The 288,358-nt window shown below is 37.4% G+C and overlaps 2 protein-coding genes and 2 pseudogenes across 7 annotated transcripts; 1 reads left to right on the plus strand and 3 right to left on the minus strand.

The window, feature by feature from the left end:
* Positions 1-42,546: 42,546 nt before the first annotated feature.
* Positions 42,547-84,835, minus strand: LOC143648208 (uncharacterized). 4 transcript variants are annotated; one of them, XR_013158443.1, is made up of 4 exons: positions 84,666-84,835; positions 45,021-45,243; positions 43,774-43,979; positions 42,547-43,684 (listed from the first exon to the last, which is right to left on the minus strand). XR_013158443.1 is itself a non-coding variant. In XM_077117881.1 (3 exons), exons 1-3 carry the CDS (start codon positions 52,901-52,903, stop codon positions 43,939-43,941), a joined length of 357 nt encoding a protein of 118 aa, XP_076973996.1. In that variant the 5' UTR covers positions 52,904-53,106; the 3' UTR covers positions 43,727-43,938. The 4 variants fall into 4 exon arrangements, 2 of the variants coding, with proteins under 2 accessions (XP_076973996.1, XP_076973995.1); XR_013158442.1 differs by lacking the exon at positions 84,666-84,835 and adding an exon at positions 52,811-53,106; XM_077117881.1 differs by lacking the exons at positions 42,547-43,684; positions 84,666-84,835 and adding an exon at positions 52,811-53,106 and having other exon boundaries at positions 43,727-43,979.
* On the plus strand, positions 44,322-196,517 carry IL1RAP (interleukin 1 receptor accessory protein). Of its 3 annotated transcripts, XM_077117877.1 has the most exons (13): positions 49,663-53,301; positions 54,559-54,683; positions 57,304-57,401; positions 99,414-99,478; positions 141,288-141,573; positions 144,429-144,615; positions 168,245-168,410; positions 170,888-170,959; positions 172,676-172,802; positions 174,959-175,107; positions 188,015-188,164; positions 190,662-190,805; positions 193,287-196,517. In XM_077117877.1, exons 2-13 carry the CDS (start codon positions 54,672-54,674, stop codon positions 193,652-193,654), a joined length of 1,824 nt encoding a protein of 607 aa, XP_076973992.1. In that variant the 5' UTR covers positions 49,663-53,301; positions 54,559-54,671; the 3' UTR covers positions 193,655-196,517. The 3 variants fall into 3 exon arrangements, with proteins under 3 accessions (XP_076973993.1, XP_076973994.1, XP_076973992.1); XM_077117878.1 differs by lacking the exons at positions 49,663-53,301; positions 54,559-54,683 and adding an exon at positions 44,322-44,564; XM_077117879.1 differs by lacking the exons at positions 49,663-53,301; positions 54,559-54,683; positions 57,304-57,401 and adding an exon at positions 44,322-44,564.
* Positions 77,071-77,940, minus strand: LOC143647801 (lys-63-specific deubiquitinase BRCC36 pseudogene; annotated as a pseudogene).
* Positions 196,518-272,734: 76,217 nt separating the features above from the next.
* Positions 272,735-273,170, minus strand: LOC143648913 (PDZ domain-containing protein 11 pseudogene; annotated as a pseudogene).
* Positions 273,171-288,358: the final 15,188 nt, after the last annotated feature.

Raw genomic sequence — 288,358 nt, forward strand, 5'->3', positions numbered from 1 at the left:
AGGATAATCTCTCGACTCTGTTTGAAATCTCTCTGGCTAGTATCTTTTTGATTGTTTCCATGGAGATGTGACCCACCAAAAATTGTGGGCAGCAACTTTTATTTTTTAACTTTTTTATTGTACAGTATAACATATATGCAAAGTAAAGAAATAAAAAAGCAATAGTTTTCAAAGCACTCTTCAACAAGTAGTTACAGGACAGATCCCAGAGTTTATCATGGGCCATCATACAATCCTCTCAGGTTTTTTTTCCTTCTAGCTGCTCCAGAATATAGGAAGCTAGAAGGCTTAAATTATTTTTATTATCACAATCAATTTTTTTTCCTTTTTTTATTGTGAAAAATAACATATATATGAAAAAGCAATACATTTCAAGGGACAGCACCACAATTAGTTGTAGAACATATTTCAGAGTTTGACATTGGTTGCAATCCCACAATTTTAAGTTTTCACTTCTAGCTGTTCTAAGATATTGGGGACTAAAAGAGATATCAATTTAATGATTCAGCATTCATATTTCATTTGTTAAATCCTATTTTCACTGTGTAACTCCACCATCACCTTTGATCTTTCCATCCCTCTCATTAGGGGTGTTTGGGCTATGGCCATTCTAACTTTTTCATATTGGAAAGAAATCTTTTCTGAGCAGCTGACCTCAAAAGTGGGTTTAAAGTATTCAGTAAAGCATGTTGTCAACAGATGTCTTCAGTCCAGGCTTTATTGTTCTGTTTATAGAGCACAGGCAGATTTGATTTAACATCGTTCTTAAGGGCCCTAGAAGTTTTGGACTGGTTGGGCATCGGCTTCAACTTAAAATCACCAGCTGCATTAGTCCTTTATAAAAAAGTCAGTCTGTCCTTTTAAACTCTGAAACCAGGCATAGCTTTCTCTGTGGCTATGAAAGTCCTAGATGACATCTTCTTCCAACACAAAACTGATTTGCCTATATTGAAAATCTGTTGTTTAGTGTAGTCACCTTCATCAATTATCTTAGCTAGATCTTCTGGATAATGTGCTGCATCTTCTATATCAATTCTTGCTCCTTCACTTTGTACCTCTAGTTTATAGAGATGAAGGCTTTCCTTGAACCTCATGAACCAATGTTTGGTACCTTCAAACACTTCTTCCACAGCTTCCTCACCTCTCTTAACTGTTATAGAATTGAAGAGAGCCTTGCTCTGGATTCAGCTTTGGCTTAAGGAAATGTTGTGGGTGGTTGGATCTTCTACCCTGACCATATTAAACCTTTCTCCATAACAGCAGTGAGGCTTTTTGCTTTCTAATTCATGTGTTCACTGGAATAACACTTTTAATTTCTTTCAAGATCTTTTCCTTTGCATTCATGACTTGGCAAACTATTTGGTGTAAGAGGCCTAGCTTTTGGCCTATCTCAGTTTTCAACATGTCTTCCTCATTAAGATTAATCATTTCTAGTTTTTGATTTAAAGTGATAGACATGACATGTTCATTCACTTGAACAATTAGAGGCCCTTGTAGGATAATTTTTATGCCAATACTTTTGTGTGTCAGGAAATAGGGTGGTTTGAAGACAGGGAGAAAGAAACAGGAGATGAACCAGTAAGGTGTAGCAGTCAGAGCACACTTAACACTTATCAATTAAGTTGCTGTCTTTTACGGGTGTTGCTTGTGGTGTCCCAAAACAATTACAATAGTAACACCAAAGATCACTGATCATAGATCACCATAACAGATAAAATAATGATGAAAACATTTGAAATTGTGAGAAGTACCAAAATATTACACAGAGAAACAAAGTGAGCACATGCTGTTGGAAAAATGGTGCCAACAGACTTGCTCAATATAGGGTTCACATAAACTTTCAATTTGTAAAGAATGCAATAACTGTGATGTGCAATAAAGCAAAGTGCAATAAAACGAGGTATGCCTGTAAAATCGAAATTGCTCAGAGCTCAAAGGATGAACATATCAGCCAATATCTCAAATATGACTTGATTATAAAACGAATAATGGCTCATTGCAAACAGTTCCTTCATGAAAAACTTCCTAATCTTCCCCAGTTTGAATCCCCACAGCACTTTGTTTGTGTGACTATATGATACCTGTCTTACTTTAATTCACTGGTTTTCAATCAGGATTAATTTTTTCCCCCTAGCCTTTGTTTATTTTTCATCCATGTTTTTCACTCATCTGTCCACACCATAGATAAAAGGAGCATCAGACACAAGGTTTTCACAATCACACAGTCATATTGTGAAAGCTATATCATCATACAATCATCTTCAAGAAACAAAGCTATTGGAACACAGCTCTACAGTTCCAGGCACTTCCCTTTAGCCACTCCAATACACCATAAACTTAAAAAGGGGTTAACTATATAATGCATAAGATTAACCTCCAGGTTTATCTCTAGACTATGTTTGAAATCTCTCAGCCACTGACACTTTATTTTGTCTTATTTCTCTCTTCCTCCTTTTGGTCAAAGGTTTTCTCAATCCCTTGATGCCAAGTCCCAGCTCATCCCAGGATTTCTGTCCCATGTTGCCAGGGAGGTTTACACCCTTGGGAGTCATGTCTCACATAGAGGAGGGAGGGCAGTAAGTTCACTTGCCATATTTGAGCAAAACCAGGGATGATGTCGACCCCAAGGGAACATTTGGCAATGTCTGGAGACACTTTTGGTTGTCACAACTCGACATTGCACGTCAACTCTGAGGTCAGGGATTATACTAAATATCCAACATTGCACGTCATTGTCTTCCACAATAATGGCTGAGATAGAGAAACTACGCTTTAACTTAGGGTTATTGAAGTTGGTTTTTCACCTTTACTTTCAGTTACATTATAAGTGTCTTGGACTGGGTCTTCCTCACTTTGGCTTTCACATGATGTGCAGCGTGTGTCTATTACCTGGTAAGTTAACATTTGCTAAGTTGAATTCTTATTCAATAGCTATCATTTAGTGTCTACTGTGCTTAGAACACATTTAGTGTCCTTGGTTGCCCTCTTTGGAATCTGTGTTTTTTAAAAGTTCAATTTAGTAGTCTTTATCCACTTACGCACTCCTAGATTAATATGGAAATATGTATAAATAGATAATTTATAATGCAATGCAGTATGCACTTAAACAAAAATATGAGGGGAAACCAGGCAGTGGGAAACCCAAAATAAATAGAGGCTAATTCTTTATGGAGGCAAAAGCTATACTTAAGAAATGGCATTGAGTTGGAATTTCAAGACTGAGTAGAATTTCAATAGGTAAAAATATTGAAATATTGAAATAGGAGAGAAGTGTATGACAAATAAGATATTAATAAGTGAAGAAACGATTTTGTCCCAACACTTTTATAACAAACCTAACAAAAATAAAAAGGACTAAGTAACTTTTAAAAATGTTCATTGAATTGTAAAGCAGGAAATGACCTTAGGCTTCATCTACTACAACCCCTAACTTTATGAATAATGGAAATAGAGTACTGGACAGGCAACGTGATTGACAGTGTCTCAGAGAAGTTTCAGCAGTGCTTGACTTCTCATTTGCTCTTTCCATTAAAACCCATTGCCCTACTTTACCTAACATCCAAGGAGCAGCTTATTTTTACCAAATTATGAAGAACTGGAGTGGCTATTTTGTATAATTTGTAGTTCAGTCAGTAACAAACCTCACGTCTTCTGTCTTCACACCACAAAGTGCTTTGAAAGGCTAAGTTTCATTTGGTTTCTGAGAAGTAATGAGCTTTCATGAGATAAATGAAAACAAACTAGAACCTGTTAACTCTATAATAATGCTGGAAAGTTGCTTTGACTATTTTTGTTAAATCAAAGGAAAACTAAAACAAAGTATGGAAATGTGACACTATGACAAAATTCCTTCTTTCTAAAATAGAGAATTTTATTGGTTTATGTAAAACTAGGGGATTTCCTTCCATAGCATTCTATTTTTTTAAATTTATGCAACATTTTCTCTTATCTCTCTCAGGACTATGATTAGAGCATTGTTTTTGGTTGAATTATCTTCAGTTTTTCTGAATTATTTGTATTAGATCCAGTGATATATTTTCTCTGCTTATTTATTTTGTTCTACTCTTTCATTTTGAAAGATTTGTTTTAAGCTTGTCAATCTTTAGCCCTGCATTAATATTTAATACTGAGGCATTAGAATCCAGTAAGGTTCTTATATACAAAATTATTTTATAAAAATAAATACCCCTTGTATATTTGAACAAAATCTATGTGAAAACAAATTTAAGACATTTGAGCAACTTAAATAAGACTTGAAATAATGAAAAAGAAAGTCAGTTTCTCCAAAAGAATGATTTAAAAAACATAAATTCTTTATAAATTAGCATAATAGATAAATTAATAAAACTAATAGAATTTTGGTTTTATAACTAAATTATCTGATTGTAGCGTTCATACGGGAAAATAGACAAAAAGAATATCTAGAAAATTTTTGAAAAACAGAGACATAGGAGTGATTATATTTGAAATATATGATAACAGTATAACAATCTAAATAACATATTAGAAAATAAAATTAAAAGTGACTACCTCACTTCTTACACTAAAATAAATTACAAGTAACTCAGAGATTGAATTGTGAAAATTAAGCCATAAAATAACCAAGAAGAAATTCTGGGACTCTCACACACACACACACATACACATACATGCATAAATGGAGGGAGGCTGTCTTTCCTGAGTATGTAACAAAGCCCCAAAGTCATTCAAGATTGTTTAATTTAGCTGCACAAATATACATACATATATATAATCTGCATGGACAAAAGTAATGTATTTCACTAATATAAACACAGTGAAAAGAGTGAGGAAGATCATTTTAACACTAAGAACATAAAGGTCAGATTTCCTTAGCTTATGTAATGCTCTACAAATCAATAAGCAAAGGATAAACAACACTACTGATAAAAGTGCAAAAAATATGAACAGAAGTGAAGTACATATGATTTTTAAACACATGAAAATATGCTCAACTACACTCATAATAGGAGAAATGCAAATACATAGAAATGGAATTTTTCACTTACCAGAAAGGCAATTGTTTTTTTGGGAGGAGGTGGTGGGTGTATGGTCCGGTGCTTTTTTTTAAATCAATAATACACTGCATTGGTGAGATTGTGAGAAAATAGATAATCCTATGCATTCCTGGTGAAAGAATATTGATATAATCTTATGGAAAAATAGTTGGCAATAACTATCAGCATGAAAATTCACATAAACTTCTAACCACATAATTCTAGGAGTTTATCCTTTAGTAAACTTATGCAAGTGCTCACGAAGAAACAATTTAATGTGGTGGTTAAAACCACTGATGCCCTAGAGTCACACTGTTTAAGTTTGAATCCTGGTTCTGAATTTAATAATCGTGTGTCTTTGGATAAATTATCTGACTTCTTTTATGCCAGTGTTTTCTAATTTTTAAAATGGAGATAATGAGATCAATTACCTCATTAAGTTGCTATGGTTATTGAATCAGAAATACGTTATATGCATGGCTCATAAATTCTATATAATTAGAGTGATCATGCATCTCAGCTTCTCTGGGATAGTCCCGGTTTACATCTGTCCTGTTCTAGCATAATTACTAATAGCCTTGACATTACAGTCTCAAAGTACCCTCATTTTAATGATAAATTATATAGGCATCTTATAAGTATGTAATTGTATATATTGTGGCACTGCTTATAAGAGAAAAAGATTGCAAATATTACCCCTTACTAGGTTACTGGTTAAATATATTTCAGTCCATCCTTTCAAAGGAATACTATACAGCCATCAAAAAGAAAAATAGTTTGGAACAGTTCTTTTTCATACGCTTTTCGGTCTCAGGGCTCCTTAAACTCTTAAGAATTATTGAGAGCCTCAATGGGATATATTTAATGATATTTGACATATTACAAATTAGAAAGAGAAATTTTTAAGAATATTTATTTATAAATAAAAAAATAAATGTACAAATAGAATACGCAAAACATTTTAATGAAAAATTATAGTTTCATTAAAATGTATGTTACTTTACATTTTGGCTAATGTAAAATACCTGATTGCTTCAATATTCAGTATATTATACCATCATGTCATGCAGTTTTTGGAAAAATTCTCTGTACAATCATGAGAGGGTAAGAATGAAAAAGGAAGTAATATTTTATTAGTATTGTAAGAGTAGATTTGACCACATGGCCCCATGTAGTCCTGGAGATCCATTGACTTAGAAGTTAGACCAAAAAAAGAATATATTTTTGAGCAGTATTTTATTATGGACATTGCTTAATATTCTCTATGAACAATGCACCCCTTTATTGCCTATCCCTGGGGTAAAGCACCCCATTACACCATCCCTGGTACACACCACTCTGCCCCAGGAAACCTACTAGACCCAAAATTGTCTGATGAGCCAGAAAGCTTGAGAACTTAACACAATATGTTAAAAGCATTTTGATGTTAAAGTTCAAAAACTGATATATTCACTTACAGTCATTCTTTCACTTTTTTAAAAAGAAATTTTAAGTTTACAGAAAAATCATGCATAAAATACATACAGAGTTCCCATAACTCATGGTCATTTTATTTGGAAAAACATCTAGTGGTACAGAAGTGATTTCCATCATAGAATATGAAAAGAAGTGGGAGATGAGTGCAAAAGTCCTAGAAAGAAAAAAATAAAGTCAACAATTCATTCTCTGGAATCCAAACAGAAGATCCAAACACACTCACACTAAAGCGGTAGTATTACAGGAAAGTAGGAGGCATTTAAATCACTGAACACTTGAAGAAAATAGCTAATTATCATTCTGAGAGAATTACTGTTGTAAATTCAGTCATTCAGCCTCTGTTTTTGCAACTTGGCATTTTCCACAAAGAAGAATCATCTGCCCTTCTCAAAAATCTTCTTTTCCAGGATCTTCCAAGTTTCTGCCAGTACAGCCGTGATTCACCAGCTTGGGGGGTCCCTGAAAGGGAGGCGGGAGGGGAGAGAATGGCCAGTGCCTACACGCTGACAAGTTTCCCAAAAGTCCCTGGGCATCCTCTGGTGACGATTCAGCTGTGGAGTCACAGAAAATATTCTGAACATCTTAATGAAGTTAGCTTTATGGAAATTAAACCAAAAAAGACATGAAGTGTAGAGTATTTCTTCCAATGTAGCTTGAAATGAAAGATGCTAAGATCAGTGGGAAAGTACAATTATAAACACAAGGAAGGTGGGTGCAAGTGGAGGCTGACAAATGCAATTGTGATGAATTTGGAAGCTGAAGCTATAACTTCAAAGAAGAGGAAGGAAAAAATAGTGCAGGAATGCAATAAAATGGGTGGGAAAATGAAAGGAGAAGAGGAATGGCAGGGAAGGTGAATGACTTTGGTAATGGAGCATGAGGTCCCTGAGATTACAGGTTGTCAGAGCCAGAAGTCACTTTGAAAACCATCCATGCCAGTTTTACAAATAAGGCCCAAAGTAGTTAAAGTCATAAGGCTTGTTTTTTTTTCCTTTCTTAATGTTGTTAATTTCTTAATCATCAAATAAATGATAAGACATGTAATAACTCTTGGAATCTCCATGTTTTTTGAGGGGATTCATATCACTGGCATTGTTTTTTATTACTGTTTCATTTCACATACTAATATTTAAATACTTTAATGATATGTAAAATGATATAACCATAGTGAATGTAATACCACCCTGTCACATCTAAAGTCCAAAATAATGACTTGAACTTTATAATTTTAGATTAACCATATTATTAAAGTTTAAAAACAGTTTTGATGCTTATTGCTTACAGACCCTGTACTTAATTCTTCAGAGAAACCTTAAATTAATTCAACAAGGTTCTTGACCTCCATTGATTTTCGGTTATTAAAGTGATACTAAGCAGAGGAAAACTAAAATAAAGTCATTTGTAAAGAGGCATTGAGAGACTAGGTCATGGAGTGTTCGATTCTGAATAGAGAGCTTGAAAATAAGTCATGAAATTAAATGAAGGAGAGACTTTGAAGGAATAGCATGATTGCAGTGGATATAGATTGGGAAAGCTGAAGGAATATACACAGAAAGGCAGGAAGGTTGGAAATTCTAGTGTGTTTCTTAGGAAAAGCAAACACACTGTGAGTGGTTGAGGTGGGAGAGTGTGTGCAGTTTGGCTTAAAGTTGTTGTCCTTGCCAATGCATAGCCTCGTCTTGGAAGTACTTGCTTGTACATCCAGCATTCACTCAGGGCCTTCTCTTAGATAGTTATGATTATGATCATGTGATCTGTTTCCAAAAACACCTCCCCACCCCTGGATTGGAGAGCTACTATTCCATAATGGCAAAAAGGCGAAGAGCCCAGTCGTATTCTCTCTCAATGAACTGAACCTGTAAATACGAAAGTTCAATGGAAGATGAAGCTGAAAGAGAATATATAAAGATGCAATCAGGACCAAATTGTGATTACCAGGTGTTCTAGTTTGCTAGCTGCTGGAATGAAATGCAACCGAAATGGAATGGCTTTTAAAAAGGGGAATTTAATAAGTTGCTAGTATATAGTTCTAAGGCCAAGAAAATGACCCAATTAAAACAAGTCTATAGAAATGTCCAGTCAAAGGCATTCAGGGAAAGGTACCTTGATTCAAGAAGGCTGATGAAGTTCAGGGTTTCTCTCTCAAGTAAGAAGGCACATGGCGAACAGGGTCAGGATTTCTCTCTCATCTGGAAAGGCATGTGGTGAACACAGTGTTATCTGCCAGCTTTCTCTCCTGGCTTCCTTTCATGAAGCTCCCTGGGAGGCATTTTCCTTCTTCATCTCCAAAGGTCACTGGCTGGTATACTCTCTGCTTCTCCTGGCTATGTCATTCTCTCTCAGAATCTCCCGCTTTCTCCAAAATGTTTCCTCTTTTATAGGATTCCAGTAAACTAATCAAGACCCACCCAAATGAGTGGAGACACGTCTCCACCTAATCCAGTTTAACAGCCACTCTTGGTTAAATCACATGTCCAGGGAGATGACCTAATTACAGTTTCAAACAGTCAATATTTAATAGGAACTATTCTGCCTCTATGAAATGGGATTTTGATTAAAACATGGCTTTTCTAGGGTCCATACATCCTTCCAAACCAGCACACCAGGTGAAAGAAGCTCTGTGTTAAGAAACTATGAGGCTCTTAAGAGAGTCAGAAAGTGGCTTATCCCTAAAGCTACTTAATTCCCTAATGTGTTCTCATAAACTTTCTTTATCCTAAGTGATCTTGAGAGTCTCTGATTCTCAAAGAGTCTCCAAAAGAACCTGCCTAATCCAAGGACCATGAAAGCTAGTAAAAAATTAGGCCTCATCTTAGAGTGCTTCCCATGGCAAGCTAGGTATTTTAGACTAAACAGTATATACTAATAGCTGTTTATTTAAAACGTAGCAAAGATGCTTATTATAATACTTAGAGCTCCCTATTCATTCGATTGGGTCAAGGACTCAGAATCTACATTTTTCACGGGGTCCCCTGGAGATTCTGAATCATAAGTTTCATGGAACCCACTTTTGAGAAACTTTGCTATATATATTTTTTCTAGTAAGGAATTCCCATAATAATATCTATGTGTGTTGCAGGTAAGTGACTAGGGCAGATGGAAAGAAAGAGGGGGACCAGAAAGTAAGCTATTGGAATATTTCAGATAGGAGATAATGATTGTGGAAAAAAGATTACTTTTGATGTAATAGATAATTTGCAACAAGATTCCTCTAGTGTAACCTAGAACCATCTGTACTGTCTCAATTTCTCACCCCGTATTCCCTTTATCTCCCTCTCTTATTTTTATCTATGTCATATCTATTTCAGGAGAATTAAGTACAATTCTATATATTAATGTGAGGATTGCCACATGTGACATCTGGATCCAGTGATCTGACCAAAATTACCTCAGTCGATTGCTGAGAAAACTCCTGAAAGACTATAGATTTAGTGAAAATGAAAAAGATCTGAGAGTAGGAAGGGCTATAACTTTTTTTTTATTCCTAAATATTTTATTCTTTTGGTTGCAATTATAAATGGAATTTTTTCTTGAGTTCTCCCTCAGATTGTTCACTACTAGTATATAGAAACACTACAGATTTTTGAGTGTTGATCTTGTAACCTCCCACTTTGCTGTACTCATTTATTAGTTCTAGTAGTTTTGCTTGGATTTTTCCGGGTTTTCAACATATAGTATCATATCATCTGGCAACAGTGAAGGTTTTACTTCTTCCTTTCCAATTTTGATGCCTTGAATTTCTTTTTCTTGTCTAATTGCTCTGGCTATAAATTCCAGTACAATGTTGAGTAACCATGGTGATAATGGACATCTTTGTCTTGTTCCTTATCTTAGGAGAAAAATTTTCAGTTTTTCCCCATTGAGGATGATGTTAGTTGTGGGTTTTTCATATATTCCCTTTATCATGTTGAGGAAGTTCCCTTCTATTCTGATCCTTTGAAGTGTTTTCAACAAGAAAGGATGTTGAATTTTGTCAAATGCCTTTTCTGAGTCAATTGAGATGATCATGTGGTTTTTCTGCTTAGATTTATTGATATGGTATATTACATTAATTGGCTTTCTTATGTTGAACCATCTTCGCACACCTGTGATGAATCCTACTTGGTCATGGTGTATAACTCTTTTAATGTGGTGTTGGATTCGATTTGTAAGAATTTTGTTGAGGGTTTTTACATCTGTATTCATTAGAGAGATTGGTCTGTAGTTTTCTTTTCTTGTGATATCTTTGTCTGGCTTTGGTATAAGGGTGATATTGGCTCCATAGAATGAGTTAGGTAGCCTTCCCTCCTCCTTATTATTATTTTTTTTTTTTTTGAAGAGTTTAAGCAGGATTGATACTAATTCTTTCTTGAGTGTTTGGTAGAATTCACAAGTGAAGCTATCTGGTCCTGGACTTTTCTTTTTTGGGAGCTTTTTGATGACTAATTCAACTTCTTTACTTGCGATTTGTTTGTTGAGGTTGTCTATTTCTTCTCAAGTCAATGTTGATTGTTCATGCCTTTCTAGGAAGTTGTCCATTTCATCTACATTGTCTAGCTTATTAGCATAAAGTTGTTCATAGTATTCTCTCATTACATCCTTTATTTCTGTGGAGTCAGTGGTTATGTCTCCTCTTCCACTTCTGATTTTATTTATTTGCATCCTCTCTCTTCCTCTTTTTGTCAACCTCGCTAAGAGTCCATTGATCTTATTGTTTTTCTCATAGAAACAACTTCTGGTTTTGTTGATTTTCTCAATTGTTTTCATGTTCTTAATTTCATTTATTTCCGCTCTAATCTTCATTATTTCTTTCCTTTTGCTTGCTTTTCAGTTAGTTTGCTATTCTTTCTCTAGTTCTTCCAAGTGGACAGTTAATTCCTCCAGTTTTGCTCTTTCTTCTTTTTTGATATAGGCATTTAAGGCAATAAATTTCCCTCTTACCACTGCCTTTGCTGCATCCCTTAAATTTTGAAATATTGTGCTTTCATTTTCATTTGCCTTAAAACATTTACTGATTTCTCTTGTAACTTCTTCCTTGACCCACTGGTTGTTTAGGAGTATGTTGCTGAGCTCTTCCATATATTTGTGAATTTTCTGGTCTTCTGCCTATTATTGATTTCCAACCTCATTCCTTTATGATCTGAGAAAGTGTTTTGTATGACTTCAATCTTCTTAAATTTATTGAGACTTGCTTTGTGACCCAGCATATGGTCTATACTTGAGAATGATCCATGAGCACTTGAGAAAAAGGTGTATCCTGCTGTTGTGGGGTGTAATGTTCTATAAATGTCTGTTAAGTTTGGCTCATTTATTGTATTATTCAATTCTCTGTTTCTTTATTTATCCTCTGTCTAGATGTTCTGTCCACTGATGAGAGTGTGGAATTGAAGTCTCCAACTATTATGGTAGATGTGTCTATTTCTCTTTTCAGTGTTTTCAGTGCTTGCCTCATATATTTTGGAGCACTCTGGCTTGGTGCATAAATATTTATGATCATGTCTTCTTGTAGAATTGTTCCTTTTATTAGTGTATAGGGTTCTTCTTGTCTCTTTTAATTGTTTTACATTTGAAGTCTAATTTGTTGGATATTAGTATAGCTACTCCTGCTCTTTTCTGATTGTTGTTTGCATGAAATATCTTTTCCCAACCTTTCACTTTCAATCTATGTTTATCCTTGGGTCTAAGATGTGTTTCCTGTAGATAGCATATAGATGGGTCCTGTTTTTTAATCCATTCTGCCAGGCTATGTCTTTTGATTGGGGAGTTTAATCAATTAACATTTAGTGTTATTACTGTAAGGGCAGTACTTTCTTCTACCATTTTGCCTTTTGGGTTTTATATGTCACAGCTAATTTTTCTTCTTTTTACCTTTACTGATAAATGAAGTGTAGTCTTCATTTCTACACTCTTCTCCACACCTCTCTCTCCTGTCTTTTCCTATCTGTTTCTAGTGCTCCCTTTAATATTTCTTGCAGAGCCAGTCTCTTGGTCACAAATTCTCTCAGTGATTTTTTGTCTGAAAATTTTTTAATTTCCCCCTCATTTTTGAGGGACAATCTTGCTGGATATAGAATTCTCTGTTGGCATTTTTCTCTTTTAGTATCTTGAATATATCATACCACTGTCTTCTTGCCTCCATGGTTTCTACTGAGAAAGCTACACATAGTCTTATTGGGCTTCCCTTGTATGTGATGGATTGTTTTTCTCTTTCTGCTTTCAAGATTCTCTCTTTCTCTTTGACATCTGACATTCTGATTAGTAAGTGTCTTGAAGTATGTCTATTTGGATCTGTTCTGTTTGGGGTATGCTGTGCTTCTTGGATCTGTAATTTTAAGTCTTTCATAAAAGTTGGGAAATTTTCAGTGATAATTTCCTCCTTTAGTTTTTCTCCTCCTTTTCCCTTCTCTTATCCTTCTGGGACACCCACAACATGTTTATCCATGCACTTCATGCTATTGATCAATTCCTTGAGTCCCTGCTCATATTTTTCCATTCTTTTCCCTATATTTTATTTTGATTGTCAGATTTCAGATTTTCTGTCCTCCAGTTCAGTAATCCTATCTTCTGCCTCTTGAAATCTAACATTGCAGGCTTTCATTGTTTTTTTCATCTCTTCTACTGTGCCTTTCATTCCCATAGGTTCTGTGATTTGTTTTTTCAGAATTTGATTTCTTCTTTTTGTTAATTCCTTGCCTTCTTTATATCTTCCCTCAATTCATTGATTTGATTTTTGATGAGGTTTTCCATGTCTGTTCGAACATTCTGAATTAATTGTTTCAACTCCTGTATCTCATTTGAATTGTTGGTTTGTTTCCTTTGACTGGGCCGTATCTTCAATTTTTCTAGTATGATCCATTATTTTTTGCTGGCATCTAGGCATTTAATTTCCTTCATTAGTTTATTCTGGAGATTGGTTTCATGTTTTTTTTTTACTCAGAATTTTCTTGCTGGATGATTTTGTTCTCTATCTGTTCTTTGACATTCAGTTCACCTTATTCTAGACATCTAGCTTTAGGTTTTGTTTAACAGATCAGAATTTTTCAGTTCTTGTTTCTTGCCCTGCCTTTATGGTACTTTCCCCCACCCTTAGGAGCATCTAATTAGGTATTATAGACCCCAGTCAGATTTTCCCAGACCAAACTGGCCTCCTCTCAGGAGGAAAAAGTCACCTGCATCAGTTTTCCCTGAGGGTGAGACTCCCCAGCAGGTTGAAAGACCTTCCTATGAAGCCTCTGGACTCTGTGTTTTTTCTGTTCTTCCCATTATGTAGCACTTGTCTGCCTGTGGGTCCCACCAGCATAAAGTGATGTGGTACCTTTAACTTCAGTAGACTTTTCCTGCTGGAGGTGTGGTTGCGACAGAGGAGAGGTTGCAGAATGGCTTTAATTGCTTCCGTTTTCCAGATCCTCATGAAGGGCTACATCTTAATGCAGAGAAATAATTTATATAACTATTGGACTCTTAAAATTCTTTTAAGGTAAGGAATAATAATATTTATAAAATGGGAAAAATAGGGGGGTGCAAGGATAATTCAGTGGTAGAATTCTCACCTGCCATGTGGGAGGCCCGAGTTTGGTTCCCAGTCCATGCACTTGCCCAAAAATAAACAAACAAGCAAAACAAACAAATGAAATACAACAAACAAAAATTCAACAAATGGTACTGCAATAACAGGATACGTACATGGAAAAATAATGAAATGTAACTCCACCATACAGTATACCAAAAAAAGTGGGAAAGGTAAAAATCAGGCACTAGTAATTGTGTAATGAAGGTTTACTTAGAATAGAGGCCTTTGTTGATCTTAAAAAACAGTAAGTGGATACATGCTTTTGATGATTGGCAAATAAATGGAAAATTGAGCATGATGATCCAGATGGAGCAAAGCTCAGACTGCAGTATTCTTGCCATTTTCCTACTTAATAGGGTTTTCAATTGGAGTGCTCAATAAAGGTAACTTTACTGATTAGACATCAACAAAAAGGGACCTTTGAATCATCGTTATTATTTACTTTTTTTTGGGGGGGTGCATGGTCCCTGAATTAGACCTGCATTATTTACTTTTGAATTTTGGTATTTTAAGGACCAAAGCCCTTTTCCTGTGTCTCTAATTGTTTTTGAAGTCACATAACCTATCATGTTGTGATGAGTCACATGAATAAAAGTTCATCCAAAAGAGGAAATAAAAGGGAAATAAAGAAGAAAAGGTGAGAAGCTTGAAGACACTATCAGTTCTTCAATCAAGACTTTAATGATAAAATGAAACTCAAAGAGTACAGAGAAGATAGGATTTAACAAATGAATATGATTGCTGAATCACTAAAGTGATACCTCTTTTAGCCACCAGTATCTTAGAGCAGCCAGAAGTAAAAAACTAAAATTGTGGAATTGTAACCCATGTCAAACTCTGAAATATGTTGTACAACTAATTATGGTGCTATGCTTTGAAATTTATTGCTTTTTTGTATATATGTTCTTTTCACAAAAAAGAAGAAAAGTCAATTGTAATGATAAAAAAAATATTTATTACTTCTAACCTCAATATTCTGGAGCAGTTAGAAGGAAAAATCTGAGAGGATCGAATGGTAGCCCATGTCAAACTCTGGTATCTATCCTGTAACTACTTGCTGAAGAGTGCTTTGCAAAGTATTCCTTTTTCATTTCGTTGCTTTGTATATACATTATAATATACAATTAAAAAATTTATAAAAAAAAGAGTCAGAAAGGTAACCTCAAAGCATTTTTGGTGTGAACTATCAACAATTCTGAGTTCCCCACTTATTTTTTTGCATCATTCTGCATGATGTGTGTTGCAAAAAAAGAAACTGAATAACTGGGCTCAGATATCCTTTCTGATGTTCGATTTAATAGCCGATCTGCACAGACTTCTAATTACCTTCAGTTGAAAAGGAAGCACATTTTCTTTAAGAGAACATGACTCTAGGTAAACCAAATCGATAGCACTACAGAATAATTTTAGCGTCTTGTTGCTATGACCCCTCTTGTACCTATGTCATCCCTTATCATAAGTGTTTTTGAGTATTAAATAGTGACGTAAAATTAAAGGTATGATAAAAAGATCAATTAACAAAAGGTGACATTATGGAATAATTTAATGTCAGTACTCTACTTAATGGAAACATAATTTTCTCATAGCATACATTAGCACATGTGTCTTATGATGCAATGACTTTAAGAGCTGGCACTTGGGGAACAGGTTGAGAGTTTTAGTTTAAAAGCTTCTCACAAGTATAAAAAGTAAAATGAAATAAGTCTATTTCTGATATGGCTGGGAAAAAGCTTGGTCTTTCCTTTAATTAACTCTTGGATGACCCAGAACAACTGAATGTTAACATAAAACATCCCCGTTTTAAGGAGAAGACACAGTAGCCCAGTTCTTAGCAATGAAGATTTATCCTCTGCCAAGCACCTTTGCATGGTAGGATGTCAAACTAGGGTTTCACCCATTTAGTGTTAGAAAGCAAGTGATCCTGGGGGGAGGGAAAAAAGGGAAAGATCTGGAAGAGGAAGGCAGGGGACTGAACGAATGATGCTGAGTTCAGAAGAGTCACATAATCATTTGCCTACCATGGGCTTCAATCTGGAAGTACCAAAACAGCTTCATTTAATGAGAAGATTTATCTTTGGTGTGTATGGAGCAAGAGTTGACCTGACATTGTTTAAACAGACACACCAGAATACAAGTGTTGAAAGCTGGTGCCTTGCTAAAATACTCAAGGAATCTCATAATAAAAACATTCAAAACATGTAATCTAAATCCTTTTCAAAGGGCATCTCACATTAATCCCTCATCTGGGGTTTCTTATTTTTATAGCAACATTTATCACTTTAATGTAACTTTAGTTTAGTGGCTAAAAGCTATGATAGAAAACCTGTACCGAACATTGGAACATTAATGACTTAAACAAAAAGGAAATACTTGAAAGACCAGCCAGTGTTCTAGTTCTTTCTTCTAGGTTATAATCACAGATGCAGGAAGCAATTGCTGCTATATAAATAATGCTGCAATGTGGTTAATGTTGGCAAGACCAGACTTATTTGTGATGCTAAAGGGTAAATAACAAAAGGTTTGACAAACTGACTCAAGGGAGAACTGTGTGTTTTTGTGTGGGGGGAGATGAAAGGGGAGTGGGAAGGGGGAGGGGGATGAATTCAAACAGTTCTCTGCTTCTATGGCAGATTTTTCCAAAGAAGAAAATATAAGGGTGGAGATGAGATTTAGGGGGTGGAGGGTAGAAATACCAGGGCATCATAGCAGCACAGATGGCATTGAGACTCACTGCCTCCCACCTGAGCCTATGGATATCGCATAAGAACAAGCATGGGTGCGGGTGTGGGGAAAGTTTGGGAAGGCATTGCAAACTCTAAGTATGAGGGGGAAATCCCAGTTTTTGTGAAATTGAATTTCCTACCTTGCTTCAGAAACTTTTTTTTCTGACATTTGTGTGACCTTGGGCATGTCACTCACCCTTCCTTGAATCATTCTGTGGACATTTATGAAATGGCCAGAGTTGAGCACAGTGAGGATGCAATGGCTGCCCAGGTGAACTCTTTAGGTCCTTATAGCAGTAATCTACAGATTTGCTTTGTTATTATTATGGTAGTTGATGGTTCTTTTAGGATTGCCTTAATGTTCTCATTGCATCACTTAGAAATATGCATCTGTGGGTAAATATTTCATGCTCCACAATTTCCCAAAGGTGGAAGTATTTAGGAACTTCCCAGCACCCTCAAAATCATACTATTTAGATGCCATGCAGACTCTGCTCATTTCATTCAAAGTGAATACTTCCCTAACTTCCTTTTAGTCAAAAGGGTAAAATACAAACAAGTTTCTCACTCTGCATTTTATATAGCCCATGGTGGGCACTTCCCATCTGCCTCACCTCTTCTTCTGTCTTCGGTGCCCATCTGGCTTTTGTTTTAATCTCAAATACAGCAGATGACATCCTCTGCTGGCGAGTCCTATTTTCGGCTCTCTTGGGCAAGCTACACAAGTTGAGCTATGTTCCCAAATTTACTGCCAGTTTTAAAACAATGAAAATCTAGTAGTTATTATCTCCTACTGACCTAGGACAGAGCTAAAATGGCTCCCTGTGATTTTCGACAAGCCTTTTGAAAAAAGCATTTATGTATCAAATTATTACTTCAGAAAAGCTCTGCATGGCTTGTGGGTCTCTGATGAGTTCTTGTTTACAGAATTGGAAGTCTTCTCTATCACATTCACCATTGAACAGTGCCTGGAGACATGGGTCAGGCTTAGCTTGTGTTGAGATCATTCAGCTTCACTTTCCACGTAGCAGAGGTTATACAATCCCCACCTGTTAGTCAAACTTGGCATATTTAGGATGGGTCTTCACCAAAGGCAGCTGTAGGGCTCCTGGCAGCTAATCAGTTCTGACTTTCTGTTTTTGCTTTAGAGCTTTGCTACTCAGCAGAGGACCATCAGCACCTGTGACACTTGAGCGTTGGTTAGAAAGGCATAATCTCAGGCCCCACCCCAGACACCAGGTAATTCATAGGTACCTGAAATTTTGAGAAGCATTGTAGTTTAAAATACTCTGTCTCTAGCTTTTTCCTGGAATCACCTTTCCAATCCCTGTCTTCCTAACATGCCCAGGAGGCTGTGGGCATCAACCCCTTCTTACTCTTTGTAGACCCTCCTTCATAGACCTTAGTTTTCTTAGTAATCTGGCACCTTTGACACAATTGCCTCTCTTCCTGCCCCCTGGGACTCCTGAGCAGCTCTCATTTATACTGTATCTCTCCTTCCTAGCTGATTGGGCTTGCAGTTGCAGTTGATCACTTCCTAGCCCCGCCACCCTGCTGACCACCTGCATCCTTCTGATAGACAGACCTGGCTCTATGGCAGCCGGTTCTCATTAGCTCTATATAGCTAAGGCTTTTTGTATCTATAGGGTCCAGAGCACCAAGACTGAATGAATCTTGTGGTGATTGGGGAATGTTAGAAAGACCCAGGACCAAAAGGCATAAGACGTGGGTTTTAGCTCCATCTTGTGTTAGTGTGGGGATATGAGAATCAAAGCCTCAGCTGGCTCCAAAGCAAATATAATTTCAGCCACCTCCAAGTTTGTTTTGGCTTACTAAGACTGCCAGAATGCAACATACCAGAAATGGGTTGGCTTTGGTAAAGGGGATTTATTAAGTCACAAGTTTACAGTTCTGAGACCATTAAAATGCCAAGATTAAGGCACCAACAAGAGGATACTTTTTCAGAGGAAAACAGCTGGCATCTGGGGCTTCTCTGCCACATGGGAAGGCACAGGGAGACATCTGCTGCCCTTTTCTCCTGGTTTCTGGTTTCAAACAGCTCTCTCTTTAAGCATCTGTGGGTCCTTACTTGGCTTCTCCAGGGCAAATTCTGGATTTCATTTCTTAGCTTAGCATCTCCAAATGTCTGTGTTCTGGTTTTGTTTTTCTGCTCTCTGTGTTGGCTCTAACGCTGTCTCTGTGGGGTCTTTTAAGGACCCCAGTAAACTAATTAAGACCACCTTGAATGGGCGAGGCCACATGTCTGTGGAAAGAATCTAATCTGGGTCCAACCCAGACAATAGGTCTGCCCCCATGTGACTGAATTAGGATTAAAAGAACATGGTTTTTCTGGGGTACATAAAAGCTTCAAACCAGCTCAAGGGTCGTTTTGGTCATTTTGATCATTTTGACTGAGAGATAGTTGTGGGAGCAAATACTTATTCAAAATATTTCTCTCTTACAAAGGTATTTTAGAAAACTATTAAAGATTGTGACTAATATGGACAAGAATTTGAGAGGGATATGGGAAAAAACATCTAATTGAAAAGATTGTGGTTGAATTCTTTTTCTTTTATTTTAGTTTTTGTTAAGGTCATTATATGTGCTTAAATATTTTTGAAACTTTTTTTCTGGAAAAGGAAAAAGAAAGGAAAAGAACATAATAGACATTCATTAGTTTGGCATTCAAGATCTTATATAATGGAACTACAATCTTCCTTTTACATTTCCTACTTCATTCCTTCACTACTGCCCTCACCCCCACCCCACATAGCTATACTTCACCTATTTATCATACCTGGAGCACATGTCAAATTGTTGCCTTTTCTTTTAAACTAGAATGTCCTCCTCTACCTTCTTCTATGCACATGAAAAAGGTTGCGTTTTTGCTCAGGTGCCAAGAAGATCATCCATAAAATATTTATGGAACCACAAGGAATGTGAGGAAATTTGATCTCAGCCATTACTTTTAGAGCATCATAGAGGCTTCTTGCATCCTTTTGGGTCATGTAGGAATCCAGAAGGCTTGTGGAGTTCAGAAAATTTGAAAAGTGGGTTTTGGACCTTAGTCATTCATGGCTATCCCTCTCAGGGCTGAAGACACTGGAGATGCCAGCTTTTATGCAAAATTTCTTGACTTTTAAAAGGTTTCCAAATAACTTGACATATCAAAAAACCTTTCGTGGATCAGTCAGAACATGTCTGCAGCCAAATCTGCCCACAGGCTAGAAATTGGTGATCTCTGTCGTGGACTTTAGAATATAACATTTTACCTATCCTTCCAGAGTAGTGGAAAGGGAGGTCAAAAGGAAAGTTTTAAATTAGCTTTTCATTCATATACATTTCTTATAAGACAATTAAAATTGAATAAATTATGCTACTACATATATAGAAGCTCTTTGAAGTCTTCAAAGCTTAGTTCAGATAACTTTCATGATTTTCCTGAAGCCAACAAGGACTATATCACTCAATGAAATTAATTAGTATCCCCTCTATACCCTTTAACATTTTGCCCTTTTCCCTCCCTCCCTTCCTTCCTCCTTCAGGACTAGTTTAATTCTACCCCATGGGGCAGTAACTCTTATTGTCCCAAATCCATTTAAAGAAAAACTCACTGAAGCTCAACAAATTACAACCTGTCCAAGGTCACCCTATTAACAAGTAGCATATTTAGGACTCAAACTCAGGGAGTATAGTGAATCCAAAGACTCAGGGCTTAACCACCATGAAACATATAATCAAATGCAGACATCAGTTAATTACTCAATGCACACCTCTCCTAAAAAAATTATCTTATGGACATAAACAAGGCTGCCCTATATTATATTAGTGTATAGACATGGAAATTTCCCCTACTATAATATAAATCCTTGAGGGTAAAAATTATATGTGATTGATTTAGTAAATATGTACTGCACTGATTATCCATATCTGAACATTATTAATACTATTCTCTGCATTTAAATTAATTTAAACACTGCCCCTCTCCACATACGCACTCAGAAACACACATTCTGCATCACCAAAGAGAATCTAATATCCTTAATAAGCTTGGTGTGATGGGAAACAACAAACAAAGAGGACAAATAGGTGTGAATTTTGATTCTGTGATCTCATTTTATACAATTTTCTCCTTTCAGGCCTCTTTCTCCTACAAAATCGAGAGTGGACTAAATGATCTTCAGGACTCCTTTTAACTCTGATGTGCCAATTTGAATCTGTTGTGGACCCCAGAAAAGCCATGCTCTTTAATCCTCATTCAATATGGCTGGGTGGTAACTTTTGATTAGATTTTTCCCATGCAGATGTGTCTCCACCATTCAAGGTGGGGTTACCTAACTGGAGCCCTTCAAGAGGGAACCATTTTGGAAAAAGCTTTAGAGCCCACACAGCCAGAGAACTTTGAAGCTGAAGAAGAAAAACGCTCCTGGGGGAGCTTCATGAAACAAGAAGCCTGGAGAGAAAGCTAGCAGACATTGCCATGCTCGCCATGTGCTTTTCCAATTGAGATAGAAACTCTGAACAGCATCGGCCTTATTGAACCAAGTTGTCTTTTCCCTGGATGCCTTAGACTGTACATTTCTATACTTTGCTTTAATTTGGACATTTTTCAAAGCCTTAGAACTGTAAACTTACAACTTATTAAATTCCCCTTTTTAGAAGCCGTTCTGTTTCTGATATACCGCATTCCAGCAGCTTGCAAACCAGAACATCTGGTAATGCAAAAAACTGGCTCTGGAGTCAATGTATCAGGATTCAAATTCAACAGTCCCCTAATTTTCAACTGTATAAACTTAACAAGTTGTTTAATTGCCTACAATAAGTAAAATGCTTACTATAGTATCTGGCAAGTGGGATGCTCTAAATAATTATTACACATTTTTACTATTATGCTATTATTAATTATTATAATTTATTATAAAATTCTAATTTGGCTATCTGAGGTACATGTATTGGTAGCTCCTTTTCAGTGATGGATTGATAATGTCTGCTTATAGCTTCCATAAACCTATCCCAATTATCTGCAGAAATACTGCATAAGTTATCCATATGGATATTTGGAAACTGAGAAATTGAATCAAATAAGTTATTCTTTTGCAGCTAACATCTTCCTTGATTTATTTCTCATTCATTTAATTTGCTTTTATTTTAAACTGAATTGACCAGATTTATGTCAGATATCCCATGTCTGATCCTTAAGAACTGCTTAGAGAAAGCAAGATCAGACGAATCCTCTATATTTATGAATCTTGTTAAAAATTCATTATGGGCTCCACTTTTACCAAGAGAAATCAGTAAAGACAGGCAATGCACATAACTTCTTGTTGAGAAAATAGTAAACCTCCTCTCTTTTGGAGAGCTGTAAAATTTTAGTGACTTGTCTTGAAGTATAAATCAACTGAAAACTCAACTTGCTTTTAGCTCTGTTAAATTATGGTGTTTTGCCTCAATCCTATATACATCTTTCTGATTCTTTATTTTGTACTTTTGTATTTGTTATTCCTTCTAGAAAATGCTGTCTAAAAGTTTATCTTCCCCTTTGTTTTAATCCACTAGCAAAATATTTAACCTAATTAAGGACAAGTCAGATTCCTGTGTTGCCACACAACAGACTTCCCTCCAGGTTGAAGTAGATGCTCTGCAGACTCCTAAGGGATAGAGCTGTCTGAACAAACTCTTCCTAAGGATTGACTGAAGTCAATTTCATTCTCAATTGCATTTCTATTTCCTACCCTTCTCTTTTAATTCCAAAATGGCATCACAGTATTAAAGAAAGGGGGAGAAGATACAGATATTTGGAACCGAAAGTGAATATATATTTTTCAATGATGCAAATTGCTTCTCCATCCCTCGTTAGAGTTTCTACATCTCTGACTTTGACAATACTTCCTCCTTAATGCATTAAATCAATGAGGATGAGCCTGGAACCAATGTTTAATGAAAATTGTCCTTTCCAAATTGTGATATCTTCTCCAAGATGTTACTTTTTCATTAAGATTGAGAGATTCACTCCCTTTAACAAATATTCTGGGTGGGATCTATTGTAAATTTAATTCCACTGAAGTGGCAGTCTGGTTCCAATCAAGAGATAGAAACTATATAGTAAATTAAACAGGGAAAGTTGAATATAAAGAAGTATTAAATATAATAGAAGAGTAACGGTAAGATATAAGGAAACTCTGTATCTACTCAAGGAGTAAAGGAGTGTCCAAGGAAAGACAAACTCTTAAGGGATTCAGCCCTCATTGGAGAAAGTATGTTCACACTCTCAGATAACAGAGAGGTTGACTAGTTTAAGCAGACTAGAGCTGGTCTTAAATTTCTAGGTGCATAACAGGTAGCCCTCTGGAGTTCAGGCAGAGCAGGGAATCAATAACCAACTTTTGTAGGCAACCAGTAGGAGTCTGGATGTTCTTGGGCACAAAAGTCCTTCAGAGCATGGCCAGTCATGCTAGAAGAGTGGGGCTTGCAGATGGAACCACTGCTCAGTGTCTGACTCTCCAGGCCGCAGGCAACTGGAGCTTGTCTAGGGCATCTGCACTGGTCGTGGAAAGGCCATCACCAGGCAGAAGCTGCAAGTTCACGGAGGGACTGAGTTCTGGGCCCATGGTTGTGGAATGTTTCCCCAGATGTTCTCACACACACATCACTGGTCCCAGCACTGCTCAGGAAGCATCCTCCTGTCATGTCCATCCAACACCTTCTACTGAGAAGGCTTAATGTGGTGTTCACTTTAAAGGAGTAATACTTAAAGCAATTCTGTTGTTTATCAGGAGTATGTATTTAAAGGTGCATTTGGAACTGAGATCAATAAATTGATAACTGACACAACTAACTTTTGTCATTTTACTGGAAGTCAGCTCTGTTGAGGGGGAAGTTCTCTATACTTAGGAATCAGAAAATCAAAATTAAAGTATTAAAATTACTTAGTAATTACTACATCTGTATGATTTGAAACTATACATGCTACTTTCCTGAGCTTTAGTTTTCTGTAGCGTGCAAATAGGGATACATCTTCCTCAAAAGGTTGTTTCATGAATTATATAAAATGTATAAGTGGAAGTACCTGGTGTTAAAAATGAAGATGTATTTTATTCATTCTATGTCTCTAGATGTCATTACATTTTTACAAATTGCTTGTTCAGAGTTACTTCTGGAAGCTAAATCTTAACCAAAAAAATGATACAATCACCTTTAGATCTAAAAGGGACTGTGGAGGTCACCGAAACTCCTTCCATTAAGAGCAAAAGTGATTCACCCAAAGTTGTACAAAGATGCAACAGAAGAAACAAAATCGAGGCCAAGCTGCTCTGCCTGATAGGTTAAAACTAAACATCAAAACCAAGACCAAAGCTCCAAACTCACAAACCAAAAATATCTTTTGGTTTGTTTTTAACTTTATTTTTCTAGTTTGTGATTGTGGTAATAAGAACAGTATGTCAAGATAAACAGGAGGGATAGAGAAGATTTATTTACGCTCAATAAGTCTATTTTGGTTTATGTGAAGAACGTATCTGTAATATGGCCTGAGTGCTCTACCTAATTTTGGAGATGCCAAGGTTTCCTGTAAAAGGGGATCCTTCCATCATCAACATGTCATGTTTTTGTTCTATCTGGAGCAAGTGTGTGCAGGCTTTTCTTAAAAGCCTTTTTCGCTAATTGTTTAATATACTTACCAGTTCCTAAACTCCCTTACCGTTTTAGCCCTAGCATAGCTCTGCCTTTCTCAGAGGAGAGAGCTCAATACAAAATACTGGTTGCTAGGCAGTGCCTATTTTTACTCCACTTGAGCAGAATAGAGGCCTGCTCAGGATTCTACCACTGAAATTTGCTACAAAGCAACTTGTGCAGATTAAGCATTTACCAGTGTTTGTCTATGAACTCAATAGTTAGGTATCTATGCGGTGGTGTAGGACTGAGGCCAATGATCTGTACCAAAAAAAAAAATGTATTGATGAAATAACAGGAAAAACATATCAATCCATTTATTCATCAAATATTCAGTGAGCACCTACACTGTTTATAGCACTGCATTAGGCAATTGGAATAAATTTATTGAATTAAGCAAACTTGACCCTTGATTTCAAAGAACTTATAAAGAGATGGAAAGAGAGACAGAGAAATAGACAAAAAACATCCAACTGATAAATCATGATAAGGACAATGAAAGAAATAAACACGTGCCAAGAACGAATAACAAGGAGGGAGGAGGCTTCCTAAATAGGTGGACAGAGGAGAGCTTTCTGTGTCTGAGATGCTAAGAATGGGAAGGCAGGAGTTGCTTGAAGTATACTCCAGGCCTAAGGAACAGTTTATGCAAATGCCCCCAGGAAGGGGTAGGGGGCAGGAAAGAGCTTGCCCCAAGGAAGTGAGAAAAGCAGAATGGATTGGAGTTGGAGAAGAGAAATGAGATTGGCATTTATAAACAGGGATTTGAATTTTAGCTATTGTGAGTGAATAGTAATCCTTTGGAAGACTTTAGGCAGAGGAGTGATTTGATGCAATTCGTATTTTTAAAAGCTCATACTCAGTTTCAGGAGGAGACGTGGTTGTAGGAGGACAAGAATGGAGGCTATCACTATGGTCCAGGAAAGAGAAGGAGAGAGTGCTGATGAAGTGGGAGGCAGGGAAAATAGAGACAAAAAAGGCAAATCTGAGATATATTTAGGAGGTAGAAGCAAAGAAACTTGATGATGAATTTCTGATTTTCTCCTACCACAAACTGGCTCTTTGCACAATCTTCCAAGATTTGCTCAACGGTTACTCCATCCTTCCAATTATTCCTTGGAGTCTCCCCCTCACCCTTCATTCAAACAGCCAGCACTCTGCTGTTGGTTCTACTTTCTAAATACGTTCGGAATAAACCACCTTTCACCAATCCTACGTCTACATCTCTAGACCAAATTGCCATCTGGTCTCACCTGGATTACTGTAATAGTCTCATGCCTGGGCTCCTGATCCATGCGGCACTCAAGATGATCCCATTAAAATAAAGATCAGATCATGCCATGCCTGTGCTCAGAATCCACCAGCATCCCATCTCACTGTGTAAAAGACAAATTCTTTATGGTGGCTGAAAGCCATACATGATCTCTCCCGTTATTTCCCTTTCTAATGTCACCTACTACTCTTCGTCTTGCTCTCTCCACACAGCCACACATGAGGAGTCAGCTTCTGCTTCGGGCTTTTGTACTATCCCATTTGCTTGGAATCCCTTTCTCCAGAAGCGACTTGAGTCACTGCCTTGCCTCACTTAAGACTGTTCTAATGTCACCTTCTCTGACCACACTGTATAAAATTCACTTCCTCCATGCTTCTCTATTCTTTTCCTGCTTTATTCTCCCTGGGATTTGTCTTATCTAGCATACTATATCTTCTACCATTTGTTGTACAGACATCAGTAAACTCCATTAAGAGAGGGATTTTTAAAAATAGACTTGTTTTTAGAACAGTTTTTAAAATTTTATTGTGATAAAAGATATCAAACATACATTTTGTCATTTTAACTATTTTTAAGTGTGCAATTCAGTGGCATTAATTATATTAACCTTGATGTGCAACCATTTACACTGTAATTTCCAAAACCTTATCAGAAACTCTGTACCCATTACATAATAATTCCCCCCAAACAGTTTTGTATTTACAGAAAAATACAGAAGATAGTACAGAGCGTTGCCACATAGCTTACACACAGTTTCCCTTTATTATTAACATCTGGCATTAGTATGTTAATGTATTACAATTAATGAACCCATACTAATACATTATTATTAACTAAAATCGATAGTGCCTTCAGATTTCATTCATTTTTATCTAATGTAGATAAATTTATCTGTAGCAGGATGACATCCAAGATCCCACTTTACATTTAGTTGTCATGTCTTCTTAGGTTTCCCTCGGCTGTGACAGTTTCTTGGACTTGCCTTATTTTTGTTGTCCTTGATAGTCTTGAGGAATATTGCTCAGGTTTTTGTAGGATGCCTCTCTATTGGAATTTATCTGATATTTTTTCATGAATACACTGCGATTATGGGTTTGGGAAATGTAGACCCCAGAGTGTAAAGTACCTTTTGCATCACACTGTTGCAAGGGTATATACTATTAACCTGATTTGCAATTGTTGATGTTGATGTGGATCACGTGGCTGAGGAAGTGTTTTTTATCTTCTCCCCATAAAGTTATTCTTTTTACTCCCCTTTCCAAACTGCTGTCCTTGTAACTGCTGTTCTTGTAAGGAAGTTACTATGTACAGCCCACACTTAAGGAGTGAGGAGTTATATTCCCACTCCTTTAGAGCAGAGTATCGGCATAAATTATTTGGAAATCTTCTGTGTAGGAGATTTGCCTCTTCTCCCCATTTCTTAATTTATTTAATTATTGATTTATCTCTGTAAGACACTAATGGCTATTTTATATTTTGAGTTCTAATCCAATATTCCTTTATTATTTTGTTGCTCTAATTGCTCCAGGTTTGGTCAGGGGGAGCTATTTTGCCTCTTTGGGGTATCCTCATCAATGTGGTTTATTTTATATTTTTTAGAACATCCTTCATTTTTGGCACTACAAAATGCTTGAGGCTTATTTTGTATGCTTGCTGCCCCATTCCTAGAATCAGTCATTTTTTCCAAGGAGCAGCAGTGACTTCTGACAGTTTTATTAATTATATATCCCCAACACCCAGAACCTCTTTGTACCTGGCTTAGAGGCGTCACTCCATAAATATTTGCTGAATGAATGAATGAATATGAATTGGAAGTAAGAGTAATGGATAGGGCTGTTAGGGCCAGAATCCCCTAACTGCATCAGACTCTTTCCCCAAGGCAGATGGGATCCAGTACTTTATCATAGAACCTTTATATGAGTAGTATTGCAAGACGTAAATTTGCTTCATTCTAAAATGCTATTACTTTTGAAGAAAGGAATCGTCCTGAGAACTGTGTACGGAAACTCGCAGTTCATTTATTTTAAAATTGCTAAGCATTTCTCCCCAGTCAGAATTAATCACTCTCCGCTCAATACTCCCCACCTTCTCATGCCCTAATTAGAGACCTTATTTTATTCTTCTTTAGCTGTCTGTGTGTCCCTTTCTGTCTCTCACTAGGCTGTGAACAGCTTGACAACAGGGACAGTGTCTGTCTTATTTTGTGCAGTCCCCATAGCACCAAAGCAGCTGACACACAGGAAGCTCTCAGCAAGTGGTTAAAATGGATGGGCTGCCCAGAGAAAGGATATGAGAATAATATTAACTGTCATTGTTCGAAGCAATAATAACACCAACTATGAAGTAGGCATAATCACAGGTGGACACTTAACTGTAGGATACTTCTTTGAATACAGCTGTGCTTCAATTATTAATACTTTTATGATCAGAGGAAATTCAAAAGAATGACTCCATTCTTCAACTAGGGTAAATAAGTCTTAAATCTTTTCTTTTTTAATCTGTTTTTCCCCCAAATTCCAATAAGCAGGAGGAGCTTTTTTTTTCCTACATCACAGAACTCTCAGAATTTCCTCATTTAAAAAATCGTGGAATTGGGGCTGAGAGAGTGGAAACATGATTTGTCCATGGTCAAATAGACTAGTCTAGAACTCAGTCTCCAGGATGCCATTTCAGCCTTGCCCATCTTCAACACCTGGATACAAACAAATACCTCATGGTTACCCATTACAGTGGAAAATATTTGTTTGCTGAATAAAAAAATGGATAATATAACCGAACTAATAGAAACGTAATATTCTTAAAGCATTTAATATTCCTCTAAATGGGGGAGGAGCTGTATCTTTATATTCACAAAGAATAACACTGTTACTTCCAAATATTGAACAGTTAAAATTTGGTCAGAATCAAAAAGAGAAAAGAAACCAATGTATATCAACTGCTTAATATATACAAGTTGCCCATACATGTTATTTCATTTGAGTTTTCAAAACTTTTTTTTCAAAAGTACTGTCTTCAGATGTTAAATCACCCCCAAACATACAGGTATTTAGTGGCAGAGCTGAAATCCATACCCAGGTTTTATGAATCTCATAATATTTCACTATTGAATCATTTTGATTATAAATTTAAACCCTGCCTCATTATGCCTTTGTTATAAATCATATCAGTACTAGGTTGATTTAATTCAGATTTGTAGTGTTTACCATTCAATCTGGTCTAATTCAAACATTATTTACTAAGTGCCTACAGTATCCTGGGTACTAGGTACCACATGCTGAGTAGAAATAAAGACATGGGTTTGCCTGGTTCCAATGGGAAAGACATGCTCACTATGAAATCTAATTGAAGGGAATATATGAGAACTTCTAAAGCAGATGGTTAACGTGCTACAGAAAGTGTAGTATGTCTATCTTTGTGTCTTATATAAATATATAACATCTATAAAAATTTACATATACATATATCAAGAGCACTGCCTGGGGGTGGGGGTGGGGTGTGAATGTGTGCTTGTGTATACATGTAGTTGTATGAAAAAATCATCACCGTAAATGTATATCTGCCCTCTTTATACATGTCATATATATGTGAATATATGCACATAAATGATATTGTTTAATTTTACTGGGCTCTTTAAAATTTTCCCCCTGTGGCTGTAGAATTTAAAGTGTTTATATGTTAGCTTATGCATAATCCAGAAAAAAAATTATACCCACATATTATATACTTATTTATGATGAAGATGGTGATAATGATCTGATCATGCTCAATGTATTCACAACACAGAAACAGAAACAACAAAAAAGAAAAAGGAGGTACAAAAAGGCCTGACTGGCATAAAATTTTTCAGGGAAGAGACTTCTTCAGAAGGACTTGGGATTTTCTAACACATTTTTATTTCAGACTTGGCACATTGTATAAGCGTGCCTTATATGTCAAATTCCAAATTTATAACTCTCCCTTCCTATTCTCTAGTCTCAAATTAATTTTCTCTGCCATACCTCAAGGAAATTCAGAAAAAAAAAAAAACAATGTTTCTTACTCTACTCCGTTTGTCTTGACATACATAAATGGTGCGTTTATAATAGTCATTTTATCTAGCTAATCTCTTTAGAACATTTGTTCTTCAGTCATTGTGAAATTCACATGTAAGGGTAGGTTACTTGCAGTCCGACCTTTAAAACTCTCTCAGTAATGGGCTGCACTCTTTGTTGTCAGATGTTTTCTCTCTTCCGTTGTCCTTTGTCAGAGATGGTCCTAAGTCAGAAGTCAGGAGCTGGAGTCCAGACAAATGGACAAGATCCCCTTTTTCAATCTCCTTTGAAATTTGACTACCGTGATGCCAGGACTTCCATTAGCAGAAAATAAAACATAACATTTAAAATCACTTAATGAGCAGAACAAATCCCTTTCTCTTTGAAGCAGAGAGTAAGAGTGAGAGAAGCAAAAAGGCACCTTTGTATTTTTACGGTGATTATGTCAGGAAAAACCAACATAAAATAAAGTGTGAAAGTGTGGGATGTTAGGTTTTTACAGAATTGTTTAAAACTAAGATATGCATGGGGGAGACAGTTTCCCAAATGGAAGCAATTAGAATGAATTTGTTTTTACGTCTCTGAACTCCTTTGCCCTCTCTGACTGTCTATGGCTATCATCCTATTTTCCTTCTTTGATATTTTTGCGTGTGTATTTTCACCCCCTCTGCAATTCCATAAATTTGTTGAAGATGGGAAGTGGGTCTGATTGAGAACATCCTTCTCCATAATGCCTGATGCAATACTTGGTAGACAGCAGATGCACGGTAAACAGTGACTGATTGGCTAAAGGCATGAGAAGGCATGCAAGGCAAGTATTAAAGGTGCATGTGGATTATAGTGTGCTGTTTCTGTATCCCTGCATCCTGCTGTCAGTCAGTCTTGGATAATCCTTCCTATAACATATAGTAAGTCACGCCAATGGGATGGGAAAGACAGCTACATAATTTAATGTTGCTTAACACATACGGACTTCTTAGGTGACAAGATATCAGCTTGTATCAGCAGAACTGGTCTGATGAAACCAAACCACAAGGCACTCATGCTCATGTTAGACAACTGCCGTTGATGCCCGGGAAAGATTCTGTCAGTCTCTTCTGTGATGCCAGTTTCATTTAATTAGTTTGCAGACAAGACAATTTCACCCACTCATTTTACACTGAGGTTCTTTTGAAAACTTAGCTCTGAGTTGAGGATCTTCAAAGGTAAAGAGCTTGAAAAAATGATGATGATTTAATATGAATGGAATATGAAAAGCATCAGTGGATAGCCCATATCAAATAGCAATGATAATTACAGTAATTTTAATAAAATTGTCTTTTTGTGTCTTTCTTGATGGAGAAATCGACCTGTCTAATCAAATCTCAGTACAATATTAGGTAGAGGCTCAGAGCTAAATACTATGAAGCTAAGTAATGAAGATATCAACTAGTCTTGCGATACCTGAATATAAGCAAATAAAGTCAAGACTGGAGAGGTGGTATAAGGACTTGAGATAGAGAGGCTAAGACTAACCCCAAAACAGCACTGTAAAAAAAAAAAAAAAATCTAGTGAAGTAACTCTAGATTCAGGTCCCTTTGTTAACATTTACTATAAATATGTCTCTGGGTAAATTACATCCTCTAATTTGGGCTTCATTTAAAATTGGGAATACTAATTACTGCTTTTAGCTTTCTTAGATGATTGTTTTGAGAATCAAGTTATAGATGATAATGCTTTATGAAGTGTACTAAAGTGCATACAATTTTAAAAATAGTAACTACTAAAATGATGCCAGGGAAGGACTTTTTCCTCTTCTTAAATAGTAATGTAGGAGCTGACGTCCCATCTTCTCTGAACCTGGCACCCCAAACGTCTCAGAATTTTAAAACCATATATCTCCTGCTTCAGTGTTGATTGATCAAAAAGTGTTTATTGAATGTGTTAGTCAATGAATGTATATCAGATACCTATCACACGTAAGGAATTGCATTACACGTTGTGGAGTTAAAGAATGATTATCGGGCACTTAAGGTATATATGGTTGCTCCGGGGCAGGAGACAAGAATTCAGGTTAAGTCCATTTAACCTGAACATAGAAATTTTAATTCCTGTCCATGTATAAGGTGCCAGAGGCACTTAAAATGCATTACCTCATGTAATTCTCGCAATAACTTACCTTTTGAGATAGAGGTCTTTCTATCCCAGTTTTTCACGTATATAACCATTGAAACATAATGAAGCCAGATAGCATAGAGCCAGAAAGTTGAAAATCCAACTCAAGTCAGATTATGGGTGAAGAGTAGGAAAATCTGGCCAAGGATGGTGGGGACAGATGGGAGCTGTTCTTTCCTCCCTCATTTTCTGTGGTTTCCCTCTCTCAGAATGTTTTGCACGTACTCACATCTGTGGGAAACTTATATCCAATAGCCTGCTTCATTTAAATGTTAATGTCTCATATCTGGTGTTTTCATATATATTTTTTTTACCTTCACAGAATATTTGACTATTGCAAAGAGGATGAGGGCACTTTCCTTAGTTTCACAGTTAGAGAAATTTAGGCAGGTTAAAGAACATCTCAGAGATACCTGACATATCTAAGTGTCAGTTACCATAAATTAGTGAAGAAAATACAAGTGTGCATCTATTGAATCAATAAACACTTTAAAGCGCCTTTGCTATCCTCTAAAAGTTACTTATTGCAGAGAGTATATTCCATCTCATATTCTTTTGTGGTTGTCCATTATAATATTGGAGATACATTCCAATGGAAAATTGCTTTTGCAGTATTAGGTATGAACTTTTAAAATATCCACAAAGGAAGAGTATCAGCTTCATAAAACCATATACTGAAAAGAAAAAAAATTTTTAGCATGAAAACATTAATAATAATAATACTAAAATAAATCACAAATTATAAATTCTAAAACATAAGATGCTAAATAAGATTCTCAATTTCCTTGTATCCTAAGGATTTTCTGTATCTTGTGGTTTAAATTCCGGTTCATTGCTTTGCCTTTGTCCCTTCGCTTTTACCCCAGCCTAAGTAGTTTGTTTCGGTTCTTCACTCTATAGAGATTTTCTATATGTAACAAATTACTATTTGTTCACTTTTCCATGGAGGCGGGGGCTGGGTGGGAAGTAAGGAGAACAGATATTTTTAATCCTTTCCCACAAGAGAAAAGGTATTGGAACCTCCTTTGGGGGAGAGTGGTACCGATTTTATTATACAATTAACACTATTGTAGAGTAATAAATAAAACATTACAAATTTTACACACAGGGCTACCATGCTAACACATCACTTCTTTTCATGTTTATATTTGTCTAGATGGTTATAAATACAGGGTTTAATTTTTTTTAATTGAGGTGAAATTCATATAACATAAAATCAACCATATTAAAGTTTACAATCCATTGGCATTTAATACATACATAATGCCTTGCAACCACCAGCTCTATCTAGTTCCAAAATATTTTCATCACACCGAAAGCAACTCCATGCCCATTAAACAGTAACTCCCTATTTCTCCCTCACTCCAAACTCTGGCAACCTCCAATCTGCTCTTTGTTTCTACTAATTTACGTAATTTGGGTATTTCATATAAATGGAATCATGCAATATATTACCCTTGGTGCCTGGCTTCTTTTACTTAGCATAATGTCTTCAAGATTCATCCATGTTGTAGTATGGAATAATTCCTTTTTATGGTTGAATAATATTCTCTGTATGTACATACCACATTTCACTTATCCATTCATCTGTTGATGGGCATTTGGTTTCTTTCCAAATGTTTTGGCTTTTGCAAATAAGGCTGCTATGGAAATTCATGTATAAGTATTTAATAATCTATTTTTATTTTTTGAGATATTCCTAGTGGAATTTCTGGGTCATATGGTGATTTTGTTTGTTTGTTTTTGTATGCTGTATTTCATTCTTTTTCTATGTGAGCATACTGTTATTGCAGCATCATTTGTTGAATTTTTGTTTGTTTGTTTTGTTTGTTGTTTGCTTGCTCATTTGTTTTTTGGGAAGTGCACGTACTGGGAATTGAATCGGGTCTCCCACATGGCAGGGAGAATTTTACCACTAAACTACCCTTACACCCTCCCCTCTTCATATGGTGATTTTAATAGAGGGGTTTGGGATTCTGTGTTTTAAATTTTAATATCATAAGAATTTTGTATGCTATATATAATCATAATTTCTAATGGCAGCATAAGATTCTATTAGGTGATGTCTTAAATTGACTAAATCATTCACCTACTTTCTGAAAATTAGGATTAATTATTTCTTTAGGTAACTTTCTGGGATTGAAATTTCTGGTTTACAGAGCCTAATATTTTGAAGATCTTGACTTTAATTGCCAAATTGCTTCTTCAAAGAGTTGTGCCTTTTAAATTTAGCAACAGACCAGGAATCCTAAAATTACATTAGCAAAATTTGGATAAAACTTTTTTTAATAATAAGTGTAAAAATATTCCTTATTGCTTACATTTGCATTTTGTTGATTACTAGTGAAGTTGAAAGACATTATTCTATGTATCTTTGGCCTAACTATATTCCCTTATCTATTAATAGTTTTATCACATATTTGCCTATTTAACTATTGGAATTTTTCTCTTAATTTTTCAGTTATTCTGAAATATTTCCCTATACATGTTTTGTATTTTAGTTACTTTTTAGCTTTTCTTGTAAAGAAAATACATATGTGTATATATAAATGTATGTGTATGTGTGTAATTAATTAAATCTCTCTGATTTTCCAAATGTGACATTAGATTCTACTTCCTGCTATATTTTCTATGCTTGTATATTTTCTATGATTTTATAAAGCAGGATCAGCTTGCTGAAATATTTTCAAGGTATCACAACTGACACACTGGCACTCTGGAATTTACACAATCTGCTGCTCTTCTAAGTGGTCACCAAAATGTCAGCCTATGCTATTACATGGCCAGCTGAACATATTGGTAGAGGGAAATGCATCTTTTGGAAACATCACGCCGATAAATAAAATGGCCTTCAGGGGCAATGAAAGTGTCTTGGTAGCAGTAGCACCAATAAAAGCCATATTGGAAGTCCTGTGGCCAAATAAGGGGTTCTGGTTGGGGAGGCAGGGGATGCAGCTGAGCAGCGCTCTCCCATGAATTTTACAGGACCCATAAAATTAAGGTCTCTGACCACAGAGGGTCTTTACAAGGACCCAGGATAAGCGGCGATATTAAATCTTGAGACCTTGGACAAATTCCAACGTGGGTAATTGCTTTCCGTCAATTTTAAATTCCCTGTGCAGTTTCTAAGGCAATACCTTCTGTGCTTCCTGATGCCATCCCCACGCATTCTGCTGTTTTGCAAGGATAAGTACGTAGGTGTTGCCATGTCTACTCTGGAGAAGGCCTTGAAGCTGCAAGGGGAAAGTCATTGTAAATGTCACTTCTGCCTTTCACTTCTAAAGAATTCTACTTCCAATCACTTAGGCTCTTCTAGGAAAGTTTGGGGATCTTTAAATAGTGGGTTTGGCGTGGATATTTTTGCGTGACCCTACCAACTGCATTTAAGTAGGTGGGGACTGTTAAAGGAGCTTTAGACAACAGACCAGGCCATTTGAATTCCAGTCTAACCCCTCTTTTATTACCTGTGTGTCCATAAGCAACTCATATCCTTGAGCATGCCTTAACCTTACCAGGCTTGTCACGACCTGGTCTCTAACCTGCCTTTCCTATCTTATCTCCACCTGTTCTCAGGGGCAGGGGATACAGATCACAGGCAAGGAAACTGGACCATTTCCTACGTTCTCGTTGTGTGTGTGGAAATATGCCATATGCCCTTGTCCGTGGTGGTTCTACTGCTTGAGTGCTCCTACCTCCCTTTCTTCTTGATAGACTCGTCCTATCCACTGTTCAAGACTGATCTCAAATACTATCTCCACAAAGCCTTCTGTGCTCTTCCAGCTGGAAGTCATCTTGTATTCCACAGTATGGAAATGCATGTTTGCATAGTTCTTAAAGCTTTCATACTAGATATTTAACTTAACGTTTACTTTGTTTTTCCTATGGGACACAACGTAGGATTTTAAATGTACTGATTGTTCTTTTCTCTGACTTTTTAAAGCTTTATTTTCATGTGATAACCTATCTGAATATCATAGCATGTTTTAAGAAGGCAACTAATACTATAGTTCATTTGAGGTTAATGAATAAATACAAACATACTCAAATAATCTTTTAATTGTTCCTCCTTCCTGTGGACTTCAGATAATATTCAATCACTATATCTGTGCATACTCTACCAAAGGCATTTGAAATTTAATTATCTCTTGTAATAAAAAATGTGGGGCCAGAGAAATACACTTTAGATATACAGTTTGTATGCCATTTTTCTTGGAGTCAGATTAAGTGCACATTTCGGAAATTTGCCAAATTTGTGTTCAAGCTAATATATGGTCTTAGAAATGTAGCCCTAGAAGAGAATTGAGGAATCATCTAGTTCAGTCATTCTCTATCTCAAATTTCTGTCTTTAGAATTACCTCTGGAGTGAATCTCATACAAAACCTACAACTCACATTGGTAAAATATTGGATCTGGGCATCTCTAATTATTAAGTACAAAACAACCCAAACAATAAAACAAAACAGCAAAAAATATATGGGCAATTTTGATGCTTAGTAAAGGCTGATGACTGCTATTCTAGTACAATATTGTTAATCCATGACCGTTTTAAAGGTGAGGAACCAGAATCTCAGAGAGCAGAAGTGACTCTGTCAAGATCATCCAGAGAGTGACTGGCCAAATCTATAATGGAACCCAGGTCACCGAACGCCAGTGATGTGTGCTACTCTGTTTCTGACCTCCCTGCCAGCTTTTTCAGAGTTCTGGATGTGGGCCACCTGCCTGACCACTTTAAATTTTACAGACCACAGTTCAGAAATGCAACAAAGCAGTATGTTACTCTCAGATCATTTAAAAAAAACTGATACCAAAATCTTACTGATGTTTCTCTTTGTGCTATCTGGGATTCAGATGCAGCAAGATTCACCCCAGATAGAATCGTCTCGTCCCAAGGTATGCCTCTGGTGCTGTTGTTTAACGAAGGTAACTTTCTGGCTTGAGGGAGTATGCTTGTTTCCCAAAGAGAAGCTATCCATCACTCACTCCTTCATTTTCCAGGCAGGTTATGACTCAATATCACATGAATTCCCATGAATGGATCCCACAAATGACTCCCATGAATAAAGACTACAGAGTAACAGAAATGAAGGTATCAGTGACTAACATATTAACTAACTAACTAACTCACTCACTCACTAACTAACTAGCATACCGTAGCCTATAATGAATTGTGTCTTAGTCTGGATGCCAATTACAATTGTATCCATGTTACACTTCAAAGAAATTTTCACTTTAATAAAACAGCAACAACAACAACAACAACATAACTTCTCCTTGTCCTGGCATCTAGAGCAGGCCAGAAACAGGAAAAAAAAGTGAGAGGATCTGGTCAAACTTTAAAACCTAGCTTTATGTCTCCCTAGCTCTGTGATGTTGTATAAGTTGTATTACTTCTCTGAGCAGCAGAAATTTCTCGTACCTCTTCTGTTTGGAAAAATAAGTGCCTACCTTATGGAGGTAATGTGATGAAAACTTAATACAATCTTTGTAAACAGTGGTAGGCTTAAAGAGCATCTGGCTCTTAGTAGGAATCACTAGTTAATTTAGTTGTTCAAACATTTTTTATGCCAGGCACCAATCTGGGATATAAAGGCAAAAAAGTCACAGTTCTTGCTCTCTAGTGAGTAAGATGTGTTACTCCCCCCACACCTTTTTCCAATGCCTGATCCAAGTATAGTTTTCCAGCTTTTTCTCCCACCACCTTTCACATATTCTCCAGCCAGAATCACACTTCTTTGCCCTTCCCACCCTTTGGTATCACATGAAATACCTGCTCTGGGCTCATAGAGTGTATTGTGTTAGCTTTCCAAAAGCACTTATTACAACACCTAGCAATTACTTTGCTTATACATTGAATGACAGTTGAATGGATGAATGAATGCTCTTTCCTTGTCTGTAATGTTCTCATTCCTTTTCCCCTTTATTCCCATAAATCCCAAGTCTACCTCTCCTTCCAATCCCTCTGTTTCTCTCCATAATTCCCACCAAATAGTATAGTTTTCCATCCTCAATTCTTCCAAGGCATTTTATTTGAACTTTCTTGTGAACCTTAGTCTTGTATAGGAAAAGTGTGAACTTTAGGATCTGCTAGACGTGGGTTTTGGTATGAGCTTTAACATTATCTAGCTGTGTGACTTTTGGCAAGTCAGCTTTTCTGACTCTGTTTTCTCACCTCACATCATAAAAGAAAACTATCTTTATTGCTTAAGGCTATCGTAACATTTAGAAAGAATATGTGTTTGAAGGTCTTACCACATAATAATTGCTCACTGACAGGATATATTCGTTCGACCTTCTATTGTATAATCTGTGTAGACACTGTATCTTTTCTTCTCTTGCCTATAATAAAGGAACCATGTCATCCCTGTCTCAGCTTTGCTCACGATGCCTGTTCAGAGAAAATGTTCAACACATGTTTGAATAAATGAATGAATGAAAGATAAAACACATTTTTCAATGCTAGTGGCAAAGAGAGAGAATCCCATACAGTCTCTGAATCCCAGGTGACTACTTAAAAATTCTACTTTGGAGATGAATAATACTACAAGTGCCTCCAAGCTCAAATATCATTCAATTTCCCCTTGTGGAGCAGAAAAAAAAAGGCCAAATGGCATAGCCCTTTCATATTGTTGAATGAACAAGCAAATATTAGCATATTTTAACTGGAGATCACTGGCTGTTACTCACCAGATGGTGACTAATTTAGATTGGGACTAAAAAATATTGCCATGGTTTGATTTATGGGATGATACAGCTGATAGCATCTATAGAAAGATAGAAAGACCATGCCTTCCATTTAGATTAGATTTTGTAGGCTGGAAGCTGGCAAATGTGTTAGCTACTTGCAAGGCCAAGTTAGAACCATAAAGGTAAATTTCTCCTTTTTTGCATGTAAAGTTCTTGTCTTTAAATTTCCTGCTCTAGTGAAGTGTCAACATTGCATAATAAGCATCCTCCAAGACATTATTAAAATCTTGACCTTTGCTTCAAAGCTTCTGTTTGGAAGGAGAAAAGTGAGGAGAGACATTAGGTCTTTTCTAACAGTCTCCAGGAGCTTTAGGCCATAGGCCAGGAAGACTCAGGCTGTCTTTTGCAATACATGCCTTTTCCTGTCACCCTGTCACTGATCTAGATGTGCCCCTGTGGTGGCACTGGAGGAACATCACCATGAAGACAAGCATTCCAGGGGAGGGGAAGACAGTTTAAAAGCAGAAGCAACTCAGGGAATGGGATTCTGATTGTTCAAATACAGGTGTCCTATGGGAGAATCTACTGACCACCAAGGGAGAGTAACCCCCACTCACGGGGCTCACGCCACCCCATGCAAAGAGAGTTCTAGGTGAGATCCAGAAGCTCCCCTTTCCCCTCCCTTCTTCCAAGACTGCATGCCATATAGCCTGCCAGGCTGAGGAGTCTTCTACTGCACAGCCAACATGCCTCCCCCAAACCACTTGTATTTCAATAGTTAAATATATGTGGGCAAAAGATCATATACCTCTGTCAAGTTGGGTTGAGCTCTTAGTCAGCTCCTCCTTAATGTAACTTTGTTAACTTCATGTATTTTCCTCTGCCTAGATGAATGAGCTGAGCTGAGAGGGACTTCTGTCAAGGATAGAGGAGGAAGGGAGGAAGAGAGAGCAATGACTTGGCAACATGGGCTCCCTGCGGTGGAGTGAGACATGATTGAGTACCGCCTGAAGGCTTGGGCAGCTAGGAAACAGCTGTGGGGCCAGGTGGAGATGGAAGAAAAAAGGCCAGCAGGTAAAAGGTGGAAACATAAAAGAATGTGGAATGTGGCATAATTAATTTAGGCTTTTTTTCACATTTCTTTTCTCTTGGCCTAGTCCTACTTTTTGACTTCCTTCCAAAAACTCAAAGGGAAATGTCTCTATACTGTACTTTCTTTAACCTGCACCTAGCCAAGAAAAGACATTTATTGTTTGATTTCTCTTCCAATAATTCTGCCTTCCCCCAAAATTGTAAATTAAAGGAGAGAAGAGCAACAAATTGATAACTTACTATCTTCAGGTCTCTGTTTAACCGTGAGAGTTTTGGGCTGGATTTATAATTCAACAAATGCTCATTGAACAACTACAAATGTACAAAGTACTGTCCATTTGTTAGGGAAGCACCATATTACCCTCACGGAGCTTACATTCCAGTGAAAGAGGCACTCCAAAAATGAATACATTCGCATCTAACATAACTAAGATAGGGAATAAAAGGGGTGACATTTGATATGGTTATCAAGAAAGGCTTATGTGAAGAAGTGATGTTTGAGCAGAGACATGAATGAAACGGGGAGTGAGCCATGGGGGAAGAGCATTCCAAACAGAGGGAGTGGCAAGAGCTCTAAAATGGGAACATGTAAGCCTGTTTGGGCCACAGGGAGAGGCAAACAGTGTGAGATTGAAAGAAATAAATGTGGTGCCTGATCACATAGGGGCCTGTAAGCTGCAGTAAAGACTCTGGAACTTTTTCTAATCATGATGAGAAATTATTGAATGCTTGAGAGCAAAGGATGATATAATAGTACCAGGAAAAATAATAACTAATATTCATATAGCACTTCATGTGGATCAAGATAGTGGTCAGATTCAGTATGTGTTTTGCATGTAAAGGAAATAGAAGGCTTAGTGTTGGATTGCATATGAGAAATGAGGGAAAGAGAGGAATCAATAGTGACTCCAACTTTTTGGCTTGAGTACCTGGGTAAAAGATGGTGTTTTTTTTTTTTTTTTTTTTTTACAGAGCTGGGAAAACTGGAGGGGTGGAAATAAAGAGTTTTATTTTAAACATGTAGAGATTGTGATGTATCTGAGACAATTTAAGAGGTGATATCAAGGAGCTAAAAGGGTTTATGGAGTCTAGGGTTCAGGGAAGAGGTCCAGGCTATAGATTTAAATTTGTAAGTCATTATCATGCAAATGTTCTAGAAAGCTATGCCTGGATAAGATCCCCTTGGGATGGAATATAAGCATCTCGACCCTAAGTTTTGGAACATTCTAACCTTGGAGGTCACAAAGAGAAAGAGGAACCTTCCTCTGATAAGGTACTGTCATGAGATAGATGGAAAACAAGGAGTTAAGTGAAACTTCAAAATGGCAACTTAACAACAGTGTCTGAAGCTGCTAAAGGATTGAATAAAATGACGACTGAGAGTTAATTATTGAATTTGACCAGGTGGAGGTCATTAGAGACCTTGGCAATGGAGTGTGGGGGACAAAAGTCTGATAAAATTGAATTCGAGGGACTACCAAAATCCATCAGATCTCATAGCTATGGCAAAATGATTAAAGATAAAACATAAAGAAAAGAGGTAGAGGGTAGTAGAAGGGTGTGCCTGTTTGAAAGGATTATGTGCCCTAGAAAAGTCATATTTTAATCCTGATCCATCTTGTGGAGGCAGCTGTTTCTTTTAATACCTATTCAGTACTGGAGGTTGGAAACTTGATTAGATCATCTCCACAGATCTGTGACCCACCCGACTGTTGGTGGTAACTTTGGATTAGATGATTTCCATGGAGGTGTGTCTCTACCCACTGAAGGTGGGTTTGCTTACTGGAGCCCTTTAAAAGGGAACCATTTTGGTAAAACCTTCAGAGTCCCGAGAGCCACAGGAACCATGAGAGCTCACGCAGCCAAAGACCTTTGGAGATGAAGAATGAAAATGCCCTTGGGGGAGCTTCATGAAACAAGAAGCCTGGAAAGAAAGCTAGCAGATGTTGCCATGTTTGTCATGTTTGCCATGTGCTTTTCCAGTTAAGAGAGAAACCCTGAACTTTGTTGGTCTTTCTTAAGTGAAGATAACTTCTTGTTGGTGCCTCGATTTGGACATTTTTATACACTTGCTTTAATTGGGACATTTTCATGGCCTCAGAATTGTAAAGTTGCAACTTAATAAATTCCCCCTTTTAAAAGACATTGTTTCTGGCATATTGCATTCCAGCAGCTAGCAAACAAGAACAAAGGGGAAAGAGAGTATTAGTGCTTTTTGAAATGTTTCAATCAATTAAATATTTTATTGAGCATCTCCTATACATCCTGCACTGTTAGGCATTGATTCTAATAAATTTGCAACCTCATTCATTTATTCATTCAGGCAACTGTTATTCATTGAATGCCCAGTATGTGATGAACGCTCAATAGGTAGGGGTTGAAATGTTTTTCTTAATTGTTACAGTATCATTTTGACATTAAAGCAAGTTTGAAAAGGAAAGAGTAGGTGGTGCAAGGGTAGTTCAGTGGTAGAAGTCTTGTTTGCCATGCAGAAGATCTGGGTTCAATTTCCAGTCCATGCACTTCCCAAAAAACAAACAAACAAACAAAAATTCAACAAATGATCCTGCAATAACAGGATACTCACATGGAAAAATAATGAAATGTGACCCTGCCATACAGCATACCAAACAAACAAACAAAAAAGCAGAAAAGGAAAGAATATATCTATACTCCCATAATCTTAACACATTAACATTTTTCCATATTCCTTTCAATTACTGTCCATATATCTCTACAACTTCCATACAACTGCATTTATGATCTTGTAAGCCTTTTCCTTTGCAGACATCTTTTCATAACATTTTAATTATGATAACAAATACTCCATTGTGTGAATATACAGCATCATTTAATAATTTTCATTCCCAACCATTTATGTTGTCCTCAAATCACAATACACTATTTGTCTAGATGTCTGTAATGCCCACTTAGCTATGAGGAGCCCCTCAAAACCCAGGCCCACCTCTGGTTTAACTGTGACTCACCACCATCTGCCTAGTACCGAGTATGGCTGCTAGGTAGTAGATGAGACTATCCAATGGGTGATTAAAAGAGTGAAACTAACTGCCTTGGTTCTCATCTTGCCTTCACTTGTAGGGCTTGGTCAAGTTACTTTACTTCTCTGCATCTCATTATAAAATTGGAGTTAAAAATAGTACCCTATGGGTGATTCTGAGGATTAAATGAGTTAATGTGCACATTTCTTATGCTTTTGCCTGCTACATCGTAAGCACTATACACAAGTTTGATAACTGCTTTATACAAGAAAAAAATAAATTCAGTACCCTCAATATGTTTAATAATGAATAATAAATCAAAGAACTGTTTCATTTCTGCTTCAGGCAGGCAGCTTTTTTTCCCTTCTTTTGGATTATTTCCATTTCAGTTCAGTGAAAGCGTTCTGAGAACCTATTACTGCCAGGTACTAAAGTAATTAATAATAATTACTTCAGATTAATTTTCATAAGTGTCTCCAATAGGTGACGTGATGTGGCTGTGGCTTCTGTTTTACTATTTCATCTCGGGAAGTTAAGCTCCACTAGGGGTGGGGCCCTGCCTGAGCTTTACTTCTGTACACCTTCAGCAGTTGTTCAGGAATTGGACCTGCTAGTTCACCTGTCCTCCCCACTCACCCAGGCCCTTTCCTTCTTTCCCATTATGCTTTCCCCTCCTTCATTGCTTTCTCTGGAGCTCCGTTTCTTGGATAAATGAGTAAAATTCCATTAGCTTCACTCGAGCGGTGAGAGAAGAGCCTTGCGGTGGCAATGCGCAAGGCATGTGTGAGGAGGAAAGCCCACCTTGATAGACTGCCTTTGTCAGGGAGTCCCGAAAATGGGCACAGGTCATAAAAGGCCTTGAGAGTCAGGAAGAAATCATGATGGACTACCAATAGGGAGAAACAGAAGGTCTTGAGCAAGGCAGTGGTTTAATGGAAGCCATGACAAAGCTTCTCGGGATGATGATTCCAGTGGTAATCTAGAGTGGGAGAGACCAGCTGAGGGCTCTGGCAGAAACCTGGAGAAATGGGAATGAATGAAAAGGAGGCAATTCTTTCCAGATCATTTCTTTCCATACCTTATTAGCTATTTCATTCGTTCACTTACTCAGCCTTCATGTCCTGAGTGCCTACTTTGTCCCAGTCCTGCCATGATGACCCGTTGTTTGGTCCGATGATAGGTACTGCCAGCTGATCAGGAGCCCCGGACTGCGGGGATCGCGTCTATTTCCTGCTGTTGTACTCTGTGCTGGGCACTCGGGGGGAGCGCAAATCACGTAACCTGAACTGGTTCACGATCATGCAGCGTGAGAACTAAATACATAGAGACAGAAAGAAAAGACAGGGTGGCATAGACCTCGACTGTGAGACCATGATCTTGCATACGCGTACGTGTGCATGGGGTACATATAGTGTATAGTGGGGGTACGTATCTTCCCAGAGCGCCCAACTGGGTGTCCAGCCGCAGCGCAGAAGCTCTCCTTTCTCTGCGCTCGCAAGCCCGCCCAGGCAGAGGCAGGGCGCGGAAGCGGCGGAGCGCAGCCTCGAGCCCTCCTGCAGTCCTGCCGGCGCGGCTCCACCTCGCGGCGGGCGGAGTTGCCTTCAGTGCCGCCCAGTGATCGCGGCTCCGGGAAGCCCGGAGTGCCAGAGGCTCAAGAACCGAGAAAGCGGGTGGAGCACCAGCCGCGCGGCGGCGGCCAATCGCGCCGTACAAGAGGAGGAGCCCAGAAGGAGGAAAAAGAAAGTGCGGCGGAAAGTAAAAGGCTCAGAAGGGAGGACTCGGCGGGTTAGGGGCCCCTGGGTTCTTGCTTTGGACAGACGCGCTGAAAGAAGTAGTGCGGGGCCACTCAGCATCCATCCTCTCTGCCTTCGCTGCACCCTCTGTGCTTCTCGAGAAAGGTGAGTTTCGCGCTGCCATGCGGTCTCTTAGGAATCACCCAGTAGCAGAATATCAGGGCAGAAGGATTCTTAAAGATCGTCTCATTCAACCCTCCTGTTTTACAGAGGAGAAACTGAGGCACAAGCGAGGCAGCGGCTGGCTTAGATCACACAGCCAGTTAGTGCTAAGGTCAAGACTCGAACCCTGGCTGTGCAGAGCCCCATCTACATTTTGTAGGGGTTTAAGTAATGCAGTGGAGGTGGGAGGGCTGCGCGTTGCTGCCCGCGTCTCCCAGCCCTTTTAGGGATCTACTCCGTTCTCCCCCACTTCTTGGTTTCTCTAGAGCACTGTTGTAAGCAGTGGGAATAGAAAAGGGCATTGTATTTCAGCAGCCCACTCGGTGTCACGTCGCTCCCCGACTGGATCCGTGACAGCCCGGGTAGGAGCTGCCTGCAGCCTCGCTCTCTTCCCCTGACCTGTTTTCTCTGAAAGATGCCTCTGCCCAAGGTGTCCGTCCCGCGCCAGGCGAAGACGCGGCGGAGGTGAGGGGCTCCTGAGCGCCGGTGATCTTGTGTTGGCCTCCCACTTCTCTTCCCAGTTCTGGTGAAGCTTAGCTGGTGACCGTGTAGGAGGTGGGATACCCCGCATTTTGCAAGGGGTGGCTTCATGAATCCTGTGGTCCCTTCCTACTTCTGAGTTCTGTGAGGGAACAAGAAGGCTGAGTTTTAAAAAAAAGCACAAACATAAAAGCAAACTTCAGACGTTTCCTTTAAGAGCCAGTCCCCAGCCTGTCTTTTCTCCACCCCCTGGTTGTGAAATTGAGAACCCAGGAGGCGCCGGGAGAAGCCCTTTGCTGCCCTGCTGTGCACACCTCTGGGTTAGCTACCTGCGGAGAAGGAGGACTTAGGCACTGTCAGTATTAGCTCTGTGACCCTGGGCAAGTTATCCCACCTCTCTGATCCTGTTTTGTTCCCCCGCCCTCCAGCGGTAAAATGGAGATTATAATGATCATTATGATCCCTTAGAATAATTGTGAGGATTAAATGGGGTCGTTCAAGTAATATGTTTACCACAATGTCTGGTCAGCTCAAAAACTGATCGCAGCTATTGTAAATCTCGTCCCTTGGGGGACAGTGTGTTTCAGAAAGATGATTTTATACTCTTAGAGCTGCATAGTTTTCTTCCTTTTTTAAACAACAACAACAACCAAAAAAAGGTCTGGAAATATGGTATTTTCTTCTTTGGTATTTGAACTTCTGTTTCATAAAAAGTGTTTTCTGAATGCTGTTTCTATGCGACTTGGATTCATGGATGCCTGACATAGAGGTGACTCTTCTCAGTAATGCAAATTCCCTAGTAGTTTTTAGACCAAACTTTAGATCTGTGATCTGCCCTAATGAGAGGGTATTCTTTATTGACAAAAAGGGCCTTGAATTTGGTAAGACATAGAAAGACAAGAGAAGGTGGAAGTTCACTGTGATAACAGACTGTTCTAAGCCTTATGTTCCTGCTCTCTCAGTTCAGACAAGCAACTTTGTTTTTCATAGTATGGGAAAACACCACCAGCAAAATTTTCAGGCGCTTCTCTGGATATGCACAAATGCTGCTAATTCCAGTCCCTACTGGACATAGACTTGCCTTGTTTAAACGCACACATGCCCACGCTAACTTTACTTTAATAGTTATACTTTAAAATTAAATAGCTTCCCTTATGATGCCCCCATCCTGCTCATGACAATTGATTTTAATCTGTTTGTCTTATTTACTACTATCTAGAACTGGTGACCTCAAAAGCCCTTGAATTGAGTGAGCATCTAGCATTTGTAAGTGACTGGCTGCCTTTCTCACAGTCTATGATATGGGTGCCGGAGGAGGTGTGGAGCATCTTGAGGAAAGGGACGAGCTTGGTCGTGCTCGGCTTGGCTCTTCCTGCATCGAGCATTTGCAGAGGATGGGCTCACTTACTCCCATCATCCTGTTCCGTGTGCATGCATTGTGATGAGCTGGCCAGGATACATCTGAACGTGTGCCTGAGAGACCAGGGACTTGTAAGGAAAGAAAAATGTTCAAAATAAGGTCAGAACAAAAGGATGGAAGGGAGAGAGAAGGCTAATTCCCTTTGATTCTTCTTCTTTGAGGAAAGGATATCCAATTTTCCAATTTTACTCTCCTCCCTTGTCCAGGTTATTATTTGTTACCAAAACCATACATATGTATAGAACTTTAAATTTTCCAAAGTATATTCCGCATATACTCCTTTTCCTTGTTACTTGCAATAGCCCTGGAAGAAGGACATGCCAAGCATGTTAACAGCGGAAGAAGGCTAGGTTTGTGGTCAAACTTACTTGATTTAAATTCTAGTTCTGATACCTAAATAGCTGGAGAAAGCTACTTCACAAGTTAGAGCTTCTCTCTCTCTTTTTTTTTTTTGCATAGGCAGGCACCGGGAATCGAACCCGGGTCTCTGGCATCACAGGCATGAACTCTGCCACTGAGCCACCGTGGCCCACCCTAGAGCATCTCTTTTTCCCAGCTTTAAAATGGGGGAAAAATGCTTACCCCAAGGATTTGGGTGAGGATCAAATTGAATGGAACATTGTGACATATGTGTAGTGAGTAGGTGCTCATTAAATATCTCTTCTTAGGCGGTCCCTGTTTATTGAGAAGGAAACTGATTGGGATGCAGAGAAAGCAAATGGTAATCAAGCCACATGAAGTTAGTTAAGTTTCAGCTCTGGGCACAGAGATCAAATCTTTTGACTTGTAATTCACAGTTTTTTCCATCACACCTTTGATGTCCAATGGCATTTCCCTGGAGGCTGACCAATGAAATTTTTAACAATTTGCTTCAGTTGTTATGCTTACCTTATATGTTTAGATAATTGAGGTTGAAGGGGATCCTGTCTGTCCCAAAGGTGATATTTCCTTGCTAATAAAACAATCCTTAAACATGGCTCTATGGAGTTTGGTGGGGCTTACTTTCCAGAAATGGAGTTTAAAAGAGATGATCTCTAAGGTAACGCTCTTACTCTCTTGTACTGAAGGTTTGATGTAATGCAACTTCATCTGCTAGGAGGAAGGGTACTATGAGACATAAAGTTCAGAATTGTGTCATATTTTCCTTCTTGTTCTGAAGAAACAGAACAGATTTCTTCCTCTGCTATCCCTGTGCTAGTTCATGAAATGGTAAGAAGATTGAGGAACAAGTGCCACAAGTGACCTTAACATTATTCACTTCTGCTAATTGCATGGGCCATGGGTAGACTATCTACCTCAGTAGGCAGAGGTAGCATTTGCAGAAAAAACAAGTGCTTTCTGGTGTGCTGATCACTGTTATGGAATTTCCCTCCAGAAACTGGAAACATGTAGGAAGAGGAACAAACCTGTATCTAACCTAGGCATTAGGGTTATATTTGTTGAGATCTTTCCAGGCCATCAAGTTCCTCTGCTTTGTAGCAAGCAGACAGGCTCTTTAAACTCTGAGAGTAATGTTTTGCTCCTTGAATTTGGCATTTAGGAATTTGGCATATGTTTGCTTTTGCCAAAAGGTAGGCAGGTAGCATCATCCTACATGGGACAGTTACGAAAGCAGAATGTGGCTGGAGGAAATCAGCCAGGAGGAGGCAGAAGATAAAATAAAACAGAATAAAATAAAGGTATCTCGGCATACACAGTTTCATTTGTTATTCAACTTTGTCAGGCTTTGTTGGTGACACAGATGTAGGATCTGGTGAGTCACTATCGCTTTGCCATGCAATATTAAAGTGAGCCACCTACTGTGCTCTTTGCCCATTTTGGAAAGAAGGAAAGTTGCAGAACACTTGGTATCTGATATTTTGGGAGATAAATTCAGGTTAGCTACTCATTTGTTCAGGTTTTTTTTCTTTCTGTCATTCTTTGGTACCGAAACTGCAGGCTTCAGAGGTTGAATGGATGCTGATCAGGTTTTCAGAACACCTCCTTCAAGGCAAATTTTATTCTGCCCAGCCCTGGCAGCTGTGGAAGTATGGAGAATGAGAATCCAACAAGTACTAGAAGCAAGTTCTTATATCATGATGAGCCTCAGTCTCCTCAATCAGAAAATGTGACACTGATGCCTACTTGGAAGTTTAAGTTCCTATGTCAGCACCTTATTTATAGGGGGCATTTAGCAGATGTGACTTCTTTCCTCTGCTTTCTCTTCCTTCAATTTAATAGTCTGTAAAATTATGATAGTCTAATTTAATAGCCACTATTTACTGAACTCTGTCATGTTTTATGCTGAATGCTTTACATATACCACCAGATTCAATCTATGCAATAATCCTGTGCATTTTTTTTTTTTTTCTGAGGAAACTGAGACTCAGAGAGGTTAAGTAGCATGACTGGTATCACAAAGCAAGAGCTTATTGTGAAACTCATACCAGTGACTCACCCCTTCCAACCCTGCCATTCTGATTTGAGTATTAACTTGCCTGTGATTGAAAATTCTCTTTATTTTTGGGCCTAAAACATGAGAGAACTGGGCTAGATGATCTCCAAGCTTTTATGGCTACAATACATTGAGTATTTTTCTTTAAGATTTCTTTCAGCTCTGAAATTCTATGATCATGTCTCTTTGGGAAAGTCAAGGCTCAAAAGGGAGAAGAGGGATTTAAGAGAAAATACCCTTGCTGCTTTATGTCCAGGAGATGTGTTTTCCAGTCAAACAGGGGAGGGCAAGGGAAATCAGCATTCATTGGTGCATGTACTTCTGTCATTTCGTTTAAGCATAAAAATAACTCTAATATATTATTGTCTGCCTTTTACAGATGAGAGAACTGAGGTTCAGAGAGATTTACAGACTTGCCAGATAGTAGGGATTAGAACCTGTGTGTGCCTAAGAGTAAAGCCTTTTGGTTCTGCATACCTCATTTATTAGACCCCATGCTATATAATCTGAGAACTTGCATAACTAGATTCGGAAATGTCCCCTCATACCACAACACAGCAGCTGCTATCTTCTTTCCTCCTTTTTCCTCCCAAGCATGCTGCTCAAATCTTTACTTGATTCTTCCTAATCCACCATGGAACCCCATTGATTTTTTTTTTTTTTTTTTTTTTACTCCTGGCCAATGATTTGTGCTTTTGTGCTCTTGCCCAAGTCCCTGATTTAGCACTTAGGCAGCTGAAGGTAGATTTAACCCTGCCTGCACCATGTTAGCAACTGCCTAGTACATAAAAGGTGCAGAATTGAATGGATGATGGATTCATACTGCCAGGTAGGCCCAGAACCAGCTTTCTGGTTTGCTTATACTTTTAGCATGCCTTAATTATCTCAAAGGTTGCCTCTACAGATTAACAAAGTAATTCTAATTTCCTTTAATTTTGTGGTCACAAAATTAGACAAGTGTAAGGAGTCACAGACTGTAGGAGAGTTGTACATCACTGGCTCAAAGACAGAAAAACACCTTTCTCTACTAATAATAAAGGGCATTTTGCAGCAAACACAGTGAAGGATGACACTGAAGTGTCTACTTGCATCTATTGACAGCAAGGCCAGTAAAGTGTCATAAATAAATTACCTGAAAGAAAGTAGAAAGTTTCCAGGGGAAGCTGCAATAAGCTTCTATCTCAATATTTTTAAAAGCAGTGAAGAATTCACATCAGTCCAACTATTATTTGATATAATTTGGCATCAGTTGGATATAAGGGCAGGTGACCTTTTATATCCAGTCTATATCCTGGAAAAGCCTGCAGTTTCCACCTGTCTGGCACATAAGTCCTTATAATTACACTGGCTCCTTCCCTTCCCAATCAGTGCTAAAGGCAACAGAGAGGAGAATCGGTCATTTTATAAATTCTGGTATCTGAAAATGTTTTTTCATAGATAACCCAGTTCCATAAGCCAGTTATGATTAGATGCTATGGTGACCTAAAGTTGTGGGTGAGTAACATAGTGTACAGACTGCAGGTTGAGGCATCAGATTGTCCACCCTGGGTTTGACTCTGGACAATTTATTTGGTCTGTCTCTGCCTAATTTTCAGCATCTGTAGAATGGGGATAATTAAATCTGTTTTATCAGGCTGTCGGGAGGTGCCAGTCATATGCATGACATTTAAGTGCCTGGAGAGCAGGTAGTTTAATCTTTATTATGATTAGCATCAACACTGGTGATTCCATTGCATACCCAGTGGATATTGTATTAGAAGATATAAGACCTAGGTTCAAATAATAGCAGTTTTTATTTATACAGAATATTGTCTTCACAATGCCTATGCTATTTTATGCACAATGCATTCATGCAAAAAAATTATTTTTTACAATAGCTCTAAAGTAATCTTGGCAGGTATTGCCAGTACCATTTTGTATCCTGAGTGTGAGAGAGGCTAGGTATTTGCTAAAGCTACACAGCTGGTAAATAGTGGAGCTGGGATATGGGTTCTAACTGTAAAACTCCAAAATCGTGTGTTTTTCTTAGTTCTTCAGTCTACCAGCCCTGCTACTGGTTAGTTGCAGTTTCCTCTCTAGGCTACCTTTTTCTAGCCTGTTAAATGAGGAATTTGGACAAGGTGGTCTCTAAAGCACAGTGTTCTCTGAATCTGTGATTGCAGAGTTTTGACTTAGATGGTACCGTGAAAGGCTAAGAGCAGAACTCGACTATTCTTTCCACAAAAACCTCCAGTATCATGATCAGTGGAGCATCTTAAGTCCCAGACGCTTTCTGGTCTCTTTGGCTTCTGTGAGAAACACACCTGAGCCCTGGACCAAAAGAAGCAAGCTATAAAGAAACCTCTTATGTCTGTAATGATCTGGTTCTGCCACATTTTCGTGACCTGCAGGTAGTCCCCCCACTCCCGCAGGATGCAGGTTTGTGGTGGGTAGAGATGATAGAAAGCTGAGTTAGGCACCCTGACATTTATTATTTGGGAAATGAAAATAAAGCCTTTTTATCAAGTAGGCTCTCTATCACCATTCATCATCGTAATCTTCTACAGAGAAATAAAGGGATAAAATATTTAATATTTAGCTTCCATTTGGATTTAAGCATTATGAGTGCACATTTTCAGCTCTCCTCTTTGGAGCTGATTTAGTGCCCATGGAAGAAGGTTGGCTTTCGCTGAAACGTGGGAGTGCTTGTTGGCCCCTTACTTTGGACAATTTCATGGCCTTAGAACTATAAACTTCTATAGGTTCTTCCAGCCTATAATGACAAAGACTTGAGAGTGGTCATACACACTAAATAGCACTTTTCTGGAAGATTAGAACTTTTCCAGTTTAGAGTGAGACGATTGTAGGGACAGGGAACTGAATGGATAGAGTGGGTAATGAAAAGTTGGCTGGCTTTGGAGTCAGAATTGCGTTTGAATCCTAGATGTATTGCTTGCTTAGCCTGTCCCAATACAGTTTCCTTATCTGTAAACGGTAATATGCCCTCTCTCTATCATCTTTATCTATCTCCCTATCTCTCTATCTCCCTATCTATCGTCATCTATATATCTGCCTCTTTCTATCTTGGTGAAGTTAAAATATGATGAAATATAGTAAGCACTTAGTACTTAAACACCTGGCAGCTAGAAGGTACTCGATAAATATTAATTTTTTCCTCTTCATTTAACACCATCATTTACCCTGCATTCTCACCCATTTGATGAAACTCAAATGGATAGGGAAAGTATATTAAGTATATGCTTCATCTGGTCTCAGGGAATGTGCCCAAGTTTGGCAAACATTATTGAACATGTATTAGGTTTTAGATGCTGTATTAGGACAGAGGTTCATAAGTCTAAGTTTCTATCTTGTTATCTGTTGGGGAGAGGTGAGGCATGCTGACAGGGAATAGGCTGAAGTCCCCATTGGGAAAGGAGCTTTATCCCCCCTACCAGTCAGAAGGCCACTTGAACACTCTAGTGTCATATTCTGTAAGGGCAACTTTTCTATAGGTACCAGTGTGGGGCCTTCAAAAATCAGAGAAACAAACTCGAGGGCCAGAGGCAGGACTGATACTAGGGTCTCAACCATGAATTCAGAATTAGGCAAAAGTTATAAAGTTATAGTTTGCACATATGGGAATTGGGATGTGGGGATAGGACTAGAAGCCTGGTTTAGTTACCGGTGGATGTTGGCTGTTGCATATGTGCTGAGTTGTTGAGTTGGGTAGTTAGAAGTGTCTGTTACAGTTTGCTAAAGCTGTTTGAATGCAATATACAAAAATGGATAGACTTTTATAAAGCAGATTTATTGTTATAAGTTTACAATTCTAAGGCCATGAGAACATCCAAATTTAAGACATTGACAAGATGATACCTCCTTGGAGGAAGGGCTGCTGGCATCTAGAACACCTCGTGTCAGCTGGGAAGGCACTTGACTGGCATCTGCTGGTCCTTGTTCCTGGTTCATTGAATTCAGCTTCTGATTCCATTGGCTTTCTCTCTCTGAGCACCTGTGGGTCCTTTCTTAACTTCTCTGGGGCAGACTCTGGATTTCATCCCTTAGCCTAGCATCTTCCGAGGTGCTTTTCTGTCTGCCACTCCAAGCATCTGTTTTTCTCTCCAAAATGTCTCTTTTAAAGGACTCCAGTAAGCGGATTAAGAGTCACCTTGAATGGGTAGGGCCACATCTCCATGGAAACAACCTAATCAAAATGTCCCACCACCATTGGGTGGGTCACAGCTCCATGGAAACAACTTAATCAGAAGGTCCTACTCAACAATAGGTCTGCCCCCACAAGATTAGATTAAAAAATAAGCTTTCTAGGGTACATAACAGCTTCAAACCAGAACAGTGTCCAAGTCAGGGTAATTGAGCTGGCAGGCAGTCCTAAATGCTATATAATAACTATGAATTGAGATGTATGGGAGCAGGAATTCAGGGAAGTAAGAATATTTCTGACTGGGCATATCTGACAAGGCCTAAATTAGGAGGTAATTTAGCTTAGGGCCTTTGTCATTGGGGAGGACTTGATTCAGTCGAGATATAAAGCGGGACATTGTAAATAAGGGGTTCAACATGAGTAAGAATAGGAGATTCTTATTACTCTTAGAAGTTGAGGCTATCCATCAGACATGTAAGATAGAGTAAGTGGGGAGGTGTGTTACAAAATATTTGAAGGGTTAATTGAGGCAAAGTTGTGGGAAGCCACTGGAAATATTTCAGGAGAAGAAGTGACAGTTGAGGATGTGCTTAGAGTAGATGACTAGGGTCAGAGTTGGGTGTTTGAAGGAGTAGTCATGGGGTTACGTGAAAATGGAAACAGAAAGACCAATTAAAAGCCTGCTGTGTTAGATTGTGTGATGGTTTGAAGTTGTATGGACCCCGGAAAAGACCATATTCTTAAAGCTAAACCATTCTGGTGGGTGTGGACCCATTGTGAGTGGGCTCTTAACTTGAGACGTAACTCATCTCATTCAGGGTGGGTCTTAATCTCTTACTGGAGTCCTTTATGAGAGGATAAGACAGAGAGAAGATACAGAAAAAAGCCAGAGAAGCTCAGAGAGAAAAGCCAGAGAAGCAGAGAGAGAACACATGAAAAACAGAGAGATACACACAGAAGCAGAGAGTCACCAAAGTTAGAAGCTGGGAGCCACAAAACCCAGGAGAGAAGGGAAAGACTAGCAGATGTGCCTGGCCATGTGACAGAGAAGCTGAGGGTTGCCTGTAGCTGGTCAAGATAATAAGGATGATTTGGACAGGCTGAATTTAAGAAGTAGACCCATTCATAGAGACGTGAGTTGCCACCTGCGAAAAGAAAAATTGGGAGAGATTTCACAGAGTGAAATGAATACCTGAATCATGTCCTTTATGGAAGTAGAACTCATAGCTTGTGATATGTTGTCATCAGCACATCTTCCTTTGCCTCAGACTAGGCATTCATCCTTGCATATGTCCATTTATCTACTCTTTCAATTATTTATTCATCATCTGTTCATTAATAGTGCCCCATATACCAGGCCAGTTGCTAGAGATAAAATAGGCCACAATATGGACATAGTTTCTACCCAAATGGAGTGTGGGTCCATTCAACATCTATTTGTTGCCCATCTACCATGTGCCAGAACTTCTAGACACCAGGATGCAGCCATGAAAAGTACAGACTACATCTCTGCAGTATGATGGAGTTTACAATTTATGATGGGAACATTTCAATAAATAGAATATTAAGAATACAATGGAAGCTGAGGTAAGGGTAGAGGGTGACTGGTGCTACTCTTTTGTGTACTACAGTCTAGGAAATTCTCTGTAATTAGAAACATTTGGATGGAGACTTGAATAAAGTGAGGACATATATGTCCTTTTCTCCTTCATGCCCCCATTGATTGGCAAGTTTGGAAGTCAACTTTTCTTTATTTGAACTCTGAGTTCTAGTATTCCCAAAACTCTACCTGCTATGTTACATATGCTATCAACTGCATGACTCGAAGTAGGAAAGAAACCGAAAAGAAAAACGGAGATGGCAAGGGGTAGGAAATAAATGTGATATTTACTGCAGAATATCTGGGAAGTTTACTTATGGAGGATTCAGACCAGTAATAATGAAATTACGGTCCATGGACCGTCTGCATCAGAATCATCTGGATAGCTCGTCTAAAGGCTCTGTACTGACATCTGACAAACATGGGATTAGATTTTTCTATTGTGAAAGGCCGTGTATTGGAGGGGTTTGAAGTCTTTTAATATGGGTTCAAATTCTGGCTCCATTTGTGTAATCCTGGGAAAGTTTATTTAACTACTCTGCGTAAATTGAGGATAAAAATGAAACAAACTTATTGAGGTTGTTTTGAGAACTAAATGACTTAATAGTGAAACGCCCAGAACAGTGATTGGCACAAACAACCACACAGTATTTCACTAAGTATAGAAGCTGGTCTTTGAAATACTTTACAAGATGACGTCCCTCACATGGTTTGTGTTCTGTTTCCTTGCTGATGCAACCTCATGGATAAATACATGGCTACTTCCTTCAGCTCCTTAAAGTCTTTATTTTCTCACTGAAGACATTTTTTTAAATGCAATTTGATTGAGATATATTCACATGCCATATAATCCATCCAAAGTATACAGTCAGTGGCTCAAGATATCATCATACAGTTGTGCATTCATCACCACAGTCAATTTTAGAACGTTTTCATTGCTCCAAAAAAGGAATAAAAATAAAAAATAAAAACTGAAAACATCCCATATCCCTTCCCCCATTATTATTTTAAACTGTTTTATTCACACACCATACAACCCATCCTAATTGTATACTCCATTGGCTCTTGGTATAATCACATAGTTGGTGAATCGCATTCACCACCATAGTAAATATGAGAACATTTTCATTTCTTCAAAGAAAATAATCCCAAACTCCCTATATCCTCTTATTATTGACATGTAACTTTGGTATAGTATGTTTGTTATAATTAATGCAAGAATATTGTTATGTAACTGTTAACTATAGACCTTAGTTTATATTAATTGTATTTTTCCCCATATCCCACCCTGTTATTAACACTTTGTAATAAAGACACATGTATGTTCTAGTTCATGTAAGAACTTTCTTATATTTATACAATCAACCACCATCCATCATTGTCCACCCTAGATTTTGCCACCTGATTTTGCCAACAGTTCCAGTTTTTATCCCCTAGCTTTTCTTCTGGTGACATACATGACTCTAGCCTTTCTCTTTCAACCATACGCATACTCAGCTTTGTTAACAGTTTTATTCATACAGTGTTGTGCTACCCTCACACAGTATTGTGCTATCCGTTTCTGAACCTAATTGAACATTCTGTGCTCCTTAAACACCAGTTGCCCAATCACTGCCCTCGTTCTATCTCTTGATAACCTAGGCTTTTGATGTTGACTCTCAGAAGTATCTAATTATAGTTAGATCATATTAGTGAAACCATACAATATTTGACCTTTTGTTTCTGGCTTATTTCGCTCAACATAATGTCCTCAAGGTTCATTCACATCATTGCGTGCCTGACGACTTCATCGTTTCCAAGGCTGCACAATATTCCATTGTATCTATACAGCAGGGTTCATCAGTGAAGGCTATTTTGATTGCTTTATATAAAATTTCCCCTCACCTCTGCCATTCCACTTCTCCCTTACTCTGCTCTACTTTTTCTTTTTTCGTAGCAATTATCACCCTATCAGCTTTCAACATACTACTTAATTAATATATTTATTATGTCTGTTGTTTGCTGCTTGTTTTACCCCTGCTAGTTATAAAATCCACAAGAACAAGGAACTTGGTTTTGTTTACCACCCAGTGAACTTGGTTTTGTTCAGGTGCCCAGAATAGTGCCAATAGAGTGTCGATGCCCATCATGAATGAATGAGAATAAATAAATAAATGTATGGATAGATGTCAAGATGATTATTTGCCCCAAGGAGTAGAATTCAGAAATAGTGGGAACTGGACAGGGGAACAATTTTATCTGAATATTATATATCGATACACACATATATATATATACATGTGTATGGACAATTATGTGATATGTGTGTGTATATATATATATTTAGAATATATATACTTAGAAATTTGAATAATTATATGTATTTAGAATATTGAAATAAGCTCCTGTGGTAGGCAGAGTCTAACTAGATTGGGCCTTGCCGTCTGTGATAAGGAGTTTAGACTTTCTGCAAAGTGCAACAGCAGCCATTGAAAGGATTGAAGCAGAATGGTGGCCAGGTTTGACACATATTTGGAGCCATGAGCAGAGAGAGAAAGAAGTTGGAGAAATTTATTTATAAGGTGAGGTAATAAACTGCTTTGATCTCATATAGACTCTTATTTACAGACAAGGAAGACAATTCAGATCTCATTGATGTGCTATTCACAGCCTCTCTCTTCTGTTAGAACTTTCCAGAAAACAAAAACAAAAAGCACCCAAAACAGGTAAAACCAGTTTTCTTTGCTTATTATAAAATGATATTATTATTCTTCCAAATGCATTAAAGAGTGGATAGAAATATATATATACTGTTGCTCAATGCAATTCAACTAGAAATTTTACAGTTCTTATGTAGGTGTTTTATATAATCAGTCCCCAAAACAAAAGGCCTAGAGCTATTACCTTAGAAGACTTTAGCTACCAGTTTTGGAAATCTGCTATACTGAAAAGTGAGCACCTGAAAGGCAAATAACATTCCACATGAGATCTGTTCTTTCCTTCTGGCTCTACAAATCTTCAAGAAGTAACTTAAGAACACAGCTCTTCCATAATGTCTTTATGTGACACATACACATGTCGTCTCACGTTTATCTCTTAATTATATGAGCTAACAATAGCTTGATAATGTGTGCCAGGCAATGATCCAGGTGCTTCATAAATATTAGCTCATTGAAACTTCCGAATAACCCTCTGAGGGCAGTTTCTATTATAAGCACCATTTTACTGAGAAGGAAACTGAGGTCCAAGGTCACACTTAGTGGGAGAGCCTTTATTTGGGTTTGGACAATCTCAACCACTATACTATCCTGCCCTTTCACTGGAAGAAGTGAATCTTCACGATTTATAATCCTCTTTTCCTTGCATCAAGTTTTCTCATGTGAAAAAAAGAATGCATAAACATTGGATCAGTGAATGAAAAAGTGGTTTTCTAATTCTAATTTTGGTTTTATAATTTTATTAACATATAGTGAACATGGATTTTTGTCTGAGACAACCTGGGCTGGGTAATGCTACTTCCTACTTCCGGGAATTGACAAAATTACTTAACATCTCCTAGGCCGTTTATTCATGTGTGTTGTTGGTGTATATAGGGCTGTTGCAAGGCTTGAATAAAGTAATGCATGTAAAGTGCTTAGCGCAGTGCCTGGTACATAATTAGTGCTCAGTCCATCTCAGCTGTTTTTATTATTTTTTGAGCTAAAATAACCTCCCCAAACATGCTTACATTTATCTACCCAGGCAGTTTCAGTGGTGCTTGTTTTATTAACTGTTTTCAAAATCAAAACCAAAGCTGCAATCATACTTTCAGGGCTGTTGCTTTTGTTCTGGGGCCCACTGTGGCACCCTGCCCTCAAGGGAACACACCACCCTGTAGCTGGAAGGCCAGTCCTGGGGACCGACATGGGGGCAAACATCTGTGTACCTGTAGGCAGCCCTTCTAACCCTGTCCATTCTTTTTCCCAAGTTATGCCTGGCTAGTAGAAAGTCATTTTGCATTCCAGTGATGGCCCCAGAGCATTCTGGGTGACAAGGGAAAAGCAGCAGAAGAATCAAATTTTGCCCTAGATAGTAGTTAATGAGACTAATTTACAAGCTTTCCAGAAGTTTAGGACCTCTTGCTAATCATAATTACTAATATTGATCCAGTGCTGCTTGTGTGCCAGGAGCTGTGATCAGTGCTTTGTTTTCACTATCTCATTCAATTCTTACTGCAACTCTATGAGAATTTTAAATTTTGATTATAAGCCAGGAGGAATTTTTTTTAAGTACCACAGTTGTCTCCATATGAGTATTATGGGGCCTGTGATGATAAAATCACGTGTTCTTTACCTCTGTTTTGCCACATTTTTCTTCAAAAGCAAATTGTGTAGTGTTGTAGCACCTTTCCTACAGTGAAGAGTTGTTTTGCAGAGAAATGAGGCAAAGGTTGTGTCATGAAAGCAAGAAGCTGCATTCCAATTGACAGTTTATTTTGCCCTAGAAAAAGCTAGTAACAGCGAACTGAGTCCTATTTTGTTGGTCGTGTTTGTTACTTCTTCCTAAGAAAACAATATGGTGTGTTTTACAGTGATCTCTTGTTTTGCTTTATGGTATATTTCAAAGTTATAAAATTTCCTCCTCCTGTAGATTTCTTGTATCTCCCAAGAAAATTTCATGTATTTCAATGAATCTGACAAAATTTGATGAAGTCTTTTGAGGCAGAGTACCTGACTCATAGTTGGCTTTCACTACATGTTTGTTGAGTGAATGCGTGAGATAATAAATACCCCTCTTTTTTTTTTTTTTCTGAGAAGGAGGACTTCCATGGGGTTTAAAAAAAATAGTGAAATTTCAATAAACACCTTTGTTTTTCATTTTTGGCTTATGAACAGTTTCAAAAGGAGATTATTCGGAAGTACATGGCGCTATTTAATCTTGGTGATTCAACACAATTTATTGGAGTGGACTGTACTTCTTTGAGAATTTATTGAAATGAGATCATTTACCCATATACCCAATAGGGCGAGACTAGTATACTCTTAAACTTCTGTAATTTGATTTTCATAATTTTTCTGTGTTCTCTTTCTCTTATTGGCTGCTATTTCTTGATGCTTTCAGCATTTTTCCCTCTAGCAGTTTTCCCTCTATTCCCCATACACTTATCTCTTTCTACCATTCTGTAGATAGGGAGTTAGGTAACTAATTTTGTTAGAACTGTGTGTATAATAAAAATGAACAGCATTGTACAGAAGAACCTGAACAGGTTCTTCTCTAGAGGAGGGGAATGAAAAGGTAAGGCTGCTGAAGAAATAGTCTCCATAAGTGAAGTGACACCATATACAGTAACACTGGGTTTCAGTTACCCACGGGATTAAAAAGAGAGTGGTAGTATGGATAATTCATTTACTCTTTCAGACAGTAACTATCTTCTGAGAACCTTCTCAGGACATTGTGAGATACAGAGATAAAGAAACAAACATACAGACAGCCCCCCAAAAGTAAGAATTTATAGATTGTTACGAACGATAAGATATGCGTAGGGGTTGGTAATACAACTTAAGTAATATTGAAAATAGTGTAAGAGTCTATAATGTAACTTTTAAAAGATAGATAAAAGAAAACATTTTGGTGTTTCAAAGGAAGAGACAATTGTGTAGCTCAGCAAAGGGTTAAGGAGGAAATATTGTTTGAAATGAGCCTTGCGGTCATGGACAGGTTTTGGAAAGGGAGAGATTGGTAGGGAGGAGCAGTATATGAGTTGGGGGGACGTGAAAAGGAGGCTCTATATATATATATGCATTATATGTATGGATTATGGGATTTATCATAGGCATTAGACCTACGACTGTGAGAGAAGCCAGGGAATTAAAGGCCCAGGAGAAGACAGCTGGAAGATCAGAGAAAAAACACCAGCCAAGGACTCTGAAAGGAAGTTGGTGAAGGTCATTATCTCTGTCTATGCTTGGCAGACAGGCCAGAAGAAAAGCTGGGCATGAAGTAGCAGAGAGAAACCTGGACTCCGTAACCTTCCCTCACTCTCACTGTATCTAAATTTGATGATGTGGTGGCCTGCTGAGCTGAAGACGCTGGTGCAGTTAGTCATGGAGCCATATACCTGTCTGGATTTGGATTTGGAGACGTTGAAGGGGGAGAGCTGATACCAGCTTAGGGAGCAGTGGGCTTGACTGCCCCCACTCACGTGGTTAGCCGGTGGATGAACAAAAATGTGTGTGACCTGCAGTGGTGCTTTGGGGCCTTCACCACCCTCTGAACAGGGCTGCTATGACAAAAATATGCAATGAGTTGGCTTAAATAACAGGAATTTATTGTGTCATGATTTTGGAGGCTGGAAGTTCAACGTGAAGGTATTAGCAGGGCTTGCTTTCTCACAGAGTCTTTACTGTTCCTGAAATCCTCTCTCTCCTTGTGTCTGCTCTTCTGATTTCTGCTAACATCTGGCTTCTACTTCTTGTAGAAGTAGAAGTCCAGTTTTCTTTGGTTATGAGGACTAATTCATATTGGATTGAGGCCCATCCTTATTCAGGTTGGGCACATCTTAACTAATAATATCTTCAAAGATCCTGTTTACGAATGGGTTTATACCCACAGGACAAGGGGTTAAGACTTGAAAATTATTAAATCCTTAACAAACGCAGTGGCCACTGCTTCACTTCTCCCATTGAAATCGCATGCAAATTCCCTTTTGGCCAGCTCTGAGTCAGAACCATACAGGAAAGGGAATATGGGAAACATAATTCCAGTTTAAGTAAGTTGATACAGTTCAGAATGACAAGTGACACTCCAGGTAGAGGGAATGGGATGGAAACAAAGTGAGAAATAAAAGCAGGAGCCTTGTTTGGGGACAGCCCAGTCTGCTTGAGAGATGAAATATGAGCACAGGGATCACTAAAGATTAAACTGAAAAAGATGACTAGGGGATAGATTATTGAGGGCCTTAAATGCCCTGTTGAGCAATTTTCTCTTAACCATGTGTTCTAGTTCACTAGCTGCTGGAATGTAACATACCAGAAAAGGAACGGCTTTTGAAAAGGGGAATTTAATAAGTTGCAGGTTTACAGCTTTTAGGTCATTGAAATGTCCCAATTAAGGCATGTTTATAGAAATGTCTAATCTAAGGCATCCAGGGAAAGATACCTTGATTCAGGAAGGCCAAATCAGGGCTTCTGTCTCAAGTGGAAAGGCACATGGCAAACATGGCGTCATCGGCTAGCTTTCTCTCCTGGCTTCCTGTTTCATGAAGCTCCCTGGGAGGCGTTTTCCTTCTTCATCTCCAAAGATCGGGGGCTGGTGGACTCTGTGGTTCTCTCGTCCTTCTGTAGTGGTTCTGCGGCTCTCTCCTCAAAAGGAACTCTCTCCAAACTGTCTCTTCAAAGGATTCCAGTAAATTAATCAAGACCCACATAGAATGGGTAGAGATACGTCTCCATCTAATCAAGATTAATACCCACAATTGATAGAGTCACATCTCTGTGGAGATAATCTAATCAAATTTCCAACCTATAGTACTGAACAGGGATGAGAAGAAACTCCCATAAGATTAATTAGGATTAAAACATGACTTTTCTAGGGTACATAAATCTTTTCAAACCAGCACAACCTGTAAGCCAAGGAGGAGCACTGAATATTCTTGTGCAAGGGAGAGGTAATATCAGATCTGTGTTTTAGACAGTTCTGGCATAAGATATCAGAAGTTTTGGAGTTGAGAAAGGGACTAGGTGGGGCAATTAATGAGGATTCTATTACAATAATCCAGGCAAGAAAATTTGCATTCCCAGAGCTCTCTTCTGTGCTCACTGGGGGAAGTGACTCAGACTCAATTCAAGAGATTGTTCTAAGAGATGGTTTGAGACCAGGCTGGGAATTAAAAATGTTAGTGCAGATTGCAAGCCAAGGGATTTTACCTAGGGCTAATATTGTTGGCAAAAATATCCTTATGACCCACCTAGATAACTCTTTAAAATTCCCTGATTGTTTCTGCTTCCTGCATGTGTAAAGCAAGAAAAAGTATATATGTATTTGGAACACTGACTTAAATGAAATTGACTTATGCAACCACCCCAACATCATTTTAGGAGAAAGAGCGATCCTATAAAATCAGTTACTTATTACATTTAGTAAACTCATGCTGTTTGGCTTTACTGACAATCGTCCTTATGTTTGTCCAAGTACCTAACAATTTACAAACTACTTACATGTCCATTATCTCATGTACTTCACAACAACTCTGGGAGGTCAGTTTGATCTGAATTATTTTAAGTGAGAAAACTAATCCTCTGGGGCTGTAATGACCATCAACTGGCCACTCAAGCCCTTGCTGATTCAGGAGTCACCTTTCTGTCTCTTGTCCCTCCATTTCATTCTGTGTGCCACTGCATAATTATCTTTTGGGGGCAGAGCTCTGATCATGGTTGTCTGTATTCTAAATCTGTCCTTAGTTTTGGGGGCTTCATTCCCTTTCAGGCCTCTTTCCACTAGGAGAGCAGGCTATACATCTCTCAGATGTTATGATTTTAGCTATTCTGACTCTTTGCCCTACTGCAATATTTTACTGCCTCTCCTGAAAGCACAGAGCACAAAACAAGGTAAGAAAGAAAGCATTCTTTACAAAAAATAACTCAAAGCTAGAGTCTTAACATCCCCAGGAGATCCACACACCTTTGAACTGGGCTGTTCCATAAGTCTTCTCTGTCAGTGCTTCCAAGCACACACCCATGAATGTTTAAAAAACACATCTCCTGGCTTCTTACTTGTCAAGACACAATCGAATTCATTCAATTATCTTGACTTATTTAAGACACATTTACACACAGTACTGAATCACTTGAGATTTCAACAGCCAACAAGAAGCCCTTGCAAACTCCATCCAATTGCAATGTTTTGTAGTCCTAGAGGGATCCCAGGGCATGCCAAATTGAGGTGACTGCCTGAGTTCTTGTACTTTGGGAAGTTGATAGTAACTACAGTTATTGATGCAAAGATGTGGATCAGGAAGGCAGAAGGAGGCATCAGATTTCCCCAGCTTCCATTAAGTGGAGTCTTCGTAAAGGTTCTCAGAGAACACTAGTCTGTTAGGGTCAAAAAGACTAACTCCCAGGCTTTACAGATAGGCCAAGTGGGACTTGCCTTGTTTTCTTGTCACCCAAACCAGCCTATGACTCTGGCCTCCCAAGTTCTAGTCCAGTGTACTTCCTACTGTAATAGGTTGCTTCTTCTACTTTAGTTCTCCCACTTGAAAATCTATACTACATATGTGGTATATCTGCTTCCTTGTTTTTGGTACAGTTTGTAGGGAAAGTATGGGAGAATCAAAGGCTGGATTTCTAGTGTTAAGAGAAAGAATAAGACCATTAATAACAATACCTAATAACTCTGAGTGCCTACTGTGTGTCAGGTACTTTATGACATTATTTTATGTAATCCTCATACTATTTCCATGAAATGTTTTACTGACCTTATTCATGTTTAAGAGGCTCAGCGTGCTTAAGTAGCTTGCATAGCTATTAAGAAAACTGGGATTTGAGCCTACGTAGTGGGATTCAAAGGCCAGGCTGAAACTTTGTGCTTTGCTTCATGGGTGGAGGCTTGCCCTACTCTACCATGGCTCCCATCCCATTTGTTTACAGTGTCTTATAACAGGTGTTGAGTAAATGTGCAGATTTGTCTGACAAGTCCCTGGAAACCCTAACTTGGACTGAGTCAGCCCCACTGGTCATTTGCATTTCTGCCTCTTCTTCCTGCCTTTTCTCTTTTTTTCAATTTTCTTTGTAGTTCAGACAGCATGGAGGAAGCCTTGATCAATTGATGTCAGTTCTTCATGTTTTAATGCCATTTTCATTTCCTCCGTATGCTTGTCTCGCTTTGGAGGTCAGGAGTATAGGGATGAGTGCTTCCCAAAAGCCCTAATTTCCCATTGTTGAAAGTGAGATCTTTAGAGACCTGAAAATGCTGCTGTCAGCTGCTCGCACCACTGGATTAAATACCTGACGATGTCTGTAGAAGCAGGGGACACTTGTCCAACGTGGCTCCTGAGACCTCAGCCAGGACCAGTGGGTGGAAATGACAGGGAATCAGAGTCCAGCGCCACACAATGAGACCTTTATTACCGTGAGAGCCATATGAAAATTAAATCGGTAATGAGTCTACCATCACTGGAGATATTTAAATAGGGCCTAGACATCGACTTGGCAAGGATGTTACAGGGAGAATTGAATATTGGGAAAAGGAGTTTGAATCAATATGACATTTGGGGGCTTTTCCGGCCTCGAGACTCTGTCTTGAATGCACTCAGAAACTTTATATTGGGTATAAAGGTTTTCCCTTGTTATAATTAACACCATCTAGTGATGTCGCCTCCTCCCTCCCTCTGTGCTTCCCCCCGGAGGAACAACCACTCGATTTAAGAAGGGAATTTAGGATGAGGAAGGATGTGGCTTCTTCCCGCTTGCCAGCGCTCCGTATGAGAATGGAAGACTTGTGTCTGGGCCTGGCACGGTTCCGTCAGGCCCTCTTACCAGCTCATTCGTGTCTGGGACCAGAGCACGTGGGAGGTACACATCCGTAGATTGAAACCTCCCACTGGCTATGGGCTCTGGATTTTTTTTTATGTATTTATTTTTAATTCCTCCATAATGAATGCAGTCTGGTCCAGGGCAGACTTCATAGAGGAATGCTGAGACACCCTGAAACCAGTTCAAGTCAGATCAGACAGGGATCCTCTGAATATTATTCCCCCTGCAACTGGCAGCATGTTAGAAAGTGTCTCTTAAGGGTAGTTTCTTCTTGCCATTTCAAAGGAAAGCTGCTTGCAGACCAGGAGGTCAAGAGTGCAAAGCTCCCCTTTTTTCTTTTACTTTTAATTGGCTTACTACTAATCTGAAAACTCAGCTGTTCAAAAATGATAATCCTTTGATTTAATGTTAGAATTAAGACAATTCCTCAGTTCTTGAAGGAAGGAGTGTTGCAATGATAGGAAGTGCCCAGCAGCTGATTTGAAACAGCTTTGATTTTGAAAGAATGAAAAGAAAGCTACTAAAACTGGCAGCAGGTCAGACCAACTAGAGTTGCAACTAAGAAAGGACAATGCTTTTCAATTAAATAAGTCAATCTTTCCCCTCTGGTCTTACAGAGATTTTACTGATCTCTAACTCAGTTTAGCTTTTATTTTTTTTAAATGGAATTTTGTAGCTTAGTATGCTTTCTCAAACCTATCATGTGTGGATAGCTCAGTCTTATTTTCAGGGAAGCCTCAGGAATCACAGATATCCGAAGTCAGGTGAACCCCACTGTCCCCAGGAAATAAAAGATGTTAAAAACTTTATCACTGCAAACACTTCTTAGGGATCTGGTCCAATAGTACCTGTAGCTAGTGTGGCCAAGAGTTCCCTTGTTTAACATAAATCTTCATAGAGTCTTGGGAATCTCAGCTTTCTTAGGAGCTTGCTCATTGCTCCTGGGTCCAAGTAGCTGTATTTGACACAGTACCATTGTTTGTACAGACATGAGTCTTTCTTTGGTTATAGAGAATATGTTATTTTTAGGAACAGTTGTATTTCACCATAGTTTTTCGGAGATGGGAGGCAGATGGTTTCGTCAGAGAAAGTCTTGAACTGGGAACCCAGCTCCATTTTCTTACTTTTTTACCAGTTAGCTATTGACCTTATTAAAGTCACTTTTCCTTCTTGGGCTCCTGTTTCCCAAAAGGCAGTATTTGACTTCTGAGGTCCTTTTGGATCCTCTTGATGAGATAGCCAAATGGGCAGGAATGAAAAATAACTAAGCAGAGAGAGGACTTGGGAAAATAGGCGTGTTCTGTTTTAAACACTTCTTGAAAGTCCTGTATTGCAGCAAAGGCCCCAAATTCAGGAAACTGCTGTATTGAATTTTGTGGGGCATAAGGGTTTCCCCTAATTATCTCATTTCTATTTACTAAAACCTGACTGGCACATGAATCATAGTCATAAGGAAGTTTAGAGATGATCACATCCAAATTATTCATAGTACAGATAGCCCAGAGTTACACAGAGCCTTGAACTCAGTTCTCCTACCTCTTTGTGTAATGCACTTTCAAATACATTGCCTATTCAGTGTTCATTAGCAATGATGAGTCTTTGGAGAAAGAATCAAGCTACAGTCTCAAAGTTGATTGATTCTGAACAATGGAGTTTGGTGAGCAGAAAAACATGCTTACTCCACAGAGACCTACTTCGTATGCATTTAACAATGACTTATTTTCCCCATTATAAATGTGTTGGACGTAAGTTGCCTTTTGTGGAGCTCTCTTCCTGGCCAACAAGTACAGTAACACCTTTTTTTTTTCTTAGGCTGTAGAAGGTCTGCATTCTTCAAGAAAAGTTATGCCTTATAATTCACTCTCAGTTTCCTACCAGGGCTACTTACCCTCACCTTTCTGATGCCAGTGTTTCTTAAGGTAAACCTTCAGCTCTGAAAATACTGAGTGATGGGTACATTCTAGGAAGTTATACATTATGAAAAGTTAAGGTTTCTATGACAGATTTTCATTTTTGTAATCATGGGGTAGTCAGAAACACAGTAGCCTAAGTTTCATCTTTCCTGGGTTATAACTGGTTATTTCCAACAACCAATTGACCTTATATCAATCATGTTATATTTTATACTTTTGTTTTCCTCTGTATTGCATGAGGAGGTTGGCTCATAGCTTTCCTTGGTTTTTTTAGCCATAAAATTCTATGATCAAGGCTTCTCTTGTAACTAATTAAACAGGATATATTTTTACAGTGTATTCCCTACCATGGTGCTGTCTTTCAGCACGTATACTGACAAATTATACACCTTTCATTAATAATTTAGGGCCATGATTTTTTGGTATGCTTAATGATGTCCTCGGGACCTACTGAAATGTGTAAGACTATAAGAATAAATGGCCCCAGACTCCATATTGCTGTTGTTGTTGTTTAATTTTCCTCTCTGCTAATGGCTGAATTTTCTCACTGACCTTAACATACCTATCTACAAAAGCCTGTTACTGAGAGTGCAAGGGTAGTTCAGTGGTAGAATTCACGCCTGCCATGCTGGAGACCCAGGTTCGATTCCCAGTCCATGCACTTCCCCCAAACAAACAAAGCCAAACAAAAAATTCAAAAAATGGTGCTGTAAAAACAGGATACTCACGTGGAAAAATAATCAAGTATGACCCTAAAGTACAGCATACCAAAGAAAAAAAAAAAGCCTATTACCTGCCATCCAAGTTTGCTAGTTCTTTCCAGCCTGGATGAAGTCTGCAGAACACAACTGAGTGTTTTGCATCCAGTAGGCAACTTTCAGTTTGTTGTTGTATGAAAGTCTGCTTTCATTGCATGCTTTCAGTTACAAGGGGTGTGTGAAGGTAATATATGAATGCAGGGTATTTTTGTGATTCTTATTAGTGAGATACCTTTTAAATTGTTTCCTTTCTAGTCATTGGTATGGTTGGACTTTACACACCGTGGTACAAAGGGGCTTAGCTCATTATCAAATGTTTCCACCTCTCAATTCTTTGAGAAGTGCCCCAATTAGAGCATTCAGAAGCCTATGTGAATTCACTGTTCAAGGGATTAAATTTATGGCACAGGGAATTTCTTAGTATTAATATTATATTAATAAGAGCCTGTCTGTATAACTGGTATAATTGTGTATTTGTTCCAAGGATCGGAAGCCTGATCACAGTCAGAGGAAGGTCCAGAAGCAGTTTTCATGCATCTGATCCCAGGCAAATGATATTGTTTTAGTTGATTGTATTTGCTTCTTTAAAATTTGAAAGGAGAGAAGCTTTGTAATTTCAAAAGAGTTTTTCTAGCTCCCAAAGTTTTCCTTCCAGTGTCTCTATTTTTTCCTCTTTCTCTCATATTACTATTTTTTCTTATTGTCTCCCACCTCAGTCTTTTCTCTTGAATATGTATTTCTATCAGTAATTGTTTTGTACTTTTCTGATTTATCCCATTCAAGACAACTCTTTTGTGTAACCGTGGTGATGTCCTCATCTTTCACAAAAAAACGCTGAATGTTAAAATACAGTAAAAATAATCACACATGCTTATTTGACCTATATAAGAACAAGTCCAGTGGAGGCCTCTTTATCCCCATTATTAAAAACAAATTTTGAAGATCCTATGCTTGTTACATCCATTTCCTTTAGATTATTAAGATTACAAAATTGCTTGAATACTTCTTCCTGTGTTTATTCATTAATGTATTTAGAAGATATTTTCTAGGTTTGTGCTCTCCATGAGGTTTTGTAATAGATGCAAAAATAATGCAAAACCAAACTGAAACAAAGTATGTTTTGCATTCAACTTGAACACAGTCAAGTAGAAGAGAGAAAACATGTGCATGCAGGAAGGTAAAAAAGAAGGGGATAAATAGTAACAAGCATAGAAACAAATTGTGATGCAGTTTTTATTTAGAGATCCAGGAGGGAAGGCTGAAGGGAAATGGCAGAAAGGTTGTGAGAGCCTAGTTTACATTGAATTCTGATAAGTGTTATTCACCCTCATTTTCTCCCTCCCTTTGTCTCTCAGTTTCTCTCCTTTCCTCCCTCCTTAAACCTCCTTTTCCCAGGTTTCTTTTCACCTTTTCTACCCCCTTCCTTCCCACATTTCTTATTACCTTTTTTTCCCTTTGTCCTTCCATTTTTATCATTGGCAGAAGAATGTTTGATATGTGATATTGTTTCTGAAGTTGAAAGCTTCAAAAGGCAGCGAAGTTTATCTTTTCGGAAGTAATTTTATGAACTGTTTGTAGTCTGTCCTGGATGTATAATTAACCATTTATTAGTTTTTGAAGATAGCCGTACTTAATCTCCCTCTTTTTTTGTTTTTCCTTTTCTTCCAGAAATTCATTTGGCTCTTTCTTCTGATTTTCTACCCATTTTAATAATGGGAACTAGTTTTTCTGATGTGTATTTATTTAGTTTTTTTTTTCCCCTACCATATATTATTAGTGAAAATTATAGAGGTTATAGATTTAGGAAGCCAGAAAATACTTTAGTATGTTTAATGAAATTCAGCATTAAAATTTTTCTTTTCTGAGTTTATGATGAATCAGAGATTCAGCTGAGGTTTGTTTTGTTTTTAGCCTATCAAATAATGTACCTCCATGATGGGTTCTGATTTGCAAATTCATTAGCATCTTATCCTATCTATTCAAAAAGTGCCCATAGCATTTTAGTATCCTACCAGTAGATAGTGGAGAATTGTGTTTGTTCAGGATTTGAAAGACGAAAGTTTGTGCTTGGGAAACTGACTGGGAAAACAACTTTAAATCCTTTGAATGTAGTGCCTCCATTTATTCAAGTGATGTTACACTAATTACAAGTAATCTGAGTCTGTGCAGTTCCCAGAAATGTCTAATTTGTGCCACTCCATTACTTCCAAAGTAATAAAAACCTCTTTTCTAGTAATCCATTTTTTGCTTATAATTCAGGAATTTTACTAATATAGATTGGCATTTTCCATGACCTCTGCTCCAGCAAAATTTTATCTTTTCTAATTGATCTTTTGGATATTTTGTGAAACACAGCAAACTAAATAATGAACACTTTCTTCATATGTTCATTTTATAATGTGCCATGGGCAGACAATCTGCTGCAGTCAGAGAACCTTATTTAAAACTGAGCTCTATTTGATTGCTGTGATATCTTGAGTTACCTTTTTGTGCCTTCATTACTTCGTCTGTAAACCCAGAAAAGTATATTCCTTTCTGAATAAGGGAAATAAATAACAAATAAAATGGGCATGGAAAGAAATACTATGTATACTGTCAAAGCATGAATTTATTTCCGGTGAGTAAGGTAACTAGACTATAGAAGGATTTTGCAAAATATCTGTTGAGTGAATGAGAAGATACTGTTCTCACAGTTAATTTTTCAGGGGTTCTCTCCTCTCCACCCATAACTCCTTCCTTGTCTTCACTCTCTGCTTTCCTCTGATTCCTAATCATGCCCTCCTGTCCTGACCCAAATCATGCCTTAGGTTTAAAGACTCCAGATTTCAGTGTTTGGGGAGTGATCTGAAGTGGTCCAAAGAATTTCATTATATCCTCCCATCAGTTCTTTTTTATAAAATCTAGCTGCTTCCACAAGGCTTTTGGACAATTAGAAATGGCAGCTAAAAATTGTCTACTAGAACATATACAGTTAGGAAAAAGGAAACTTTCTTTTTTGCCTAGCAGTAGCAGACTCAGGGGATTTAATTCAGGCTAAAAAATAATGAGATACAATAATGTGGAATCAGACCCTGTGAATCCAAATTAAACACTCTTCAGGATCTCATCTTAGGAGTTCTCTATTTGGAAACTTGGACAGGAGCTCACTGAGGGACTCTCTTATGCATTACCATTGTGCCCATGATAAATGCAAATGTATTTATTATATGGCGTGACCAAGTCTTACACTGACAAACACTGGTCTCAGTCCTGGGTCTTCTGCTGAATGTAAATTGTCTCACAGATTTTAGTGAGAAAACACCTCTCTAATGCTGATCTCAAAGAAAGAAATGAGGGTTGAAAGATTAAAGGTGTGGAAATAAAGTGAGAGAGTTATAGTATTTTCCTGGATTGAGAAACTGTGGAATCCCTCCAATCAGGAGACAGCATTCATTCAGCCGGTAGTGTGGGACACTTTCTGTGCACCAGGACCTGGGAGACAAAATTAACCAGGGGCAGACCCTGTCCTCAAGAACTGTACAGTTTAGTGTTGAGAGGAGATGTGTACACTTAACTGTTGTACAAGGTGAAGAGTTGCTGGGACTGTAAGGAAAGCGTAGAGAACATTATAGGGAGAAGGATGAAATTATATCCAGCTCAGAGGAGCAGGGGGTTTCATGAAGGAAATAGTTTTGGAAATAGGTCTTGAAGGATGGGCAGTATTTGCACACCCAGAAAGGGTCATGAGGGACATTCCAGGCAGAAGTATCTATAAAAGGGAGCAGAACGCACAGAGTTGATTTATAGTACCATCTGCGTGGGTAACTGTGGCTAGAGGCTGCGTTACATGAGAAGGAGTGGTGGGGAAAAGGTTGGAAGGAGAGATTTGCAGCCAGATTGTGGAAGATCCAGAACGTTGAGTGAAGGACATGAGGAAACTAGCATGAGGAAGATGTACTGTGCGAGAGAAAATTTATTTAGTCCTTGTCATCAGTCAGCCTTTGCAGGTGTCCTTCATGACACCCCAGATTTACTTAAGGCATTTACAGTCTTCTTGTGTGTGATGTGGTTAACATCTCTTCCGTTGGGTTTGGAAGAATAAGATTTTGGGCTGTTTTTCAGGCATCAGTGGATAGAAAGAATATTTACGAGCAAATCTACATTGTCAGCCTAATGCATGCATTTTTTTTCTTATCTTCCTCTTTTTCAGAGGAGGGTAGGATAATTAAAATTAAGAATGCATTTTATTTTTACTGGCATATATTAAGTTCACAGAGGTGATAGGGTTATTTGCCACGCATGCACATGTGCACTGGTTCCTTTTATAATTGGAAGATTGAGGGCTCCTCTCTGCCTTTGACTCTTTCTCTATGGTGTCTTATGTTCTGATTCCACAGCTGTCTTTAAGTCTCTCATGTACTCGGAGACATGGAGTTATAATCAGCTCCAGTTAACTGTACTGGTGGAGCATGGCACTGCCATACTTCTATCCACAAGCATGTCTTCTGCCTCATTTTAGCTAGTTATTCTGCCTTTGTGCCTGCATCAGCTTGGCATAAAAATGGCTTAGCCAATTAGAAAATTGATCTGAATGTCCCACTTTTTTCCCCCAATCAAGAATTCATGACCCTTACTATGAGTAAGGTCTAGGAGTAATACACCCATGAGAGAATTTATAGGTATTTATCAAAGTTGGTCTATTGGTTTGGTGTCTTACACAGACGAAACCCCTTCTGTATGAAAACTTCCATCAGCAATTCTGAACCATGCCGAGAATCCTAATGCTTGGCAATGTTACTAAACAAGAATTCCTAAAGTCGATTAAGTTTGAGAAGTGCTGGAAGTTTCTCAGTATATATTAACATTCTAAATGCCCTGGGAAGTCCTATGGAAAAGATAACCTTTTCGCTTTGTTTAACCTTATACTTCTACAAAATGAGGACAAAATACACAGATGTAGCTTCTCGAAATTGTTCTGCAGAAGCCCAAGCTGGGTAATATGCATCAGTATAAGAGGGTCAAAGTTAGTCCAAGAATAAAACAATCCCCCAAAATATCAAGAGCCTTGCATTTAGTAGGTATACAAGATACTATGTATGGAGTTTATCCTCTCTCCAACTAACAGGATTTATGCGAGACTTTTTTTTATAATTTGGAGATCTTGTAAAATTCGGCCTGTGTCAACAGAGTAGCTGTATCTGATATTCTTTCCTGAATCAGAAGAAGAACCAAAGGCGACTGAAATAATAAGACGTTAATTTCAGCTGCAGCAAGCCAATACTGCTGACCCTGTGGGGTTATTGCAAAGTGAGATTAATTATGCAGATCTACCACTGTAGGCTTTGGAGTTGAAGTGCCCTGTTGTAATTCACGGCAGGATCATTCATGTAGCTAGCATATTGATATGATTATTATTCTACCAAGGTTTTTATCTGCCTCTAGACAATTACAGAACCACTTACTAGCATCTTTCATTGACTTCTTATTTAAAATTCCCAGGGCTATGGCAGGCATTCAAGTCCTTTTGTGGGAGACGGCTACAGATCAGTGGCATGAAGCAACATGGGATTCTGTTTAGGACTTGACGAATGCTGAGATTGTTAAGCGGAAGATAAATATTCAGACTCCATTAGAAAATAAGTGTTTCTGTGATTCTTTGTCTCTAATCAAAAAAGCTTTTTTTTATTGTGAAAAATAACATATATACAAAAAAGCAATACATTTCAAAGCACACTGCAACAATTAGTTACGGAATCAATTTCAGAGTTTGGTATGGGTTTCAGTTCCACAATTTTAGGTGTTTATTTCTAGCTGCTCCAAGATACTGGAGACTAAAAGAAATATCAATATAATGATTCAACACTCATGCTCGTATTTGTTAAATCCTATCTTCTCTGCTATAACTCCACCTTCTCCTTTGATCTTTCCCCCCAATTTTATGGGTATTTGGGCTATGCCTATACTTGCTTTTTCATGTAGGAAAGTGCTATCGATAATATGGGATGGAGGATGGAACTTTCCAGAAGGAAAGGCTGGCCCCTCTGAATTTCAGGATTTATCTGGCCTAGGAACCCATCTGGAAGTTTAAGTTTCTAGAAGGTACTCATAGTACATGGGACCTTTATAGACTCTCAGATAAAGCCCTAGGCATTCTTTAGTGTTGCCAGGAATGGTTTTGGTTAGGGTTTGACAAACCCTGATGAATAGCAATATCTAGTAAAAGTAGCCTCCAGAGTAGACACTACCCTATCTGAACTCTCTCAACCACTGATACCTTATTTGTTACACTTCTTTTCCCCCTTTTGGTCAGGAAGGCATTGTTGATCCCACAGTGCCAGGCCGGGCCCATCTCTAGGAATCATATCCCATACTGCCAAGGAGATTTTCACCTCTGGATGTCATATCTCACATAGCAGGGAGGGCAATGATTTTACTTGCAGAGCTGGACTTAGAGACAGAGAGAGAGGCCACATCTGATCAACAAACGAGGTCCTCTGGAAGTAACTCTTAGGCATAACTATAGGTAGGCTAAACTTCTCTGTTATATACACAAGCTTCACAAAAGCAAGCCTCAAGATCAAGGGCTTGGCCTATTGACTTGGGAGTCCCTAATGTTTGACACGGTATCAGGGGTTTCCCCGGTGGTAAGGTTTAATAGTTCCATATTTTTTCTTCTGTCCCGTAAGGGACTTTTCCAATATTTTTAAATTATCTGCTCAACGTATTCTGGGATGTATCCAGGCATTACATTAAGCTGTACAGAATTACTGGCCTTCATTCTCATTCTAGGCTCCCTATCCAGACAGGTTGAGTTAGATTATGTGTTATAGAAAATTTACGTTTTGGACAAAATAAACCTCTCTTCCTTTGGTCTCATAGATTAGGTGAAGTTCTAAAATACGGCCAATGTCCTGCTTTCCCCTGTATTCTGATTTATCTTAGTCCCCACCTGATTGGTTTCATTCATTCTTATCACTAATTGAAGCCCGACCTCTTTTTCAGTTTCTTTAACAGTTGTTGTATGTGGACTTGCAGACCTTCAGACCTGCAAAACTCCTGCTCTGGGTTTTCAGTGTCACACTGGTACCCAGAGTTCCAGGGAAATACAGGTTATACATATAGCACAGCCTCTCAGAATTTAGAAATAACAATTATGGCTCTGGACTGAATGTGATTGCTGTAAGAGCTTACAATCTGGGCTCATGTTTTCTTAAAATATTTTCTAAATGAGACTATACAATATTTGCTCTTTTGTTTCTACTCATTTTGCATCACATAATGTCCTCCAGATTAATTGACTTTGTTGCATGCCTCACGACTTTGTTCCTTTCGGTAGCAGCACAAGATACAATCACATGTATGCACTATAGGTTGCCTTTCTGCTTCTCAATCAGTGAATCCTTCACTCACCTCCATGCATACGACATCATGTATAAGGTCCTAAGTCCACACTCCATGTCTTACATTTTTTTTCCCTTAGGTAATACTTAGAACTTTTTGTTTTGAAATAATTATAGACTTACAAGACGTTGCAAAAATAGTACAGTCCCATGTACCCTTCACCCAGTTTTTCCCAGTGGTAAGGTTTTATATAACTAAAGTAGAATTTAAAAATCAGCAAATTGGCAATGGTACAGTACTGTTAACTAGACTACAGACTTTATTCCATTTCATTAGATTTTTACATGCATTCATTTATATGTGTGTGTAATTCTATGTAATTTTACACAGGTATAGATTCATGTAATCATCACCCCAATCAAGATTCAAAACTGTTCCATCAGCACAAAGGAGCACCCTGTGTGATTCCTTTATAGTTGCACGTATCCCTCTTCCCGTCTCTATTTCTGGCAACTGCTAATCTGTTCTCCATCTCTGTAATTTTGTCATTTCAAGAATGTAACATAAATAAAATCATACAGTATGTAGCCTTTTAAGATTGTCATTTTTCACTTTGCATAAAGCCCTACAGGTCCACCCAAGTTGTTGCATGTGTCAATAGCCTGTTCTTTTTCATTGCGGAGTAGCATTCTGTGTTATGGATGTAACACTGTTTGTTTAACCATCCATGACACTGTTTGACTAGTCACCCATTGATGGACATTTGGGTTGTTTTCAGTTTTTAGCTACTGTGAATAAAGCTCCTATGAACATTCATATGCAAGGATTTTGTGCAGACATAGGTTCACATTTCTCTGGGATTAATGTCTAGGAATGCAACTGGTAGGTTGAATGCTAAGTGTGTGCTTAACATAATTAGAAATTTTCCACCTGTTTTCCAGAGTGGCTTTACCATTTTTACATTCCCATTAGCAATGTATGAAAGGTGCAATTTGTCCATGTTGGTATAGCACTTGGTATTATCACTATTTTTAATTCAGCCATTTTGATAAGTATATATTGATATCATTGTGGCTTTAATTTGCATTTCCCTGACGACTACTTTCATTCAGCACCTTTTCAAGTGCTTATTGCCATCCATATATCCTCTTCAGTGAAATTTCTTTTCATGTCTTTTGACCTTTTTCTAATTGGATTGTTTTTTCACTGTTGTGTTTTGAACATTCTTTATATATTCTAGATCAGTGCGCTGTATGATTTGCAAATGATTTCTCTCAATATGTAACTTGTCTTTTACTCTTCTTAAGTTTTTTCAGAGCCAAAGTTTTTAATTTTATGGTCTAATATATCACTTTTTTTTCTTTTATGGATTGTGCTTTAGGGGTAAAATCCAAGAACTCATTGCCTAGCCCTATATCCCAAACATTTTCTTCCATGATATTTTCTAAAAATTTTATGATTTTGTGCCATACATTTAAGTCCATGCTCCACGATGAGTTAATTTTTGTATAAAGTGTGAGGTGTAAATTGAGGTTCTTTTTTTTCTGCCTGTCCAATGGCTCCAGCACAAAGGATAGCCTTTTCAACAAATGTGTTTTCACATTTGTTTCAACTTTTGCTGAAAAAGCTATCTTTCCTCCATTGAATTGCTTTTTCATCTTTGTCAAAATAGATGGATGTATCTGTATGGGTCTACTTTCAGCTTCTTTATTCTGCTCGTTGATCTCTGTTTCTGTCTCTTTGCCAGCACCATACAATCTTGATTACTGTAGCTTTATAGTAAGTCTTAAAATTGGGTAACGGGAGTCCTCCAACTTTCTTCTTCATAATTGATTTAGGTTAATTAATCTTACATCCTGATATTTTCATCTTTCCCCATTTTGTCTCCTGCCTTTATTCCAGGGAAGAAAGTTCTTGCATAAGTTCTTCCTTTTCTTGTTGCAACTCTTGCAAATGGTGTTGGTTTTGCTCCAGTCTGTTCTCCAACCACTGGAGAAGAGCCCTGCTGACTACTAGCATCTGACTGCACAGATTCTTGGTAAACACTGAGCCGTTATGGATCTTGGTTTCTGAGTTGAGATGTGTAAGGCTGTGGATCCTCCTATATGCATCCTGTTCCTCCTGGCATAGGATCTTGGGCAGCTCTACTGCTGATTCATGGCACACTTTCCCAATGGTGACATGAGGTGCTATATGGATTGGGATTTCAATTCTTTTATACTCTGAGCTCTTTGGGGCTGATATGGATTGGAAACAAGTATAGAGAACCCGGTCATTCTTTGTGTTTTTGCCTTCTATGAAACGGGAAAAAATAAGCCCTACAAAGCCTTGATCCATCATCTGGTACATGGCTTGTGTGCAAACATTGACATGTGAAAGCCAAACAGTTGTAAGAGGATGGGAATGATACCAGCCCACAACTCCCATGGGGCAACCGGTTAGTTCAGCCAGCCTCTCCACCTAGCTGTAGACAGCTAGCTACTCTGAAGAAATTTCCACTCAGTCCTTCCTCTTATCAGAATGGGGCAAGACAATAATGGAATGAATGTGAAGAATTTTTGCAGTGTCAGCCTTTTCAGCAACCATGCACATTTCTGTTCTGTATGTGCAAATTTTGGTCACTCCTTGGTCATCATTCAACTTCGTTATGCACAGCCCCATCACCTCTGCCTTTTCTGTGCTCAGGGGATGGTTGAGACAAACCAGGAAAGCGTCAGACTCGAGGTGACCCACCTACACTGCCTGTACCACCTGCACCTCCATCTTGGTCCGACCCTGCTCTCCATGTCTCATATTATCCTCACTTACTTGTATAATCAACACTCTCAATTTTAGAAAATGTGGTACACACTTTTAATGTAATGATAGCAAGAGTAGAGAGGTAGCATATGATGAAAAGATCATGAGATTTGGTGTCAGGTTATGGGAATTTGAACGCTGGTATCACAGTTTAGTATCTGTCACACTTTGGGTAAATCTTTTTCTTCTGTAAAATGGGGTTGTTATTAAATACCAAACTTCTGGCAAGCTTGAGAGGTTTAAATGTGTATATGCATGAAAAAAACACTTTGCAAGTGGCAAAGTGCTTTAAAAATATTTTTTGTGTTAATGAGTAAGGCTTTCATTCTTGAACTGGTGGTGTCATAATAATCAAGCACACTTTTACGGCCCATTTCTTGGGTAATGTCCTATTAACTCCTGTAATCACTTGTACTATGACTTAGCCAGAATGTGGTAACCAATGCGTTGGTATGTTTAGCAGCTCCAAGGAGTGTATGCCTTTGAAATGAGGTACAGAATAACGTTTCTATTCTTAATTACTATTCCTGCCTTATGGTTATGGAATTATGAAAATATTCATCCAATTAGCAATTTTCAACATCTTCCTTTTACTTCTGTCCTCAGTGGTAACAAATAAGGTTTGTTTTCTTTTGTTTTAAGATAGCCCTAAATTCCTTTCTTTTTCATGCAGGACTGTCCTTTTTTCATGCAGGGCTGGACTTTGGACATAGGTAGAATGCTACCTGTATCCAAAGTCCAGCTGTAAGGCCAGCTTGTTCAGAAAGCCTTCCCACCCACCCCTAACCCAGCTCTACCCCCCCCCCCCCACCTCCTGGTCATGCAAGTCCCTCCCCAGTGCAAGTAATTCATTATAGTGTTTTGCTTGGACTGATTTGTAAACTTAATAATAGCATGCGCAACCACAGCTAAACTGCTTTACATAGTTAAAGAATATATATTGCAAACACTCTTTTAGGTGTTTTACATATATTAATTCATATAATCTTCAAAAAAGCATATGAAGTGGATACTATTATTATTCCCATTTTACAGATGAGGAAACTGAGGCACTGAGAGATTACTTAATTTGCTCCATGTTAGGAATCCCAACCAGGTGTGAGTTCTTAGATGTCTGGGGCATGTTAAAATGTATTTGGCTCCTATTATTTAGCATAGGGGGTACACACAGTAGGTACTCAGTTACTGTTTATTGGCCTTGCTTTAAAAAAATGCCCCTGAAGAGCTTATGGTGAACTCACAAATGCTTCCCCCACTCCCCTTACTGTGTCAGTACTTTTTCAGTATATATGTTCTTCCCTCCTGCCCAATTTGCTAGTCCAAGTATTTTAAAACCTCCTATTAAGTACTGCTTGAGCAGCTCTCTGTGAGGGCATAGGTTTTTTTTGTAAATACCTGTATGGTGATGATAAGGCATACTTGTTGAAATTAGGGTCACTTGAGTCTTTGGAGGTTTATGGATCAGTAGATAATTGCACTATTAAAATCCATCTCGTTCTCTTTGTGATGAAAGGGGGATTGCATGATCTTCCTTTATTTGCAATAAAGCTACCAAATGCCAACTGCCTATGAAAAGGTCTGTGGCCAGCCCTCTCTGGTCCCTGAACTCATCCCTGCAAACCGTGATCTGGAGGACTGAGGTCACAGCCCAGACTATGGGACTGGTGGGTACACATTGCCACCTGTCAGGATGACGCTGGTGCCCAAAAATCAGTGAAAGAAGTCATAGAATTTTCTCAACAGGACACAGACTCACACAGACCCTCTCAGTGTTAGTTCCTAAGGGGATTTTCTTTAACACTTTAGATTCAGAGCAATGATATTTTCTTTCAGTTCAGACCTAGACTCACTAGTTTTGCATTATGTGGGTTTCCAGGAAAACTTGGAATTATTACCCTAGTGTTCTGGGGACGGGGCTAGGGATGGGAGAGGATGGCTCATAAATCCTGTTCTGTAGCAGACTGTGCACACCTGAGGGAAGAGACTGTGCATGTGGTAACCCTGCTGTTTTCTCACACTTGGCACAGTGTTGGCCTGGTATGCGGGAAGTTGTTTGGCAAAAGTCCTAATTTAACTCTTGACCTTAACTTGTCTTAATAGAACAAGTTGTGGAAACTGAGGCATAAGGACAAAATCACAGAGCTGGCAAATGCAAGAGTCAGAACTAGGGCCTGGGACTCCTTACTCTTGTTATTCCTCTGTGCAATTGAGATTGAGGAGCTCCTGGATGCTGCGGGGTCAGCATGTTAAGCGTGAACTGTCTGAAGCTTTAAGACCCCTGAATAGGAAGGTGTCAGGCTCTTGTTGGGTAGATGGTCTCCAGTGAGCCAGCCAATTTCTGACAATCTCAGGGTGGAAATGAGACAGGGAAGTACTCTGGGAGAGGTCAGCTGATTGTGTGGGGAGCCCAAGATGGCTTAGCTCATGCAAATCAAATTTCTGGAGACAGGTACGTTTTGTAGGTAGTGGATCTTGATGAGCGTCACAGAACTCATGGTGTCTTCTATTTGGCCTGGGCCTTGGAAGAGATCTCATTCTCTGGGTGGCCTTTTGCCTCATTAAAGAATGTTGTGTGTTCCTGATATTCTCACAAGCAGTGGGGACAACTAGATCAATAGGCCAAGCCCCCAATCTTGGGGTTGTTCATATGAAACTTTTCCCTGCAAAGGATAGGCTGGGCCTACTTTAAATTAGACTTAAGAGTCACCCCCAGAGAACCTCTTTTGTTGCTCAGATGTGGCCTCTCTCTCTCAGCCAACATGACAAGCAAACTCACTGCCCTCCCCCTCTCTATGTGGGACATGACTCCCAGGGGTGTGGACCTCCCTGGCAATGTGGGACAGAAATCCTAGAATGAGCTAGGACTCAGAATCAAGGAAATGAGAAATGAGAAAAACTTCTAGACCAAAAGGGGGAAGAGAGAAATGAGACAAAATAAAGTGTCGGTGGCTGAGAGATTTCAAACAGAGTTGAGAGGATATCCTGGAGGTTATTCTTACACCTTATATGGATATCACCTTTTTAGTTTAGGTATTTTGGAGAGGCTGGAGGGAACTGCCCGAAAATGTAGAGCTGTGTTCTAGTAGCCATTTTCTTGAAGATGATTGTATAATGATATAGCTTGCTCAGTGTGACTGTGTGATTGTGAAAACCTTGTGTCTGATGCTCCTTTGATCTATGGTATGGACAGATGAGTAAAACATATGGATTAAAAATAAATAAATAATAGGGGGAACAAATGTCAAAATAAATTTAGTAGATTGAAATGCTAGTGATCAATGAAAAGGAGTGATAAGAAGTATAGAAAAAATAGGGGAAACAAAGGCTAAAATATGTTGGGTAGATGGAAATACTAACAATCAATGAGAGAGGGGTAAGGAGGTATATGAATGGTAATATACCATTCATATATGGTATATATGAATGTTTGTCTTTTTTCTTTTTATTTCTTTTTCTGAATTGATACAAATATTCTAAGAAATGATCATGGTGATGAATATACAACTATGTGATGATATTGTGAGTTATTGATTATATATCAAGAATGAAATGGTCATATGGTAAGAATGTTTGTGTTTGTATGTTGTTATGTTTAAAAAAATTAAAAATAAAAAAAAGAATGTTGTATGCATGTCAATATCTGTATAAAATACAAGCATCATCACCTCATATTTGTATACCCCTTTACCACTAATGAGGCAGTTTTGTCATATTATCTAATTTGGTCCTTAGAGCATTCTATGAGGTAAATATTTATTAACCCTATTTTATTAATAATATACAATGATTCAGAGGGATTAGGCAGATTATCCAAGGGCACACAGTTAATAAGTAATCAAGAGCAAACTAAATCAGGAGTTGACACATCCTAGGGAGAAATTATTTATATGTCCCATCAGCTGCCCTATATTTATGTGTGTTTATTGTATAATGGTTTTGGACTAGGTTCTGGGCACACATACTTGGAGTCCCTGTCCAAAAAGAAAGGGGAGGGGGTGATGAGACAAAAACCTGAATGACAACAGAACAGTGTAGACATTTCTCAGGGCTCAGAGAGAGAGAGGTACTGATACCTGCCCAGAGTTGTTAGAAAAGGAATAGTTAATTTCCTCTTCTTTTGTGGCAAGTCAAGAAAGAATCAGGAAAGGCTGCAGAGGGGAGGTGAGCATTGAATGAGGCTGTGAAAAAATTAAGAATCATTCCCTTTCACTGGTAGCGAATTTAGTCTCATGTGGAATTGGTTGATTTGAAAAGCCTGTGCATCTTTTGGATTGGCACTGCCCTGAGTATGTGGGTTTGGACTCGCCTTTCCCTAATTGGATCCTTCACTGTTGTCAGTATTTTCCAGTGGCACCCTAATAGCTATAATGCAGTAAAGGGGTCCATGGTCAAATAACTTTGAATGAAGTTTGATGCTGTAGACACAGAAGCCTAGAGCATGCTGTCTTAATGGGGAAATCTATGAAAAACTTGGCCACAATTTTATTACTTGTGGCCTTTCTAGCAGTTTGAAGATGGTGTCTTACCCTGTGAGCCCTGCAGACAGGATTGTGTGATGTGCAGACCATTCTTTGAATTAGAGAGGTTATAGTGGCAATGTCTTTGTATGAAATTTAACGACAGAAAACCTCAGATGCCTAAGAAGTTTCTCTGTGCTGGGAAAAGTAATTGATTTCCTAATCTGAAAGTGACTGGATCTTCATCCACAAGGTGATAGGACTGTTTTGTGTCTGTGTTTATAAGTTCGCCTGATTTCCTACTTGGACTTCACATGACTTGCGCTTTCCCTGGTGATTTGCTCTCACCCTTGTCCTCTCACAGGTGTGGAAATGCCTCTGTTGCAGCCTCTGGTTTTTAGGCGCTGGTGTATTGTATGACCTGTGACTGCAAGCTCCGGGAGTACAGGAAAGTTTCCTTCCCTCTTCCTTCCAGACTGTGTCCAGAGCTTTAAAGATATTTTCTGAGTGAATTAGAAGGAATGTTAGAAACAGCCATCATAGACATTCTTGCTCCTAGCCGTGAGGTTTTTTGGAATGACTCCCTGGCACATCCTGTGTTGTATTAAATCTGGTATCTTGGTTTATAGGGCTGTGTAAAATCCTTTTTCTTTCCTTCATCACCCCCTGGAGTTTTAAACCACCTTTTAACTTCAATTAAGCAAATATTTTGTCTTTAATTTTTGTTATAGAAGCATCACATAGCAACAGTAAAGTGTGTGAAGATTAAGTATACCATGTGATTAATTTTTACAAATGTGCAGTCATATAACCACCACCCAAACCAAGAAATAGAGTATTACCAGCATTTCCTTGTCAATACCCCTAAAGATAATCCTTGTTATAACTTGAATTAAGCAATTTTAAAAATGCTTCTTTTTTTGCCTTTAAGATCACTGTGACGATTACTTTCAAGAAACCTGCAATCTCCAGGTGGGTTTCTAGGCCAGATAAGTCCTGAAATCCAGAGGGGTCAGCTTCTCCAGAACACGCGCTAGTTCAAGCCATATTATTGACACCTCCTTCCAACAAAAAAAGTTAGAGTGGGCATAACCCAGATATCCCTAAAGATTGGGAGAAAGATCAAAGGAGAGGGTAGAGTTATACAGAGAAGGTAGGGTTTAACAAATGAGTAGGAGTGGTGAATTATTATATTGATATTTCTTTTAATCTCCTGTGTCTTGGAGCAGCTAGAAGGCAAAACCTAAAATCGTGGAATTGTAACTCATACCAAACTCTGAGATCTGTCCTACAACTAATTGTTGAGATGTGCTTTGAAATTTTTTGCTTTTTTTGTATATATGCTATTTTTCACAATAAAACAAAACAAAACAAAACAAAAAAATTGCTGTGACCTCAACCTCTTTAAAATTTAAACCTTAAGAAACAAAGCTGGGTGGGCCACAGTGGCTCACCAGGTAAGAGTGCTTGCCTGCCATGCCCAAGGACCCGGGTTCGATTCCCGGTGCCTGCCCATGTTAAAAAAAAAAAAAAGAAAAAAAAGAAACAGAGCTTCCAGCTAATTTTATTATAAAGAACAATTGCCCTAATCCTTTATATAGGTTTAGCACTTTATAATTATTGAGTCCCTTTCTACACGTGCAGCATTTGATCCTCTACAGCAGCTATTTTCTTTTTTTTGTATGCAGTATGGTGGGGGTCACATTTCATTCTTTTTCCAGGTGACTGCTCCATTATTGCAGTACCATTTGTTGATTTTTTTTTTTTTTTTACAACAGCTATTTTTAAAATGAGGAATCTGAGGCCTAGAGAAGGGAAACCTCCTGAACCAGGGTTTTTTCCAAGTTCAAGTTTCATTGTAGAGTCTATCAACAATCATGGCATTTCTGTAAGTTATAAATAAAGTCCAGACTTACTGCCACAAATGTCTTCTCTGAAATATTGAGGAACAAAGCACTGAACTTGGTCCTCATGCATGCAAAGGGCAGGATGTGGCAGGTTTTTCCTAATGATCAATGATCAACTTGACCTGAGTAACTTGGGCACCCTTTTGTAAATAATAGTAATGATGGCTCACTTTTATCTGCTGCGTCAGAGTCTTTTAAGTGTTTTGTGTGCATTATTTCACTAAATAAGAGCAAATAGTAACCAGCATTTGCTGAGATCTGTTTGTGTGTCTGAACAGTTCTAAGTATTCTACAGGAATTATCGAGCACAGTCTTCCCAACTAACCTTATTGTCTCTGTAAGTAGAGAACACTTAGTCTTCAAATTGTCCATCCCTTAGGAAGAGGTTACTCTTCATTCCCTCATGAAGCAGTGCCTGTAAACCCTTGGCACATCATTCTTAACTCGATCAAGACAGTAACCAGGGTACAGCACTTCCTAACTGGTCCCCATGGATGTCCCTCTCCTCTTCTATCAGGTTGTCTGAGGTCACTCAAACTCCGAACTCCAAGTTCTTTTTCAAGTGTTCTTTCACCTCCACTGAAAACCCATTTCTCTTTTCCCCATGACTGCATGATGCTATTTCTTCCCTTACCCCGCAGAGCATGTTGCTATTCGAAATATTAAAGAAGCAGTGAAATCAGTCTGCTCCCAGTCTATTCAGGCTTCCATGTCCTCTTGGAGTTCAAAGTACTTTGAAGTTATTTAGTAAGAAGGGGAGAGGCAATATCTTGAGAAGCGTGCTAACTTTTACTGGTGTGAACTCTGTCTCTCTGTCGCATCAGCAGAGGTTCGCAGCTCTGGCTTAATGAGCCGAAAGTTGGGACAGTTCATTGATCTCTATGTACTTCTACTGCTAGGGTTTTCTGGAACATTCAGTACTTAAAGACAGGACTGAGTTATTTCCAGAGTAAATGTTGAAAATAGAAAATCATATTTAGGTTAAAACAGCTTTCATTTATTTAAACTGCCTAAAAGGGTTCACAAATCACTTCTTGAGCTTTTTAAAAAGAAAAATCATGCCACATTAAAAAAAGTTATAATTAACATACAACATAATTGACTTTTTTTTTTTTGGAGACAATTCTTGAGTTGTGTGTGTGTTTTTTTTTAACATGGGCAGGCACTGGGAATCGGACCCAGGTCTCTGGCATGGCAGGTGAGAGCTCTGCCTTCCTGAGCCACCATGGCCCGCCCCAATTCTTGAGTTTTAATACATATGTATAATCATATCACCATCATTACAATGAGGATACAGAACAGTTTCATTCCCCCAAAAATCTTTCTTGTGCTATCAACCTTCTGCAATTACACCCTCTCACTACCCATAACCCCTTGATCTATTCTTCATCATTCTAGGTTTGTCTTTTTGGGGGGAATGTCTTTTAAATGGAATTGTAGTGTAGGTAATATGTTAAGACTGGCTTCTTTCCCTCAATATAATGCCTCTGAGATTCATCCAAGTTATTATATCAATAGCTCATTGCATTGTATTACTGAATTATATTCTGTTTTTTGGATGTACCAGAGTCTGTTTGTTTATTTCCTTTTTTTGCAGGACATTTGAACTGTTTCTAGTTTTTGGCAGTTATTAATAGAGCTGCTATAAATGTGTGTTTAGGTTTTTATGTGAATGTAAGTGTGTTAGTTTATAAGCTGTTGGAATGCTAGATACCAGAAATGGAATGGCTTTTAAAAGGGAAATTTATTAAGTTGTAAGTTTATAGTTCTAAGGCTATGAATGTCCAAATTAAGACAAGGCTATAAAAATGTCCAAATTAAGGCATTCAAGGAAAGATACCTTGGTTCAAGAAGGCAAATGATATTTGGGGTTTCTCTCTCAGCTGGAAAGGTACACGGTGACATCTGCTAGCTTTCTTTCCAGGAACCTTCAATGGCTTCCCCGGGGCTCTGTGTTGGCTCTATCGGTTCCAGTGGCTCATAAGGTTTTTCCAAAATTGTTCCCTCTTAAAGTGCTCCAGTAAGCAACCCCACCTTGAATGTATGGAGACACATCTCCATGGAAACAATCACAAAGATCTCATCCAGCAATATTGAGTGAGGATTAAAGGACGTGGAATTTTTGGGGTACATAATAGATTCAAACTGGCACAATAAATTTTTATTTTTCTGGGTAAATACCTAGGAATGGGATAGCTGAACCTGATGGTACATGTTTGTTTAACTTAATGAAAAAACAGTTTTCCAAAGTGGCTGTACAATTTTGTATTCCCACCAGTATAAAAGTCCCCGTGACTGCATCTTCTACTGCACTTGATACTGTTAGTGTTCTTTATTTCAGTCATTCTGAAAAGTACGAAAAAACACAGGACATATCCAAGTGTTTGTCATGGGCTACTGTTCAGTCCTCTCAGATTTTTCCTTCTAGTTGCTCCAGAATATAGGAGGCTAGAAGGCATAAATATTTTTTTATCATCACAATTGACATTTTTTTGTCCTTTCTGTGAGAAATAACATATATACAAGAGAGCAATAATTTCAAAGCACAGCACTACAATTAGTAGAACATATGTTGTAGAACATACTTCAGAGTGTGGCATGGGTTACAATTTTCCATCTTTGGGCTTTTAATTCTAGCTACTCTAAGATACTGGAGAATAAGAGTTATCAATTTAATAATTCAGCAATCATATTCGTTTGTTAAATTCTATCTTCTCTGTATAAATCAACCATCACCTTTGATCTTTCTATTCCATTCTTGAGGGCTATGGCCATTCTAAATTTTTCATGTTGGAAGGAGCTGTCAATAATATGCGGTAGGGAGATCGAACTATCTGATGTTCTGGAGAGGCTGGGTCCTCTAGGTTTCAGGAATTATCTGGTCCAGGGATCCATCTGAAGGTTGTCAGTTTCTGGAAAATTAAGTGAATGGAACCCTTGTGGAATCTTATATATTGCTCTAGGTGTTCTTTAGGATTGACCCTTTGCATATAAACTTTAGAATCAACGTGTCTTTATTTATATACAAAAAATCTTGCAGGGTTTTGATTGGAATTTCATTAAATACCTAGATCAGTTTGTGGAGTATGGTAGATTGAATCATGCACCCAACAAAGACATGTTTAGGTCCTAAGGCCTGGCCCTGTTGGTGTAGACTCATTTGTCAATAGAATCTTCAAAGATCCTATTAAGATGAGGCCAATTGAATCAGGTCAGGCCTTAATCCAACATGAAGACTTTTATAAGAGGAAATGTACCCAGAGACGCAGGTGACTGAGCAGGACAAGTAGAAGCCACAGGAAGAGGCAGATTACCAGGTGACAGAGGCAGAGACTGATTGCCAGAAGCCACCACCAGAATGCATGAATGAGAGAAGGCATGGCCTCCAGGTACCTTGATTTCCAGCCTCCAGCTTCCCTGTGATGAGTGGAATTTGTGGTAGCAGTCGTGACAAACTAATCCAGGGAGAAATGACTTATTTTCTATGTTGAGTCTTTCCACAAATATGGCTTATCTATTAGTTCTCTATTGCTGTCATTACAAATTACCAAAAAAACTTAGCGACTTTACAAAAACACCCATTAAAATCTAAGTTTTTGTGGGTCAGATGTACAGGTACACTGTGGCTTAGGTATTCTCTGCTTAGGGTTTTACAAGGTTGATCACAAGGTGTCAGCAAGACCCTGTCTTGCAGGTTCTAGGGAAGTATCTGCTTCCAAGCTCATTCAGGTTTCTGACAGAATTCATTTCCTTGTGGCTGTAGGGATGAAGTGCTGTTTTCTTATTGGCTGTCAGCTAATAACCTCTCTTGTCTCTTTAAGGGCACCTGCATTCCTTGACACATTGCCCCTTTCATCTTCAAACTAGGGGGGTGAAGCCTTTATCTTGCTTTGAATTTCTCTGACTTGGGTGGCACCTCTGACTTCAGCCAGAGAAAGTTTTCTGCTTTTAAGGACTTTTGTGGTTAGATTGGGCCTACCTGGATAATCTAGTATAATCTTTTTATTTTAAGATCTACACCATCAAAACATTTACATTGGAAAAGTTCCCTTTGTCATGCAATTTAACATAAAAAGTTCCAAAAATTAAGGTGTGAATATTTTGGGGGGCATTCTGCCTACCACATCTTTCTATTCATTTAGTTCTTTTTAAATTTCCTTCATTAACATATTATAGTTTTCAGCAGCAGCAAAACGCTTTCATATTTTGTTGGACTTTTAGTAAGCATTTCAGATTTTTTTTAGCTATCGTAACTGGTATTTTTTTAAAAAATTGTTTCCTATTGTTTGTTGCTAGTATATATGATTGATTTTTTTCATGTGTTGACCACATATGCTGCAACCTTGCTAAACTCATTGTTTAGATCAAGGAGGTTTTTTAGTAGATTCCTTGACATTTTCTATGCAGAAAATCATGTCATCTGTGAGTAGCCATACTGCACTGGATAAGACTTGCCCTATTAGGTATGATGTTAGCTGTTATTTATTTGTAGAATCACTTTATCAGGTTTAGGAGATTCCCTTCTATTCCTAGTTTGTTGAAAGTTTTTGTCAGGATTGGATGTTGAATTTTGCAAAATGTTTTTCCTACATCAATTAATATGTTTATATGTTTTTCTTCAGATTGTTAAAATGGTAAATTATATTGATAAATTTTCTAATGCTGAAATAACCTTATATTCCTGAAATAAACCCTGCGTGGTTGTGATTTAATATATATATATATTGCAGATGCTGATTGCTAATTTTTTTTGACAATGGTTGCAAATATATTCCTGAGGAATACTGGCCTGTAGGTTTTTTGTGCTATATTTGGCAGGTTTTGGAATCAGAGTAATTTTGGTCTCATAAAATGAATTGGGCAGTGCTTTCTTCTCTATTTTCCAGAAGAATCATGTAGAACTAATAATGTTATTTCTTTGAATGTTTGGTAGAATTGACCATTAAAACCTTTAAAGATGTCTTTTTTAGAAGGTTTCTGTTTTAGTTTCTTAGACTGCTGCAAGCAAATACCATGGAATAGTTCAGCTTGAACAATGGGAATTTATTTTTTAATTTGTTGAGACAGAAAATGTCTAAATCGAGGCATCATCAAGGCGAAGCTTTCTTCCTGAAGACTGACTGCAGCAATCCTGGGCTCCCCAACCACATCTCAAGACATATGGCAGCATCTCCTCCTTTCTGCCTTCTCTTCTGGGTTTCATTGATTTCAGCTCCTTGCTTCCATGGCTTCCTCCCTCTCTCTCTGTAGTCATTCTGTTTGCTAAAGGACTTCAGTAATAGGATTAAGACCCATCCGAACCAGGTGGGTCCCATCTTAACTGTGTAGCCTCATCGAAAGGTCCTACTTACAATGGGTTCATACCCACAGGAATGGGTGAACTTTAAGAACATGCTTTTCTGGGGTAAATACAGTTTCAAATCACTCCAGTTTCTAACTGCAAATTCAGTTTCTTTAGTAGTTACAGGACTCTTCGAGTTGTCTATTTCACTTTGAGTGTGTGTTGGCAGTTTGTGGGTTTTGAGGTATTGGTCCATTTCATCTAAGTTGTGGAATTTTTGTACCTAGACTTCTTGATATTAACTTATTATAATTTTAATGTCTATGCAACTGTAGTGATATGCCCTCTCTAATTTCTAATTTAAGGGATATGTGTCTTCTTTTTTGTTGTTGGGTTGACTGGCTACAGGTTTATCAATTTTACTATTCTTTTCAAAACATCAACTTTAAGTTTTATTTTTTCTAATTTTTTCTTTTAATTGTTTCTACTATGATCTTTAATATTTCCTTACTTTACTTGCTTGGTTTATTTTGCTCTTTTTTTTTTCTAGGCTCCTATGATAATAAGTCTAGATTATTGATTTGACTCATCTCTTCTGACATAAGCGTTTACTACTATAAATTTCCCTGCTGACTTCACTGTTTTAAACTGTGTCACATACATTTGGTATATGTTCATTTTTCTTCAGTTCAAAATATTTTCTAATTTCCCCATAAATAATGGATAATTTGGAAGTATATTCTTTAATTTAGAAGTGTTCAAATATTTTCCTGTTTTCTTTCTGTTATTGATTTCTAGATTAATTCATGTTTAGAGAACATGTTTTCAGTTATTTCATATTTGTTAAGGTTTGACATATGGTGCATGATTTGAGCTAGTTTGGGGAATGTTCCTTGTGTACTTGAAAAGAATGTCTATTCTACTTTTGTTGAGTGGAGTATTCTCTAACTGTTTATTAGATCCAGTTGGTTGACAGTGTTATTTAATTCCTCTGTATTTGGATGATTTTCTGTCACCTGGTTCTATAGATTTCTAATTGTGGATTTGTCTGTTTATTGTTTCAATTTTGTCAGTTTTTTTCTTTACTCATGCATTTTGAAACTTGGTTTTAGGTACATACATATTTAGGATTGGTATATCTTTTAGATAAATTAACCTTTTAGCATTATGCAATGTCTTCTTTTTCCCTGGTAATTTTCTTTGCTCTAAAATATTATTTCTGATATTAGTACAGTAACTTGAGCTTTCTTTTGATTAGTGTTTTCATGGTACATTTTTCCATTCTTTTACTTTTCACCTACTTATATAATTTAGTTTGATTTTAGATTCTTATAAATATCTTATAATTGGGTCAATATTTTAAAAAATCCATTCTGACAATCTCTGTCATTCAGTTTATGTGGTTAGACTTTATATATTTAATGTAATTATTATGTTTGAATTTAGGTTCACTGATTCATTTTTTGGTTTGTTTTCTGTTTGTTCCCTCTATTTTTCCTTTCTTTATTTTCCTGCACTTCTTAAGGTTTATTTGAACATTTTTTACTGCTTCATTTTATTTCATATCTTATGGTTTTAAGTTTTTTTTTAAGTGGTTGTACTAGAGATTTTAATATACATAACCTTTCACAATCTACTTAGAATCAATATTTACAACTTTTATTAGAAAGTAGAAAACTTAAAACCATAAAGATCCCTTACTCCTTTACGTTTTAGTTGTTTTGTATATTACATCTATATGCAGTGAAAACCCCATCAGAAAATTTCACAATTTCTGCTTTCAAACATCAACTGTGCTTTAAAGAACTCGTGAGGGAGTGATTAATCTATTATATTTACTGAGATATTTACCCTTTGGTTGCTCTTCTTTCATTCCTGATGCTCCATATTTCCTTCACATCATTTCCCTTCTCACTGAAGAGCTTCCTTTAGCAATTCTAAGAGCAAGTCTGCTGGAAACAAATTCTCTTAGTTTTTCTTTATCTGAGAACGTTTTTGTATAATTCCGTCTAGGAGGACATGTTCACAGGGTATAGAATTCCTTGTTGAGAGTTCTTCTCTTCCCCATTCTCATACTTCCTTTAACCCTCCATGATTTATGATAAGAATCCACAGTCATTGAAATTATGGTTCACCAATAAATGTTTTTTTGGTGAATATGTTTTTCTCTGGGCACTCTCACAATTTTCCTTTGACTTTATTATTTAGCACTTTGATTATGATGTAACTGGTTGTGGATTTCTTTGGGTTTTTACAGTTTTAGTTTCACTGAGTGTCTTGAATCTATTACCTATCATCTACATCATTATCTATTTACCTATCTATCATCTGTCTTTTGTATATCTTTATGCAAATTTTGGAAGATTTCAGTTATTAGCTGTTTAAATATTTTTTTTCTGCACCACTCTTTCTCCTCGGTTCTGGGGCTCTGATGGTATAAATGTTAGACCTTCTGGTATTATCCCACAGGTCCCTAAAGCTCTCTTCATTTTTTTTCTCCATTTCTTGTCTTATGTGTTTCAGATTGAATGATATCTATCTCTCTTCAAGTTTACTATCTCCATCTTCTGTCATTCTCCATTCTGTTACTCAGATCATTTAATATTTTTTGGTAACTATTTTTTTAGTTTAAAAATATCCAAGAAGCTGGTTCTTCTTTCTAGCTTCTATTTCTTTGCTGGTACTTTTTATTTTTTCATTCACTCTTAATTCTTAGAGTATCTTTGTAAAAACTTCTTAAAATTTCTTTCAGATAATTCCAATATGTGTGTGTGTCATATTGTGGGTATCTGTTCATTACTTTTTTTCTGTGTGAGTTGGGATTTTCCTGGTTGAGCATATATAAAGTAAGTTTGTATTATATCTCAGGCAGTTTGAATATAATATTATGGGGCTCTGGGTCTTATTTAAATCCTATAAAGTGTATTGATATTTTTGTTTTAGCATGCAATTGCTTGGCTAAGTTGAGACTGCAAGTTTTGAGGAGCCTTCTCTAAGTGATTTCATTATTAGTCCTGTTTGCAAAGACTCTTCAGAGCTCTCTTCAGGTTTGTCCTATATTTGTGCCTCCCTGAGGCCATCCTGACACTTTAAAAGTAGTCTAGCTCTATTGTCAAGTCTTTCGTATGCTGTTGAGAATTAGATTCCCACATGTGTGATTTTATGGGAGTCCCTCTCGTAAGCTCTTCCCTCTTCCCATTCTACACAATGCTTTTTGATTTGCCTGGGCTTCTCATTACAGATATATGGCTAGAAAGCTGGGCTTTTTATTTTATTTATTTATTTTTTAAATCTCACTTGGCTATACACTTTCTACAACTGCTTGCACCTGCATTTGGGACCAAGTGGTGGGAATAGAGAAATAGAAAACAAGCAATGGGGGGTCTCTCTGGTTTTTTGGAAACACAGTTCTTACAGGTGGTGAACATTCCCCTGTCTCAGAGTTGCCTGCAGGCCCTTACTGCTGCTACTGCCACCGCCCCTGCCAAGAGAAGCCAAGAGAAGCCTTTCTTATATGCAGAGCCTGCACTGGAGTAGAGTGCTTCTCCTGGGTCTCCTGTCCACAGTCAAGGTTTTGAGGTGACTTGACTTCAGTAGAAGGGAAAAAGAATGGCAGTCACACTGCTGGTTCATGGATACTTCAAATTCTAGTCGTCTGTAATCTGCTTGCTACTATTTGTTGTTAGAATCCTCAAGTATTTGTTCCGTGCATCCTGTCCATGTTTTATAGCTGCGTTCATTGGGAAAGGCATGATATCCTATGCTTTACTTCATTTTACCGAGAATCAGAGCCCTGTTCTATTTTTGCCAACAACTATTTTTAAAGGTCAATACTGGATTCTGAAATATTTTGCACAGGGATCCTTTTTAAGAATACATAAAAAAAAAAAAAACTCTATAAACTAGATAAAAAGTTGCTGATGAAAACAACCCTGATTTCTTAACAAATGTTATTTCCTTTTATGTAAAGTGAGATTATTGATGACTGGTCCTGTGTTCTTCAAATGCTTGTTTGTACTGTCTTAGGTAGGCATGGCTGCAACTTCATCTGTAAGTTAGAGAAGGGAAAAAGAAGGATCTGAATGGGTTTAGGATTCAAGAAAATGCTCTGACTGAAGGCCTGACTCTACACTGGCCAAGTTTAGAATAGAATTAGTGGCCAAGTTTTCAGTGAGAAGGTTACAGAAAAGGGCATCTGTCAACCATGGCAGGTATCAAGCAGGTCATAGCAACCTTATGCTTATAGGAGGTTCATCCAGCTTGAAGCAGGACTTTACAGGGAACAAAATGAAAAGTGTCAGCTCCTGGAAAGAAGGCTGACAAGCACTGGCTGAAGGTCCACACCCCAACCAGACTGGTGGGCTTTGAGTAGTGATTGTGATCTGAGTTTGGGACCTACATCCTATATGTTGAATCGAGAAACCAAGGGAGAGATCCTGTGGCCTGGAGAAACACTGATGCACCATAGGAAGGCTGCAGCTTAGTCAACTGGTAGTCCAGAGCTAATACCAGCCTTGGGGCAGTTTGTCACCACTGTCCCAGTGGGAGAATCCCATGGTCAGGGCTGACTCAGAGGTAGGGAGATCTCAAAGCTTATCAAACCTAGGGGAGGCAGGCAATAGAAAGACACACATGCAGGTGTAGATGTTACAGTTCTGAGCACATTCTTCGTTAACATCACTGCGTATTACATAGAAATAAGTACATAGAAGGACCTTCTTGCTTGATGCCATAGGGATCCGAATTGATATACTGGGAAGCAATAACATTAACTATGCTAGAAATTAGGGGTGCAGGGGTAGTTTAGTGGTAGAATTCTCACCTGCCATGGAGACCCAGGTTCGATTCCCAGTCTATGCATGTCTGAAAAAATAAATGAACAAGCAAAACAAACAAACAAAAAACAAATAAACAAAAATTCAACAAATACTGCTGCAATAACGGGATACTCAGATGGAAAAATAATGAAATGTGACCCCACCATACAGCATGCAAAAGAATATGAAAGAAATATTGACACCTAAGAGGGGAAATATATATTATAGCAAATAAAATGGATGATGGAGGGAAGCCTGACTGGAAATTTATTATATAAAAATTCCAATTATCTTAAGCAAAGGGTCTGTTATGCCTCATCACGATAATCTAAAGTAAGTGTAAATTCCTTTGCTCTGCCAGTTTTCCCATTTCTGAAAATACCATGTGTCTCCTCTCTGCTAAGAAACACAAACTAAGCATGTGTTACTACTTGCCATAAAGTTCTAAGGCTGAAATGAAAGCAAGATGATGTTAAATGAACCAGAATTCTCTGAGGTTTCAGATCAGCCAGCCTTAGTACCTTTAGTCTAGGAACCAGCTTGCACAGTCACGTTTTCTTTCTGGACTGCTTTATTCTAACTCATCACAGGGCAGGGCTGACCCTGGATTTGTGTTCGCATATGAGTTTGGTTATCTTTAGATTAGATTTACCTTGGTGACCTGACTCCCTGCTGCTTTATGTGTAATGCAGTTACTCATGGGAATATTAATTAAGGCCCTCAATCACACTAATTAGAATGTCTTCTAAATGTTGCCTAAGGAATTCAGTGGCTTATAAACAGGCAAATTTGGAAATTCTAGAGGTGTGAGGTGTTTTGTTTTTTTTTAATAGCCAAAAGCAATTTACAAGGCCAAAGTGCTGAGCATAGCTGAGTGTTGGGGCTGAATTTACTGTGTCCTGAATCTGCAATGAGTATCTAGTTGCTCTCAGCTGACAAGGATTAATGCAGAATTATTAATTACTTTTATTAATGACTTGAAGAGGACATAGGTGGCATGCCGATCAAGTTTATAGATGGCACAAAGCTAGGAGAATAGCAATTATTGTGATGACAGATTCTGGAGCCAGAATGATTTCAGGACAGAATTTAGTGGCAATCCATCCAAAACATGCCTGGCAGAATGATCTGCATAGGACACCGTTTGATGATTGTATTGCTCAGAGGCCTCTGGTGATTCTGAGTTTTTTTTTTTTTAGAGGAGTTGTGGGTTTACTGAAGAATCGTGCATAAAATGCAGGATTCCCATATACCACCATATGATTAACCCCGTGCATTCATGTGATACATATGTTACAACTGATGAAAGCACATTTTATAATTGTACTGTTAATATTAACCATAGTCCATAGTGCAATTTAGGATTTGCTGCTTGTGTAGTGAATTTCCATGGATTTTTTGAATTTAGAATATGGGTTACCAGGGAACGGGTTTGGTGTATAGGAAGTTAAGGCTTAAAATGTGCAGAGTTCCTATTTGGAACAATGGAAATGTTTTGGGAATGGATGGTGGTGGTGGTAGCACAACACTGTGAATGGATTTAACAGTAATGAAATATGTATCTGAATAAAGTTAGCAGGGGAAATGTTAGGTTGTATATATGGTAATGGATTTTTTTTTTTTAACTTTTGCTTTGGTTTGTTAAAGCTGCTGGAATTCACTATACCAGAAATAGAACAGCTTTTATAAAAGAAATGGATTAAGTTACAAGCTTACGGTTCTAAGACTATAAAAAATGTCCAAACTAAGGTGTCTAGGGAATGACACCTGAACTCAAGAAAGGCCAGTGGGTCGTATTAGCTGGGAAGGCACATCTACTGGGGGTCTTTGGCATCTGGTTTCAAACAGCTTCCCCAGGGATGTTTTCTTTCTGCATCTCTAAATTTCTGGGTCTCATTTCGGCTCTGTTGGCTCTGTTGCATCTAGACTCTCTCCAAAGTGTTTCCTCTTTTAAAGGACTCCAGTAAACCAATCAAGACATACCTTAGAAGGGCAGAGCCACATAGTTCCATCTAATTAAAAGGTCACACCCACAATTGAGTGGATTTTATCTCCATGGGAACAATCTAATCAAAGATTCCCACCCTACAATATTGAGTCAGGGTTAAAGGACATAGCTTTTCTGGGGTACATAGCATTTTTTAACCAGCACACCTTACTTGTTTTTAAATTAAATCTGAAGTTTTTAGCCTGTTATTCAAAGCCTTGCAATATTCTGATCCTAATGACCCCTGTTTTACAACAAAATCTTCTATAGTTCTTTTTCTAATGCTCTGTGCTTGAGCCAAACTGACTTATTTATAGAGCATTTCCTATTAATGCTCCATGCTTTCCGTACCTTATTCTCCACTAGGAGTTTCTTTTTCCCATACTTACTTCTGCTTCAGTTCTAAATGTCCAGACCAGTACTTGCTTAGTCCAAAAGCCACCTCTTGTATTGAGTCTTCTTTGATTGCCTTGGCTGGAGTATCCCTTTCCTTTACAAATCTTCAGCAGCACTTATCTGTTCTTCTCTGAGTAGGCTATTTTTATCTCTGTTTACTTTGGATTTCAGTTACTTTTTTTTGTATCGTTTTAAATTCCTGCTAAACTTTGCCTTGCACTAGAACTTAAGAATGATAAATCTTTCCACCCCTTATAGTCAACCTCCACAGGTACATGCTCTATGCGTAGTTGGTGATATTGGAATGGTTTACATGGTGCTTATCCACTCTACTGAGGACAAATGCCTTTAAACAAATACCTTCATCTTGTTCACCAGAGTCCCCCTGCAGTTATGTCAGAGTAAATTGTAAACAGCAAATTTTCAGTACAGGCATACCTCGCTTTATTGTGCTTTGCTTTACTGTGCTTCACAGAGGTATATTTTGCAAATTGAAGGTTTGTGGCAATCCTGCATTGAGTAAGTCAGTTGGCACCATTTTTCCAATAGCATGTGTTTACTTCATGTCTCCATACCACAATTTAATTAAAGTTTGTACATTGTTTTTTAAGGCATAATGCTATGATACGCTTATTGGACTATGCTATAGTGTCAGTATAACTTTTATATGCACTGGGAAACCAAAAAATTTGGGTGACTTGCTTTATTGTTAAATTTGCTTTATTTTGGTGGTCAAGACTCAAACCTGCAATATCTCATAGGTATGCTTGAACATGTATTATTGAATAAATCAATGGAGAGAAGATGATTTCCTTAAGATAATTGTATAAGAATTGGAAGGGGGCAGTGGTGGAAAGAAAGAGGCATTTAATCTCTGAGATAAAAAGGTTTGAGATATAATAAATTCATCTGTGATATATGTACAACCAGTCTAAAGAAGGAAGCGGATATTTTTGATGATGTGTGGTCAAGAGAAGTGACAGAGGAGCTCTAGGCTTTGGAAACCTGCAGCATCCTTCAATGTGAACAAACACCCTCGTTTGCCTGGGCAGTGCCACCTCATACCTTTCGTTTCAATTTAGCACTCTAAAAGGTGTCCCATTTTAGATGGTAAGTTATATGATCGCTGTCTTAGTTTGCTAGCTCTGTTGTAACAAAAGACCACAAGTGGGGTGACTTAAAACAACAGAAATTTGTCTCACGGTTTGGGATGCCAGAAGTCTGAATCAAGGTATTGGCAGCATCATGCTTCCTCTGAGCTGTGTAGGGTTCTGGGAGCGGCTTACCAGCAATTCATCATATTCTTTTGCTTGAGTCATAACTCAGCCTCTGCATCCATCACATATCTGTCTTCTCCCTCTGTCCCTCTGTGTCCAAATTCCTCTCCTTATAAGGACACCAGTTGTATTGGACTAGGATCTACCTTAGTTCAGTTTGACCTCATTTAACTATTATCATCTTCAAACATCCACGATCACAGTCATGAGAAGTAGGGTTAGGACTTGAACATGTCATTTTGGGGGACACAATCTAATCTATTATAGGCACTTTATTTATCAAGTACCTCTTTGGCCATTTTAGGTTGGTGGATCTTTGCAGTAGTGAAACTGTTAACATAGGTTAAAGTATAAGGTCATAGATTCTGTAGTTAAACAGACTTGGGTACAAAGTCCAGCTCTGTCACTTACTAAAAGTATGAGCTGGACAAGTCACCAAGACTGCTTTAAGAACCTTTCTATGGCCATGGTGTTCACAACAGAAAGCAGAGGTCTTGAGCACCGAATTTCTCAGTAATCTCCTGGTTTCAGAATGAGTAAACCTACAGCAATGATCAAGGACCAGATATTTATAAGATAGTAGGGAAAGAAATATTTCACAAAGTTCTTAAATCTCTAGGCTTTCTGCAGTAAAGATCAAGTGTAGGTCATGGGTATGCTTGTTTCCTGTTTTAGCTGGTTATCAATAAGAAGGCTAAAGATCCAGAAACTGGACCCCAGCCTCATCGTTTATCTCTTCTGGCGAGGAAAGGAGAAAGTAGTGGCAGTAGGACCTGAGGTTTAAATATTTCCCCTTACTATAAATTCAAAATGCAATGGACTGCAGACCAAATGTGAATCCAGGATTCTAGGCTTTCTATTCATCACTAAGAAAGAAAAGTGTCCAGATCATAAAATAGTTCCAATTGGGAATAGACCAGGGAAATGAAAAGAAAGTAAAAAAGTCAAATTTATCTAGCAGAAGTATGACTCCTGATGAAAAAATTCAGGTGAATATTTTTTAAGTAGGCAGTTACAGTTCAGTCTTAAGAGACAGCTCTGGAACTGGACTGCTGAATTTTGATCATGGATCTCCCACTTGCCACCCAAGTGATCTTGGTCAAGTTATTTAAACTTGTCTCGGTTTATTTATCTACAATATGGGGATTTAAATGAGCCTATCTATCTTATTGGTTGGTTGTGATTAGTAAATGAGTTAGTGTAAAAATCCTAGAACAGTTTCTAGTCCATTGGTTAGTATGTGTATTCATTACTTATTATTTAAGAAGTTGAGAGTAATAAGGACTCACCCTTACCTTTGTATGTATGTTGACAGGATGGGACTTCTGTGGTATGTAATGAGTCTCTGCATCTTTGGGATCCTGCAAAATGATGCCTCAGGTAAGCGAATGGCTTTTGATTATCTATTAAAATGCAAGTCATGCATTATTGGGTAATCTATCAACTCTTTATCAGAATGAGTTGAAGAGAACATTATATTGTTCACATTGTCTTTTGTGATAGCCTGTTAGACAGAATCGTAAAATTTTGGCAATGGGAGGAGCCACTGACATCAGTAGTATTCACAGGGCACATCGCACTCAGGGCAGTGTGTGTAAACACAGGACATTCTCATAACCTTTATACCCAAGTCACTGGAGATCCCGCTTCTTTCCCTTAACTCAGGTACTCGGAAAGAGAATGTCAGTGATGATGGGCACAAATTTATTTTCCAGCCTTGGGCCAATAGTGAACGAAAGACTCTGGGTTGGTTGTTTCATCGAGTCCTTATAGAAACTAACAAATAATAGATGGGTTTCTTTTTCTGTATAGGGAAGAAAAGGCCCTATCTTTAGGCTCTTTCTTTGGACACTGCTTCATAAGGAGCCAGCGTAGGCCTTTAGAGAGTTTAAATAACCCAACTCAGTTATCATGAAACTGGATCACATGAAATCAGGATTAGAAGGACTGGGAAGTCCATCTTTTCAAGTCTCTTCCGATCCCCAGGATTACTGCCTGGAACCATTCGTTGTAACCTGTGATGAGTCATCATCTAATTGTAGTCCATTATATTTTTGAATTCTTCTGTAATTCTTAGGAAGTTTTTGGAACCTATAACTGAAATTTGTCTCTGTCATTTCCACATGTTCCTTTGGATTAAATGCTTGATCAAAACAGAAAATAACTCATTTAAAATATTTAAATTTTAAATAAAATTTAAAATCTATAATTTTAAGGCAGGGCATTTAGGGATCTTCATTTAAAAAAAGCTTCTCATGGATGATTCTTATGAAGGCCATAGGACATACTTTAAATTCTCTTCTATAAAAGAGACTGAGAAATGTTAGATCAATGACCATATGACCATGGCCTCTATCTTATACAATGTATTCCTTTAACTGCTTTTCACAGGGCATGGATTTGAGCCCTGATCATCTCTCCTGGTTGCATTTGAATTGTTCTGTGTCACTTTAAACATTGTAAACAAAATATGGCAAAAAAGGAGAGCTTTGACTAAGAGTACAGCTCAAGCTGAGAAAAACAGAAGTAACTTCAGACCTTGGTGGCCCTAGGAAGTTTCACAGAGGAAAGGATATAGTATAATCAGGGCTCATACAATCTGGGACACAAGCTCCACTGGCTCTTTGGACCAGTGTCTGTCCTGCTTGGTTGGGTGTCTTATCTCATCGGCCAGTGCCAGGATGTACCGATTGCAAATGTGTGGAATATAAGCCCTGATTATAATTTGTTCTGATTTGATTCAGTTTTATGCTTGAATGTTATCTGCTCATAGGGCCTTCCTTGACCATGTTATCTAAAATAGCCCTGCCCAAAACTCTCTATCCTTTATCCTGCCATAATTTTTCTTCATAGAAATCATCATTTTCTGTTGTTATATGAACTCTTTCTGTTCCCTCCTATTCTTCTTTTCTTCCTCTCCTTTTCCTCCCTTTGTTCCTTCCTTCCATCCTTTCATTCCTCCCTCCCTCCTTTTCTCCTCCTCTCCTTCTTTCCCTTCCTCTACTTTCAAGCTATAGGACAGAGACTTACACATTTTGTTTGTTACCTAAACACTTGGAAAAATGATTGATGAATAGACATATAATAGACACTCAAAACAGGCATGTTACATGGATGAATAAGTGTCTCTTCATATTCCTTTTTTGTCCAAACTGGCCAGTTTCATAATGGAACTTATTCAGATCCATACCAGCAACTCATCAGTCTGGTTTTGTGCCTGGCCTCACCTTAAAGGAAAAGGGAGAGGTAACTGTGTTACCCTTGTTGAGAGAGCAGGGAAACCCCAGACGTTAGTGTGTACTGGCCTTGACAGTGCTGGTGTGTCCTTCTGAATGACCTTTGCTGTAATCCGTCCAAGAAAACTCTTCTCCCCTTCCCCAGTGCTGCTGGAAAGGGAGCTCTTTAGTCAGGAACTGTGACTCATAATTCTGCCAGGGGAAGCTGACTTCTTGAACAAGATAAGTTCTCATAGCATCCCCATTGAGTCATCATGGGAAACATGCTGTAATCCGCTCGGTCCATCTGGCACATATTCATCTGCCTTCCTTATGAAGAGGTATATTGTGTCCATGTCAGTGCTGCACTTCCTCGTTAGAGGAAGAGCAACAAAAAGGAAGCGTTGTTGACAAAAATATAGGGTGGTGGGGGAATTGGCTCTGGGATATCGGGAGGGGGGAAAGGATCATTGCACATCCTGAGGGATCAGCTGACCTCTCTGTGCATGAAGGTATCTTTAAAGCATTTTGCATTTTAAATATTTGATGTCATTTGATTTCATACCCAAACCATGGGGTAATTCAAGGCAGCTGTTTTAACTCCCATTTTTAGATTTAAAAACTTGGGATCAAAGTGGCTAAGTGAATTGCCGAAAGCTATAAGGCTAATACTTAGCAGGATTGAGACTTCAAAAAGTTCTCCACTTCCCCAAATCTGTGTTATCTTTACTAAGTATGCTCCCTCTGGGCATATTAAGATCCGGGGGATCACAAGTAATAGTTTTCCTGACTGCTGGGGAGCCACTCAGTAATAGGTTTCTGTGCTTTCTAGATAAGCAGTATCTTTACATTCCCCCACTCCCATCTTTTTCAGAAGTTTTCTTCAGGGGGCAAATCATTGTGATAAAACTCAGCACTCCCATTTTTTGTTTATTATAGTATTGAACGTTTCCACAACTACATTCAAAGAAGTTCCCCTTTTGCAAGAATTCAACTAATCACACATTTCTCTTTTGGTATGTTTCATTGGCAGCATTTTTGAACGTCAAACTGCTAAGGCTGCCTCTGGAGAAGAAATAAATATTTCTTACCTGTGATTCCAAGCTGGGGAGAGAGTGAAAACATATAGTATGGTGAATTTCAAAAGCATTGCCATATCAAACTTATTTGCTAAAAAGACCACATAAAAATGATAGGCAATGCATTTGCTACTCCCCCCTCCAAAGCACATTCACATTGATCTTTCTGAATATAGCTTTTTATTTCATTCCCATTATTATTAATGTCACAGAAAACACTGTGGGGTAAAAATTCTTAAGCTCAGTTTGTAGTTGAGGAAATGAAGAGGCAGGAAGGTGTCCCAAGTTCACAGTGCTCTGAATGGCAGGCTTGCTAGAGCTGAGTTTTACCGGCTGCCTGACTCCTTTATACCACATTGTCTGTCTTCCTTTAGGATTTTCTTCTGCTAAGAAGAAAGAGCTCCTGATTTTTTCCTCATTATATTTCAAAGAAACTTGCAGAGTGTGGACATGGACTCTTGGCTTATTGAGAAGGAGTTATGCTATGAAAAATAAATCAATAAAAAATAAACACACATTGCTCTACTGGGAATTGAGACATTGGTCTATTTCATTCGGTGGCTTATTTCATTATATTAAATAAGTCACTTGATCACTCTGTGTCCCTGTGTCTTTAGCTATAAACCAAACGAACTAGCCAAAAAACCTAACCAATTATTCTGCCTTCTTGTTTTTATTAAAAAGCATTCTACATTATTGGTATACGTGGTAGACTCTTCCTGTTATTTAATTAAACAGTTTCTCTTCCTATCATTTAATTAAACAGTTTCTAATGACAAGTGTTTCTCTTACAAAGATTTCATTTCTTTCTAAAGATCGTGTAATTGATCGTTTTATATTATAGAATCCAGGGTGAATAAGGCAAGTTTCTTATTTAAGGTTTCTACAGTAAGTTTCTACAGAAAGAAATGAGAAAATGAATATCAAACAGAATGTTTTGAGAGAGCAAAGAAAACATTTATTAATCCTGTTGGGAGATATTGGGGAAGACTTTCTGAGTAAAGGATAACTGTTCTTTTCTAGGAGGAGATGCATCTTTTGTTTGGGAACAAAATAATGCAGGACAATTGAGGGGGCAGGGAATGGAAGGGCAATTAGAAACAAAACTGCAAAGGTGGTGTGGGAGCAGATTGTGGAGGACTGGAATCCCCGCAAGAAAGAGAATAGCTGCATTTAATGTATTTTAAATGTAGTTGGCAGGTTTCTTTATTTCTTCTTTTTCCTTTTTAAATTCTGTTTTACTCAAGTCTAGAAGAATGTATGACATTTTTAATACTTTGGTAATGGTTCTTTCAGCTTTTGGTAAAAAATCAATTTGCTGCCATCTCCAATGGCCTCATTTTATTTGAATGTGCTTTTTTAAAAAACTCGGCACTCAGATGTGCTTGTGACATTCCCTCCTGTCTCTGTTGCACATGGCTAGGCATCCTGAACACACTTCGTTTCTATGTAATTTAGTTTGCACATTTGGAGAATGTATATAGAATATAGTTCCATTTTCTTCTGAGACCTAAAGGTCATTGAAATTACAGCATGTCACCCTGTTGTCCTTTAATAGCTGCTTCTTGGGAACAGATCTCTTCAAACTTTTTACTCTCTCTCTCTCTTTTTTTTTTAAGACTGCATTTATTTGTATTTTGAAGTACATTGGTGTTTATTTTTAATTTACTTTATACTTCTCAAGAGTAACTGGCAGACTGATGCTGGCTTTGCAAATAGACTCTTTAGACCTGCTTCGTGTATCAAAGTGATAATTCTACGTTTAGGAAAATTACCTGATTCTTCCTTGACATGGGTGTGTTGGTTAAGGGAAACTATTATTTTTGTAAGAAATATATGGGTGCATATGGCTGGAGGTGGCATTGTTTGGTTTATAAGAATTTATTCTGCTCTTTGGATCACCTTTGTTTCAGAATTGTCTTCACAGAACATTTGTTTCTGCCATGTTGAGATGAGTTTTCTGAACCAAATAGTTGCCTTGATTTTTCAGGGAATCATTCCCAGGTCTGTTCCCATCCATTTTTTATTCTGTTGCTTTTAAAATCTATTTTCTGCTTAGTGACTTACCTTTTTTTAGGAAATAAAATATATTTCCATTGTATTTCCAACCTCAAGGTAACAAAGTGATGATTATTCTATATTTAAATTCAGTGGGTGCTGCTATCTCTCATTTATTTTAGGGCATGAGAGAGAAAATGAACTCATTTTACAAATAATCTGGGAACCTCAGTCAATAATTTCAGGAGCCTGCCATACGAACCCATAAAGGCTGATGTACAGAATTGCCCTGTTTTATCTCTCCCTGTTTTTAGAGGCATATGAACGATGAAAATGTAAAATGACTGAGAAAATAGTCACACCCTCAATAATCTAGACTTGACTGTGTTCTGTTTTCATGAATTTCATTTTGCCTGCTCTTGGCATCAAAACTTTTTGTATCGTTACACATTGCTAGAAGAGTAAATATCACCTCCCAGCAGTGTTGTAGGGTCTGGAATAATAAATTAAGGATTTTCCCATCAATTATTTTTTTTTCTTCAGAGATACTTTTTTTTTTTTTTGTATGCTGTATGGTGAGGGTCACATTTCATTCTTTTTTCATGTGGCTATTTGTTGATTTTTTTGGGCGGGGGGGTATGTGTGCATGGGCCGGGGATCAAACCCTGGTCTCCTGCATGACAGGCAAGAATTCCCCCACTGAACTACCCTTGCACCCTGCGTTCTTTTTTCTTTTTTGCATGGGCAGGCACCGGGAATCGAACCCAGGTCTCCAGCCTGGCAGGCAAGAACTCTGCCACAGCGCCACCATCGTCCGCCTTGCCTTCATAGTTTTTGAAGTGCCCTTTTAAAGGAAACAGAAGTGCACGTTTTGATATGCACACCAAGGTACTGGTGTTTGCATTTTCCCCTTAGCTTATACAACAGTCCATTGCAGCCCCTTTATGCCTTGGACTTGCCATGCCAGCAGACTGGCCCAATTAGGAGCTTTACCAGCTATGCTTCGTACATGGACCTTGGGGCCTCCTATCTAGGTGTAGATGGCCAAAGTGGAAAGAAAACAAAAGAGAGAGCATCCATCAATTGCTAATGGTTTTTCTACATAAATATAACATAAGTTATACATAATATAACTTTTTATTGAGAGTTGACATTTAAAAAATTCTATCGAGTATTTTATCTATTCATTATTTGTATTATATTATATAGTATATATTATGGATCACAATAGTCTAATATAAAGATATTTGTTATTGTTTATTTTGACTCTTTATTGAGAGTATGGTGACTTTTATTTGAGTCCCAATTATTTACGCACTCGCATAGCAAATATAAGTATAGTTGAAATTTAGGACTTCATTATTATAATTTTTGGGGAGTACATGGGCTGGGCATCGAACCTGAGTCTCCCTGAAGGCAGGTAAGAATTCTGCCACCGAACTACCTGTGCCTCTCCAGATTTTACCATTTTTAAAACAAGCGTAGATATACAAATTGTTGTTCTCAAGTGGATTTCAGTTGTTATTAGCCATAATTTACTATAGCTTGTTTTCCCTTTTTTTACTTTGGGGTGAAACCTTTAACTGTTCCTTCTGGGTGTGTTTGCTGTTCAGATACATTAGGCTTAATAGCTTTAAATTGATGCACCTGAGTTAACTCTGCCCTTTTTCTACTTCCTCTGAGACTTCAAATTGTCCCAAAAGTTACTTAATGAACTGATTTTTACTTTCTAGAGAGAAAACATGAACTTTATCCTTATTTTTTTCCTAATTTTCTTTGGCATTTTTAAACTCCTTTTGATTCCCTAGGGAAATCAGATTTCTCTTGTGAAAAATTTTTTGACATCTGTAGCTTGATTCTAAATGACTCTTCAGCATTTCTCATTGCCCACTCAAGGTAAAGGAAAATGAAGAGAAAAGCAAGGGGAAGTAAAGAAGGGAACAGATTGGAAGGACGAGGAAGAGAGGGAGAAAGAGAACAGAAGCAGAGACAGAAAAGAGATAGAGAGACAGAAATACATAGAGAAAAACAGAGATAGAGACAGCGCCCCACAGAGGAAGTTGCTAGAATTGATGCAACCCCAGCTATATACCCTTTTAGATCATAAAGAAAAAAAAAAAACACCTTTCTTAGTACCACACTTAACATACTCCCTCTTTCTTCTTGGATGATTTTCTTCTTCAACAGTGACTTTTTTTAGTTGTGTTCTTTTTATTATTAATTTTGACATTCTGATTCTTTTCCTCCTTCCTATGATATTAAGATGATGTGAGGAAATAGTAGCCTTGAATATTATGCAGGTATTTCCTTGCATCTCGGGCACCTCCAGTTGTGAGAGCTCTCAAGATCTCCAGAGATAATGCTTGTATACCAAGGATATGTGCACTCTGACTGAAGTTTATAGCAGAGATGATGTAGGCATAGAGCTCTGCACAGCTCTCACAATAGTGGAAAAAGAAGAGATGGCCGTCTTGAGCATAGACTCTGGTTTTTCTTTTGCCTTCTCTTTCCATGAGTTCTAAGTGAAAAGCAATGTAGTGTGGTTTGCAGTCGGGACAAAGAGGTGACGCATCTGTGCCGGGAGCACTGTGCTGCTTGGGGCTCAGTGGAAACCTAGCTTGTATCCAGGCCTAGGAGAAGGGTGAGGCTTTGCTTTGGAGAATAATTGAAAGCGTGGAAATTGTTAACAGTAATGAGTAAATGGACAAGTCGGAGGACTCTCCCCCACTGTGTGCAGTGGTCTGTGTGAGATCCTGAAGGAGAGTTCAGAAAGAAAGAGAAGACAGGGTCTTTGTTCTGGTGTTGCTTTATTAGAGCAAAATCTTAGTTATCTCACCTTTATTACTCTTAATATCCTGATATTAAAAAGGTTCTTCTTCTCATTTACAATGCAGCGATAATTGATGACTGCAATAGCAGTCATAAAGCATTATACAATATTGAATTTTTTAATCACTAAAGGAAAATCATGTGACGCTAAGCATAGCTTTCAATCTCTTTTATTCTGATTCTCTGGAAATTGGTAATAACTACGTGGCTTGTGTGTGTGTGTATGTGTGTGTGTGAGAGTAATAGAAGGAAAGGAAGGTAAGGGAAATTGCACTAAATGAATTAGGATGTTTATAAATATATAGCATAAAATTCTGAATAATCCCATAAGATAGGTGTTTTCATCTACATTTTACTAGTGAGGAATTCCAGATTCATAAAATTTATTGAATTTTATGAATTGAATTTTATGAATTTACTACTATCTACTATAGGCATCTACTTGCCCATGCTTACAGTAGATAGTAGTAAAATTTGTATTTTTGTCTGACTTTAGTATGCATGCTATTTGTACTATCCCATGCAGCCGCTGAATTCTTTATAATCAAAGCTCTTTACTTTCCAAACATGCCAACCAGAGGTTTCTGTAAATAATTGATGATATGGAATACATTCATTTGAAAAGCACATTCAAACAATTAAAGAAAATAGAGAAAATAGGATGTGATTTTTCCCGTTGCAAATGCTATTTTAATTTGACTTTCTCCAAGCTTCCTTGAAACATGTATTCTATGCTTGACTTGCACATATTCAGATTGTGTACATCTTTCCAGGACTACAATAAATTGCCTAAAGGAAAGTAGTTCTAAAGGATTGCAGATGAATGAAGGAGAGGGGTCTTAATACAGCTGCAATGATGGTCAGGTGGGGTGGAAAGCTGTTAGCTTTAGCTTACTGCAAGGTTATTCTGGCATTACTCATTTGGCCTCCTGTGTTGCAACTCAGAGATCAAATGACTGTAACTCCTTGTCTTTTCCTCCTTACCCAACTGCTGCAGACTCTTTCCCTCTTCTTACTTGTTAAGGGACTTAGTAAATGTGACTTACATCAGGATAAGAGATTATAATTTTTTTTTTTTTTTCAGTTTGGAAATGCCAGTTCTTTTCTGCTAGATTTTGGCAATGATTGGGTGTGAAAGAGTTTTGAAATTTGTTAGTGGTTTCACTCCATGTGCCGTTTTATTTCTGATGGAGCTGATATGTTTTATCTTTCTCAGCAACTGCCATTGTATGTGTGTGTGTGTGTGTGTCTGTCAACAAAATAACTAGAATAACTGTCACTTGGATTCACCAAGTGCACAAAAGATTGGGCTGGAAGGATTATCACTGATCCATACAGAGGCAAAGCTCTTTCACTATGAACCTTCCAGAATTGAAATCCCAGCCGACTTAATGCACAAATCCTCTATAGCCCTAGGAAATCAAATTTTTCATAGGCTAGTTATACATTTTAAAGCATGCAATCCTTTTGTCACAAGAGGATAATATCTTCCTCTCTTATTTTGATAAAGCACCTTTGTGATTTAATAGAAATAGGGCAAAGATCTATACAACCTCTGTATATGGGGCAACCAATCCTTTGTGATTAGAAGTGAAACTCAACTCAGCCCTTGTTTCCTGGGTACCTGTTATGTACGAAGCTTTGTACCATAGAGAATGTAAAGATGCATACGACATTGGATTTATTCATTTGCAGGGCTGGGGTAGGTACTAGATGTTGTGCTAGCCTATATTGGTAAGCAAGGCAGAAATTATCTCTGCCCTCATGGAGCTTACAGTCTTGGCAGGAGGGGAGGGACAGAAGAAAACAAGTAAATAAACACATTTTATTTTATTACTACTTTTTATGTTCTGGGAAGGTTATCAGTAAGGCACATGTCATTGATAATGGAAAGCAACGGGGCAATATTACAGATAGGTTAGGTAGGGTTATTCAATGAACTGCTGAATTGCTAAGAAATTCTCAGGGGCCAAAATTGAAGTGAAAATCAGGAATCTTAAAAAAAAAAAAAAAGGGAAGCCAGCTCTACAGCTGGCAGCTACCCAGGGTAACACCCATAGTCAGTGGGATAGTTGTATTTAAGTGCTAGGATAATTGGATAATTCCTTAAAAAATAAGTTAGATTCTTACCTTATGCCTTACCCTAAAACAAATCTCAGTGAAATGAAATATTTAAATGTAAAAAATACATTACACCCTAAAAGCACTAGTAGAAAATATGTGCAAAGTTTTATAACCTTGGAGAAGGCCTTTTCAGATATTTCATCAAAAGTAGGGACCAATAAAAGAAAATTTGTTGTATTTACCTGCATAAGGATTGACAAAGTTAGAGTAGCATCAAAATATGATGAATGAAGTTAAAGGACAAATGAAAAATTAGGAAAATATGGGTATCTGACTAAGGATTAATGTCACGCGAACGCAAGGAGCTATTATTAGACTCAAATGAAAGCCTTCCAGTATAAATTATACTGAATGGAAAAATGGGCAAAAATTTGAAGCTCAAGCTTGTGAGTAAGTAAATAAATGCAGTATGACCAGCAATGAGATGCTGCCTTTCACCAATCAGCTTAGCAAAGATTAAAGAGACTGTCCTCCCCAGCCTTGGCTAGGGCATGGTGACATGATTGTGGGTGAAAGGATGTGGAAGGTACTTTGGCTTATTGTTCCAAAGGTCCCTTGAACCTCATGGTATATCCTAAGGAAATAATCAGAGAAATGCATCACAACGCATTCCCAACTATATTTTTCATAAGATTACTAAAACAGGTAACCAACAAGTGTCCAATGATAAAGGGTGCTTAAATAGGTTGTTAGAGCCATAAAGTGGAATACTATGAAGTCGTTAAAAATATAATATACATTCATATTTGTTGACCTGGAGTTGAGTTTATGATAGAAGTGTCTGTTTAACAACAGCTTGCGAAGCTGCAGGTTTGGTTCAGAACTTTGAAAAAACTGTGACAATTATTTGCTGGGAGCAAATTGCTAAGTTTTTATGAAATTTGCCAGCCAGTTGTTAAAATTGTGGGTAGTTTGAAATTGGCCATGGTGAGATTATCGCAGCAAGTGGGGAACAAAAGCTATAAAGCAGCCCCACCCTCAAGCTCGTTTACTCACACACCAGTGTGTGCGTGGATATGTGAGCAAGTGTGTGCATATATGTAGGAAACCTTTGCTAGATGATACACCCAAATCTCAACAGTGATTATCTTTAAACTATGTGTGCATTTATTCCCTCTCCTCTTTAAAAATAATTTTGGGTATTTGGGGAATACATTACAATTTGATTATATTTATAATTAGAAATAAAAGGTAAATATAATTTTTGGAAACAAGAAAGAATGAAGACCAGAGCTTGTTGGAGTCCTAGGGATGGGAAAGAAGGGATGCTTGTGAGAGAGAGTGTAGAAGCACTGGCTCTTTGTTTCTACCTGTAAATTGGGATGTGAATGATTTTCCCAGCACAGAGATAATTTCCAGGTTTATGAAATGACCTTGTTAGCCTAGTTTTAATTAAAAAAAATTAAAAGCTTTGTGAGATGAGTAGCATTGTTGATGTTCCTGCAGTGTAACCATGAATTGTCTGTATATTTGTTAGGAATGTAATGTCAAGAAAATAAATTTGAGGCATCCAAATACTTGGAAGCTGAAATCAGTGAATCCCTACATCCCCACTTCAAAGGTTGCCAATACTGGAGACTCAGCCCCCAAAATACCTAAATACCCTGATTCTTACCTATTTTATTTGCTCACTTAAACATTTCTATTGATTACAGGCTGTTTTGTGGGATTCTTCTTCTGTTGTTGTTTTTAAAGAATTCTGTACTACAGATACAGTGGGCTAGCTGTCAACCTTTCATTATCTATAGGCATGATTATACATGTGTTAAAACAAGTGAATAGGGCGGGCCACGGTGGTTCAGCAGGTAAGAGTGCTTGCCTGCCATGCCCGAGGACCCAGGTTCGATTCCCGGTGCCTGCCCATGTTAAAAAAAAAAAAAAAAAAAAAACACAAGTGAATACTTCTTCCTTCATTCTGTCTGTATTCCTTCATTCTGCCATGCAGTCAACATATGCAGTCTTGGACTTACAATATGTGCCATAGTTCACATTATTATTATATTAAACATTCATGTAAAAGCTTTGCGTGGGCATGTCTCCATTAACTCTGTGTTTAACCTTTTAGAGAACTGCCAAATGGGTTTCCAAAGTGGCTGTAATATTGCAAATGATGTTTTGAAGTACTGAAATAGCAGATTTATCTCATGTTGGGCATTATACCACAGCCCTTTTACAGAATGACTCCATATGGTAAAGTGCATTGCAACAATAAAGAAGAGATCATTGTGAATTCCCAGGATTCGGCCCTTTAAACCTTGATCCAGTAGAGGAGAATCTGAGCATTTGCTTTTTTGTTAGTGCAACAAATTTAGGTCTTTGCTGTGGTTGCTCAGAAAATGTCCTGGTTTAGAAAATGTTCTGGGTAATTCACAATACGTAATGGAGGGGAAAAAATCCTGGACTCAGGTCAAATCTCTCTCTAAGTGACTCAGTGTCCTTACCTTTAAAATGAAAATGTGAATATCAGTCCTGCTTACTTTGCAGAATTGTTATGGAGCTCCAATGCAGGAATATATTTGAAAGTTATCTGTAATCAGCAAAGGCAAGTAAAGAAGCAGAAGTTGAGTTGAATGAACTTGGAAATTGATGCCACACATGTGGCAGATGGGTAAACATCAACTGGTCATCTGTGTTAAAGATTAAGATTGAGATTTTGCCTTTTGAAGGTGGTTATTTGTGCACAAGAGTCCACATTCCCAGGTGTGATTAAACCTTTGCCCAGAAATGTTTTCATGAGCTCTAGGTGCTTATTTACTGGCCAATTTTCTAAGAATTCAAAGGAAGGTAGTAATATATTCTTTAAAATCAGTTGCTTTGAGACCAGTCTGTGGTCCCATGGTTCTCTGCTATTTACTCTGGCTTTGATGACTCTAAATCAGTTGAGACTTGTACTGTTTTTCAATTGAGGTGACTCTGGAGATCATTCTCATGCAAACTTCTGTTAGACATTGCTAACTACAGTTAACTTGACAACCCCCAACCAAAACCATCTCAGCCAATCCTAAAGAACATCTCAGGCAATATATACGATTCTACAAAGGTTCCATGCACTAGGGTAACTTTCCAGAAAACTACAACCTCCAGATGGGTCCCTGGACCAGGTGAGTCCTGAAACCTAGAGGGGCCAGCCTCTCCAGAACATCTGCTGTTCCATCTCCTTACCCCATATTGTTGAAAGCCCTTCCAACATGAGAAAGTTAGAATGGGCTTAGCCCAAATACCTCTAAAGAGGGGGAGAAAGATCAAAGCTGATGGTGGAGTTATACAGAGAAGATAGGGTGTAACAAATGAGTGTGACTGCTGAATCATTATATTGATATATTTTTTAGTCTCCTGGATGTTCTAGTTTGCAAGCTGCCAGAATGCACTGTACCAGAACGGAATGGCTTTTTCAAAAGGGGTATTTATTAAGTTGCAAGTTTGCAATTCTAAGGCCATGAAAATGTCCAAGTTAAAGCAAGTCTATAAAAATGTCCAAATTAATGCACCAACAAGAGGTTACCTTCACTCAAGAAATGCTGATGAAGTTCAGGGTTTCTTTCTCAACTGGAAAGGCATATGGCGAGCATGGCGATGTCTGCTAGCTTTCTCTCCAGTCTTCTTGTTCAGGAAGCTCTCCCGGGGGCATTTTCCTTCTTCATCTCCAGAGGTTTCTGGCTGTGTGGGCGCTTATGGTTCTGGTGACTCTGAAGCTTTCTCCAAAATGTTTCTTCTTTTAAAGGATTCCAGCAAACTAATCAAGATCCACCTGGAATGGGTGGAGTCACATCTCCTTCTAACCAAAGGTTAATACGCACAATGTGGCAAGTCACATTTTCCTGGAGATGATCTAATTAAGCTTCCAACCTACAGTACTGGATAGAATTAAAAGAAACAGCTGCCTCCACAAGGTGGATCAGGATTAAAACACGGCCTTTCTCGGGTGCATAATCCTTTCAAATCAGCACGCTGGGACTCTTCGAAATAGTCACAAACTCTGTGTCCTTTCCATTCTAAGGCCTTCACTCAGCCTCTCTCACCTTTGCCCCTCATACCTTGCATTCTATAGCTTTAGCTCAAAAGTCAATTCCTCAGGGAATATACCCCTTCCTCTGCCAGCTCAAGCCCAGTAATATCTCTATAATATACCTTTTTGTATCAACGTGTATTTCTTTCTGATGGTACCCATTTCAGTAGGTAATTAATTGTGTGATTATTTGATTTATTAGTTAATGTCTGCCATCTCTAGAATGGACGTTCCAAAGAGGACAGGGAGCTGTTTTATTCACCTCTGTGTCTTTAGTGCCTGACAGAAGGCTTTTCACTGAGTAGGTGCTCAGTAAATACTTGGGAAATGAATGGATAGGTATAATAAATAGATAAAATTAAAGTGTTTACTTTGGTTAAGAGGTTATTTTGTATGGGAGAGCATGATATGTATGTCAGTGAGTTCTGAGGGAGCATAAACATTTATCTTATTGCAGTTATTGATCTCTGCGTTTCCTGTGAGCTTCTTTATTCCAGCCCATTTAGAAACATACAATGATTTAATTCTACATGCTGAATACCGTATTGGTTGTGCAAGATCTAAGCCCTGTGTTTGAGCTCTAGCAAGGCACAGCCCAATCCTCAAATAACAGTTATGTGAGGCTGAACATGGTTAGTGTCATGAGAGAAGTGCATAGAAACAGCTAGGTTTAGGATGGTTTAAGCTGCAGGCATCTAGAAGGGCTTTTTAGAGGGTTAGTGTCATATTATACCTTGAAGGATTAGTGCCATTTGATGGCAAGAGATGGGTGAGCAAAGGGCCTGTGACTGCAAACTTGTTCTCTCAAGTTGTTATAGGCAAATCTCTAAACAAGAAGTAGGAGTTATTTGGTTTGATTTTTTTAAAATGCAATTTTATTGAGATATATTCACATACCATATAATCATCCAAAGTATACAATCCGTGGTTCACGCTATCATCATATAGTGGTGCATTTATCACCACTGATTTTTGAACATTTTCATTACTACAAAAACAAAAATAAGAATAAAAATAGAAGTAAAAAAAGAGCACCTAAAACATTCCATATCCCCCCATTATTTATTTATGTTTTTGTCTTTATTTTCTTACTCATCTGTCCATACAGGTGAGTAAAAGGAAGTTAAAGGAAGTGTCAATCACAAGGTTTTCACAATCACACTGTCACACAGTAAAAGCTATATAATTATATAGTCATTTTCAAGGATCAAGGCTACTGGATTATAGTTCAACAGTTCTAGGCATTTCCCTCTAGTTAACTAAAAACCAAAAAGGGATATCTATATAATGCATAAAAATAACCTCCAGAATGACCTCTCGACTCTATTTGAAATCTTTCAGCCATTGGAACTTTATTTTGTTTAGTTTCTCTTCCCTCTTTTGGTCAATAGTTTTTTCTTAATCCCACTATTCTGGAGCCAGGCACATCCCTGGGAGTTTTGTCTCACACTGTCAGGTTGATTTTCACCCCTGGGAGTCATGTCTCACATGGGGTGTGGGAGGGCAGTGAGTGTCCCTAATGAGTTGGCTTAAAGAGAGAGGTCACATGTGAGTAATAAAAGAGGTTCTCTGGGGGTGACTCTTACACATAATTATAAGTAGGCTCAGCTTCTTCTTTTCAGGAAAAACTTTCGTAAGGGCAAGCCCCAAGATCAAGGTCTCAGCCTATTGTTCTGATTGTCTCCACTGCTTACAAGAATATCAGAAATTCCCCAAATGGGGAAGTTGAATATTTCCTCCTTTCTCCCCAGTCCCCCAAGGAGACTTTCCAAATGCATTTTTATTTTCTGCCCAGATTACTCTGGGATGTATCGCGCATCATACTAAACCTTACAAAGCAACAAGATCTCACTCCCTATTCAAGGTTCCATGTAATTATGGTGTTCAAATAGACTGACCATACAAGTTACATTAGATAGTGTGCTGCAGAAAATATAATTTTTGCATCAAATAAACATCTCTTCCTTTGGTCTCACAGAGAAGTTGAAGTTTTAAAATGCGGTCAATATCATTCTTTACCCTTTAGTCTGATTTACCTTAATCCTAACCAGTTCTGCTTCATTCATATCTCTAATTGAATTCTGATTTCTTTTAGAGCCTTTTTTTTTTTTTAACATTACTGTGTGGGGAAATCCTAACTTTCATAGCTGCATATCTCTAGCTCTGAGTCTCAGCTGTTACACAGATATCCGAAGTTCTAGGGACCGACCAGGTTATACACAAAAAGCACAACATGTCAAAATTTGGAAATAACCGTTACAACTCAGGTATACATATGACTTCTGTATTAGCTTACAATCTAGGAACCTTTACAATAAGCCTTCCCCTGATAATCTATGCCCTTAATTTCAATTCTCAGAGTTTGCACGTTATAGTTAGTCCATATTAGTGAGGCATTATATTTCCGGTCTTTTTTTTTTTTTTTGACTTATTGACTGACATATTGTCCTTGAGGTTCATTCACTTTATTGTGTGCCTCACAAGTTCCTTCTTTCTTGCAAGTGTTCAATATTCCATTGTGTATATACCTCACTGTTTGTCCATGTACCCATAGGCCACTTACATGCATTGCAAATCATGAATACTGACACCATAAACACCAATGTACAAAAGTCCATTCATGTCCCTGCTTCCAGTTCTTCTAAGTATATAGCCAATAATGGAGTTGCAGGATCATATGGCAACCCTATACCTAGCCTCCTATGGAACCAGCCCTCCAGAAGAGCTGCTTCATTCTGTTTCCCTACGAACAGTGAACAGGTACAACTCTCTCTCCACATTTTCTCCAGCATGTGTATCTTTCTGCTTATTTTGTAAACAGTTTTATTCACACACCATGCAATCCATCCTAAGTAAACAATCAATCGTTCCCAGTATAATCACGGAGTTATGCATTCACCACCACAATCTATGAAGAAATTTCAACTTCTGAAAATAAAAATGAAGAGAGGAACAAAAGCATAAAAAATAAACAGGAGAACCAGCACCACCACCAAGAATCCCATACCCTTCCCTTATATCCCTCTCTTACTGACATTTAGCTTTGGTATATTGCCTTTGTTACATTAATTTGAAGCATATTCCAGTGTTTCTGTTAACCAGAGACCCTAGTTTGTGTTGGCTTTATTTTTTCCATATGCCATCCCATTTTCAATATCTTATAGTGTTAATATTCATTTGTTCTCCCTCATATAAAAACATTCTTATATTTGCACATTTAATCTGTCATCATTGTCCACTTTAGGTTTCACTAAGCTATACAGACGCAGTCTTTATATTCTATCTTTCCTTCTAGTGTCTTATATGCCCCTAGATTTCCTCTTTTGAGCCTACTCACACTCAACTTTGTTCAGTTACTTACAACATTGTGCTACCATCAGATAGAATTGTGCTATTCATTTCTGGATCTTTATAATCAATCCTTGTGAACATTCTGTAATTCTTCAGTATCAAATGTTCAATCTCTGCTCTCTTTCTGCTCCTGATAACCTGTGTTCTCAACTTTAGTGAAGTTCAATCATTAATGTTATTTCATATTAGTGAGACCATGCAGTATTTGTCTTTTTGTTTCTGGCTAATTTCAGTCAAAATAACATCCCCAAGGTTCATCCATATTGCTGTATGCACCATTACTTCATTCTGATGTAATATATCTTATTTTTTTCTCTGTTTTTACCCTTACTGATAGTCTTCATTTCTACACTCTTCTCCAGACCTCTCTCTTCTGTCTTTTCCTATCTACCTGTAGTGCTCCCTCTAGTATTTCTTGTAGAGCAGGACTCTTGTTCACAAATTCTCTCAGTGTCTATTTGTCTGAAAATATTCTAAAGTCACCCTTATTTTTGAATGACAGTTTTTCTGGATATAGAATTCTTGTTTGGCAGTTTTTCTCTTTCACTATCTTAACTGTCTCATAACACTGCCTTCTCTCTTCCATGGTTTCTGCTGACAAATCTGCATATTGTCTCATTAAGCTTCCCTTGTATGTAATGGACCACTTTTTTCTTGCTTCTGTCAGGATTCTCTCTTTGTCTGTGGCATTTGACGATCTGATTAGTAAGAGTCTTGGGGTATGTCTATTTGGATCTCTTCTGTTTGGGGTATGCTGTGCTTCTTGGATCTCTAATTTTATGTTTTTCATAAGAAATGGGAATTTTTCAGTAATTGTTTCTCCATTATTTTTTCTGCCTCTCTTCCCTTCTCTTCTTCTTCTAGAACACCCACAGCATGTATATCAGTATGCTTCGTGTTGTCATCAATTCCCTGAGATCCTGCTCATATTTTTCCATTCTTTCCCTATCTGTTCTTTTGTGTGTAGGATTTCAGATGTTGTGTCTTCTAGTTCACTAATCCTTTTTTCTGCCTCTTCAAATCTGCTGGTGTATGTCTCCATTGTGTTTTTCATCTCTTTTATTTTGCCTTTCATTCCCATAAGTTCTTCCATTTGTTTTTTCAAGCTTTCAAGTTTTTCTTTATAGTCACCCAGTGTCTTCTTTATATACTTTCTCTCTTTTGCCATATCTCCCCTCAAATCTTTGATTTGATTTTTGAATTGATTTAGCATGCTTGTTTGAACATCTTTAATTAGTTGTTTCAACTCCTATATCTCATTTCAGTTGTTAGTTTGTTCCTTTGACTGGGCTATATATATCTTTATTTTTCTTGGTTAGACTCCTAATTTTTTGCTTGTGTCTAGGCATCTGATTTCCTTGATTATTTTGGAGGTCATTTTCACTCCTTTACCCTGGTTTTCTTGTTGTTTGGCTTTGTTCTCTATCTGTACTTTGGCATTCAGTTCAACTTTATTCTAGACCTCTAACGTAGCTTCAGTTGAGAATTTTTTTCAGATGAAATTCAGTTGAGCTTTTTTTTTTCAAATGAGAATTTTTAGCTCTTGTTTTTTTGGTTCTTGCCCTATGTGGAAACTCTTTTTTTTTGAGGATGGTCTCTCCAGATATGATCAACCCCAACAAAAATTTCCTAGTCAGGGCAAGCCCATGTCTCAGGAGGAGGGTGTAATCAGTATCAAATTTCCCTGAGTGTGAGACCCAGCAGGTTTGTCTGACTTTCCTCTCTTGTGCTTTTCCTATCCTGTCCTGCAGGTGCTGCTTGTGAAACCGCAGCTCCTCACTGATGTAAAATGGTATAGAGACTTTAATTCTCAACCTGCCAGGTGTGTGGTTGAGACAGAGGCTGAGGTGGAAAACAAGCTGAAGCTGTTTCTGATTCCCTTGAGGTCTGAATGCTCTGAAGGAGGGTCATCACTTCCATTCACCCCACCCCCATCTCTTGGGGAAGATATGCCCTTTAAGGAATTATCCCCTATACTTGACTTGTTACTTTGTCTCTCAGACCTTCTTAACTCTGCCTTTGCTTGGGTCAGGGCTGAGGACTGAAAGTGCTTGAGGCTTTCTCTAGTGAGCTACTTAGAATACTTTTAAAAAGAATACTTTAGAAAAAATAAGATTAAAATTAAAATAAAATCCCTTTTCAGAGCCAGTCCCCTGCCCCTAAGGTTCACCGGTCAAGAGCTGGAGCTGGTACTCGGTTCAATGTGCTATTTTTCTTAGGATACAGCTCTTTTTCAGTATCCTGAGCTCAGCTAACTCCAAAAGCTTCCCTTTTTTTTTTTTCTTCTCTGTTGGGAGAGACCTCAGGGTTACTTTCCTCCTGTCCCTGGGTTTATCTCTGCTCAAGGGTTGTATTTATCAGTCCCAATTTGTGCATGAAAATTACATTTGGAACTTGATTGAGCTACCTTCCCTCGCTCCTAGTAGAGAATGCTTCTTTTTCCCACAAGGAAGTGTCTCCAGCATCCTGCCCTTCCAGTGAGGGAGGGGTGCCAGCCTCCGCAGACTGGGGACTTTGCTAACTGTTTCCTGCTGAGATTTTGGCCCTTCCACCCATTCTAGACTGGTATATGATGTGTGTCCCTTCACAGATGTCCCCCAAACAGTTGTTTCAGATAGTTCCTGGCTGCTCTAGAGGACTAACTAAATTCCACACCTCCCTTGCCTTGCCTCTCTTGCTTTGATTTTTACTGTTAAATTCCTGGCCTTTTTAAAAAATATATTTTTTATTCACTTTTTAATTTACATAGAGTAAAATTCAATTGGGGGGGACAGATTTTATGAATTTTGACAGATTCATACATCTGTGTAACAACTGACACAATCAAGATACAGAGACATTCTTTTACCCACATAGTTTCTCTTATGCTGCTACTGTGCAGGTGACCAACCAAGCCCTATGTGTTAGTTAGATTCAGGTGTCAGCTTGGCCAGGTGAGCATACCTAGTTCTGTTTCTGTGGACATGAGCCAACGGTATGTGAACCTCATCTGTTGCTAATTACACCTGCAGTCAGCTAGGAGGCATGTCTGCTGCAATGAGTGATGTTTGACTTAATTGGCTGGTGCTTAAATGAGAGAACACAATGTAGCACAGCCTAAGCAGCTTGGCATTCCTCATCTCAGCACTTGCAGCTCAGCCCAGGCCTTTGGAGATGCAGAAAGAAGTCACCCAAGAGAAAGTTGTTGGAACCCAGGGGCCTGGAGAGAAGACCAGCAGAGACCATCCTGTGCCTTCCATGTAAGAAAGAACCTCAGTGGAAAGTTAGCTGCCTTTCCTCTGAAGAACCAACAAAATAAATCCCCTTTTATTAAAAGCCAATCCGTCTCTGGTGTGTTGCATTCCGGCAGCTAGCAAACTAGAACACCCTAGCAACCACTATTCATATAATTTTGCTTTTTCCATATTGTCACATATATACAGGATGGGCTTCTTTCATTCCACATAATCTCAAGATATAGCCATATCACTGGTTGTATCAGAGGTTCATTCCTTGTTGCTGAGTAGCATTCCATTGCAATGATGTGTCACAGTTTATCTATTTATTCCAGAAATAATTAGCCTCACTGTCCCCATTCCCCCTTCCTAGATTGCTGTAATTCTTTCCTTTGTCTTCATTTGTGGTTTCTGTAAGAAAAAACAGAGATAAGTAAAAGATAAAGACAGCCCTTTCTTGACATGTTACACATCTGTGAGACCCATAAGATCTCTGGAACTCAGCCGGAGGCACAAATATAATTTCCCAACCCATCCTTTATTTCTGTTTATGGTTATCTTTAACATGTGACACTTCATTCTTCAAGTACCATCAGTGACTTCCCATTGTACCATGATAAACTCAGAATTGCTTACCCTGTATGACCCTAATCTACTATTCTCAGAACCTCGTAAATCAAATCACCCCACACTTTGTAATCCAGCCCCACCTAATTGAGGGACTGGCTGACTCCCCATGGCTCCCCCCAACCCCATCCTGTACCTTTGCTTACAAGCTTCATTTAGCCTGGGCTCCTCCCCTTGTCTGTACACATTCTACTCCTTTTTCCAGCTTAAATCAGATGCCATCTCTTCCATGATGCTTTCTTTGAACTCCACCCCTCCTGCAGCCAGAATTAAGAGCTAAGAGCTTCATCTGCCCTCATATGGGATGGCACATCTGTTTTCTTTTCTTTTTTTTCTTTTAAGCATTTACTCCATTTTACTTTGTATTGTGGTTAATTGTTAGCCTGTCTGTCCATCCTTTCTTGATAATGAGGCCTTTGAGAGCTGATACCATATTCTATTTGCACCTTTTCCCCCACTGGAGCTTATTATTAGCTGTTGTATGCCACAGATTCTCATTGAGGAACGTTTATTGATTGAAGGACATGGTATAACCCACGGTTCACCTTGCTTTTTGACCCAGACAGAGGAAGTGTCTGAGTGGCTGATAGTTGTAACTGAGGTGACAGAACATCTGATGGGTTCTAAGCAAATGCAATTCTGTTTCTCTATTTGCTGTGACTGTGCTCTTCTGCCAAGGAAAGAAAAAGGTGATTTGATTTTGAGTAATAAGCGACTTGACTCTTAAGTGTCTACCTTTAATGCCTTCCATTGTTCTGCTTAAGGTGATTTCCTACCAGCATGAAATGTTCTCCTTCCCAGACAGTTGATGGAGGAGCTGAGTCATGCTTGACTATACTTAATAAGACAGAAGCAGATAAAGCCTGAGGGAACTGCCTTTGAGGACAGGCTGACATTTCTGACTTCTCTGCTTCTTAAAAGTGGGTGTTATGCGGGAAAGTTAAGCATAAAAGTTAGTTTCTGAGTCACCAGTGGAAACAGGTCTAGATAATGACACGCTATAAGTCAGACAGATGTGACCTGCCTCACTGTTGCATGGCTGTGACCCGTGCCTTCTGATGCTAGCAACCTCTACTCAAGAATTTTTTGCTCCTTATTTAAGATTCTCTCTCAGTATTCAATTTGTCTTAATTAGTAACCACCTTCTTCTCCCCTTTGTCCCTGAAAACTCCCTATGGGTTTTATATTTTTAGGATTCAGTCTAGAAAATACCCATGAAGTTAGCATTGTTTATAAACATATCATATAATAGGGATGGAAGGGATTAGAGACCCTCTGATTCTACTTTTATGTATTAGAGATAAGAAAAACCATGTCCCAGAGAAGGGAAGCTACTTGTCACAGTCAGAGAGCTCCCCTATCACCCTATCAGTCTCTCTTTTCAAACCCCCAAATGGGGAAGCACTCCCTATTTCAGTTATTGAAGGCTATGATATGTCTGAAACTTCTGTATAAACTGTAAATTCCTAAGTATTCTGTTAACAGTTGTGGATTTAGGATCTTTGATGGTGTGTGGTGGTGGGGAGAAGGCGATAGTTCCTAGGTGATGAGTTTGGAACATTTTCCTGCCTCAGAGATTGCAGAAATAAAAAGCTTTGTTACAGCTTTCTAAGCAACCACCTTTATTATCAATTTCTTCATAAGACAGAACCACAACATGGAAAGGCTAAAAGTCCCGAGAGCCAAGTGTCCAGGACTTGACAATTTTTGCCATGGAATATACACCTAAACACACACACACACACACACACACACACACACACACAAAATATACATCTGTACAGTTTTAATTGTACAAACTTCTAAAAGCCCTCTTAGCATGACTGTAGACTTTTTCCCAAGATCTAGTACCTATTTTCCTTTTCTTTCTCTATTTTCTGGTAATTATTTTGGTTTTCTTCAGTGGCAGAACATTGATAAAGCTACTGGTAAGTATGAATGGAGAGAACATGTGTACCCTGTGAAAGGGGCACTGGCAAGAGCAGGGACATTATGTAAGGTGTTCCAAATTTGATTTTTCTGCACCGTTTGCTTTTGCTTCATATATGAAGAGTGCATTTCTCCTGTTTTGCTTTATTTCTTTTAAGAGTTCCGGAGTTCAAAGAAGTTGATATGTAGTTTCTGCTTTCTCTTCCATAATAAATATTTGAGGAAAATATTCTCAATTTTAAGGCTAGTGATATAAGAAGCTGAAAGTAAATTTAGGTGTAAAAATTCAAACTCTGCTCTACTAAGAGTAAAAGAAAACAAAGACTGATATGAACGTAATGTAAACTCTCTTTTGTAGGTGGTTTTTATATGCAGAAATAATGTGTAATATGAGACAATTTAAGAATCTGGAAGCTTGAGCTGTTCATCCTGGCTCTGCCATTAACTCAATCTGTAACCTCATGTATTCTCTCCCCACTCTGGTTTCTGTATATAATTCGTACACTGTATGGGTGGAACTAGATGATTTCTGAAGACCCCTTCCATCTCTAATCTGCAGTGAGTTTCTAAGATGTGTGGTGAATTACAGGTGATTCAGATATACAGAAATTCAGAACGAGATTTCACCTTGGTGTTTTCTCTTTCCAAAACTCCATTCCTTCTCTCAGGAGCTGACACAGTTCTCCAGATGAGTGACCCCTGAAAACCCAGCCACTGAGAAACTACCTCTTGAATCTTCCCACCACTCTATCGTCATTCCCTGCCAGATATTTCTCTAAACCCCATTTCTCAGGAATGCAGCTTTAATGCTTGCTTCACCCTATTTTCTCTCACAGTCTCCGTTTTCAGCTTGTCACTACCAGCCTTAGCCTTCAAGAAAAATCTACATGCTTGACACATTATTAAAATTGAATGAGACTTCATGGCATTTCACAGGTAATGCCTCTGTTAAACACAGTGGCAGGACTGCAGCTTGCATCTCTTTCTCTGGCAGATGATGACAATCTCAAGCTCTCTTTCACTCCAGGCAATTTCCTGAGACTTGCTGGGGAGGTTGCTGACAAGGCTCACAAGATGTGCTTTCCTTTGACTTTGTAGTTGAGCATAGAATATGGCTGCACATCTTGAGGCTGGGGAATCATAATTGAAAGTTGAGGGCGCCTGGTGCACTTTCACTGAATAAGTCTGCCTCACCCTCTGACTGGAAATTGAGATGTGGGGATGGTTGAATCTTTTGAAGGCTTTTAATTTCCATCATGCTGTTGAGTGAAAAAAAGTGAGTTTACTCAGCTACCTTTGCTTTGCTAAGAATTACGTCCATTCATAATCTAAGTAAAAAGTGAGTCCATTCTTAGCCTGCTTTCTACATTTTAGGACTCATGTTAATGTTGGCTTTTCTGTTCCCAATTCTGGTAAAATGAAATACAAAAATAAATAAGCAGCAGACACACACAAAAAAATTCACTTTTTCTATGGACTTTCTGTTTCTAGGTCTCAGTTTTCCTTATCTGTACAATTAAGATAATAATTGTAGCTATAATTCACTGACCTCTTACTATGCCCCAGAGACCATATGGTATTTTCATGTGTGCTCTTTTTTTGCTCCTAAATGTAAGTGTTTGGAGTAAGGACTTTTATGAGGTTCCTATTTAGCTTCATGTACTATTACATGAAGGAATCTGTGGTACAGGATTCTTCTCTCCAGACGTCACCACTGTGGGCAGCCTTGTCACCCAACTTGCTTTCAGCATCAAGGGAAAGACACGTACTTAGGCTTCTTCACCTATAACACAGAAGAAGCGAGAATGATAATGGTATGTCTTGACTACCTGGAACATATGGCAAAGTATGTTCTGTCTCCATAATCTGTTTCAATCTTCCTGAGTTTCATTCTTTGCTGATTTCATCCTCCATTTAGAAGGGGAATGTACTAGGATACTATTTACATTTCCAATACCGACTGGAATATTTGTCCAGAATATGTATTTCGAATATGTATTTCACTTGGTTGGCACAATAGAAAGAACATAGGATTTGGTATGAAAAGAAATGACTCTGTTCTTGCCAGTAGTGATCTCTGAGGCTTTCATCAAGTTACCTCTCTAAGCTCAGTTATCTCATTTGTAAAATAAAAGAGTTGCAACGAGTGCTCTTAAAACCCTCTTATTCTCCGTACTCTCAAACACTTTGCTGGAGGTGAGTACTCATAAGTTAAAAGTCAACATTTGTTGGGCCATAGTCAGTTTGGAATTGCCATATTTGGTTTGGAATTGAGAAAGAGAGGGAGGGCTATAATCTAATATTAAAAACAGGGAAGATTATGTGCATAGCTCTCTACTAAACACTTGATAAGTGTTTTCTCGTTTGCTTTTCAAGCCAGCCTTTGTAGATGTGAATATTTGGTTTACTTGCCCCAGGTCACATGGCAGAAAGTAGCAGAACAAGGATTTGATTTGACACTCCAGTTTCCCCAGATTCCCCAGACTAGCTCTTATAGGGCAGGTAGTTTAGGAATATGAGACTCGGTTTTTGGTCCCACCCTACCTCTATCATTTATTGTTGGTCTGTCTCTCAGACCCATCTTTTGTCTTCTCTTAGCCTCATTCATCTCATCTGTGGAATGGGGGTACGACTGGCTATCCTACATGAACCAGAGGCTACCCATCATATGTAAATCCTATGTGTTTTGGGATTTTACAATAATGTAGGAAACACCTTGACTTACAATTCTGTTTCTTGAATGGAGATTTGAAGGCAGAAACCATATTTTTTCTGCCTATTGTCCATATCCCTTAGCACTCTTAGGATCCCAAATAAATATTATGTAATAATGAAAATAATGAGAATGAAGGCTGCTTGATTATTATATGAGAATAGTAATTGGAACTTGACATCTTAATCATAGGTCAGGAAAGATAGCTTAATGGGAAAGAAAGACAAAACCAGCTAATGGCTGTTTGGATTTTTCCAAGTATACTGTGCCCTACTTGACATAGCCCAGTTTATTTATTGTCACAACAGCCCTGTAAAGAAAATCATTCCTTTCAGCAGCATGAAGATGCTTATTACAGTTATTTTTTTTAAGAATATAATGGAGCCCTGGTACAGAAGAGCACATCCAGAATCCATTCTTTAGCCTGCTGACCCCTGCTGCCACTGTGATGAGAGAGAGGTACAGAGCCTATTCTGCATGGCTATTAGATGATACTACCCCATAGTTTTCCTTATTATGCACAGCAGCAGGAAGAGTAGTGGCTAGACTCTTACTGGTCGTAAGTACAAGATGATTAGGGGTCTTTATGCTGATGCTCCAAAAGACCAGTTGTGAAATGACTTGATGAAGACCAGGAAAGAAGTGCTAGCTTCTCTACAGCTCTAAAATTCTCCAGTGAACCTAGGGTTTTACTCAAAGCTTCTGCCATAAGAAAAACTGTAGAAAATCAAACTGTCTTCACAAACTCACAGTGGCAGCTCAGCATGCAGGGATTGAGTGAAAGCCAAATGTTTCAGAGATCCTAGAATATGGTTTCTGTAACAATGGTCAGACTCTGAAAGAGCCACAACTCAATAGGTAATTTGATTTTGTACCTCTGAGTGTCACCTATGTATGTTCTGAATTCATCCTTCATGGGTTGGGTTGTCTTCATTTGTGGAGGTCTGCTTGGGTTCGCTTTCTGTTTCCACTCGTTTTCTTCTTTCCTTTGTTTCATAAAGGAGAAACTTCTCGTGTTTGCTTGTTAATGACTTTTTCCATACTTTTATAACTAGCCAGACCTGCCACTTCCAGTTGATTTAGGAGTCGGACAGTATTAGAGATAAAACTTGTTCTGGGAATAAACTCTAGCAACCCTTGCAAACTGATAGCTGTGACTTTGGTTTCTCTCCCCAGACTTTCTGTATTTGGCATTCTTTCTTTATCTGGAAAAACTTATTATCTGCTCAGGGCTATTTTCTTCAAACTATTCAATCAAGAAGACTCCCTTTTTTTTGGTGGGAGTAAGATGTACCTAATTGCTTGCTAAAGGAAAGCCTTCTGCTGAGATATTTGCTGACTTGTTTTTTTTTTTTAACTTTACAAGCAACATGAGAATGAATAATGGGTGCTCACAACCTCTCCAGCTCTTCCTCCCCTCCCCTACCTTTTCTCTCTTCTTTTTTGTGGCTTAGTTGACAAATATGAATCTCCAGAAACATTTGTAGACCTTTGTTTGAGGAGATCTTTCCTGAATAAAAAAATATCTAAGTTTTAATTATAGTTTTTCCATTGTAAATCACTCTCGAGGTAAGTGGAGTTTGAAGATTTTTTGAAAGAATTAGCAGGTAGTTTATTATAGGATATGCTGGAAAAAATATTCAGTTCATTTACATTCTTTTCTCTTCTGAGGGGGGAAAATGTGTTTTTAAAGGTAAATATTAACCAAAAAATATGGCCTCATGGGGAAGGTAAAAATGCAAAAATAGTTAAGCCACCAACTTATTTTAACAAATGAAATTGTTAAAAGATACTGCTATCAGTCAGGATGATTTAAACTGCATTCCCATCCCAGCACAGCCCTGAGACCAAAGAGCATGCCAGACAGAACATTAGCAATGAGTTTTAATTAGGGACTGAGGGACAGGAGAATAACTCTACCAGTGGCAGCTGGTTGGGAAAGGAGGTCTGTACTATGCCCAAAACCCAGAGAAAGGGCATGCCAAGGTGGGGTGCAGTTGGGGATCTTATAAAGTTCAACAGACTCCTGCAAGATTTGGTTGCAATGGAGTCTCTGCCGAGTACCGTGAGAGTTGGCTGCCAACAGTGATTAGGTAAGGAGAGTTTTTATGAAGGTCTGCTCTCTGGTCATGTGGGCGCTTTCCCTAAGGGAGGGGGTACCAAACCCCAGGCATCCACAGTCCACCCCCATGCGGCAGTTTGTGTTGACCATAGGACAGACACTGTGTTCATATTCTGCAAGAGTATAAGAGACAACAGAACATTAGGAGTCCCTCACACAGAGATAACAGTCCTGCAAAGTAGTGCCATGATGGGCAAGAAAGGGAATTAAGCCATCTACTGATATTTAACAAAACTTGTGATTTCAGTATTAAATGAGAATATTCTTCCAGATTTTCTGTTGTGCTGAATTCTGCCAGAATTGTAGTTCTATTCATAGGGGTCACAGTCCAAGGCTGACTGGTGACATCCGACAGTGGCAGTTCAGTGCATACCTAGCATTGTGAAAGCATTTAGAGAAGCCTACTGCAGAAAGGTATTTGCTATGACTCTAAGGGCAAAAAGAATATAAGCTAAATTTCCATTAGTAGGCGGATACCACAACTTTTCTCCCTGCAATTGCAGGGAACTTTCTGGAGTGAAATCCACAGTTAGCCTGGGCATAAGTAGTGTCCAGAGTCATGCATACTGTGAATTGAGGTATGGATATTCCAGGTTTGTTACATATGCAACTTTTGGTATTTTTTTGTATAAACAGTGGTCTAATACTTAAATTTTGGGTGACTCCAGTATCTATCAGCTTAGGATTCCCAACCACCATGGCTGCATTGGCCAAGACCATGGCCAAACAACCTAATTTTCTTCAATTTCGAATGCTTGTAGTGCAGCCAAGAGCAAGCTCTTTTCAATACCTTGTTGTGGCTGTAGTGTTGCTGGTCCTTGTAACTGAATTTGCAGTGATTGCATGGGCCCCACCGTTACCAGTTCATCAGGGGCAGGAGCAGCTGCTTGAGCCTGTGAACTGAGGCTGGTGAGGGCTGCATGTTCACTGCTCCAGACATTGCTCATTGTCTTTTAAAAGCCCACTCATCCTTTCACTTAACCCTGCTGCTATGGGGTTGTAAGGCAAATGAAATGTCCTTAAGATGTCATGTTCAATAGCCCAGACTTGGGTTACTTGTACAGTAAAAGGATCCCCCCATCACTGTCCACATGTGTAGGGACTCCAAAGAATGCACTGAGCTTTTCTAAGCTACGTATTATAGCTCTTTGGTTAGCTTTCCCTACTGGGAAGGCAAGCAACAGTCTAGTAGCCATAGCTATGGCTGTAGATATCTATCTTCAGATAAGGGAAGGGGCCTAATGTAATTGATCTGCTATCTAGTGACTGGAACCTTCTTGCAGCCAGTGTGACCAAGTTGATGAGGAAGCATCCCTCAGTGTCACAGTGAGCAGAAGGAACAGGTGTCCACGACTCCTTTCTGTTGTTGTCTGGTGATGGACAGCTGAAATTGCTGTGCCAGTCTTCACAGACTCTGGTACCCTTAGTGTCCTGTCTTTCTATGCAACCATTCAGCAACCTCGTGTGATGTTGGCTTTCGACTATAAATTTTTGCTAAAGCATCTGCTTCAATATTGCCAGGTAAAGAATTAGTGTTATGGGCAGAGACATAAGACAAGTTACCTTTCACTTGTGACAGGTAGTCCAGATACCTTCCCACATTTCTTTTCTCCATAAGAGGCAGTAGACAACAGTCCATTGTTCTTGCTTCCACATGGCCATCCACACTGCTCGGCCCTGGTACACTTCCCAGCTGTTATCACAAATAGTCAGTGCATCTCCTGGTTCGTGAACAGTGACCGTACAGCCCATAATTTAGCCCACTGGCTGCTTTGCGTAGTCCCCGTTTCTCACCATATAATATCCATACTAGGTTATATGGCTACTGCTGTCCAGGTGGCAGGCTGCCCAGGTGCTGATCCATCAGTATACCAGGCAGACTTAGGTATACTGCCACATCCATCAGTGGATGAGAGAGTCACCTAAGGAGGATCAGCAGGGAGGGGCAACCGGTGTTCTTCCGCATCGGCAACTGGTCTCAGGATATCATGCATTTTTGCACTTAAGGGACTGTTGCTGAAAATGCTCTTCTGTAGCAGATAAGCTTTCCATTTCATAATATGCTCAATTGTGCACTACCAGAGTAAGGCTTAGTGGCATTGTCCCATATCTACCCCTGTATGGAGATGGCTGGTCTTAATTTCACAGGGTATTTCTGAGTTAGTCCTTTAACTTGCACAAAGGCATTATAGGAAACACACAATTGTTTTCCTAAGGGTCTGTATTGTAGTCCAGCTCTTTTAACTCACTTTGCCTGATGCCTTTCCCTTTAGCCCTCTCCAAATCCAGTATCGGTAGTGGCCGTGTCTAATTCACAAGGCACCTCTGGGTCCATCCCCCAGAAAGCCTCAGCCAGTGCAATGGCCCATTTAGCTTTTTCAGAAGCAGTCTTCTTGGAGATATCCCATTCCCAGGAATAGTTTTACCTAATCAGAATATACACAGGTTTTAACATTTGGGCTGAGTGAGGAACGAAAGATTTCCAACACCCCCAACATTCCAAGAAAGCCATTAGTTGTTGTGGTATATGTGGCATAGGAAAACATTGTATCTTATCAGTTGCTACAAAAGGAATACATTTGCCTTTCCCAGCCATATGATATCCAAGGATTTGATAGGGCAGCCAAGGCATGGCAGTCCACAATGATCAATTGTCCATCTCCAGCTGTTAAGATGAAATAGCAATGAGCTTGAGACTTCCTTTAGTTCTGGAAAAGAGTTACTTGTTAACATGGCATCATCAATATAATGAAATAGAGTTACAGTTTTCTAATTAGGAGAATCCTTTGCACAGAGCCTGTGGCAGATGGTCAGGTTATGTGAATAGCCTTGCATGAACACAATGAAAATCCTTTGTTCTCCATCCCCAGTGAAGGCAAAAATGGGTTGCCTGGCCATCTTTAAAGAAACACTAAAGAACTGAGTGCTAATTCCTTATAGCAAAGTACCTCTGGAACCACAGCATTCAAAGGTAGCAGCACTCCATCCTTTGCCTCCCAAGCTTCTTCTTTGTTCTCCTTTTCATCATTGGATAAAGAATCTATGGGATTCAAAGCTTTTTGATCCCAATCAGGGGAAGTCAGGATGTGTGTCATGTGCCCCTTGGTCCATCTGCACCCTCTTACCAGCATGCCAATATTTCTAAACTCTTATCTACATGGTGTAGCCTCTCATCCAATGCATCCTTCAAATTTGCTCATTTCGCTATCTTTCCAAGACTGTCTGCTGTAGCTGGCTACACTTTACACAATGGGTGACTGACTACAGTGCAATCAAGCAAGTGTACAAGTCCTTCACACATCAAGGAAGCAGGCCATTCTGCTGGTATTCCTGGGATTACCCCCGCACAGTCTCCTTTCCCCAGATTCATGCTCTCTACAGCCAGCAGATTTTTGGTCTCCTGACTGGCCCGTTGAATGTTCCAGCCCAGCACAACCCTGAGACCAAAGCATACACCAGACAGAAGATTAGACATGAATTTTAGTTAGGGACTTAGAGACTGTAGGTAATTCTTCCCAATGGCAGCCAGTTGGGAAATGGAAGTCTGCACTTTGCCCAAAACCAAGAGAGAGAGCATGCCAGGGTTGGGGTGGAGAGGTAAAATTTGCCTGCCGTCAGTGATTAAGGGAGGGGAGTTTTAATGAATGTCTGTGCTCTGGTAGCATGGGCTGCTACCTGCTTAAGGCCCTACCTTTTCCCTAAGAGAGGGAGCCCCGACCCCTGAGCTGCCATGAGCTATAAATAAGGTGATTCAAAACGTTGAAACCAGCACTTCTCCAACTTTTCTGTGCTTAGTAATCACCTGAGGATCTTGTTACAATACAGGCCTGGTTATGACCTGAGAGTCTGCAGTTCTGATATTCTCCAAAGGGATACTGATGATGCTGGTGGGTTATGGGCAATTTTGAGTTAACAAAGCTTTAAAAAAGATAATTTGTTTCTCATGTAAAATCTAAAAGTAGGAACTTCAGGGCTGGTGAGGCAGTTGCATAAATTATTCAGGGTTCTACCACCTTCTAAGTTTGCATTCCACCATCTCTAGGGTCTGGCTTTTTTTCCTTTCAGTCCACAATGTAGCTCCAGTTATCACATCCATGCTCAAAAGTAGAAGAATGGAAGAAATGGGATGGTAGCAGGTGCATAGAACCAGTTGTCTCTTAAGACAGGAATCTACTCCATGACAGTTTCACACATGCTTCATCGGTCAGAACTTTGTCAACTGACCACCCCACCTGAGAGGCAGGCTGAGAATTGTGACCTTTATTTTTGATGATGATATGCTCAACTAAAAATCCCCATACTCTAGAGAATGGGAAGATTGGGGATGTGGTGATTGGGGCATGTTTAGCAACCTCTGCCATAGATCTAGAAAGAGCAAATGTTTTTCAGAGATCACTTAGTAAATGACAGTCTATAGATGAATTGTAAGGCATATGTATATAGAATATTTCAGTTTGTATGGTACTTTAATCCTAGGCTTATTCAATTTTTATAACTAGACTCATAAGCTTCATTTCTGGATGTGGAAACTGAGGTTCATAACAGTTGACGGCCTTCACTGGTCATAAAATCTATTGTGGTCAACCCTTTTGAAAGTTGCATACTCCTACTTCTCTTTTCTCTCCTCTCCCCTACACACACATTCATGACCCCTCTTCTCAGGCTCTTTTTTTATTTTTTTGTTCCATTGGCTTGTCACCTTAAGCCATACTATGTAATATATACTTTTCATATACAGTATATCAACATTTATTGTCATTTAGGATAAATAAAAGAGTTGTGCTCCTGAAGACCTTTGTCTGTTTTCTTCTCTGATGCATCCCAATCACATACATTAGTATTTGCCCATGATAGGATGCTCTGTAAATATTTTCAAAATGAATAAATAAAGCCAATAAGTGTTGAAGCCTGCTTTTGAACCTTGTGTGTTCTCCCCATTACCCAAGCTCTGTGGTATATGCCTCCTCTATTAGGGCTCCTGCTAATGTTTTAGTCTCTGGCACTTGTATCTCTTGCCTCAGGGACTTACCCACGATTAACTTGTTGATTTACTCTTTGTCTTCTTGCCACTCCTTCAATGCAGCCAGCCAACCTAATTTGTTTGCTCACATCTTCGATCCTCTCTGGACCAGAGTTCCAGGCTAATATTTCCTGAACAGTCACGCATACCGCTAGAAAAAACAAAATTATGCAAAACTAGCAGAAGGGATTTAAAACCAGCTTCTCTGTTTGATTTAGTCTTCTGACCCAGCTTAGATAGGACCACTAGAATATGCTGATGAGACAGTTTTGAAAGTGACTCCATTTGCATTGGACTTCAGTTTGGAATGTAAAAGGTGACTGGTTCTGTTTTCAGCCCAATCTCAGGACTACTACCTCTACCCTGACCTCTTTTTATATGTGCACTAAACTAATGCTATCGTATACTTAATATAATAGTATTATGCACTGGCTTAGAAGCCTGTTACAACTGTCGGCTTATTCCACCAGGTATTTTAGTTTGGTTTATTTTGTATCTATGCCTTTCTTCTTCTATGATTGTTAACTTCTTGATGGCAATGTCCCATCTGGATTTATGCAGCTTTAGCTATTATGGCACTCCTATCATATACCAGGACCTGTAATTTTCATACAACATTAGAAGATGGGTAGACATGTTTTACATGTGGAAACTCGAGTCAGAGAGGAAAATAGTTTTAATGTCATATGTTAGGTAAATAGGATATGGCCAATAATGGCACATGGAATGTAATTCAGCTTTAGGTTTTCCAAAATTCAGGTCTTTCTCTCTTTCTTTTCTATACCTTAGTTTTCTGAGTTTTTATATTTACATGACTTTGAATCTAACAACTAGCACAGTGCCTTGCTCACAACATGTTCACAATAAATGTTTAATAAACACAAATACATGAATAGCTTTTCTGTGGGAAATATCCTGCTTTGACTGCATAGATTTGAGACAAACCTCCTAGATCTAAGTTCAGGCTGCTTTTATTTGTGCTACCACTCAGGCAAAAGTAAGTCAATTAATCTCTCTGTCTCCGTTTCCTGGCATGTAATGTGGGAATGGGCATGAAAGCCCAAGAGGGTGTTGTGAGATTAATTAGTTAAAATGTATACCCCGCTATATAAATGCTAATTGCTGTCAGGAGCGTGGGTTGGATTTTCCAGTGACTTACTTTGCCAGGCTTTGCACATTTCCATTAGTCCTCTGTGCCACCAAGCCCCAGTCTTAAGAAATCCTTTGGCTGAAGGAAATGATGGCTTTGTGGTTCCTCATGTTGAGGAGCCAATTTAAAGCAGATTTCCACTGTGGAGTAAACTGGATAAGAAGGGGCATTTTAAACAAAAATGTAATTCACTGTGCCAGTAATTTGCTAAATTCCCTTTGCTGTTATTAAAGACAAATCTATTTGCATAACAGCTTCTCCCCAGTCTTTTCTTCGGCTGGTGCCTGCCGTGAATCATATAATTAATTTGGTATTACATGACACTCCAGCCCGTTGCCATAGATTTTATTTTTATTTGTTCATTGAATAATTTAGAAAGCTCTGACAAAATACCCTCAGGTGGCTGGCTAGAGAAGCTTAAAACTCACAGAATTAATTTCAAATAGGCAAATACCCCAAAGTAAAAGCTCAATAGTAGTACCATACTTGCTAATGTTTATGAATACTAATACATATGTTTTCAGTGCCGGTTGCAGAGGAGCCCAGTTTAATTTATAGATGTATCCATTGGGTCCATGAAACATTCTTTGCGGGAGATAATAGCAGGTATAATTATTTCCTTTTCCTTTTAAAATGGATTGTATTTAATTTTATTGGAAAGATATTAAGTCAGTAGAGTTGGCCAAAAAATCTTGGTTATTGATCTATATTTAAATTTTAGTATGTGAAGGCCTCTAACAAATGCTATTTTTTTTTTTAAAGTCTGCTCTTGGTTTATGTTATGAAAGGAAAATTCTGACTTCCCTTATTAGTCAAATAGGCAATGTTAGCCACCATTAAAATATCCCCTAAGTCTCAGTGGCTTAACCCAATAGTTTTATTTTTCATTCGTATCACAGCGCCTTGAAAGTAAGATGACTTTCCTCAACAGTTCTACTCAGAGAAATGGCAGGGATTCAGGCCTCTTCCATCTTATGATGCTAACATTTTCAAAACATGGGCTTCGGGGTCTCCATATAATTGGAAGAGGGAGCACCAAATATTAGTTTGTAGAATATTTCTAGCCACAATCCATTGGCCAGAACCAATCACATGGCTCTAGCCCAATTACTATGTAAATGTAGTTTTTTCATATAGGCCAAACAAGAGAAACCAGATTTAGTGAGCTTCTGTATAGTCTCTGCCACAGTCTTCCCTTGTTGTCAATGAAATCCACTGCCTATTCCCTCCTAAACTGGTCTGCCTGTAAAGGGCATGCTAGCTTTCCTTTTCCATATCTATCCCTTTCACAATCACCGTTCTGTCATTTTTCAAGAAAAAATCTACTTGCCACTTGACCTCTGTCTTAATATTGATCATCACCCAGGGCTATAAAGACCTCCAGGGGCCAAATAAAATGATAATTTGAAATACCGGTGTCAGAAAGCCTCCTTTAATCAACTGTGACACCACCAACCCCTGAGCAGGGCTTCCACCTCCTCTTCAGTTTACCAATGACCCTGTTAAGAGTGAGGCATAACTTCAGAACTAGGGTCTTCTGGTCCAAGTTGGGGTGATCTGAATTCGGGTATATTGTAGAATATGGTTGCAGAAATGTTGATAATCTTGATTTAATGGTCTTGCTTCTATCATCACCTTGTTTGGGTCAAAGAATGCAGACTTGTTGAGGTTAATGCTTTTGGGAATAGCATAAAGAATGTCTTTACGGAGTTCAGAAGGAAATGACACCTTACTTCATCCGGACAATAAACTTTCATATGGCTAAGTTCAGGTATCATCTGCTGTCCAATTGTCTCTCTCTTTCTGTCTCTAAACTGATGACTGTCAAATCAATGCATTTTAATACAATTTTTGGAATTCAAAAATGAAATTGGTACTTTTTTTAACAAAGTACATATGATAAGGAAAGCTTTGCCAATTAGATTACATGGCGGATATTTCCTTCCTTCCTTCCTAATTATTAATTATTATCAAAGAAATCATGAACAAATCATATCAAAGCACAGAGGCCTATTTTTTTGTATGCTGTATGGTGCGGGTCACATTTCATTCTTTTTCCATGTGAGTTTCACATTATTTCAGCACCATTTGATGAATTTTTGGTTGTTTTGTGGGGGAAGTGCATGGGCCAAGAATCAAATCTGGGTCTCCCATGTGGCAGGTGAGAATTCTACCACTGAACTACCCTTGCACCTACCAGCCCCTGATGGTCTTTGTAGTCCTGGATGATGATCAGCATTAAGGCAGAGGATAAGAGGCTTTTAAACGTCAATATATTAAAGAGCGTACATGAAAACAATGCTGTTATTTCTGCCACTGTTGACTACTCCATTTACTTCATCTGGCATTTCCCATCTATGTTTTGCTCACCAATATATGTGTATTTGCTATCTTTCATTTAATCGATTCTGAGTATTATCTTTTTTTTATTATAGTAAATGAAGACTCTCTCTTTGAAACTGCTATCCCTCTGCTTTTCCCCTCCATTCCTCTCTCTATACTATTATAATGTTTGATTTTATCAATAATAATTTAATTAATATGCCTTCACATATTAATCAACTGTGATTATGTTACCTTTCTTATTTTGGAAGTCATCAATTGCCTTGATTTTTATATGTTCATTTTTCTATTCTCCTTCTAGTAATAACAGTTCATTGCCAAGCCTGCTAGCGCAGCTGTCATCCTGGGATCTCCTTCATGTCATTCTGGGGCTCCCTTCTCTGTCCTATATTGAGTCCCATATTTCTGGATCCCTTGTCTTCCTCCTTCTTGTTTTCTTCTCTTATTTTGGTAGAGCACACCCCACACAGTTTACTGGTAAAGAGTATATGGAAGTTAAATGGATTCTTTAAAAATGTAACTTCATGCTTGATCGATAGTTTGGTTGGGTTTCAACTCAAGATTGGAAACAAGTGTCCTTCAAATATGTTGTTTCATTGTCTTGTTTTTGAAAAGCCATTCTGATACTTGCTATTTTGATTGTGACCTTTTTGTTTGTTTGCTTTCCTTTTTTACTCCCTGATAGCTTATCGAATCTTTCTCCACAATTTTTCAAAATATGTTTGTGATGTAAGTCCATTTCAGTTGACACATTTTGTTAATTTAGAAGTTTGTGTACTTCAGTTCTGTAATCTTTTTTTCTTTGAATTATCTGAGAGATTTTTCCTATTTTTTTTGGGGGGGGGGGCTCCTGTTATGGAGATGTTGGAAACCCTGGATTGGTCTTCTAACTTTCTTGTCTATTTTTTTTTTTTTTTTGCATAGACAGGCACCGGGAATCAAACCTGGGTCTTTGGAATGGCAGATGAGAATTCTGCCACTGAGCCACCGTTGCACGACCCTATTTCTTTTATTGTTTATTTAACATTTTAAGCTGAAAATCTTCAATTTTAACTTCCATACATTTCATCTATAGAGTTTTCGCTTTTTGCAATATTTTTTAATTTCATTTTTTTGTTGTAGCATCCTATTCTTGCTTCACAGACGTAATGAGTTTCTTATCTCTGAGAATTATTTTTTATTTATTTTTAACTTTTCGTTTCCTTCAGTAATCTTTGTTTTCTTCAAGTTTCTTTTACTTTGTTTATTTGGACTTACCTTTCATGGTAGACATTTTTCTTAGATGCCTTCTTGGCTACCTGCCCATATTTAAAAAGAAACAGTTAAGACTCTCATTAAAAGTTCTAAATATGAGCATGAGGCCTGTTGAGCTTTTCTTTTGTATCAGGTGGCTGTACAATTTGTTAAAGAGTTTCTGATGTTGAGATTTGCTAGGGATAAAGGTCTGGCTGCCCTCATTCTTGGAGCCAAATGGGGGAAGCTGCTCAGTACTAAGAGAGCGTGCTTGAAACCATGGAGGTGACCTTTTAATACAACTTTCAACCACGCCTCTGTATTTTAGCACTCTTCCCATGTATGCAGTTTTAAGGAACCTGATTGTATTGCCAGCATAGGATAGATTGTTCGTGTTGGTAACAAACAAACCCCAATTCTCTGTGCCTTAAAATAGCAAAGCTCTGCTACATGTCATCTACATTGAGGGACCCAAGTTAAGGGAGTCTTGCTCAGTCTCTGTGCTTTCATATTTACCAAGGCAGATGCAAAGGGAGCATGGTAAAATGTACCTTAGCCCTTAAAACACCCACCACAAGTGACACTCATTTTATTTTATTGGCCAAATTAAGTCACAGGAAAACTCAGAAACTGGAGTGAACAGTACTGATGACTCTATCCTAATGCTGCCTGTCCTTGGACCTTTTCTGAATTTTGCTTTGTAGATTGGTATGTGTTCTCGCTTTCCTCGGCTGATTTAAGATTTATCTTTTTGAATCTGCTAAGCAGTTACTAATTGTCCATTCTGATGTTGCTATTATATTCTCTCCTGTTCTCAATGTTATTTAGGATTATATCTTGAAAAAACTATTTTACTATAGTTTTTTTAGTGGAATTTCAGAGAGAAGTGAAATCGCATGTATATATTCAATTTTCCATATGTACCTGAAAATATGTTGCTGTAATTTTCCATATACGGAATGAGCAGTTATATTAAGAATATGTGTAAAGAATAGGAATGTATATATTTCACCAAAAAATATTAACAAGTATGTATTGCTGTGAACTACCTGTTTTTTTGGGGGTTTTTTTTGTTTTGTTTTTTTGGCATGGGCAGGCACCAGGACTCCAACCTGGTCTTCTGCATGGCAGGTGAGAATTCTGCCAATGAGCCACCATCACACCACCCTGTGAACTATATTTTGATCTTTCCAATCCTTTTTCTGTATGCTGGGTTTAAAAAGTACCTCTAAATGAAAATATAGCAATTATAACTAATAGTTATTTCTTGGGTCTTGGAAAAGCTGATTTGTTAAATTTCCCAGAAACTTACTAAGGTGAAAGATCCTTTTGCCAGGCAGAAATCTTCAAATTCTGTTCTTTTATTAAAAGTAAAGTAGCCGCACTTTAGTTATTCTATTATTCATCTACTGCCACGATAATAGTACATAAAACAACAAACTTTACTGTCATTTATTTTTTTATTTATGACACGTGTTTTTGTTCATGAGTCTATGGGTGGCTGAGGCAGTTCTGCTGAAAAGAACTTGCTCGGCTGATCTAGGCTGGGCCAGGTCTTGCATCTTTGGTTAGCTGTTGAAGAACCAGATAGCTGTGCTTCTTGAGTATATTAGCTAGGGTTCTCTAGAGAACCTGATCAGCAGGAGATATCTGTAAATATAAAATTAATGAAAGTGTCTCACATAACCATGGGGATGTAGAGTCCAAGGTCTGTAGGGCAGACCACGAGCTGGCAGCTCCAGTGAAGGTCCTCAGTGAACTCTCAGGAGAGGCTGGTTGGCTGAAGCAGGAAGAGTGATTGTCTCTTCTGATACCTCCTTAAAAGCCTTCTGACGATTAGATTAAGCACCACTCATTGCAGAAGACACCCACCTTAGCTGACTGCAGATGCAACCAGCTGTGGATGCTGCCAATGTGGTCAGGATTTAAGCCCATGAAATGTCCTCATAGCAACAGATAGGCCAGCATTTGCCCAACCAGACATCTGGACACCACCACCTGGCCAAGTTAACGCATGAACTTGGTTATGATATTGGGTTGGTCAACTGGGTTCTTCAGCTCTCCTGCATGTGATCTTTTATCTACTAGTAGGCTGCACTGGGCTTGTTCTCATGATAGTAGCAAGGTTTCAAGATAAAAAAGCAAAAGCCCACAAGACCTTTTAATTTCCATGCTTGTGGCTGACTCGCCCTCAATTTTCTGTGTTTTGTTGGCCAGTGCACATCACAAGGACAGCCCAGGTTCAAGGGGTGAATGTATAGATTCCCTTTCTTGATTGGGTGACTGATTCATCAAATTGAACAGAGTGTTGATACAGGGAGGAGTGCAAATAAAAGCTGATTTTGCAAACTTTGTCTTCCGAAGTTATCAAGTATTAGAGCATTAAAAATATTTTTTGATGATAAATATGTGAATTGGGAATATTGCTTAGGAGCTTAAAGGATTGAGTGGACCTGATATAACCAAATTCCTTTTGTTCCTGTTTATGAACAGATTTCCTTAGTGCTTTTATATATATAAAATTTGAGTAGATGTCTAACTGCTTTCATTCAGAAACAGCCCATCCAGATCATTGAGATACATTTCCAATAAAAGTTTATGTTTCATACTTAATAATTACTCACAAAACTTGAAAATACATATTATTTAAACTATATTTACTGAAAATCATAATAAAATTCATACCAGAAGAAAAAAAAAACTTTTTAGCACTTAGAGCATTTTATATTACACTGGAATAAAATGATGAAGACCAGAAAAACTATCAGCCTAAGAATACATTCCATTAAAGTAATATTGTGTGTAGAGATAGTGGAATTAATACAAATTCATGAAGAAAAGGAATAGTAGAGAATTTCCAACCACTAAAAGAAAGCTTGTCAGGTGGGCCATGGTGGCTCAGCAGGCAGAGTTCTTGCCTGCCATGCTAGAGACCTGAGTTCAATTCCCAGAGCCTACCCATGCAAAAAAATAAATAAATAAAAGCACATTAAAAAAATTAAGAAAGCTTATTTACATATTTTACAATACCACACAAATGGTATTGGTGTGTGGCAAATCACTACTCTATTGAATATACTTGAAAGAGTTATGTAACTTTTATTTTTAAGTGCCATTATTTACAATATAACTGTAAATGTATCCTTTTCAATGATTATACTTAAGATTAAAAATTTTAGATGTCAAATTAAGAAAGATGACAGTTAAAAGTACATGCACAGGAGCAGTGCGATGGTGGTTCAGGGGCAGAATTCTCACTCGCCATGCCGGAAACCCGGGTTCGATTCCCGAAGCCTGCCCATGCCAAAAAATACATGCGTATGCATATGTATATATGTTAAGGAATGTGAAGAAAAAAGAAAACTGTTTTAAGATGTTGTTGTGGGGCTTGCAGGACTGTCACTCGGCCTCTGCTCTGTCCTCCTGTCTTCATATGTTGACATCTTGAACTCTCTATCCGGATAACACTCTTTAAAAAATAAGTAATCATTATTTTCAAATGAATACACCAGTGGTTATTTTTTACAATAAAAAATAAATTGAAAAAATCATTACAAATTGTATTTGTCTCTGAGTCATTGAAATTCTAGCCCTTTTGCTCCCCTATGAGTATCATGAAGACCTCTTGACTTCTTGGAGGCCCCAGTCACGCTGTCCAATATGGTAGCCGGTATACAAGACACATGTAGCTGGTCCCCATTGGGATGTGTGGTAAATGTAAAGTACACTAACTTTTGTAGATTTAATGCAAAAATGAAACAAAAAATGTAAAATACTTCATTCATATATTTTGGATAATTTGGATATATTGAATTTCATAAAATATATTATTAAAATTAATTTCCCCTACTTTTTAATTTTTTTTCCTGTGACTACCAGGACGTTTAAAATGATGTACATGGCTTACATTATAGTTCTACAGGTTCCTAGAATTATCTCCCGTCCACCTGAGGGTTCTTAAGCCGGTGAAAGAGCAACTGTCCCATACTTTGTAAAATTCACCAGGGTCAAGCCATCAGATCAAATCTTTATCCAGGAGATAATACTCAAACAAAAAAGAAAGGGGGGGAAGTCTTTTCTTCACGCTACTCTGTGCCGTTGTTAGGGGGAGACTAATGAAGATGACAAGGAAAGGGGGATCCTGGAAGAGAAGGGCATCCTGAGGGGAAGGTGTGTTCTCTGGAGGCCTTTGTGAGGTGACTCACCTGCCCTGTCTTTCTTTGTGACTGTTCCAGAACGCTGCGATGACTGGGGACTAGATACCATGAGGCAAATCCAAGTGTTTGAAAACGAGCCAGCGCGCATCAAGTGCCCACTCTTTGAGCACTTCTTGAAGTTTAACTACAGCACAGCCCATTCAGCTGGTCTTACCCTCATCTGGTACTGGACTGGGCAGGATCGAGACCTTGAGGAACCGATAAACTTCCGCCTCCCCGAGAACCGCACTCGGAAGGAGAAAGACGTGCTCTGGTTTCGGCCCATCCTCCTCAATGACACGGGCAACTATACCTGCATGCTAAGGTACCTGACACTCAGCAGAGGCTTTCTCTTCACTGTGTAGTCCCTGGGCTTTTGTACAACAACGCCTTAGCCATGGCGGTAGGGAGGGAAGCAGGCATTTAGGAAGAGTTCCACTTCCCCTCAGCAGTTCAATGAGGTGGGCTGGAGGAGGTGGAGAGAAAACGGTTGCTACCCCCAGGAACATTTTCCACAGAGTTCTTTTCAGACTGTTGAGTGCATCAGAGTTGTCTAAGAGTGGAACCTTGTTTATTTGCTCCTTTACTCTGATGCCAGAGTCTGACTACCCTCCTACCTCATCTGGAGGCATCTAATTTCCTAGACAATGAGCAGAGCGTATCTCCTTATCTGATGGAAATACCGAAAGCTTCCCATTGTCCTGATGCGATTTCTAAACCGGGAATGACCTTAAACGGAACCACGTGGAATTGTAAGCCTGGGTGTCTTTAAGGCCAAAGAATTACATTCATCCTTCAGTATTTTACTGTTTGTCTTCTTGCCCCAGTACACCTGTTGTGATGACATTCACATTCTTTTTGAGTTTTGGAGCTGGAAAAGCCAGTCCAACTCCTATTCATCACTTTTTTTTTTAAAATCAAAAAACGTATCTTTACATTCAGCTGAAATTTACCATCTACAAATCCCACCCACAGGACCCTTTTTTCCACTCACTAGGCCTCTCCTTAAATGCAGGCAGAAATCAGCCCTGCCACACCCCCTTGCCTCTGTCCTGCCGTTGTCACAAGTGATCTCTAGTTAAACACCCCTCCCCGCTTACCCCTCTACCCCTCCCACTGTATTTATTCTTCATTCATAAGTCTTTGGGTTTTTGCTATGTGTCTGGCAGCCTAGATAGAAGTCACCACAATGGTTGAAAAGTGAATGGCCCATTATTGCTTAACTTTAAAAAAATTAGTTACTTTTTTTAACTTTCTTTTAATTGTATAATATAACATATATATATATATATATATATCAAAGAAAGAAGAAGCAATAGTTTTCAAAGCGCTCTTCAACAAGTAGTTATAGGACAGATCCCAGAATTTATCTTGGACTACTAGTTACTTTTTTTTTTATTATGCTTTGGTCCCTTTCTTATTGGTCTGTGCGTAACCACGAGTTTTATATCTACTCTATTCATTTAACAAGTATCATTCAGCACCTACTGAAAAGTTCAGACACTGTACTAGATGGAAGGGTATAAGAAGCCAGCCATAAAGTTTCCTTGTAGAACTTACCCTTTACAGAAGATATGTATGTGTATATATATGTGTGATATATATATATATCAATAAATCATGATACAAACATCAGTCAAGAGAGATTCCAAGTCTCTCAGGGAATTAGAGGTAATTTGGTATGGGGTGGGTAGAGATGGGTGGAGGAAGACTTAGAAGGGTGGGGGTTGAGGAAGGAAGGCCCTTCAGACAGAGTGAATGACCTGTTTTGTAACATAATAGAGTTCCCAGTTATCCTAAAAAGTTCTGTGTGTGTGTGTTCATGTACTTTGCCCTTCAAGCTTAATTTTCTAAATTAGGAAATTTAATCCTATAATTTACAAAAAAGATAATATATCATGACCAAGTGGGTTTATCTTGAAAACATGAATGTGTATCAACATTCAAAAATAAATGTATTTCAGTACATTAACAGAATAAAGGAGAGAAATCATAGCATTGTCTCAGTAGATGCATCAAAGGCCTTAGACAAAATTCAACATCCATTCATCAAAAAAGCTCTCAGCAAAGTAATATTACAGGGAACTTCAACAGTTTGATAAAGGACTTTTATGAAAATCCTACAGATATTACATGGTAAAATACAGAGTCCTTGTCCCTTAAGACTGAGAATCACTACTTCTGTATAACATTAGACTTATGCACCTGCACAATACAATGAGCTAGAAATAAGGAATAAAAAGCAAAATGATTAGAAAAGAAAAAAATAATGTTTTTTCTCCAGAAGCCATAATCGTTCAGTTTTAATAGGTGTTTACAACAACTTTGAATGGTTATACCATAATTTTCTTTATAGGTTTCCTTTTGGTGGACTTTGCTATGATTCCTGTGCTGAGATAGCATTGTGATGGACAGTTTTGATCATGTGCTCAAACATGAGATAACTATGTTCCTCTTTTTCCATGCTTCTATCATTAAAAAAAAAATTTCTAGAAATAGGATGACTAGGTAAAAAGATGAGCCTTTTTAAAATTTTATGATTCTGGAAACATACTTCTTTTCCAAAGGTGGTTTACACCATTATCAGCAGTGAGTAAATATGCCATTCTCACCATAGCCTAACCTGCCCTGAGTATTATTCAGAATGTTTTAGTATAAAATGATTATATAGATATATAGGAATATATAGGAACATATCTTAGCTATATAGGAATATATAGGCTCATAACTTAAAATATGAATATTTTTGTACATTAATAGAAGTTGATTCCGTGTCTTTTAAAATTCTGTAGTATCAGTTGGTATAGGAAAGACCTTCATAACCCACTTGCATTATATGAACGCACACATAAATGAAGTCTCAAAGCACAGTATGGGTTGCAAGAGTAGTTCAGTAGTAGAATTCTGGCCTGTCATGCAGGAGGAGACTCGGGTTCAATTCCCTGCCCGTGCACTCACCATCCCCCTCAATCTCTGCCAAAATAAAAATTCAACAAATGGTATTGCCATAACAGGATAGTCACATGGAAAAAGAACGAAATGTGAGCCCACCATACAGCATACAAAAAAAAAAAAAAAAAAAAAAAAACACAGTATGACATTAACCAGTTTTAATGTATTTGTTGTATTAAATTAAATAAATTCAAGTCTGACCATTCATTTGTATAATTCTCTTTCCAGGAATGCCACGTATTGCAGCAAAGTTGCGTTTCCCCTGGAAGTTGTTCAAAAAGACAAATGCTTCAATTCCCCCATGAAACTCCCAGTGCATAGACTGTATTTGGAGTATAATATCCAGAAGATCACTTGTCCAAATGTAGATGGGTTTTTTCCTTCCAGTGTGAAACCAACTATCACCTGGTATAAGGTAAGCAAACTAGAGGACGTTTTTACTCTCTCTAAATGATAACCCTTTATTGTTGAATTAAATGCAGAAACTAGGGTTTTTTCCCTCACAATTTCTGATTCTTTCCTTAATAACATTATACAAATCTCATTGCTTTCTCACTTTGTACCACTTTAAAGGAAGGTTTGGAAGGGCACTTTGCCTCAACTCACCATTTGTGAAATTGCATTCACTGCAATGTCAAAACTAGCTTATCTTTATTAACGTTGTATGAGATACCTTTTGAGAAATGCTGCAATTTCTCTTCTACTCACTGCTAAATCAGAGCTTCCACTTATTGGTCATCTGCTGACTTTCAGCTCCTTGGTTGTTCAGCACTGCTTTATTTCACTTGTGTGTGTTTTCTTATTCCATCAAGGGGATTTGGCAAGTGTTAAATGAAAAGGGTGTGTGTTAGAGGTAACTACTTGTTGTAGTGGCATGGTTTTTTTGGGGGGATGCATGGTCCGGGAATCAAACCCAGGTCTCCGACATGCAAGGTGAGCATTCTATCGCTGAACCACCGGTAGTGGCATAGTTTTTAATCTCTTTGAGTCTCCACGTTAACCAAACCCAGAAACCCTTGGACAACGTTTCACAACAAAACTCAGTGACAGGATATCCCTGAGAACCACTTTCCATAAGGTGAGTGAGACCAACCACCCATGGTTCTAAGATGCTATTGTGTCAGTATCTATAGAGAAAAGGACAAACGGATAACTATGGGGTTTTTGGCAGACTTGAGAACAGGAGAACCCCAAAATAGCCAACCAGTTTCACTGAAAAGTATGATGGGCCAATTTGAGAACAGCCGCTGAAATTAGGAGGGATTTTGTATTCTCTGAATGCCAGAGACCCACGGTAAGAAGTTCTGAAGAGGTTGGAGCAGTTCTAGCCCCCAAAACTTTTCAAAACAACCAGTAACACCAAGGTGACACTTCTGGAAATGGAATGGAAAACTAAGCAGGATCAGGAAAATAGAGAGAAAGAAAAGAGAAGGGCTGGCTAAAAGAGGAGGAAAGGAACAGGTTCATCTCAAGACCAAGCCATTATAACATTGAAGCTTTGTGAATGTAGGAAATCCTGCCATATTCTAAAATTAAGAAAAAAAAAAGCTAGTTTCATACAAAAATGAACAAAAAACTGTAGCAAGGGTAAAACTCCATTCAAAGTTTTAGGGAAAAGGAGAACATGAAGCAGAATATTATCTCTATGGGTAAAAAAAAAAGCATGTCAGAAGCACATATAGTAACACACTATTTCAAAAATGAGCTAAACAGCATTAATAAAATGATGCAAGTTGTGAAAGAATGACATAAATAATAATTATGAAAGTTCAGAAAGTATGCAACTTAGTAAAAAAATAGGAAGAAGAAAATAAATCATTTCAGAAATGAAGCTCAAGTTGTGGAACATAGCAAATAAGCATAATATATGATGACTTAAGATTAGTAGAATATGAAAGGGAGAAACATTTTAAAAATAAAAGTAAATAATGAGTAAACCAAAAAGTTCAGAATGATTATACCATTATCAAATAAAATAAACTTTAAGACAATGGCTATTACCAGAGGTAAAAGAGAGACATTTCATAATACAAGGATCAATTCATCAGAAAGACATTACAATAATAAATTTGCATATGCTTAATAATAAAGTATTAAGATATGTGAAGCAAGAGTTGACAGAATTCAAGAGAGAAATAGACAAGATAGACAATTCTACAATCGTAGCTGAAAATTTTAAGATCTGCTCTAAGCAATTGATAAAACATCCAGACAAACATTTCAATAAATCATAAAAGGTATGAACACTATCCATCACCTTGACATAATTGATATTTTTAGAACAGTACACCAAAATGTTGCAGGTGCATATTCTTTCCAAGTTTGTATGATATGTTCACCAAGATATGCCATAATCTGGACACAGCAAAAACTGATCTGCGGTAGAAAAACCTTACAATAGTGACTGCTTCTGGTAAGTGGAGATGGGGTTTGACTGGGAATGTTCATGAGTAATAGCAGTATGTTCTATATCTGGGCAGGAGGTTGAGTGACACATATTATTAAATTGTCAAAATTCAGCTAGTGGTACACTTAAGATTTGTGCATTTTATTGTATGTAAATTTTATGACAAAAGAAAAATAGAGATATTGAATTCTACGTAATGATATGCAAAAATATTTAAAGGAAGGGTATACAGATTCCTGTCATTTATTTTGGAATGTATCAGGAAATAATGTGAATTCATGTACGCCTGGCAGAATGAATAGATGGATAGAAATATTATAAAGCAATAATGACAAGAAGTTAATTGTGGATTCTAGGTGGTGAGTGTGTGAATGTTCACTGAAAAATACTTTCAAAATTTTCTATGTGAATTTTTTCATAGTAGAATTTTGGGAAATGTAAATGTAAAAAGTGAGGAAATGAAGAAAGAGTATAAATAAAGGGGACAAAGTCATAAATGAAGAAAAAGATAAAAATTTTAAGAGTGACAAATCTGAAGATGGGCATAGAAAATCCCTCATGTATCTACTGGAATTCCCTGAAGAAGATCACAAAGCAAGAGCACCAATCAAATACTAAATGTTGTAATTCAACAAAGCATTCCTTAAATTATGAAATTACATATTGAATAAGCACTTGCATACCCGAGAATATTGACCCAGAACAACCAACAATACCAAGACTGGAATTAAAAAGAAAGACAGAAAAATGTTCTTTGGGTTTCTAGACAAAAGAACTTTATCAGGTACAGAAAATTAGCTTATAATCAGATTTTTCAACAGCAGTGCTTCATGTATGAAGAAAATGGAGTAACATACTTAAGATAGTTAAGAAAAGAATGTGTGAGCCAAATATCTTACATCCAGGAAAAATATACGTTTGAATCCAAAGTTATGAACATGTGAAAACTCAGGGAATATTATTTCCATCAAGTCTTTCTGAGGAATCTACTAGAAGAGAAGATTCAAACAATCAAAAAATGACTAGTGTGACATCAGTGTTAGGACTAGTCATGAGTAGTAAATGTATACTAGTCATGAGCATTAAATGTATAGTTATTTGTAAAACTAAGACTAAATAAAGGTTTAAAAACACATAGTATTGCATGTAATAGCTCTACGATCCAAGGGTTAAGTTCAGTCAGGAAAAAAAATATGCCATTCTCAGTAAATTATATTGATGGTTGTGGTGTTAGTATGGCTTTTCTGACATTTCTGTGGAATAAAGAAAATGAGTAATTATGGGATATTAATTACTCATTTTCTTGATTGCTAAGATTTTCTGAGTGGAAGAATGAAGATGCAAATTTAGTATAGAAGAGGCTAAGTAAAACTTACCCCCTGTGGTTCTGTATTTGAATGAATGTATTAGTAATATATAGTAAATCATATAAATATATACAATATATAGATAAATATATTATAGACATAAATATATAAAAATGTATTAAACAATAACCAACCCTAGTGCTCAGATTATGGTCTTGAAATATCATTTCCCACTAAAAGAAACCTGGCTTTTTTTTTTTGAGAAATGAATGACTCTTTGTCTGGGGAAGGAAATATACAAGGTGGATCTGGAACATTTGTCATTAGTTAGCAAGTAAGTTCTAAATCTTTACTAGAATTATGCCAAAATAACTTAAAATCTGTCATGGTCAGGTTCATGTGTCAACTTGGCCAGGTGGTGGTGCCTGTTTGTCTGGTTGGGCAAGTGCTGGCCTGTCTGTTGCTATGAGGACATTTCATAGAATTAAATCATGATCATGTCAGCTGCATCCACAGCTGATTCCATTTGTAACCAGCCAAGGGGAGTGTCTTCTGCAATGAGTGATACTTAATCTAATCGCTGGAAGACTTTTAGGGAGGATTCAGAAGAGATAGTCTCTCTTCCTGCTTTGGCCGGTGAGCCTCTCCTGTAGAGTTTGTCCAGACCCTTCATTGGAGTCGCCAGCTTCACAGTCTGCCCTACGGATTTTGGACTGTACATCCCCACAATTACGTGAGACACTTATAAATTTTATATCTATGGATATTTCCTGCTGATTCTGTTTCTCTAGAGAACCCTAGCTAATACAGAAACCAACTTGAAGGGTCTCCCATTAACCAAAGATGCAACAATTTGAGCTTCATTAAGGATAATGATTGCATGGTGTTGGAGCTCATGAAATAAGTTTAAATACATACATTCATAATGACATTTCAAAAATATAATTGTTTGCATTTGGACAATGATAAGAAATAAGTTTATGATCTTGAAAACCAGTTAAGTAGAGCAAAATAATCAAGTATTATTCTGCCTTTCCTATATGGAATGGACTATTTTGTAATGAAGTAATATGGAGAAGTGTCTTTTTATAAAATTTTCCTACTCTTAAATTGATAAGGAATGATAGAGTACCATCATTTTGCAATCCCCAAGGAGTTAGTAAATCTAAGCATTAAGCGTCAATGACTGCTAAGATCATCAGAAGAGAAATAGTCAGACATTAATTTCCTTCTAATGAAAGAGCACAATATTACCATAATCTTGTCAAAAAGATTAAACCTGAATGTAATCAAGCCTTTAGATATTACTTCTATTTTGCAAGAAATATAGAGAACAGAGGAATATATTAAAATGTACCATAAGTTTACAATAAATAGAATGTAGACTGTGGGACACTTTATAGGCCAAGTACTCTGGGTTCTTCAACAGATAAACCATAAGAAAAGGAAATCCATGGATCAGAAATATATGGATTAAAAGAAACATATAAAATGCATTGGAAAAAAAAGGTGGGTGAGATCATAGTGTCAAGGGATACACATATAGGTGAAAAAATTATAAATGAAAACAAAGAAATGATTATGCTATGAAAGTACAGAGCGTGGTTGCTCTGTGGGAGTAAAGGAGCTGAGATTGTCTCAGGGTGCATGGAAGGCCTTCAGTGGTGGCTGGGCAAAATCCCATTTCCAGACCTGAGTGGTGATTACAAGAATGTTTACCTTCTAATAATTCATTAAGTTATACATTTTTGAGTGGTTTTCTGCATGTTTTATTTTGTAATAAAATGAGAGAGGGAGAGTGAGAGACTGTTTAAGAGATATAACAACCAATTGCAATATATGGACCTCATTTGAATTCTTTCAAACAGGCTATAAATAAAGCAAGTTTTGAGAAAATCAGGGGAAACTGAATACTGACGGTATCAATGAGTCGTTATTTTTTAAACTGTGATAATGGTTCTACAGTTATGCTTGCAGAGAGAGTCCTAGTTTTAGAAATACACACAAAAATATTTACAAATAGAATTATATGAGGTCAGTGATTTGTTTCAAAATCATCTTGATGTATAGTGAATGGGTATAGATGAAATAAGAAACGTGAACTGATCGTGGTTGAGGCTAGGTATGAATACAGAGAATCTGTATATATTCCCTTCAAGATCATTTTTTCATATTTGTCAAAAGCATAAAAGATGATTGAAAGAAAGTATTGACAGGTTTATCTCCATCAGTGTAATATGTCTTCCAGTTAAAAAATATGTACATTTGCTTACCTGATAATCAAGTTATCTCACCTCAAACCCTACTCTGTTCTTTCATACTTTGAATGGTCTGGACAAAGATGAATTACTTTTATTCCAATACATACTCTATCATTTCCCTCCTCCCCACTTTCTCCATTCATTCCCTCTACCTGAAATGCCCTCTCTTTATCCCATTCTGACCTCCCTCATTAGTCTTCTGTGTCGAAAACCAATTCTTTCTTCAGAATAGATTAAATTCTACCACCTGTATGAAGTGTTCCCTATTCCCTCCACCTGGAAGTAATTTTTCACCTCATATAAACTCCCAAAGCAGTTTATTTATGCCTGTTTCAGTGCCATTTCTCACTGCCTTTATTGTTTTATAGTCATTTATTCACGCATATATTAAGCATACACTTGTTGAAGATCAAACTGTGTTCAAAGGACTCTGGAGAACACTGTGATGAATGAGATATATGCTTTACCCTATATAGCCCCAAAGAAGTTCACAATTTAATACAGACAATTAAGAATTCTTACTCTTATCAAAATGTAGACTTCTACATTCCCCGTGAATGATAAAGAGAAATTGTAGGTTTTAATAAGAGGGAGAAAATTACATGTTGCACCCTATGGGACTGTTTCTTGGAGGCAACACTGTGCCATATCCATCTCTGCATCGCCAGTGGTTCCCAGATTTCTGTTCTTCCTCCCTGGATGGATGGTGGTGCTATTAACCCAGGTATGGAATAGTGGAGGAGGAGGAGGAAGTTAGGGGGTAAGCAATGGATTTAGGTGATGTCATGTTGAGTTTGAGGTGTCAGTGAAACATGTAGGTGGCAGCAAGTAGCAGGCTGAGGCTACATGTGTGTGGGTCTGGAACTCAGGAGAGACGTCAAAGATGGAGACAGAATTGGATGCATCTACATAGTGATTGAAGCCCTGAGGAAGACTGAATAAAGTGAGAAGAGGAACTACAGTTAAACTCTGGAAAGAATGAGCATGGTGTGAATGGAGGCGGAAAATCTTGGAAGGAAACTGAAAAAAAAAGTTATAGGGGTGAAATTATCACCGTAAGATGGTATGCAGCTGTGTGTAAGTAACCAGAAAGGACAGCCAGGAACCTGCCAATTTTTTTAGTCTCTGATGCCGAAGGGGTTGCTATTGATGTGTAGTGTACTGCTTTTTGTTTCTCTGCCTTTGGGTAATTCACTGATCCTTTAATCTCAAGAATTTTTGGGAACAAAACCAGGGTTTTGGTAGCCATATTCCATGGTTGCTGCATAACAGGTCTGACATTGCTTTTCATTTTACATCTTCCACATCTTTTCCATGCAGCCGTCTAGGTATCTTGGGCCTTCTACATCAGTCTTCAGCTTCCTTTCTTCTAGCTCGATGAAGCACTGAATTCTAGGACTTCTGATGGTCTTGTTAGGCTACTCAACAGTGGATTTGGACTCTGAATTTTGGGTCTCTTAACCTGGTCTTTATATTTGTGCAATCTTGAGACAATCTCTTCCTTTATCTCAGTTTCTCTACTTCTAACATAGAGACCTTAAAGTTTCCAACCCTCCATTTTCTGAGTTTTTACATAGCTTTAAATGTTGGTGGCTCTACCTGGTCTGTTAGCCAATACTAATCATTAATTTTTATGGAACAAGCTATAAATTCCATTATGGGTATGTTATGATTAATAACCAAAAATGAAGTTCTTCCATTCTCTTATAGGTCGTTATAACTCCTCTTCCCCACCTCAGACAACATTACATTTTTTAGATTCATCCATATAATTACATATACTGTACCTCATTCACTTAAAATGCTATATCGTACATCATTGTATCAATTTATTTATCCATTCTTCTTTTGGTGAACTGTTAAGCTATTTTTCATTTTTCACTATTTCAGGCATGTTCAATAAAAATTCTTACAGATATTCTTGAATATATATATGGTATATGTCTTGTGAGAAGATGGAATGTAATGGAATCAGGGTCATGTGGTATATATATGTACAAGTTTACTAGATATTGCCCATTGACTTTCTCATGTGGTTGTAACAATTTACATCATCTCTCCCAGTAATGTTTGAGAGTTCTCGATACAGCACATCCTTGTCAATACTTGGCATTAAAAGACTTTAAAAAATGTAGTTTTTTTAAAAATATATTCATATACCATATAGTCATCCAAAGTGTACAGTCAGTGGTTCATGGTATCATCATATACCTGTGATTCATCACCCCAATCAATTTTTGAACATTTTCATTACTCCAAAAAAAGTAAAAGTAAGACTATAAATAAAAATAAAAAAGAAAACCCAGAACATCTCATGCCCCATATCCCCACACTTTTATTCGTTTATTTTTTGTCTTTATTTCCCTATCCAGCTGTCCATATAGTGGTTAAAGGAAGTGTCAGTCACAAGGTTTTCACAATCACATGGTTACACCATAAACGCTATATAGTGATACAGTTATCTTCTAAAACTAAGGCTACTGGATTACAGTTCAACAGTTTCAGGCATTTCCTTCTAGCTATTCTAATATGCTAAAAACTGAAAAGGGATATCTCTATACTGCATAAAAACAACCTTCAGAATGATCTTTCAACTTTATTTTAAATCTCTCAGCCACTGGAACTTTATTTTGTTTCATTTCTCTTCCCTCTTTTGGTCAAGAAGTCTTTCTCAATCCCACGATGCCAGGGCCAGGCTCATCCCCAGGAGTCTTGTCCCACATTGCTAGGGAGAAGTACACACCTGGGAGTTGGGCAGCATGTACCTGCCTAGTTGACTTAGAAAGGGAGGCAACCTGGGAGCAACAAAAGAGGTTCTCTGGTGGTGACTCTTGGGCATAATTATAAGTAGGCTCAGCTTCTCCATTGCAGGAAAAAGTTTCATAAGGGCAAGCCCCAAGATCAAGGGCTTGGCCTATAAAATTAGTAGGCTGCATTGCTTGTGAGAATATCAAGAATTCCCCAGTGGGGAAGTTGAATATTTCCTCCTTTCTCCCCAGTACCCTAAGGGGACTTTACAACTATTTTTTAATTTTTGCCCAGATTACTCTGCGGTGTATTAGGGCATCACATTAACCTATACAGACCAACAAGATCTTACTTCTTATTTATGGCTCCATGAAATTATGGTATTCGAATAAACTGACCATACAAGTTAGATATTGTGCTACCGAATATATAAATCTTGCACAAAATAAACATCTCTTTCTTTGGTCTCATTACAGAAGTTGAAGTTTAAGACAAGAGTCAATATAGTCCTTTACTTACTCTGATTTACCTTAGTCCTCACCACATCTAATTCATTTGTATATCTAATTGAAGTCTGATCTCTTTTTTAGCTTCTTTTTAGCAGTTGCTGTATGGGGTAATGTTGACTTTCATAGCTACAGAACACTAGCTGTGAGTCTCAGGTGTTGTACAGATAACTGAAGTTCTAGGAAACAACCAAATGATATACAGAGAGCTCAGCATCTCAGAATTTAGAAATAACCATTAAACTCAGGAATAGATGTGACTTCTGTAAGAGTTTGCAATCAAGGAACCTTTAAATAAGCTTTCCTCTTACAGTCTATGCTCTTGAATTCAATTCTCAGAGTTTGAGCATTATAATTGTTCCATATTTGTGAAGTGTTTTAATATTTTCTTTTCATTTTTGGCTTATTTCACTCAACATACAGTCCTCAAGTTTCATTCACCTAATTGTTTGACTCACAACTTCCTTCTTTCTTGTAAACCTACTCAATATTCCATTGTATGTGTACCCCACAGTTCACCCTTCTGTTTATCAGTTGGCATACCGTTAGGCCACCTATGTCCATTGCATATTGTGATTATTGCCACTATAAGCACCAGTGTGCAAAAGTCCATTCGTGTCCCTGTTCTCAGTTCTTCCAAGTATATAGCTAATAATGGGGTTGCAGGATCATGTGGGAACCCTATGCTTAGCTTCCTGTGGAACCAGTCCTCCAGAGTGGCTGCCATATTCTATTTCCCTACCAACAGTGGATAGATACATCTCTTTCTCTGCATTTTCTCCAGCCCCTGTATCTTTCTGTTTATTTTTGAAACAGTTTTATTCACACACCGTGCAATCCATTCTAAGTAGACAATCAATAGTTCCTGGTATAATCACATAGTTATGAATTCACCACCACAAGCCATATGAGGATATTTCCATTTCTCCTGAAAAGAAAGAAGAGGGAGAAAAAGAGAATAAAAAATAAGAATAAAATAAAATAAAAAGGAGAAACAAAACCACCACCACCAAAATCCCATACCCCTCCCTTTTATCAACCCCTCCCATTGACACAGCTTTGGTGTATTGCCTTTATTACTTGTAAGGGAAGCATATTACAATGTTACTGTTTACAGAGTCCCTAATTTGTATTGACTGTACTTTTTTCATATACCATCTCATTTTCAACCCTTTCCATTGCTGACATTCATTTGTTCTACTTCATGTAAAAACATTCTTATATTTGTATATTTAATCACCATTATTGCCTACCCTAGGTTTTGCTCAGTTATGCCTTCTTAGTCTTTATCTTATATCTTTCCTTCTGGTGTCATGCGTGCCTCCTTGCCTTCCTCTTTTAACCGCACTCAGACTCAGCTTTGTTCAGTCTACATACAATATTGTGCTACCATCAGATAGTATTGTGCTATCCATTTGTGGATCTTTACAGTCAATCCTGTTGAACATTCTGTACTCTTTCAGCATCAAATGTCCAATCACTATCCTTTTTCTATCTTCTGATAATGTGTTTTCTCAACTTTAACTCTTCAAGTTCACTCATTAATGTCAGTTCATATTAGTGAGACTGTACAGTGTGTGTCTGTTTCTGGCTGATTTTACTCAACAAAATATTCTCAAGGTACATCCACATTGTTCCATGCTTCACGACTTTATTCTGTCTTATAGCTGTGTAATATTCCGTCATATGTATATACCACGGTTTGTCTCTTCACTTGTCCTTTTATGGACAGTTGTCCTGTTTTCATCTCTTAGCAATTGTGACTAATGCTCCTATAAACATTTGGCACGCAAATGTCCATTCAGGTCCTTGCCTTCAGTTCCTCTGAACATGTACCTAGTAAGGTGATTCCTGGATCATATGTTAATTCTGTATTTAACTTCCTGAGGAACCATCAAACTGCCTTCCAGAGAAGTTGCACCATTCTGCATTTCCACCAACAGTGAATAAGTGTTGCTCTTTCCCCACATCCTCCCCAGCACTCACGTTCGGTTTTTTTTTTCTGATAATAGCCATTCTACTAGGTGTAAGATAATAGCTCATTGTAGTTTTTTTTATTAATTAACGGAAAAAAAGAAATTAACCCAACATTTAGAAATCATACCATTCTACATATGCAATCAGTAATTCTTAACATCATCACATAGATGCATGATCATCGTTTCTTAGTACATTTGCATCGGTTTAGAAGAACTAGCAACACAACAGAAAAAGATATAGAATGTTAATATAGAGAAAAAAACAAAAGTAATAATAATAGTAAAAAAAAAAAACCTATAGCTCAGATGCAGCTTCATTCAGTGTTTTAACATGATTACTTTACAATTAGGTATTATTGTGCTGTCCATTTTTGAGTTTTTGTATCTAGTCCTGTTGCACCGTCTGTATCCCTTCAGCTCCAATTACCCATTATCTTACCCTGATTCTAACTCCTGCTGGACTCTGTTACCAATGACATATTCCAAGTTTATTCTCTAATGTCGGTACACATCAGTGGGACCATACAGTATTTATCCTTTAGTTTTTGGCTAGACTCACTCAGCGTAATGTTCTCTAGGTCCATCCATGTTATTACATGCTTCATAAGTTTATCCTGTCTTAAAGCTGCATAATATTCCATCGTATGTATGTACCACAGTTTGTTTAGCCACTCGTCTGTTGATGGACATTTTGGCTGTTTCCATCTCTTTGCAATTGTAAATAACGCTGCTATAAACATTGGTGTGCAAATGTCCGTTTGTGTCTTTGCCCTTAAGTCCTTTGAGTAGATACCTAGCAATGGTATTGCTGGGTCGTATGGCAATTCTATATTCAGCTTTTTGAGGAACCGCCAAACTGCCTTCCACAGTGGTTGCACCCTTTGACATTCCCACCAACAGTGGATAAGTGTGCCTCTTTCTCCGCATCCTCTCCAGCACTTGTCATTTTCTGTTTTGTTGATAATGGCCATTCTGGTGGGTGTGAGATGATATCTCATTGTGGTTTTGATTTGCATTTCTCTAATGGCCAGGGACATTGAGCATCTCTTCATGTGCCTTTTGGCCATTTGTATTTCCTGTTCTGATAGGTGTCTGTTCAAGTCTTTTTCCCATTTTGTGATTGGGTTGGCTGTCTTTTTGTTGTTGTTGAGTTGAACAATCTCTTTATAAATTCTGGATACTAGACCTTTATCTGATATGTCATTTCCAAATATTATCTTCCATTGTGTAGGCTGTCTTTCTACTTTCTTGATGAAGTTCTTTGATGCACAAAAGTGTTTAATTTTGAGGAGTTCCCATTTGTTTATTTCCTTCTTCAGTGCTCTTGCTTTAGGTTTAAGGTCCATAAAACTGCATCCAACTGTAAGTTTCATAAGATATCTCCCTACATTTTCCTCTAACTGTTTTATGGTCTTAGACCTAATGTTTAGATATTTGATCCATTTTGAGTTAACTTTTGTATAGGGTGTGAGATACGGGTCTTCTTTCATTCTTTTGCATATGGATATCCAGTTCTCTAGGCACCATTTATTGAAGAGACTGTTCTGTCCCAGGTGAGTTGGCTTGACTGCCTTATCAAAGATCAAATGTCCATAGATGAGAGGGTCTATATCTGAGCACTCTATTCGATTGCATTGGTCGATATATCTATCTTTATGCCAATACCATGCTGTTTTGACCACTGTGGCTTCATTATATGCCTTAAAGTCAGGCAGCGCGAGACCTCCAGCTTCGTTTTTTTTCCTCAAGATGTTTTTAGCAATTCGGGGCACCCTGCCCTTCCAGATAAATTTGCTTATTGGTTTTTCTGTTTCTGAAAAATAAGTTGTTGGGATTTTGATTGGTATTGCATTGAATCTGTAAATCAATTTAGGTAGGATTGACATCTTAACTATATTTAGTCTTCCAATCCATGAACACGGTATGCCCTTCCATCTATTTAGGTCTTCTGTGATTTCTTTTAACAGCTTTTTGTAGTTTTCTTATATAGGTTTTTTGTCTCTTTAGTTAAATTTATTCCTAGGTATTTTATTCTTTTAGTTGCAATTGTAAATGGGATTCGTTTCTTGATTTCCCCCTCAGCTTGTTCATTACTAGTGTATAGAAATGCTACAGATTTTTGAATGTTGATCTTGTAACCTGCTACTTTGCTGTACTCATTCATTAGCCCTAGTAGTTTTGTTGTGGATTTTTCTGGGTTTTCGACGTATAGTATCATATCGTCTGCAAACAGTGATAGTTTTACTTCTTCCTTTCCAATTTTGATGCCTTGTATTTCTTTTTTTTGTCTAATTGCTCTGGCTAGAACCTCCAACACAATGTTGAATGATAGTGGTGATAGCGGACATCCTTGTCTTGTTCCTGATCTTAGGGGGAAAGTTTTCAATTTTTCCCCATTGAGGATGATATTAGCTGTGGGTTTTTCATATATTCCCTCTATCATTTAAAGGAAGTTCCCTTGTATTCCTATCTTTTGAAGTGTTTTCAACAGGAAAGGATGTTGAATCTTGTCAAATGCCTTCTCTGCATCAATTGAGATGATCATGTGATTTTTCTGCTTTGATTTGTTGATATGGTGTATTACATTAATTGATTTTCTTATGTTGAACCATCCTTGCATACCTGGGATGAATCCTACTTGGTCATGATGTATAATTCTTTTAGTGTGTTGTTGGATACGATTTGCTAGAATTTTATTGAGGATTTTTGCATCTATATTCATTAGAGAGATTGGTCTGTAGTTTTCTTTTTTTGTAATATCTTTGCCTGGTTTTGGTATGAGGGTGACGTTGGCTTCATAGAATGAATTAGGTAGTTTTCCCTCCACTTCGATTTTTTTGAAGAGTTTGAGGAGAGTTGGTACTAATTCTTTCTGGAATGTTTGATAGAATTCACATGTGAAGCCGTCTGGTCCTGGACTTTTCTTTTTAGGAAGCTTTTGAATGACTAATTCAATTTCTTTACTTGTGATTGGTTTGTTGAGGTCATCCATTTCTTCTTGAGTCAAAGTTGGTTGTTCATGTCTTTCCAGGAACCCATCCATTTCATCTAAATTGTTGTATTTATTAGCGTAAAGTTGTTCATAGTATCCTGTTATTACCTCCTTTATTTCTGTGAGGTCAGTAGTTATGTCTCCTCTTCCATTTCTGATCTTATTTATTTGCATCCTCTCTCTTCTTCTTTTTGTCAATCTTGATAAGGGCCCATCAATCTTATTGATTTTCTCATAGAACCAACTTCTGGTCTTATTGATTTTCTCTATTGTTTTCATGTTTTCAATTTCATTTATTTCTGCTCTAATCTTTGTTATTTCTTTCCTTTTGCTTGCTTTGGGATTAGTTTGCTGTTCTTTCTCCAGTTCTTCCAAGTGGACAGTTAATTCCTGCATTTTTGCCTTTTCTTCTTTTCTGATATAGGCATTTAGGGCAATAAATTTCCCTCTTAGCACTGCCTATTCTGCGCCCCATAAGTTTTGATATGTTGTGTTTTCATTTTCATTTGCCTCGAGGTATTTACTAATTTCTCTTACAATTTCTTCTTTGACCCACTCGTTGTTTAAGAGTGTGTATAATTCTTTTAGGTGTTGCTAGATTCTATTTGTGAGTATTTTGTTGAGGATCTTTGCATCTATATTCATTAAGCAGATTAGTATGTAATTTCTTTTTTCTTGTAATGTGTTTGTCTGGCTTTGGTATTAGGGTGATGTTAGCTTCATAAAATGGGTTAAATAGCTTTCCCTCTTCAATTTTTTTAGAACGTTTGAGCAGGATGTTACTAATTCTTTCTTGAATGCTTGATAGAATTCCCATGTGAAGCCATCTGGTCCTGGGCTTTTCTTCTTGGGGAGCTTTTTGATGACTGTTTCAGTCCCTTTATTAGTGATTGGTTTGTTGAGGTCATCTGTTTCTTCTGGAGTCGGTGTTGGTTGTTCATGCCTTTCCAGGAAGTTGTCCGTTTCATCTGTGTTGTCCAGTTTATTAGCATATAGTTCCTCATTTATCAGGCTTTTACACTTTTGCCAGCTGTGTGGTTGAACATCTTTTCATAAGTGAATTAACCATTCAAATATTCAGGCTCTCTTTCCTGTAGACTGTTTTTTTCCTTTGACCATGTTCCTTTCCCATTGTCTGTGTTTTTCTTATGGATTTGTGGAAATTCTTGGCAGATTTATTTGTATGTGTATATAAATATTTTTGGCTATGTGCTTTGCAAAATTTCTTCCAAATCCACAGTGTTTTTTGCATGTTTCCCTTTGCTTTGTTATCAACTGAACTCCCTTTGTTAATGCTGTAGAAGGAGTCTCTTTTAGTAACACAAATTACTATATTAGGATTAAAAGATACGTTAGTTTTAATCAGTTCCAATAAATTTGCTGTCTTATTAGCACCAACTTGAAAACTGCTGAACTGAATAAAGGAAAAGGAAAGGAACATTTTAATTTTTTTGCGTTTTACCAACACAGTCAGCGTGCTAGGTGCTTTATATGTTATTCTGTATAATGCTATAGCCTTACAAGGTAGAGATTATCTTTACAGATTAGAAAACAGAGGCTCCGAAAGGTAAATAACAATAGCTAACATTTATAGATCCCAGGAATTGTTCCAAATTTTTTGACTGTATTATCACTTAATCCTCTCTAAATGTTTATGGAGCAGACTCTGTTGCTTTCCCCAATTTATAGGTGCATTACAGAGTGGGTGAGTAAATGCCTAAGGTCTCAGAGTTAAGGTCCTATACAGTCTGTTTTTTTCTTTTACATTATGCTATATATTTTTTATATTATGTTATATAACTTACTCAAAACAATCCAAATGATAATGGGAGAATCTGGGATTCCAGTCCAGTTCTTTGTGGCTATAAAACCTGTACTCATCGGAAATGACACAGGGAAGGATGGTGTCACCTTTACTTAAGGGGCTGGAAGGGCAGGTTGTCTTTAAATCCAGGTTGGGTTGTTGGGCTGTGGGCTAAACTATGGGATTTAGTGTAATCTGTGAATATGAGGACCCAGGGAAATCAGACAGGGTTTTCAAAAAAACTGACCTGAGGGAACAGAAATCCAAATGGTCCTTTATCAAAATTGCAGAAGAGATGGGGAAGGGATAGATTTTCCTCCACTACCTGTTTTTCTTCCTCTTTCCTCCTCTTTTCTGCATGGCAGGGTTTCCTTTATTCAGGGCCCAGAATTCACAGTTCTTTAAACCAGCAACCCTGGGTGTTAAATTGATGCTCAGTAATGTTGTTGAATAAACCAAGTTTTGTAACTTGTCTGGAAAGCAAATCAGAGTTTGCGAGTGATTTGCTGAATTCCAAAATTAGCTCATAAAAGAACTTCTGGACTATAGCATGTATTAAAACTGTAGACTGCCTGTTTATTTACATATAGGGGTCACCAAATATTTAACAGTAAACACACAGGTGAGTGTGGTCCTTTTGTTGTTGCTATTATTATTATTGGATTCACTTAAAATATGACAAGCCATCCTACCTTCTATATTACTTGATTAATTCCTTTTCTCATTGTTATAAGTGAATATTTGAAATCTTATTTTCCAGAAACATACTTGAAAGAAAAGGCAATTTCTCCTCTCTCACTGAGGATCAGAGGAACCACTTTATTTGGGGATTTGGATATTATATTTATGACAGCTGCTAAAATGCTCTAAACTGCCATTTAGCAGAATGAAGCAGAATGAAGGAGAGAGTAATTTGAAAAAGCTGGTTGTTCTTCAACCCATTGTGCACATAAAAAATGGCATATTACTTCCACTTCTAATTTTATGCATGAAATTAATGAATATCGGTTGGCTAGTTTTTATAAACCTCTCTCAGAAATAGGAAAATCTTAGCTTTTTCTGAGAAAGTGCCATCATAAAAGCACATTTCTGAGAAATGCCAGGCTTAGCTTTCTTTGTTGGTATAACACATGCTATTGTTAAGTTAGTCCATGGTCTGTGTAATAGACTTTATTTTTAAAGAACTTGCTTCAGTTTGATTTTACAACTGACTTAGGCTTGGTTCTTACTCTCTCTCTTCCATACACTTCCTTTACAGTGATTTTTAATCTTTTGGTATGAGGGGGGTATGTGTAATTTTCTTTGAGAACTATATACATATATTCCATATATTCTTTTTTTTTTAACTTTTTTCTTGCATAGTATAACAAATATACAAACTAAGGAAATAAAAAAGCCATAGTTTTCAAAGCATCTTCAACAAGTGCTTACTTGTTGAAGTATATTCTTATACATACAGCTTTGATACATAGTTTCAGGGATTTCAAGGACCCAGGACTCAGCCTTTACATGTAAAGACATAAAGCCCAATTCAAATATCTATGAAGCCGTAAGACTGAATCAAGCCTAGGGAACCACCTGCTCTATACTTTGATAGCACTGAATTCATGTCTTATATTTGTTACTATAATAACTGTATTTCTTCTTCTGTACAAGGTAGCAAGCCCACTCTCTCTTTGTTTTCCCTAGAAACCAAGCACACAGTATAAAACAAAGCCAATATGTGCTGAATTTAGGAATTGATTAAATAATTGAATGAATTAGATTGGACCATAAATTACGTGAGAATAAGGGCCATTTTTCTTTTTATGGCCATTGTATGTTGCAAACACCGTGACTGGCCTTTAGGAGGCTGGTTGTTGTTAATACTTGTGTAGACAATGGAGGACTTAATTCTGTTCATTGGAAGTGACTGGTTTACAAAACTGTTTTGAGACTTTGTGGCAAACCTTGGAGGCGTTGTCTACATTTTGACCATAACAGAGTATGATGTATCTTATAGTACCAACTTCATCTTGGATGCAGAAGCTTTAGTAGATATTCCCAAGCTGTTCCAACCTTTTATCTAAGATCATCTCTTTGTGCCCCTACTTCCACTTCTCCTGTCCATCATACCAACCGCCCGCTCCAAATCTAATAATCCATACACTTATGTTCTTCTCCACACATACCTTCTCTATGAGCTCCCAATGGTCTTTGCTTCTATAAATTCATATTTTTGGTCATGCAACATAAATGTATTGAGCCCCTACCATGTGCCAAGGTTTTGGCAAGTTGCAGGATGTGCAGGTATGGGACTCATCTGCTCTATTAGCCCCCACAGAAGTCATTTTCTAAAGGAGATGTCAACAAATAAACTGCACTGGACAATGTTAAACAGGTAAGGATGGCCTTATACAAGAGGCTCTTATAGGAGGGGAGAGAGAGAGTAGAACTCAATTCTCTGGGAACAAAGGACAGCAGGCTTTTTAAAAGGGCTGAGAGTGGGTTGGAAGAAGAAACACTGGAAGATTGTAAAGGGGGTTAGATCACTGGTGGGTGAGTGATTAACCGAGGTTGCAATTAGGATGGTTTGGTTCCACCTAGATGGGTGAAGGATTTCTTGAGGTTGCAATTAGGACCACTTGATTCTCAATGTTTTCCTTTGTCATAATTAGGCCACCTGGAGTCTGTAAAGATCTGGGAAAGAGGAAGAGGGAGATAAGGAACTGCTGTTTAAGAGCTTCTCAGGCCTCTGGATAACAGAAAGGCTGGGGTGAGAGGGAGAGGGAAGGGAGAGATCCAGGGCAAGAATGGCTCAGTTTGAAGTTGACTTTTTCTTTTTCCTGCAGTCTGAGTTGGTTGTCTCTGCAATCGGCAGTCAGGATGGGGAGAGGAAGTGAGGAGTAAGGCTGGCAGCATGGTCAAGAGAAAGAAAAAGAGGTTGTGGCCAGAGGAGATGGACATGAAGACAATAATGATGTTATTCAGCACTAACGAGAAGGGCAAAATGCTGTGAGAGCACAGTGCAGGGGAACTTGTTCATTGTTTTTTCCTGTGTCTGCAGTTTCCCTTTCCCATGTCTCCCTTCCTCCTCAATAGCTGTTAATAATCCATTTATCCTTTAAGATCTAGCCCAAGGCTCCCTTCTTTGTGAAGATTTTCTAAATGTTTTCTGTTGGCTCTCACCCACCCTCCATCTGCCTTTCATTGTATGTGTTGCAATCTTCCACTGGACTGTAAATACCTGTAAGTTAGGAACTATGTCTGTTTCCTCATATACTTCTTTACAGGTTGCAGGTTTATGGAATGGAAACACTTGGTTTTTCTTAGTCATGACATCCTCCCTACCCATCCCCCGCCCCGCCTTCCCCCCGCTTCCTCACAAAATTCATTTCCACTTGGGGATGGCAAAGCCATTTCTTGGGCTGCTCTTCATATATACATTGTTGTAGGTTGTCATGGCAACCATTCCCTGGTTAGAAAAGTTGCTCCCCTGCTTAACTTCTCCCTTAGAATTCAGAATGAGGAACTGATGGGTCAGCTAGAAGGATGACTGGTCTTCTAGTCAGACAAGGGTGGGCTACACAGTGGAAAATTCACCTCCCGTTAACCCATTCCTTGTATTTGGAAACACGTTTCTTCGTCTTTGTCTGCCCAGATCTTTGTTTCTATCTGTTTTCTTCTGGATTCCAGAAATGCTTTAAAAATCATTATAAAAATCATTATAAAATTTACAGGATTTACTTTCAGGAATGCTTTATTGCATATAAAAATCTCCTGTATGTCTCAGGTGCCTTTGCTGAAGGGTCTGGAGATGGGGCTGCTGATAAAAAATAGAATAATGGGCAGAAGCAAAACTAAAGAGAGAACTAACCGGATGCAGCAGGTTAAAGTTATTGGGCATTTATAGCTCAACAATACCGTGAAAGTACTGCCACCACACATACAAACTTAGAATGAAAAATATTTCCTTGCTTTCCTTTTCAAAAATGCCATAGGCCTAATAGCTTTGAAGTGGCTACAGAAAGCTCCTTTCAGCACATTCTTAAGAAATGCTGTTGGCAAGTTCAGCATTAATAGCTGACTTCTCATCCTCAAGAGTTTCCTTTTCCAGTTCCCCAGTAATTGCAGGAATTAGCATCGTTTAAGTGCTAAATCCATATCGGGCAGTTAGCACTGGGGCTGGGTCCAGGCCTGACATAGGTGCGAGGACTACAGAATAAGGTGGGGAGGCAACAGTGTGTGGAGCTAAATGCAAGGACCTGGAAATAGTAAATTTAGGTTCAAATTTCAGCTCCAACACTGCCCTGCTCTGTGACAGTGGCACTTAACTTTTCTAGACCTTTGTTTTCTTCTCAACTACTAAATGGGGTTAAGGGTACTGCGAACTTTGGAATAAGGAACAAATGAGATAATAGAGCACATGTAAAATGTAGCTATCAGTATAATTTTTCCAGCCTGAACTCACTGATTGCTGAGAAAGACGCGTTCACTCTTAGTGACAAAGCTAGTGAAAGAGAGTCGGCAATCTGGAGATCTGAGTTTTAGCTCTGCCCTGTGTTGTCTAGATGAATACCTCTTTGTCTCATTTTGTTTTCCATTTGTAAAGTGTCCTAGTTTGCTAGCTGCCAGAATGCAATATACCAGAAACAAAATGGCTTTTAAAAAGAGGAATTTAAAAAGTTGCTAGTTTACAATTCTAAGGCCCAGAAAAGGTCCCAATTACAACAAGTCTATAGAAATGTCCAATCAAAGGCATCCATCCAGGGAAAGATACCTTGGTTCAAGAAGGCCGATGAAGTTCAGGATCTCTCTCTCAAGTGAAAAGACACATGGTGAACATAGTCAGGACTTCTCTCTCAGCTGGAAGGGCACGTGGTGAACACGGTGCCATCTGCTAGCTTTCTCTCCTGGCTTCCTATTTCTTGAAACTCCCGGGGAGGCATTTTCCTTCTTCATCTCCAAAGGTCACTGGCTAGTGGGCTGTCTGCTTCTCGTGGCTGTCATTCTTCTCTGGCTCTCTCTGAATCTCTTTCATTCTCCAAAATGTTTCCTCCTCTACGGGACTCCAGAAACTTATCAAGGCCCACCCGAGCGGGTGGAGACATGTTGTCACCTAATCAAGCTTAACAACCATGCTTGATCAAATCACATCTCCAGGGAGATGATCTGATTACAGTTTCAAACATACAATATTGAATAGGGATTATTCTGCCTTTATGAAATGGGATTTAGATTAAAACATGGCTTTTCTAGGGGACGTACATCCTTGCAAACCAGCACATAAAGCTAGAACATATTAAGTTTTTTTAAAAATATTTTTATTGAGAAATCTTCACACACATATAGTCCATACATGGTGTACAATCAGTGCTCACAATATCATCACATAGTTGCATATTTCTCACCGTGATCATTCTTAGAATATTTGCATTACTCCAGAAAAAGAAATCAAAAGAAAAAAAAAACAAAACTCATACACCCCAAACCCCTTACCACCCCCGTCATTAACCATAGTATTTCAATCAACCCAATTTTTCTTACCGTTTAACACCCCTATTATTTATTTATTTTTAGCCTTATTTTTTTTTTTACTCATCTATGCATATCCTGAAACACAAGTTTTTCACAATCACATGATCGCATCATAAAAACTACATAGTTATGTTAGTCTTCTTCAAGAATCAAGGCTCCCAAAACACAGTTCAAAAGTTTCAGGTACTTCCCTCCAGCCACTTCAATGTACCATAAACAAAAAAGGGATATCTATATAATGCATAAGAATAACTTCTAGGAGATACCATGTAATTACGGTGTTGAAATAAAGTGATCATACACATTAAATTAGATAATCACTACCCAAAATGTAAATTTTACACTAAATAAACATCCCTTCTTTTGGTTTCACACAGAGGTTAAAGTTTTAAAATATGAACAATATTGTCCTTTACCTTGTATTCTAGGATTTACCTTAGTCCTATCCAGATCAGCTTCATTCATATTGCTACTCGAAGTCTGATTACTTTTTCAACTCTTTTAACTGTTGCTTTATGGGACAATACTGACTTTCATAACTTCACTGTTGTAACTCACCGTCTCAGTTGTACATACCTGAAGCTTCAGGGAACAACCAGGCTATATTTAAATAGCTCAGTATCTCAGAATTTAGAATTAATAGTTACATCTCCTGAATAGATGTGACTGCTATAAGAACTTGCAATCTAGGACCCTTTACATTAGGCTCCAACCTGATAACCCATGCTCTCAACTTCTCTGGGTTTATATATACCTAGTCCATATGAGTGAAGCATGATAATATTTGCCTTTTTGTTTCTGACATTTCATACAACATACTGTCTTCAAGGTATATTCACCTAGTTGCATGCCTCACAACTTCATTCCTTCTTGCAGCTGCTCTAGAACATAGTAAGTTTGAACTGTCTAATTCACAGGAGTTTAAGAACAGCCATGAGGGCAAATGTATCTTTGGAGTATTTAAGTGAAGGGTGCCATAAATATTAAATGGCATTCTAAAGATAACTTTAAATTAATTTAAACTAAAGGTGACATAAATTAATTACAAGAGTATGGGCTTTTCTGACCTTACACTTTGTAATAATCTAAGGGTGTGGAAATAGTTCGCTGATGTGACAAGTGTCTATAAGACTCATTACAAAACAAGATAAATTATATTCAGAAAACAACTTATGGAACATGTATCAGCTTCCTTATAATATTTTTCTTCATGAAACAAAAATTCAGTGCTTTTCTTAAAAGACATATTTCCTATGACAAAGAATTACAAAATATGCCACTTAGTGTAACTGTCATGTTTCACAACACCTGCTCCAGGAATTGAAGTAAGAACACCTTAAGTATATAAGAATTAAAGTTGAAAGTGTGAATACTTGAAGTTGAAGTGGATGTCAGTCATAAGTTCCCAGAATTTGAAAGATGTAATGGGCCTTAGATATAGCTGAATTCAAACCCCCTCAGTTTACAGTTATTAAATAGCCTTTCCAAAGTCTTACACCAAAGAAGTGGTCCCTTAAATATCTTTATCTAAGAAATTTTAATTTTATTTTTATATAAAAATACCCAGATTATTGGATCACATTAATCCAATCAAATTTTGAAGATATAGGTTAAAAGTATATATTTTTGTAATAGATAGATTATTTACTTTTAAAAGGAAAGCAGTTTTTCCAAAGGTAAATGTTTCCATTTATTTTTGTTGCAGATGTACTGATTTTTTTCTCTAAAAGAAAAAAATTAAACAATATAGCCAACTAGTGAGGCTGAGAGACCCCAAAACACTATTCTAGTTACATTGAATGAGGTCCTTCAATCCCCAAATTTAAAAAAAAATTAACGAAGTTATATGAAAGTATGAATTAGGAACAGATAATAACCTCCAGGATCTTGTGAGCTCGTAGGAAATCCCTCTTTTATTTCTGATTCTGGAGTTTTACAATTTTTAATAATTGTAAAAATGGCAAAACACACACGATGGTAATAATTGTAAAAGGGCAAACACAAAAAAAAGTTTGGAAAAGACTGAAACAGTAATTCAACAGAGTTAACAAGAATGCTTGGATCTGACATCTCAATTGAAGACTGGTTTGTTGGACAGAGCGATCAGATTTCCTGAATTAATCTAATGAGTGAAGAAATGGAGAAAAGTGGAAAGCAATTGTTTTCTGAATAGCAGGGCTTAGGTTGCTCAAGTTTCCTTCATCATTTTGAAACTTTAACCTTGCTTCACCATCAATCTGGGATTCCCAGAATTTGAATACCGGATCCTGAGACTGGAACCCTTTACTGTTGACTCCATGTCTCAGTTCAGAATTTTAAGTTTCCTTTTGCAGAAAACATAGTGACAGTTGTTCTATTCATTCTTTGAAGAAAACTATAAAAGATACTTGACCAAAATAATGTTGTAAAAGATGTGGCATAGATACTTATATGGTCTGTGCAAATTCAGATGTGAGTGCTTATGTGTGTTTTTTTTTAAATGCGTATATTTAAATATTTAACATCTTCTCTTACTTTTTCTAGGGCTGTGACAAAGTACAGGGCTTTAGTAATGTGGTACCTGAAGGCATGAATCTGAGTTTCCTCACTGCCTTGTTTTCAAATAATGGAAATTTCACATGCGTTGTTACATATCCAGAAAATGGGCGGACCTTCCATCTCACCAGGACTCTGACCGTCAGGGTGGTAGGTAAGCATGATTTTTATTAGGTGCACACAACAAAAAAGCCACACTCTTGTATTGGCTTTTAATTGTTTATTACATACAAATATGTAAACTCTGTGGTCAAAAGGGGCTTATCTATTTGTTCACTGCACTGTCCCCAGAGTCTTCACCAAGTACATAGTAAGCATTCAATAACAAGTGGTTGAATGAATGAAGTAAAGGAACATAGACGAGTACCAGAAATATCTAGGTTCAAAATTATATCATTGCCATTTATTAGCAGTATGACTTGGACGAAGGCATCAGTCGCCTTATCTGTGCTATGAGACGAAGCTAATCTAACTTTCAGGAGAGTTGTGAACATGAGAAATAATAGTCAGGTACTGCTTAATGAAGTTCCAGGCAAGCAGTAGAGGCTCAATGAAGGTAGTTAATATTATTGTCAAAATAGTGTTTTACTTGGATTAAGTAAACCATATTTTTTAGTGCACTGAAAATGAAAGTATTTCCTGGCAGTGTTCAGTCATTATTTCCTTTGAAAGAAGAGGGGTGAGAAACCAGGAACTAGAGAGGGTAAGGCTTTTGCAGAGTCCAAAGCTCCTAGCAAACCCAGAAACCAAGAGAACTGGTGTCAGGAGAGGCAGCAGTTAAGAATGAGGCTTAAAACCACTTTGCCCATTCTGTTAAAATGATGGACTGTCAGGGCGAGAATGCACCTCAGAGAACTTTCCCCTGCCCCACTTTTATTGAGGGCCAGGTGTAGAAATCACCCACTTAGAGGTAGTCTGTGAGTTAGCGGAAGTGAGATTAAATCCCAAATTTCTGACTCTTTCAGTTCAGAGATTTCTCACCTAGTTCTGGTACCAGATTCAGAATTATCATAGTACAAAAAAAATTCACATCAAGCAATTTTGTAATCACCTTGTAATCTTGCTTACTTTCTAGTAGGATTGAATAATTATGAATTGGGGAGTAATTAAGAAGAGGAAAAACAAACTATATTTAGAATCTAACATAAACAGACTTTAGACGTCAAATGAACAATCTAGCCTTATATTCATCTTGGCAATTGTTTATAACATACATGTGTGTAACATTAGATATAAACGCACATATACATACATGCACTTAAATGTATCCATTTGGAAATGTTGGGAATAGACGTGCTTGGTGACTTGATTTATAGAGAAATTGACAGGCACAGAATGGGGGAGAAGGAGTTCCTTACCCAAGTTCAAGCAATAGAATTTCATTCAGTAAAGTGGAAAATTGAGTACCAGGAGTGAGTGTTTTATATGCAAACCTGAATTCTCATAATGATCCTATGAGGTGCGCTTATCTTCATTTTAGAGTTAGGGATAATTGGCTTTTCAAGGATTCAGTAAAACCCAGGATCATATCATAAGAATGTGGCCACATCAAGATTAAATCTTTAAAGCCCATACTCTTAAATGCTAGGCTAAAAAGCCCCTTCTGGTATTTTTTATTTCAATTTATGAAGACTGAACGGCATAGAGAGTAACAATCCCATGCTTGACCATTCAGCTTATCACTAACTACATGTCAGATGTGGTGACCTACATGCTGGTGTCAAAATTGTAATTTTGAACTTCCATTTACTTATTCATTCATTTAATACTTACTTAACCAAGTCCCATACTAGATACTGTGGACATGCTAAAGAGAAATCTCTAAATAGAAAAAACTATGAGTTAAGACATGAAAGCATTTAATTGTCATATAGTATGACATATATATATATAAAGTATGAGCTTTGGCAAATGTGATAGTTAGGCTCAGGCATCAGCTTGGCCAGGTGAAGGTGCCTAGTTCTGTTACTGTGGACATGAGCCAATGGCACGTGAACCTCATCTGTCACTGATTACATCTACAGTCGGCTAGGAGGTGTGTCTGTTGCAATGAATGTTTGATTTAATTGGCTGGTGCTTAAATGAGAGAGCTCAACATAGCACAGCCCAAGCAGCTCAGCATACCTCATCTCAGCACTCTCATCTCTGCCCAGTCCTTTGGAGATACAGAAAGGAATCACCCCGGGAAAAGTTGTTGGAACCCAGAGGCCTGGAAAGAAGGCCAGCAGAGATCGCCCTGTGCCTTCCCATGTAAGAAAGAACCTCAGTTGAAAGTTAGCTGCCTTTCCTCTGAAGAACTATACGTTAACTAAGTAAATCCCCTTCTATTAAAAGCCAATCCATCTCTGGCGTGTTGCATTCTGGCAACTAGAAACTAGAACAGAGAGGAAGAGCACTGGTTAAGCATTCTGACCTGAAACATGGAGGTCACCAAGATGTTTTGTTTGTTTGTTTTAAATGAATGAAGTTCTGTAATTGAGTAATGAGATACACCCACTCAAGAAGAATTGACAAACTATGCCAGGAAGTTAGGCAAGACTTTACAGAAGAGCACATTTTTTGAATGAACTATGAGCAATAAAGGCTAATAATTTAACTTCATCTCCCTTTATTCCTTCCTTTCTATCACAGGCTCACCAAAAAATGCAATGCCACCTCAGATCCATTCACCCAATGACTTTGTGGTCTATGAGAAAGAACCAGGTAATTACAGCTATGCCTATGTTGCATCTGAATTTCAGTTAGACTCTCTTAATTACAAAAAATGAAATAAGTTTCTCTGTTATGAGGGGGCAGGGAGTAGAATTTGGAGGCAGGACTATGAATAAAATAGGTAAGGACTGATTGAATTAGTATACACTGATTGATAACTCCACCATCACATGTCTACCATGACTTTCTGGGTCTCCTTTAAGTTTTCATAATTTTTGATTTTAGACACAAATGATTGTAAATCACCAATAAGAGGTTTTTTTTTAATTCTTCTGACTCAAAACAGTTAAGTTGGAAGCCATAGAACACTTTAATGTTTTCTGTATTGCGTCCTTTATAAAATATTCATTCCAAACTCTATTAAAGTTACAACAATGCATTTGTTTAAGCTCTAATAAAGCTTATAGGGGCAACAGTCAGCATAGATGGAGAACACCCCCCCCCCAAATTAACAAAATTTTATCAATAGTGATCTACCTGAAAAAGAACAGAGAACACCCTGAGGTTCTGTCGATCCCAAATGGACATGATTTCCTGGAAATACTAGTGCCTTTTTAAAGTCATCGGTACACTTTTCAAGCTGGCAGAATGAACTCTTATTGATCACCTGAATGTGTTTCAGCTACTCATCACGCTATGGTTACGGAAACATTCCCAAATCATGCCCATTTTAATCTTCCTTGGTGATGTGAAAACAGAAGAGGAAAGTCTTAGGAGAAACATCCATTAGAAAGGAAGATAGAGTATGACCACTTGACATACTTGAACTCAAATTAGGGTGACCATACAATTTGTCATCTAAACCCAGACACTCTTTGAAGTGAAAATAGGGAATATAATAATTAGCCAGGAGAAAAGACATAAATCAGAACTGTCCTGGACAAACTGGATGTATGTTCAGTCTAGGTTAAATCCTGGTCTGACACTATTAACAATTTGACCTAGAAATGTCATTAAACATCTTTAAGCTTCAGTTTTCTCATTTGTAATATGTGACTTAAAAAAAAAATACCTTTAGGATCTTGTTAAGATTAAGCAAGATCATTAATAGTTATAAATATTTCGCACTATGACTTATACAAAGTTCTCATTGATGTGTTACTTCATTACTTCTGTTTTTATTATTATTACTATTACTATTATTTTTGCCTAGAGATCCCCTTATCCTGATGTTCTGTCTCAGAAGGATAGACAGAATTTTCTGTTTGTACATTGTCTATAAATGTGTTGAATGAACCTGATAGCTTTAGCATTTCAAGCCGGGGTCTGTTTTGTCAGTCTGCTCAGTGATGGCGTTGCCACCTCTTCCCTGAGCCAAGGACCAAAGATCTGGAGGACTTTCCCTTAGTCACACTTTGTTGGTGAGGATATAACAAAGGAGAAGGGTAGTCCAAGGAAGGGGAGGGCTAAAAAAAGAGACATTTTCAGAGCCTTTTTGAACAATACTGACATTTTAGAGTATACACAAGTTGTTTTAAAAGGTAGTCGTTCCGGTCATTTCATATAAAGCTGATGGTCTTCTATTGTTTGCTTGCTTTTTGTTTTGGAATGGAGTGTGGAACGTTTTACCTATGATAATCTTCTTGAGAAGATTTTAAATATGTGTAACTTTGATAGCTTCTGATTAGCTGTGATGTAGAATGAGTGTAGCCACATGAAGTTTACAGACGGATAGGTTAACTTCATCTACTCACTTGTGTTTTTTAGGAGAGGAGCTAATCATTCCTTGTAGGGTCTATTTTACTTTCCTAAAGGACTCTCACAATGAGGTTTGGTGGACCATTGATGGAAAGAAGCCTGAAGATGCCTCTGTTGACATAACCATTAATGAAAGGTAGCATGGGGCCAGGGAAGGGGTTGATCTTGTACCTTGTCTACTGCCATCTGATGTGTTCTAGTCAATGAAAATAAAAGTTCTCATTTATTTCTACCATTAACAAATATCAGCAGGATTTTTGTCCTTTTCCATTTTAAGGACCCTTGTGATTACATTGGGCCCACCTGGGTAGTGTAGAATAATCACCCCATTTTATGATCTGTTGATTTTCCCTTCTTACTGCTGAAATCATCACTTTTCTTTGGTAGGTGCATCTCAATGCAGTGTTGCTGAACTTGTCTTTCAAGGGCCATGTGCAGCCTAATGACTATTTCAGAATTGAATTGGAATGTCTTTAGACTGGGAATCTTCATCAAAGTCTGTCCGTAGGGCAGGGCTCCCATCCTCCTCATCATAATAATGAAAGTCAGGTTGCTCCATCTTGTTATTGTAATACATACTTTGGCTACCCAAAACAAAAAAGAAAGAGTTTATATCAAAGTAGATAATAAATGCATACCGTTCTCTTCTCAAAGCAATGGTTGTGCTGCCTCAGTTTCACAGGAAAGAGGCAGAGTTAAGCTTTGGCTAAAGCAATCATTACCTTTAATCAAGTTCTTCTGACCAATAGGAAGCCTCATGAGAATGAGACAAATGAGAGCCTGGATATAGAACTCAGCTCTAATCAGCTTTAAGAGAGGTTGTGTCATCTATCCATCCGTCCAACTACCCTCCACCGCCTCGTTTGAAGAAAGTAGTTCTAAGGGATTTTAAATCTTAATCTTGGACCCAATATACCTGTACTAGTCAGTGTTTCTAGGGAAACAGAACTGAGAGGAGATATAAATATATATATTGTATATATATATATATAATGTAATTATGATTTTTTTCAATAGGAGTTGGCTCATACAACTGTGGGGATGGGCAAATCCAAATTCCGTAGGGCAGTCTGTAAGCTGGGAATTCCATTGAATTCCCTAGCAGAAGCTGGTTGGCTGAAGGGGAGATGAAAATTCTCCCTTCTAACTACTGAGATCATCACTTCTCCTTTTAAGGACTTCAGCTGATTGGATGAGACTTCTGTCGGTGTTGAAGGCCATCTCCTCAGTCAGTTGTAGATACAATCAGCCATAGATGCAGTCAACTTACTGATGACTTAAGTCCATGACATGTCCTCACAGTAACAAGCAGGCCAGTGCTTGCTTGACCAAACAACTCTACACTATAACCTGCGCAAACTGACACATGAATTAACCATCACAGCACCTGATCTCCGGCTCTTGATATATTTATTTTCACAAAATGTATTTGCTCTGTGCAGTTTCCTCTTTTTATATAATAGAATGTAACCATGCAATTTCAGCATTTTGACCAAAATGTTCTACCTATGTTCAGAATCTAAGCTTTGGGAGTGAGTGAAATGCATCAGCTATTGCTGTAGGTTAAGTGTATGATAATAATAGCCTACAATGTTTATTAGGCATTTAAAAAAATTATGTATTAACAGCATTATTCTAATGTATTACATTAGATCCCACCTAATCCTCAGAATTCTTGAGTCAGTTAATACATGTAATGTACTGTATAATCATTGCTACATTGCTCTTTTGATCCTAAAGTAATGGAAAGATTATTTAACTTGTCCAGAGTATGTAGCTAGTAAATGGCAGAGTCTGGACCCAGTCCTAAAAGGGCATGGCTGCAGAAGCTGTTCTCTAAACCAGTATAGCATCCTGCCGTAAAAGTGTGAGGAGGTGCAAGGGTTGTTCAGTGGTAGATTTCTTGCCTACCATTCAGGAGACACATGTTCAATTCCCGGCCCATACACTCTCTCCCCCACCCCCCCCAAAAAGTCAACCAATGGTGCTGCACTAATGGAATATTCACATGGAAAAAGAATGAAATGTGACCCCCACCATACAGCATGCAAAAAAATATGTCTATGAGGAGAGGAGGCATTTTGCTTGGAAATAACATGAGCCCAAGGCTTGGATTTGATCAGTACATTGGGATAATGTGTAACATAGATGCTAAAGAGCAGTAGCGAAATCTAGAGAGTACAGAGGGACCTATGCTTATTGATGTCCCATCTGCCCTCACCTAGGGACCCTGTGGTTGCACAGAATCTTTCAGTCTCCCTAATGCTTTGATTTTCTTTCCTCTATTTCTAGTGTAAGTTATTCTGTGACAGAAGATGAAACCAAAATTCAAATTTTGAGCATCAAGAAAGTTACCCCTGAGGATCTCAAGCGCACCTATGTGTGTCATGCCAGAAATGCCAAAGGCGAAGTCGACAAGGCAGCCACAGTGAAACAGAAAGGTAACAGATGCCCCCAGCAGATGAATCTGCCAGCTCCAAATGTAAGACTGCAGTGAATGAGGACAAGATACTGAGAATGAGAGTGCTCCAGCCAGCCAGCACCTAGCACGACAGCTGACACATAGCAGTGATCCAATGTACAATGAAAAATCTTGAGAGAAAGTTTCCATATGTGTAAAAATACCCAAAATATTGTTTGTGATAGTTTCAATGCCTTTAGTGTCCAAATGTGGCTAAAACCAATCTATTGGAACATGATAATGAGGCCTAATTTTATCCAAATAATGATGAACGTGAAAAATTAAGAAAATAATTCAGAGCTATCAATAAGATAATGAAACCTGTAGAGTCACATATTGTTGGTGAATTGCAAAGACCCTTTAAAAAAAACGTGGAGGGCAGAGTTCAAGAATCATAAAAATGATCATAGCATGTGACCTGATACTTTTGGAATCTTTACTTAACAAGTAATTTAACATAAAGAGAATTATTCACCCATTGATGTTCTTGCCAGCATTATCTATAACAATAAAACTTTATAAATGGCAACCATCTAATTGCATGCAAGTAGTTAAGTAAGGTATAAAATCTTTATTCACAGAAAACTATAAATTTTAAATTATTATTTTAATATTATGTATCAATAGTCAAGCAATTTTGAAACTATTGGCTACAACTGCTAAAACTATTATCATTTAAATATGGTTATAAATGATGTAAAAATGGTTTAATGATTAGGGAAGAATAGTAAACATGGAAAAATAACAACAGGAAATTTATTAAAGTAGTAGAGTTGGGGGTAATTAAAAGCTAATCTCTTTGATGATATTACTATATTTTTCTACAATAAATAAAAATTATAAAAACTTATTGTGTGAGCTGTTGCTCTTGAAAGACAGACTGTGTCTAAAATTCTCTTTGGGCCACACCTAACACGAACCCCAGACAATTAAGTTTTTCAAGAAAGTTTTTTGATGTTCTGAAGATAATGATGACATCACATCTGCAGTCAGGTTATTAAAAATCATCCTGGATTGTTGTATCTCATAGAGCCTATATCATTTATATGAAAAAATGAAAAAAGCAATGATAGTTTATAACTGATACATTTTTAAATGGGACTTAATCATTTTTTAAAGCTGGTGAAAAAACATCGTAATTCATTCATCTTAATGTTTCATTACAATTTAGAAAGTAAAGAGCAAGGTATAAGCGGCTTAAGAAATAGTGGTGGATTATTCTGGGTATTAATTGCTTAGGCTCTTCAGAAGCCAGTATTAAGAGAGAAGACTGAACGCCATAATATAAGGCAGTGTTTCCCAAAGTGAGTTCCTCAGAACATTTCTAAGAATCCTTATTGTACTGTAATGAATTATCTGAACACTGGATCCTATGCCTCCTAACTCTGTGACCTTGGAAAAGCCACTTAATCTCTCTGAGCTTCAATTTTTTCATCTTTAAAATAGGAAAAAGAATACCACTATCCCATAAGAATATTGTAAAAGAGCACTTAGCACTGTTACTGTCATATATGTATACTCAATAAATGTTAGCTATTAATATTTCCATAACATTTTAAAGGTGTTATTTGACAAAGTCTTCTATGGTCAACTAATTATAATCAAAATCTAGGTTAAATAAAATCAGTCAAGTTATTTTAGTTCAGGGTCTTTTAGCATATTTAATATAATAACATTTGCCATGAAGATCTAGAGGGAGTTGAAATAAAGTAGTGATATTTTTCAAATATATTTGACACCAGATTTCCTTCCAGTATGGAATATCTTGTGAGACTCATCTTTGAGGCATGTGTGTTGGAAACAATTACAGGAATGACATAAAGTGTTAATTTCTTGTGAGATAGATAGGATCAAAGCAGTCAATTAAAATAACATTTAATCTAGGAGTGATGGAGAAGTACATCTACCAGAGCTACCTTTCACAAAAGGCCATGCTCTGAGAAGTTTAGTATGGAAAACATCAGGAATGTGAGAAGTGACAAGCAGATCAACCAGCACAGGTCATCTTGAGTGTTGAAAGGTGACTCATAATATGGATGGATCTGTGCCCAATCATTGATACCAGAAGGGTTGTAGGTTTGTTTACATGGCTTCTATGCTAGGCCAGCTGATGTGAAATTTAGAGGTGATACATGTTCACATTTACACATTATATGAAGATTTCTTCTCAGAATTCATTGACCAAATATTCTATGTACTTCATCAAGAATGGTGACGGGAAGAGCTTAGGACCTAGAATAGGAGAATTTCCCTGGGATAGGTCTGTTGAACAGCACAGTTTCATCTAGTTAGTTGAAGCAAAGCATTAAAGAAGAGGCAGCCAATGTAAACATGTTACACATGTGGTTTTATAATAGGAGCATGGTGGTGACTAAGGCAAAGTACAAGTTTAACTTTATGAGAAACTATCAGATTTGTTTCCAAACGTGTTGCACAATTTTATGCTTCCACAAGCAGCATATGTGAATTCCAGGTGCTCTTCATCCTCAACAACTCCTGGAGTTGTCAGACTTTTTAATTTTACTCACACTAGCAGATGGTATCACTTTTTTTTTTTTTTTTTTTGGTATGCTGTATGGCGGGGTCACATTTCATTATTTTTCCGTATGGGTATCTCCTTATTGCAGCACCATTTGTTGAATTTTTTGTTTGTCTTGTTTGTTGGGAAGTGCATGGACCAGGAATTGAACCCGGGTCTCCCGCATGGCAGGCAAGAATTCTACCACTGAGCTACCCTTGCACCCCCTCACATTTATTTTTAATTTGTATTTCTCAGATGTGGAACTCTTTTTTTATTGGCTTATTGACCATTAAGTAATATTTCTTCTTTTGATAAGGCAGCCATTAAATCTTCAGCCCATTTTTAATTGGAATGTTTATTTTTTAATCACTTTGTTGAAGTGTGTGTGTGTGTGTGTGTGTGTGTGTGTGTGTGTGTGTATACTATATGTGTATGCTTTGTCAGATATGCTTGTAAATATTTTCACCCAGTTTGTGGCTTCCCAGTTCATTTTCTTAACAATGCCTTTTGATAGCAAAACTTTTAAAATTTTAATGAAATCCATTTTATCAATTTCTTCTAATTATGGTTAGTGCTTTCTAAATCTTGTATTGGCAATCTTTGCCTACACTGAGGTTGTTAAGATATTCTCCTTTGTTTTGTTTTAGAACATGTATAGATTTTTCTTTTATCTTTTGGCATACAATCCATTTCAGATTTTTTTGTGTGTGTGGTGTGATGTGTGGGTTAAAATTTAGTGTGTTTTTTTTCTATGAAGAAAAAAATGCCATGTCCTAGTGTCATATTGAAACATCTTTTTTTATTGAAAATTTTTTAAAACATAGCCAAAAGTCAGATGACTCTATGAGTGTGAGTCTATTTCTAGATTCTCTGTTCTGTTCCATTAATTTGTCCCTCGTTAGGTCAATATCACATTGCCTTAGCATGGCTTTAAAGTAAGTTTTGAAATCAGGCAGTATATATCCTCCTACTTGTTTTTCATTTCCAAGGTTGATTTGACTATTTTAGATTTCTCTATGTTTTTGCATATGAATTTTAGTATCAGCTTGTCAGTTCCTGCATAAAAGCTTGCTTTGATTTTTGTGGGGTTAGTATGAAATTTCCAGGTCAATTTAGAGAGAATTGGCATCTTAACAATATTTATTCTTCTAATCCATGAATATACTATATCTCTATTTAGGCCTTCATTAATTTTTCTCAGCAATGTATTTTTTAGACTTGAGTATAGAGGTCTTGTATATATAAATATATATTATTAAAGTTATCCCTAAATAATTTGTGGTTTTATTCTGTTTTTTTTGTTTTATTCTATTATAATGATACTTTTTAAAATTTAGTTTCCTAATTGTTCATCACTAAAATATAGAAAAATAATCTATTGATTTTTATATCTTTGACCTACCTAAATCAATTTAAATAGTAGAGTTTCTCTCTCTCTCCCTCTTTTTTGAGGTTCCCCCTTCCATTCTAATTTTTATACCTTTTGTTTTAGTTTTCTGGGCTGTGAAAGCAAATAACATGAAATGAGTTGGCTTAAACAATGGAAATTTGTTAGCTTCTGGTTTTGAGGCTTAAAGAAAGTTGTATTAAATGTGTCGTCAAAGCAGTGCTTTCTCCCCAAAGACTGGTGTTCTGCGGTGGCTGCCGGCAATCCTTGTCTCATCTGTCACATGGCCAAGCACGTGGCAGCGTCTCCTGGTCTCTTTCCCTTTTCTTCTAGGTCCCGTTGTTGTCCAGCTCATGCTTCCTGCGGCTTTTTCTGTCTGAATTTCACTCAGCTTAAAAATGGCCCCAATGATAGGATTCAGACCCCTTCTGATTGAGCTGGTCCATAGCTTCTCAACCGAAGTAATCTCATCAAAATTCCTGCTTTCAATGGCTCCATACTCCCAAGAATGGTTAAAATTTAAGAGCCTGGTTTTGGGGGGGATATGTACAGCTTCAAACCACCACACCTTTGGTTTCTTTTTATTGCCTGTTTTACTGCCTTGAACCATCAGTATAATGATCAGTAGAAATTATGAGAGCAGCCGTTCTTCCATCCTCAATCCAGTCTTTTCATGGCTGTCTTTTATCTGGGTGAGGGATTAACCTTCTGTTAGTAGTTTGCTGAGAGTTTTTTATAATGAGTGTGTTGAATTTTGTCAAATTTTTCTTCCACCAACAGGAAGAGGAGACAATCATGGTTTTTCTCTTTCGTTCTTGCTAATGTGATGATTTGGGTCATACTACAATGATTTCTTCTTATATCCATTTTGGGAATTTGTCTTTAAAGGAATGATTCCATTTCATCTAAGTTTTCACATTATTGGCATACAATTTTTTATTTCCTTATTATCCTTAATTGCTGGCAGGATTTGTCATTCCTAGTAGTGGTAATTTGTGTTTTCACTCCTTTTTTCTTGGTCATTCATGCCAGAGGTTTATGAATTTTACTAAGTCTTTTCAAGTAACAATCATGTTTGCATTGATTTTTCTTTATTATTTATCCATTTTATATTTCATTGATTTTGATTTTTACTTTTTTTCTTATTTTTTTGTTTTGCATTTAATTTGCTCTTCTTTTTCTATCATCTTAAGGTGAAAGCTCAGATAATTGATTTTAAATAATCTCTTTTCTAATATGTTCGTTAATGCCTAGATATTTCCCTGTAAACACTACTTTAGCTGAATCTAACCAATTTTGAAATGTAAAATTTTTTTTAGCAGCCAGTTCAAAATATTTTCTAATTTTCCTTCTAATATCTTTTTTGACCCATCGGTTACATACAACCATGTGGCTTAATTTGCACATATTTGGGGATTTTCCATATAACTTTCTTTCCCATTATATTACATATGAAAATTTGCTTGTATTCAAGACTTTTTCTTGTGTTTCGCTCTTAAGAAAGTAATTTGTAATATTTCACTTTGGCTTTTAAATTTAGGTCATTAAAAAATTACCAATTGTGGTAAAAATCTACCTCTGATTTACAATTGCCTGGAAAAACATTGTCTGACACAGCGGGAGAAATGTGGGTTTTGGTACCAGACAGACCTGCGTTCAAATTCTTGCTTCTGAACAAAATGGGCATGTGAGGACTGAGGGAATGAGTGATAAGTACTTAGCACAGCACTGCATTATTGATTTTTAATTTCATTCTGTTGTGGCCAAAGAACATACCTGTATGATTTCATTCTTTTTAAACTTATTGATGCTTTTTAAAAAAAAGTCCCAGCTCCTTGCATATCATTTGAATAGTTCACATGCACTTGAAAGGATTTGTGCCCTGCAGTTCAGATGTATTCCATAAATGTTAAGTAAGTCATCTTATCAGTGTTGTTCAAGTCTTCTTTAGTTTTACTGATTTTTTTCCCTACTATGTCTTTCAATTATTGAGAAAGTGAGGTGTTGAAATACTTACATATAATTGTGGATTTTTTAAATCTCTCTTTGGTTCTGCCAGTTTTTGCTTTATGTATTTTGGAACTGTTGTTATTAGGTGCATACAATTTAGGATTATTATGCCTGATAATGAATTGGTTCTTTTATAATTATGAAATGTCTTTTATCTGCTGATAATACTTTGTGTCTGATAATTTTACCATTCCAGTTTTCTTATAATTAGTGTTTATGTGATATATCTTTTTTCATTCTTTTACTTTTATCTGTCAGTGTCTTAATATTTAATGTATACCTCTTATATTTGATAGACTGCATATTATAAAGTTTTGAGTTTGTACTCAGTCTGACAGTGTGTCTTTTAATTGGATTGATTAATCCATTTATCTTTAATGTAATTATTAATACTGTTGGCTTTAAGTCTTATCTTGCTATTTGTTATTTATTTGTTTCATCTATTCTTTACTTCCCTTCTGCTTTCTTTTTTAAGATTAATTGATCTATTCCATTTTGTAACCTCTATTGACTTTGGCTCTATCTCTGTGTTCTTTTTTCATTTACTTCTGTAGGATTTACAGTGTGTATCTTGAACTTAGGATAGCTTATCTTGAATAATACCTTTCACATATTTTATGAGAACCTTATGACATATTTCCATTTTTTTCCTATTGTTCTTTGTGCTATTTTAAATACATTTTAATTTTGCTTCTAAGTGCTATATATATTATTATTTTTGTTTTAAGTAATCTACTACCTCTTAATGAAATTAAGAACTGAGAAAAATATTTTAAAATATTTATGCACATAGTTTTCATTTCTTGCATTATTTATTTCTTATATCATTTAATTATAGTTTGAGGAAATAGTTATTTCTGTTGGTGCAGGTCAGCTGATGACAAATTCTCTTAGCTTTTTTAAACTTTGAAAATGTCTTATTTCACCTTGATTTTAACCTTTTAACACTTTATCAAGCAAGTTTTCAAGTATATGGAAAAGTTAGAAGATGTATTCCCCACATAGATGTTACCATTAATATTTTCTATCTTTTTTATCACATACCTATTCATCTTTTCATGTCTCTCTTCATCCATCAATTCATCTTATTTTTGTTACCTTTCAAAGTAATTGTAGAAATTGGTAATCTCCTAAATATTCAAACATCTTATCATCAATTAGATAATATTTACTGACTGTTCTTTGTTTTTTTAAGGTAACATTTACATAGAGTGATAAATTGCACAACTCTTGCATGTGCCATTTGGTAATTTTTGAGAAATGCATATATCTGTATAAGCTAAATTGTTAAGATATGGAATAATACTGTCGCTATAGAGAGCAACCTCATAGCCGTTTTTAGTCAATACCTAACTCCACCATCTCCTCATTCTGAGCCAACCTCTGCTCTAATATTTCTTTGCACTATGGGTTATTTTTCCTCTTGTAGAGCTTGATATCCATGGACTCTTACAGAATCTCTTCTTGTGTAAAGCTCCTGTCTTTCACTCAGCACATGGTTTTTTTTTTTTTTTTTTTTTTTGTATGCTATGTGGTTGGGGTCACATTTCATTATTTTTCCATGTGAGTATCCCATTATTGCAGCACCATTTATTGAATTTTGGGGGGAGGGTGTGGTGGGGAGCAAGCGCTCAGGCCGGGAATTGAACCCAGGTCTCCCATATGGTGGATGATAATTCTACCACTGACCCACCCTTGTATCCCTTCAGCACATGTTCTTGATCTTCACTCATGCTGTTGTACCTGTCAGTGGTTTGCTCCTTTCAGAGTCAAGTAAGATTTTATTTAAAAGAATATATTGCAGTTTGTTTATTCATTATTCTGTTAGAGACATTTGGGCTATTTCTCATTTTTTGGCTCTTATAAATAGATGTGACTGTGGACATTTGGACTTTTGATTTTACTTCTTATGGTGAGTACCTATGAATGGAACTGCTGGCTTAGTTTTATCAGAAACTTCCAAGTCTTTTCCACTTTCATCAACAGTGTGTGAGAACTCCACTTGCTCTGCAATTCTCCAACATTTATTGTTGTCAGTCTTTTTAGTTTCAGCCAGTTTGGTGTGTGGTGGTGCCTCATTATAGTTTTATTTTTAATTTCAATGACAAGAGACTGAATGCATGTTCATGTCCTCAGTTCTTTGGCTACTTGTATGTATTTTGTATGCCTTCTTTTGTGATGCATATGTTCACAATTTTCATTTTACAGCAGGGTTATTTGTCTTTTTCTTTTTGAGTCTCAGTAGTTCTTCATCTTGGATACCAGTCCTTTTTCAGATACATGTTTTGAAATACTCTCTCCCAATCTGTGGTATGCCCATTCATTTTGTAATGAATGTTTTGATAATCAGAGGTTCTTAATTTTGATAGGGTATAAGTTATTTAATTTTCTTTAACTGTTATTGTTACCTGTGAAAATATTCTCCTGTGTTTTTCTCTAAAATATTTACCACGTCTTTTCATAAAAGAGTTATGGTTTCATTTATGTAGTTTAGGTCTATGATTCCTCCCCAATTGTTACCCTTATGGTATAGTGTAAGGTAGGGAGCAAAGTTGTTTTATTTTTCTTAATTCTTATCTATATCCAGATGTTCCAACACAATTCATTGGAAAGATTATCATTTTGACATGTATTACTATAGTCCCTATATTTAATTCTAGATTGGCAGTGTTTTTTTCTTTCAGGCCTTTAAAGATTTTAATCCTTTGTCTTCTGGCTATTATTATTTCTAATGAGAATACAACAGTTGTCATTGCTCCCTTTTTATGTATGGTGTTTGTTTTTCTTCGTCAGATTAGAAAATTGTTTCTTCATTGGTTTTCATCAATTAAATTGTGATATCTTTTGGTGAAGTTTTATTTGTAAGTATGTATTTTGTTTTTAGTTCGCTCACCTGCTTGGGTCCATGAGTTTATAGGTTTCATTTAATTGGGAGAATTTTCAGCGATTTTTTTATTCAACTATGTTTTGCTGCCTCCACACACTCCCTTTTCTTCTAGTATTCCAGACTACTTTGTGTTGGTTCGCAGGTTATTGAAGTTGTGATAATTTTCATTTCTTTCCTTTCCCCTCTATTTCAATTTGGATAGTTTCTAGTGCCCACCGATATTTCCTAACAAAATGTCTAATCTGCAATCTATCTAATGAATTGTTTTAAATTTCCGAATTGCATTTTTCAGTTTTTAACTTCCATATTTTCTGTGTAAATGTCTCCGTTGAGATCACCTATTCATTCTTCATAATGTCCATGGATTTTTTTTTGATTCAATGAACATATTTATAGTAGCTGTTTTAAAGTGCTGATCTGCTAATGCCATCATTTTTGCCAATTCTTGGTCTGTTCCTGTTGGTTGATTTTTCTTCTGATTGTAGTCCTATTTTGAGGGGTTTTTTTAGTTGTATGTTGGACTGTCTTTGGGTCTCCCTTTCTGTGCCACAATGCAGAAGTGCCTTCAGGCAAAAAGCTGGGGAAAGCGTGAGACCTACCTTGTTTTTTTCTTTCTCTCACAGATCATGGTTCTGTTTGTTATTTCCAGTGTTAGGGAGGGAAGATAGTCTGGTATCAGTTGCTGCTCTAAGGCCAGAAGCTGAATTCCAAAATCATTTTTAAAGCACTATGATAGCCAAACAGATCAAATCTAGAGGTCCATTCTGAGATTGGTCTCTGGTTTACAGTCATTTAAATAAAGTATTTTCTTTGTTGTTATTCAGAAAATTGATAATTGCCACAGTCCCAAAATTAGCAAAAAGTTCCAGTAGTTAACAAAGAATGGCCAGGAGATCTGTAGCAAGGAATCTTTGGAAGTCCAAGCATTTGAAATTTGGCTGGGAGACTCACTGGATCACATACTATAACAATGAAGGTGAGGAGAATAACTTATGTTTCTAAGGAGAACCATGATACAGACCAAGAACTCAGAACAATAGAACAGGCTGAAGCTGAGATGTTGAACTGGTTTAACTAAGGGTGTTTGGAAACTAGGACTTTTGAACCAGTCATTACATGGAACTGCAAAAGAGATGGAGGGAGTTCTGATTTGCAGTGTCATAACAAAGCAGATGCCTGAATTTGTCTACATTCTAAAACAGATTATCGCTAAGATTGATGAGAAGAGCAGTTTGGATGTCCAGTTTGGTCAAATTGCATCACCTTTTCCTAATTGGATGCTGCAATTCATGTTTGGTCTGGGATTGCATCAGAATAAAATCTTGATCCAAATCTCTAAAGAGTCTGCGTGAGATAGAAAATGTTGGCTGAAGGGCATCCCTTCCCTGCAAAACAGCACTACTTTATAAGAAAGCTTTGTAGAGTACGCCCTGCATGTGACTCAAGCCATTTAGAAAGTCACAATTTTTCTGAAGAATCAATTAGTGAAGTAGCATTAAGCAGTCCTTAATATACCCCACAAGATGCAACCTGTGAATATGATATCTGTGATTGTATGAAACAAACCAAAATTTAAAAGCCACATCAGAAATAAAATAATTGTAAAATGAAAGTGGCAGAGGGAAGTGTATGAGGGTAAGTGATCCCTTGATCATTAAAACAAGATCTCTGTTGACACTAGAAAAATCAATTTCAGGTAAGTGAGGCCACTGTGACCTTTTTCCAAATAAATAAATAAATAAATAAGAAATGTCCACACTCAGAGGAGCCAAAATAACTGAGCAAATAAGGAAAATGACAGTGGGAATTACCCCAGTGTACTGCTACAATAACGTGTAGTCAGAAATACTGATGATGCAGTGATTTTCATGCCAGCTACATGAATTGATCTTAGTAAATCCTCCACAACTGAATTGCCATAGTTTCTTGGCATTTTATGATGGAGTTTTCCTATTTTAAAGCACCATTATTCATGGAACAAGTTCAAGAGTATCTGATAATAATTTCGTACTGCTGAGTCCCAGGTTAAACCGGCAGAATTAATACCTTGAGTTTAGGATAATAAACTTGGAACTCTGTGGTTTGCCTTTTAATTATGAAACTTCAGGCTCAGCTCCAGACTGCTTGCCATTTCTCCCTCAGGTTGGATACCTGTTATAAAAGGATTTTTTCACTAGTATATGATCATTAATTGAACTTCATGGCAGTGATGTGCAAAGATTCCTGGATTTGAGAGCCAAGGAGCCTCAATAACAGACCCAGATTTGAACAAAATTCTTCTGTTCTTTGGCTGAGCAAACACTCAATCCCGCAAAGAAGACTTTCCTCACCATCAACCCAATACATCTCCCCTGCCCCAGCTCCACTTCTCGGGCACTCTATCACATTACCCTGGTTTATTTCCTTTGTAGCACTTATCACTATCTAAAACTAATTGGCTGATTTATCTGTTTCCTTATTTATTTTCTTCCTGTGTTAACAATATTTACTCCAAGAGGACGGCAACCCTTTCTGTCTTGTCAGCCATTGTGTCCCCAACAGGTTGTGACAAATAGCAGATGTTAAGTAACTATCAAATCGAACTAATTCATATGTAAGCCTTTCATGCTTCAGATCCAGTAAATATTGTTTCTTCTTCAAATTTCCAAGCCTCATAATCACAAACTAACAAAGCAGCCAAATGCAGTTGCTGATACATGGCGTAGTACTAGGTTTCTTTTAAATATTCTCAAAGAATAAAATGCTATTTCTGGAAATGTTTTTGGAGGCATTAGATGTTCTAGAGTTAGGATGGATAAAGAGACAGTCTCTGCCAAAAGACCTGGAATATGTAGTGTGGTAAGAGAGGGAGTGGAAAGCAGACCTATAGACAACTTAAAATGCAATAAAGAGAATAAAAATGTAATAGAATTATAAACTAAGTGGACAGGGAGAATTTTTATCTGGCAGAAATGAGATTGCAAGAAGAGCTTTTTCTAAGAAAGCTTATAAAAAACAACACCTGAGGGTGGGCCACGGTGGCTCAGTGGCAGAGTTCTCACCTGCCATGCCGGAGACCCAGGTTTGAATCCCAGTGCCTGCCCATGCAAAAAAAAAAAAAGACATTTGAGCATGGATTTGAAAACTAAGTCTCCAACGAAAGAGAGAGTACTCTTCCCGCCAGGAGTCACCGTGTGAGCAAAGACATGAAGTTAAATTTGTTGTGCTCGAGGAGAGCAACGGTAAATGAGGTTGGAAAACTGTGTGGTGGTTTGGTTGAAATGAATCTTGGTTTTGGGACTGAGAATATTTGCTATTTAGGTACGCAGGAATCACCTCATTCTTTTTCTGATAATCCCAAAGAAACTATTAAGGTCCTTACAATATAAAACCATAAAGCAGATAATGTGGAGATCTGTCCAAACTCACATACTACAAGCCAGTTCTTGGAATGTAGATTCTAGGACAGTGGACTTAGGCCATTCGAGCCATAAATATTCAGCATTTATTAGTTGCTCTCTGTTTCTGCCCAAAGAAAAGAAGATCTTTTAGGCTTGCTTTCAAATGTTAAAGAAGGGAATCACATTTCTTACATGTGGCACTGAATTGAAGGATAAAAGTAAGATTATTAAGACTAATGGAAAAACATTAAGATTTTCTCTCAATTCAGTTGTTCTGACAACTAAAATTCCACCAGTGTTATGGACTGCTGCGGGTGAGTGCTCCATCACTCCAGATGGGTGGACAGAGGCCAGAATGGCGCAATATTTTTAAGGAAATTCAGCTATCAGTTTGTGAATTGCAATAGATGACCTTTTAAATCCTTCCTAATGCTAAGATTCTGTTTTAATTTGTACATCATCAAAATGTATTCCAGTTTATCTGATAGTCAGAAACACCTTTTATGCCAAGTGCTGGGAATAAGAAGATATATAAGACACAGTCTAGTAATACAAAACAGTGTAAGCCCTGCCATTTTATCGCTGCTTGTTCACACATGAAAGCACAGCTCAGATGCTTGACTTATCCAGTTGTTCGCAGGATGGTGGGTCTCTGCGATCGCGAAGTGGAAATCAATTCTTTCTCTTTGTTGTTCCCTCCAGTGGTAACTCCAAAATACACAGTGGAGCTGGCCTGTGGTTTTGGCGTGACAGTTCTGCTGGTGGTGATTCTCATTGTCGTTTACCACGTTTACTGGCTGGAGATGGTCCTGTTTTACCGAGCTCATTTTGGAACAGATGAAACCATTTTAGGTGAGTAATAGAAGTTTGATGTAAACCCCCTTTCACTGTATTCTTTGGAAAACATGTTGGTTTGATAACACCTGAACTAACTGGAAGATTTTAATCAGACTACCTTTTGTTTCAGGTCTTAATATTGAAAATCTTTCCACCGTGAATGATTCTACTTCCTTGGCTCAGTCTGTGATTTAATCTAGATTAGTGCTGTCCATTTAGAAACCTAATGCATACCACAGACGGAATTTAAAATTTCTAGTAGCCACATTAGAAAAAATAAAAAAGAAATAGGTGAAATAATTGTAAGAGCATCTTATTTTTACCTAATGTATTCAAAGTAGCATTTCATCATGTAATTAATATTAAAATGTTAAAGAGGTACTCTACAGCTTTTTTTTTGTGAAAAGGGGGGATTTCTAAAAGTCTTTGGAATCTGGAGTGTATTTAAATTTACGACATAGCTCAGTCTACCAGCCACCATTTCAAGTGCTCAGTTGACACGTGTGGCTTGAGGTTGCTCTGTTGGACAGCGTGGTTCCAGACACTTGGCATTCAAAGGGTGACCCATGAACTAGCAACATCAGCATCTGGAAGCTTATTAGAAGACTCTCAGACCTAATCTCTGCTGAATCAGAACTCATGCTTTTTTTTTTTCTTCCCATCATATTTTTTTTATTACAAGACATTTAAAAATTTTGGCAGGTACAATTTGTGACAATAAACCGCCTCCTACAAAATACATTTTCAGTTACTTTATCAAGCACCTGAAGATAATCTTCATTTATTTGCTCTTTCTAGAAGTTAATATACAATAAAAATTTAATATTGTACATGGTAGACATAAATTAAGCATGCACAGAAAATGAACATACTCCAGATGTGCAGAAACAAAAGTAACAATAAATATCAGTGATAAGCATTTGAAAAAAATAATGTACATTTTAGTTGTGGAAAATGTGTTTCTTAATTGCATATACATAGTTACACTTAACAGAAAATCATCTCTTTAAAATTGCACAAAACATGGGCCTAATAAAGTATGTTTTATGGCAAGCAATAGTATACATCCTAGAGCAGTTTGTTGTGTTAACAACATAAAACAGATCTGTAATACCATAAAAAGTATGTAATATTGTTTGAGAAAGATTATCTTCCTCAACTCAAATTAACCTGTAGTAATACTACAAAAGGCTATACAGGAAATTTCACAAAAAAGAAATATTAAGCAATTGTCATGCCTACACTATGTTGACCAAGCAGCCAAAAATGGGCTTCAGAGTAAATGTTGTGATACATTTAATATTTTCAATACTTTTTTAATGCTAAAGATCATTTCTGTGTTCTGTAAAAACACTCTGTGTTTAACCGTGATTGGTGATCTAGAACAAGATGGCAAAATTAAACAAGCTTCTGCTTACTTTATTTGCATGAATCAAATATTTCATGATATAGGAATTTATAGAAAAGAAACAATGTTCAATTTACTTACAACTAGAATCATTAATGGTGTTCATACATTTTTTAAATGATTAAAAGTTTATTTTTTTTTATTGACTAACCAAAGCAACATACAAACATGAACATTCATAACATACAAACATTCCATGTATGGTGTATAATCAGTGGCTCACAATATCATCACATAGTAGTATATTCATCACCATGATAATTTTTTAGAATATTTGCATCACTCCAGAAAAATAAATGAAAAGAAAAAAGAAAAAGCTCACATACCATACCCCTTACCCCTCCCTCTCATTGACCACTAGTATTTTCATCTACTCGATATATTTTAACCTTTGCAGAATCCATATTTTAACAATATTCCTAAGTTTTTCATGAACATATTAAAGTTTGCTAAATGCTGCTTTAGTGCAAATCTGCCTATTGTTAAGGATGGGACATTTAAACATGCAGGTTCTTGGGCCTGTCCCATAGAGATTCTGATTCAGTGAATTTGTAGAAGAGACACAGATTCTATAATTTTTGATGAATGGTGATTTTTATAATCAGGCAATTTTGGGAAAGATTCTAACGAATCTGAATATATGTTTCATTCCAGTTCTTTTCAGATATTAGTAATTAAGAAACTTTCAAAAAGTTTTCTCCATTTACAATTTTAATAATATTATTAAGTTATAGACTAAGGCAAGTACTAGAAAGTTTGTGCACGGTATTTATTGCTAGCACCTAAGATTGACCAAGTATTTGCTTTCTGGTTCTCTTAATTCACGGTTGGATGGGCCAAACCTCACTCCTTCTCTACTACAAAAACTGAACTCAATGAGATGAGAGTAGAAGACACATCAGATAAAATTTTCAATTATACCTTAAAATAGTCATTTTGTCTGGAGAAATGTCCCAGATGAAAAAATCACACTGGAATCTGTTAGATCATTTGTACATGTAAAAAGAAAAAATGTCTAATTTGCAAAAATTTTGTTTCAGAAAAAAATACAGTACTATTGAGAAACTTTCCTAATTTTTATTGGATCGGTGTTCCTTTTGCTAGATGGGAAGGAGTATGATATTTATGTATCCTATGCAAGGAATGCTGAAGAAGAAGAATTTGTATTACTGACACTCCGTGGAGTTTTGGAGAATGAATTTGGATACAAGCTGTGCATCTTTGACCGAGACAGCCTGCCTGGGGGAAGTAGGTATTTCAGATGAGTACAAATTATACTACCCTGAAAAGCAAAGAGTATCCTTTGCTTTTGGATCATGTATAGGAGTCATGCAGTAGTTGTATGTTGGCATCTTTGGACATTTAGCATCAAATTCTTTGATTAATGCAGGAGAGACCTGCCTAGGAATAAAACTGTTATAAAATGTAAACTATTCCAGCTGAGTTTATGATAACTAAGTTTTAAGACTTAGATGCAGAAAAGTGTGGTTGCACAGTGGATTAGAATTCTGTGACATGCCTCAGCTTTACACGTCCTATTTGCTCACGTTTAGATTTTTAGGTTTAGCTTTTTTAGCATCAATTTACTAAAATATTTGCCAAGTCACGTTAGCAATATTCTTTATTATGAAAGGTGACCTAGCTAAAACAAAATGTTTTTACTAGGACTGAGTTTTACTCCATTTCACTAAACCTGAATTGCAGAAGAGAGTACATGAAATCTTTCATTATATCACCACTGGAATAATTAGCTTATTTCCCTTTAGCATTTGCTCATTTCCTTTTCTTCACCTTGATTTTCTAGTACAGCATCGCTACTCAAATTTCCCTTTTCCGTGGATCTGTTTCTTCTTTTGTCACCACTTACACATTGGACATACGGTTTAAAATCTCATGAAGCCTAGTATAATCTAGTTTTTTAAGAAGCTCAAATTGCTAAATGTTTAAAATAAAAGTATGTCTCTCATTTTCAGGTCCAAACAGTGCACACACAGTAATGGTCCATTGAGTCTGTTTTAATAAAGATAGAAGTAGCATTGCTAAACCCATTGTTAAACTTTGTACTGTTGAAGTGCACAAAATGTCTCTAATCTTAAGTGCGTGAACTGATTTTCTTCCCCTAAAATCCTGATTGCACTAATCATTTGTTTAATACATTTTCTTTAATGTTATTTGGAGAATTGAGGTGTAAAATAGACTTAATTTTTTATTTTCATTTTGAAATAGCTGGATCACTTATTTTATCTTCCCAATCACAATTCAAAAGCCCATCGTGTTTGTGTTCTACAGAGGATACCTCCTATGGTATAACTTTGTCAAGAAAATGATGACCTGATTATACAGTCAAATAATACATTCCCCTCACTTTAAGTTTCAGGTCTCCCAAATTGTTATTCATTTGTTTATTCATTCATATAGCCATTCATCAAATATTTATCTACTGTCGACAAAGTTTTATAAAGAGATATAACAGTTTAAGTCTCTCCAACAGGGGTTGATTGTCCTTTGAAGAATTCAAATTCCACATAGTTACTCTTGCATCTTGCTTTTGATAGTTGGAGGTTTTGCCTTTTACTCTTACTTAATCTTCTTTGCCTCTGAGTCTCTTTTCATGCTGATACATGGTCAGATTCCTGGAGGCTGCCTGGAGTAGCCTATTACTTATTCCTGGTTTCTCCTCCAGGCTGCAGTTCTTCCCACACTGCCTCGGTAGCCCTGAAGATTAAAGGGCAAAATGATGGCTTAGGGGACTGTGGCAAGCCATGAAATAGCTTTCCACAACACTAGTGCATTCCCTGCAGTTGGCTCCTGCCTGAACCCCAGGTAAAGAATTATACAATCCTTGATAAGCAGACCATAAGGAGATGGCTAAGTCCCAAAATTTAGTAACAGGTATTAATTGGAACCCTTGACAGCAGAATAAAATTATATTGCATTTCCATTTTGTCTCCTGCTTTTTCTCCTTCTTTTTGACCTAAAGAAAGCATTTGCCTGCTAGTGAGAGCAGACACATCAGCTAACAGCTGCTGAAACAAATGGCTTCGCAGTAATGATAGGAGTTTAAGGAGAAAGAGTCAGAGACTAATTTAGGCTCCAGAGCAGAGAGTGGATTGGAAAGCTGAGCTGAGAATGTGTTGCCAGCCAAAATGCCATTCACTTGGCTGCAGTTTTTTAAGTTCCTTTTCCAAAGACAGTGATAACTAGTCTGGCAATAGAAAAGGGTTTTACAAAATGAAGGTTCACCTCTTGTCCTGTTATACCAAAAAATTAACTTCTAGGATTTTGACACTAAAATATGTCTTTTTGAAGTCCATGGGTTTTGGAGCATTAGGACATGAACGTCCTTGGGGAGAAAGCGCCCAGGAGCTGATTTGATTGAGCTATGCATGCCACATAATAGAAAGAAATTGGTTTTGGTGCAAACTGCCTATTCCTAGTGTCCCAAGTCATGCTTGTGAAGCCTGAGATCACAGAAATATACCACTATTTGGCTTTGTATCTGCCTGGAATTCCTTTTGGGGTGGCATCTGTGTATGCAGTTTACATTCTCCCTGAGGAGAGTGGCATTTAGTGAACAGGTGATTGGGTTTAAGATTAAGCTGTGCAAAGCATCGCTGGTGACAAGTTTGACCTCCTCCTTAGCCTGTTGCCCTGAGGTCCCTCCACTCACCCCCATGTGTTTGGGGAGTTCTCGGCGCACACTAATCCCCCTGGTGTTTTCTTTCCCAGTTGTCACAGATGAGACCTTGAGCTTCATTCAGAAAAGCAGACGCCTCCTGGTTGTCCTAAGCCCCAACTACGTGCTCCAGGGAACCCAAGCCCTCCTGGAGCTCAAGGCTGGCCTAGAAAACATGGCCTCTCGGGGCAGCATCAGCGTCATTTTAGTACAGTACAAAGCTGTGAAGGAGACGAAGGTGAAGGAGCTGAAGAGGGCTAAGACGGTGCTCACGGTCATTAAATGGAAAGGGGAGAAATCCAAGTACCCACAGGGCAGGTTCTGGAAGCAGCTGCAGGTAGCCATGCCAGTGAAGAAAAGCCCCAGGTGGTCCAGCAGAAGCGAGCAAGGCCTCTCCTACTCGTCCTTAAAGAATGTGTGAAGGGGGGCAATGAAAGGGGGAAAAAGTACCAAGGCTACTCCAGGAAAGAAGATGTCCCCTTTCTCTTATTCTGATTTTATTATTTCATGGGCAGAAAAAAAAAAATTCTGTTAAAGCTACCCCATAGGGATAAGTTCAGGGTGACAGCATGACTGGCTGCGCTGCTTTCTCAGGCGGCACTGAAGATTAGGTTGATATTGTCACCGGTCTCAACAGACTCTGAGGTCTGTGTTCTTTGCTGGCAAAGACTCGGTGGGTGCAACTTTCCCCTTCCCTTTCCTATATACCTCTGGTTCCTTTATTTCATCATAACATCATGGGGCAGCCTTTTCCCATGGATTTAATGACCCCTTAAAAATAAGTCATCTGTTAATCGGGGTGATTATGAGTTTCTGAGTGTTGCTTGCTTTTGGTTTTATTTTTACTCATCCATTTAGAAGATCACCAGGGCCTTGATTTCGTTTAGTTCAAGCCAGTGAGCTCTTTGGCTCATTGTGTGGCCCAACACGACATCCCACCGCGGTGTGACTGCCACCCGCTTAGGACGACACAAAGCAGTCTAGCGGAAAATGTTGCTTATAGTTGACTTTAAAGCGTGGGCCTGCATTTTGTCCTACTGTCCCACTCTTGACCTCCAGCTCAGGTAATTGATGTCATATTTGTAAACTTGAAAAATATATCGTACTTTCTGTTTTTATGACTGTAAACTCCTGATTATCTGCAGGTTGACCCATACTTATCACTTCATCTCCTTATCTGTTGTACTAGGTAGCCATTGTTCAGCATTTGAAGGTGGCTCCACCCTTGCTTCTGTCTAAAAGGAAACTTCTCCTAATGGTGCTAATGTACATAGACACACACACACACACACACACACACACACGCACGTGTGCATGTGCATGTATCAGAAAAATGCCTGTAGGGCATTTTCTGACCTGTGATAAAAGCACAGAATGGATGTTTGGCAATTTGTGTTTTAATCCCAGCCTTGCCAAAGTAGAAATACTGGGAAAGTTATTTCTCCTCACTTCTTTCTGTCCCCCCATTGTAAAATGTGGAGGTTAAACTCAGTGACCTTAAAAGTTGCATTTAGCATTAATATTTTAAGAGAATTAACTGAATTCCCAGTATTTTCTGTATTATTATCACTGGAAAAGTTACTATACTTACCTGCAAACAAGTCATTCTGAGAAGCCACTGCAAATCAAACATGTGTTTGTTTGAGTAAAACTCTGCTGTTCAAAAGACCAGGAAGAGTGAAAACAAAGTCTAGAGTTTACAGTGTTGAATATCTATGTTACATAAAGACAGGATACATATGTAGCCGCACGTGAATTACATATATGTGTATATACATTATATATACGTATATATATGAATTCGACTTTAAATAGCCATTTAAAGACCACTGGACGTCTTGTTCCAGTTTTTAAATTACATTTTTACCATAATGCACTTGTGTCAGTATTTTGTGTATATTAATATTATTTGTGAATTTGTAGCTCACAAAGTGGTAGTTGCCATTAGTGCTTGCCTCCCCTGAGGTAATATAAATAACTGACTTCTCTAAGTTAGTATAAATGAGTGCAGTTGAACTGAGTACATCGGAAACTGTTGCACATAGAGCTTCCATGACCACACTAAGTAGTAGCCAGCCATATGGCATTAATTGATCACCTGCTAATCCTAGTGTCATATTTAGAAAGTAAGCCATGTTCATCTCAGTGCTCATGTACTGGAGAGATAAATTTTTATTTGGACTGGTGAGTAATAAAGGAAAGGAAAGGAAAATACCTAATAATGAGTCTATATTATAAAAGCACCATCATTCATAATTTAAGAAAGCACTTATCCCAGTGGCCCATGAATGTTGAAGGGTAATTCTGAAACTATTTTCTACATTTAAGTGCCTTCAGCAGTATTAAAGTCCACAGTAAATTATTTCTGTATATAAGAGTTATCGATTATTTTAGGTTGAAAAATCTTCACCTCTGAATTCCTGACTGTAAAACTATTGTATCGAGTCACTCTTGGATCTAAGTTATTAATGCTTTTCTTTGTTATAAGCTGCAATTGCTCCCCTTGTTAATATTTCACTCACAAGACCCAGATGAGAGCTGACTCCAGATGATCTTTGAATAACAATTCTGGCATGAGTTCTAGGAAAATGAGGGATATACTCAGCACCAAGAGGCCTTTCTCTTGTCAATGCTGCACCTTTTTTGCACTTTTGGGTTCCCTATTTATCGCAATCCCTATTGGATACTCCTAGAAACTCCTTGATATATTTTTTTTCCTATTTATGTTCCTTGTCTTTGGTACTAAACTTTTCCAAATGCTAAAATCTAAAACATCTCAAATCTAAGTGATATGTCTCATCCTAAGAAAATTTTGTTTAAAGATTATTTTGTTTGTTTCTGTGCTGTCCCAGAAGAGACCTAATACAAGCATTTGAGGAAGATGAGAAAACATAATTTTAACTTAAAAAGAAAGAAAAAGCATGTCCCTAATGTTAAAAAAATAATAATGGTTGTAAATATATGATCTAAAGACCTTCTGTATCCAGGGTCACAAAGACCCATGATATATAAAGTGTGTAATTACACATTTATATAAAATTTATTTAAATCTCTTCTTTATTGTAACGCAGATGATGCCCTAGGATTCTAATAAAAAAGCACGTCATTGTTTTAGGAAACAAAGCACCACTCTACTTGCCAATTATCATTTTCATTCCATAGGTTTTAATATTTTGATTGCTTTTTTTATTTTATTCATGTACTTTTATATTTTCCATTTTCCATTTGATTTGTAAATTTGCTTATTTTTTAAATAAACCATTTATTTTCAGCTTTGAATTTTATTTTGTGCATGTGTTTTATGTCTTTATTTTCATGTTTGGGGATAAGAAGTGAGAATTTTAAAAAATTGACAATTACACTTGTAAAAAGAAAAGTAACGTTATATTAGTCAAGTTTCTCTTTTTGAGGGAATGCTGATAAAAATAGAACCTTATTTATTTCAAGAACATTTTCTTTACATGTGAGCAAAAGAGAGTTATCTAAGTAAAATGGATTGTTCCAGTATACTAAGGTATGTTTGCGTGTATAAATGGAGACAGAGAAAGAGAGTGAGCGAGGTTTTTATTTTTAAACGAAGACACAAACGTATTCCTTTCTGTTCAACTTCAATAACTTACAGGAATCTCTTCCTTTTTATAGGTTTTAATGCAACCAATGTAGTTGCTTTAGAATGGAATCAAGAAATTGATGCCCTTCATTAAGTTAAATGATGATCATGGGAATCAAAGAAATATTTCTATCCTAAGCTTCGTGTAAACCAGTGTTTAATATTTAGAAATGCATTCTCTTTTGAGTTAATAATATTAAGTTCATAGTGACAGGGATGCCTTCTTGCCTTAAAAAAAAAAATCCCTAGTCATTCATTTATTGCAATGATATTTCTTAAATTCCTAAAATGCTCTCTGAGCTAGTTAGCTTAGTAAAAATGTTCCCACTGAACAAGATAAATTTAAGATCACTGGCTAAAGGTTACAAGGAAAGATTTGTGCTTTATGAAGAAACAACTTTAAAACACTCAAATAATAATGGAATCACTATCTTGGGAGATACTAGGTCTCCCATCACTAGAGATATAAGGGATTCTTATTGAGATTTTGTATAAGGGCTTCTTGCTTTGGATTAGTGGAAACTGGTTTGAAGTTACTTCCAATCCTGGAAATATTAAATGACCTCCTAGAACACAGTAGGGACTTTAGAAGTTTTAATATCTGCAGTCTAGACATAATGTATTTGTCTATTATTGACCTTGTTAAAACTCATTATATTTTCTTAAGTCATTTGTGAATGTCACTAGGTCTTTGATGCAAGAGTAAATTCACAGTATGGTTTGAGGGACACATTCAGCAAGTAGTCTGACTTATCTCTCTTTTCCATCTGAGGGATGTGAAGTAACTTTAGGAATGAGCTAGAGATGAAGTGTTTCAGTAGTATTTTTTTAATCACATCTACTTTAAATTGGACAGAAATTTTTTAAGTCTGTTACTCTCTCAAACATCTGCACATTAAGTTAATGCTATAAAGATACCATGAAGAATTAATTCAGATTCTGTAAACATTTGTCCATTTATATTCACTAGACATGAGTTGTGTCTAGACATTGAATTATATTGAATAGACATTGATTAATGTTAATAAAGCCATTCAAATATCTACTACATGCTAGACATTCACATATAGGTATCATTAATTGTTTAACAGCCCTGCTCTCATAGATGGATGAACTCAGACTCAGAGATGCCAAGATTAAAGCACAGACTGGTGCAAAGGTAGTTCAGTGGTAGAATTCGTGCCTGCCCTGCAGAAGACCCGGGTTCAATTCCCAGCCCACGCATTTCCCAAAACAAAGCAAACAAACAAACAAACAAAAAAACAACGAAACAAAAATTCAACAAATGGTGCTGCAATAGGGGTACTCACATGGGAAAAGAATGAAATGTGACCTCTGTCATCTGACATACAAAGAAAGAAAGGCACAGGGAAGACGGCAGTGCAAGAAGCTCCAGGAATCAGTCCCTTCACCAAAACAACTACTAAAAGGCAGGAAGTGTCTGAATCAGCTATTTCAAAACTCTAAACTACAGTAGAACACTGTACACCACCAGGAAAGAGTGAGAAGAAGCAGCTGGTAAATTACAGTAAATACCAGTAAATTGCTCTCTCCACCTGGTGGTTTCCGTTGCTCATCCCCAACTCTTGTGGCAGGGAGCAGTGGGGTCTGACTCCTGGCATAGATTGCTGGTGTCTGAGAGGGACATAAAAGTCTACTCCCCAAGATCCCGGGGCGGGGGGTGGGGGATGCAGGCCAATCACTGATCCCTGCTTTTGGCTAGCTACTTCACATCACTGGAGGTCCGATCTCATGGTGGCTCTTGTTCCAAACAACCCAGGACAAAGGTGCCGGAGTAGGTTAAATATGGTCTGCTTTCTCAACTGCAGACAGTTGAAGGGCTGCATTTGCTGAGCAAGTCAAGAAAGCGCAGTGTTAGTGAGCGTGGAAGAAGAAAGATCCTGGCATCCTTCCTGTTTCCTCCTTCTCAACTTCCCCAGGGCAATTTAAAGCCAGCCTACCTTTTGTGGGTCCCTGGCCTTGTTTAAGCAGGAAAAGATTCACTTGGAAAACTCCTCTCTGGCATGCCCCATCCCCCACTCCCAGGAAAGTTTTTCCCTTGAGAAAACAGGAAAGTAATATACAAAACAATTGAGGCTGATGACCTGGGGCCAAAGCTGACCAGTTCTAAGACCTGCAGTGGAACACCCTGGAGAGGGAGAAGGTGCTAGGGAAGTAGCCAGGGCATTTGGATTCCTGTAAACAAGGCGACTCCTAAGGCCGCTAGCAAGCACAATCCCAGGTTCAAACACAGGCCCAGACAGACAAGGAGGACCCTGCACTTTGCTTTCACCTGTGGCTGACTTTCCTGATGGAAGGTCTGAACTCTGACTGATAGCACCAGCCAGGCAAAGCCTATTGGCAAAGATAGTAAAAGGTGATTTGGGCTTAGACATGCTTGGTTTTCTTAGCTCCTGACACACAAGAAAATCTATCTTATCCTCAGCTGATAACACACTCAAGAAACACACATCTCAGGGAATAAACACCAGAGTTAACTTTTAAAATATTAAAACATATATGGTGTGCAACAAAAGATTACAAGACAGACAAGAAACAGGAAATGATAGCCCATCCAAGAGAAGAGAATAAAAATCTAGGAAATAACAAAGAAGACTAAACTGTGGCTAGACTAGACAAAAACTTCAAAAAGTGATCCTCAATACGCTCAAGGAGAAGGAAAATTCAGAGAAAGAATTAGACTGTTAGGAAAGCAATGAATGAACGATTGAAGTTGAAGATTATAATAAATTAAAGGAAAAATTCCCCAGAAGTTTTCAAACTGCAGACTGGAACTAACATAAGAATCAGTGAACTTTTAAGACAAGATAATTGAGGTCAGTCAGGCTGAGGAGTGGAAAGAAAAAAGAATTATAAAAATGAAAATAACCTAAGACACCTCTGGTATACCATCAAATGTCCCAATACATGCATTGGGCTGGGTGAGAGCCATGTACCCTAGGAAAATATGTTCTTAAACTTAATCCATTCATGTGGATATAAATCCATTATAGGTAGCACTTTTTGATGAGGATACTTCAGTTAAGATTTGTCCCAACTTAATTAGGATGGGTTTTAATCCTACTGCTGGACTACTTTATATGCAGAATGAAATTTGGACAGAAAGAGAGAAAGCAACAGGAAGCAAGAAGCTGAAGTTTATCAGAACCCGGAAGGAACAGAGAGGTGGGAGATACTGCCATGTACATTAACATGTGATGGAGGAGGCAAAGACCAAGGATCTCTGGCAGCCAGCCCAAGAACAAGAGTCTTTTGGAACAAAGCCTCACCTTGATGAGACCTTGACTTGGTCTTAATATGGAATTCTCCAAGCCTCAAAACCATGAGCCATTAAATTCCCACTGTTTAAGCCAACCAATTGCCTAATATTTGCTTGAGGATCCAAGGAAACAAAAACATGTGTTATGGGAGTCCCCAAAGCAGAAGAAAGATAGAAAGGGACAAGAAAGAATATTCAAATAAATAATGACAGAAAACTTCCCAAACATAGAGAAAGATGTGAATATACACATCAAAGAAGCCTAGAGAACACCGAAGAAGTTAAACTTGAACAAAAATATGCCTCACCACATATTGATCAAATGTTGAATGCATGATACAAGGAGAGAGTTCTGAAAGCTGAAACAGAATCAGTGTGTTACATACATGGAAGTCACAATTAGATTAAGTGCTGAGTTCTCATCTAAAACCGTGGAAACAAGAACACAGTGGGCTGAAATACCTAAAGTACAGAAGGAAATCAATTGCCAGCGAAGAATTTTGTATTCAGCCAGACTTTCAAAAATGAGGGAGAGATCGACATTCCCAGATAAACAAAATGCAAGAATTCACCACCACTGGCTCTGCCTTACAAGCAAACCTAAAGGGAGTTCTTCAGACTGAAAGGAAAGGACACTAGACATTTGTTCAAAGTGGCATAAAGAAAAAAAGACCTCCAGTAAAGGTAACCATTTGAGTAATTATAAATGCTAGTACTATTGTGTTGGATTTTTTCATATGTAAATACACTCATTACTTCCTACAGTTACTAAAATGCAAATATGTAAAAAGCAATGCTACATCTATGGTTTGGACCAAAGCCAGATAAAGATGCATATGTAAAGAAAATTATAGAACAATACTTCTTATGAATATAAAAAAAAGAATACCTCAAAGATTCGTAGGTTCAGTTCCAGACCACTACAAAGAAGTAATTTCTCACAAGTACAAAAAAAAAAAAAAGATGGGAATCTGGAAGGGAATAGGAGCATTATATGTGTATGCTGTTGGAGTCAAGTTGGTATCAAATCAAATATGATTGTTATATATTTAGGATGTTAAATGTTAGCCCCATGGTAACCAAAAGGAATATATATGAAAAATATGTCCAGATAGAGCAGAGAAGGGACTCAATATGGTAAAATACTTCAATCAAATAAATATGAAGCCAGGCATTAATAGAAGAATTGAGGGAGAAAAAGGTATAAGATTTACAGTCTAAATAATAAAATTGCAGAAGAGAGTCCTGCATTGTCAGTAGTGGCCTTAAAAGTAAATGGATTCGTTTCTGTAAACCAGTAACTGCTCTAAAAAAATAAAATTAAAAATTAAAAAGAAAAAAAAGTAAATGGATTAGGACAGTGGTGATGGTAGCACGACATCATGAATATAATTGACAGCACTAAAATATAGATTTGAATGTGATTGAAAGGGAAAATGTTAGATTGTATATATGATTAAAAAAACTAGACAGAAGTAAATGAATTAAACTCTACTCAAAAGACAGGTTGTGGAATGATCAAAAGTTATGAATGTTTGCGTTTGTTTGGTGTTTTTTGGTATTTAAAAAAATAAAAAAAATTAATAATCAAAAAAAAAAAAAAGACAGGTTATCAGAATGGATAAGAAAGCATAACCCAATTATATGTTGTTTACATGAGACTCCCCTTAAATTCAAATTTACATTGAAAGTGAAAGGATGAGGATGAAAGGGGTAGTTATGCTAATATCAGATAAAACAGAATTTAAGTGAAAAAGTATTCCGGGGAACAAAGATGGTCATTATATATTGATAAAGGGGTCAGTACAATAAAAGACGTAATAATTGTAATCTATATGTATGTAACAGCAGAGCCCCAAAATATATAAAGCAGGGCGGGCCGCGGTGGCTCAGCGGGCAAAGTGCTTGCCTGCTATGCCGGAGGACCTCGGTTCGATTCCCGGCCCCAGCCCATGTAACAAACAAACAAAATACAATAAAACAAGAAAATGTTTAAAGATGTTTCCCTTTCTTCCTTCCTTCCATCCTTCCTTCCTTCTCTCTGTCTTTCCTTTAAAAAAAAAAAAAAAAAAATATATATATAAAGCAAATACTGAGAGATTTGAAGGAAGAAATAGATGATTCTGCATTAATACAGGAGACTTTATACCCACTTTCAATAGTGAGCAGAGCATTAAGACAGAAAATCAATAGGGAAATTGATAAGGGCTTGAATGATTCTCTAAACCATCTGGACCTAACATATACATACACACACCTATATGTATATCACTTCATCCATCAACAGAATACACATTCCTCTTGAGTGCATACGATTCATTCTCCAGGATAGATCATGCCTTAAGTCACAAAACAAGTCTCAATAAATTCAAAAATATTGAAATCATACAATGTATCTTCTCCAACCACAATAGAATGAAACTAGAAATCAGTAACAGAGGAAAAATGGGATATTCACAAATATGTTGAAATTAAGAATGTACTATTACTATGTGTTAAAGAGTAAATCACAAGGTAAATTAGGAACTATCTTGAGGTGAACAAACCTGAAACTACAACATATCTAAACTTATGTGATGCGGCAAGACATTGCTGACAGAGAAATTTAGTTATAAATTCTTATATTAAGAAAAAGAAAGATTGGGCTGGCTCAGCAGGCAGAATTCTCACCTGTCATGCCAGAGACCTAGGTTTGATTCCTGGCGCCTGCCCATATGAAAAAAAAAAGGAATATTTCAAATCAGAGACCTAACCTCAAAACTGGAAGAACTAGAAAAGGAAAAACAAACCCAAAACAAACAGAAGGAAGGAAATAATAAAGATTCAAGTAGATATAAATGAAAATAGGGAATTTAAAAAATAAAATCAACAAAACCAAAAATTGATTCTTTGAAAAGATCAATAAAATGACAAAAACTTAGACTGCTGGAAAAAAATAGAAAGGATACAAAAACATACAAATAAGAAATGAAAAGAGGGACATTACTACCAACTCCCCTGAAATAAAAAAGGACTACATGTGGATATTATGAGCAACTGTTTGTCAAAAATTAGATAATCTAGATGAAATGAACAAATCCCTAGAAACACCCAAACTAGGTCCACTGTCTCAAGAAGAAATATACCTCAACAAGCCAATAACTAGTAAAGAGATTGAGCCAGTAATAACCACCCCCTGTGCTAATCTGAAGCTTTTATATACTCAGAAAAGGCATGTTTTAATCCTGACTCAATCTTGAGGTAGCAGCCATTTCTTCTAATCCTGAGACAATACTATAGGTTGGAAACTTTTAATTAGATTATCTCCACAGAGATGTGACATACCCAATTGTGTATGTGAGACCTTTGATTAGATGGAGATGTGACTCTACCCATTCCAAGTGGGTCTTGATTAGTTTACTGGGAGCCTTTAAAAGAGGAAATATTTTGGAGGGAGTAAAAAATAACAGAGCTGACAGAAACTCCAGAGCAGAGCTGTACAGAAGCTGACTCCTGGAGAACAGAGACACGGATGTTTGGAGATGCTTGGAGCCCAGCAGACATTGGCATGAGATATTAAGCAAGCCAGAACCTGGAGCAAGCCAAGGGAAGCCAAGAGATGAAAGCCATCCCTGGAGAAGAAAAACAAGGAACCCCCACAGGAACAGAGGCTGAAAGCAATGGAGCAAGGGACTAGCAGATGCCAGCCATGTGATGTCCCAGCTGACAGTGGTCTTCTAGATCCATTGGCCTTCCTTGAATTAAGATATCTTTCCCTGAATGCCTTAGTTTGGACATTTTTTGTGGGCTTAGAACTGTAAACTTGTAATGCATTAATTTCCCCCCTTTTAAAATCCATTCCAGTTCTAGTATATTGCATTCTGGCAGCTAACAAACTAATAATCAGTAAAGAGATTGAACTGCCACAGACATCACAACCTTCAGCAGCCACTATCATGATCATTGAGCAGCCAGCAACACTGAGGCAAGATCCCCCACCAGCTAAAAGACAGTTTGCTGAGGACTCAGAGAATGTTCAGCATTTTTAGAATATAGCATTTTTAATTAAGGTATGTACATTGTTTTTAGACATACCACTATTCCACAATTAATTGACTACAGTATAGTGTAAACAATTTTTATATGCACTGTGAAACCCAAAAATTCATGTGACTCACTTTATTGTGCATTTCACTTTATTATAGTGGTCTGGAACCGAACCTACATATCTCTGAGATATTTTTGTATAGTCATAACAAAGAAAAACCCAGTACCAAATGGCTTCTCAGGGAAATTTTACTAAACATTCCAACAAAAATTCAAAACAGTACCGTTCAAACCATTTCAAAAAAATAGAAGAGGAAGGAACATTCCCTAATTCATATTATGAGACCAAAAATCACCCTAATACCAAAGCCAGATAAAGATGTACATGTAAAGAAAATTATAGAACAATATTTCTTATGACTATACAAGAATGCCTCAGAGATATGGAGGTTCAGTTCCAGACCACTATAATAAAGTGAAATGCACAATAAAGTGAGTCACATGAATTTTTGGGCTTCACAGTGCATATAAAAATTATGTTTACCCTAGTCAATTAATTGTGGAATAGTGTTGTGTCTAAAAACAATGTACGTACCTTAGTTAAAAATACTATATTGCTAAAAATGCTGAACATTCTCTGAGTCCTCAGCAAACTGTCTTTTAGCTGGTGGAGGGTCTTGCCTCAGTGTTGCTGGCTGCTCAGTGATCAAGGTAGTGGTTGCTGAAGGTTGTGATGTCTGATGCAATTTCTTAAAAGAAGACAACAATGAATTGTGCCACATTGATTGACTCTTCCTTTCATGAAAGATTTCTCTATAGCATGCAATGCTCTTTGATAGCATTTTACCCACAGTAGAACTTCTTTCAAAAGTGTAGTCAATCCTCCCAAACCCTACCACTGCATTATCAACTAAATTTATATAAGGCTAAATCCTTTGCAGTAATTTAAACAATATGCCCATCATCTTTACCAGGTGTAGATTCCATTTTAAGAAACTACTCTCTTTGCTCATCTATAAAACCACTTTCTTTGCTCATCTGTAAGAAGCAATTCTTCATCTATTCAAGATTTAGCATGAGGTTATAAGCAATTTTGTCATATTTTTCAGGCTCCAATTCTAAGTCTAGGTCTCTTGCTATTTCCACCATATCTGCAGTGATTTTTTTCCATAAAGTATTGAATTCCTCAAAGTCATCCATGAGGGTTGGAATCGACTACTTCCAAACTCCTGCGAATGTTAATATTTGGACTTCTTCCCATGAATCACAAATGTTCATAATGGCATCTAGAATGGAGAACCTTTCCAGAAGTCTTTCAATTTACTTTTCCTAGAGCTATCAGAGGAATCACTTTAAATGGCAGCTGTAGAAGCAACAAATGTGTTTCTTAAATAATAAGATTTGAAATGACTCTTTGATTCACAAGGTTGCAGAATGGATGTTGTGTTTGCAGAGATGAAAAACAGCATTAATCTCATTATACATCTCCATTAGCATTCTTGGGTGACCAGGTGCACTGTCAAGGATGAGTAATAGTTTGAAAGAAATCTTTTTTTCTGAGCATAAGGTTTCGACAGTGGGCTTAAAATATTCAATAAACCATATTGTAAACTGATGTGCTGTCATCCAGGTTTTGTTGCTCCATTTATAGACCACAGGCAGAATAGATTTAGCATAATTTTTATGGACTATAGGATATTTTGAATGGTAAATGAGCATTGGCTTCAACTTAAAGTCAACAATTGCATTAGCCCCTAACAAGAGTATCAATCTGTCCTCTGAAGCTTTGAAGCCAGGCATTGATTTCTTTCTAGCCATGGAAGTCCTAGATGGCAGCTTCTTTCAACACAAGGCTATTTCATCTACATTGTAAAATTGCTGATTAGTGTAGCCACCTTAATACATTATCTTAGCTATTTATCTTCTGGATAACTAGTTGCAGCTTCTACATCATTGCTTGTTGCTTTACCTTGCACTTTTATGTTATAGAGATGGCTTCTTTCCTTAAATCTCATGAACCAACCTCTGATATCCTAAAACTTTTCTTTGTCAGCTTTTTCACCTCTCTCAACCTTTATAGAAGGGAGTTAGGACCTTTCTCTGGATTAGGCTTTGGTTTAAGGGAATATTGTAGCTGGTTTAATCTTCTATCCAGGTCATTCAAACTTTCTCCATATCAGCAATAAGGCGTTTCACTTTCTTATCATTTCTATGTGCACCAGAGTAGGACTTTTCATTCCTTCTAGGCACTTTTCTTTTGCTCTCACAACTTGACTAACTGTTTAGCACAAGAGACCAAGCTTTTAGCCTATCTTGGCTTTTGACATGCTTTCCTCACTAAGCTTAATCATTTCTTTTTTCTTTATTTAAAGTGAGAGATGTGTGACACTTTCTTTTCCCTTGAATATTTAGAGGACATTGTAGGGTAATTAGTGGGAATAATTTAAATATTATTGAGTCTCAGTAAATAGGGAGGTCCAAGGATAAGGAGAGAGAGATAGGGGAATGGGTGGTTGGTGGAGCTTTCAGAGCACATGCAATATTTATTGATTAAGTTCCCCATCTTATATGGGTGTTATTCATGGAACCCCAAAACAATTATAATGGTAATATGAAAGATCATTGATCCCAGATCACCATACCAGATATAATAATAATAATAATAATAATAATAATAATAATAATAATAAATTTGAAATATTGTGAGAATTCCCAAAATGTGAACAGAGACATGAAATGAGCATATCTCATGGGAAAAATCGTGCCAATAGACTTGTAGGGTTGCCACAAACCTTCAATTTCTAAAAAAAAACAATATCTCTGAAGTGCAATAAAGCAAAATGCAATAAGTAAGTTAAGCTTGTACATGCAGAAATCCTCGACAAAATACTAGCAAACTGAACCCCAAAGCACATTAAAGCAATTGCACACTATAATTAAGTGGAATTTGCTCCAGACATGTAAGGATGGTACAGCATAACAAAATCAATTAATGCAATATACCATGTTAACAGAATGAAGGAAAAAACACTTGATCGTCTCGATTGATGCAGAAAAAGCTTTTGACAAAATCCAGCACCTCTTCTTGATTTATCTTCTTTATAAAATCGATTGGAAAACTAGGAATAGAAGGAAACTTTCTCAACATGATAGAGCATAAATTAAAAACACACAACTTACATCAACCTTGATGAAAAATTGAGAGCTTTCCCTCTAAGTTGAGGAACAAATACAAGGATGCCACACTGTCACCGCTGTTATTCACCATTGTAATGGAAGTTTTAACCAGAGCAATTAGACATGAAAAAGAAATAAAAGACAATCAAATTGGAAAGAAGAAGTACAACTTTCCCTGTTTGCAGATGACATGATTCTATATGCATAAAACCCTGAAAAATCCAAAATAAAATTACTAGAGCTAATAAATGATTCAGCAAACTGGTGGCATACAAGATTGACCCTGCAAAAGCAGTAGTGTCTATATACACTAGTAATGAAAATTGGAGGAAAGATCAAGAAAAAATTCAACTCCCAATATCATCAAAAAAGAATCAAATACCTAGGAAAAAATATAACTAAGAATGTAAAGGATGTGTACACAGAAAATTATAAAACATTGTTAAAAGAAATCAAAGATGATTTAAAAAATGGAAGAATAGTCTAGGTTTATGGGTTGGAAGCTAAATATTGTTAATATGTCAATTCTGTCCAAATCGGTTTTCAGATTTAACACAAACCCAATCATGTTTCCAATAATCAGCTTGGCAGAAATGGAAAAGCTAATTATCAAATGTATATGGAAAAGTAAGGGGTTCACACTAGCCAAAGCCATCCTGAAAGATAATGAAGTTGGAGGACTCACACTACTCAATCTTACAACTTATTACCAAGCCACAGTAATCAAAATAGCATGGTACTGGCACAGACATATAGCCTGATAGAATCAAATTGAGACCGCAGATATCAACTCTCAAATTTATGGCCAACTAATTTTTGACAAGCAGGCAAAGGCCACTAAATTAGGATAGAATAGTCTTTTGCTAGTTTGAATCTTATATATGCCCCAGAAAAACCTATGTTCTTTTAATCCATCCCTGTGGGTGTAGACCTATCGTGGGTGGGACATTTTGCTTATGTTGCTTCCATGGAGATGTGATCCAGTCCATTACAGGTGGGCTTAATCTCCTTGCTGGAATCTTTTATGGGAAGATTTTCAGAGCTATTTTGAGAGAGCTCAGAGAAACTGAGAAAAATGAATGCCTAGAGACATTTTGGAGAGAAGGGACAAGCAGACATTGCCATGTGCCTTCACAAATGACAGTGGATCCCTGGATGCCAGCAACCTTTCCTCAGAGAAGGTGTCTTCCTCTTGATGCCTTAATTTGGACATTTTCGTGGCCTTAGAACTGTAAATTTGCAACCTAATAAATCTTTGTAAAAACCAATCCATTTCTGCTATATTGCATTATGGCAGCTTTAGCAAACTGAAACATATTTTGGTACCAGAGAAGTGTGATGCTGCAGTTTGCAAGTACCAAAAATGCTGGTACTTTTTTTTTTCTTACAAAGCCAGCTTTGTAAATGGATAAGTGGAAGATTCTGGAAGAATTGTGAAGAGCATGATAGTAAGGCCTAGATTGCTTTGAAGAAACTGTTGGCAGAAATAGGGACTCTAAAGACACTTCCAGTGAGGCTTTAGACAGAAATGATGAATGTGTTGTAGCAAACTGGAGGTGCCCTTTGTTTTAAAGTGGCAGAGATGTTGGCAAAATTGAGTACTCGTGCATAATACATGGGAGAATTTGAAAATGATGAACTTGGATACTTAGCTGTGGAGATTTCCAAATTCATGTGAAAAATGCAGCCTGTGTTCTCCTTGTAGCTTATAGTAAAATGTGAAAAGAAAGGGATAAGATGAGAACTGAACTATTGGGTAAAAACAAAACAAAACAAAACAAAAACAGAAATTGATAGCTTGGAAAAGTCTGAGTTTCCAGAAGGTGAATATCAAGAAGATAGAACACCATGTGAGGATTTAGCTGGTCATTCATGTCAGTACAAACCAGAATTGGAAATGGAGTTATCCAGAAAGGATTTATAGAAAGTCCTATTGTCCAATGTTTGGGATCCCTGTATACTGCATGCTAAATTGACGAGTATTTTGCAAGATCTATATGAATGAAAGCACTGTCAGTCTGGACTGAAAGAGAGAGAACAGGGATAGATTGAAGGAAAACTTACTTCAAAGGTAGAGCCATGGAAACCAAGGTCTGGAAATAAGACACTTTGGGCCAGGAGAGCAGATCCACTCATACATGTGGAAAGGGTGAGTTTACCTGGAGTTTTCAGAGGGTAGCCTTCTGTCCCATTGTTCAGGAAGATTGTTGCTGCCCCAGGCCTCAGAACGGGTGGAGCACATTTCCTGAGGATTGGGGAGAGTCTGACCATGAACCACTGTTCAGAAAGGGGCAAGCCTGTGCCACAGATATGGTCTGTGGCAGAGAGCCTGGGTGCCACCCAGATGCTTGAAGAGAGTGGAACAGAGAGCAAGGTGTCTCCCCATTGCTCCCCAATGTTGCAACTCTCACCCCAGTGATTGGACGGGTTTCAGAGACAGAAATGTCTTTGGAGAAACAACATAGGACCCACAGTAGCCCAGAAAGATTTTGGAGAGAAGGACCAGAAGACATCTCCATATGCCTTTCTATGTGACAGAAGAACCCAAGATATCAGCAGCTTTTTTCCAGAGAAGGTATCCTCCTCTTGATGACTTAATTTGGACTTTTTCATGGCCTTAGAACTGTACATTAGTAACCTAATAAATCCCCATTGAAAAAGTAAACCCATTTCTAGTATATTGCATTCTGGCAGCTTTAGCAAATTTCAACAAATGGTGCTGGGGAAACTGGATGTCCTTTGCAAAAGAATGAAGGAGAACCCATACTTCACACCATGCATAAAGATCGACTCAAAATGGATCAGTGACCTAAATATAAGAGACAGAAGTATGAAACTGCTAGAAGAAAATGTAGGGAAGTGTCTTTAAGACTTTGTGTTAAGTAATGGTTTCTTAGACTTTACACTCAAGGCACAAGCAACAAAAGAAAAAACAGACAAATGGGACCCCATCAAAATGGAAAACTTTTGTCTCTCAAAGGACTACCATAAAAGTGAAAGCACAACCTACACATTGGTAGAAAATATGTGGAAATCACATATCCAATAAAAGTTTAATATACAGAATATATATATACATATACATATGTAATATATGTATATGTATATATGTATTCTGTATTAAGTTAATATTAAATACAAACAACCCAATTTTTAAAATGGGTGAAATACTTGAATAGACATTTCCCCAAAGAAGATATACAAATGATCAAAATGTAAATGAAAAGATGCTCAACATTATTGGCCACTAGGGAAATGCAAATCAGAACCACAAAGACATACCATTTCAAAACCATGAGAATGGCTACTATTAAAAAAACAACCAGAAACTAACAAGAGTTGGAGAGGATGTGGAGAAATGTGAATATGCATTTATTGCTGGTAAGAATGTAAACTGGTTCAGCCACTGTTGAAGACATTTAGGCAGTTATTCAGAAAGTTAAGTACAGAATTATTATTTGACCTTTGGCAATCCCATTTCTAGGTATATACCCATAAGCATTGAAAGCAGAGACTAGAACAGGTATTTGTATACTGATATTCAGAACAGCCTTATTCGCCATGTCCAAAGATGGAAACAACCCAAGTGTCTTCCAAACTTTCTAGGCTGTATATATGTTAATAGAATAAAATATTTTAAACATTTATGGAACCACAAAACACAAGAAGTGAATCCTCAGTTAAACCATGAAATACAGTTAATACTGTAATTTTTAAAATGTGCTTTCATCAATTATAAAAAATGTACCATATCAGCATAGTATTAATAAGGTAACCCTGCATTTTATGCATTTTTTTCTGTAAACCCACAACTTCAATAATGAAAATAGTACCCACAACTTCTCCAATAAAAAATGATTTTTCTGTAAACTCCCAACTTCTCTAATAAAATAAACAGGAAGGATAAAGACACAGATATAAATAGAAAATGAGTTTTTAATTCAGATGCATCTGTTTGCAAATTAGGATATTCTGTTTTTTTTCTTAACATTTCAAGTTTTGAGAGAGAGAGAATTAGGTTTTCTACTTTTTCACCTACAAACAACCTAGCTAAAGAACAGAATACTGCCTTAATTTTTTTCTTAAGTGAATTACTGGGAGTCTGACTTTTAAAGGCAGGAGCATTGTAATGTGTTGAAGTGTTCTGGATTATCAAACATGACTTCAAAACAAATTTACTACCACATACGATATCTGTTGTCATTACTCTATAGCTACATGTCATTTTTTTTTGTTTAAACAGAATAAATCACCAAATTTATGACTTCCAAATAATCTTTAGCATTAAAACAATAATAATTCCCATCCTCAAATGTGTAGCTTTGATAATGTAGGAGCTATTTAAAAGAATATGCCACAAAAAGGAGGTGGCCTCCTTCAAAGCATCACTTGAGGAGAGCCCAATGTGCATCTGAGAAACATTTCCACATCCATTCTTTAATGTCTAGAATTCTATTCATATGTGTATCATAAGCGTTGTCCTATTTCAAATGTAACCCCCCACTTTTATGATAGGATACCAGTAAAATAAAATGCCATCAGCTTTAAAGAAAAGTGTCTTTAGAGAATCTAGGACAGTGTTCAATTGAAAATTAATTAGGTTGATCTTTTAAGATGCAACCAAAAAATTTGTATAACTATTCCCAACCTTATTAAAACCAGACCGAAGTTCTTAAAATTGAGCACCTTCCTCTTCCAATTTCCTTTTGAATTCAACTGATTAGAAAGAATTAATCTGGTATTCATAGCTCCTTCATTCACTATCGAGTTCATAATTATCAAATTGACTGCAAACTTTAAACTTGTCTTCACTAACAGTCTCTTAGCCACTGTTTCACCCCTGACCCCAGATGTGTCGGCATGCAACCTCATGGTCTATCTCCAGCATTTTTCTTTAGAGTTGTAGATGGCTAGGATTTATACATTTGCAATCCCTTTCCTGTGTTAACAGATCTCACTCAGTGAGTTACTTAACTCAGTGAGTTATACACTGAAATTACTTGAAGAACTTTCCATTGGAATCTGTCTAAAACCATCTCACTACCTACTAGAAATGAATGGTTTGCCAGAATTCTTAACTGTTTGACTGATTCTTACACGTTGTCATCATTGCCCCTTTATTTGATTTTTAGTCCAGGTCTTCCCCCCCACAACAAAACAGGAAAGGAAATTTTGACTGACAGCAAGGCCAATATTATTAACTGTCTAATGTGCTTTCCCAAAATTTTAGGTATAAAGTATATGACTGTGCAGATCATAGCAGGTGGCAATTTTCCATTGCTCTTTGCTAATCAGAGTATGTTTGGAGCATTATAATGTTTGCTACTCTTAAGTAGACACATATATAAACTGTACATTATTTAGAGGAAGATGATAAGAGTGAGGCAGTCTTGAAACCATGTCTTTTGTGAAGATAAAAGTCCTTGTTATTTAATTTAGAAGTAAGGAGAAAATACAGTGAAATCACAATAGTTGTCCAATATTTCAAATATTTGCAGACGTCAGATCTAAATCTACCAGATAAAAAAATTGCAAGGAAGAAGATTTCAAAACAAGAAATTATTTACAAACACAGCTAAAATGAGCTGCTTTTGGCACTGGTTAATTTTCCTTCCACAAAGGTAGTAGATGCTTAGCAACCATTGCACTGGGTAGTGCAATAAGATTATTAACTGGTGAGATTATTAAATAGTTCCCTTCAAACATTAAGATCCAATATTTTCAAGTTTTTATTCATTGCGTGTCCTTTGTAGGATGGACAATGATAAACTCAAATGTATATATGTCTTCACTGGCCATTTCCTTATCTTTCCATTTTCCTATAGATACAGTGGAAGCAGTTTTTGATTTCATTCAGAGGAGCCGAAGGATGATTGTAGTCTTGAGTCCAGACTATGTGACAGAAAAAAGCATCAGCATGTTGGAGTTTAAACTGGGGGTCATGTGCCAGAACTCCATCGCCACCAAGCTCATTGTGGTCGAGTACCGTCCCCTTGAGAATCCACACCCAGGCATCCTGCAGCTGAAGGAGTCTGTGTCTTTTGTGAGCTGGAAGGGAGAAAAATCCAAACATTCCGGCTCCAAATTCTGGAAAGCCTTGAGACTGGCTCTTCCCCTAAGAAGTCTGAGTGCCAGTTCTGGCTGGAATGAGAGCTGCTCTTCCCTGTCTGAAATCAGTCTAGACCATGTTCAAAAGAGGAAAAGTCGTTTGAAAGAGCCCACAGAAGTCCAAGGTTCGGAGAGGGCTGTGGGGGCTTCTGCTGCCCCAAGTACAGTGTCCAAGCACAGAGGAAAACCCTCTGCAGCTTGTCGCTGCTGTGTCACCTACTGTGAAGGAGAGAGTCACCTTAGGAGCAAGAGCCGGGCAGAGATTCATACCCAGCCCCAGTGGGAGACACACCTCTGTAAGCCTGTTCCCCAAGATTCAGAAACTCAATGGAAACAAAATGGCACCAGACTGGAGCCCCCTGCTCCTCAGATCTCAGCCCTTGCTCTCCACCATTTCACAGATTTGTCCAATAACAATGACTTTTATATCCTCTAATTACTGCTTGTTTTGGGGTTCTGGCTGCTATCTCTATCAACCCTCTTTCCTTCTGGAAATAACTGACATTTTTATCATCTAACCGACTATCAGATTGTGTCCTCTTTATTGATTTTTAAAAAATATTTATTTCTAGGAGACAAAAGACCTAAAGGACCGAATCCGATTATTGGCTTTAATGGCTTCAGAAGGGCCTCTTCTTGGGCCCTAGAAGGTCAGTATGAGAAAATTGCCTAAAGTCTGATCCTATATCCTGATCGGTGGTTTAAAACTGAGCAAAAAGAATTGAAATGTTTCATTTGAGCCTGTTTGATAACCTCACATTATGAGGCAGCCAGATGTGCTCAGACAGTCATACTCACAGGGTATGTGTATCCCAAAGGAAGGCCATGGAAAGGAGCTGGCTCTGGTAGAAGCTGTGGGACTAAACTCAACAGAAATCCTACAGCACATGTTCCCTCAAAGAGCCAAACATGCTCACACAGGGATACATGATGTTCTTTATTTCATTGTAAACTGGTGTTCTCTAAAGTGCTTAAAGTTGTTAGCATCAATAAAGGTTCTATTTTTGTGCCATTACATTTGTACCAACAATTTTTAATTCCCTCTCTCCCCTCTACCTTTTGTGGCTTTTGAGTTAACTTCTGAAGAGTGTTACGTCTCAGGACAACAAGATTTGGTTAGGTATTAGGAAAGTCGAGGTTTCTCTTTAGTTTCTTTCTAATGTACAGCGGGATTGATCTGAGAAAGGACTGAAAAAGAGTGAGAAAGGGTTTCAACTAAAATGGAAGGTTACACAAAAATCTATTATGTTTTTAGAACTGAGAGCTGAAAAATTCAGTATTAAGGCTTTAGGGAGAGTTTGACATCCTTCTCCATTCAGGATTCTGAGAAGGTGTCTGTTTGCTAAACCTGTCAGAATGCAACACACCAGAGATAGATTGGCTTTTAATAAGAGGATTTATTTCATTGTAAATTTACAGAAGAAAGGCAGCTAGCTTTCATCTGAATTTCTCTGTCAATAGGAAGGCACATGACAATGTCTGCTGGCCCTTTCTCCCGGTTTCTGGGTTTCATGGCTTTCCCCAAGGTGGTTCCTGTCTGCATCTCCAAACATCTAGGTCTGAGTTGCTGAGCTCTCTTCTGCCACCTCCTTTTGGACCTCATTCTTTGAGGGAGGTGCACTCCTTAGCCAACCACAGATGTAATCAGCCATGGAGTAAACTCACATTCTGATGTTTTAAGTCCATAGCAACAGAACAACTGGGCACCACCACCTGGCCACGTTGACACTTGAACCTAACTACTACAGAAAGGGTAGCAAATTCAAGCAACCTAAAGGATCAGAAGGTAACAATAAAGAGCAAGAGGTACAAATATAAACATAATACACATGCTCTCAGGCTAGTACCCATGTATATCGTGATATAGGTAGATTCCTAGTTCTCTCAATAGTTTAAACCCAATCATAAAAGACATGTGGCATTTGATTTCACAGTCAGGTAGACAATAGGGAGCATTGGGCCTATGGCTAATTGAAGAGCACATGTTTCTTTAAAAAGAGGCAGCCTCTACTCAGTTCCAGTTGATTGTTGACACCCAGAAATTTAGGCCCAATGTTGCCAGATTGTTACAGGATGGCTTAAACCTAAAAATAAAATTTTTAAAAAGCAAAATGCAAAAAGCCAAATAAAACCCATCTATGGGAGCATATTCAGTTTAAGGGTCACAAATTTGCAATTTCAGAGCTCAAGTGTTCACTCAAAGATTACATATCTAAGTAGGTATTCAGGTGCCCCGGCAGTGCTGGAACTAGAGAACATAGGTTTGCTCTGAAGAAATAATGGGAGATGTTTATTTCCTAAATTGAATTTGCCCCCATTAAAGAAACGTGTGCTCTCAGAATAGGGCTGATCTGAATAGGGCTGGCACTCTACCTGTAGAGAAAAAGCTGGCAGATGGTGTGGCTTTCATTTATTCTGTGGAGGTTCCCTGCCAGGTGAGTTTACTGCAATATTAGAAGCACAAAGTCTGCTCCTCCTGAGCAGAAAAAAGAGAAAAAGGCCATTCTAGACGTGAGCAGTCGTCTTCCATACATTAGTCCTGACCACTCGTGAGATGTGGCAGCCTCTCTCAGCAACGAATAATGAATGAAGGGTGAAGCAAGAAACCAGAAATTTCATCCCAGTAATCCTCTTGGAGAAATAAGTAGGAGATCCCTTCTGTTGAAACAAAAAAACTGGGGATGTGTGGCTAAAGGAGAGTGATTTCCATTGAACTTATATTATCTGTCCAGTAGAAATAGAATAGAAAGTGCCTGAACACAACCCAAAGACCTTGTTCTGTATTACATTCCTTCTGAACAGGTAAATCCACCTTTGGTGTCTCTTCATGTGGAAGACATAGCAGTTTCTCTAGAAATCTGTTAGCAATGAATAATGTATGTAGCTCCAAATCCAAGAACAGAGTGAGTGCCCTTGCCAATAATTAGTCTTATTCCTTATTAACACAGTGTTTCAAACTAGAAAATGTCTTTGGAAAATTGAGAAATTACTTCTGTCATTTATGAATTATTTTCTTAGTGAAGAAAAGCAATAGAAAAATAGTCATGGTAGAGGCCTGGAAGTTAAACATGAGTTCTCAGTATGAATGCATTGGCTACATAATTTTGGTCCCTCAAAAGCTAAATTATGGTCAGTATCAATTTCCATATGTTCTGTTGACAACTTAAGTACAGTGCAAGCAGTAGAAAATCATAGGTTTTGGCATTAGCTATATAGAGATCAGAAAGATAATAGACCATACTTTCACTATATGATAAAAGGCTAGGCAGTGAGATTATTATTTCCTGATCCAGCACATTACAATTGAATATGATATTCAGTGCTGGGTATTTCAAAGAGGCAAAGAATAATAAAAAGAAAATTTTCTATAGACCATATGCATGCATAATTGAAGTAATATAATGTTAAGTTATGGCAGATAGAATTATGTACCTCAGAAAAAAACATGCTTTTAATCTTAATTCATTCTGTGGATGTGAACCCATTGTAAATAGTATCTTTTGATGAGTTTATTTTTAGTTAAGGCATGACTGGCTAACTGAATTGGGGCAGATTATAGAGAAGGCCACAGAGAGAAGCCATGGGAAGCAAGAAGCAGGAAATCAACTGAATTTAGAAGACAAAGGAGAAAGCACTAAGTCAAGGACCCAGGGATCACTAGGAGCCAGCCACAGAATGCCACAGTCTTCAGGGAGAAAGCCTGATGCATTGATTTTGGGCTTCTAGCCTCAAAATTGTGAGCCAATAAATCCCTGTTGTTTAAGCCTAACCATTGTATGTTTTTGTTTTTTTTTTTTTTAGCAGATGGGAAACTAAGACAGGTTAAATCGAGATCGGTATGTAGGTAAAGATTGTTCATTTAGAAGCATGTGTTAAATCAAATATAGATCTCAATTCCTCTTCTCCTTACCTCACTTTGTTTGTTACTATTAAATGATACAATGCATGTAAATGTTTAACCCAGTGCCGGGCACACTGTACTCAATAAGCATTGGCTGGTGTTATACCTATAGTGAAATCACTGTGGTTGAAGAATTTACATTTGAAAGGCAATTTAAGGCTTACAAATTGATCATATACATCACATTATTTTTTTTATTCTCATAAAAATCATAAAAGCTGAACAGAATGAGAATTTATTATACGGGTTAAGTGGCTTTCTTAATGACACTCAGCCAATTAGCAACAGATTTAATCTAAGCATCGACATCTGATTCAGTGTTAATTCTAGAGCCCTTCTTGTAAGATTCAAGTGTAGTATTTATTATTACAAACCCACCTAGATGAAATGATTTCATTTGAACCATTATATATTCAAGTCAAATAAGCAATTAATTTACATCTACACACAGCTAATTATTATGTTAAACATTTGATGTACCATCTGGCCTAGTCTATATTACTATTTTTTAGCATTTCATTTCTAAATATTACAATGTTTCTTTAAGCATTAAAATAACAGATTCATTGTTGTAGAATAGAACATTTTAGATTCTAATATGTTATAATGCTTTTTTAAATTAATAATTTGCATTCTTTGTAATGGAAAATGAAATATAATCACCATTTACCTTAAAATACAAATTTAATCTTTCAGCAGCTATGATACACATTGTGAGTTACAAAGATATTTCCTCTTATAAATAGTACAAATACTAGATATAATGTTTACCTCAAGTTTGAAGATTTGGAGTAGCTGGGAAGAAAATGTTCTTGTTTTGAAAAATTCATTAATAAATAGAACCAATCATAAAAATATGTACAGAAGGGTAGATAATCCCTATGACAGTCATTTCAAATTTTCCTGTGGGGAGAATGTGATTCCAAGGTATGCACTCTTCCCCGGCGGGGGGGGGGGGGTAGGGGGGGCTCTGGACATTGTTCGGGGGTCTGAATTTTTAAATAATGCCCTTAGTAATTTGGATGAAGTAGTCCAGGTATCACACTTTGAAAACAACTGCCTACAAGAATCGTTTCCAACACTACCCATGGTTTTCTATATAATTCTTCAGGCTATAATGAGAGAAAGCCTCTATTAGAGTCTGGTCTAAGGTTTCTCAAAGTGTGCTACTTGATGCATCTGTATCAAAACCATTTTGGGTCTGTATAAAATGTATATATTTTACCCAATGCCATATTAACAAAATGAGGATCTCTATGTTGGGACAAATTTAAATTTTGAATGAACTTCCCAGGTGATTCTGATATACAAATGTCTAAGAAGCATTCATTTTCCTCTGTTTAACTCCTCTTTTACCTTTGTAGGCTCCAATTTTCTCCAGCCAAGAAGGACTTCAAATCATCTTTTTAAAAAGATGTTTGCAGGTAGTGGCTGAAAATGTAGGGCATGCTTACCTCTTGGAGCTGCCTCAGCACAGGGCACAGCTGAATAGAAGAGGAATTAGTATAGTGTATCTCTAATATATGAAAGATAAAATACTGACATTTGAAATCTGGTGGGATTGAGGTAGTCATCTTATTTATTAATCAGAATAAAATAAGCTGCACTGTGCTAACAAATAATCCCAATATTTTAGTAGCTTCATATAAAAAGACTTCTTACTTATGCTACATGTCTAGCATGGAGTCTTACTTCCTTATAGCTCTGGCACCTGAATTATATGGCTTCCTGCTTTTCTTTGTTCAACCTAAATGTGACACTCATCCTTTCACTTACAATTCATTGGTCAGAACTAGCTCTGAGGGCCTGATCGAATTATAGAGAAGGCAGGGAAATGCAGCCTTCCTGTAATCACAGGAAGAGGAAAATGAAATGGAACTTGGTAAACATGTAGAGTTGTTTTTGCTTCAGAATGAGCTATTTAGAGAGCCTGAAGAGGTAAAAGACTTCAAACTGAGCTGTGATGATAGAAGGAAGAGAAGGACTTCGCTGCCAGCACCCTACCTCAGCTTGCCAAGATATCAAGCCAGGTAGTGGTGGAAAAGAAAATGTACAGAGAAATGCAGACCATGTCCATAAATGTTCCCCAAACAAAGTTATTGAAGGAATTTATAGTGATGATTACAGTTTACTTAAAAGAAAGCATCCTTAAAATTTTGAAAGTTACTGTATTTGTCTAGTTTCCATTCAATGGCTCTAGTCAGTTCTTTAAAAATGTGTTGCTTAAACTACTTGCCAATGAGCCATTTCACTTTTGAATATCTATGGAGCCTCAGCAGAATTGAAGACATTTAGAACACAGCAGAGCATATAACATGGTCATTAGGAAACATCACTTGATCCATTTGTCTGAACAGCTAAATAGGGAATTCAAATTGAGAATGTTAAAGCTCAGATGAAAGAAGAGATGGTGTTAGTTTTGCTGTTATGAACTCTGATGTTATACATCTGCTCTCTCTATGATTTGGATTCTCTAAATGAAGGATTTGAATTTTTATATGACTTCTTTAATGTGAAAATGCTCTTTGTGTGTTGATGAAGGTCAGTGTTTAAGGAGCCTTGGTATAGGCAGAGCAAATCTATGTTAATGAGTTATAAAGTTGAACAAAGAGAAAATTTTATTTTAGAGTATAGGAAAGAGATTACTGATGCCCTCAAATTTCTTTGGACAATAATTCAAAAAATTATTCTCTTGGACAGCTCAAAACATTAAAAAAATATTTTAGGGCGGGCCGCGGTGGCTCAGCGGGCAAAGTGCTTGCCTGCTATGCCGGAGGACCTCGGTTCGATTCCCGGCCCCAGCCCATGTAACAAAAAACGGAAAAACAAAATACAATAAAACAGGAGAATGTTTGAAAATGTTTCCCTTTCTTCCTTCCTTCCTTCCTTCTATCCTTCCTTCCTTCTCTCTGTCTTTCCTTTAAAAAAAAAAAAAAAAAAAAAATATTTTAATGGAAAGCATAGTTATCTAAAATGAGCTCATGGAAAGAAACCATAAAGATTCAATCAAACTCTGAAGTCAAATCCTGAGCATTTCTATCATACTGTAGGAGACGAGAATTTTAATACTCTATACTCTGTTGAAAATAACGAACTTAAGATAAAAGCTGATATATATTTATTATTAAAAGAATACATAACAATCTCTAATTTCAAAAACTGTGGCACTTGCTTGAAATTAATTTATGACTAAGTACCATGTTTTGAAATACCTTGGTCAAATGGATCTTAACCAGGATTGAATATTATCTTGTTAAAACTAGCACATATATGGGGTCCCAGACTACTAAGACTCCCCAAATGACTTAGATACTTGCTTTTAAAAAAAGGAAATTGCCTTAAATACCTTTAAAATGTTTGCAAATGTTTCAATGAAAAATCAGTGACTGTATATTATACATTTATAGCTAAAAGGTAAAACCAAATCCTGATTTTCTAAATGTTATTTTTTAAGAGCAAAACTTGAAACTCATTGCAAAATAGTAAGATTTGTACTTACTTTTTTATACCTTGCTGTGAAATTATATAAAGCATAAGAAAAACAAAATAAAGATGATAAAATTTTAGAGACAATCGATGTAGTTACTAAACTAGGTAAACAAAGACCAGAATCCTGATGCTTTCATTTCTCAGCTGCTAAAACAAACACCATCACTGGGTTGACTTAACAACAGGAATATATTGGCCCACTGTTTCAGAGGCTAGAGGGTTTGCTTTCATGCCAGGTCAGTATGTTCTGGCTGGCCAGCAGTCACTGGGGTTCCTTGGCTTTTCTGTCACATGGTAATGCATGTGGTAGCATCGTCTCCTTTCTCTTCTAGGTTGTGTTGACTTTCCACTTCTGGCTGCTCCCCTTTTCTTATAAGGATTTCAGCCATATTGGATTAAGGCCCACCATCATTTATTTGGGGCACACCTTAACTAATAACATCTTTAAAGGTCCTATTTACAAATGGGTTCACACTTCACAGGACCAAGGGTTGGGATCTGAACATGCCTTTTGTGAGGGACATGGTTCAATCTCCAATACCTAATATTTATTAATTCATTTCATCATCTAAAACAAAGCAGAGTGTTTAGAGTTCAAGTACATGGTCACAGACAAAGACACATGATGTTTAAGAAGAACCAGAAGGAAAAGGGAAAAGTAAACTAACTCCATTGTTTTAGTTTCCTAAAGTTGCCAGAATGCAACTCACCAGAGATGAATTGGCTTTTAATAAGGGGATTTATTTAGTTAAAAATGTATAGTTCTTCAGAGGAAAGACAGCTAGCTTTCATCTGAGTTTCTCTGTCACATGGGAAGGCACACAGTGACATCTGGGTTCCAAAGACTTTCCCTGGGGTGATTCCTTTCTGCATCTCCAAATGTCTGGACTGAGCTGGATTGAGCTGTGAGTGCTAAGATGAGATATGCTGACCCACTTGGGCTGTGCTGTCTGACCTTCCCTCTGACCTCTCTCAAAGCCTCCAGCTAATTAAATTAAACATCCTTTCATTGTGGAAGGCACTTCTTTTAGCCAAATGCAGATGTAATCAGCCATAAATGAACTTCACATACTGATGATTTAAGTCCACAGCAACAGAACAGAGCATCATGGCCTGGCCAAGTTGACACCTGAATATCACTATCACACTCATTTACCCATTTTCAAACCTCAGGAATGTTAAAGAGAAGGGAGACCGGTGAATAAAATGAGGAGTGGGGATCAGGGTTTGGGGAATCAAGTCACACTGTCATTTCTATTACAAGGGCTCTTGATGTCATGGAAAAAATTTAAACTGGAGCCAGAAGACCTGAATTGGAGGACCAGTTTTGGTATTAACTGTGTAACTTCAAATAAGACAGTTTTGATCTCAAGTTCTTAGTTTTCCCATATATAAAATGGTAATAACAATAATATTTACCTTACTGGATTGTTGTAAGGGTTAATTTATATAATAAATGTAAATTATTTATATAATTTATAAAAATAAATTATATAAAAACTGTAAAGCACATGCATGTTAGTGGTATTATATTTATTTGTGTTTTATTATAAAAGAGATCTGTGGATATGAAGAATTCCAAGAGAAGTTCCTTAATCTGCTGAATATTGGGCTAATTTCTAGACTTATGGTTTAGCTTTCTCTTATCCCAAAGCTTGAGAATATAAAGTACAGTTTCATATGCTTCTAAGGGTTAATACAAAAAAATCATAGTCTCTGAAAAAGTCAGAAATAGAAAAAAATAACTGCATTGGTTATGAATTGCTACGTAACAACCTAACCCACAGCAGCTTAAAACAATGAATATTTATAACTTCACATTGAAGTTCTAACTGAGAGTGGCTTGTCTGGATATCCTTGCTCAGAGTCATTTAGGAGGATGCAAACTGTTGGCCAGGACTATAGTTGCCTTGACTTGATCGGGGCTAGAGGAGCTACTCGAAGTGAGGCAAGGGTGTTCACAGGGGCTCAGTTCTCTGGCACATGGCCCTCCCATAGGGCAGCTTGAGAATCCTCAAGGCACATCAGATGACCTACCCCAGAGCATGTGATCCAAGAGAGAGCCAGGAGGAAGCCGCAGTATTCTCAACTGTTGGCCTGTTCTCAACAATAACACAGCATCACTTCTGTGATATTTGATTTGGTAGAAATGAGTCTTTAAGCACAGCCCAAATGACAGAGCAGGGGGATTCAGTCCCATTTCTTAAAGAGAGGAATAGCAGGTAATTTGTAGACGTATTTGTAAAACATCACAGATACTTAGAAAACCATTTAGTTTTTAGTTGAATAAATTGAGGTCCATAAAAGGAAAGTAACCAATCCTGATTGATCCTCAGCCTTCCTATCTTCACCCCTAACCTGGTAATCCAACTGGCTGTAGTAGTACCACAATTCAAATGACAACTATCTTTTTTTTCTGGTTAGGACATGTCTTTCACCTGGTGAAAGATTGCAGGATGGGAAAGAGGAACCCTTCTGAGGTCCTATTTTTCCCCTTCATCTCCAACCATTCCCCTCTCCTATTATGTTCTAGTAAACAAAAAAAGAGGCAGACAGTCTCTGCAAACCAGAGATGATTGAGGCTGGTTAGCTATACTTCTGGTCTGGGGTCTGGGTATTGCAATGGAACTTTTATTCTGTGCTTACCTCTAGAGAGACTGGGAGTACTTGTTTATTCCAAATGCAGCCACCACAAGAGGAAGGATGGACAGATAACTGCTTTCTCTGAAGTGACCTGCATTCTAGTCTTAGCTCTGTACTGAAATGCTTATATAATTACAACAGTCATTTCTCTCCTCTGGATACTTGCTCATAGTTCATCCCCAGTGCCTTCAATTTCTCTAAACCAATTTTAACGTCAAAACTCAAGCTCACTAGATTGCAAATTGGATTGAAAAACATTGTCTTTTGTCTTCTTAAAAGTTTTAAGTCCTTATCTTCTTTCCTGTACAAACCCCAAGCACCCTTCATATTGTGTTATATGACCATATGTATTTATATATTTCATAATGCAAAAAAAAGGAATCTGGTTTTAAAACTGTGCAAAAGCCCAGGAGTTAGGAGATTCAAATTCTAATCCAAACCATAACTCCTCTGGACCTTGAGCCAGGCACTAAATGGGCAGTAATTTTCCCATCAAAACAAGCCAAGGATCACTATGTGTTCTTCCGTCTCAAATATTCTAGGAATGGCTATGGTAAAAGAAAAGTAAGACTTTCCTGTACGTTTCAAGGTACAATCCATTTTTTCCAAGTAAGTGCATAAAATGCTACGTTACACATCACAGAGATCTTCTCTCCTCCTTCCCACTCATCTTGAGTAATTGCTGTCAAATGTTGACTCTACTTCTAAATACTCTTTCAAAATTGTTTTCTCCACATTCCTCCCAGCAAAGTAAGCTACATATATACTATCCACTCTATTTCCTAAAGAATTCAGGGATTTTAATTTATTTATGTTTTATTAATTTTTCATTAGAGAAGTTGTAGGTTTACAGAAAAATCATGCATGAAATACAGAGTTCACAATAACTAATATTGTTATTTCTTCTTCTTGAAATGTCTACCCCTTTCCTCTATAACGGGCTCTGATATTGCTCCAAATCCAGCTCAAATTTTCTTGAATCTATTAAACTTCCATCAGGCAGAGTTGGGTGCTCCTTTTTCTGTACTTGTATTGTGCTTAACACTTCTGATACTGAATAATAAATCTGTATGTATCTGTTTCACTTACTGTCTTGTAAATTCCTATGGATGAACGTTTTATATGGAACCTCTAGTTTGAGTATTGACCATGGTAAGTAGCCCATAACATTTTTTCCATCAATACTTTCTCAAATAAATTAATTGTCATAACTGTTATCATTGGAAACAAAGTGATAGAATCTGGCTCTCTTCTTGCTTCCTTTTCTCCCATCCACAATAGATAGTGTTTTTGTTGTAGTTGTAAGTGCCAATTTAATGGAAATTTAAAATGCTGCTTTCTGATTTAGTGAACCTGCATTCCCCTCCTGCAACCAAGAAACCAGGAACATTGAAGCCAGTATCTCTGAGCCTTTTGGGTCAGTTCGACCTGTTCAGATATGACAATTAGAGATAACGTTTTATCGAAGGCATCATTTTAGGCTTTTGCTCATCATTGTAAAAAATGAATTCCAATATAGGAATGCTGGGGCTCCCAACACCACAGTTCAACACCATCCTATCTGGCTCTTGGCCTTGCTTAAGGACAGATGATCCATGACCAAGAAGGGGTGGAGGGAGCCCCAGTTGTGCTGTGCCTGGACTAATTGTCACATTCACATTAAGGACTCTCATCTCTGCTTACTCTATCTGCAATAATGGCTGATGCTGGAATCTGCAACATGCTTATCAACAGATGTTCTGTTTGTGATCTCCCTATAAAACACACTCAAAATGACAGAAGCTAAGCTGTGATAAACACTCTCTACCTACAGCACACAAGAGAATATCTCAAGCTAATGAATTTAAACTGAAATAAGTAAACCTGTTTATTACTTCAAATTACAGATGACATTGGAAAAATGAAATAATACATTGATTTAGTCAGTTGGTAATTAAGAAATCAGTTCTTTTCAAACACCCTATATGATATATATTTTCCTCTGTGTGTTGATAGAGTCTACCATGACAATACATTTCACAGCCCTCTTTCCATGCTCATCACAACTGCTGTAGTTCAGTCCTCATCATCTCTCATGACAACCTTCTAGTTTCTCTCAATGATTCTAGTCTCTTCTCTCCAAATTCTTGCATATATTATCACAAAATCAATCATTCTAGAATACAGATCTGAGCATGACACTTCAAAGCTCAAAGACTCTGTGGCACTTTACTTCATACAAGATAAAATCTGTTTGGGTATGCTTTACCCTGCATTTGAGACACTTTATTCTCTGGCATCAGTCTATCTTTATAAATTTAGCTTCTTTCTACTTCCATAAAGGCTCTCTACTCTCAAATGAACTGAATGGGAGCTGTTTATTGAGTGTTTCCCATCAATGTGTCCTTGTTCAAGTTGGTACTATCTGGAAAACACCTTCTATTCATCCAACAAGGCCCCTTTCAAGGTTAAGTTCAAATGCCATTTTTTTCTGATACTACCAACAGAAAGTTTTTCCTTTCTTATTAAATACCACATAGCATTTTTTAGACGTTTTTATTCATTCATTCAACAATATTAATTAAGTACCGCTCTATGTCCAACACTATTGCAAAATCTGGGAACACATCAGTGAGTAAAACAGACAAAAGTCCTTCCTCTCTTCAAGTTTACATTTTAGTGTCAGAAAATAAGCAATGAAATAAGTAAAACATAAAATATTGTTATATGGTGATAAGTTCAATGGAGTTAGAAAAAGCAGGGATATGAGATACGAAGTGTTAGGAGGGGATTTTCTCTTTTAAGTTGAGTATTCATGGAAGGCTTTTGAGCTCAAGGTGGCTTTTGAGAAGACCTGAAGAAAGTGAACAGAGTTAATAGCAAATGCAAAAATCTAGAGATGTCATATAAAGAACGCTAAGATGAGTTCCAACCTTTCCATGTGGTTAGCGTCAAGGAACATGTGGGGAAGTAAGCAGTGAAGTTGGAAGTTCTAGAGTCAGGTGTTGATAATGTATGTCTTTGTAGACCACTGTAAGTCTTTCATGTTACTCAAAGTGAAATGGCAAATGTATCACCCATGGTACCAGCAGGAAACAGAAGGCATATCTAAACTTGATAATTTAAGGATACTTGAATACATTTTCTATTTAGAAAGGTGTGGACATGGTTTAAGCAATCTAATATGACATAGCACAGTGTCTGTGTTAGTAACAGTGGGGCATTACTACCCTAGGCCTAAAGTGGCAAGGGGAGGAATGGTTACCAGGAACTAGAGATAACCATCTGTGTAGAGTAGACTGCTGGACGGTGGCTGTGGCTTTCTGTAGAGGGCCACAGCCAACACATGTTGACCTGGTAGAAGGAGGAATACATAGACATTCTCTACTCACCCTTCTTTGATTAGTGCCTCTCACTGCAGAATCAATCCACAATTCAAAGGACCAAAAAAAAAAAAAAACAAAAACTTGATGAAAAATAAAACACATTCAGCTTCCCAAAGCATAAAATGGAGTAGGGAAGGATAAAGAAGATCTAGGGGGCAAAGAGAGGATATCCAGATACTCAAGGGATTGGAAGTTCTGAGCAGAGGAATGGCATTTTTTATCAGGATAATCCTTCCTGGTTGTGTGGAGAATAAACAGTGGGGGAGCAAGAATGAAGGTGAGAGACTACGGCTGTACTCTAAGTGGAGGATGATGGATTTGGATCATCATGCTAGCAGGAGAGTGTTGATAGTGGTTACAACAGCATGGTTAAAGTTGAACTGACAGGATTTGGGGACAGGTTAGATGAGGGATGTGAAAGTCTGAGAGGAGCCAATGATAAATTCAGAGTTTTGGCCTGAGCAACTGAAAAGTTGGAATGGCAGTTTCAATGGAGGAAAGAGATGAAAAATTCAGTTTTTGTTTTTAGTTTGAAATGTTTTCAGAATTTAAAGTGAAGAAGTTTCAGACACAGTTTATTACTGGCAGCCTAGCATTCATGGAACAGATCTGGGCTGAATAAATTTATATCAGATGCCATTAGTATAAAAGTGGATGCTGATTGGGAAATAGAAAGGACCAAGAACTAGTCCTGGACATCCCAGTGATGAGAGGTCAAGAGAATGAGAAAGAAACAGCTAGAAAGCTGAAAAGAATGAAAATGGGAGAATGTAGAGTCCTAGAAGTCAAGTGAAAAAAGTGATTCAAGGAGAAGAAAATGATCAACGTACAAAGGCTGGAGATGGACCAAGTAATATGAAGACTATGATTTGACCATTGGGCTCAGCAACATAATGGTCATGGTAAAGTTAACAAGAAGACTTTGTGAATAGTAGGAGCAAAATCCTGATTGGAAGAGTTCAAGAGAAAGAAGAAGAAGAAGAAGAATTTGATCAGCAAGTATAAACAATTAAAAATAATTTGACTAAAAGGGAACAGAGAAATGAGATAATTACTAGAGGGATGGTGGTATCAAAATTTTTATTTCTGGGCGGGCCATGGTGGCTCAGCAGGCAAGAATGCTCGCCTGCCATGCCAGAGGACCCGGGTTTGATTCCTGGTGCCTGCCCATGTAAAAAAAAAAAAAAAGAGTTTTTATTTCTCTTCAGTTGTTTTTGTTCCCATGTTGATGAACATAATAAATGCAATAAGTGTTCACTTAAGGATGGTGGTTGTGCTGGTTTGAAACTGTTATGTACCCCAGAAAAGTCATATTCTTTTAATCTAGTCTTGTGGGGGCAGACATATTGTTTGGTGAGACCTTTTGGTTATATTGTTTCCATGGAAATTGACTCCACCCACTCAAGGTGGGTCTTAATCTGCTTACTAGAGTTCTTTAAGAGGGAGACATTTTGGAGAAAGTACAGATGTTGGAGACAGAGAATGCCCCAGGAGATGCTAAGCAAGGACCCACAGAAGCTGAAAGAGCCAGAACCTGGAGACTGCCAAGGGAAACTCAGAGATGAAATCCAGAGTTTCCTTAGAGAAGCTAGGAGAGGACCCACAGATACTTAGAGAGAGAGAAACACCCTAGAGATGTTAAGAGAAGACCCACAGGACACAGAGAGAAAGCCACAGGAATCGAAAGCTGAAACAAGAAGCCAAGACAGAAGACAGCAGATATCATCCTGTGCCTTCCCAAGTGACAGAAGAACCCCAGATGTCAGCTACCTTTCCTCTGAGAAGGTATCCTCTTTTTGGTGCCTTAATATGTACAATTGCATGGTCTTAGAACTGTAAACTTGTGAACTAATAAATCTCCTTTGAAAAAGCCAACCCATTTCTAGTATATTACATTCCAGCAACTTTAGCATACCAAGACAGTGCTTATGAATTTAATACGATAGCATTCCATATGTTTGTGTTTTCCTTTACACCACATTCAGCTGCACATGGACAGATAGGTAGAAAGGTAAAAATTAAAGATGCAGGATGAAGAGGTGAAAAATTGCCTCAAAAATGTCCCTGAGTGAAATGAGTCGAGTGCATATGTGTAAGGGTTTCCTTAAATAGTACAAAGTTCAGAGCAACAGAAAAGGAGGGCAATGATGCTGGTAGTTGAGGAGAAGTTGTATCAGGAATTTGAAGTTGGTCTCTTCTGTTTCTCCTCTATTGATTTCTTGGTTAAAAACAAGAAACAAAATAATCAGTCTAGAGTGAGAACTGGAAAGGAGGTACTAGGTGTTAGATATTTGTGATAAGGGCAAGATATGAAATAGTCATCTAGGAAAATGTGACACTCAATATTTTAGAAAAATGTAACATAATTTTGAGGGACTAATAAGGATTCCCTTGAGGATGATGTTCTTGATATTGATGTGACATCAGTCAACTTAGTTGTGTGTTTTTCTCCATGACATTTGGCTACACAGAAACAGGTGGCAACTAGATGGAAAGATGGGTTTAACCAGGATTGGGATTGTACATGCATGCAAGACATGTCTTTATGGATTGATCTTGAGATTTAAGCTAGCTAAAGAGTGAATTGAAGACATGAAGGAGTTTAGGGATAGTGAAAATTGGTAAGATCAATGAATTGGAAGTTCTGGTAAGGGCGAAGGATAGTTGAAATTAGGTTACTAGGTTAAGTGAGTTAGAAAAATAGATGACGTACAGGTATTGGGATGTTTCAAACAAATTATTGAGAAGTTGTAATTACTAGGCCTGGCAAGGCCAAAGGAAGGATAGTGGGAGTGAGGAGTACGAAAGATTAAGATCATTGGAAGGTAGCAATCAAGGAAATGAGAGGTCAGAGTATTGGATGGATAATCTATGTGAATACTTTAATTTTCAAAAATTAAGACAGTACTAAATACTAAGAGTGAGAATACACCAAGAGTTAAAATCCTCACAAAAGGATGGCAATGGATCAGGGATTAGTAGATCACTGCATTCAGAAGGCAATCTGGGTGGTATACATGACATTTAAAACTGGACAATTTTACACAATTAGAGTAAGAAGTGAAGGGTATTCACAGAGAAGGGGTAGAGGATAGCAGAGATTTTTCTGATGACTGGTCATGAATTCCGGAGGACTCAGTGGAAGTATTGTAGTTCTTGGGGAGTGGAGGAAGATGAGGTCAGAAATGGAGGAGTGCAAAACCATGTGTAGATTATATGCAGGAGATGAAGGTGGTTTGGGAATCTTGGTTTACCTGTTGCCTTTGGTGAGATTAGTCTGATGGATCCCAGCAGAGAGATGGATGGGTAATTGGATCAGGCTGGAGGGCTATAGAAAGATCTAGAAGGAGAAGAAACTATTATACTAGGGGTCACCAGAGTATTTTGTTTTGTGTGTGTGCGTGTGTGGTTATAAAATATAAACAGGAACAGAGATCAATGGGATTAGTTCCCAGTATTCTCCAGAAAGAAAGAGGTGGTGAGGATGTGAGTGTTGGAGGCAAGGGGAGTTAGAGGTCTCTCCAAGATTATAGAGAACTCTGGGACTCCCTCTTGACACATGTTAATGGAAATGTGAGGGATAAGATCTAGAATCTTTACTTTCTGTCCTGCATGTAGTGGTTTGTTTAGATGTTTGATATGCCTCTAAAGACAGTTCGTTGAAAGCAGGATTGTTGCTGTTTGCTTAGTTTTTCTACACTCTCCAAGATCTCACCCATGGTAGGTGCTTTATAAGCCTGTATTGAAATAATGACCTAGGCATTCTCAATTAGTACTGGGCATTAACTTGTATCTTTTATCCTAAAATTTTAAACGCTTTGTGCTTGGAATGTCTCCAATGCCCTGCCCAGGCCAGATGTGAGACTGCCTGGAGGTAACCATTATTAGATTTAACCAAAACAACACCTACTTCTGTTTCAAACCTGTTATACTCTAACCGTTCTTACATCTTTGCTCTTCTCTTCGCTCCAAATGCCAAATATCCCATCTCCTACAACCACCCATCCATCTCTCTTTTTGTTCATCATTTCAGAATTACACAGATATCACATTCTTGGCCATTGCTTGTATACATTTCCCCTTTTCACAGCAATAAAACATCCTGGTTTTTAAAGGGATTCAGTCTGCTTTATCCCGCATTTTCCAGAGAAACAGAACTAAGGAGCTTTATTTTAAGGAATCGGCTTATATGATTTTGGGGACAGGAAAGTCCAAAATCCATAGGGCAGGCTGGGTGGCTGCCAAACTGAAAATTCCTATAAGAGTGGCATTATATTCTCAAGCTTAAAATTCATAGGGAAAGGCTATGAGGCTGAAAACTCAGAGAGGAGTAGATTGTGTAATTTTGAGGCAGAATTTCTTCTTCTTTTGGAAATCTAAGTTCTTGGCTCTTAAGGACTCCAACTGATTGACTGAGGCCCTCCCACATTATCAAGGGTAATATCCTTTACTTAAAGCCAATTGTGGATGCTAAATTATATCTATGAAATATCTCCACAGGAACATCTAAGCCAGTATTTAACCAAACAATTAGACATCGTAACCGAGCCACATAAAATTAACCAACACATCGCTGTTCCTTTCTCTCAATCCTTGTTTTATGGGAAAGGTTCTATCTAGAAAAGTAGCGTATGCAACATAAGCCCATCCAATCAATAGTTTTTCCCTGGTCACAATAATTAGTTTAAGGAAGGCATGTGATGCAAATCAGTCCAAATAGGTTAAACTTGGACTAGGATTAGAATTTTTAGAAAGGAAAATTAGTTTTTGTTGTTGGATTGCTGAAAAAACAGGAGTTTCCAAGGACCTTTTTTTTTTTGCTATATAGGACTAGATTATGTGAATCAAACCAACAGAGGGGGAAAGAAGTCTAAGAAGTGAGGAAAGAATGATTCCTGAAGACCCACTTTGAGCCCCTGACTCCAGCAATATTTAAAGCCATATCTATCTCTGGGCTTTTCAATCATGTGCACCAAGAAATATCCTATTTTTTACTTACGACAGCTTGAATGGGTGTATTCCACTCAAAAATAAAATAATCATGCTAATACAGTCGCTTTGCATGATGAAAAATTAGAAGCCCTGTGTCTACTAATCAAGCTCTTGAGAGTTATTGGGCCTTCTAGGACCCATAACAGCATCAGTTAGTCTTTCAGACAGTGGAGAGAAAAGACCTTGTCTGAGACTGTTCTTCTCAACCCTAATCCTCTATTTATGTTTCCCAGATGATGAATAATATCAGTCAAGTCATTAGTGTAGAGATAATTAGCCAAAGATGATTAAGGGGAAATTATTCCTCCTTTTGAAAGCCACCCAAATCTACAATTAAAAGTTCATTCAATTATGACAATGCCCATACTCAACACAAGTCACATAGTCTGAAGACAAAACCTGTCCTTGAGAGAAACAAAGAATAGTTTAACAACAAAATACTTCAAAGGAAGACTGTTTCCTATTACATTTTATCAAACTGCTTATATTAGGAAGAACTTTCTATATTTTTTATTCAAGAATTTCAAATTTTTATTCAGAGCCATAAACCAATTAATAAATTAACATTAATTCATTAAAATCTAGAGCAGAACAGTGAAAGTTTACACATAAAGGCACAGAGAGAACTTCAAATACACCGTGTAATCACATTCCAATTTTGAAAAGCATATCAAAGACATATTCTATTAACTAATTTTGTGATGCACATCGGTTTTTGTAGAGTTAAGGGGTGGGAAAATGAAGATAACACGACCTTTTCCTCTGCAGTATAATAAGAGAATCATAGTCAATAGAATGTCGATAACACATTTCCTGTTTTATTATACATACATGCATCTGCAAATTCCTAAGCTAGATCTCTGCATTCAAATTTATTAACGGAATTCCATTAATTGCATGAAGCAGGCCATAATGATTGGTTACCAAATTCAATTAAACACAGATTGTCACCTTTTTAATGAGGTGCTTTTCTGAAGCCTTACATTGACCAAACCTTATAAAAAAGCCAAAGCTGTATACTTAATAAATAATTGCATTGATGGGAAGCATTTTCCTTTAAAAGAGTAAACTATTTTCTTCTATCTACATAGTTTTTTTCAGTATCTCAAACTTCAAATGCCTTGAAGTTTGTTGTAAAGGATTGTTTTATGGTGCATAGGCAAGGAGAGACAAAGAGAGTAGAAGGGTAGTAACATCTACCTACCCTCACTCACATACATCACTCCCATTTACTCATCCTAAGAACTATGAAAAGCAGGTATATTATCCCCATTTCATATATTAAGAAAACCAACTTTCAGATAAACTAATTTGCTCAAGATCAAACAGCTAGTAGGTGGCAGGACCAGGATTTGAAAATCAGATAAATCTGGCTCCAAAGACTTTTTCCCACAAATCAGGCTGCTGCATATTTTCTATCAATGTGATACTTAAATCGTTGTCTATTATTTTTGGCACCATTGTCATATTATGGTAATGAAATACTATCAAGAATGGTGTAATGAGTAATAGGCTTTATTATTTTTGTCATTTCATATCATAAACGATAATAAGACTATATAAATGATCTGGTGAATTAAAATATATAGCTTTCTGTTACATTATTACAATAGCAATAGCAGTAAATCACATTTACATACTACTTTATAGTTTCAGATATTTTCACAGAGTCTCCTTGTGATTTTCTTCTCACAACAACCTATGAACTAGGCAGAGTCAATATTCTCATTATTTTAAAGCTGAAGAAATTGAAGGACAGAGAAGAGATTTGCTCAGTCAAATGAATGGTAGAGTTTACATGGAAACAAGTGATTCATGCATTAATGTGCTCACTCTTTCAACAGAAATTCTGTATATCTATTATGTGCCACCTGCTCTTTCTTTTTTAAGTGATATCCAATCTATTACTCAGTTTTATAACCTTGAGCCTTACATTACGGAGTATATTAGCTATGTTAATGACAGTGCCTACCAGGTACAACAGCCTTTCTTGTTCCAACCTAGTACCCCTACTAATAGACCCATGTAGACTTAGGTTTTCTTGACTGAGCTCAGTAATTTGGCCTGACCCAGAACAGCAAATCCATAAAATGATGTTAACCTATGGTGTGGTCTAGCATGAAGGTTCTGCACACAAGAGCAATGGCTGGTGGATAGGCCAACTACAAATTACTCTGAAAATGAATAAGGAAATACAGGAGAAAAAACAACAACTACAGTTTTTCAGGGGAAGGAAAAGAAATAGGAAGGCACTAAAAAAGAGTCAGAAACTAAAGAAACATATTTTGGGGCTAGTTGACAGATTTAACAGAGTAGAACCCCTTACTTGGATTCCAAACACATAGAAATGCTGGCTAATATATTTTAAGTAAATTAAAAAAAACACCTTGATAGGCAATAAGATAAGAAAAGAAACATCCAGATGCCAGAAATGGAAAATTATCCCAGAGCGATAGCAATGAGCAAGAGTTGAAGTTAAGCGACCTCTGAGAAACTAAGCTATGTATTATTAGGGCTTGAGTTTTTAATGCTTCATGCCAAAATTGATCAAGACCTAGTTTAAACCAGGAGCCAACATAAAGGCTGCTCCATCTTTGTGTTCTAAATTCTCTGCCCACTGGCCAATGGCACCTCATGTCATAGGTACAAAACAAGTCACCAGGAAAAGATTGGATTCCTAGTCCTATGCCTGTTTGGAGCCCAAATTCATACTACCCACATGGGGCATGAAAGTCAACATGATATTTGTGGCCACTTAATTTAGAGGTTCAGATTCATTGACAACACAGACTTCAGTGATATAAAAACAGAATTTATTAGGAAAGTAAATCAAAGGTTGTTAGATACGATACATAATTACATCACCAGGCGGGACAGCACTGATACCTAAAGAGGAGGGCCGGGGAATCCCAGAGACGGCATTCGGGGTCCGACTGGGAAAGTTCCGAGCAGAGCATCCTCCTCTCAGTGAGATTCCTCTCAGTCTACCTGCTTACATGCAGTTTATATGGTGTCTTTACACAATAATGGCCGGATTCCAATTAGCTTGTGTGACTGGGCCCAGGTGGTCCTCTGGGAACTGGCTAGGAACTGAGCAGAGCTCCCTGGGACCTAGAAAACTTTATCAAAGTATGTCTCCTGGTGGGAGGATAGCCAGTCCTCCCAGCTGGAGTGCATATTTCAACAACTTATTACCAAGGTCACCCAATGGCAACATCAGTTGAGCAGAACAAAGTCTACAAATTTAGTTGACTTTTCATTCATCCCCTAAAGTTTGATCTGTTGACCTGTAGGCCATGGTTATTTTTGGGGGGTAAATTTAGTACATATTTATATTTTCATTGAAATAAAAGACAGAGCATTAAAATACTTTTATATAGGTACAGATTTTAACAAGGAAATCATAACAGATAAAGACAAAGGAATCTAGGCTAAAGGTATATTATTCACATGGTCTGGACACCACTTAGTATATATTAGGAACAGGAACACCTGGTCAGGGGCAAGAAAAGAAACCTCGCCCAGCCAGTACAGTACTCCACTGTTTCGCATGGTCTGAGGCACAAAACAGAAAATATCACCCAGCCAGTACAGCATCTCTAAATGCTGCAGACATCCAGCGATGAGACAGTTAGTCCCATTATGACAAATTCAGTCACATTATTGCTTACAATACTTATGTGTTGTACTTCAATTTCATAGAGAACTGAAAGGTCTGCTAGCGGATACAAGGTAAGAGTACAGAAATTAGAAGACTGTTGTAACATACACAATTCCATCTGTCAAGTTCATCTACGCACATGTTAATCTCCTACCAGTGGATACACAATCAGTCAAGTTGTAGGTAATATTTTCATTATTAATGAATTCATATATATTTCTGGAAAAGCATAATGTTTAGAAGAGAAGATAAAAGGCAACACATGAAAAGCACATATTGTGTGTATAGAAGTTTTAGGGAAATAAGTAACCTGTCTTATACAACAGCATCTGTACAATTTATTTTAGACGTATCAATTACATACTTTGAAAGCATAGATCTTTATATACCATAAAAATTAGTAGTAATCATTAAGCATTTTTTTTTGTGTCAGAGTATATACATTTCACAGAGAACAAATGGTCCAGTTAAATAGCTTAATTACATTGATATCAATTTTCCAGCTGGCTGAACAGATTTATTAAACAATTTCACAAATTGTGTATCAAAATTTAGTTCATTTTGGTGGGAATGTGGGTTACAGCTTTTATAGGTAAAGGAAAGGTAGTAGGGGTCAAAAACTAAGTAATATCCATATAATTTATTCTTTTCAGATCAGCGATGACATTGGGTCTTCATATGAGGAAGGCATAGGAAAATGTCTCATCCTGTAGTGTTTTAAGCATGTCTTGTTTCAGCATCATGATTAGCTTTAGATATTGATGTGTGATCTCTTGCATGGAGGGTGTTTATGGCTGTTTTCAAACTTTTGTCGTTTGAGGAGGAAGTCACTGATTCACTTGGCCACAAGGCATTCTTGATGTTATTTTGTCAGGTGATTTCTGTTTACAGAAATAAGATCACACTATTTCTAAGTACCCTGAGTGGAAAAACTGTCATTAAAATTGGAACTAGTGTACACCACAGGGTATAGGTAAAGAAAACTATGAAACTGCCCCTTGCAAGAATTTCCACCTTTCAGGATTTGCACAGGATTCTCTAGGAAGGTGATAAATGGAGATACTCTTAAAGACACAAAAAGTAGAAAAGCAGACCACAGATCTACCAAGTGGGAAAATATGCATGTGTGGAACCACAGATAAGAAGAAAACTAAGAATGATACTTCAAAATAAGTGTGTTTAGGAGTTTAAAAATCTAAAAGTAATAGAAAAAAAACCCCACAAACCTGCAGAGGACAAAGGACAAAAGAAGACTACCATGCAAAAATAAGCAGGTTTGATTGACAGCAAACTTGTTATCAGCAAAAATTGCAGACTTCTGGAATAATACTATCAACACGTCAAGGGAAAAATAAAACTGTCACCCTAAAAATGTATACCTAGCTAAACCATTATTATAATCTGTGGATGAAATAAAAGCATTTACAAAAATAAATATAATTGAGAGTACTACCCATGGAATTTATAAATAGAAAATATATTCCAGCAGGAAAGAATGTAAGCTCAGAGGAAGGTGTGGTATGCAAGAAGCAAATGTGAGGAAATAACTATATAAATAACATTAATAAATAAGCATAAATATTAAATATAAAATTTAAAATAGTGATTCTTTTCCATGTGGAAAATGAGGTAAAGTAAAATGATAGCTAACAATAACATGGAAGATCTTAGGTGAGTAATTAAGAGGATTTTTAAAGTAACCTCACATCTTTTTCTGATTTAGAAGAAAAACAGAAAATATTAAATACAATTTTTAAGAAGAGTACTGATCAAGTAACTATATTAAAATTAAATAGAAGTGTCTAAAGGATCATAAACATATAGCTTTAAAAGCAGTAATAAATAAAGAGGGAAAATGTAGATAATATTAATAAAAAAACCCAACCCTATCAATCCAATAGAAAGCAGGAAATATAAAAAACATAGCTTAAAATGGTAAAAAAAAGTTCAACTATATTTGTAATACATAAAATATACCTCTTCAAATATTTTAAAATACTATAAAGGATTACAGATACATTTTTAAATAAGTTAAAATATATAAAAGATACACTTTAAACTCATATTTGTGTTGCTTCTGGAGAAGAGGAGATAAAATGAGACAGGTTTGGAGACAAGGGGTTCAAGTTTATATGTAGTATTTCTTTTAGAGAAAAAAGACTTGAAGCAAATATGACAATACTAACAATTGTAAGTGGTGAATAAATGGGTATTTTCAAATACCACAGTAGGGCTTTGTACTTTTTTAAATAGAGTAGTAAATTCGTATTAATAATAGATCACTGAAGTGAAGTTCATAAACTCATGCTTCTGCTAGATGTCAATAGACAATTTCATGCTTAGGGCTTCCATGAAACTGAAAAACAAATATTCCTGGGTTCCTCTATACTGTTCCTAATTTACTATCTTTCTTCAAAATAAACATACTCTACTTAAAGTAGCTTAAGAGAATCTCTATTGCTTTTAACTTAAAAAACCTTACCATACACATACAAATAGGGCTGAGCAACCCTAATAACAGATTTAGAAGACTGAGCTATATGGGCTCAAATATAATATTTTAATTTGATTTGATTCAATTTAATATAACAAATGCTCACTCAAGCAGGTATTAAGCCACATTTGGCATATGGTGAATATGAATATCTGTAAAGCATGAATCTTATCTTCAAGTAGTTATAAATTTGTTGAGAGGCACGCAAATGAAAAGAAATTATAATACAGAGTAACAGATGCAAGATGAGAAGTAAGTGTCTGGCAAGATATTTAATCTTGACATGATCAGAGAGGCTAACTTGAAGGTGATTACATCAGAGCAGTGATTTGAAGAATAGATAGTAATTTAATAAGCTGTCTCTGTTTGACCTAAGATGCAGCTGAACCTGGTTAGTTACAATTGAGACATTCAAATAGAAAGAGTCTAAAATCCCATCTTTGATGCTCACAAAATTCCATGTCCTTACCAATGGATCTACATGATGCTGAAGATCCTAGAAAAAGTTGACTGCTTCTCCAGTATTAGTCACACTAGGAGACTAAAGGACTCTCCAGATTCTACAGAATCTTTGATGATGGGAATTGATTATCTAATGCATTTGCAGGATAATATTTATTATTTAATAATATATTTATTTTTCACTGTTTCAGATAGGATACTTTTGGTTATAAGTATAGAAATATGTATAAAATGGGCTTAAACAATAAAAAAAAAGTAGAATCACTTAACTGGAAGTTTAGAGGTAAGAATCCAGTCAGTTAGATATTACCAGGGGTTTAATAGTATAAACATGAATGTAGATGTATAGATTCCTACCGACCTTGCTATCAAGTTTTCCATTTCTTTATCTGACTCTCCTAAGTCTTAGCTTCAAACCAAGAAGGGAGTCCCTCATTATTACTATATAGCTACAGAAGTCCCCAGGAACATCTCCAGACATTAACATCCAGTGGAAGTGAAGAAACTGTCTCTTTTTATTATGTAGATATACATTTGAGATTGATATTTCTTCATAATGAATTATTTGCTTTCTCATAATAAAACATCCCTCTTCTCTAGTAAAGCTTTCAATCTTAAAAGGCTTTTTCTGATGTGGTGTGACTACAGCTTTATGTTTAGAGTTGTGTCATATATCAATTTTTTACCCTATTACTTTCAGTCTGCCTGTGTTCTATATGTAAAATACAACTTATGGACAGATCTTTTGAAAATCCAGTTTGATAATCTCTGCCTCTTAACTGGAGTGTTTAGTCCATTTACATTTAATGTAATTTTTATTATGATTTTAACCCCTTCACTTATCCCATTTGTTCTTTGTCCTTCTAGTCTTGCTTTTCTGCCTTTTTTTTTTTCAGGGAGTAAATCATAATTATTTTTAGTATTCCTTTTGATTCTCTGAATTGGCTTTCTAGCTACACTATTTTATGTTAACTTTTAGTTTTGCTCTAGAGACTATAATATATATTTTTAAGTTTTCACTGTCCGTCTTCAAATAATATTACAGAATATCACTTCATGGGTTCTTAATAGAATTCCACTTGTGCCACCTCCCACTCCTTATAGCCTCTCTGTCTTTCATTTTCATTTCTACATAACCTAAAAACATTATGATATATTGTTATTAATTTGTTTTAAATAGTCAGCAGCATTTTAAATTTAAAGCTATATATAGAAAAAATATTAGAAAAAAATAAACTAGAAAAAGTCTTTTTTATATTTACCCAGATATTTATCCATTCTGATGCTTTTCATTTTTCTTGCAGGTGTAATTTTCTCCCTGCTAAATAATTTCAATTAGCATTTAAAAAGTTGGGTTTTTTGTTCATTTTTTGTTTGTTTTTTGTATTGTATAGGCATGTCAGCTGGAAATTAATTTGGACATATTTTTCTTTACTGCCTTCATTTTGAGAATATATTCTATTGGATATAGAATTCTATGTTGACAATTTTGCTTTGTTTTAACATTTTAAGGACTTGTGATGAGGCTTCAACAGTCATTTTTATTGCTTTGTCTCTATATGTAACATTCCTTTTATATATACTAAAATTCACACATGTTCTAAGTATATATTGATAACTTTGACAAACGTATATACCCTTTAAACCACCATGATAATCAAGACATAAACCATTTCCATCATACCAGATAAGTCCTTAGGGTTTCTTCTCAATTTATGCACAAGCTACCACCACCAAAAGCAACCATTTTTCTTTCCCCTTTCTTTAAACTATAAACTAGTTTAGCTTGCTTTCTCAAAAACTTCATATAGATGGAATCATGCAATATATTATTATTTTTGTATCTGTTTTCTTCTCTCTGCATAATTAATGCACAATTCAGAAATATTTTAACAGGCATCAGTATAGATTTATTATTATTATTTTTTAATAACAGTGCTTTTTTTTTGACATAAGCAGGCTCTGGGAATTGAACCCAGATCTCCAACATGGTGGGCAAGAATTCTGCCACTGAGCCATCACTGCACCACCCCAGTATAGGTTCATTTTTTAAAAATTGGTGAATAGTATTCTTTTGAGAATCTACCATATTTTAAAAAATCATTCTATTCTTCATGAGCTTTTGAGTTTCTTTTTCCATTTTTTTATTTAAAAAATAAATCTTCCATGAACATTCTATGCAAATCTCTTTGAGGAAATATGTCTTTAATTCTCTTGCATAAACACTTAAAAGTATAATTACTTACTTATAGGGTAGGCATATGTTCTAGTATGCTAGCTGCCAGAATACAATATACCAGGAACAGAATGGCTTTTTAAAAGGGGAATTTAATAAGTTGCTAGTTTACAGTTCGAAGGCTGAGAAAATGTCCCAATTACAACAAGTCTATAGAAATGTTCAATCTAAGGCATCTAGGGAAAGAAGGCTGAGGCTGATGAAGTTCAGGGTTTCTCTCTCAAGTGAGAAGGTACATGGAGAACACAGTCACAGTTCTTCTCTTGGCTGGAAGCGCACATGGCGAGCTTGGCGTCATCTGCTAGCTTTCTCTCCTGGCTTCTTGTTCATGAAGCTCCCTGGGAGGTGGCTTCCTTCTTCATCTCCAAAGGTCACTGACTTGTGGGCGCTCCGCTTCTGGTGACTATGTTATTCTTCTCTGCTCTCTCTCATTCTGAACCTCCCTGGGAGGCATTTTCCTTCTTCATCTCCAAAGGCACTGGCTGGTAAATTCTCTGCTTCTCATGGCTATGTTTTCTCTGCTCTCTCAGAAATCCCCTTCATTCTCCAAAATGTTTCCTCTTTTATAGGACTCCAGAAACTTATCAAGACCCACCCAAATGGGTGGAGACATGTCATCACCTAATCCAGTTTAACAACCACTCTTGATTAAATCATGTCTCCAGGGGGTTAATCTAATTATAGTTTCAAACATACAATGCTGAATAGAGATTAGAAGAAACAGTTGCCTATACAAAATGGGATTAGGATTTAAACATGGCTTTTCTAGGGTTCATACATCATTTCAAACCAGCACAATATATGTTTGAAATGATGAGAAACTGCTAAATCTTCCAAAAGCAGTCATGTTATTTAACACTCCTACAAGTAATGTATAAATTTTTTATTCCTTCCTGTCCTTGCTGATATCTGATGTTGTCAGGCCTTTTAATTTTAGCCATTCAAGTGGGTGGAGACAGTATCACATTGCACTTCTTTGATGAGTAATGATTTTGAGATTTTTTTTAATATGTTCCTTGGCTATTTGCAAATAGCTCCTCAAGTCTTTTGCCTCCCTCACCCCACTATTTTTACACATTTATTATTGAGTTATAATAGTACTTGATATATTCTTAATATGTCTTTTTCATATGTGTGTATATGTATATATTCTGTATATGTAGATATATATATATTTTCTGACACTGTGGATGGTTTATTAGTTTTATTAATGTCATTTTTTGCTGAATGGAAAATTTGATTTTGCTGAAGTATAATTTGCCATTTATTCTTTTATGATTACTGATGTTTAGATCTCATATATGAATGTTTACCTACACCCCAATAAAAAAGAAAGAGGTTTCTCCTTAGTGCTCTTCTAGAATCTTGGTTTTACCTTGGTTTTATATTTGTCTATTATCCATTTTGAATCAATGTTTGTATTTGGTGTTAGAGGCTAAGGTTCATTTCTCCACACACACACACACACACACACACACAGACACACACACACACACACACATCTAATAGTACCAACACCATTCTTTGTAAAGGTTTTTCTTTATTCATTGAATTGTTCTAGTCCTTTAATTTATATTCAATTAACTGTATAGTTGTTGGTCTATTTCTCTGTTCACTGTTCTATTCCATTCATCTGTTTTGCCTGTATTATATCACTCTGTCTTGTTTACTATAGCTTTATAGAAAACCTTGATGTCAGGATATGCAAGTTAATTTTGTTCTTCTCAGAAGTATTTGACTATTTAAGGTCCTTTAAATTTAGAATCACCTTGTCAGTTGTATTAATAACTTGCTAATATGATTAAGATTACATTGAATCTATAATCTGATTTGGAAAGAATTAACATCTATCCAAGATTGAAACATCCAATCCATGATGGTGGTATATCTTTCCTTCTAGGCCTTTTAAAATTTTGCTCAGACTTGCATGTCTTATGGTAAATTTATCCCTAAATGTTTTTATAATTTGTTGTTATTATATAGGAATTGCTTTCTTTTTTTAAAAAAAATTAATATCCAATTGCTTGTGATGAATATGTAGAATTATAATTGATTATGGTAAGTTGATCTTGTACCTGCCAACATTGCTAAATTCACTTAATGAGTTTTAATAGATTTTTGTACTTTCCTTGGCATTTTTTTCTCATTTGTAGTATCAAACAGATTTTCTATAAATAGGGACAATTTTACTTCTGCCTTTCTAAGATTTCTTTTTCATTAATTTTTCCTGCTTCATTTTTTTTTGTTGTTGTTTGTTTGTTTGTATGGGCAGGCACCAGAAATCAAACGGGGGTATATGGCACGGCAGGTGAGAACTATGCCACTGAGCCCCTGTCACACTGCCCACTGCTTTTTCCACCTACTATTTCTGCTGGGAATTTATTGAATTAGTTTTTGCATAGAATCATCTATTCCTACATTAATGTCCTTTGATTTTCACATCTTGATTACTTCTTTCTACCTACTATATTAGTCACCCAGCTGCTAAAACAAGTATCATACAATAGTTTGGCTAACAACAGGAATTTATTGGATTACAGTCTCAGAGGCTAGAAGGCTTTGTTTCTCATAGCCAGTAATCTTTGGGGTTCCTGAGCTTTTCCATCATATGATAATGCACATGATGACATTTCTTCTTTTGCCTCCAGGTTCCATTGAATTTTAGCTTATTGCCTCTTGGTGTACCATCCTATTTGTATCAGATTTCCTTTGCTTATAAGAATTTCAGTCATATTGGGTTAAGGGCCATCCTCATTCAGTTGGAAACAACTTCACTAACAACATCTTCAGAGATCCTACTTACAAATGTGTTCACACCCACAGGACCAGGGTTCACACCCACAGGACCTGAGCATACCGTTTGGGGGGACCATGATTCAGTCCCCAATACTCTGCCCTCTGGTCCCCCAAAAGACATGTTTTTCCCATATGCAAAATGCATTCATTCTGCCAAACATCCCAAAAGCCTTAAGTTATTTCAATAACAATGCTAAGTACAAAGTCTCATAAAAGTCATCTATAGGTGTGGTCCATCCTGGGGCAAAATTCCTCCACAGTGTACTGGCAAAATACAACTGTGGGATGGGCATAGGATAAACATTTGCATTCTAGATGGGAGACACTGGAAGGAAAGAGGGACTACAGGTCCCAAGCAAGTCTAAAACCCAGCAGGGCAAACTCCATTAGATTTAAAGTTATGAGAGTCATCTGTGACTTGATTCTTTGTCCTCTGGGCCTCTAAGCACTGGAATAGCTGCCAGGCCCTCTGTGAATGCTATGGCATAGCAGAGACCTCATCTTCTCCTCACCTCTCAGCATCGAGGTGGTGACACTCTCCCTGAGCAATGGAGTGCAAGGCCCACCACCTCTAAACACTGGAGCTGGTGGCCTGACTTCTCCAAGCACAGGAATGGACCCACCCTTTCCTCAGATGTGTGTGATCCCACTCTCTTGGTCTACAGATCTCTTCAGTCCAGACCTCTGCTTCCATGTTTCTGTCTTTAAAGTCATTCTTCCTTCAATTAATCCCTTTTCTGTTCCTTTCAGACATTGCTTCTGATCATACACATTTCACCAAAAAGTCTGTTGGTTTTGTGTGCAGTTCCAGGGGTCCCAAATCATCAGACAACAGAATTTCACATGGATCCTTCCTGAATAACTGCATTTCCAATTCTGAATTTCACTGAAATGGCTGACTCATCCATATTCAGCTATACCCTCTTTAGCAAAAGGTTGTTCAATTAAACCCTTACTCAATCCTGCCCTCAGGGACTTAATTCCCAAAAGCTGATGGAGGTTCCTAATAGAGCTGCTTCTAACCCTAGATTCAAAGCATAACATCTTAATGGACACAGAATCTTGCAAACCATCAATTCCTGGTTTCTTTCTTTGTGCTTAAGAGTTCAGTTCTCAGCTTATCCCTTTCCTCTTACACTTTACATAAGTTGCAAGGAGAAGCCAGGCTGCACCTTCCACACTTACAGCTTGGAAATCTCTCAGCTAAATATCTAAGTTTATCCTTTATAAGTTCCACTTTCAGTGAAATACCAGAACACAAAATGTATCTGCCAATTTGTAACAAGGATTGCTTTTTTCTACAGGTTCCAATAGCACATTCATCATTTTCTTCCAAGGTCTCATTGGAGGTGCCTTTAATGTCCATGTTTCTATGGACAGTCTCTTCAAAGCAATCTAGGCTTTTTCAATCAAGTGCCTCACAAATCCCAATCTCTACCCACTGCCTAATTCCAAAATAATTCCCACATTTTATGGTATTTGTGATAGGAGCAATCCATTTTCTGGTACCTAAAATTGTATTAGTATACACCTGCTAAAACAAATCCCATACAATGGTTTGGCTTAATAATAGGAATTTATTGGCTCATTGTTTCAGGACTAGGAAGCTTGTTTCCTCCCAGGGTCATATATTTCTGGCTGACCAGCAATCTTAGGAGTTCCTTTACTTTTCTGTCTCATGGCAATGCACTTGGTGGTATTTCCTCCTTTCTCTTCTAGGTTCCCCTGACTTCCAGCTTCTGGCCACTCCTGTGGCTTCCTCTTCTAGTGTCCAATTTCCTTTTCTTAAAAATGCTACAGCCATACTGGATGAAGGCCCAGGCTCATTCAGTTTGGGCACACCTTAACTAACAACATCTTTAGAAATCCTATTTCAAATAAGTTCACACCCACAGTACCAGGGGCTGGGAACTGAACATTCCTTTCATGGGGGACATCATTCAATTTCCAATGTTACGTTTGGCTAAATTTTTTTAAACTCCCTTCATAAAGTGGATGCTTCAGTCATTGAGTCGATACATTTTTCTTTTCTAATATAAGCATTTAAAGTGATAAGTGGTTCTCTAGACACTGATTTAGTCCTTTCCATGAAATAAAATATATTGTACTTTCATTACTATTTAGTTCAAAATGATTTTTAACTTACCACGATTTATTTTTTAACCTATGGATTAATTAGTAAGCTTTTGAATTTTCCAATATTTGGGGCGAATTTCTAGATAACTTGTTATTACTTTCTAATATTTATAGTTAAAAAATATACACTGAAAGGTTTTAATTTTTAACACATTAGTATTGCTCTGTGGTTGAACACATGTTGGTGAATTTTCAATGTGCATTTGAAAATAATGTTATCTTCCAATAGTTGGGTGAATTGTTCTATAAATGTCAATTAGTCAAAGTATTTGATAGTGCTGTTTAGAACTTCTATGTATTTATTGTTATTTTGTCTGGTTTTTCCATCAGTTGCTGAGAGAGGGTTGTTAATTCACCAACCATAATAGTAGATTTGTCTGTTTCTCCATTTAATTCTGTAAGTTTTCACTTCATGTGTCTTAAGGATCAATTAATAGGTGCTTAATTATTCAGGATTATTATACTTTTTAAGTAAATTTTCCATTTTATAATCATGAAATGTCCCTCTCATAATACTTATCTTGAAGTTAATTTTGCTTGATATTAAAATAGCCATTCCAGTTTTCTTATTGCTGTTTGAATGATACATTTAACTTATCTGTCTTCTCATTTAAAGTACATTTCTTGTAGATAATATGAACCTTGGTATTGCATATTTTTACAACCTGAAATCATACAGCTTTTAAATAGAGTGTTTTACCTATTCAGTTTTAATATAGCTGTTGATATGGTTGTATCTAGGAATGCCAATTTTCTATTCGGTTTTTATTTGTCCCATTGGTAATTTTTTGTTTGTTTCTTTGTTTTTTTCTTCTTTTATGACTGATTTTGAATTAATCAGATAAATTTTAGTATTTAATTTTAATACTCCCTTTGGATCTTTCTATTAATTTTTAATGGTTACTCTGAGCATTGGGATATATATTGCCAATATTACCATCTAATTAGATCTACTATTGCATTAATTTATATACAGTATGAGAACTTTGAAATGATGTGTTTCATTGCCATCTTCCATATTTTGTGCCATTTCATCATATTTATATCTACATACTATATAAATCCCAGAAAGTGTTACATTCATTTATTTCAAATAGTCATATATTTTTAAAGAGTAGTCTTTTATATTTACTCACAGATTTACCTCTTACATGTTGTTCATTCCTTCATTTAGATCCATATTTCCACTTGGTTTCTTTTCTCTAAAGCTTAATGGACATCCTTTAACATTTTTTGTAGTGCATGCCTGCTGGCATCAGTTTCTCTCAATTTTTGTATATCTAAATGTATTTGCTTCATTTTTGAATGATATTTTTGTTGGTATATTTTTTAGAATTGCTATTCTATCATTTTTTTATTTTTAGTGTTTCTGGTAAAAAATCACATATGCTTGTGTTGACATTTTATATGCAATATGCTTTTTTCCCCCGTCCACTTTCAAGGTTTTCTCTTTATCTTTCATTTTACAGTTATTTGACTATGATATATCCATGTGCACTCTTCTTGTCTCTATCATACTTGTGGTTTGTGGATTCCTTTGGGTTAATTAGATGATTTTTAAAAATCTTGAACCTGTAAATTATATTTTTCAGGAAATTTGCAAATAATTTCAGTCATTATTATTTTAAAATATTTTTCTGCCCAGTTGTTTTACCTCTTTTTATGAATCTTCAACCACATGTATATTAGAATATTTGCTAGTCTCTCAGAGGTCATTGAGACTCTCTTCCATGTTTTTCCTTTCACTTCTTTCCTTCTTTGTTCACCAGATTTGGTATTTTCTATTGATCTAACATCATGTTCACTTACGTATAATTCTGTTGCCTCCAATCTTGTTAAATCCATACAGTGAATTTTTCATTTCAGTATTGTACTTGACAGCTGTAGAATTTCCATTCAGTTGTTGTTTTAAGTTTCTATTATCTTTCAACACTGACTATCTATTCATTGTGGCTGTCTTTTCCTGTCAGTATTTTAACATATTTTTAATAGTTGCTTTGTAGTCTCTTCTGTCTGCTTATTCCAGCATGTGGATCATCTCAGAGAAGTTTGTATTACTTTTAAAAAACTATCAGCCATATTTTCTTATTTCTTCATATATCTCATAATGTTTTATCATGTTGGATGTTTTCCTTATATGTTGCAAAGATGCTGGATTCTGTTATCTTCCTTTGTGTCATGGGTTGAATTGTGTCCCCCAAAAATATATTTACATCTTAACCCCTGTACCTGTGAAAATGATCTTATTTGGAAATAAATCTTTAAAGGTGTACTTAGTTAATATCAGGTCATATTGTATTAGCATGTTACACTCAGCTCAGTATGACTGGTGCACTTAAAAGAAATGGAGAGAGCGCACATGCATACATGGAGAGAAGACTGCCTTGTGAATTGGAGTGGAGTTATGCAGCTACAAATCAGAAATTCTGAGGATTGCCAACAGCCACTAGAAGCTAGGGGAGGGAAATGCAGGAGATTCTCCCTCAGAGCATCCACAAGAAACCCACCCCATAGATACCTTGATTTCAGATTCCTGGCCATCTGAACTTTGACGCAATAAATTTTTATTGCTTTAAGCCACAGAGTTTGTGGTAATTTGTTATGAAAACCTTAGGAAACTAATACTTTATGAAATGTGTTGATTTTTATCTAGCAGGCAATTACTTGGCTGGACTCAAATTTAAAACTCTTTTCCTCAGTGTTTTTCAGAAGTTGTAATATCTGCTCAGATCTTTCATTCTTCTAGATATTATGTTGGGGATTCTATATTCTGTCCTCCATATATGTAATTCTGGGGTAAGTCAAGAACTTGGATGGAGTAATATGCAGAGTTAGGGACTGCTCCCTCTGTGGATCCTTCATTCCCATGATTCCCACTTCACTTTTCAGCCATACCAGTAGACCCACAACCTGTTCTCTTCTCTTCTAATTGTTGCTTTGTGCCTGGGTTCCAATTGCACTGTGCTATACAAACTGGAGAGTTTACTCAAGCAAAGTTGGATTAACGCAAATTTCTCCTATTCAGTTCCCTTATTTCAGGCATAGACTCCTCTTCATTGTATGCCCATTTTTCATCACTTTCCAATGCCTTAATTGTTTTTACTTAATTTTCTCCAAAGTTTATAAATGTTATCTGCAAAATGATTAGACTGATACTACTGGTTTACTGTTATTCAAGTCAGATCACTCTTACTCCTTATTTTGATTTGTAATGATATAAGGAGAGGGAATTATCAGTTGTTCTAAAACATATATTAAAAGTAATAAAAGGGAATAATTAGCTCACATGATAAAACTGTTAATTATATCAATTTTATTCATCCATTTAACACAAGGCATTGACTAATGGTCACACATAGCAGTAGTTTATTATTTACATGTTCTCTCTCTATCTGTTAGTTCACAACCCATTTTATGTCTATTTTAATAATGTTGATAAAATGATTTGCCAATATTACTGAAATTTACCAAATTACCCCTCATAACACCCAATGCTATATAGACATTTTAAAATTTTGCTAATGGGACTGGGGAAGAAAATTTGGCAAAAAAGATCCTGTTTTGCTTTCATGGAGTTTGTAATGTAGTGGGCAAGGTAGTATTTAATCAAATAGCTTCAGAAATGCACATATTATTATAATTGTTTCAAGTATTTCATAAGGGGAAGTATATAGTCCTGTGAAATTGAGCATCACTAGTGCAGGGACTCAAAAACAACTTCTCTGAGGATGTAAGAATTAATTTCAATTATGGACGGTGGTAAGTTAACTTGTTAAAAAGAGATGGGAATCGGCTACACCTGCATTTATGACAGGAGCAACAACATATGCAAAAGCGATGGTGGAAAGGAATGTTGTAGAACCAAGAAAATTCCAGTGTAGCTAGAGCACAAAGACTGAAGAACAAATATTAAACTTAGATTGGAGATATTATTAGTAACCAGACCATGCAGAGTCCCTTTAGATTGTGCTAAGTGTTTTTGTCTTTAGCTTTAGAGTAACAGAGAGACATGAAAGGGTTTGAGACAAACAATGACATATCAAGATTACTATTTGGTAAAAATCATTGTGGTCACAAGAAGACAGGTATGGAAATGGGCAAGAATGGATGAACAGGTGCCAGTCAGAGTGATACCACAAGTGAGAGTTGATCACAGTTGGTCTAGTTGGTGCTCACTATGTAGAAAAAAACACAGATTTAAGGGACAGTTAGGTGGTAATAATGTTGAGACTTGATGATCGATATGACCATTAGAGGAGAGATGATTGTTTCTCCTCATGTAGGCAAGGATCTATGTCTGTTTTATTTGGTAATGCTATTCTAAACATGTAAAAGAGTGTTTCTTCACAGGAGGTCAAATTAATAAATGAAAGATGCAACCTATTTATTTTGCACAACTAAAATAAGTAGTGTTACTTTTCATCATAATAAGGAACAATGATAAAATAGAGCTTTTAAGGAATTATACTGGTTATTGTCTGTGTTGGTTGGGAGAATTATGAATTTAGTGTTGGGTGAGTTGAGCTTGAGCTATCTTTGAGATAATTGGAATGGAGATATCATGTTGGCAGCTTGTTTTAACATTCTGTAGTCCAAAGGAAAGCTCTAGTTTAGTATAGTGTGAGTCATCTTCATTTAGTGGTAACTGACCCATGGGTAAAAAAGAGATGATTTAAAAAGAAAGCATAGAATTAGAAGAATGAAAGAGTTCTTCAGACTAAGTCATGAATTAATCCAACTTTCAGATGTTGGATATAAGAAGAAAGAACCAAGAAGATTAAGGATAAGAGGTCATAGAAGTTGGATAAAAACCAGGAGAAGGTTGTTTTCTAAAGGTCAAAGAAAAATATTTCTGCAAGAAGGCAAGGAAATTGAAAACTGCAGAATATCTACTTAGAGTTTAGTTATGTGGAAGTTATTGGCAGTCTAAATTCTTTTCTCAATTTCTCTGTACTTCAAAGTATTTTATTTCCCCAAAAGAAAAAGAGATTAAAGGTGAAATAAACAAATACATTAAGCTTTTCAAGTATACATTTTATATATATTTAAATTTTTGTTTAAATTCCTGTAGAACAGTAGGTACTTTGGGATTACAAAAGCATAAAAGTATTTCTAGGGTAATTAGAGAATATATCATGAGGGAAAGCACTGTCAGTTCCTTTTCTTCCTTTTATCCTGTACCCACCCATACCCTCCTCTACCTTCCGTCACTATCAATACATCCCTTCATAAGTATTTGCAAGTTAAGCAAGACCAAAATATAGAGGGGTTAAAAACATTTCCTCCAAAATTATTTTTTATAGTAAGCACAGCTTGAAATCAGCTATACTCTATCTTTGGGTTAGAGGTTATTTTTTTTCTCTAAGTAAAGGAGTTAATATCTAAAGAAACAACCCACCATTAACTATGTGGGTCTGCTCTCAATGAGCTAAAGTAGTCCAGTCCTGCAAGGCTTTGGTGATTTCAATGACCCATGGTGTTAATGAAGAAAAAAATTTCAGTCTAATGACCTGTAGCAGACGCATATTTTTATTTCATTATTGGTAGCTCAAAGATGCAATTATGTATTTATAATTTTCTTGGCTGAGCATAATGTGAAATGAATACCTCTTCACCCAGGAAAATGCCATAATAGGATGATGGGGGATAATATTAATAGCAAACAATATTTATCCTGCTCTATATAGTTAACAAAATGCTTTCAAACCATTATCTTCCTAATCTTCACAACAGTTCTGTGGAGTGTTTGTAAGGGATTATGCCAGTTTGAAGCTATTATATACTGCAGAGAAGCCATGTCCCTTAATTCTCATTCACTATTGCTGGGTGGAATCTTTTTTATTGCTTCCATAGAGTTATGACCCACCAAATTGTGGGTGGTAACTTTGACTAGATGGTTTCCATGGAGACGTCTCACCACTCATTCAAGGTGGAGTTGCTTACTGGAGCCCTTTAAAAGGGAACCATTTCAGAAAAAGCTTTAGAGCCACCAGAGCCAAGAGACATCATACAGCCAGAGACCTTTGGAGATGAAGAAGAAAATTGCTCCCAGGGGAACTTCATGAAGCAAGAAGCTGGAAGAGAAAGCTAGCAGATGTCACCATGTGCTCTCCCAGCTGAGAGAGAAACTCCAAACTCATCAGCCTTTCTTAAGTGAAGGAAACCTCTTGTTGATGCCTTAATTTGAACATTTTCACAGCTTTAGAACTGTAACCATGCAACTTGATAAATAATTCCCCTTTTAAGAACCCATTCTGTTTCTGGTATATCCCATTCCAGAAGCTTTTGCAAACTAGAACAGGGAGTAATTGTTATCTTTAATATGTACATGAAGAAGCAGAGCTTCAGAGGAATGAAGCAGAATGTATATAATCCATGTAGGAAACAGTGGAGGCAAAGTGAGATGCAAGTCTTCTCAAACGTATTTCTCTCTTACAATCTCAGTTGCTTCCCTTGGAGAGCCCAGAAAGAGAGTCCAAGAAGCTTTCGACTCAGAATAGTTAAAGCAGTAAACTTATCTATACAAAGATTCACCTTTTGTTTTTTTTGTTAAGGGAATTTATTACAAGTTTACAGTTCTAAGGCCAGAAAAATGTCCAAACTAAGGCATCCAGGAAAAGATACCTTGACTCAAGAAAGGTTGATGTCTGTTGCATGGGAAGAGTACATGGCTGGCATCTGCTGGTCCTCATTCCAGGTTCTGTTGCTTCCAGCTTCTGATGCCAGTGGTTTTCTCTCTAAGCATCTGTGGGCCTTCACTTAGCTCCTCCAGGACAAACTCTGGGTTCTGGCTTGCTTAGCATCTCATGGAAAGGCACATGGCAACATCTGGTGGGCTCTGCCGATCCGATATCTAGGCATCTGCTCTCTCTGTCAGCACTCCAAGCATCCCCAAACATCTGTGTCTCTGTCAGATCTTAAGCAACTGTTCTCCAAGTGTCTGCATCTGAAGTTTCTCTAAAATGTTTCCCCTTTTAAAGAAATCTAGTAAATTAATCAAGATCTACCTTGAATGGGTAGAGTCACATTTCCATGGAAGTAATCTAACCAAAAGGACATCCCCCAAATTGAGTGGGTCAATCTCCATGTAAACAATCTAAACAAAGTTTCCACCCTTTTAATCCTGATTCAGTATTGTGGGGGTGGAGATTCACCTTTTATGAAGCCCTCCCTTTCACAATATCTCTTTTGTTTCTCTCACTAAGCTAATGAGCTTTTATCATCACCATCATCATCATCATTATCTCGTTAAGACTTGCCTGAGGTGGGTTAGGTACTTACCTAACGGATGACTCAGATACGGTTTCACACCACCCAAATCTGTGCAGTGACTTTGGGCTATTAGTAATGGCCTCCTTTCTTCTTCCTTCCTTTCCTAAATCTGCCTCTTCTCTGTCTCATTTTCTTGTCAACACAGGAATTTTTTTTATTAATTAAAAAAATTAACTAACACAACATTTAGAAATCATTCCATTCTACATATACAATCAGTAATTCTTAATATCATCACATAGATGCATATGCATCGATTTACAAAAAGAAATAGAAAGACAACAGAAAAAGAAATAAAACTATAATAGAGAGAAAAAAATAAAAAAAGAAAAAAGAAGAAAAAAAAACTATACCTCAGATGCAGCTTCATTCAGTGTTTTAACCTAATTACATTACAATTAGGTAGTATTGTGCTGTCCATTTCTGAGTTTTTGTATCCAGTCTTGTTGCACAGTCTGTATTCCATCAGCTCCAATTACCCATTATCTTACCCTATTTCTATCTCCTGATAGTCTCTGTTACCAATGACATATTCCAAGTTTATTCTCTAATGTCGGTTCACATCAGTGGGACCATACAGTATTTGTCCTTTAGTTTTTGGCTGGATTCACTCAGCATAATATTCTCTAGGTCCATCCATGTTATTACATGCTTCATAAGTTTATCCTGTCTTAAAGCTGCATAATATTTCATCGTATGTATATGCCACAGTTTGTTTAGCCACTCGTCTGTTGATGGACATTTTTGCTGTTTCCATCTCTTTGCAATTGTAAATAATGCTGCTATAAACATTGGTGTGCAAATGTCCGTTTATGTCTTTGCCCTTAAGTCCTTTGAGTAGATACCTAGCAATGGTATTGCTGGGTCATATGGCAATTCTATATTCAGCTTTTTGAGGAACCGCCAAACTGCCTTCCACAGTGGTTGTACCATTTGACATTCCCACCAACAGTGGATAAGTGTGCCTCTTTCTCCACATCCTCTCCAGCACTTGTCATTTTCTGTTTTGTTGATAATGGCCATTCTGGTGGGTGTGAGATGATATCTCATTGTGGTTTTGATTTGCATTTCTCTAATGGCCAGGGACATTGTGCATCTCTTCATGTGCCTTTTGGCCATTTGTATTTCCTCTTCTGAGAGGTGTCTGTTCAAGTCTTTTTCCCATTTTGTAATTGGGTTGGCTGTCTTTTTGTTGTTGAGTTGGACAATCTCTTTATAAATTCTGGATACTAGACCTTTATCTGATATTTCGTTTCCAAATATTGTCTCCCATTGTGTAGGCTGTCTTTTTACTTTCTTGATGAAGTTCTTTGATGCACAAAAGTGTTTAATTTTGAGGAGCTCCCATTTATTTCTTTCTTTCTTCAGTGCTCTTGCTTTAGGTTTAAGGTCCATAAAACTGCCTCCAATTGTAAGTTTCATAAGATATCTCCCTACGTTTTCCTCTAACTGTTTTATGGTCTTAGACCTAATGTTTAGATCTTTGATCCATTTTGAGTTAACTTTTTTTTTAACTTTTTTTATTAATTAAAAAAATAACAAACAAAACATTAAGAGATCATTCCATTCTACATATACAATCGGTAATTCTTAATATCATCACATATTTGCATATTCATCATTTCTTAGAACATTTGCATCAATTTAGAAAAAGAAATAAAAAGACAACAGAAAAAGAAATAAAACGATAACAGAGAAAAAAAATTATGCATACCATACCCCTTACCCCTTGCTTTCATTTACCACTGGCATTTCAAACTAAAATTATTTTAACATTTGTTCCCCCTATTATTTATTTTTATTGCATATGTTCTACTCTTCTGCTGATATAGTAGCTAAAAGGAGCATCAGACACAAGGTTTTCACATTCGCAGAGTCTCATTGTGAAAGCTACATCATTGTTCAATCATCATCAAGAAACATGGCTACTGGAACACAGCTCTACATTTTCAGGCAGTTCCCTCCAGCCTCTTCACTACATCTTGAACAACAAGGTGATATCTACTTAATGCATAAGAATAACCTCCAGGATAACCACTCGACTCTGTTTGGAATCTCTCAGCCATTGACACTTAGTCTCATTTCACTCTTCCCCCTTTGGTCGAGAAGGTTCTCTCAATCCCTTGATGTTAATTCTCAGCTCATTCTAGGGTTTTTCTCAGTCCCTTGATGCTGAATCTCAGCTCATTCCAGGATCTCTGTCCCACGTTGCCAGGAAGGTCCACACCCCTGGGAGTCATGTCCCACGCAGAGAGGGAAAGGGTGGTGAGACTGCTCGTTGTGTTGGCTGGAGAGAGAGGCCACATCTGAGCAACAAAAGAAGCTCTCTTGGGGGTGACTCTTAGGCTTAAATTTTAAGTAGACTTGACCTATCCTTTGTGGGGTTAAGTTTCATGTGAACAAACCCCAAGCCTGGGGGCTTAGCCTATAGCTTTGGTTGTCCACACTGCTTGTGAGAATATCAAGAATTCAACTTGGGGAAGTTGAATTTCTCCCCACTCTCACCATTCCCTGAAGGGGGCTTGCAAATACTTTTCCAGTCACTGATCAAATCACTCTGGGATTCATTGGGGCATCACTCTGGACAAACCAACAAAATCTCATGTGCTACCTGAGATTCCAAGTACTTATGATATTCAGTCAAACTATCTACATGAGTTATATTAGGAAATGCTCTAGTCAAAATATAAATTTTATAACAAATAAACATTTTTTGCTTTAGTCTCACACATAAGGTGACATTTTAAAGTATTAATTATCATCTATTTTCAACACCCTGCAATAATGACATTCCTTTGTTCTTCCTCAGGCAAAAACATTTCTTAAATTTGTACATTGTACATTTCACTATTATTATACACTCTAGGCATTCCTAGATTATACCATCTCGATCTTTACCATCTATCTTTCTTTCTGATTTCATTTATGTCCCCAGTCCTCCTTCCTCTATCATTCTCACATGCAGGTTCATTCAGTGTTTTAACATAATTACATTACTGTTAGGTAGTATTGTGCTGTCCATATCTGAGATTTTATATTCAGTCCTGTTGCACAATCTGTATCCCTTCAGCTCCAATCACCCAATATCTCACCCTATTTCTATCTTCTGATGGTCTCTGTTACCAAGGAAATATTCTAAGTTTATTCACTAATGTCAGTTCATGTCAGTGAGACCATATAGTATTTGTCCTTTTGTTTCTGGCTAATCACATTCAGCATAATGTCCTTAAGGTCAATTCATGTTGTTACATACTTCATAACTTTATTCTGTCTTACAGCTGCATAATATTCCATCTTATGTAAATGCCACAGTTTGTTTAGTCAACTGTCTGTTGATGGACATTTTGGCTGTTTCCATCACTTGGTAATTGTTATTAATGCTGCTATAAACATGTAAATGTCCTTTTGTGTCCTTAGCCTCATGAGCTTTGAGTAGAGACAGCATATACATGGGTCCTGTTTTTTAAACCATTCTGCCAGACTATGTCTTTTGATTGGAGAGTTTAATCCATTAACATTCAGTGTTATTACTGTATGGGTAGTACTTTCTTCTACTGTTTTGCCTTCTGGATTTTATATGTCATATCTAATTTTCCTTCCTTTTACTTTTACTCATAGTCTTCCTTTCTACACTCTTCTCTACACCTCTCTCTTCTGTCTTCGTATCTGTCTCTAGTGTTCCCTTTAGTATTTCTTGCAGAGCTGGTCTCTTGGTCACAAATTCTCTCAGTGATTTTTTGTCTGAAAATGTTTTCATTTCTCCCTCATTTTTGAAGGACAATTTTGCTGGATATAGAATTCTTGGTTGACAGTTTTTCTCTTTTAATAATTTAAATATATTATCCCATTGTCTTCTCACTTCCATGGTTTCTGCTGAGAGATCTGTGCATAGTCTTATTGGGCTTCCCTTGTATGTGATGGATTGCTTTTCTCTTGCTGCTTTCAAGATCCTCTCTTTCTCTTTGACCTTGGACATTCTGATTATTAAATGTCTTGGAGTATGTCTATTTGGATCTGTTCTCTTTGGGGTACGCTGCACTTCTTGGATCTGTAATTTTAAGTCTTTCATAAGACTTGGGAAATTTTCAGTGATAATTTCCTCCATTAGTTTTTCTCCTCCTTTCCCCTGCTCTTTTCCTTCTGGGACACCCACAACATGTATATTCATGCGGTTCATATTGTCTTTCAATTCCCTGAGTCCCTGCTCATATTTTTCCATTTTTTTTCCTATAGTTTCTGTTTCTTGTTGGATTTCAGATGTTCTGTCCTCCGGTTCATTAATCCTATGTTCTGCCTCTCAAAATCTACCATTGTCGGTTTCCATTGTTTTTTTCATCTCTTCTACTGTGTCTTTCATTCCCATAAGTTCTGTGATTTGTTTTTTCAGACTTTCAGTTTCTTCTTTTTGTTCCTTCCTTGCCTTTTTTATATCCTCCCTCAATTCATTGATTTGGTTTTTGATGAGGTTTTCCATGTCTGTTCGTATATTCTGAATTAGTTGTTTCAGCTCCTGTATGTCATTTGAATTGTTAGTTTGTTCTTTTTACTGGGCCATATCTTCAATTTCCTTAGTGTGATTTGTTATTTTTTGCTGGCGTCTAGGCATTTAATTACCTTAATTAGTTTATTCTGGAGATTGCTTTCACTTCTTTTATCTAGGGTTTTCTTGCTGGATGAATTTGTTGTCTCTCTGTTCTTTGACATTCTGTTCAGCTTTACCTGAACATTTAGCTTAAGTTTTGTTTAACAGAGGAGAATTTTTTCAGTTCTTGTTTTCTTGTTTCTTGCCCTGCTTGTGTGGTACCTTTGCCCCCCACACACTTAGGAGGGTCTGCTTAGAAATTATAGACCCCAGCCAGATTTTCCCAGACCAAACTGGCCTCCTATCAGGAGGAAAGAGTCACCTGCGTCGGTTTTCCCTGAGCATGAGACCCAGTAGGTTGAAAGACTTTCCTGTGAAGTCTCTGGACTCTGTTTTTCTTATCTTGCCCAGTATGTGGCGCTTGTCTGACTGCAGGTCCCACCAGCATAAGATGATGCGGTACCTTTAACTTTGGCTGGGGGTTTGTTGGAGACAGAAGAGAGGTTGTAGGCTGGTTTTAATGGCTTCAAATTACCAAGCACTGGTGTCTGAATTCCTTGATGGAGGGATTCCACCTGGGTGGGCCTTCACCCCTCCCCTGGGGAAGGCACAGGCTCCAGATAAGTCCCCAAAAGAGCTCACTTCTGCCTATGCCTGGGGCAGTTGCAGCCTGAAAAGTCCTGTCGCTGTATCCAGAGGCAGTCAAGCCTTTGTAGATACACAGCCACAAAAACCTGTTTCCTTCTTTTTTTTTTTCCCCCTTTTTCTGTCAGTCCTGCCCCCTTGGTGCCAGGGCAAAAATGAGCAACCTCCGCTTTGATTGGGTTCACCTAAGCTGGGGGCCTATTTTTAGTAGTCAGAATTTGTTAATTAGTTCCACAATTGGCGTTTGATTGTGCCCAGTCACTGCTGCTGGTAAAGTCCTTTCCTTTCCCCTCTGGGAAGCGGCCTGTGGGGGAGGGGTGCTGGCCACCACAGCTTTGGGAACTCACGGTTTTGGGGGGTGCTTGCAGCCAGTCCAGCTGGTCCAGACTGGGGTACGCTGTGTGTCTGGTCACTGACGTGGCCCCAGGAGCTGTTCTGTACTGTTTCTGGTTGTTTAGCAGTTGTTCTGGAGGACGAACTAAAATGCACACGTTGTTAAGCCGCCATCTTGACCCGGAAGCCGAGTTAACTTTTGTATAGGGTGTGGTATATGGGTCCTCTTTCATTCTTTTGCATATGGATATCCAGTTCTCTAAGCACCATTTATTGAAGAGACTGTTCTGTCCCAGGTGAGTTGGCTTGACTGCCTTATCAAAGATCAAATGTCCATAGATGAGAGGATCTATATCTGAGCACTCTATTCGATTCCATTGGTCGATGTATCTATCTTTATGCCAATACCATGCTGTTTTGACCACTGTGGCTTCATAATATGCCTTAAAGTCAGGCAGCATGAGACCTCCAGCTTCGTTTTTTTTCCTCAAGATACTTTTGACAATTCAGGGCACACTGCCCTTCCAGATAAATTTGCTTATTGGTTTTTCTATTTCTGAAAAATAAGTTGTTGGGATTTTGATTGGTATTGCATTGAATCTGTAAATCAATTTAGGTAGAATTGACATCTTAACTATATTTAGTCTTCCAATCCATGAACACGGTATGCCCTTCCATCTATTTAGGTCTTCTGTGATTTCTTTTAACAGTTTTTTGTAGTTTTCTTTGTATAGGTCTTTTGTCTCTTTAGTTAAATTTATTCCTAAGTATTTTATTCTTTTAGTTGCAATTGTAAATGGAATTCGTTTCTTGATTTCCCCCTCAGATTGTTCATTGCTAGTGTATAGAAATGCTACAGATTTTTGAATGTTGATCTTGTAACCTGATACTTTGCTGTACTCATTTATTAGCTCTAATAGTTTTGCTGTGGATTTTTCTGTGTTTTCGACATATAGTATCATATCATCTGCAAACAGTGATAGTTTTACTTCTTCCTTTCCAATTTTGATGCCTTGTATTTCTTTTTCTTGTCTAAATGCTCTGGCTAGAACCTCCAACACGATGTTGAATAACGGTGGTGATAATGGACATCCTTGTCTTGTTCCTGACCTTAGGGGGAAAGTTTTCAACTTTTCCCCATTGAGGATGATATTAGCTGTGGGTTTTTCATATATTCCCTCTATCATTTTAAGGAGGTTCCCTTGTATTCCTATCTTTTGAAGTGTTTTCAACAGGAAAGGATGTTGAATCTTGTCAAATGCCTTCTCTGCATCAATTGAGATGATCATGTGATTTTTCTGCTTTGATTTGTTGATATGGTGTATTACATTAATTGATTTTCTTATGTTGAACCATCCTTGCATACCTGGGATGAATCCTACTTGGTCATGATGTATAACTCTTTTAATGTGTTGCTGGATTCGATTTGCTAGAATTTTGTTGAGGATTTTTGCATCTATATTCATTAGAGAGATTGGTATGTAGTTTTCTTTTTTTTGTAATATCTTTGCCTGGTTTTGGTATGAGGGTGATGTTGGCTTCATTGAATGAATTAGGTAGCTTTCCCTCCCCTTCAATTTTTTTGAAGAGTTTGAGCAGAGTTGGTACTAATTCTTTCTGGAATGTTTGGTAGAATTCACATGTGAAGCCGTCTGGTCCTGGACTTTTCTTTTTGGGAAGCTTTTGAATGACTGATTCAATTTCTTTACTTGTGATTGGTTTGTTGAGGTCATCTATTTCTTCTTGAGTCAAAGTTGGTTGTTCATGCCTTTCTAGGAACTTGTCCATTTCATCTACATTGTTGTACTTATTAGCATAGAATTGTTCATAGTATCTTGTTATTACCTCCTTTATTTCTGTGAGGTCAGTGGTTATGTCTCCTCTTCCATTTCTGATACTATTTATTTGTGTCCTCTCTCTTCTTATTTTTGTCAATCTTGCTAAGGGCCCATCAATCTTGTTGATTTTCTCATAGAACCAGCTTCTGGTCTTATTGATTTTCTCTATTGTTTTCATGTTCTCAATTTCATTTATTTCTGCTCTAATCTTTGTTATTTCTTTCCTTTTGCTTGCTTTGGGGTTAGTTTGCTGTTCTTTCTCCAGTTCTTCCAAGTGGACAGTTAATTCCCGAATTTTTGCCCTTTCTTCTTTTTTGATATAGGCATTTAGGGCAATAAATTTCCCTCTTAGCACTGCCTTTGCTGCATCCCATAGGTTTTGATATGTTGTGTTTTCATTTTCATTTGCCTCGAGATATTTACTAATTTCTCTTGTAATTTATTCCTTGACCCACTGGTTGTTTAAGAGTGTGTTGTTGAGCCTCCACATATTTGTGAATTTTCTGGTGTTCTGCCTATTATTGATTTCCAACTTCATTCCTTTATGATCTGAGAAAGTGTTGTGTATGATTTCAATCTTATTAAATTTGTTGAGACTTGCGCTGTAACCCAGCATATGGTCTATCTTTGAGAATGATCCATGAGCACTTGAGAAAAAGGTGTATCCTACTGTTGTGGGTTGTAATGTCCTATAAATGTCTGTTAAGTCTAGGTCATTTATTGTAATATTCAAATTCTCTGTTTCTTTATTGATCCTCTGTCTAGATGTTCTATCTATTGATGAGAGTGGCGAATTGAAGTCTCCAACTATTATGGTAGATGTGTCTATTTCCCTTTTCAGTGATTTCAGTGTATGCCTCACGTATTTTGGGGCATTCTGATTCGGTGCATAAATATTTATGATTGTTATGTCTTGTTGAATTGTTCCTTTTATTAGTAGATAGTATCCTTCTTTGTCTCTTTTAACTGTTTTACATTTGAAGTCTAATTTGTTGGCTATTAGTATAGCTACTTCTGCTCTTTTCTTGTTGTTATTTGCATGAAATATCTTTTCCCAACCTTTCACTTTCAACCTATGTTGATCTTTGGGTCTAAGATGTGTTTCCTGTAGATAGCATATAGAAGGATCCTGTTTTTTAATCCATTCTGCCAGTCTATGTCTTTTGATTGGGGAATTCAGTCCATTAACATTTAGTGTTATTACTGGTTGGGTAATACTTTCCTCTACCATTTTGTCTTTTGTATTATATATATCATAACTGATTTTCCTTCTTTCTACACTCTTCTCCACACCTCTCTCTTCTGTGTTTTCATATCTGACTCGAGTGCTCCCTTTAGTATTTCTTGCAGAGCTGGTCTCTTGATCACAAATTTTCTCAGTGACTTTTTGTCTGAAAATGTTCTAATTTCTCTTTCATTTTTGAAGGACAATATTGCTGGATATAGAAGTCTTGGTTGGCAGTTTTTCTCTTTTAGTAATTTAAATATATCATCCCACTGTCTTCTTGCCTCCATGGTTTCTGCTGAGAAATCTACACATAGTCTTATTGGGTTTCCCTTGTATGTGACAGATTGTTTTTTTCTTGCTGCTTTCAAGATCCTCTCTTTCTCTTTGACCTCTGACATTCTAACTAGTAAGTGTCTTGGAGAACGCCTATTTGGATCTATTCTCTTTGGGGTGTGCTGCACTTCTTGGATCTGTAATTTTAGGTCTTTCATAAGAGTTGGGAAATTTTCAGTGATAATTTCTTCCATTAGTTTTTCTCCTCCTTTCCCCTGCTCTTCTCCTTCTGGGACACCCACAACACGTATATTTGTGCACTTCATATTATCATTCAATTCCCTGAGCCCCTGCTCAAATTTTTCCATTCTTTCCCTATAGTTTCTGTTTCTTTTTGGATTTCAGATGTTCCATCCTCCAGTTCACTATTTCTAACCTCTGTCTCTTGAAATCTACCATTGTAGGTTTCCATTGTTTTTTTAAATCTCTTCTACTGTATCTTTCATTCCCATAAATTCTGTGATTTGTTTTTTCAGACTTTCCATTTCTTCTTTTTGTTCATCCCTTCTCTTCTTCATGTCCTCCCTTAATTTATTGATTTGGTTTTTGAAGAGGTTTTCCATTTCTGTTCGTATGTTCAGAATTAGTTGTTTCAGCTCCTGTATCTCATTTGAACTATTGGTTTGTTCCTTTGACTGGGCCATATCTTCAGTTTTCCTGGTGTGATTTGTTATTTTTTGCTGGCGTCTGGACATTTAATCAGATTTCCCTGAGTGTGAGACTCAGCAGGTTGAAAGATTTTCCTGTGAAGTCTCTGGACTCTGTTTTTTTTTATCCTGCCAAGTAGGTGGCGCTTGTCTGTCTGCGGGTCCCACCAGCAAAAGATGTTGTGGCTCCTTTATTAATGCCACTATTGGTGTTTGGTTGGACCCAGTCCCTGCCACTATGCAAAACTCCCTCCTCTCCCTCCGGGCAGCCGCCTGTGGGGGAGGGGCACCAGTCACCGGCTGCCACGGCCCAGGGAGCTTGCCGCCGGACCGGGAAGCCGCCCACAGGGGAGGGGCACCGGTTGCTGGCTGCCGCGGCTTGGGGAGCCCGCTGATCTGAGACTCGTAGCCGGTCCAGGAAGCCACCCAGGAAAGAGGGGCGCCGGCCACTGCAGCTTGGGAAACTTGCCTCTCCGAGACTGTCAGCCGGTCCAGGAAGGAGGGAGGGAGAGGTGTCAGCCACCAGCCGCCGCGGCCCGGGGAAGCGTGTGCTGCTCGGGGAGCTCACCACAGTGGAGTCTTGCAGATGGTCTAGCCAGTCCAGACTGGGGTACGCTGTGTTTCCGTTCCCTGCCGTGGCCCCGGGAGCTGTTCTGCACTGTTTCTGGTCACCTAGTAGTTGCTCTGGAGGAGGAACTAAGATGCGTGTACCTTACTAAGCCGCCATCTTGGCCCCCTCTCCCAGGGACAGTTTTAACCCAGGAATTTTTTAAAAAGCAGCATTTTAAATAAGGTCAAAGGATGTTTGGGAAAGATGGTGGGGTAGGGATCTCCAAGACTCAGTCCTTCTTCCAAAAAAACTATTAAACCAACAGGAACTCTCTGAAAATGACTATTTTGAAATTCAAGAGGCCAGAAAAATATTGTACAGTATCCAGAGAAGAGCAGGAGGAAGAAGTTAATAAATTACGGTAAAGAACTGTAATTTGCTCACTCCACATGCCAGCTGCTGGCTACCAACCCCCACTCTGATGGCAGACCACATGCGGGTCCAGCCCTTGGCTTGTTGCTGCTAACAGAAAGAGACATAAAAATCCTCTTCCCCAAGAACAACATGGTTTTTGATTGGCAAATTTGGATCACTCAATCCCTGCTCTGAGGGCAGCTATTATTTCTGCTCATGTTGGACAAAGCAGTGGCAGCCATTGTTTTACCCCCTCTGAACCAAGTGGCCATAGCCCTTGTTTCAACCCTCCCTGGACAGGGTCAGAGGCAGAGGAGATTTAAAGACACAGGGCTTCCTCAGCAACAAGAAGGGAAGTTGCAGGCCTGCATTGGCTGGGCAGCCCAAGAAAGCTCAGCTTTGGAGAGCCATCATAGAAGTTTTTGGTGACATTCCTGACCCCACCACGGGACACTTCAGAGCCAATCTCTATTGCCTTCCTGGACCTCTGGCTCTGTTTTGGCTGGAAAACCTGAACTGGGGAAGTCCTCTGTGGGGTAACCTTCCTAGAATTTTCCTTCCAGGCAAATGCAGTGTGAGACACTGAAAGGACCGTAAAAAATTACAGAGGTGGACAGTCTGGAACAAAGACCTCCTGGTTTCAGATAGCAGGGAGAAGAAGATTTGCCCCCTGGGAAACAGGGTGACAACCAAACTCCTGTAAGCAGGGAGAGTCCAAAACAACTGACAAAAAAAGCCTGGGCCAAGATAAAGGCCCAGGAGGACAAGGAAAGCTTTGTGCAGTGCATTCATCTCGAGCAGACCTTCTTGATAGAAGGGCTGAAGTTAAAAAAAAAAAAAAATCTCTATATTACCACCAGCTGGTTTTAAAAAACACAGAAGACAGACATCCCAGGAAATGAATCCCAGAGTTAACATTTTAAAGCATTAAAATGTGCAGTGTGTGACAACAGTATAAGACAAAGAAACAGGAAGTGATGGCCTAGATAAAGGAAGAGGATAAAAATACAGAAAACAACCACAAAGAAGGCAAAAATGTGGACATCCTGCATAAAGCCCTTAAAAAATAGTATCTTAAAAATGCTTCAGGACGTGAAGGAAAATACAGAAAAAGGACTACAGGATATCAGGAGAACAATGAATGAACAATAGGAGAGTCTAAGTAAAGAGAGAGAAATTTTAAAAAGGAATAAAACAGAACTACTAGAGTTGAAGACCACAATAGATGAAATGAAAAATGCCCAGGAAGGTTTCAAGTGCAGAATGGAACTTGCAGAAATAAGAATCCGTGAACTTGAAGTTGAGACACTTGAAACAAATGAATCAAGCTGAGGAGCAGGAAGGAAAAAGAAATATTAAAAGCCCAAAAGACTAAGACAGCTATAGGACACCGTCTAGTGTACCAACATACATGTTATGGGAGTCCCAGAAAGAGGAGAAAAGGGAAGAAGGAATAGTTAAAGAAACAATGACATAAAACTTCCCAGTGTCTTGCTAAAATACATAAATATGCACATCCCAAGCCAAGAGAACACCAGACAAGTTTAAAAAAATTAAAAAAAAATACACCCTGTCATCTACTGATCACAGTACCAAATGCAAAGGATGAGGAGAGAGCTCTGAGAGCTGCAAGAGAAAAGTAACATGTAACACAGAAGGGAATTTCAATAAAGTTGAGTGCTCATTTTTCATCAGAAGCCATGGAGGCAAGAAGGTTGAAATACTCAAAGTGCTGAAAGGAAACATCTGCCAATAAAGAATTCTATATCTGGTGAGATTCTCTTTCAAAAGCGAGGGAGAGATTAAAGCATTCACATATAAAGAGAAGCTGAAGAAGTTCATCACCACTAGACCTGTCCTACAAGCAAAGTTAAAGGGAATTCTTCAGAAGAAATGAAAGGCACTAGGCAGTGGTTCAAAGCAGTGTAAAGAAATAAAGAACTGTGGCAAAGGTAACCATCTGGGTAATCATAAATGCCAGTAGCATTGTATTGTATGTTTGGTATGAAACTTCACTTCTTACTTCCTACAGGTGCCAAAATGCACAAAATATAATTATAAATCTAGGTTTTTGGACACACAATAGGCAAAGATAAAATGGGGTTTTTTTCTTTCTTTTGAAAAAAAATGGGGGGACAGAGATGTACAGGAAATGTATGTGTGTATGCTGATGAAGTTAAGTTGGTATCAGACCAAATAGAACTGTGATATATTTAGGATGCTAAATTTTAACCCCATGGTAGCCTTAAGGAAAACAGATAAAAAGTATATCCAGCTAGAAATGAGCAGTTACTCAGTATGGTACAATATAAGAAAGTAAATAAATACAAACGTAGACAACAGAAGTAGAGACAAAAAAGGTATAAGACTTGTAAAGGCCAGACAGCAAAATGGCAGAAGGAAAACATGAATTAGCAATAGTGACTTTAAAGGTAAATGGATTAAATTCTCCAGTCATAAGTCAGAGATTGGCAGAATGAATAAAAAGCATGACTCAATTGTATACTGTCTGCAAGAGACTCACTGTAAAGTCAAAGATACAAGTAGGTTGTCACTGAAAGAGTTGGTAAAAATACACCATGCAAGTAGTAACCAAAATATAGCTGGGGTTTCTATACTAACATTGGATAAAATAGTTTAAGTAAAAAACTGTTATGCAGAACAAAGACAGTCATTACTTATTTTCAATTTTACTGGAAGATATAATAATTATTATATATATACACCTAAAAGCAGAATCCAAAAATATATGGAGCAAATACTGAAATTTTGAAGGGATAATTTGATAGATCTACAATAATAATAAGAGATTTTAACATACTATCCTCAATAATGGGGAGAACATCTAGTCAAAAGATCAATAAGGAAGTACAGGATTTGAATGAGACACTAAACCAAGGAGACCTAATAGATATATATAGAACACTGTATCCACTGAAAACAGAATACACATTCTTCTCAAGTGCACATGGATCACTTTGTTTGTTTTACTGTGCTGTGGCAGCTACATATGATCAAATCCATGAGACAATCTGAGTGACGTAAGGATATCATCAAAATAAAAGCTTTTGCTCCTCAAAAGGACTTCATCATGAAAGCAAAAAGAAAATTTACACAATGGAAGAAAATATTTGGAAACCACACATTCAATAAAGAATTAATATCCAATGTATATAAAGAAATCCTTTAATTTAACAGCAAAAAAGACAAATGACCCAATTTAAAAATGGGATGTTTGAGCAGACATCCCTCCAAAGAAAATATTCAAATAGCCAGAAAGCACATGGAAAGATGCTCAACATCATTAGTCATCAGGGAAAAGTAAATCAAAATCACAATGAGATACGGTTCCATACCCATTAGAATGGCTACTATTGAAAAAATAAAAACAGCAGAAAATAAGTGTTGGAGAGGATGCAGAGAAACAGGAACACTCATTCATTGCTAGAGGCAATGTGAAATGATGCAGCCACTGTGAAAGACAGTTTGGTGGTTCCTCAGAAAGCTAAAATATAGGACTACCATATTACCTAGCAATCCCACTACTAGGTATATACCCAAAAGAATTGAAAGCAGGGGCTCAAACAGATATTTACACACTGATGTTCATAGCAACGTTATTTATAATTGCCAAAAGATAGAAGTAACCCAAGTGTGTCCATCAACCACTTAATGCAAAAATAAATGTAGTATATACATACAATGCAATATTATTCAACTGTAAAATGGAATGTATTCCTGATAAATGTGGCAACATGGATGAATCTTGACAGCATCATGTTCTATCATGATGTGCCATCATAAATTGTAATAAATGTCCACACCAATGCAAGTTATTGTTGGTGAGGTGGTATATGCGTATCTGTATATATGTGTGAAATAAGCCAGACACAAAAGAATAAATACTGTGTGAACTAACGGATTTGAAACAATAAGTAGAAGCAAAATGACAAGTCAGAATCTAGAACACAGGTTACTAGAGGAGGGGTAGGAAGAGGAAATAAGGAGTCAAGGCTGAAAATGTACAAGATTCATATTCAGAATGATGTAAATGTTTGGATAACGGATGGTGGTGATAGTATAACATTGTGAACACAATTAACAGCACTGAAACATATTGTAAATACATTTAAGGGCACTAAAAGGAGAAATGTTAGATTGTGTATATGGTAGCAGAATAAAATTTTAAAAAATCAATGGATCTACACTACCAGTGAATCCTATGTAAAACCATAGACTTTAATTAATAGTACAATTATAAAAATGTGCTATTATAAATTATAACAAATGTTCCACACCAATGCAAGTTGGTGGGTTGGTTTATGGGAATCCTGTATTTCATGCATGGTTGTTCTGTAAAACCACAACTTCTCTAATAAACGAAAACAAACAAATTAGTCAAGCGGCAGAGCCAGGTTATGCACTTTTTTGCGGTGCTTTATCAGATGTAATTTCAGTGCATATTTTTCTACAGTGACTTGCAAAAAACCTTTTAATTGGTATAATGTAGTCATGGACTTCAGTTCACCAAAAGGGAAGAAAGGTTTAAAGAGGAACAGAACATGTATTAATGAGGTAGACCTGGATTTGTGAGCCGATGGTGAAAAAAGGATTAAAATATTTTAGCTATTTGTAGTTTGAAAATAAAGTTGATACTATTTTATCCATAATATAAGAAATTATTTAATTTAATAATAGGGGTTTCTTGGAGTACTGTCTGAGAAGATTCATGAATCTAGTAGAGAAAAAGTGCTGTGAATGATTAATGATGTCTGTTGTGAGTATGGAAAAGAGAATTAGCAAGGATGGTGATTGGTTGGTGATGTCTGCCATGGGTAAAGGAAAGCCAAATAGCCAGAATGGCCAGCTATTTGATACCCTTTGGCTAGATTTTATAATACTCATGATCTAATTGTGACCAGAAATTTCACCAATTGAATTGGCCAGACTATAATTGTATTATGGTTCAATTCCTGGCATATAATAAGCACTCAATAAACACTTTTCAGCTGAAAACCACACTTCAAAAGAGACATGGAAATATTAGAGGTTTGCAGAGGCAGAGGACCAAAGGAATGAACAAAAATGGTTTAAAAAAAAAAAAGAGGAGATGGCTTGGCTGCAAAGCCCTCTGCCTCAAGTGATATGGGACCATCTTCCACTGCTGTCTGTGGAAATATACCAAAGACTAAAAAAATCTTAAATCTCCATGTGTCTTAATATGAGCTCTTCAGGAAACTGAGATGGACTCAAAAGGCTTACATGATATTCTTTTATTAGGGTGTGGGATTCTAGAGAATACGAGTGATGGGAAAAGGCAGAGAAGATGGAAAGGAGGGAGTGCTGATTTGAGGATGTATTATTGGGAGATTCATCTCTGAATGTGACTGATTGGTCAATCCCAGGTGACACTCCTCTGAGAAACCATATAAACTGCATATCTGAAGAGTATTTACAGAGAGAGTGTGGTAGGTTGAGTTATGTACCCCAATAAGCACAGGTTATTAATCTTGATCCACATTCTTATGGGTGTAAACTCACCGTAAATAGGATTTCTGGAACATGTTATTTTAATTAAGATATGGTTTTATTGAGTGAGTTTGTGCCTTAACCTGTATTACTGGATCCCTTTATAAGCAGAAGAAATCCATATATATATATATATATATATGTGTGTGTGTGTGTGTGTGTGTGTGTGTGTGTGTGTGTATGGAGAGAAAGCCACAGGAAGGAATCAGACGCAGGAAATCAGCTGGAACCTTCGAGAGAAGGGAGAAGACATCATCACGGGATAAGAAAGCCAAGCACTTCAAGGATTGCTGGCCAGGTGGAATGCTCCTGATAGTGAGGAGGAAGCAAGTCATCTAACCTCTGAAACCTTGAGCCAATAAATTCCTCTTGGTAGGCCAACCCATTATATGGGTTTTTCTTAGCACCCAGAAAACTATGATAGAAAGAGGAACGATTTATATTCCAGCTCTTTTCACCTGTTAGTCAAATATTCCCCTTCCCCTATTCAAATGGATTCCACATGTATAGGAACCAAGTGAGATCCCATAGCTTCTCATTCACAATATTGATAGGGAATCTCCAAAGTAGAAGCCAAAACGTAAATGGTGTGTGGGTATGAGACAACGCATTGTCAATTTTCACTTGTGTGAATTTGGTGGAGCCACACAGAGTTGCAACCAGAGCAAGAGACAGATAGGTTGAGAGGATATGAAATGGCCCCTCATAGAGGACATCTGATAGCCATCACCCCTTACTTCACTCAGACTGTCTCATGGACTCTGTCATATCTAGTTGCCACACCACAGTATGAGGTCTTCATTTTAGTGAGGACAAGATGCCTTTGTTTATTTGTTTGTTTGCTTTGTTTTGTTTTGGAGAGGAAATTTGAAATCCAATCCATCCCCAAGTCTCTTTCTAGCTATTAGGCACTGCAGTCCCTGATAAGACTTAAGGCAAGATGATTATTGAAATATAATCCAGCCTCTGCTGTTTCATTCAGTGACAGAGCTGTAATTGATCTTTATCATCGTCTTTCTCCTCTAGTATTCATTCTAAGTTTCCCTTATGTTTAGTCAACATGTTGGCTGTTCTGAGTTGCTTGCTTGGTGAGTTCTAAGCTTTTAGTTAGGACTTCAAGGACTGTAATTTCTTCCTGATCTTTGATTGCTGCGATTGCACATTAACTATTATCACTAGACATGTAACCAACATGATAGTTCCAAACATACTTGTCCCACCAATCATTGGAAAGCAGAAAACATTAATCCTCATGATAATCAGCATTGGTTACAGCCACATTACATCAACTTCTTACTTTTCCTACTGATACACGGGCATGAGGTCCCCAAAGAAAGCAGATGGTAGGTGCAGCTTTAAGTTCACTAGAAACTTTACTGTGGCCCCTGGGTTTATCCCCCTGGAAATGAGGAACTCTAACTTGACATAGCCTAAGAGTGCAGTGACAAGCAATGCAAATTATGCCATTGGGATAGTAGAAGGGCTAGTTAGAGGGGAAGATCTAATTTCCTTCCCCTTGATTCTCACATCCACATTTATCTTGACACCCAGACAGAGCATGTGTATCAGCCTCTCCTTTACAAGGGAAGAGGGCAAGAACATTGTTTCAACTTCCAATTGCATATATAAGTGGCCGCTTACCTTTTCTTTTGGATGGGGAATCCAAAGAAGTCCAGCTCATCTTTTTCTGCACAACATCAAAAGAATGAGTATAAAGGACTATGGGTAGAATATGTGTGTGCTGTGTGTGCAACACACATTGTGTGTGTGCATGTGCAGGTTCTCTTTCTTTTTCTATCTGTTCAAATGCTATGTTAAAGGAAGTAAAATATTCTCTACATGTTTTGTATGCAGTTCTTCCTACTATCATATTCCAGCTTCAAATGTCCTGCAATTCTAGTTTAATTTTCTTCCCCTACCTACACCCCCATAGCACTCTGTTGAGATATCATGGTCTACACTTACAACCCATCCCTGCTATTTAAGGAATTACCCACACACATCTGTGCATTTAGCTTAAGAATAGCTAAGGGGTTTCCTTCTGTTGGTGTGCTCTGTATGAGTTCTGATTTGTAACACCTATGGTTAGCTCCACTCATTCTGATGCAAGGGTGGTTTCCTTCTGTAAGTAAATGTCAGTGCTGTGATCCAGGCAAAACCATGGCCTTTGAATTTAGTTTCTTCCAGGAGGAAACTCCCCAATCCTATATGCAAGTGAATGTGGGAGTCAGCTTTAGGAGATTAAAATAAATGACTTGTTGCTGAAGTCTAAAGGCCATGCTTTGCTGTACATGTTTCATCCAAATGTTTGGATGTTTCATCCAAACCAATTACACATAAACATTTTTTTACTACCTACTATATGTCAGGCACTGGATATTTATTTCACATTGTACAAATCTTCACGAGATCTACTGTGAGCCAAGAACTGTGCTATGACCTTGCAGAAAATATGCAAATAAATAAAGGAGCGCATAAACTAGTAAGGTTGATAGGTCAAGCCCAAATATCATGATAACCAAAAACAGAGTAAGGTAAATAGGATTATGTATAGGCAAAGAGTTTTGGGTTTGAAATAGGACAGTGGATGTGAAATAGTTTTAAACTTTAAAATGCTCTAAAACAGTAAGCTGGAATTATGGGTTATTTTTTTTCAAGAAGTTATTTCTTCCAAAAGAAAAAAAAAAACTTTGTGGAGATAGTATCTGTACTGATGTCGAAGGATGGAGAATATGTCATTAGGCAGGGATAGAACGTGGGTGGGGCAGAAGAATTCTTTTTTGCAAATGCAATGAAATCAGTGGAGTCAAGAAAGCTGGAAAATGTGGGGCATAGTTCAGCTGGGCATTACCAGGCTATCTTTGGCTAAGAGTCGGCTTTAGAGCCATTTTCTCTCTCTTACTTTGCTTCCCCTGTAAGTTTTTCTTTCAAGCATCTTCAAAGTCCATTTTACTGTTATCTAATTTTATACTTTTGGAAAACTCATTTGCTTTCTCTATGGATAGCAGTGTGACCAGTGATTCTATTCGCTTGTTTCCCAAATGAAGATCTTTCATGCAAACACAGAAAGTAAAACAAATAAAAGAAAAATTGCCTTAGTGGAAATAGGGAAAGTACCGGAGCCCTATTCACTCAATCCTCTCTCCCCTTTCCCACCTCTCTGAGTAAAGTCTGTGGAGTCATCAACTCAGGGCCCTGTTTAAACCACTGGATTAGATGTTCTCTGAGGTCATTTTAATTTCTGGTATTCACAAGCCTGAGACTATTAATGATTATCCAACCCTATCAATGTATCTGGCCTTTTACTTTTTGAGAGAGGTTAGGAGGAGGAAGGGGGAAAACAGGGTCCCACTGGAATCTCTGAGGTGTGTGAGACCTCTGAGAGTACAAGGGTGGGATGAGTCGGCCAGTCAGATTAGAGTGAAGGCTCCCAGGATTATTTTTTTCTATTAACTTCTATATTCTAATGAAATTGATATGGCATTTGTCAAATTGTTTAGCACAGGAGATTCAATAAATGTCAGCTGCCTTATCTAGCAGGGTTCTCCACTGGCTTAGTTTTACTTAAACATTATCATCTTCCTTTCATGGAATGCAGCTCACCTAGAAAACTAGGGTACTAAAAATGCAATGCAGTTTTCGTAATGCAGTTGGCTAGCTGGCTCAGTGCAGGATTTCACTGCCTTCCCATCCTCCTTATGCTAGTAGGCCAGGGAGGAGCCGAGAGTAGTTTCCCAAGTGTCTTCCCCGGAGTCTAGCCAACTTGTCCAGGCAGAGTCCATGGGGAGGAATGAGGGCTGCAACTGTCAAGGGCACAGCCCTTTTTTTGGCCATGACAACTGTAGGGAAAGAAGTGGACATGCATGCTGATTTCATGGGCTGTTTTCAGGATCTCAACAGCTTTGCTGTGTTTGAGATCTTGAAAATCCACATCATTCATAGCATCAGAGTCAGGAATCACCTTGGAGATTTAGATGCCTAGGTAGGAGGCTTTTCCTCCTTGGATATTAAATCCAAACTGGGCTCCAGGAGGCTTCTTCAGTGTGACAATTCAGGGTAAAACCTGGGTCAACTCATTGTTGTAGTCTGGGTGGTATTCCCTCTCATGAGGAGGGATCCATGCTGGGGGATTCTCATAAACAAGGCATGAAAATCACTGAGTAGTCATCATAAGGAGTCCAGCTGTCCATCTCAGGCAAAGCCCTGCAGCGAGCAATCTATCTTTAAGTTGGTCAGTGTCTTCATTTTCCAGGGCTGCTATGACAATAACACAAACCAGTTGGCTTAAATAACAAGAATTTATTGTCTCATGGTTTGGAGACTAGAAATCCAACAAGAAGGTATTGGCAGGATTTACCTCCTCCCAAAGTCTATAATGTTCAGTCATATTATGAGCTTTCTCTCCTTACGTCTTCTCCACTGACTTATGTCTTCTCTCGAGTTTTGGTTTCTACTGAATGACTACTTCCCAAATTCCCTTGCTTATAAGGAATTTATAAGGATTCAAGTCATATGGATTAAGGCCCACCCTGGTTCAACTTGGCCTTACCTAAACGGGATCTCTGAAGATCCTATTCACAAGTGAGTACACACCTTAACACTTCAAAGGTCCTGTTTCCAGATGGGTTGACATGCACAGGACCACAGATTGATTCACACATGTTTTATGTGGGGTAAATGATTCAATCCCTAACAGTCTGCTTTGCAATATGCAGAATCACCAACCTTTTAGCAGATTTCTGAATCTCCCAGGATCCCTTTCATTTAATAACCTCCCCATTCTACTTATTCTTCAGCTTCCCCTACTTTAACCCAGCACATAGCCTGCTTCATGTTTCTGATACAGCACTGGTATGAGGAATTATGAATTTTAAGCCCCAGTGTTCTTTTAAGATTTGGCTTTGACTTCCTCTTAGGCTTGTCTGGTCCTGACAATTATGCTGGGCTAGAAAACCTGCCAGCTTTTTCCCTCAGGACCCAGTCTGAACAACAAACTTGCATGGCTAGAGAAGATTTAGACTAAAATCTTTGACAAAGCTGTACCTCTACTAGAAGTGTTTTCTTCATAACGAAGGAAAAAAGCCTTAGCTTAATTTCTGACATTCACAGTCACAAACTGTAGAATTCAGTTGTAAGAGGATTTGGGGAAAACAGAAATGTGAAGGAATCCCTGAAATCTGGGGTAACAAGCTATTACCCTTACCAAGCTGAACCTATTAGAATTAATGATGAACAGACAAAAGAAAGGATTCAGGGTAGGAAAACATTTGCTACCCTTCTTTCTTTCTCATATAGGCTGTGCATGGAAAACAACTTTTAAAAAGTTTTATCTAGCTCCACCTTGTGGAGTTACCTGAAGCCTGAGGACACCTAATAGTTCCTAGGCAGCTCTCTTACATAGTCCCACCTTGTATACCCTAACTCTAAAACTGAATTGCAATAATTTTCCAGCTGGATTCTTAAAGGCTGAAATCTAGAAAAACAACAGAGACACCACAGGTGCTCAGTGTAGCAGCAACATATGTCACAGCAAAATGTTTCTAAAATATTTTTTGGGGTTAGTCTTCCGTGAATATTAAGAATTTCTGGTGCATTAAAAGCAGTTGCCACTTCTCGCTGAAGTAAATTGTAAACTATCTTTTAGTGACAATAAGGACACTTTAAGCAAAGATAATGCAGTTGCAAGTTTTGAGAGGAGAATGATTTGATAGCATTGATTTTTAAGTCAATAATGGCTGCAGTAATGGAGAGGAGGTGGATTGGGCAGGAAAAAGAGAATGGATGACAGAAGGAGTCTGTGCTCAAAAGCCCCTAGGTAAAAGAATGAAAGAAAAGAACTTGAAATAGAGCATCACCTATGGAAGTAGAGAGAAAATTCAGATTCTAGAGACATTTCTGAAATAGGGTTTGCTCATAAGTCAATGTGAATGGTGAAGAGTGAGAGGAGTTGAGGATGCAAACACCTGTCCTTTGGTCCTTTTTGCGTTTTACTAGCAATTTGAAATTCAAACAAGGCTACCCTCCTGAAGTTTTATACCAGTATCTTTCTTTTTTTAAACCATTATAAAATCAATATTTTATCTGGATCAGAGAGAGAGAAGGTAAGGCTTATGGATAAATCTATCAGAAGATGTGTGTGTGCGCGTGTGGGTGTTTCAAGGAAGTTCCAGCATTACAGAGAGGCTGAGACACTTTCATTCAGATGTCTGGTCCTTTAATCTGAGAAACCAGGACTTGCAGAACGATTTAAACTGGCTTTTGAGAAAAGGCTATAAAACCCGGGCTAGCTCCCAGTGTGGGGGGAAGTTCAGCAGTCAAGTCAATTCTACTTCACTTATTTAGGAACAGTTCAGCTATATACAAATACAGCTTCATAAAGCCTGTTGAATATAAATGCATTCTCTTATTGTTGTACATTTTCTATCTTCTTAATGTTGTTTTAATAAAAATAATCTATTTTCCCAAGAAACTGAATCGAGCCTTTCTATTTTACTCTGCTGTCATTTCTGCTGTTGCTCTTTCCTTTCCTTAGTGTTACAACCCCTCTCTAATTTCTACTTGCCACAGACTGCTTTCACCTGGGTGAACAGAACTCTGTAAGCTCCTCATTATTCTTCCTCACAAAGTAGACAAACAGTCCATCCCTTGAGATTTCCGCCAGACCAGATGGCAACTGATTCAATTTGTTCACCAGGCAACATATTTTGAGAAAGGAATATTGTGAATACCGTTTTTGCATTTATTTTCCAGGAATAAAATTTTCTTCAAAATAATATTCTGCTTTGTTCTCGGACCCCTACAGGCTTAAAATGGCATTCACCTCACACTGCCTGCCTTTGCTTGCCCATTATGCCATAAATTCTTTCTTAATATATAAATCTGTAGCATTGATATATATATATATATTTATATTTTATATATTTATATTGGTATATACATATTTATATTTCATGTAAAGAAATAGATATATATTTTCTTTACATGAGCAGGCACTGGGAATTGAATCTGGGTCTTCAGCGTGGCAGGTGAGAATTCTGCCATTGAACCGCCATTGCCACCATCTTGTAGCTTTGTATTTGATACAGATTTATGTGTTTAGAAATAATGCCAAGAAAGAAAGACTGTTTGGAGAGCATATTAAGAAACATAGATTGTCGAAAAGAAAAAAAATAAGGAAAGGAAAACTAGTGCTGACTAAAAACACCCTGGTAAACAGTAGTTTCTCAGTAGCAGTTGGCCCTTCACAGCATCTGTCTCTTCTACAATCAGGGCTTTATTTTCAGACACTTTCCACAATGGCCACTGGAGGGCACTGCCACTCAACAGTGAAGGAGGTTTATAGCTAATTATTAGCTTGGAGAAAGTTAAGGTGAAAGGTGAGATATGGTACTGGAGTTGAACAGGAAAAACTAAGATACAATTAAACATCTCAAGGCAAGGTTTGGCTGGAACTGAAACTGACCGTAAATGAGTTGGTAAATGTGGTGGGTCTTTGCCCTAGAATTTATTCTGTATCTGCTCACTGTTGACATTGGTTTGGTGATTGACTTACGACTTCCTGGTTTCATGTGCCTCGCATATCATCAGTATGTTACATAAATCAGTATGTTCATATCAATTGAGCTTCTGAGTATCAAAACTTATTTTACTGATGATGAGGATCTCCCCATTAGAGAAGGTGCTTTGCTTTGTTCAAAATGAAAACAAAATATTACTTTAATGTTTGGAAGCACCTGCAATTATCCTTATTAAGTTGCTTTTAAGTGCAACGTATTGGTAAGCAATTTGAAGCTCCATTCACCAGGCTGAGATACTCCCCAATTAGACCAATGGCAAAGCATGGATTCAATTTCCAAATCCCCAAAAGGTCATTTAGCTTATCCACTGACTCTACTCATTGATGCTTCCCCTGACTGCCCTTGAAGCTGTGACTCTATGAAGGTGTTCACTGTGTTAAATTTCAATTTTATCTTCTCTCTATATGCCTCCACAGTCCCAGATTTCAAGTCTGTGGGATTTTTTTTTGAATTTGGGACACCGTGCATGTGTGTGGCATTGTCTATATAAACAGCTTTACATTTTAACTTTTATTACAACCCAAATTGCTTTTGCATTAAGTATTGTTGAATAAGTACTGAGGTTCATCTGCCTGAACCCAAAGGGCATCAAGGAGATATTTTAACATCATGTTTCTGGAGAAGATTTCCTCTTTTCCTTGGTGTCTGAATGACAGTATGCCCAGGGATTGGTCATGACACTTAGTTTTTTGTGTCTACCCTTATTTGTTTTATGCCCTTAGAGCCTCATGACTTAAAACTCATTCTGTAGGCCAGTGATTCATGCATTTATATCTCTAGACTGTACTCTCCCATCTCCTCCAAATTCTTATATCCAAATGCCCACTTGACATCTTCACTTAAGTATCTACTAGATATCTTAAACTTAACACATCCAAAAAGTCTTGCTATTTTAGTTCCTAGCGACTTCAAGTTCCTCAAGTGAAAAAGACTGGAGTCATCCTTCACCCCTCTCTCTTACACACTTTATCTCCAATCCACAGTCATAACCAGTATTGGACACCTCTCACCATCTCCATGGCTAATTCATGGTGCTTTATTTGTCGTCTTCTCTTTCGGATTATTGCAATAACTTCCTTGCTTTTATTCTTGCCTCCACCTGCTGCTTCCCAACACATCAGTCAGAGATATCTTTTACATTATAAACCTTCTTCACTCTGCATATATAGTCCAGACTGGCTAGAGCGGCTTTATTTGGAGAAATTCACACATTAAAGAAATATGAACAATAACAATACAGGCGGGGACCATCATGACGGAAATGTGAAAAAATGCAGTGTATTTAGCTGAGATTGAACAGAGACACTGATGGTGGCAGAGGGATGAGTGTCATCAAGTTGGTAAAATCTGAATGCCTTGAGGACAATATTTATTGCTTGCATTTATAGAACAATTTATGGCTGACAAAGGATTATTGTTTCATTCGGTCCCCAGCCTTCCCTACTTATATACGTAGAAAGATAATATTTTCTTCTTTCATTTTAAAAATAAAGAAACTGGGTCCCCAGAAATACAATTGATTTATTCAAGGTCACACACTTGTGTAATTGGGCCTTCGAAAATTATTCCATATAATTATTTATAATTATAATTATTTATAACAATGGTGATAGCCTTTGTGAATGTCTTAATTGGGCAAAAGAGAATGTTAAATCCTAAATTTGATTCATGATATATAAAATCTAAGAACCACTGCACTATACGCTGATGCCCCAGGTAAGAAAACTTAAGGGCCGGGTCACATTTTCATTAACATGTTTTTCTTTTAGTTTATACTTGGGCTTTTGTATGTTTGTTTCTATTAAGAGTAAATTAGAACTCTAAATCTGAAAGCATTAAAAGGGAATCTCCTGTCTGTGTATCTCATGTAAGATGTTCCTTTTGGCTTGTTACTTCCATTTAGGAATGAGACGATAATCCTTGAGAAGTATAGAAATATTTCATTTTGTTTGTTAAGATGAACCATGATGCCCACATCACCACGGAGTTCAAAGGTAATGATGATTACATTTAAGAGCACTAGAGAGCCTCTCATTCCTACTAAAAATGCTGCTAAATATATATATTTATCTCTTCACAAATCTAGTTGATGTGATATAAGAATATATAATATATAAAAATGCATCTACAACAGTATGAAAAATTGGAGAAAAGTTCTACCATCTGATTAGAGTAATGAAGGACTTCTGTAAGATAAATAATCAATTCATTCCTTTATTCAACACCTACTTATTGAGGACTTATTATATGATAAGTATTCTTCTAGGATTGGGAAAACTGCAGCAGTGAATAAGATGTTAAAAATCCTTGTTTTCATGCAGCTTTTGTATTTAGAGAGAAGTCAGGCAATACACAAAAATGAGAAATATGTCATATTGTGATAAGCACAATGCAAACAATTGATATAATTTAATATGATAGAAAAGTTACGGGGTGGCTGCTTTAATTTGGATGGTCATGGAAGAGCTCTTTGAGAAGATGACATTTTAATTGAGAGCTGAATTACCATAAGCAACCAGCTTTTAAAGATCTGGGGAAAAATATTTGTGGGAGAGAGAAAATCTAATACAAAAGCCCTAAGGCATAAATGTGCTTAGAGTGTTTGAAGATCAGAAATCAGGCAAGAGTGGTAGTGGTAATAGATTAGGTCATAAAGGGAAGCAAGAGTCAGGTCATCTAAGGCAGATAAGGAGTTTGATACCATAGAGAATTATAAGCAGGGGAGTGACATGAACTGATTAATGATTATGATGTATTATTTTAAAAGACTGCTCTGACTAATTTTTGGAAAACAGATTGTGTGGGTGTTTTATCAATTTAGATGGAGTTTTGGACTTAATATCAGAAAACCTAATTCATAGTGGCTATAAAGGTTAAAACAAATATAATAACTCACAAAGTAAAAATTTCATAGATAGGATATCCCCAGGGTTGTTTATTCTGTGATTTAGCAGTGACTTAAATGACTAGAACCTTTTCATTTATTCGCTTTGACATCCTTGACACATTGGTTTTGTCTCCATGGTTGCCCGATAGCTACAGTAGCTCCAAGTTTCACATGCAGACGTGACAATACCCAGAGAAAACAGCCTTCTGGTAGACCTTGACTCAGACCTGCATTTACTTCCTTGGCAATAAAGATTTCTGTTAAGTGAAAAAATAAATCTTCATCTGCTACTAATGTGTGCTAGTCAAGGTCTACAATTTCAAATATGAATAGATGACCAAAAAGGTTGTATATCAAAAAATCAAATAATTAAACTTCGAGGTCTTAGTTTAGGAACCAGAAAAAAGCTAGGTTTAATTACTCTACTCAGAGAAATTTTAGAAGCCATTACATTCATAAAAGTGAGCAGCCTATTTTAAAAATAAAATCAGACTTCAAAAATAAAAACTCTATTGCAAAAAGAAAAAATAGATGGGCTAAAATAGCAGAATGAATACAGCTAAAGTCTAGAATTCTAAACTAACAGATAGAATCAAGGAAAAACAGTGCACATTTTTGCAACTCCCGAAATATTTCTAAATTTCAGTGTTTTAAAAAGTGAAAAAATAGTGTAGATAAGATTTGATGCCTACAATATGATTATAGAAATTAACAAGATAACGTTAGCCAAAGACAATCTACCCACTTGAAAAGTATAAAAAGAATACAATCCATTCACTTGGAAATTAAAAGTTTGGTTAAAGAAGAATTGTAAAGTAAAATTACGGGTAATTACATTGCATAACAACTGTGCTGGCCACCTGCTGACTGAGTATTTGTTGAACATACGATTCTACTATATATGCAAATAGGTAGGATGAGGCCAAAGCAACACTTAGATGCCATCATTTTGCCATAAATAGATTTATCAGAAAATAAGAATAATTAAAAATAAATCAACTATGCTTTCAGTTCAAGAAGAAGAACAAAACAAACTTCAGGAGGAGAAAGTAGCCAAACTAAGTGTAGGAACTTGTGAATGTGACCAGAGCTGAATGAGTCATGTCTATTATTAAATGTATCTATCTCACTGAAGTGACTTACAACTTTCTCTTAGCAGCAAGACCCTTTCAAGTCATAAGGCTTTTATTTCTGAAATTCATATTTGGCTGAAACTGCTCAGAAATAGCACCAGTAGTAATGAAGAATTATTTCAGAATGGGATAAAATGGCAACAAACATCTCAATCTCAAATGAATTCTATCTGGGGGAAATGAATGTCTAATCAAACTACACTGTGGTTTTAGTTATGAAAAGCAAATTGGTCCTGGAGTACTTGCCAAAAAAATGAGAGCAGAATTGGGCCATCTTTACTGTGAGGATTTAAAGATTATGACAAGAAGCTTGAGATATCCAATTATAGTAGTCAGTACCATCTTAAGATAGTCAATTAGAGCTTACTTTATACCAATAACCACTGAACATTTTATAGTACTTTTGTATTGTCCTTATTGTTAATAAAATGTTGTTATACTCTTTAGCCCTAATTCACAAGGCCAGGAATTAGTTCCTGAATATGGTAGTTACTATGGAACTTGCTATGAGAAAGAATTGTGTTCAAAGTAAAGAAAAACCTACTAAAAATCTAATTTGTCAAGTGTTAAGAGAGCATCCCTACAAGGTGAAAATTTTTCTATTCTTCAAAACATTAAATTGTGCATGGCAGATTGTTTATTGGTGATGCTGAAGAGGAAAGTTGTGTATCAGATAGGGTGGGAATAAGGATGATGCAGAGGAACCCTAAAGTTCCTTTCTACCCTAAGAGTCTAGAATTTGTGTTTCTGGTATGCACTATTTACTGTCCATATATTGTGTCAAATAACTCTTCTATTAACTGTCCATTTATAGAAAAGAGTTCATGTTTCTATTTTCTAACCCTTTCAAGGATCCTACAATTTTACTTCAAAAAGAATAAATAAGTGATGCATGTCTTTGTTCAAACATGACTGCTCCACACATGTTCTGGACTCTTTTTAAAAAATTTTTTTGGCATGGGTAGGCTCTGGGAATCGAACCCGGGTCTCTGGCATGGCAGATGAGAATTCTGCCACTGAGTCACCTTTGCCCATCCAGGTTCTGGACTTTCTAGCAACGAACGCTTGTTCATTTTGAGACTGGAGCTTATCTTCAGCAATTCTGTTCAGGCTCTGGCTTTTAAATCAATGTCATCCTGCACATGCTCTCCCCTCTTCATCAACAATGCCCTTAAGAATACCAGGATGCCGGTGGTGTTGCCATGACTATTAATGGCAAGCCCCGTACAATTGATTGCACTGACATGGCAGTGAAACCATTGGGTTCTTTACAGCAAAATAGGTGACATTTATTGAATGCTTACTATGTGCCAAGCACTATTCTAAGTGCTTTACATGTGCTGACTCATATAATCTTCAAAACAGCCCTTTGAAGTAGACGCTAATTTTATCCTGATTTGAAGGGTGATGAAACTGAGGCACAGAGAAGTTGATTAATGTACAAAACTAATGAGGGTAAGAGCTTTGGATTTAAACTCAGAAATTTTGGATTTCAATTTGTTGCTATTAATCCTTAAAATCTATTGATCCTTTTTCATTTCTATATGTAATGATAAAGTCTGTACTAAAAAAAAAAATACTATTGAGAGGCAGTGAGATGAAATGGAAAGAATACTGAACTGAGCCAGCACTTTGGATTTCTGGTACTGTTACTGCCTCTATTTTGTTTTGGGTGAGCCATTTAGTGGTTGTTTCTAATCTGTAAAATGGTTGTTGATTTAATGCTTTTTATTGTCTAATGCTAGACCTTTCAGAATCACATTCATGTACATGATCTCATTTAAGCTTTACAGAAACTGTACGAAACGTGAGGCTCATAGTGGTAGTATCCATTCCTGCCTCCCCCCCACACACACAGCATTACAACACACACACAAACACACATACACAAATACAATCTTTCGGACAAATGCTCAGGACCTTCAGGCTTGTAATCCATTGTATTTTCCTATTATACTTTGCTGCTACTTAATGTATTCAAGAGCATTTTTTAAACTGTAAAATAAAAGGCCAATATTAACCTTTATAATTAATGTGGCTGCAAAGATGGATTGGTAATGTTTTCAGCAAAAGAAGTCTGCAGGAAAGGATAATTTTGAAATTGATTTGAAGGAACCAAACTAGTTTGTTACGTGAAAACTGCATGCATTCTTAATTTATTTTGTTTAAATCCAGGAACAAATGCTAAACTGATGGAAGATTATGCCACTTCTTTTTGCTTCAGTGAATTCCCTATTTTGTAACATGAAATGATAAATGTTTGAACAGCTGCAAATTATAAAGTTAAGGAACCATACAGCACACATACTCACACTTTTTCTTTCCTCCAGGGCTGTTGATTGGGGACTGTGCCACAAAAAAGTAATCCATGGATGACATAAATGTATTTTTATTCATTTTGCTGAATCCCTTGCAAGGTATAACTTTCTCTGTGGGAGGTTTACCTCAAGAGTGGAAAGAAAAGAAAAAAAAAATGTGAACAAACCAGCTTTCTTGATTTATTGTCTTGGAAAAGTTTCTGAGATATTGTTCTTTCCTACGTACAAACTAAATACTTTTGCAACAATTGAGGGCTAATGGGAAAGAATTGGGGATGGGAACTTACTGTGGTCTTGGCCATTGACCAACTCTCCATTCTATATTTGTATACTTAAGAAGCACAAATAGGATTTACTTCTTATTTAATTTCTTTTTAAAGCATAGGTGCTCTAAATAAATACTATGATGCAGGTAAGTTTGTGTGTCTACTTAATCCACGTATGGTCATTGTAAATCCTTTCATTGGTTATATATTGAAATCTGATAACTCAGTTACCTGGTGGTGTTCTGGGAAGTCATATGAACACTTACAATATGGCTTAACTTCCCTGTTGGCTGCCGGATATGAATGAATGGGCTTGAATCTGCTTCTTGCCCTTTACTAAAAAGTACAGATGGTCATTCAATATACTGCAGAATGTAGTCAGAGAATGCTAGAATATTGGATTTGAAAGGGGCTTTAAAACTCATTATCACATTTTATCAGCCAGAGAAACAGAGCCATTGTATTAAGTGAATAAGTCATTTATTTAGGGATTAGACATGAAAAAGTGAAGATCTAGAGGGGAGTTGCAGGATCTGAGAAAAGGTCACTGATTGCTCTGGTATGATGAATAAACCAGAGCTTTCATGGAAACCCAACAAGTTGAACACTTCCAGTCTGTGAAGTAGAACCACGAAGAGGGAGCTCGTGGAGAGTCATATGGAAACGTCCCTATCTGGGAAACCTGTTGCCTCTCTGTCGGCAAGCCCCTGCTGGTAGGCCTGGGGCCTAGGACTTCCACATGGGAAAGCAAGTTATAAGCAAAGTATAAGAAATTGTTCATTAGGTGAGGCAAACTAGGCACCTCCATATCTGCTCGTCACCATGCCTAACTGAGACAACTTTCTAAGACTAATGCCTACTCTTTACTTTGGTGTCCCATATCCCAGGTAGCTTTCTTCTTTGGCAACTCTAGTCCAGGACTGTACAGGGAAAGAGATTCTGGGAAATGTAGTACCCAGCCTTAGTGAAGTTATCATGGCACAGTCCATCACAATGTACAATGTTCTAATTTTACAGACTAGAAAACTTCTGCCCTGAGAGAATCGACCCTACTAAACTCTTTTATTTATTTATTTTTTGGCATACTGTATGGCAGCTTCACATTTCATTCTTTTTCCATGTGAGTATCCCATTATTGCAACACCATTTGTTGAATTTTTTGTTTGTTGTTTTTTTGGGAAGTACATGGACCAGGAATAAAACCCAGGTCTTCTGCATTGCAGGTGAGAATTCTACCACTGAACTGCCCTTGCAGCCCCAGCCCTACTAAACTTGATGAGTTAAATTCAGAACAAGGTTCAGCATGTTCTGATTGCTAGAGCAATGTTTTCTCCACCATATCTTACCTCTGGTTCACATCTGTGTATGAACTATATGAGTATAATCAGGTAAGGGTGGGGTAAAATTTTTCTATAAGCCATCCATCTAATATTTTCACTAGAGTTAATATATGACTTATTCGTGGACATTAATACAACTGGCTATTTTTAACATTTCAAGATAGCTTGAATTTGATCATTTTCCCAAGTGGTAGGGAGAGAAAATTTCGGTATGTATGCAAGCTGAAGCTTTACTACATGATCAAATCCTTACTTGACTATTACAAAAGTTTTTCACTCAAACTACATTTAAGAAAAATAACTAATACCAGGAAGGAAGAACTACATAAATTTATGACAATCGTACCAGTGATTTTTTTGAGTGCTTATATCAGTCATTATGCTAAGCACCTTACATCTCATCTGTTTTCTCAATTATTTTCTGTCTTTCAATTATTTATATATGAGTTAATATGAAAGTATAGAAATTGGGTAGGAAGCAAAAACATCTTTGTAAGAAAAAAAATCACATTGGTTAGACCAGGCTTCTTGCCAAAGATAACTTAATGGAGACTTCAAGGCATAGTCTGGTTTTCTGCTTCTCTTTGAGGTTGAAGAATATCTTTTGGGGAGGTCAGTGGGAAAGACAGTGAATGAATCTTGGGAAATATAGAGAGTCCCATAGTCTGGCATCTGGTAGATCTGTAAAATGAGCCAGATACTGGGTATCTAAACTCTCCATGACCAACTTGCAGCTCTTGGAAAACCTAAGGGCAGGAAACTCTTTTAGGGTAGGATGAATGTCTTTGGTTGATTGTCAACTCCATCAGTACATGATACCAGTTGATAAGAATGTGAGCCAGACTCACCAGAGCAAAAGGCACCTCAGTGATGACAGTCATTCACGTGTCTGTTTATTGGATCACACTGCCTAAGTCTGGGCTGTTTGCGCTTTCTGTCTGCTGTACAATTGTCATCCTGAAATGTCTCTTCCCCATGCTCCTGAGGATTACCCTCACCTGTCCCTTATTCTGGGTCACCTGGATTTAAGTGGAACACAAATTCCAGAAGCTGTATGAGAATGGAATGCAAAAAATTTTGTGGACTAAAATGCTTTAATTTTATCCTTAGATTTAATTTTCAGTTAGGCTGGGTTAAAATTCCAGGATTCTCATCATTTCACTAAGAATGTAAAGGTCTGGTTCAACCCTTGGTGATTCATCGACTTGCTGCTGCCACACTTCAATGTGTCTCTTCTCCCCATCTTATCAGGACACCAGTCATATTAGATTAGGGCCCACATTAATCTGATCTAGTCTCACCTTAACTGATCACATCCTCAAATAAGTTCACATGTACTGAACCAGATATTAAAACCTGAGCATATCTTACTGGCAAAAACAATTCAACTCATAACATCATCTTCAAAGAAAATCATGAATGCATCTAGATCCATCATGTTTTAACTGTGACTCTACAGAGTTTTTCTGGGTAACAGTGAAAAATAAGAACAGAAACCACACTGATTTAAATATTCTACAAAACCAAAAAGGTCTAAATGTTGATTACTATATATTATTAATTATATCTTTCTGAGAAGTCTCAATATTGAAACTAGGACTAAGCGATCTTCTCCTTATAAGAACTTAAGAAAGTCATGCCACACTAGAATAATGAGACTTTAAAATTTTATTTTTATATTTTACAGGAGTCTCTTTAATGGATAAGTTGTTGAAAAGTATGTGGATTGGGGATTGTTATGTCATTAATCTCTAAAGTTAAGGGATATATGTACACCTTTAATAATAGTGACTCTACACAGGTGAAATATTTAGTTTTCAAAGGACTTTTACATCCACTGTTGACTATATTATGAGGACTTGAATAATGTTCAAGTGACTCAATCATCTTATTTTTTTCCACAGCATAATTCTTGACATATACAAATATGCTGTAAAAGGATGTGGAGTGAATTAATCTGAGCCACACAATAATATGTTATATAGGCAAATATCATTATGCTATCATACACATACAGGAAGAGTTCTAGGGATTTGCCAAGGTGCCTAAACCTTGCAAGAAAAAAGATAAGATCTATAGTCCCTGATATTTTGGCCTTTAGTGAATTATATATATATATATGTAATTCTGAGGAGGAGAGAAGAGATATATCCGATAAAAATCTCCAGAGATGGAACTTTTTAAACAATGCATAGCTTTATTGAAACATTATTATGATGCCCATAAGAATTCATTGACATACATTTTTTTATCTGAGTAGAGAGCAACCCTAAAATCATGATTCATTTGTTCAGTTCTTGGATTTTACTGTCTATTCACTCTGATGCAACATTGTTTTAATTTAGTTTAGTTTACATAGACCACAGACACTAAATTCTTACAGTGTTCACTCTAGGTTTTGTTTTACTTTTTAGGGCTTGAGGAAGATCTTTGAATCTTTCCTCAGCCCTTTGCTGTTTTAAATTAGGTAACAGAAGATGAGTTTAGAAAGATAAAAGGGTTTTAATGCCAGTTACAGCATTGAGTGGAGAGTGTTCCAAATTGAGGAAACCGTATGAATAAGGTCCTGAGGTAAGAAACTGCTGAGGAGATACTACGTTGATGGATTTGGTTGAGGAATGACATGCAGGAAAATAAAAGAATTTAGATTGGTACCAGATAATGAGGAACCTAGAATGCAAATCAGAGAACTTTTTCCCATGAGCAGTGGGGAATTATCAATGGGTTTTTCAGCAGGGGAGTGGCAGTATGGGTCACTCAAATGAGGGCATAGCAAGATCTCTGCTTCAGTGTGATCCCTCTGGTGGTAGTGAAATAAGAATGGTGTGTGTATGTTGGAAGAGAGGACCAGAAGGTGAAACCACGACGAGATCACCAGCTGAGGGACTATTTCAATAATACAACTAAAATTGAAAGTGTGTCTACCACTCACTAGGTATATAACTTAGGGCAATTTACTTTTCTTTTTTAGCCTCATTTTCTTCATCTTTATCTTACAAGATTGTTGCTACAATTAAGTAAGAGAATGTATTTACCATTATTTACATCATGCCAAATACATAATAAATGTTCAAGAGGTGTTTATATTTATTATTTTATAGTAGGCCAACTAAGATTCAGCATTTTTGTGAATATGTCTCAGTAAAGTATTTTGGTCTCTTCTCAATGAAATGTTCTTTCATAGCTGGATAAAAGCAAAAATACATCAACAATATATTTCTCAAGAATGTTCTCTTTGACATTTCATGTCATTCCTCAACCAAATTCAAAGGAGAGCTTTGCTTAAGGGACCTATAGTAAGGAGGTCTTGTTATGAACTGGAGCTTCTGTTCTTTTGCATTGTGCAACCAGAAAGACAACTAATCAGTGAAAGCATAATCTGCCACGCTTGAGAAACCAAGCATGAGCTCCTGGTGTTTGCTCTCCTCCTCTTAGTATATCAAGCATGATGCTCCACTTATCCTGTAGCATTTGACAGACACTTGACCCTTCTGTCTCAATAATATCATTTGGGTTTTGTACTTCCTTGGCCTAACCTGTATATAAGATGGAGTGGTGGGATTATTTTTCATTACTTACTGCATTTTTCCCCCTTTAAGAAGCATAAGTCTTTTTTAGGATAGAGAACAAGTAGGAACTCTGTCATATCTCAATGACTGGGAAAGGTAAGACTGGGTCAGCCATGCATTCACAACAATGTATGCAGCAGACTTTGATGACTAAGAAGCTTCTATTCTACCTTTGGATTGGTTTTGTTTTACTAATACTCAAGGATTACCATAACGTTGGGCACAGAATATGTAATTCTGTGTCACCATTTATTTATTCAAAAAAACTTAGCAACAAAGCACCTACAA

Source organism: Tamandua tetradactyla, chromosome 10, assembly GCF_023851605.1.
Source record: "Tamandua tetradactyla isolate mTamTet1 chromosome 10, mTamTet1.pri, whole genome shotgun sequence".
In the NCBI taxonomy this organism is placed as follows: domain Eukaryota; kingdom Metazoa; phylum Chordata; class Mammalia; order Pilosa; family Myrmecophagidae; genus Tamandua; species Tamandua tetradactyla.

Excerpts from the sequence above, each read along its gene's own strand:
- IL1RAP (XM_077117877.1), top strand. Across the intron at positions 141,574-144,428 it reads AACTATACCTGCATGCTAAG|GAATGCCACGTATTGCAGCA; the intron begins GTACCTGACACT and ends TTCTCTTTCCAG. Across the intron at positions 170,960-172,675 it reads GGTCTATGAGAAAGAACCAG|GAGAGGAGCTAATCATTCCT; the intron begins GTAATTACAGCT and ends TGTGTTTTTTAG.
- LOC143648208 (XM_077117880.1), bottom strand. The coding sequence starts at position 52,903 with ATGAACCAGGAACAAGGACCAGCAGATGCCAGTCAAGTGCCTTCCCAG. Across the intron at positions 45,244-52,810 it reads GCAGCCCTTCCTCCAAGGAG|AACTCAGAAGTAGGAAGGGA; the intron begins GTATCATCTTGT and ends GTTCCCTCACAG.